Here is a 250,994-nt window from a genome sequence, read left to right as displayed (position 1 = left end):
ACCGGGCTTTTTCATAGTGTATTCAGGGGACAGGCAGCTAGCGGATCAAGGAGAGATGCCTACAATTTGAGACAAAAATGTAATTGCGCTGAAACCATGCAGGAACTCATAGTGCACCTTTAAAGATCAGTTAACATTTAATTTCATTGTGCTTTCTTTTAGAAGGCTGGCTGCCAAAAATTGCCACTTACTAGCTAATTAATTAGCCTGAGTTAAACGCTAGCTATCAGTAAACAGAAAGTAGTGGCAGGTGTCTGGTGTGTGCGCCAGTGTTTGTGTGTGCCCGTGTTGGCCCGCCCCCGCATTTGGCGACTGGTTAGTGTTAATTTCGGATCCTGCTCACGTGGTAGAATGTTTTTAAGGAGAAAGTAGGCCTATCAACAGAAATAAATTATCAAAATCATCGTCATGGTAAAAAAATACGTCGATAACCGCTTCAGAATTCTCTACATTTTCAATGAATCGTCCAGCCCTAGGCTAATGTTATATCAGCTACATCTTCAGAGGCTGGATTTTCCATCCGGGTTGATGTGTTTAATCCCTCAGCTTGCTAATGGCCTCAAAAATACACACAATGAAAAGTTCCAGTGACTAAAACACACAGCTAAAGAGGGGCCAGTGTCTCTAAAACTTTGATAATTGTGCCCAAGTAGTATTAAAAACACACCTATAACTTTACTCTTTGTATGTTACAATGTAACAATAAACCCATTACGTGTAGGCAATAATGGAGAGAAAAAACATGCTAGCTAACATACCCTTATCCACCACATGCTGGATCACACTAGAATTACACACACATTAGAAAAAATAAACATGTATTTTACTGTTCTTGCAATGTCAACTTTGGCACATTGGCACAATGGCATCACTGTAATAAATGGCATGGATTCAGAAGATTAAACTCACAAGCAAAGAGACAAAATGCTAGGAGTTCTACCATGAAAATAGGTGTATGAATTACTACAAATGTGAGGCAATGACCACTGAGAACCGAAAACTCTGCCAGTGTGTTAGCTAGCTAATCTTAATCTGTGTCCTTGTCAGTTTGGTTCCATTCCATTATTATTAGACATTAAAGAAATTCTTGGAGCTATCCAAAACAGACAACAGTAGTACTAGTAATCAGATTTGCTCCAATCATGTATGCAACATTATAACCTATAAATTAAATGTTATGTCTACAGCAGGACACGCAATTTCCACCTAGAATGTACTCTGCTCAGCTAATACAAGATTGATTATTTTAAACTGTAATGGTCCTATATAATTATCTACGACTGTTGCCATTGATAACATGGCCACACCAATAGCCCGATCCAGTCCTCAACCATTTAAAACCGCCCTGAAACAGAACTAGGCTACTTCTGCTCTCCGGCAGCCCAACACACCCATTCTCCTGGGATCATACTGATCTAAGAGAGGGCTGTAGAGAAGACAAGATTTAGGGAGGACGCCTTCTCTGCTCAGACCAGACCGGTTAATGAGATATTTGCAGCGTTTTGTGTTCTGAAAGATATCTGGGATGGCAGAAAGCCACACAGGGTCTGTAAATTACACTCCCTCTTCCTATCCTTCCTATCATACAAATCTCAGCAAATATTTAAACTTTAATTAGCTATGTTATGGCAAACTATCCAGTTTCTTCCTCCACATAATATATTTTTGGCGTACAAAAAAATAAACCTTTTAAATAGAGGCAGAATGTGCACAGAAAAGAATTCCTCTGCAACTAAATTTTGCATTGTTGTTTAGCAGTGCATTAAATAATGCAATATTGTTTGTATAATAATTATTCTGCCCTTTGTTAGTATGTTGTGCTCAGTAATTACTACGATACAACACTGTGATTTTACTTACTTCACTTAATCAAAAAGCATTCAAGTCAGATAGAAAACTAAAGTAGGCTAACCCACATTAGTCGAGTAAAATTAACTGGAAGAACACATTAAATTGTATTTTAAGACAAACGCTCTTTACAGTTAATGATACTACATAAGCCATCCATACGATACCAAAACTGTCCTTGTTTAAATACAGATTGACGTCGGCAGTATTGAGTAAAGTTTATTATATTAGCATTTACTAACGGTTGCTTGACACATTATAGATACGTTTCACCACTTACTTAGCTAATGTACAGAGAAAACACAGAACTATCGAGCTATATCGTTATATTAGCTGGTATATAGAAATGGTTGGAAGGCCTTTACGCTTCTGGAGGCCCCACTTTTCCCTGGTCCGAGCCAAGTCAGCGGACTTGCTAACACGTTAACTGTTAACCATCCACAGCCAGTCCCAATACACCGCTAAATACAGCTAGCTACAGCCGCGAAGATAACGTTATCAAGGCTCATATTTGCCAAGTTGGCTTTGGTGACTTCGGTCAAATGTGGTGTTTCAAACGTGTCAGAAACACGTCTGAAACAAATATAAGCTATCTTAACGCTAAATGCACACCGCTTCGTTAACTTGCGGCTCAGGCTTACGAGCTGTCAAAAATGCTAACTGTTAGCATTTCCTAGAATGGGAGTTTCTAGCGTTTTAGTTAGCTTTGGCTAAACAGCCAGCTAGCGGAGTTAGCGTTTTAGCTTGTGAAAAAGCGAAAAAAAAAGAAAAGAAATCACAATTAAATCAAGTGGTGCTGTGTTGCTTGAATATGCTGAGTAGACAAATGTGACATGTTTTAAAAGTAGTGGTTTGTTTCTCGAATTTATATCTTACCCTCGTGCCTTTTGAAAGCTCTATTCAACAGCTCTCTTTGTCTGCAGAAAATGGCTATTAAGAGAAGTCAGGCATACATCCCCCTTGTGGACCACAGTGTCGGATGAAAGCACTAAAGGTACGCGGATACTTGATGGTATCATCCCGAACAGTTTAATAATAATTCGCTAAATACTAATCAAAATGATTTAAAAAGCTAAATTATTCTCTAGGCGCCGCGAGAACCCGTTCTTCACCATGGTGGGGGTCTTCTTTTCTGCCGTGGTCGCTGCTGCTCTAGCAGCCAATATGACGGCGGTCTCAGCAGACAGAGAGCCGGAGAGGCGGACGGTGTTAAGCGTGAGGGAAGTCAGGAACACAACTGACAGCGGCTCAGTCCAATGGAAGAAAGGGAAAAGACGGCCACTTCCGACGGAGTACGCAAATAGGGAATGTCCCGGTGCTGGCCCCAGCGTGATTGGCGTCTCGTGTCACCAATAAACGAGAGAGGAGGATGAGGCTCTCCACTGGCAGCTACTTGGAAACGTGGAGTGGTGAAGTGATGCTGGTGGTGTTACAGCCAGCTAGGCCGGACCACTGACTCGCTGATGTCATCCAGGTAGGAGAACCAGGAGCAAGGCTCTGCATTAGAAGTGAGTGGAACCCCAGAATGAAGAAAACGCAGTTTGATTTCACAATCATTTATTTTTCTAGAGATTCAAAAGTAAAGAATGTATCAGAATAACTACAAACAATACTCTCACTAAATGCTCCCCATCTTCCTTTTATCATCATAACCAAGGCTGGATTACCAGTTGGGCAAGACAGGCAACTGATCTGGGTCTCCAAAACTCTGGAGCCCCTGAAAGCTCTGGGCTTACTGTTTGTCAAGTAGTTTCTAGCCTAGTAATTTAATTGAAAATGTGTTAGGGAGTATTATGTACCTCTAAAGCACTATTAACCAATATGATAAGAGCCATTATAGACACAGGCCTAATGTTGAGGAAGGTCAATGTGTCAACATCTAGTTTTAAAACCGTATTATTTCAGTTTTGTGCCTTTTTAATGTTTCATATTCTTAAATAATTAGTATTTAACAAAATTACCACACAGAAAACCTGGGGCCAGGTTAATACCTCTCCGGCTCTCTGTCTGCTGAGACCGCCGTCATATTGGCTGCTAGAGCAGCAGCGACCACGGCAGAAAAGAAGACCCCCACCATGGTGAGATAAAACGTCTCAAAGGAGCATTCATTGCACCAAATGCATGCTCTTGGGGGAATTGTTGGGTCTCTGTACATTATGAGTGTGGTCTAGACCTACTCTATATGTCCTGAGATAACTTCTATTATGATTTGACACTATAAATACAATTGAATTGAATTGAATTCATAGTCACTTGCACCCACACATGAGGTCATCTCTTGGAGTCGGCTCATTCATGAGCACATGACACAAGGCGTAATGGGAAGTGGAAGTGGTGTGAGTAATGTAGTAGTTAGCTGAAGCAGAGGGTGAGTTCAGGGGAAATCACCACCAGTCCGAACACATTAGCTTTTACATCTCTGAGCTGCTGATCTAATTTGTGCTTATGAGAGGAAATGAAAGAGAATTGCCTTAGCACTGATTCTTCTGCCAGGAGTGATTCACATTATTTTACTCAACATGGACCTCTCCTCCAAATGTTTATGCTTTGTCATCTGCAAACAATCCACAATGAGGATATAATAACTTACTACTGTGTCCATGATGACTGAGTGTGATTCACTTGGATCTGAAAGCCAAAGGTCTGTTGACAAAACCAGTATCACATCAGTTCTGCTACAAATGAGAAACATATGTTTAACTCGAGGGTTAAGTGTCCCAGCTTTCATGACTATTCATAATAAGGATTGTTCACATTTTTATACAATTAGACTACTTAGACTACTAATTTCGAAATGATTGAAGCAGCAAGTTGTGGAGTTTATTCTACTAGGATCATTTTGAAAGAAGTAAAGTGTCAATCACCCTTGAACCGGTCCATTCAATTGGTGGCCCGCGGGCCAAATCTGGCCAGAAGCTACCAGAGAATTTATATCTAGGGCTGGGTACCGAATATAATACTTTTTAGGCACCGACCGAATTGCCTCTAAAGTATTGAGTATCGAAAAATGCCTCGTCATTCAATACCCAATTTCAATACCTTAGGAATAAATCTCATCAGCAGCAGTGAGCCAATCAGCATGCAGCATGCTTCTACCAACATCTAATAATGTTTGTGATTGGCTGTCTAACGTTACACATCGTAGAGACACGCAGGAAAAACTCCACGTTACGTACAGAGTAGGAGCTGAAAAATAAATAAAAAGATTTGTGCCGTAATGTGCAATGCTGTAATTTCTTTTTGTTTTATAAAATTGGTATCGAAAAACAGTATCGCTTAGGAACTGGTATCGAAGTCCCGGTATTGGTATCGGTACTAGTATTGAATATTTTTTAACGATACCCAACCCTATTTATATCTAGGGCTGGGCAATATATCGATATTATATCGATATTGTGATATGAGACTAGATCTCGTCTTAAATTTTGGAAATCGTAATATCGTAAATGGCTTAAGTGTTGTCTTTTCCTGGTTTTAAAGGCTGCATTACAGTAAAGTGATGTCATTTTCTGTGTTACCAGACTGTTCTAGCTCTTCTATTATTTTTACCTTTACCCACTTAGTCATTATATCTACATTACTGAAGATTATTTATCTTAAATCTCATTGTGAAGATATATTTTATAAGCACCAATTGTCAACCCTATATCGCCACAATATCGACATTGAGATATTAGGACAAGAATATTGTGATATCTGATTTTCTCCATATCGCCCAGCCCTATTTATATCATATATATAACTTAGGCTATCCTTTATAACTTATATTAGATGATCAGTCTGTTTTCTTGCCAGATTTGCTTATGGCACGCAGAGAAAATAGACAAGACGGCGAAATATTGCTGCAGACCGGGGAGCTCCCGGCCGCGGAGCTCCCGGATGTTGCTCGTCCTGTCTGTCTGTCGGAACAGCCCATCTACATTTCATGGTTTTTAAAAATCTGATCCAACTGAATTTGTAATTGAATAGCCATGCCTTAGAAGAATACGTTAGTACGTAGTAAACTTTAATTTATTGCAGCAAGCTACTAGTCTTACTTTCCAATAAACTAAAACAAATCACAAAAGTGCTGACAGATAATGTTTGGGCATGGGCAGTCACTCAGGACACAAATAGATCTGGATACAGATCAGTCGTGATATTGAATAGATAGATAGATATAGTATGCAGGTCACATTTAATATTCAAACTATTATTTAGCTTAAGCACTCATACATCAAAATTGTTATCATACAGTACATTAAACGTTTTGGCGGTGTATGTCAAAAAAAATGATGGAACATCAACCGTTTTTCAAACTATGCTGGACTACAGTTGGATAAAGGTATTGCTTTGTCCAACATCTCTCTTTTCGCAGTTCACTGAAACTTAAGGTACAAAATAATATTATCTATTTAACCATGTCAGATCTTGTAATTACTGTTTTAATCCTTATTAATGTTTGCGTTTTGATCTGACCTCATCCTGAATTATTGTAAGACTTGTTCACATTCAGTTTGCCGGTATGTTTTCTCATTTTATTGCTCTGTTTGGATATTAGAATTATATTTGTGCCTCTAAAAAAAATAAGTTCAACAAATTTAGGACAAAACTCATTCGCAGTGTCATGCCAATAATAATGGTGATATGAATCAGTAGTTACAGTAGAAAGTAATATCTTTAATTCAGAGTACGGAAGACATAAAATTCAAAATAAAAGATTGCATAAAAACTTGTGAGCATAAACGACATAATTCGTTCCCTTTTGGATGTATTGTGTGAATCAAGATGTATAGTATCTCGGAGTTAGTCACGAAGTGACGTGACAAAGGCAAGATTGCCATCTTGTGGCAGTAGGGGGGAAACAAAATTGCATCAACATCCAAATCATGTTTACTGAGCCCTGGTAAGTGTCTCAAACGCCTCAAATCTGCTGTATTATAAATGTAAGGTATTATAATTAGTAGTAATAGTATTACAGTTTTTTTTGGATTGCTAAACGACAGTGGGCACAACTGGATCAACATGTGCAAAACTGTAACTACAGTCTGCATAGTCTGTTCATGTGGACCAAACTCTAGTTCGTTTGTCATAGCTTGAACACAGTTTTCAAAACTCTACACACTTATCCCATGACTTTAACCACAATGTGCACAACACTGTGGATCTACAGCACTTTCTTCAAATGCTAACACACTGCTGTCAAAACTGTTAACCACACATTCAAAACACAATAGATTTCAGTCTGGTGTCTATCAAACACTGTTGATTGCAATTTCAACTGAAAGACTTGTTAGTGAACACATACTATCTAACTATCTATCTATCTATCTGTCTATCTATCTATCTATCTATCTATGTATATATATATATATAGGGCTGTCAAAATAACACGTTCATTTCGATTAATTAATCTGAGAACAAATAACGCGTTAAAAAAGAAATAATGCAGATTAATCCATTCCATATTGAACTTTGACCCAGAGCCGTTCTAGCCACCATTGGACTATGGGAGACGAGAATGTGCTGCCTGGATCATTAATTGGAACATTTACTTATAAACATCTTCTTCCTGAATAGGGTTGGGTACCGAAATCCGGTGCTAATACGGCACAGGTGCCTTCACGACCGGTATCTACCAGACCGAATAGCAACGCGGATTTCGGCGCCTCATTCCGGTGCCACTGATATGTCTGCGCTTCTCTCGGATGCTCTGAAACAGACGTTACAGGCAACAGAAACATCGCTGCATGTGACGCTAGTTAACACTATACTACACTCAACAGCAGCTAACGTTAGCATACTGCTAGCTAGTAGCTGGATTAAACACGGTTAAAATGCTGACAGCTAACGCTAAACGGTGTAAAGTTTGACTGTGTTTTACTGTAGAGGATTCGACACCGGGATGTAACAATCTGCAGCTGCTGGTGCGTTCAATGAAACTGGTAAAGCGTCGTGGTGCATTTGAAGTTATTGTAAATGTCCTTTTCCTATCTGGTTGTTGTTTTTATCGTTCAACAGCAATTTACTAGTGAAATAAGTTATTGTTATTGTTATACATTATTATTAAATCATTTAATTTTGACCATATGGCCTTAGCAATAAACAAGCCGTTCTTTAATGTCACCAACTGTTGTTTAGTACCCTTTTTTTTTCTTTTCTTTTTTTACTTTCTTAAAAAGTATCGGTTCAGGCACCGTTAATTATGTATGCGATTCATTTCGATTAATTAATCACAGAGTATGTCATTAATTAGATTACATTTTTAATCGATTGACAGCCCTAATATATATATATATATATATATATATATATATATATATATATATATATATATATATATATATCTTGCCTCTCAAGATACATTTATGAAAAACCATGGCAATCCAGAGAAATGGGTCTATGTTTTACAGTCAAGTATGTCTTTAGAGCTTCATTGTGCTGAATGAACTGTGAGTGAACCCAGACATGATAGATACCAGCTTGCCTTTGAAGTACAAGGCAGTCAGCAGGGGGAGGCTTGATCTAGTGTTTAATAAGGTGCAGTTATTCGTTTATAGGAAGTTTTAAAAATAACCGACCTCTTTTACTTATTTACTAAATCTAGCACATGTAGCACCAATCATTCTGACCTGTGGGTGACAGTCAAACACTAATGACATTAGATGTCAATCTATGCTATGGAAATGAGCAAATGAATGTATCCTGTCCACAATACATGATAATTGACTCTTCCATTGATATCATGTGGAAAATGGAGTAAGGGGGAAGGCAGGAAGGCCTTTGTTTAGCTAGCTGCTCTGCTCTGTGTTTCACTTCACATTTAATGTGTGATACTGTGCTTGCTAGCACTTGATGTTTAAACTGTCCAATAGGCATACATGTTGAGCTATATTAAAATATACTCAGCCAAGCTAGAGTGCTTGCAGGACGAAAACTCAGTTCACAGAAAAGTTAGAAAAAACTTTGGTTGAAGTATGGTTGAAACTCTGCAGGCATGAACACAACATTCACCCATGCAGGCCACCATGCAAGCAGTCCTGCTACGCCCTGCTATGCTCAGCTGTGCCCTGCTACGTCCTGTAACGCCCTGCAGTGCCCTGCTATGCCATGAACTACTACAACTACTATTTCTAGTCATTGTTCCATTATCTTTATTGTGACTGTTATTGCCACTATTCATCACACCCCCAACCGGCACCGTCAGACACCGCCTACCAAGAGCCTGGGTCTGTCCGAGGTTTCTTCCTGAAAGGGAGTTTTTCCTCGCCACTGCTAAATGCTTGCTCTTGGGGGAAGTACTGGAATTGTTGGGTCTTAGCAAATTATAGAGTGTGGACTAGACCTACTCTATCTGTAAAGTGTCTTGAGATAACTCTTATGATTTTATACTTTAAATAAAATTGAATTGATAGGCACAGTGTTGTGTGTTAAAGAGCCACCTTACATACATGCAATCTGTGAATGTCATTTCAAAACCTTACCTATATTTATTGAAGACTTTTCCAGTGGCCCATTTAAAATAGTTTCCTTTTAAAAATAGACATTTTGTACTCAAGTGTCTCAAGTGTCATAATCACATTTTTAACGGACACATTGGTGGTCAACGGCTTGCAATTGTTGGTCTGAGCATTGATCTCAGCGAAACTTCCCCGGATAAGATTAAAAACAATCCTGCATAGTTTAGTAAAGTCAGCTTTAAAGATCAAATGTAATGTCATCTATAAAGCCTGGTCACTATTATCTCTTAAATTATGATTTCTTGTATGTTAAAACTGCACCATTTATATTGTATATTACATGGATATGAGTGATTTACAATTTGTTCAGGGCAGTGTCACATCTACTGCCAGAGCCAAGTGGTGTCTCTGTGTGTTTTATGTCTGCCAGAGACATTTATAACAAATGATAGAGGACCATGTATCTTAACAAATAGCTATAGGCTTTAGGGCTGTGTATTGGCAAGAATCTGGCATTACGATACGTATCACGATACATGGGTCACGATTCAATATATTGCAATATATTTCGATACTGTGCGTAAAGCGATATATTGGGATTTAGATATATGGGGTATAATTTTAGAAAAACTAATATTTAAAAAAAGACATGATGTTCATAAAGGTCAAAGAAGTTTACTTTAGGTAAACAATCCAGTACACAGAAAATCAAACTGACAGTTTGGGATTGTGGTTCACAGGTTCTTAGTGAGCTAATTTGTATATGCTAAAGTAGGTCAAAGTTCAGCCATAGCTACATTGTTAGCTTCTAGTAAAAGTCAGGCACTGCTAGACACTGTTAGGCAGGGACACTAGTGGTGCGTCTCAGCATAGCCATCTAGCGGTAGGGGGTTTAAACACAACATAAACGTGAACCACTGTCTTATATGAATATTTTTGAACGTAAATAAAATAATCGATATTGCCCTTTTGAAAATCAAGTGTATCAATTTTTTTCCCTAATAGGCTTTTGTTTAGCAGAATCAGCTCTGCTTCAGCATATCGAAGAAGCAGGGCTCCAGAACCCAACAGACACGTTATTGAGATACACAAGATGCACAAGGCAAGAGATGCTATCACCATATATGGTAAAAAAGAAACGAGAACAGAAGGGTTGCGGAGGAGAAATCAATCAACACAGTAAAAAAAATGACTTTGTTTGGCAAATCGTTTGGTTCTACTGAAAATGCATTGCAGAAGTAGCCTATTGTAGCCTATAATTCATAGACTTTATGAATCCTGACATGTAACTCTTCCATACACAATTGTACATTAAAAAGTAAAATAAAAAGTAAAAACAAATAAAAGTATTGGTATGGTCTGGGTATTACTTGGTATCGAATCAAACCAAATTATATAGTATTGCCCATCCTTAATGCAAATTAGATGATTGAATATTATGCTGTAAATTGTTATTTATAACAATTTAATTAATTATAAACTTTTTTTGGTATGGATTCATAACTCACCTAGACAAAATGTATGATTCAGAGTGGGTTCAAACCCAGAAATGGTCCTAAATATGCATTTTTAAAGAATTATTTTTTGTGGGTTATTTTGGCCTTTTAATGGGTAGGACAGTTGCAGACAGGAAAGTGGGGAGAAAGAGGGGGAAGACATGTAACAAAGGGCCACAGGTTGGATTTGAACCCTGGGCCACTGCGGTAAGGACTGAGTCTTGGTACATGGGGCGCACGCTCTACTAGATGAGTTACCAGGGTGCCCCCTAAATATGCATTTTTGAGATGCTTATTTAAACTGTGAAACAAAGGCAGCTGACTCAACCCCCAATAGCAACAGTGTGTCCAATGGTTGAAGTACCTCTTAGATGGGAAACTCTATACATGTGAAGCAGAGTAAAAGAAAAGGTGTGCACGTTAAAGTGCCTTCTAATATCCAAGTAAAAAGCAAAAATGTGAGAGACATTCTATATATAAGTAGCCAGCAAGTGGCGCTCATGCTCCAGAGATCAACAGAACTCATCCATGTACACACTGAGCAGTGGCATAAAAAGTACATTGATGAAATGTCACCAATGTTAAAAGCTTGACAGGAAAAATTAAACTATCTAAACAGAGCAGATCAAAGCATACATAGATGAACATAAAGGATGTGTGTATTCATTCAAACACGCCTCAGAGTTTAATTCTGTTGACCTGCTTATCAAGTCAACCCAGTGATGTCTGACCTGTAATGAACACGAATGCCCATTTCCAGGAATAAACACTGCAAAAGTTAATTTCACAAATGCGTTCTAAAGCACATCTGACGCTGTCCAAGTTAAACCCTCCAAGCCGGCTTATTAACACAGTAAACACATTTATTGAGAAGAGAGAGGAGCGTCAACGGGAGAATGCATTGGTGGCTGTGGCACTTAGGTCCTGGATCCTGAGGGTGGACCTTCACACAACGTAAGCAAGCAAAACTGTCCGAGTGAGAAGGTTGATCACCCCGCAATCCACTCTGCTGCTCAAAAAGACACAAAGACAGGCCCAGAAGAGAAAGGTTATACACCGCAGGCTGGGACAGAGAGGAGGAGCACCATTTACATTAAAGCTTTAATCAATCAGCATATCGGACTTTCAACACAAAATGAATACAAGTCATTTAGCAAGAGTTGGCACCTTTGATTAATATCTTTAAAAAAAAAATAAAATAAAAAAAAAAATTAGAAAAAGCCAATAACAAATGCATAAAAATAAGAAGAGCTGATATTTACTATGTTTGGCTTGCAAGAAAAAGTTCAGTCACAAACTCCACAAGTTATATAGACATGTAGGCTTGAAACCTTTGTTGCATACAATTATTTTGGGAGCTCATAGATGTTTAAACTATTCTTTAAATCCTGGTAAACTTCACATATCTCAATATTTTGTTTGAAATGTTGTGGAAAGTTAGCCTGGTTGACACCAGATGCTTCTCAATTGTAACTGAGAGCGGGTCTGGGCAAGGTTCATTCACAGCCCATTTCCAAATGGGCGTCACCAACGGACGCCGCTCAAATGCCTCTGGGCGCAATTGGATAGTCCTTCAACCAATCAGACCAACGATCCGGGTGACGTAGCAGCGACAGCGGCATCAACGGGTTGCTGCGCTTCGGTGGCTGTCATGTTGAATGTAAAATTCAACATGAATTAAAAGCTGCTTGCGTCATCGTGTAAAGCCCGCCTCAACGGTTGTGATTGGTGCCTCGATTTGGAAAAACTGTAAATGGGCTTGAATGTGCTCTTGGCCAGACGGAAATTCGTCAGGGTTTTCCCAGGCTAGTAGCATGTGACTTTATTACACGGATCAATGAGTTCTTACGGGATAACCTGTTAACAGTGTTGCTAAAAAGTGGTCATATGAATGTCTCCGTAGATAAAACCTTTCACAGCTGTCATGCAATGAATTTGGTAATTATTTTAATTCAAACTCTATTGAAGGATTGGCTTCTACAAACGCAAGTTGCAAGTTTATGGGTTAAGTCCTTTCAAAGTTCTTTGTGACTACAAGCTTGTTTCAAGTTAGTAATTTACATCGGGTTGTACCATTGAAACTAAGAAATAGATAGATAGATCCGATGTGTCAGCTCAGATGTATCGACCATGTTCCAATATTACAGTTTTTACTTTTTGAAACGAGTCTACAAGCTAACTGGCTAACGCTATATAACAGCTATGTTATACACTTGATGTAAAATATTTAGTAACAACTAATCTCAAAGTAAGAACTAGTTTCTTTGGCGCAACCCATTTTACAGCACATTTAAGCTTTAGTGCGTAACTTTTTGATATTAGTGAACGTCCGTCACATTCAAGCCTTTGCCAAATTAGTTGCTACAGAGCTAATCAAGACTAATCGGCTTCATAAAACTCTTTCTGTATCTCTCAGTATGGCTATGTTCAGAAGATTGTGTCATCCAGTGACTTTCCCGCGCAGAACCTTGAGTGAAGGTAACTACCTCTCCTGAAGAGTCCATCATGTTTTTTAATCCTCCGTGTCCTCCATGGCTACTAGCAACTGCGTGGAGGAGGGGTGGGGGTGATGCGCGATCACGTAAGGCTTGTATCATGTGGACGCGCCGATAGTTTTGTTGTCATTACTTAGAATTCCTCCTGGGGGCGACAGAAACTACGCACTATAGCTTTAATTGATGTGTAACTCTCCACTTTGTAAACACTTTTGTTAAAATAGGCCAAGTTTAAACTTATGAACAGCTGCTGCATCCCCTTCTCGAGTCAATGTCTTTCAGATATTTCCTGAAAAGTGGATATCTGCAAGCATTTTAGAGACTTGACGGACTATCATTGTGCATGGTAAGGCTATGTTCGAAATGGCATACTAATGTACTGCATACTACATACTCAATCGCATACTACATACTCAATCAGTATGTTGGAACAAATTTTGGGAAGGTGAATAGAATTTAAATAGTAAAAAAACCTATACTAATCCAACAGTCTCATGGCAGTTCGTGAAATGGTCACGGAATTTTTTATCTATTGATTTGTGTACACGGACACGTTTATCAAATTTTTTTTTCCGTGACGGTCAGCATGTTTTTTAAACTAATGTATTCCAATGGGAAGCATCTTTCGTGATCACAGCACGATTCCGGGTTGGGTTTAGGAAAACAATAACGGGACGCGGAACAACAATGGGACGGTTGGGTTTAGGAAAGGAAGAACGGGACACGATCCCCGGTCTCCTGGGTGAAAGTCCTGTGTTGTTTGACCCATCCACCACCCTGAACAACCTCCCTGCGCGGATTTTCGGCCTTTCGTTCTACTTGCTAGTCGCTCCTAATACATTAGTTTAAAAAAACGTGCTGACCATCACGAAAAAAACGATAAACGTGTCCGTGTACACGAATCAATAGATTAAATTCCGTGACCATTTAACTAACTGCCGTGAGACTGGGTTGTCTAATCGAATGCTGAAATTACTAATCAAATTTGTTTTTTTTAATTAATTATTCATTATTTTGTCAAATGGTTAATTATTTAAATCGTCTGCCTTGCAGTCAGCCATTGGACAGTCTGAAGAGATGCAATGCATTTTTCGGGCGGTTGAGTATGTCCAGTAAGTTCATGTCTCAGAGATTCTTGCCAGTATACATCCAGGCCCTTATCGCATACACATAATCCACACACTATATACTATATTAACGTGCTACATACTCAATTTTAAGTCATACTTAGTATGAATAGTAGGTTAGTATGTGATTTCGAACACAGCCACAGTGTGCTATGCTCATACTTGTGCCTGATGGAAAAGTGTGCCTCTTCTGTGCTTCAATCAGCCATTTCTGGGAGATGAGTGTTCAAAAGCAGAGGAATGTGCTTTGTTGTGCCAGGAAATGAAGTGGCACTGACTGTGCTTCATGTTGTGCTTAAGAAATACAGTATTGGGTCACCTTAGCCATCTGATCTTGATAAAAGTGTGCATTTGATTCTTTGGACGTTGGATATGAATCAGAGTTTCATTTCTAAAATGAGATCACTCTTCTCTCTTCTAAATCTTAAAGGTGATGAAAGGATAACACATTATTGCAGGATAGCAAAAATTAAAACAAAAAATGTAAGCCATCAGCTGACAAAATAATATTTGCAAACTAGGTCATCTCTATTTTAGAGATATAGAATCATTAACTCTGGATAATACATATTTAGAAAATGGATAATAGACCTCTTCCTGGTGAAGACCTCGGCCCCCAACCTACAGTATGTTTTGGCATGCCACACCATAAAATAATGGGGTTTTCATAAGGCAAAAACAAAACTCTAAAACTTTAGAATCATACAGTTCTACGTCCAAAATGTGTTGTCTGAAAAGCATTACACACATTATTGATTTGTGTTACCCCCCACACAATGTTCATTTGCAGGCCCTCAATTGGCAAATAATTGGAAACGGACTACTTTGTGGGCCAACAGAGTCTTTGTGGCACATGTTTTCAATCGAAAATAAACCTGGGCCCTTATGTCCAGAAATGTATCCTGGCCAGCGTCACAGTGTCCCTGAAGTCACAGCCTCTCATTATTTATCAACTGCTCTTCTATAGAGAAATGCACAATCAATCAATAAGCTAGCTTTCGAAACCATTGAATATGAACTGCTTAAAATGTAGCATTTCTCTTAAAACTGAAATGTTTTCGCATGACACCTTACAACAATGTTGTACAGGATAAATGATTAAAAATGGTTCTAAAAGAAAGTACTTTGGAGGCAAAACGTCTTAGAAGAAGAGACTGACTTGAGTTTTGTGCTCCTTTGGTAGTAAACTGCATCCTCAACCTGTGTTGGACAGCAGGAGAGAGTTATGGCCTTTCAAGAGCCCTGCAGCTTAAAAGTAGCTCTTGTTTTGTCCTTTTTTAGTCCTCTCTTTTGTCTCGCTCTGCTGTCTGTGCATTTTTCTTCTTCTCTTCTCCAGTCCAGGTTTGGTTAATGGTTGGTTGCTGAATGATCTTTGGGTTTATGTATCACGTGATCAGACAGCAGTTGATGCAGCGGGGTCCCAGTCTTCTCTTCAGAGCTCCCTTCTTTTTCTTGGGAGTCAGGATTGCGATGATGGCCTCGTCGAACACCGTCTTCAGGCCCTTCTGGGTCAAAGCTGAACATTCCACATAGCAACATGCACCAATCTGATGAGACGAAAAGAAAGGACAGACCATCAGTCAAAAAACTCCAGTACAATACGGCAGTCAACTAGCAGTTATTATACTGTAGATATAGTTAAAGGAATAGATTGTCTTTCTCGCCCAGAGTTCTATGAGAAGATCGATACCACTCTCATCTTTGTAGGGTAAATATGAGGCTACCGCTAGCAGCTGGTTCGCTTAGCTTAGCATGAAGATTGGGAATAGGGTAAAATCCGGGGACATTTTCAACTAAGAAGCGTAAATACCTCCAAAACAGGTAATGTTTTTATCTTTGTAAAACTTAAAACGGGAACACTGCCCCGCACTAGACCTATAGCTGCAGTGGGGCACAAGCCCCCCTAGGGGGGTCCATGGGCATGCTCCCCTGTAAGAAAATGTTGCCTATTTTAACATTTAAACGCATCAATCTGGTGCACTTTGAAAATAAATTTAGAGGTTAGACTTGATTATTCTTATATATGAATGGAAATATTTGTGCTGTAGCCTGAGCTATTTTGCACTTCAGAATTGTAACCATGCACACACAGGTCATGTCTTGTTTGTTTAATCCATGAAATAACTGAAGTGTAAAAAGTCTACTTGCTGTTTAAAGGGGGATTATACTGTATGTGGCGGCCTATTTCTTGTCCGGGAAGCAGTTGTCAGGCAAACAACAGAAGTTCCAGAAAGTTACTGGACCCTGCCAAGAAATAGTCTGGTACATAACCCCCTGTTCAGTGGCGCTGGCAGCCGTAATCCTGTACACACTTTGCGTAAAAAAAAATAATTCAGTGAGAAATGCAACGCATCTAATGAACAATGCGTAAATGCGCACAGGAGCAGCAGCTGACAGCAGCTCTGCTCTGCTCTGTTCACAACAATCATTTTGTCATTAATTATACGTTATTTCAACATATACAACCCATCCACTATTAATCAGAATGTTCATTTTTATGACTCGATCCGTAGATAAACTGGTTGCTGGACGCTGAGTATCGCCGAACCCACGGACGGAGCTATAGCATGTTGTTTGAATCATCTGTGTTAACATTGACATGAATACTGCGGTTATGAGGCTTATCCCGTTTTGGATCCTATTCGGGATATGTTTATATGGCACACAGAGAAATCATGTTATTCATATCTCCGTACAGGCTTGCCGACAGTTGTCTGCTCTGAGCGCCTCCACCTCCATCTTTCTCCCTCCCTCTCCCTCTCTCTCTCTCTCTCACACACACAAAACGTTTCAGTAAAATATTGTCATGATCTGGTCATAATGATATGATAAAAGTATGCTAGGAGCACACTCTCATACACATTCAATATTATAAGAGCAGCTGATTTCTGGCGCAGTAAACCGCTTCATCGGTTTTTGTGCGTACTATGAAATAGAATCCTTTTTACACTTTTAAATTATTTTTATTATATATATATATATATTCTATTTCATATGATATAAATATATATATATTAAATTATCCAAATAAAATATAATGTATTAAATTAGTAAGCTTTAGAGGTGCTGGTAGGCAATTTTGTTATCTTTGGACAGAGCCAGGCCAGCTGTTTTACTAGGCTTAGCTAATTGGCTCAAGCAACATATTTGGCGTACAGATATGAGAGGTAATTGTTTCATCTAACTCTCAGCAAGAAAGTGAACAAGCATATTTCAATAAATGTCTAGCTATTCCTTTAAAAAGGTTTTTATTATAGATTTTTTTATCCATATTGATAGACCTGTGTTTGAGAGTTCTGCAAATACGGTCAGAACAGCGGAACAGTAAGTGTTCAAAGTTTCACAAAAGCAGATGCTTAGCCCTGTGACTCTTAACTCTGTGAATATAATGGTAAAAAACCCTGTTCCATCCAATTGGAGCAGTTTTTCTTAATTTTGACAGAGACTTATATGGAACACAGGTCATTTAGAGTGACAACAGAGAGTTGTAGGTAATAATGTCCAGGGTAGAATACTGCTCACATTGCAGGAAATGGCTCTAATGTGGGTGATTTTGAAATAACTTGAAATTATCTCACACAGACACTTGTGGTCTCAGAAAATGTCGTGACTCCCACAAGCCATGAATCCCACCTAAATCCTATCTAACGTTGCCAAATTTGCATGGATATCAACTTCAAAATGAGCCTAGATTGTAATATTTGAACGTTTTACTTTTATTCTCGGTTTCTGGCTGACGGTAGCAATTAATCACAAACCACAACTGGAACCTTCGTCCTACAGCCTAGAACTCGTCTGGACATCCATGTTGACCCAGAATGTATTCCTGGATTCATTTCCAGCCAAAGAAAGTACAGAAGTCTTATTCCAGGCATTTCACTGAGGGAATGACATTTCTGCAGAGACAGTCATGGGTCTAATCAACACACAGGACTTATTACTCTGGATCAAGGAAAGTACATTTCGAGGATATGTCAGGCTTTGCCCCTCACCTTTCGCTCTCTGTGTGTTGCCGTCTCAAAATCCCTTCGCTATGGGAAAAAACAACAAACTTGGGAGCTGAGAAGAAATTTTGGATCGTAAAATAAGGCATGGTTCTATCGGGAGAATGATTGTAAAGAATTATAAAGGCGTTTACTCTCTAACTGGGACGATTGGTGGGGATTGCTGTAGACAAAGTACAAGCGGAGATACACTCGTAAGAGCAAACTACGTCCTACCATGTATCCAGCTAACTTCAACAGCTATTGTTACTGTATTGTGTGAACAGTTAATATTGTATGTGGCGTTTTCTTTTGCGGGGTGCAAATGTTCCACCTGAACGAGTTCCTTCCCGAGACTATTTTGCAGAACCACCGCCGCTGTGGCCGGAGTCTAGTGCCGCCCAAGATGATTGTGATTAGTTTAAAGGTCCTATGACATGCTGCTTTTTGGATGCTTTTATATAGACCTTAGTGGTCCCCTAATACTCTATCTGAAGTCTCTTTTATATAGACCTTAGTGGTCCCCTAATACTGTATCTGAAGTCTCTTTTATATAGGCCTTAGTGGTCCCCTAATACTGTATCTGAAGTCTCTTTTATATAGGCCTTAGTGGTCCCCTAATACTGTATCTAAAGTCTCTTTTATATAGACCTTAGTGGTCCCCTAATACTGTATCTGAAGTCTCTTTTATAGAGGCCTTAGTGGTCCCCTAATACTGTATCTGAAGTCTCTTTTATATAGGCCTTAGTGGTCCCCTAATACTGTATCTGAAGTCTCTTTCCCATAATTCAGCCTTGGTGCAGAATTACAGCCACTAGAGCCAGTCCCACAATGAGCTTTCCTCAGGATGTGCCATTTCTGTGTCTGTAGCTTTAAATGCTATTGAGGAGGAGAGAGGGGGGGCAAGGTGGAGGGTGGGGGTGTGGCTTTGACCAACTGCCACTTCGCTTGTTTTCAAGCCATGATGTCTCTCTCTCATGGGCGGGCCACATTCTCTGGGCGGGCAAAGCAGAGAAAGGGGAGGTAACCTTTCCCCTTATGACGACACAAAGGGAAGATTCCAGATTGGCCCATCTGAGCTTTCATTTTCTCAAAGGCAGAGCAGGATACCCAGGGCTCGGTTTACACCTATCACCATTTCTAGCCACTGGGGGACCATAGGCAGGCTGGGGGAACTCATATTAAGGTTAAAAAACCTCATAACGTGAAACTTTCATGCCATGGGACCTTTCAAAAAATTGCAAACAACCTAACCCAGAATGTATGTGTGGTGTAGCCAGACCTTGCACCACAGCGCTGTGGAGATAAGCCTGGCAATGCGAGACTACTTATTACTTCTCTTCTTCAGTAGGAACAAACATACAAACCTCCTTGGCTAGTTTTTGTCCCTGCTCAGTGGGTATGGGCTTCTCCTTCATGTCATTCAGTTTGGCAATGGTCTTAGGATCATCACGAAGATCAATCTGAAACAGATAAGGGACACTTCTTCTGAGATAAGTCACCATTGTAATTTCTTATTGACTTGCCTGATTAGACTGCATCACATTACACAACACTTTTCTCTACACTTCTAAACATAGCCATGAGAACTCAACTGTATAACTGACAATGTGTTTTTCATTTTTTTTTTTTTTTCTCAACATGTTGGCCCATACTTCCTACTCTTGTGCAAAGATATTTCGCAGCCAACCGCAAGGTTCCTCACTCTATAGTTGGTTCATTGCAACGCTCAGCACACACACAACTCACCCCCATCATAGTAATAATAACCAGTTATGATAAATGCATCCACCTGCACAATCGTACTGGGAACAACCTTTATTAACCCTTTACTTGATTGGGGTGATTTGTGTCTTTGTGGCTCACTGTTATGAAGCTCATGCGTAAATATCAGCATCCAGCCGAAGAGCAGCGAGTGAGTTAAGACAGGAACTGATAAAAGGGCAATAAACATCAGCTGACAGGAGATAAATCAGACACCCACTCCATCCTCTTCATCACTGCTGTGCCTTGGCTGCACTGGCATTTGGTTGCCAGGGAACACGGACCAAAAATCACCCACAAGTCAGCGCTCACTTTTGGACATAAGGTATTGGCAGTGGGTTTTAATGCTTAAGAAATATGCTAATACTTAGGATTAGCGTCATCTCTAAACATCTTCATGAGTTAAGTGATGCTTCTATTGAAGATCATAAGACATAAGTCCAGCATTAGCATCTTTGAAGAAGTAAATTGCTGGTATAGACATTTACCCTCAAGGCAGTGAGGACTCCTGTACCACATGACAATTTAAACCCATAGAAGAATCAGGTTCAGGGCTTCCAGGCTGCAATAAGAGGTGGCTAAATCATATTAATCTTTTTCTGTGTGTGTGTGTGTGTGTGTGTGTGTGTGTGTGTGTATATATATACATGTGTGTGTGTGTATATATATATATATATATATATATATATATATATATATATATATATATATATATATATATATATATATATATATACATATACACACACACACACACACACACACACACACACACACACACACATGTATGTATATATATAAATAAACACAGCCTTATGAAAGTAACACCAGCGATTGTGCGACCAATGACAATTTGGGCAGACAAGAGCATACCAACCAACCAATCCACCCACTGACCAGTAGGTGTCAGCCCCAAAAAAGGATGGAAATTATTAAAAGGTCTGGCTGTGTCAAAAAATGTTCTGACAACTAACAGTTGGCAGGCTAAAGGGCCTACAGTAAAAAACTGCTCCCAAAATCTTCTTTTGTGAGGTTTTGTGATACACTATGTATGTCTTCTGAGCATTATGCAAACCTCCTTCAGGGTTTGAAAACATAGCAACACAACCAAGGTGGATTAAATGCGTGTCTCTGAATTTAAAGTGCTCATATTATGCTCATTTTCAGGTTCATGATTGTATTTAGAGGTTATATCAGAATAGGTTTATGTGGTTTATTTTTCAGAAAACACCATATTTTTCTTGTACTGCACATTGCTGCAGCTCCTCTTTTCACCCTGTGTGTTGAGCTCTCTGTTTTAGCTACAGAGTGAGACATCTCACTTCTGTTCCATCTTTGTTGGGAGTCGCACATGTGCAGTAAGTACTGCTAGCTAGATAGTTGCAGAGTATGAGGGTGTGCCGCGCTAGCAGCTAGGCGAGCATTATAACGTCTGTTACAAAGTGACGCACGTTCGTCACGGAAGTAAAGGCTGGACTACAATAGAGCTGTTTGGAGCAGTTTGTGAACAGGGTTTTCTGTTGGAGATGGTAAGTTTCTTTGGGCTGGACTTTGGGTTTTTTTTTCACTTTGTAAACCTATAACGTGCACAAAACGATATATAACACAATAACAGAAAGAGGAATGAGCACTTTAACAAATTGCTCCGTTGGCCTCTTGAGGTTAAATTCACATTGTAGCTGAAAATATGTTTGTGTCCCGATGGCAAACAGCCAACAGAGTCTATTGTTTTCTTTCTTCCACAATCTGGATGTAAAACTTTGCCTAAAACATGCCAGTTTATCAGTTCACAGTGTAGGCACATATGTGACAGATATTGTTAATGTATCCTTGAGTATCCTGGCATATACATGTATATGAATAAAAATCACTTATAAGCATTCATTTGAAGCTGAGCGTGAGGGCCTCTGGCAGGAATGGTTAATTATGGACTTACCTGGGTGCCAATGAGCAGGTAAGGAACACTGGGTGCGTACTCCTGCAACTCGGGCACCCATTCCTCACGCACATTCTGGAAACTGGCAGAGTTTACCACCGAGAAGCAGATGAGGAAGACATCGGTCATCGGGTAGGACAGCGGCCTCAGGCGGTCGTAGTCCTCCTGGAAGGAGACGGCACAGGAATAGTTAACGTATGTGGGGTCATGGGAGGATTAGAGGTCAGGAGACATCGGAGAAATTGTTATTCATGAATTATTAAAGCATGTGAAAAATGAGCTCCGAACACAGACAGACTTTTACTCCTCACTAGAGCCAGGAGAGCTTACTAACCATGGCTGTTTTAGAGGAGTGATGTGGAATAATATGACAGGAATGATGCGCATAAAGAACCACACTCGGAATTGAGTTATGATGAGAAAAGCATGTGAAGAGGATGAGCGTCACGTGAGAGTTGACAGAGACATTAAGGGATTATTTAACAGTCGTAGTCCTTAAATGCGAGCTGAGCACAAAGCGTCACCACAAGACACTGATAATCAGACACAATGCCATCTCCAGGGGTTAAAGTGGGCCAGAACCCTTCGATTAACAAGTAAATTAATCTAATTGGTAGTTTCAGACAATTTTTTCCCCGTTCTTTTAATATAATGCCAAATATCCATTCCAGTGTTTCCCCTTTTCACTCTTAGCAGCGCGTACCCTGGGTCAGTGGGTGATGGTTGTGGTGGTGAGTTCACACGTCTGTAAAAATACAGGACAGTCGCGTACTATCTGTCAAAGTCAGTTGAACAGGTGAAGATCCCATTGCCGTCTACCGGTTACAAACACGCACTGTAGTGAGTGTAAAATAAAACGGTAGCGACTAAGGCTGGATATCGACTTCAATACTTTTTAGGCACCGACCATTTGCCTCTAAAGTATTGAAAAATGCCTCGTCATTCAATACCCAATTTTAATACCTAATGAGTAAATCTCATCAGCGTCAGTGAGCCAATAAGCATGCAGCATGCTTCTACCTAGATCTAATAATGTTTGTGATTGGCTGTCTAACGTTGTAGAGAAACTCTACATTACGCACAGAGACAAGGCTCACGTAGTAGGAGCTAAATAATAAATGAAAAGATTTGTGCCGTAATGTTGTAATTCCTTTTGTTTTGTAAAATTGGTAATGAAAAAAAGTATCGTTTAGGAACCGGTATCGAAGTCCCGGTATTGGTATCGGTACTGGTAGCGATACCCAGCCCTAGTAGCGACACAGTAACGCCGCAGCAGATCCAGTGTTTTTAGTTGAGCTGAACCAGAGAATATTCAGTTAAAACAGAGAGGTGATGCTGTTCCTCCCTCATTGTTTTCCGTGAAGTTAGATGAAAGTGAATGTAGCCCCGGTGTATATTTATGTGGACTAACTGCGTCGGGCTCCGTTTAAAAATAGCCTTTGCAATGTGGTAACAGGTAGGCAATTTGGGCTTGTGTGCTGTGATTAGTTTGTCATGAAGTCATCACACCAGTCATCATTTTAGTTTTAATGAACGCTAAACTCCTGGGCGCCTGGGTAGCTCACCTGGTAGAGTGTGTGCCCATATACAGAGGCTTAGTCCTCGACGCAGCGGCCGCAGATTCAATTCCGACCTGTGGCACTTTACTGCATGTCGTTCCCTCTCTGTCTCCCCTTTCATGTCTAAAGCTGTCCTATCTAATAAAGGCCTAAAAATGCACCACAAAAAAAACTAAACTCCTGAGTCCCGGCTGTTTTGGAAGAATAAAATAACGAGTTACGTGATCTTATGGTTCCCCCACCTGCCAAATCCCACTTTAACCCCTGGCCGTCTCCCATATTTGTTTACACATACGGTGTAAATAGATAAATGGCCAATTCACAGACGCAAGACTGTCCTTTGTGCATTGGATCAAGCATCCTCTTGTCGTCACTGAAGATAAACCCTTTTGACAGAGTGTCTTGACTCGCACACATATGAATATTCATGGCCCATCTCACTTCTTCGGATGGCACTCATCGGGATGGTTTTGTGCTGCTAGCTTGAAGACAGGGGCGATCAATGGATCTCCAGTAATTAGGTATGACTCAACCAGACTAACTCGGTCCAAGTGAATCAATCTCACTCTCTTGTCTGGGAAATGTATTGTCCACATCCCTGAAATCAAAGCAAATTGGATAGCTGCAATGGGACAACGGAGCGCTGGCATGACAGTCTTTCATTTTGATGCCTTAAGCGAGTCGCATTCTCTGCCAAACACACACAGCACAGTCCAATATGATCACACTGCTATACCCCCAAAGACAAGTCCTTCTCACGCAAATGCATTAAGGGAGATGCTTATGCAAATGTCAGAAGATTCTCCAAACAGCAGTAAATCAGCTAGGAGAGTATGTCATCTTTTGTTACCTGTGTAATGAATTTCAGATATACTGACTTTATATTGGTTTGGAGTAGATGATGAAAACAGCGTACAAATCTTCAAGCCTGTAATGTAGATGACTCAACTATGATCCACTAGAGTGGGTCAAGTGAATATGATTCAAAAATGTATGCTTTGTTCATCCTCTTACAAATGAGTACAGTATTTCACAGGTTTTCACAGAATTTCAAATCATTATTTGTGGCTGTTTTGCACTTCTTTGAGTGCAGCAGGTTGGGGAGTGTTTGACAATCACAATCATTCAAGTAACATAACTGTGACCGGCAGCTTATCTGACACTTTCTGAATTTCCTTATGTGATAAATCAGTTACGAATGCAAACCATCTGGTGCTCCATGCAGGCTGATACTAATGATAAGGCTGCCTGCAAACCCTATGAGACAAGTCTGACTTTCTGTTGTATAGTTTGAAATATGGCGAGAGACCAACGTAAAGACCTCAAATTGTATAATAACTAATGATTGGTGATGTCTTCACTTCCTTCCATTTTTCGTCTTTAGTGAAATTTCTCGACAACTATTGGATGGATTGCCATGACATTTGGCACAGACGTTCTTGTTCCACTTTAGAATGGATTGTTTTAACTCTGGTGATCCTGTCGTTTTTCTTTTAGCGCCAACCAGGGCAACATTTTTACTTTGGTAAATGATCAAATACCTGCAAAGCTAAGGACTTTCCCATCAGCTGTACTTAACTGTGTTAATTAGCATGTGTTGTGTGTATGTGTGCATGCTAACACACTACACAAAGAAGGGTAACATGGTAAACATACTTGTTAAACATCTACATGTTAGCATTGATGCAACTATTCTGTTAATCCAAAAATGCCATAAAGTAGTCCTGCTCATTGATTTGCAATAATTCCCATAATGGTCTAATACACAACAAGAAATATTGGAGGGATGTCTACATTGGTAAAAAAAAAAAACAGTTTAGCAAAATCTGTAAGAGTCAACACATTTATACAATTACATTGTGCCCAATCCTATCTAATAATAATGTTATCCCTCTTTGGGAGAACATGTAACAGCACATACGGTTTGCATTTCATACATTATGTGCTTTCCTCTATCCCCAAATATAGTGTGTGTGTGTGTGTGTGTGTGTGTGTGTGGGCTTGTTTAACTATATTCGTGGGGTCCAAAAACCGGGAGTCCAGTATACTTGAGGGGTCCCGACAGCTTTGTGGGGCCAAAATGCTGGACCCCACAACTTTAAAGGGCTGTTTGAGGGTTAAGACTTGGTTTTAGGATTAGGGTTAGAATTAGGTTATGGTTAGGGTGAGGGTAAGGGTTAAGGTTAGGCATTTAGTTGTGATGGTTAAGGTTAGGGTAAGGGTCAAGGTTAGGCATTTAGTTGTGATTGTTAAGGTTAGGGTAAGGAGCTAGGGAATGCATTATGTCAAAGATAGTGCCACAAACCTGTGTGTGTGTGTGTGTGTGTGTGTGTGTGTGTGTGTGTGTGTGTGTGACCTTTGCTTGCCCAAGTGAACCCTCCAATCCCCCGGTGAACCACAGACATAAAGGCACACAGTGTAAGCCACTCAGCAGTTTACTGTAAACAGGCCCGGCGGCGGCGCTTCTCTGAGACTCATCTCTGCCTCTCACACTGTTTCCTCAGTACACCCCTGACACTTTACCAAAGACAGTATGCCGGCTAGCCACTCAGAGTCAGTGTATACAGCAAGACACAGACTGAGTGTGTACTCCTACGTAGCTCCAACGCTTGATCTTATGTTTGATCAGACCGCTCGGTCCAGAAATGTTTACACTCATGCTGCTGTGAAAGTGCTTTGGGTAAAGTCGTAAAGTTTTATTAATACAGTTCAATAGTTCATGGGTACATCACCGAGACATTGCATAACAGTCTTTCCAAAGTAGTGCAGTAAATATTATGGTCACTGGAAGGGGAAGAAAGTAAAGACAGAAAAGAAATGTGTATGATCTATTAACACTAACTTCTGTCCATACAGGTCTATACATTTCCATCAGGGCAAGGCTCTGTGTCTTCATTGGCCAGCGTGTGAGCTCCTCTGTGTGACTGTGCTCTGTTGACTCAGTGACATATGAGTGCAATGATATCACTGAGTCCTTCCCTCCTCCTACCACTCTCTCTCTCTTTTCTGTCCTCCTTTTCTGCTCCTATCGCCTCCTCGGGGCTCTATAAACTGGCAATGTCAACAGAGTCAGAGACGCCTGCTCTAACATGGCCGCCGGGTGGGAACACAAGCCCAGACACAAGACGCTTCTATTCACAAAGTTCTGTCTCTGATCTACAGATCTGCACATTTTGCAGATCTGGATTTAACCTCAGGAATTAAAAAAAAAAGAAGCTATTTATGCTCCTTTCTATTTTATTGGCCCTTTAATGGTGATTAATTATCATTAATCACAGCTCTCTCTATTCATGCCTATATGGTGAGAACATCCTGCCATACTCCATTCAAAAAATCTGATAATTTAATGTTGCCTTTAATGGCAGTTAATGGACTCCCTACAGCAGAACAGCAAGTAGTGGGGTTACTCTAAAGTGTAAAATCTCAAATTGAAAGTGTGAGCTGAGGCATGTCTATAGTATTCCTGTTTCTCCGTGTCAAAGCAGCTGAGTGGTGACAGGCTCCCTGCTGGGTAAAACCATGCCCCCCTTCCACCCCTCACGCCCATCCCCAACTGCCGCCCTCCCACCCCCACTAAGACGTCTGCGGGTCACTGGGCTACTTTGACTCATCAGACTGTACTGAACCGTAAGCAGAGAGAGGGTAATGGGTGAGGTGAAGTGGTAAAAGTGATGATAGGATGTGCAGTTGAGTGTGAGAGTAGTTAAAGGGCTCAGCAAATGAGGAACAGTTCAACAACAAAGTGGAGGTTATTAGGGCAGCAGGGCACGGATCCCAGCAGGTCACAACTCTTGAGTTGTTACCCCAAAAGCATTTCCATGGGCAATATATCGATATTATATCGATATTGTGATATGAAACTAGATATCGTCTTAGATTTTGGATATTGTTATATGACAAAAGTGTTGTCTTTTCCTGGTTTTAAAGGCTGCGTTACAGTGGAGTGATGTAATTTTCTGAACTTTCCAGACTTACTATCTGTTTTATTATTTGCCAGTGGCCGCTTAGTCATTATATCCACATTATTGATGATTATTTATCTAAAATCTCATTGTGAAAATATTTTGTGAAAGCACCGATTGTCAATCCTACAATATCGTCGCAATATCGACATCGATGTAGTTGGTCAAGAATATCGTAATATTTGGAGAAAGATGCAAGCGAAGCCATTCGGTCTGTTGTGGCAACGCTGCCGAATATCCAGAAGTTAAAGCCCGAGCAAGAACAATCTTTGCTAAGTTTTGTTTGTGGCCATGATGTTGTGGCCCTCCTCCCCACGGGGTTCGGGAAAAGTTTGATTTTCCAGCTCGCTCTGTTAGTGGTGAAGGAGTTGGCGTTAGCTAACGTTAGCGATTGGTTATGGCAGATCCAGAGTGGCTCAGGGCAGATCCAATAGTTTTAAACTTCAACAGAGTACCCGCCTTCAAGGAAGTTAACACTTGTCAATGGAGAGTGGCCACACTCTCTGTACAAATGAAATGTATGAGAGTCTGGTAGGACCAGGCTAAAGTACCACAGCACTTAGCATCCACTTCCTGTTTCCTCCTGTTTCCGCGATGCTAGATTTTCTTGAGTGCAACAGCAGCCGGGGAATGAATGAATAAGTAAAGGCTTTCCCCTCTGTTCCCTCGTCACATTCAGCAAAACAGACTTCGCCGACCTTCCATATGAAATACTTCAATAGGCAGCGGCTGGGGGAGTGACGTGGCAGCGCACAGACAATAGCAGGCAGGGCATGGGGGCCCTTTGCTCAATGTTGAGCTGTGATTATGTGGCCCTGACATGTGACACCGACGAGACAGCATGGAATTACATCTGACGAGTGCACGGCAGGGGTAGGCGTGTACCTGTACTTCCGATACCCCTGGTGGACAGAAAAACATTGTGGAGTAAATATCCCAGGGAGCTTGAAGCTAATTGAACATGTGTAGCACAGGCCAGAGGTGGAGATGATGGAGTTTTAAATGAAAGAGAGATGATAGAGAGAAAGGGAATGGAAAATGAAACAGAGGACTGAATTTATCCACTTTCTGAGCAATTCCAGTCCCCCCACCCCCCCATCTGTTTCTCTCTCTCTCTCTCTCTCTCTCTCTCTCTCTCTCTCTCTCTCTTCCTGTCTTCTTTTCCCCCTCTCCCCCTCTCTCTTTGGGGCGCTGGGTCTTTGATCAGATGCTGAAGCTATAAACATTACCAGCTGGCCTTGTGCTCCACATAAAGAGGTCAGCAGAGTCGGGGGCGGAGGGGGTTGTGTTTTCCAGAGCAGTAACTCTACTCTCGGTGGCCGGCAGAGAACTTCTCCATTTCAGAGACACTCTGAATCAGCTAAAAACATGTTCTCCTCTGACACACACACACACACACACACACACACACACACACACACACACACCATATCAAACACGCCACAACAGACAATAAGGTTGTGTTCCTCTTTTTACAACTGAGTAGAAACAACTCTACCATCTGTTTTCTTGAGAATAGAAATATAACACAGCCACAGGTAGCTGTTTGGGTGGGAAGAAGGGAGGCTGGCTGTGATTTGCTATTAATGGACTTGTGCATTTAGCATTTATGAATGAACAGAACAGAGAAACGGCTGAATATTCTCCGGTTGACCTTTCTTTCAGCATAGTTTTTTGTCTTTCCGATGAACGGATCAGATTTCAGATTGTGACTCATTCAGACTTCACACGGTTAAATCCGGCCCTGAGGAAAGCGTTAACTATTCAACATTTGGCATGTGTACAGTTTTAGGTTGCTGGGAAGGACAGGAGGTTAAAGACCTTGGGGCAGCGAATGGGTGCACCACTGATGACAAGTCTGGCAGCAGAGCTGAAGGGAGTCCAAACTTAAAGTAGAGAAGTGCAATAATTCAATCGCGATTACAATTTCAACTCGTAATCATCACAAAAAAAAATATTATTTTGCCCATTCAATTTTGCAAGTAAACTCTTATTTTGTCTTGTTGTTCTGAAGGGGAATTCAAGTATTCAGGGAAATTTCACAGTTCAAGGTGTTTTCACTGTTGATTTGTTTAACTGTTGCACTGTTTTTTAAGTTCAATAAATGCAACATCTTTCCAAAAGTCAATGAGTAATTAAATAATAAATTCAAATAATAATGTATTAATATTAATTAAATAATCTTAATTTCAATATTGACCAAAATAATTGTGATTAGGATTTTTTCAATGCTGAATGTAGCCTGACAAGCCGGACCCACATCAAGATGTTGTGTGTGGGAACTCCCCATTGGCAGGGCTCAATCCGAGGGGCGGGATAAATGGTTGTCTTTCAAATTCTCTCTGCACGCAATAGGATAGCGCTACAACCAATCAGAGCAACGCTTCTTTGTTTTCAAGTAGCAGGGAATTCACTGGGAACGGTCGCAACTCTGCCGTCAGCCCGCCCACCAACTCTATACACGATGTGATTGGCCTGACCAGAATTTGGTTTTTCCAGCTCGCAAGCCAACGGAGAGTTGCTGCAAATTACATTTGCTGCCGCTACATTTGTAGGCTATGCCGAATGACTTATTTGAAGAAAATAATGAGCACATCTTTGGTAAACACAAGATTTAAAGTGGTGCTTTTGCATGATTCTTTGTGGAGAAACTCAGTTTTACAGATCTGTTGAATAAACCAACTAATCAATTAGTTGACAAAATCATAAAATCATAAGAATTTCTTTAGTCGAGGACAGCCCTACTCCATGGGGCTTCTAGTGGTAAAAAACTATACAGTGTAGCTTTAATATTTTTCCCCTTAGCATTATTTACCAGGATTAATGTGCCCTCTAAAATGTGTGTAGTTAACTTTTTTAAATGTCTTTTTTTTCAGATTTGCTGAAACTACAACTATATCCTGACAATACTACGAGACAGATAATTTGTGAAAAAAAATCACGTTCCTCTGTCTCCTCCTGGGGCTTCTAATAGCGTAAGGAAACCGACCAATCAGAGCCAAGCAGTCACTGACACAGTGTCATCACTGCTTGTAAACTGCGGTCAAACTGTTACACTAGGCAGCACTGATCAAATATGAATTCTGTTACTGCATTGCCTATTTCTCGTCTCAAATGTTTTCAGAAACATATTTTAGTGTACTGTTTAGCTGTAAAATGAGAAAGTTTGAAAACAGATGAAAACGGTCGAGCCAAAACCAAGCACCGCCCCCGGCCGAGCAGCCTAGTAGCAAAGATGACAAAAAGTTAGTTTTTATAAAAGTTACCAACTGTAGCTTAAATGATCTACGGCTGCAACTAACAAATATTTTTTATTGTCAATTAATCTGCAACGTTTGTCAACAACAACTGATTATCCACATCTTTGCCGATTATTTGCTTCAATTGTCTAATTGATTACTTGACTAATCATTTCAGCTCTAGTCTAATCATCTAAATTATCACACAGACCAAACAATTAATACACTTGCCCTAAAACTGTAATCTTTAGAAAGTTCTGGTGGCAAATGATGCACCATATCTTGTGCTGATGTCCTCAATGAGTCTGTGTCTGTTGTCCTCTGTCTGTTTGGACACTGGCTCTTCTGCTGAGTAGAAACATTATTGTGTGTGTGTGTGTGTGTGTGTGTGTGTGTGTGTGTGTGTGTGTGTGTGTGTCCATTGGATTTTCAGTACAGTTTTTAACTCTTGCCCGCTGAATGGCACATTGTAAAGAAAAAGCCCAGGCATTAGGCAGCTCCCTATTAACAAATCTGTGACATCACTACTGGACATAGGAGCCCTGTTCTCCACATAATAGAACTATTGAAACCCCTTCACTACCATCACTGTCCATGGCACACCAGACTGGCAGTAAACCCATGTGGGGAAAGCATCACCTGTTGCAGCTTAGTGTCTGGCCTGAATCTGAAGCCTGTGGGCGTGTTGGAGCCACTGTCGGCCAGTTATTGGTCCCAGGAGCACATGGGGAGACCGAGATAGAGATAGAGTAAGAGACAGGCAGAGAGAGAGAGAGAGAGAGAGAGAGAGAGAGAGAGAGAGAGCGAGCTTATGTGTGTGTCCTTGGCATGCTTGGCACCTGGCCAGTGGAAAAAAAAAAAAAATACATTTTACCTGACCAGCTGTGTCATACAGTCCCAGCAAGTACTGCTTTCCACCAACGTTGACACTCACTGCAAGGAAATGACAAAGAGCAGTTGAGAGGAAGAAGGAGAGAGGGTGAGGGTGTTGAGGGGGAACAGAAAGGGAGGGAGGGAGGGGCTCAGGGTCCCCAACCCCTCTCTGCTATGAAGAAGGCAAACAAGTGGTTTTGATTATAGCAACAGATGCAAGCCAATGCAGTTGGAGAAAGAGTGGCAGAGGAAACAGGGGAATTCACTCAGGCAACATTCTATTCACTCATATATTAGATATTCAGTCTGATAATTACAAAACACAGAGTAGCAGCAGTTCAACGTGTCAGGGTGTTGTTATTATTAAACGCCCATGATAGACAGATTAATAGAAATATGATTCCTACCTGCATAATGATCAAAGACTGTGGGTACATACTCCTCTGGAAAGGCGTCATTGGCATAGCTCATCAGAAGACACGTTTTTCCCACTGCACCGTCTCCGACCACGACGCATTTTAACATGATAGTACCGGTTCCGTTAGCCATGATCCCGACCTTACCACCATCATCATCGGCCCCCCGACGCACTGTTGTCGTGACCCCCTCCTCCTCCTCCTCCTTATCCTTATCCTGCTGCTGCTGCTGCTGCTGCTGGGCGGTGATCCCTGCACGGCGGGCATCACCACAGTCTGAGGCGGACTGCCTGGCGCACAGAGTCGGACTGGAACTGCATCTTTCTCCCCACGAAGGAGTTCTCTTTCCACGGCTGACAAAATGAACAAGACCCCTCAGTCCTAAAGAAGTCTTAATGCGGGGTTTCCCTAACCAAGAAAAGACCGTCTTTTCTCCGAAAAAGTACCGCGGCTGCCACTCCGTGCTGCTGCTGGTTCGTCGTGCCCGCTCCCCGGTGTGCCCCACGCCTGTGCTCTCGCTGCCTGGCGCACTGTGCTGCTGGTGGACAAGGTGGGTGCGCTTGCTGGAGAGGCGGAGCTTGGTTTTGAAACCAAGGGGCTCTGGATAAAGTACACTCCGCCTGGTGGGGACGTGTGGACCAAGGAGTGTAAGAAATTACATCATAAATATTAGGAAGACAAGCACACATTATTTTATTCTCTATAAAGGGATAGGCCTAGAAGGGCAGTATGACCCCCTCCTCCCCCAAACACACACACACACTCACACTTGCGCGGTAGTACACTAGGGCCTATGTCTATTTCGATATATTCATCTCCTCAACCACCAAGGCATGTGACATGTCATCTAAACAAACCAGTGGGGTATATTATTATTATAAAATACAACGTCACTATTGTCTTTATTTAGGGACAGAGTGATACTTCTAGTGGGTTAAGGGTGATGTTACGTGTGTGTGTGTGTGTGTGTGTGTGTGTGTGTGTGTGTGTGTGTGTGTGTGTGTGTGTGTGTGTGTGTGTGTGTTTTAAGGATGGATGGGATATGTGAGGAGCTGCAGATGGAGACTCCACAGGAGGAGGTGTGTGTCTGTGAAAGAAGGGGGGGGGGGATACAGAGATCTGACCTCTGTGGTGCAGTTGGCCAGATGTGGACAGTCTCCTTGAATTAGTGCACACTCATAACCATCTTCATAAAGCATGTCCCTCTGCTTCTAATGGAAAGGAATGAGTACACACACACACACACACACACACACACACACACACACGTGCATATCATTTTTCTGTCTCTCTTAATATCTCTGCTCTCCAGGCCAAATGTTCCTAAAGTGAGGGCCTGGGATCCAGGGGGTCCTAAGAAATGTGCAAAGTAAGATAACAAAGAAAGTCAGAAGCGAGTCATTCCTGTAAAATGTCATACACATCTTTTGTTATACCCTTTACATAAAATGTACAGTCCTGTGCAAAGTACATGTTTGTATCCGTGTGATCTGATATAGAATCACTCATACTCGTTCAGCACATGGCTGTTTCAAGTACGAAACTTAGACACAGATAATGTCATAATATATGAGAATCAAATCACCAAAAAAAATCCACTTGTCTGAAACTTACGTAATATATATATTATATATTTTTTTAGCTTTAGCATTTTCTGATCTTGTATAATGTTACACATTTCACTGAAACAGAAACTGCATGATCATCAAGTGAGTCACAGTTGACAGGAAACTGATTACTGATAAGTGATTCTGTGAAATAAAAGAAGCAGTACAGCAAATAAGGGCATATTAAAAATGTAAACAGCAATTAAACTAACACTATAAAATGTAGAAAAAAATGAATGTATATGTTGTTTTTAAATAGCAGTTTGCTGTAAAATTTCAGCATAGTCACAATACTAATAATCTGCTTCTCTTTTTCAGCCTTTCTCTCCGTTTCCTGATTGAAACTAAACTCTGTGTCCATCTATAGGCTGATCTCTTGCTTGATGGTCCCTAGACCACTGTGAGCTGTCCAATCAGCTGCAGGGGGCGGGGCTGAGGATTCTCCTGCTATCATCACATTTGACAGCTGCTGCTGCAGCAGCTCACATGACCAAACAACAATTACCTCATACATGTAGTACTCATGCTGCTGAAGGTGTTACTTTGGAGACAGCGCTCCCTGCACTGGGCTGGGAGCGCCAGCAACAAGAGGGCTTTCAGCTGAAAATGACTAAAGTCAGCCTGCTGGGATGATCTCTATAGCCTATCAATCACTATGATATGACTCCATTCCCATAGCTTGCGCTGTGAAATAATAAAGGTGGGTACGCTATAACTTCCAGTTACTGCTGATCACGAGGCAAACTACTACCAGTCTGCTATACAGTTAAGTATATCCTCACAAAAACAGACTGTATACTGCCCCTCATAACATGTACATATGTTTAAATACTATGTGCTCTTAGGCATGCTCCAAAAAGTGAAGAAAAGGTAGCACATCTCAAGTTCCCAAGTTCATTTAACCCATCTCTTTGCTCTTGAGACACATGGAAGTCAAAGGTACATTCAAACGTCAAAAGTTCTACAGCACACCATTTCTTGCCATTGAGACCATACGTTGGTTGGCATTAAAGAGACATAAATTCCAAAAAGACTGAACCCAGAAAGCATTTTAAAATGTAGTCATCATTAAGTCATGGTGAAAAAGGAATTGATGTACTTTGTAACATATCTTAACAACAGCTCAAGTTTCCTGAAATTGACCTGTGAACAAAGCACAGATGTGATGATAGATGTGATGTGAGTTGACTGACTAATTGAACAAGTGAAATGACAGTATTTTGTCCTCCTTAACTTGAGAACTTGAGCTGGGCTGCCTTTTCTTCACTTTTTGGAACATGTTTATTGGATTTTGGGTTTAGCACCTTACAGATAATCTCCATTGTTGAAGCAAAACCTCCTTTTCAACAATGTACTCTGACTTAATCTGTATCAATGCCAACCTCCATATTTGGGGTTTGACACATGTCCATAACTGTACTCGTGCTGTGTAAAAAGGCGACGTGCAAACCTAAAGAGCTTTATTTTAAATTCTAGTCAAGGTCTGAAAGTTATATAATAATTCCATAGAGACATTTGATATCCCTGTCAAATGTTTTTATAATGATAAGACATCTGGAATTTTTCATCTGATCCAAGGATGCATCCATAAAAAAATTATCTAGGATTTGAATATTTCACTCGTTGTGATATAATGTTGCCGAAGAGCTTGACCAACCAGACACAGAATATGTGTGAGTTGTCAGACAGGATAGAAAAAATCTTAATATTGCTATTTAAGGTTATTCATAAAGGGATCGTTAGGATTTAAAAGGTGTGTAAATTATGCTAATTAAAATCAGGATATGTTAAGTGTGGGAGGTTTTGGCTTCTTAGGCAGTGACAGTTGTTTGTGTGTCAATTTTGCACTAATTTATATGTTTTCTAGTACTGACACATTCTATTCCTACAGTGATTTATAGTGTATCTGTTAGTTAGTTGTGTCATAGACATACAGGTGCCCAGCCCAAAGGGATATATGAGACTCATGAGTCATTGGTCAGTCTGCCACTTTACTTGAGACTGATAGACCATAGATATATTTGGCACAAATATAGGTGTAGACATTCCTGATCCCCAGAGGATGAATACTTTGGCCCCTGACTTTTCCTCTATCTAGTGCCACCATGAGGGTGACATTTGTGGTTCCGATTGAAATATCTCAACAACGTTGGTGCAGAACTTTAGTGATCCCCTGACCTTTCATCCTAGTGCCATCATTGTGTCAAAATTGTTATTTTGGGAGCGCCTGGGACGCTCACCTGGGTAGCTCACCTGGTTGAGTGTGCGCCCCATGTACAGAGGTTCAGTCCTCTTCGCACCAGCCACAGGTTCGCTTCCTGTTCCGACCTGTAGCCCTTTGTTGCATGTCATTCCCCTCTCTCTCCCCTTTCATGTCTTCAGCTGTTAGTAGTAAAGTTGTGATTTTCTCCAATACTTTGGTTTAACTAACAGCTTGGTTTTCTCTTGTTTTTTTCTCTTGGCTTTTTCCTTGGTTTCTGCCTGCCTGCCTGCCTGTCTGCCTGCCTGCCTGTCTGTCGCCTGCCTGTCTGTAGCCTGCCTGTCTGTTGCCTGTCTGCCTGTCTGCCTGCCTGTCTGTCTGTCTGTCGCTTGTCTGCCTGCCTGCCTGCCTGTCTTTCTTTCTGTCGCCTGCCTGCCTGCTTGCCTGTCTGTCTGTCTGCCTGTCTGCCTGCCTGTCTGTCGGTCAAAATGAATGCCGAATGTGTTGTGGTCGCAGCAAGGGCGCCTGAAAGTGGGTGCCAAGGGGTAGGAAGTGGGGAAGGGGCCATCTACCACCTATCTCCTAGCTATCCCAACAACATCCCTATGATATCTCTGTAGGAAGTTATTCATGTAGAACTTCAATTATTTTTAAGGACGTTCTTTGAAGGCCATATATTGTGTTAATGCAGTTTATCCAGTTTATCAGGCTGCTATAGTATAGGTTAGCACTGGCAGGAACCAGAAGATGCTGCTGCTCAGGAGTTCATTAGTGAGCTGCTGACCTTATTTCCCATGTGGATATTTAATATCAACTGTCTATTTCTGTATGAAGTTTAAAGGTGGAGGCTTTAATGAAATATACTGGTGTGCAACATTCTGCATCTCAGCGCATTCACCTGTAAACACAAGTCATGGCTGTTCACTTTGTGTATTCTCAACAGAGACGATGATGTCTGAATGGAAATGAAGTTGTGTATTTCACGCACATTGAATGAATATGAATGAAAATAAACATATTCAATGGTATAGAATTACATCAGCCTATTTGCAGAAGACTGCCATCTGGCCAGCGAGTGCTTTTCTGTTCTATTTTTGGAAAGGCAAACAAATGCAGGAGCTCTTATGTCTCCTATCCAGTTTCCAGATATTATATCCTCAACTGTATAGTACGCACGTATGAGCATGCAGGAACACACACACACACACACACACACACAGACTTCCTCCCTGTCACAACATCAATCACAGACTGGACGTGCAAACTGAAGATGAGGCTGGAGATGGGTGAGAGTGGAGCAGTGCAATCACAAAGCGCTCAGATGAGCTCCTAAATTAGAGCATGTGGCCAGCGTGGACTCCCTGGGAGGGTTTGGTTAAATTACAGACCATATTTTTAGTGAAGGTTAGGCTTCTAGGAACTGCCAGCAGCTGAGGACCATCACTCACACGCCTGTCTGCCCCCAGTTTGTTAACACTTTCTTAGAAACGTAGAAAAGTTTGCTGATTTATTGCTGTGTGCTTCAGTACGTGTGCATGCAATTACAAATAAGAATTCACCTTAAGTGTTCTGGCTGAGGAGTTTGATAATCATTCTTTGGATTGTTTGTGTGTGTTAGGGATGTCCTGATCCGATTTTTTAAATATTGAATATCTGCCGATACAGAGTTCTGATCCGATACTTGTGTTTACCTAGATAATAAGGTTGTTTTTTTTTTTATTACAAAAATGACTGAGTTAACAATGTAACTTAAAGATGTCTTCAGCTTAATACATTTTACTTAGTGCAGCTAGCATTTTTGTAAAACTCACATATAAAATCAACTTACGACTTAATGGGTGAAGGGGATGCACTTTAGTAACCCTGAAACACATGATAAATCACATGATGTTACACACACGTTGAATGCTGGATTGGTCGTAATAGAGTGTTGTTTTAGAGGAAATGTTTCTGTTATGCAATCACTGCTGACCGTAAAAAGGTCAAGATGAGGAGACATTTACTGCAAACAGAGACAGCTGATTACCGCACCACTATAAATATTTCTTTCAAGCATGTATAATGGGAAAGGTCCCATTTACACCAACATCTAAAGGTCTAATGAATAATATTGTTTTTCACGGCGGACTCACGAATGTGTTCAGCGTGGGAGCTGTAACAAGATCATATCATACTTGGCTTGGTTTTCTGGTAAAGGTAAACAAACATTAACAATCATCCAACTTGTTAAAAATGAACATGGCAGCCGTTACATATTCATATTTATATTCAATTCTGGGAAAGATTGTTCACAGACAACATTATTTCAAGAGTTGTTGACAGTTTGAAGAGGAGTCAACGGGGGCAGTGTGTGTGTGTGTGTGTGTGTGTGTAGCTTTTACCAGAATATTAATTAAAGCCAGTCTCCCACTGTCTTTAATTTGAACCACTCCATTGTGCCTGAATGTGAAAACATATCAATACTGGAAGTTGTCACATGGTATTGTATTGTGATATAATTACACTCAAATCGCTAAATGGATTGACATTAAATGTACGCACCCTTAAGTCATTCGTTCAAGCAGCATTTCAAGCCATATTTACGTTCATAGTGTTTAAGTTTAAAATTACTTATATCAGCGTTTGTCCTTAGAAATTCCAGTTACACTTTACTTGAAGGTATCTACATAAAAATGACATGACACTGTCATAAACCCTAACCCTAACTTGTCATGACAAAAACCAAATGACACTTAATGACAGAAGACTTACGTCATAAACGTTTATGACTTGTTTATAATGTTTATGACACGTTCATGACAGTGTCACGTCACTCTTATGTAGATACCTTCAAGTAAAGTGTAACCGAAATTCCAAATCACTCAACATCTACTCTGGTTTAGCTCCACTATTCTTTACACCGAGCTGTCTGCATCTTTTGTATTGAGGGTCATGTGGAGGCGAACACCTGCCCGACACACGCCAGACGCCCAGAGTCTGGGCCATTTCCTCTGCTGATCTATCTTTAGTGAGTACAGGAGGCTGAAGATCCACGTTCCCTGCTGCGTCCCGGCCCGTTTTGTGTTTTTTTCTGGGGACAGGAACCCACGCCAGACTTTATCCGAAAGACAACACCCTTCCTTTCATTTTGAGGATGAAGGCAGGAGGCCAAAACAGTATAAACAACATAAGCACGTATTTCACTGTTGCGGGAAACAGGGTCAAGCCTCAAGCCAGCATCCTGTGTACTGTCTTGGGCTTTTTCCATTGCATGTTTGATAAAGAAATATGTTGTGGTCATCAGGTCATAGGAACACACAGGTCTGATACACACAGGGGGATGTTAGCAGATGGTAAAAAGATGAGATTTCTTTCATCTTGACCTGAAAATGTAACCCTCAGCAGGCCACCTGATGGGGGGGACTGACTGAGGTTCAGTAACAGGAAGTAAAAGAGAGAGGCTCTTGTCATATGTTAAAACTAGGTTATTGAAATAAAGCACCACACAAAATGTATAAGTATATAAGTATAAGTTAAAGACATGAGTGAATATACATCAATAAATAATACTGTTAGTTAAAAATGATCAAAACGGAGTGTATAAAAAAAAAAGCTTACACGTTTCCTTTAACCTCTAATCAGTTAGCAAATAAGCTTTTTATTTTTTTCCTTTTCCAGTTGATATTTAAAGGTGCAGTAGGTAAGACTTATAAAACTAACTTTCTGTCATATTTGCTGAAACTGACCCTATGTTCCAGTAGAACTACAAGAAGAAGGTCATTTAACAAAAAATCTGACTCCTCTGGCTCCACCTCCAGCCTGTAGTGTGATTTGCAAAAATCCACAGCTCCCTGTTCAGATGCACCAATCAGGGTCGGGGGTGTCTAACTGCGTGTCAATCACTGCTCATGCACACGCATTCATTCTCCCTTGTGGGGGGAGGGGCTTAGGAGATCGTTTTGGGTTTAGCGGAAAGGGGGGGAGGGACTGAGAAGTTGTTGATGTTCAAATTGTTTGGCTAAGTCCTGGATCTTCGCAATCCTACCTACGACACCTTTAAACCTTAATTGATTTTACTCTATTTATCTTTCACTAGGTCATTTTATTTTTCAACATCTTAATTTTTTGTCTTGACATTCATTTATCTATGTCCCCGCTGTATTTAGCTTTATTGTTGACTTGTCTTATAACCTTGTACTTACATTTTGTTAGGGTACAAATGACAAATCTCAACATATGAAAGCCCTACAATGCTTTTAATCATAGAGAAAAAACACATTCAGTTTTAATTAGGGCTGTCAGCATTAACGCGTTAATCGCGATGCGATTAAGGGCCGAGCATAACGCGTTCATTTTTTTTAATCGCATGCCGCCATTTATTAATTTATTTTACACTTCACTCGGCTTTGCGTCGTGCCTAACAGGCTACTATTTTGACCCTTTGCAGCACCTTTACTTATCATCAAGCTGCCACTTCCTCGTAACACATCCTGCTGCTGCAGGCTGCAGGCATGATGGAGAAAGACAGCAGCAACGCAATTCTGAATGGCGCTTTTTATTTTTCAAAACTCCTGGACGCCCATTAGACAAGTCGAAAGCCATATGCACATTGTGTAAAGCCGAGTTAAAATATCACAGAAGCATGTCAAGCTTGAGCTACCACCTACGGAGCTAATTAATGTGACTCAGGTTGATGCTAGTGGGCTCAGGCAAAGCACTATTTTGGAGAGTGCTACTCACCGACCTGTTGATGAAACCAAATCCAAAAAAATGACTTTTGCGAAATTGGTGGCAACTAACTGCAGACCTGTCAGCATCGTAGAGGACTCGAGTCTTAAAGACGTACTATGGTTGACATGTTCTGACCTGTCTCCTTGCTGTCGAGGTGGACAGTAGTTTTCACGGATACACAGCCTGTATGACACGGAGAAAGCAGCCAAACTGGAACTGCTGCAAAGTGCTGCAAACGCTGTCTCATTAACTGGTGATCACTGGACGTCAGTGAGTAATCAACATTATTTAGGAGTTACTAAACACTATATTGACTCTAGTAAGGATAGGGATTTTTAGTTTTTTAGTTAGGTACTTGGAGGAATTGTGCAATAATGACAGATTCACACATTTTTCTTTTGTTTACAGTAAATAAATAATAAACAAATACAAATCTTAAAGTCAAGTTCATAAAATAACTTTCTATGCATTCATTTTATTCCCAATCAAGATACACTGGTAAGAATTGCTTTACATTGTTAATATGTACTTAAAAACTGTTCTGAAATGCAAAATAATAGAATTTTAATCATGTGACAAAACATGCGATTAACTATAGAAATTCAGCGATTAATCGCGACTAAAAAAAATTAATCGTTTGACAGCCCTAGTTTAAATATGTACTTTAAATGTTTCTGTCTATATGAAAAGTGATAACTTTTGACCTTTATTTCTACTGTAGGCCTATCTCATTTCAACCGAAAAGAGGCAAAGAATTTTCTTTTTGACTGACAAAAAAAAAAAATCTTATTTTTTTAAATGAAAACCCTTCATTGTGGCCCTTGTATTCCCACAGAAGAGGTTTAGGTCAGAATGTTCTTCTTATCTTTCTTCCAACTCACAGGCCCCATCTGCTGGTTGTAGTGAAGGACCTACTTTTTCTTCCCAGCTAAACAGCGTGTCACATCTGGATACCAGAGTATTCCTGTCATGGACAGTGTTGGGCAAGTTACTTCCAAAATGTAATACATTATAGATTACTAGTTACTGTCATTTGAGAGTAATTAGTTCTATTACAATATTACTGTCTCTGAATTGTAATGCATTACACTACTTTTGCGTAACTTTTGAGTTACTTTCACCAAAATAACAGCGGGGGTTTAACATGGCAGGTAGCTTGTGATTTTCACCACCGGATCAATAAATTCTCCTCTTTATCCACTTTAATACATCATAGATTATTCATAATGTGTTGTATAATTAATATGAATATGCAAAGTAACTAAAGCTATAAAAAAAAAAGTAGGAGAAAAAGAAAATACTCAATTAAAAGTACCTTACAGTTGTATTGAAGTACGGCATAGTTACTTTCCACCGTTGATAAAATGCAATGATATTTACATGTAGCAAGTCTCAACATTAATCCCCGACATGTTTATATCTGTCAGCAGCTCGGACACACTGCTGTCCACGCTGATGTACCGTCACCTGTTGGGACACAGATGTTGTCTCTGGTTCTGGCTCTGACCACGGGAACAGCTCGATGGTGTTTTAAGCCCCCCAACATCTCCTTCCAGGCAGCGCTGCGACCGTTGACTTCAAGGCACCTAACCCTAACCATAATCATAACCATAACCATTGCCTAATCCTAGTGAGACGTTGGGGGCTTAAAACACTGATAAACACGGGAACAGTGACGCAGCGTAATAACTCCTGAAAATAATGTAAATCTCGCAAATGTATCCGTCTCTGCAGTACTGCAGTCATGTCAACCATCGAATACAACAACAGGAAATAATACTCACGGCTTTGAAATGTTGCGTGGTGTTGGTGAATTCTTAAAAACACCACTAAATGTTGCGTTAAAATGCACTGTAACTCGCGTTACTGGAATTGTAACGGGTATAATATTATCAAAATGTAATTAGTAATTCGTTATATTATTACGTTACAGCAAAAAAGAATACATTGCTGTAACGAGTTACTCCCATCACTGGTCATGGATTTGGCTTCCTTGACATTAGCAGAGCCAAATCTTATTGGTTGTAAATGAACCCAAAGCAAGTTATATTGGATAAAAAAACAACAAAGAAAACTTCCAATTTCATGGTTTATTATACTACTGATTTAGCATATTTGTATTAAAGTGCAGAGAATCATAAATAAAAAGGTTATAAATATAGGTGAATTAAAGAATACATACATTAACTAAAAGAAACGGTAGTCAGTGTGGAATAAATCGAAATTACGTCGGCTTTTGAAAATGTGGATCCCATTTCCAGTAGTTCAGCAGAGTTTTTGGCCTTCTTATCTGTACACATCTCAGAAGCAATACACACATTATCAGAATCAAAATAATACATATGATTTCTAATTGTCCATTGTAAATCCTTGTGACAGAGTCATTAGCAGAAAGACATTTCATTTCCAGTCGCATGGCTGTCCAGTCGCTGTCCTCCCAACCAGTCCTCATCCAGCTGGCCCAGAATCTCCTGCAGAGACAGCTCAGGCAGGGGGGCGTGCTGCACCGGCGCTGGATGTCCCGACTCCCCACTCCACGAATCCTCTAGCTGTGTGTATTGACTTTCTACTGGTGGGCTGCTCTCCAGACTGCCATCCCAGTATCCAGAATCAGGGGTGTCTGGGGTTGAGGTGTGGGAGGTGGAGGAGGGCATATACATCTGCTGCTCTGCTGATCCTGTATACCCGCGGGCTGAGCCGTAGTTTCTCATCTCCAGGCGAAAGGGGCACCACTGAGGCGGGGCAGGGGAGGTTTGGCTTCCTGGCTGGGACCAGAAGCCCCTCACGGGTGGACTGGAGCTGCCTGCCAGCTGTCTGCCCTGCTGGAGCCCATACATGGAGCCATAGTGGCCATGCTCCTCGATGGTGGAGTAGGCTGGAGGACGTTGTCCATGATGTTGTCCATAGTAGCAGGCTTCCTTCAGCTCCTCCTTCACCAGGGTGGGGTAGGCTGGTGGAGGGCCCTGGGGCGGCAGATGGACAGAGCCAAGCGGGCCCATGCTGGCTACAGGGTGAGGTGGAGGTAGAGCGTTATGGACTGGGCTCTCAGACTGCCACAGCGCTTTCTTGGCCCCTTTGCACTTCAGAGTACGAGCTCTTCTGTTCTGAAACCACACCTGGACAGGAAAGAAAGAAAATAAAGGAGTTTTAGATTGACATCAGGACAGATAAACAACACATTCTGTTCTGTTAATCATTTCCTGGGCAAACAGGCACCAGTGGAGTAGGGGGACGGTACAGCAGATCTAGTTGTCAGCTGTCAGAGCCATGTTGTACTGAGGGCTCAAACAAGATCCTGATAAAAAACAACTTGTGTCATCTTTAAAGATAAAGAAATAAAGTGATAGAGCGATAGCGGTATCTAGAATTCAATGCAGGATGCATTTGAAAACAGAGCCTTTTTATGATAAGAAACTGCAGTGCAAAAGGCCTTACAACATCTGTCTGTGTGTTTGTACCTACTGTATGTGCTCATGTGAAAAGCCTGCATGTTTGCATTTAATCTATTGGAACAACACCAGTTTCCAATTTCCCACATGAAGATTATTCCTAAACTTATCTAAACTCACAATTTCACTGACTCTACACAGCTTAGTTTAATTTATTTCATCATGATCATATCTACTCCCCAGATATAAGAATTCTGCTTTATAAAGGCGGCCTGGGCAACTGTGTACCTGGATGCGTGACTCTGGCAGGCCTGTGGTCTGGGACAGGCTCTCTCGGAGGCTGATGCCAGGGTACGGGTCGGTCTCGAAGGTGACGCGCAGCAGCTCCACGTGTTCTTTGGAGAAGCTGGTTCTCTTTCTGCGGCTGGCGCTGCGAGAGGAGCCGCCGCTGGAGGCCACGGACACGGCATCATCTGAGGGGAGAGAGAAAGAGCAGGTTCCTCATCAGACAGGAGCCATAATAGTCACTCTTTTCTTATTTCTCTGTAATTTCTGCATAGATTCCTTGTTGTGCTCTGAACCAGGGGCTCTTTGGCGACACGAAGCTGTAACTAACAGTCACTTATTCAGTGCACAGATACAGAATATTGAATATGCATATGCAGCGATACATATAATTAAGCACCTTTTCTATTTCTGGTTGCGTGGTTCTGACACTGTACTATCTAGAGCTGTGAAGATGAATCGATTAATAGTCAACTGTTAAATTAATCGCCAACTATTTTGATAATCGATTAATTGGGTTGAGTTATTTTTCATTCAAAAAAGTAAGAATTCTCTGATTCCAGCTGTTTTCTTCACTCCTCTGACAGTACATTGAATATGTTGGAGTTGTGGACAAAGCAAGACATTTGAGGACGTCATCTTGGGCTTTGGAAAACACCGCTTCTGACATTTTATAAACCAAACAACTAACCGATTAATCGAAAAAAAGAAACGACTGAATTATCAACATTGAAAATAAGCGTTAGTTGCAGCACTATACTATCTAAACAAATATATGCAGCAAAATTCAAGTTTGTGAATAAGGGAAAAAAACAAGGACTGTGTTGGTATCCAGCCAATTATTGTATCTGTAAGAATATAGAGCTCATTGGTTTCTTTCTACTTTGATGCTTACAAAAAAACATGATCATTTCTGGTTATCTAGTATTTCTACTTCCACTGGTTCCCCCCAGTTGTTATACCAAACCTTGTTTTAAAATGTGCCAATTCTTGAAAAAGTTTTAGTTTTTTAGCCTCCTTTGGTAGTAGATTGGTTATAGTACGTGCAATGAGTGCCAAAGTGTTTGCACAAGCTAACAGAAAAATCTGACTAAATTTGAAGAGGCTTCTCTGTTATTGGCACGCTGCCTGACACTAGCTGTCTGAGTCTTCCTGATGCAGTTAACCTATTCACCTGGCACTGCTAACTATTTCATCCAGGGCTAGATCATACACAAAGTTTTACAAAAACTAAGACATGGCTGAAGATTATGAATAAATGAAGTTTACACAAAGATTGCTCTTGATGTTCTCAACAAGCAAACTTTATAGATCACAAAGTGTTTCTTACCATTGCTGGAGTCCTTCCACATAGCAGCAGTTAAATGAATGAAGCTCTGGAAACAAATGGATTTCTAATGGACTTGTGATCTGACAGAGTTCAGTATGACAGTGTGTGCCTTCACTGAGAGACTCTGACAGTGTCTCCTGCATGTGTCAGGGTACCTTTTATATTGATCACCTGAGACCCCAAAAGGCCATGGTAGAGCCAGAAGAGTGTTGGGGTAAGGAGGGGGGGGGGAGTTGGTTAACAGAAGTACTCTGGCCCTTCCACCCGCCGTTATCACCTAATCCCTAACAAAGTGGCGGCAAGGTCAGATATGACACGCTGCAGAATGATTTAGGGCGAGACAAAAGAAAGTCTTTGTGTGATTGTTAGCCTCATTGATACCACTTCACTAAAGATGACATACATGTGATTGTTTGTGTTTGTGCTGCTAAATATGTGGCACATTAAATAGTACACATACAATGCAAGGCCCAAGGAGAGACATTAGTTTATGTAACTTTCACATCTGCGATTTTTTTCTTTTTTTGCTACTATTTTTACGTTGTCATAAAGGAAATTAAACTCATAAATGGGTTTTGTGGTTGTTAACAAGTGATTTGTCATATATGTCATATGCATATGCATATATTGCCATATTACACATTCATTACACATTAACCACACTGTCTTGTAATATTATGTTTTGTTTTGATTACAATTATGAATTCACCTCATAATATGACATTTTATTGTAAAATTACAACTTTATGTTGTAATATTGTGATGTTTTCTTATTCAATTACAACTTTATGTTGTAATATTGTGATGTTTCTCATTAGATTACAACTTTATCTCATAACAGTGCAACCCTCGAAATCTCAGATTAGTTTTCTCCCAACAGTAGCCCTAATACCCGATCGTAACTCTCACACAGCATTTTAGGTTCCAGTTTGTTTTCGGAATATAAAACATCTTGCTTAATGTTTCAAGGCTGCCTTTTCATTTAAATTAGGCTTTTGGGGAGGCATCTGATTAGTGTTAAGCACAAACACTGGCAGCTTAGCAAACTGTTGAACACTGATCAAACAACGAGAGTCTTAAAGAAATATTTAACTCAGCAGCCTTAGCATAATACAAAACAGCGCTCTGAGCAGAAGCCTATCAGCGGCTGCTGTTTTCTTTTCATATGCAGAGCAGCGCATTGCTATCACAAAAAGGATAAACAAAGGTGGGTAATTATGCAGTGATGAATTGGACCATTACGCAGCATCCTCAGTACACTGAATCGATGCATCAAGGCGAGAGGCAAGATTATCAAACTGTTACATGTCCAGGCTTTGACCGAGCTGTATGCAGATGCTGAATGTCGAGTCTGTCTTCTGTGCTCTGACATTCTGCTAGAAAACAATGTCATTACCTAAATTAAATATCATGTTTTATATATATATATATATATATATATATATATATATATATATATATATATATATATATATTTTCAAACTTGCTATATATGTCCCTCCCTACGTCCCTCCTGTTTCCTGTTGCTTGAATTGAATGATTTCTGAGCTGCATGTCAAATGCATTGAAGGTGTAAACCCTAACATCTAAAGTCAAACAGTACCAAAGGGCAAAGTGCAGGAACAGATTTATAGTATTTGTAGGTGTATTAGAAAACAATGCAGCTTGAAGTCTACCAGAGTTATCTGACACAACAAAACCAGCTAAGACCATCTTTTTTTTTCATCTTTATCTGCACCATTTGCAAAATCAATGTCTCCATGTGTGGAGACGGCTCCTGAACGTCCCACCAACTCTCTCTGTGTCAAATCCTATCAGACGTTATACACAACACTTTGCAGCACTGTGGAAGCCGCCAAACTCACTCATTTGAAATAATGATTAAAAATGAATTCCGGATACTTATAATAAACATGTATTTCATTATCTAATTTCTCTGATGAAATAATAAAATGGGAAAGAGTCTTATCAATAAACCATTTCAGCAGATTAAATACTTGCTATATCCAGGTTTACATACAATGATTGAATGATTAAAGATAACTAAGCACTGGTTCAGCATAGGCTATTCAGCTAATGCAAAATCACTATAAAGAGCTATGTTTAAAAAAGAAGCAAACAGTCATGTGATCAGTTTATCTCTTCTTGTAAATTGCAAAGCATAATCCTCCAAAGAGGAAAAATTCCAAGCTGTCATAAAACAGCTTGGAGTTGGTGCTGTGGTTGGATCAAGCTGCACTTTTCAATTTGTGTTTGGTGTTTTTTGGGGATGAAGTTGGACATGCATTTAAAATACAAACGTTAAATAGTAATTTGCTACCTTTTTTACTTTGGTAGTTGTGGAAAACCGAACGGAAGGTACGTCTTTTTAAAACAGATTTCAGGAAACAATTATTTTGCCACTATGACATTTGGTAGATGTAATAAAAGTTAATAATAGCTGGATTCTGTGTAGCAGGATGGATTATTAAAACATGATTGAATATTAGAAAAATAAATGTGTTGTACTTTGTAAAGCCTCAGCTAGCAGCAGAAAACATATGCAGTTTATAACTCCTCAGGGGCAATAGGACAACGTCTAGAAGAAGGGTTTGTTACTTATGCATATACTGTCTTACAGCAATACTACATATTATTTCCTGTATGTTCACCTGGAGAAAAAGTGACAAAACGAAGTATATTGAAGTAGGCTTATACAGATGCTAGTATTTCTACTGCCACAGAATGACCTTCTGCAAAAGACTATTATTTTTTACATGGAAAAGTGAATTTGTTGTGTAGCCTACTATCTGCCTATAACAGTATACTATAGTGAGTAGTAGATAGTGTATTAGAATGATATAGTTATTAGAAATGTTAAGGTATGATATAGTTTGTCATGTGGTAATATGTAGGCTACAGACTAGCTTCCAGTATTCTGCATTATATAGTAGGCTACTAAGACAAAAAAAAGTACAAGAATGTTTGGCTACACTTCACTTAAAAGGTATCTACATAAGAGTGACATGACACTGTCATGTGAACGTGTCATAGACATTATAAACAAGTCATAAAGGTTTATGACATAATGCTTCTTTTAGTAAGTGTCATTAGGGTTAGGGTTCATGTGTCATGACTGTGTCATGACAGTGTCATGTGTTCATGACAGTGTCATGTCACTCTTATGTAGATACCTTCAAGTGTTACCGAATGTTCACTAAAACCTCTATTCAATTTTTGAAAATGTACTGGTAATAAAAAATATGACTAATTTAATATTCTACCAGATATCGGATCTGTCACAGTATTAGTAACTTTTCGAATATCTTATATGTTTTAATCAGTTTTCGTTCTCGTCTCAAAAGGACACTTTTACAAACTATTCTGTGGTACAAATGCAGATAACGTTACATGGTAAACGATCCTCAAAGAAGCCACGAGGGGGCAACATTGCAGTAAAATGTTGTTATTAATCTCTTACACGTGGCCTATACGTTTTAAATGTATATAGCAATAAGAAAACTCCATAATGAGAATACCTAAAAACTTCAAATTAAAAGGTACGTTATTTTTTTTATTTCATTATATGTTTCCATTTATGTTATGACCACCACATGAAAAGAAATACGAGCACCCTGCCCTGCCTCCTGTCAGTTGTCTTCTCGCCGCTGTTACCACACGGTCGTATTTGACGGCGGGACCAACGCAGAACAGCAGCAGCAGCAGCTATGGCCAAAAGTGATGGATGCGATTACTTTAGAAGAACCAGCCTCTTTTGGATTGTCTCCGTGACACTGGGGGTTGGATATTTCACTGTAAGTTCATTAAGCTATCAGCAATAACCTAAGTAAAACAGAATTTAAGTGTTTGACATAATTTCTCTGTTCACAATGCCACCGTGTTGTGTTGCGTAAAATGTCCTCCGGGTCGTGTATTCTTCTGGAAATAAAAAAAAAAACAACACTAAAGTTACTGTCTTGAACACCGGGTAATTTCTGTTTAAAATATTTGTTCTCATACTGCTTATTAACACTTGCTATTTTGTAAAGATGTTATGTTGGCAAAGTAGCCTTCGAGGTCATTGCCAAGTCAATGTGTAATTGATAGGTAGCTAATCTTATCGGGATTCATTCAGTCCTCTGTAAGAGCACAGGTCAAACTTTTGTCCAAAGTCCGTTGGACAAGTTAGCTGTCCAATGTAACCGCTAACGGTAACTCGAGCTGATGTTTGCCCCGATACCGTCCGTTGGTTGTCCTTTTAAAGCAAGCAGTACGTGCCAAACTCCATTCAAAATGTGATAACGTTAGTTCAATGCTCCCTTATTCTCGGACAGTAAAGCTAACGGCTAGTTAATAGATATTGGGGTTTCGTTGTAGGCAGCTAAGTAGTAGTTCTTGGTCAATATATTTGCCGAATTGACCAATAGACACAAAATATAAGTAAAATGAAAATTGTAAAAAGAGTTGTTCGCTGTGCATGGCAGAAATTTGCTATCATGCACCAACATGTAACTTTTTAAAAGGACTTCGATGTAACTTTCCATACAAATGGTCACATATCGCGGGGACAGGTTCATACATTTACTACCACTTGCCACGTACACAGTAATGTAGACAGGGACTTTACTGTGGTAAGAAAATGATAAATGTACAAGTAGGTTAGGTCGGTTTTTAGGTGAGTGTCTGATACCCAAACCACAACTGAACTGCAGCCTCTGGGCAGAGGGGCCCTTCCAACAATATCCCTTTGTGTTTTCCATGCACCAGTCATAGTCCATATGGACACATACGTGACATGTCACAGGGGGACAGAGGAGGACAATAGCAGCATGCCACAATGCATAATGATGTCATTTCGATTTCACTGGGATTTGTAGTGAGTCTATAAGTTTTCATACTCTGCTCATGTTTTTTTTTTTTTTTTGTACTATATTTATTTGGTATGCTCTGTTATTTTCTTTGTGATATAGACGTAATTTGGCAAAAATAAAGCTAGTAAGTGTGGCTACAAAACTCATTTTTGGTATGATACACGAATAGATGCATATAATGGGAGACAATGTATAAAAACAAGGTGCATTAAAGTTGTTTTTACTTAGTTTAAAATATCCTCAATTACAATGTTATATTCAGTGATGTAATTGGGATAAATTATTATGATTGTGTAACTTGAGGAAAAAGTGACTGCTTTTGAAATCAATAACTGATCGAATGTTTGAATGGCAAAAAATGGGATGTAGTGTAAAAAAAGTAATTTCTCCCTAAATCCTATTCAAAATGTAATTTCTATATGTAGAGGTGTTGTCAGGTTAACTATTTTGAATCATATTTTTTTTATATACATTTTTTTTTGTAGGCCTAAAGGTGGGGACAAACCTGATTCTGACAGTAACAGAAAGAAGATATGGAGCCCCAATCAGAGCCTAAGACAAAACTAGAGGCTATACCAACACACCAAAATAACTAACATGGTGCAGAACTGATATCCCTCCAGAACTGTGTCAAATTTAATTTCAGTGTCACACGGCTGCACTTTGTGTACAGCTGTTACAGTAATTATTGCTGCAAAGACCCATTCATGGTGCCATTCTATAAACAGGAAACCTAATATTATACAGTTCAATAGTGTCACTGTATATCTTAAAAAACACAACTCGCTGCCTAACCCATGATAGTTAGTGTCAACCAGCGCTGGACTTTCCAGTAAATGGACCAGAACACTGAGAGACCACAGAGTCAACTTTCAAAGGGAGAACCACTCATGCTTCTTTTGGTTAGCTGTATGCCAGATTATTGTACACTCCTTACCGACACAAACAGTCCTTTTGACTTAAATGGCATGTTTAAGGATCCCTTTAATTCTGAGTAATGTGTTTTTGGGCTAAAGAAGTTATGAAAAGGTCATGTGTCAGAGTATTAAATAAGTTAAAGTTGGGTCATTCCGTCTTAAATCAGATAATCTTTTTTTATTAATAACTAGATTGCTGAGTTTTTTTGCCACTGGGAATTCTGTTATTGTTAACCCTAATGTCTTAGTAGTGGTACAGACATGTTTGGAACAGATCCAAATGATTGAAAGGCACAAGCAGATATATTTATCATTACTGGCTATTGAAAATGGGTGGAAAAAGGGGAAAATGGATGGTTTTGGGGCCCGAGGCAGTCCCCAAAAGTACATGCAAATGGACGTTTCCATACTTCCGGCTTAAAATACAGTATGCCTGATGTTGTGCCAAATGTCAGGGGATCTAACATAAACAGAATCCGATATAAGGAAAGTATGGCAAGCCAAGGTTGGAATTTGCGTCCATTTTGAGATGGCAAAATTAATCTGTCGATTAGGAGGGGTCGAAACTGACAAATTTCCCAGTGGCAAACTATGCTCTTCCAAAAAAAATCCGCTAAATATATTTACAGAACTTTATTTTTTGGTGTCAAACAGCATGTACATAAAGTTTAAACTAAATCTAAATTGTAAACAAAAACTTCTATCTGATTCGACACGGAATGAACCAGTATGCTTTGAAAAGACAGATTTTTTTCAATTACTCTCAACATATACATCATATATGTAGTTTGTATGGGATAATGTGGAACTACTCCATCTGTGTTTTTCAGTGCATCGTGTTTGCGCCAGAACAAATCCCATTTGAGCACTTTGGTCTGTTTGGCAGCTTCTGCAGACACCTTGTGGATAACTATGCTGGCATTATGTACACGGGGTAAGTGATTTGAAGGGAACACTGTGTCCCTGCGAGCATGAGAAATATTCTTGTTGATTACTTCCTTAAGCCGCCTACACATCCACCTACACAAAACCGCTTTGCGCCGGCCGTTCCATTTATTTCCTATGGGGAGGGTCGGTGGCGCCCAACTAGTCGCTGCGCCACCCCTGTGCGTCGCGCACCGCTCGGATTGGCCACTTTGCGCTGCAAGTTCAAATTGTTTTAACCTTGACCTAGTTGCCGCTGACCTTTCGAGAGCGCAACCAATGAGAATACAGCGTGTCGTTACCAAGCAACGGGAAATGGCTTCCTTGCCACCCTTGATTAACGAATACCTGCGCTGCACATTGCTCCCTGCGCTTTGCTCTGCGCCCTACCTAGCGGTGCGCAGAGAGCGAATTGCTTATATGTAGGCAGCTTTAGAGTAGAGCTGTAATCGGGCCTTAAAAGTTAGGCCCGACAGGCCACGAGCCCGACAGATTTCGGCCCGACAAGTACATTTTGATTGACAGCTTTTTTAAAAAAGCCCGAACCCGTTAACAGCCCGACATTATTCAAATGTGCGCACGCACACAGCTCTTTTGCCTTTTGTCAAGAAAGAGTCATTTGTTTTTTAACATCATTTATTCTTGACTAACGTAGCCTATAGGCCACTTGGAAGTTGGAACAAAGAAATAAAATAAGTCCTCCAGAGGCCAGCCTCCATTTCACCTCCTCAGATCCATTCTCGCGCTAAACGAAACGCATCACCTGACCGACCGCCCATTTACCGCGCAACCCGGAGCGCAAGCCCAGCCCGAGCCCGTGCAAAATGATAGAAATTAAGACCGAACCCATCAGGTCCCATCGGGTTCGGGCAAAGAACTTCAGCTCTGCTTTAGAGGAAATAGGACATACACTGAAATTGAGTGACACCTTCAGCTTTGACAGTTCTCACATGCTCCAATAAATGTGCTGAGATTTTGCCTCATTAGAATGAAAGGAAAGCATTAATGCCAATCAAATGATGTGCAAAGTACCCTCATGGGGCTGAAATAAACTGTTTAATCAACTTCGTGCCCCCCCCATTTACAGATCATTCCCACCACTTCCACTGGTAGAACACTCTGCTAATTAGTCGTTTAGGTCCCCTGACTGCTGTAGCAGCGGCAGAGTATTAAGACAGCATTTAAAAGATCATGTTTTGTTGTTGTTTCAGTCATGGGACATACAAGACAGCCGTTAAAAGCCTGAGTGCACCATTTAGTGTTTGCTGGTTTGATATTTGTGAAGTGGTTAATCTGTTTATTCAGCACTCAGTGATGCAGTGGCAGCTGGGTGTTAACTTTGCATTAGGAAAAAAACAAAACCTACACAAAAACATGAATTAAGTTCTCAGACACTGACTTTAGAAAAGAAAAAAAGGCTGTAATTATTAATCGAGAAAAGAGAAGTATTAGACATTTCCTTCTGTTACAGGTGGTGGGCCGCCTTCGCTATCCATGTTTTTGAGGCTCTTGTTGCATTGAGGGTGTGCAGGTAAGAATGACGAGAAACTGATTGTCCACTAGATGGTGACGTTATCCCATTTTTATCTCTGTTTTGAAATGGGGCCTCCTCAAAAGTTTCATTTTGATTTGATTGACTTTATTGTCCACCTCGGTGGAACTTTTGTCTTTGGCTTCTCCCAAGTACATCAATGGTTCATACAATACACCACAATACACACAAATATACTATTCACATTCGTACAGGGTTTTTCCTGCATGGAGGAATTTTTGGCGACCCCCAAAGAGGTTTTAGTCAGCTCTAAAGGAAAATTACCAGCACCAAAATGACAAGTATTGAGAATGAAAATGGCAATTCAAATCCTCTCCAAATATGTTTAAGAGCAATTTACCAAACAGCCGTTGAACAAGCAGAACATAAACTTGAATATGAGAGCTAATCTGTTTTATCTCCAGAGTCGGGCTGTACCAGACTCTCCCGGTGATTTATTTAAATATTAATATCATTTTTTAAAAACCAGTTTTGTTAATTGGGGTTTCATTTACTCAAGCATAATATCCATTTGCGTTTATCAAATTGTCAGAAATAACAGGAAAATGCATAGATTTCTGTCAAATAAGGTAACACAGACTCATTGCCATTACACGCGGACCTTCATGCTTACTGCCGTGCATAGTAAAAAGACCCATTCTGAGCCAGGGAAACCCCTGTCATATCCCCCAAAAGCCTCCAAAGTCATCTCAAACTAGGGGCCCTCTTTTAACGATCTAAGTGCACGGCGTAAAGCGCATGAAGCAGGTGCGTTTAGGACGTGACCAAATCCACTTTTGCTAGTTCGACGGTGGAAAAAAGGGTCCGTGCGCCGGGCGCATGGTTCAAAAGGGTTGTACTTAGTGTCTTCATTAATTCATAGGTGTGTTTTGGGCGTAACATGCAATAAACCAATCAGAGTGTCATCACCATTCCCTTTAAAAGCCAGGCTCGTTTGGACCTTGGCGCATTGCTACAATGATGGCGGATTTTTTATGTGTAATCTTATGCATTTGTGTGTGTGTGTGTGTGTGTGTAACAAGCGTAGTGTGCGCGCGCTGTGCACGAGCCTAGGCACATTTTACTAATGCGCTGTTAAAATAACAATGAAATGCTGCGTTATTGACTTTAGACCAGGTTTTTGTTGGTCAATGGTGCGATCACTTCCCGGCTGCCTCAAGATAGCAATACGCCCAGAATGCACCTGAACACACCTCCCTGTAAGACCATGGGCACAGGTGCATTTGCTATTTAAACGACGCGGGACGGTCTTAAACTAGCAAAGACACTTGCGTCAGGCTTTGCGCCGCGCCGGGTGCAAGATAGGGCGCTATATGTCAGTTATGGTTCCCACGGGTCCTTGAAATCCCTGAAAGTTTGTGAATATGAGGGAAAGAATCAAGGCCTTAAAAAGAAAATGGACAAATAGACATGGGTCATTGAAAGTGCTTGAATTTATATATTTAGTGTAAGAATGATTGATTTTTTTTTATTTTTTTACCTAAGGTATTAGTAAATAGGCTATGTATTGTTTTGCTGTACTGTGTTAGAGAAGGCAAGGGACCACACAGTCGGCCATCACTGTAACAGTGTTCACACATTCCAGCCTCTCACTCGTTTTAATTGTGTGTGAGCTTCTGTAAAGCCTGCTGCTCATTCTCATTATGAAGATTCTCAGTAATTAACCATGGTCCATGTCTCAAACTATGCCGCGTTGGGGCTTTTAAATTTGAGGGAAATGGGCCTGGAAAGTAATTGATAAGGCCTTGAATGTGATGTTTAAGAAGGTGTGGGAATCCGGGTCGGTACAAATAAAAAAAATCCAAAAGCTGCCTTTTCTTACTTCATGCTTCATTTTGTCTTCAGGGACATTATTATTTTGTACAATAACAATAAATAAGCTGTTTTTGAATGCCATTTGGCCAATTTTCTATTGTGTATTGTTATCACATTGAGAGGAAATATAAACCAAAACTTACCATAAGACTCTTTGTAATGCTATTTGTTTTCTCCACTTCTTGACCAATTTGTCAATATTTGAGGTTTTTAAGGTTTTAGTGGCAAATGATTCTAAATGAAGGGCCTTGGGGAAGAGCAACCACGGCTAGAATTTGGACACAATGAAACCGCTTCCAGCTGGACTTTAGTTCATTGTTTGTTCCCTGTGCCCCTGCAGTAACAAAGGCATCACCAGCCCGGCTGCTCGCTGCCTGTGGTTCGTCCAGACCTTTCTGTTTGGCTTCGCCTCCCTCGGCATGCTCCTCAAGTACGACCCCGAGCGTCCCAAACAGCACTGACGAAGCGCACAACAACAACAACAACACTGCATAAGCTGAATCCAGAAAAATCAATCGCTTCCTTTGTGCCTCTTCTTCTTCTTCCACTGTCTTTGTCTTTGATATGGAATCCCGCTGTGTGGTGCGAGTGGAGGAAGACATCTGAGCCTTTTCTGTTCTACTAGTTCTTTAAACATTAAAGTTTGGAGGGGAAGACATATCTTTGATAGACACACATTATTTTTTTTTTTCTTACCTCGTTAACACTACTTTCTGTTTCCTATAATGGACATACATTTCCATTTCATTCCATAGACTTTCTATTCATAAACCATAGACATTTTTATTGATAAGGATATTAACACATTAATACGTTAATAATTAAGATTAATGAATTATTTAAGCACCAGAGTTCTCAGAATCTGCCTCGGGCTGAATATTTAGTGCAATACAAGGGGACTCTTTTTAAATGAAATGATTTTGTACTCTGATGATGTTTACATTGAGCCTGGGTGATGACTGTTGGATGGATATTTTCTCAGCTGCTGTGATGAAGACAGGTTGGCTGCAGATGGTACGCTGCCGTCAGCCCCAAAAGTTCCCCAGGATAAACATAAAGAGAGATGCTGTATGCTTTTCAAATTCACATTTGCCTTTCATATACTGAAGTGCTTTGAATTCAATTTTATAAACTACAGACTGGAAGTTCTTAATGTTAACGCTGCAAAAATAAAGTGACTTACAAACTGCATTAAATGTGTTCCGATGCATCATTTTTACTCCTTAAAATCCTATATTTGAATGAATTTTACTTAAGAATTCACTCAAAACACGTGTAAAAAAAAAAAAAAAGAAGTAAAAGCTAAAGCAGAATGCTAACGTGCTGATGTTCAGCAGGTATAATGTAGATACAAAGATACTTTATTGATCCCCATGGGAAAATTCAAGGTCCCAGTAGCTTAAAGACACCACACACAACATACACATACATCATAAACAGGATGATAAAATGGCAAATCCACATGAATAATATGGACAATAAAAGAAAATATACTAAATAAAAAATCCACATGAATGTACTAAAGGATGTATAAGCATGAGACGCTTGCAGGGACTGACCCTGTGATTCAGTATGCATGGTAAGGTGCTCTATGAGAGGGTGTGTCATGGTGGTAGTGCAAATAAGTCCAATAGTACAAGGATAAAGTCTAGAGACTAGCATTAAATATGGACAATATAAGAGATTAATGTAGACATAGTAATATAAAAACTATAGCAGTGCAAGGATAAAGTTTAAAAAAGACCGCATTAAATATGGGCATCATAAGGAAATAAAGTAGACAATAGGATTAGCACAAATCATGTTTTCAATGTTCACTATTTTAGCTTAGCATGTTAGTACGCTAACGTTTGCAAATTAGCTCTGGACACAAAGTACAACTGAGGCAGTTTGTTATGTCATTAGTTTTGCAGGTGTTTGGTGGCACCAGATTAAAAGTTAAGGCATCAGCAAGGTGACTACAATTCACCCCGAGGGGAACATGAATGATGAACATGAATAAATGTGTACCTGATTCCATAGCAATCCATCCAGCAGTTAAAATACTTCAATCCAAACCACAAATGTCAACCACATGGTGGCACCGGCAGCATAGTCAGAGGATCACCTAAAGCACTGGTTCCCAACCTTTTTTCCTTGACGCCCCCCCTACTTATGTCTAAGAAAAGCTGAGCCCCCCCTCCGAAACCGAAGTTGAGGTAACTCTCGAGATAGAGCCTTACTTTCTTTTTTGATACAGAGGAGTTATCAGCACTTTTATGTTTCTCCGCCACGTTTCATTCATAAAATAGTGATGCCGTGGCGGCAGGAAAAACGAGGATGATAGCAGCTAGCAGCTGACCTGATGACAGCAAGGGTCCCAGGTTAAGAGGTCCCGGAGGTTTGGCCTACTAAGTAGCCTGCCTACAATTTTAAGCGAGAACAAAAAATATATAATTTTTATACAGACTTTTGTATACATTATATATTCTAGTGTATTATCATAATTTGTTTAACGTGCAAATATTTTTTTTTTACCTCAACCTCAAACCAGATAAAGACTTGCGCATCCCCTGTGATCTTTGCCGCCCCCCTGAGGGGTCCCCGGACCCCAGGTTGGGAACCACTGACCTAAAGCACTGGTTCCTGACCTTTTCTCGCACCCTTATCAGATGAACTCAGGTATACCTTCATGTGTTCCAAGTTATCATATTTAACACTATTTTTTGCAATATCTGTTCATACAATTTTAGATTTTACAAAATTGTTACGGTATTTTTTAAACTTTCAGTGTTTATGTTACTGTAGTTTGGTCAAGTCTGCATTTGTACTACTTTGCTAGGCATTTAGCTATTTAAACGATCAGTTACTTTTAGTTAGCTAACTATTTGAACTGTATATTATTTTGTAGCTACTTTTAAGCATTTACAAATTAATGCTAAAAACTGTTTAGACTTCTCTGCTCACGATTCTTAGTTCCAGGTGATTATATACTAATGAAAACATAATTATGAATATTATATTCAATTTCTGCCAAACCCCTAAATCCTACACACTGGTCCTTTTAAAACCCTGAGGTGACAACAAATTACACATTTTACGTCACATTCAATATCTCCAGATAAATACAGTGCAGACACTTACTTTTTGTTTGGAAGAGATATGCACCGTTTCAACGAGGTCTTGCATGCGATCGTAGGTCTTTTAGAAATGTCTTCATCCAAAATGGAATTATATGTCTTTGTCCAATAAATCCATAATGATAAATCCATAAATCACAGAAAGTTAATCTCCGATATCTCTGCATCACTTCAAGGTAGCATCATTCTGTTTGTTTAGCATGAAGGCTAACATCTGAGCCTTTCCAAAGAGAGCTTCTGTGTGATTGTAAGTTCCGGCTTGGAACGTCAGTGTCCTTTCGGAGACTTTGCACAATAATTCCAGAACGATAAATCCACAACTGAACGGTTGTTTAGTCCTCTTTTTGTATGAAAAGGTATCAATTTACTGATGGCGCCATGGATGTACGCAAGTTAGCGCCTGACATAGTTACTTCCTGAATTCAACAGAGTGTGTCGACCAATCAGATGCTGTCTTTCTGACTATCTTCTTCTTCTTTGGTGTTTTAAGGCAGCGGCAACTGCAATAGAGCATATGCTGCCACTTCCCTGACCGTGTTACTTTTCTGCTACATGTACCTAAAATGAAACAATGAACCGAAAAAAGATACAAAGTGATGTCAGGAGAAAGGCTCGCTCAGAAAATAGATAACCCAAACCTGATACAAGCAGGAGGGCCTCGTATGTAGTGTGTGTATTGCAGGCAGAGCTGCAAGTCATTCAGGCAGCCCTGGATGTCTAAATGAGTGTGATTTTGGCCTCCTAATGTCTCATACAGTAGCAAACAGAAAATGCACTGGAGATGGCACAACTAACTTTTTGGATAAAAGTGTATGGACTTTAATGGGAAGAAAAACCTGCATTGTTTTATATTTGTGTTAGGTTCAGTGTTTCCTCTGATTGCCAAGACTTAGAGAACAATTTTCAAAAGCCATAGATCTTATTCATTATTGTTATCTATGTGATTTCAATACGTTTCTGTGAGATTCAATTTCTGTTTAGTTTTTTATTTCTAGTCATATAAGAATGTATACATTCATGTGACATCCCTGCAGCATACATATCCTGATAGCCCAGGTTGTTCTTGTTGCAACCACATAACAGGGTTGAGGTTACACAACATTGGCGATTTTAGACCCTTTTTAGGGGGGCTCAAGCTGAGAGTTTGCGAACTTGTCTGTTAGTTGAGGACAAACAATTACAGATTTAAAGGGTTTGAAACAGGTTTGATATCCTGTTGGTAATTTCATGGAGCAGATTAAAACCCAAATTGAAATGTAAGCAACTAAAATTGCTAAATGTTAGAACATTGTGTCAAATTGGTCGTTATTACTGTGACTTATAAAGTGTCAGGTTCAGTTCCATCATAGTGTCAAAAAACATTAGCTGACGTTGTTGTTCAGTAGCTAGCTCAGAGATTATCAGCTAATGGAATTACTGATTTAGCCTGGGGTGTTTTTGCAAGGCGCTGTATCCGTGTCACATTCTCATTAGGGGCTGAGTCCCCCTAAAGGTCTGATCCTAGAATCGCCCCTGTTACACAAGAAATCCAGGCAAACCAAAGACTGGAAAAGAATGGCTTAGACCTCAGAGCTCAGAGTTAATGCTATTTACACATCCAGCAGACACAGAGTACCATTAGCATTTATTTGAAGTTGTGTTTCAAGCAGACCGACAAACCTGTTGTCCCAATGAGGCTGAACCAGTAGCACAGGGTCATGATGTCCTCTGCTTACGGACTTAAGAGCATTAGCTCGTCTTAAACAGCCAAGTCTCCACTAGAGCTGTCTCTAGCCATTAATCTGGCCATTGGGCAGCATAAAAACAACTTACTTCCACATCCTTCCTCACTTTTACTTTTGACAAATTACCCCCACCAATAAGAGAAAGAAGTAGAGAAGGTTTGAAAATATATATATATTTCGTTTCTCCCAAACAGAAAACCATCAGAACAAGTCATAGAATAATTCCATTTTTATTTGGAGATCACTTACTTGGATTTAACTCTAGCATCTTGGACAGTATAAATACAGAAATATATACAACAGTTTAAAAACAATATGGATTGAAAAATACATATATTTTATGCTGGTGGTTTAGGGTGCTGTATAGTGTGTACTTACTTTAGAAAGAGAGCACTATAAGCCTGTGCTGTATCTACAGTGCATGATTCCTTGTCTGTGATTAAACTATTAGAACTTTATGAATCTTCTGAATGCAGTCTAACCACTTTACCGTAATTACAGGGTGTCATGATTAAAGAACAATAGCAGCATAAGTAATAGAAGTAATATGAATAGTATTTGCTACATAATCTCAAGGCTTTTCTGTATACACTTAGGTTTGCTTAACAGCCATTGTCTTAATGAGATTCCTATAACAGAGTTCATACGTGTTTAACATGTGTATATGTCGTAGTAGTGTATGTTACAGGATGTGTGTGCACGTCATCTCACATTTTATGAATGTGTCATTTCGTCTTTTTTGTTTTTTGTGTGGTTTTCTTTTCTAGTGTTAATTTAGTATGTGTTCATGTTGTTGTTGTGATCACCGGTCCAGCCAGCATATAGACGGGTAGCGCTCGCTCAGCGTCTTGCGCAGATGATTGCTCTGTGTCTTATCCCTGGTTTCCACCACACACTCCACCTGTCGAAACACACACACACACACACACACACACACACACAAACACAGTTAGCCCTTTGACATAACACACACTAAAATGAAGGAAGTGAGCGCGTCGCCGGTTAATTATGCAACACCTTTCACCATCCGACACGGCTGGTGAATAAACAGTATGGTGCCAATTTGTCAGTGTGACTGCAGAGGCTATCCTGAAGAACCAGGACACAATGAGACAAGATAGAATAAGGCAACTCTCGTATCAAGACAGAACAATTTCTTCAAGAAGATTATTGAATTATGTTTCTTTGCATCGGAGTTCATCCCTGTCCAGTGACAGCTTCTTTTTCATTTATTTTAAGGTAAATGGAAACTGAGTTATCCTCTATTATGCTTTCCATGCAGCCGACTGGTCCAGGCGAAGTCACGTAACTACACATGCGGTAGAATGTTTTTAAGGGACTGTTCGTTATGTATTTCAGGGCCACCGGAGGAGTTTTGGGATCTTTAATCAAAATAGACCTGACCCTCCCTTCACCAGCAATACATTTTGGATGACCCTCCAAAATGATATGGAAAAAATGGATGACCCTCCCCAGCAATTTATTGATGCCTTCTGTACTGGTTTGCACTTGGCAAAGATATATAGATATCCATTGCTTTTTTTTTTACAGCCATGTCAAATGTGACTAAACCTCTGCATTCTCATCTTACGCATCACACTCCTCTGTTATGGTGTGGTGACCATTTCAGTAGATTTACTCACTAACATTGTTGCGGAAACACAATAAGCATGGAAACTAAATCCACACTTCCTGCATTACTGCATTACTTCAAATACTAAGTTACTGTGTGTGAGCGGGATTTATTCAGTTTGGGAAATCCCACGGTCTCTACAGCTCAGTCTGGCTGACTAAACAGGGAGGGACCCATCTGCTAACAATAGGGGCCGAGACTGAGAGCTACATGGAGCTACATGGATAAATATGCACCAAACAAGCCACTTTGAAATTTTGCTGTTCTCATGAAAACAAAAGTTGGGTGACCCTCCCCCCTAGACTAACAAAAATTGGATGAACCTCCCATCGACAAAGAATAAAAAGACATGACCCTTCCCTATTTTCCTCCGGTGGTCCATTCCATAAATACTGAACGGTCCCTAAGGAGAAAGTAGACCTATGAACAGGAATAAATTATCGGAATTATCGTCACGGGAAAAATTGGTTGATAACAGCTTCTGAATTTCGATGTCGATACATTTTTAATTAATCGTCCAGCCCTACTCTGAGCAATACAATACAACACTTCTTTGACGCGTCCATGTCTTTTCCACATTATGACTTAAAGCTTATGAACACACCAAAGTCGGAAGAACGGCTTCCCAACTTGGGAATTAGGAAAATCCGAGGAATATGTGAATGCAGCATTGCAGTAGCACAAGTAGAGTCATGAAGTCTGCAAACTGACTCAGCACTGCCAGTTACACAGCAATAATGTATCTACAGTATGCTAGCATTAGCCAACATAAGCTAGCTGGTCACACCAGACAAAGTAATTAAGCATGTAGCAATAAAATCTCAGATTGCTTTGAATTGAGCGAGGGTGCGTATTATTTCTAACAGGAATAATGAGTTATTTCTTCTTTCAATATTTTATAAAGGTTTTCATGAGCTGTATAACTAATGTCTTTATTAATGGTAAATACATCATTTATTGATTGTGCTCATATTTTCTATTTGGTAATAATGCAGTTATGAATATTAGTAATTCATTCCTACATACTCATGGGTTCATCACTTTCAAATAGGAAATCACGTCTGCAGTTATAAATGTTATATAGAGTTTTGAACCATAAAATATGCAGTTGTAAGTTGCTAATACATTTATTTAGCTCCATATCATCTGCAGCCAACCAGTGAGAATTTTTTCACAACCTGGAAACTCAAAATGTGTTCTTTTTTAGTGGCTTGTAACTGATCTATGAAGCATTAATGATTGATTTAAATTATGAAAACAACTTTATGAAGGGTGCCTTATTAGAAAGTGGTAGTATTTCTTGCAGTGAAAGGTTCATCCTGGATACCAAGGGCGGGGATAGAAGGGGGGCACGGGGTGGCACCCCCCCCCTGAAATATGATTTGCTTAAAATGAAAACAAGTAAAACTAAGAATGAATGTGATGTTTTATTTAGCAGAATTACATTATGTTCTATCCTATGCAATATGTCCTATATTTCTAAGCAGATTTTCTATGCTGTATTCTGATAAAATGCCCAACCCCGGCCCCCCTGACTGTTTATTGCCCCCCCGTGCCACCCCACTTAAAAAATCCTGGAATCCCCACCTGCATACACATTGTACAAAAAACAACATAGATATCTCTATATTTCACTTGATTTGTATTTTTGGCCCTCTGAGTCACGCAATTTTGTCCTGCCAATTCGAAGCCATAAGTTCCATAGCAATGACAGAAAAAGAAGATGAGTGGATTGAAGAGGAGGAGGAAAAAGAATGAGGTAAAGAAGAGAGATTAGTCGCCTACCTTTGCCTTGAAGAGGTCTGACTTGTCACTTTGTCTCCGATGGCAGACGTCCAACAACCTGGGAGGACAAAAGACAAAGAGAAATCAAAGAATTAAGGGTAACGTCAAGGGACATTAAACATTAAAACAGATTGGCCTGAAGCGACTGAGTAAAAGATCTTTAAATGGAAGGATGTTGACCCTACCTGACGTCCTCTCTGGACAGGACGTCCAGCAGCTTAGCCATGTCTCCTGGCCATTCTCCCAGCTTCACAGAGAACTTACTGACCCGATCGTCCAGCACCAGGGCTCGGTCCACACACTGCCTCATCAGCTCCAGCTCCATGTTAGCGCTGCTCACCACTACAGCGACCCTACAGCAGACACACACACAAACACACCAACACACACACACACACACACACACACACACACACACACACACACACACACACACACACACACACACACACACAGAGGAAGTCTTGTTTAATCTGCAGCCAAAGGGATTAGCTCTGCTGACATTGCTGTATTGCAAACATGTCGGCTTCTCAGGCATGAAGAAAAATGTCTCAGCCCTCACAGGACTATATTCAATATGATACAAAAGCTTTTACATAATTAAAAAAAAGAAAATACACACATGGTCCTTCTGCTGTATAAACATGAAAAGGGGTGCTTTAGTTACAAGATATTCACCTATTAAAAGCAATACATCAATGCTGCTGTCTGTTCCTGACTTCTGTAAGAGCATTTCCCAAAAGGGCTCAGTCAGGTTCAATAATATTAACAAGTCTGACCCACTTTTTGCCTTTCAGTTCTGGTAGTTGTCCAGCCAAGATGGCAGCCAGTCCCATGGCTCCCTCTGTGTCAACAGTGGAGCGTTCAAACTCCTGAAACCGCAGCATCGCCACCAGAGAGTCCTCCTCACTGTGTTTGCAGAGGCAAAGAAAGCAAAAAAAGGGGACAGCAGCCTTTCAATTAAATATCACAATTAGTAAACAAGAGAGCATTCCCACAGTCCGTTACTTTTTAAAATGAGGTTTGATGTGAAAAGATTTAGTCAAAATTTCAGCAGTCAAAAGATTGCTTATAACAGTGAAGCATAATCTGACAGGCCATATTTTTTTAACACACTAGATAGTAAAACCTTTCAAAGTGCTGTGGAGATGCAGTACCTGACAGTGATGACTTTATCTACTAGTTTCTTTGCCAGCTGGAAGGTGTTAACACCCAGGGAACGCTCCATAAGATCTGAGAAGAGCCAGAAGATCAACATACAATCAGTTACTGCTGGAGAGAAATCATGAAGCCATATGTGCAGATACTAATGAAGTCCATGCAACGTTCATGTGACAGTTCTGTGCTACATGTCTGGAACCAGAACCGACTAATAACTTTTGAACTGAGCTTACCTCCATAGAGTTTCTTATTGGGGTTGCTGTGCAGGTCTTTGATTGGACTGTTAGTTTTCAGAGATTGTAGCAGCAGAGGGAAACCTTCTGGTTCAACTCCCTGTTGAAGAAAGTCCATGTAGTTTCACCATACTACCACATTTATAAAAAAGAGGCTACAGCCATGCTAGCCTCTGTGAGGCTATGTTTAGACACAACGGTGCTTTGAGCTAAATGCTAACGTAAGCATGCTAACAATTTCAATGCCAACACACTGATGTTTAGCAGGTACAGTATGTTTACCATGGTCATCATTTTGATGTAACATGTTAGCATGCTAACATTTGCTAATAAGCACCAAACACCAAGTACAGCTGAGGCTTTTAGATTTGCAGGTATTTTGTCATAAACCAAAGTATTGGACAAAATTACATTTTGACCTGATGGTGGCACTAGATGTAAAAGTAAAGGATCACCAAAGTTATAAAAAATTATCCTGAGGGGGACATGAATGTCTGTACCTAATTTCATAACAATCCATCAAACGGTTATTAAAGGTCCAATGTGTAGGAATTTCTCCCATCTAGCGTTGAGATCATATCGCATTTACTGGGCGAAGAAGAAGACTCCTGTTCCTGTAAATTGGATTTTGAATACATGTGGTCCTCCATGTTTCCTTCTTCAAACTTGCCGGGGCCAGGAAGCTACGATACCCATTAGCAGCATTAGCAGCACATGTGAGTTTATCATGTGACGGCAAAAATGCGAAAGGCGGAGCAGTACGTCCTGTATGTCCCTTACCGGCTAACGTATTTCAAGATGGCGCATGAATATGGAGCGTCTACCCCAGTTCATGCGAATGCAAATGTAAAATGTCAAGCCATAGGAATACTTGGAATTGATGGTGGTGGTAAATATTCATGAAAATGTAAAGCAGACATGTTGCTACTCAGGCAGACTTCATTTCAAAATAAAATTGCACATGCAAGCATTCTGCCCACTGTAATTACATGCGCTACATCTTCGATCATGGATGTATTATAAGACCGTCTTCAATAAAATGTGAAGAAATTGTATGATTACTAAGATGAAAACAGGACCATCTTGGCAGGTAGCCTAATCAGCCTCCGTGTTGCATTTTATAATGTTCACTGCTGGGATAAACGTGACAGTAAACTTGACTGATTGCTTCCTCATACATATAGGGCAATTTCTGTATAATTGAAAAAAAGACTGTTGTGTTCCTCCAGTGTAAACGGAGCTAAAGCTGCCAGAGTTTCAGCTGTGGGCAGATAGTGGAACAAGGGAAACACTTTAAATACATTTATCTAGTTAGGAAGGAAATGCAAATGAAATGTAAAAAAACACTTGGATCAACACTAGGGAGATGTAGAAGGAGACTCATCTTTGCAATAAGAAGTAGCCTAAGGGTGTATGGGAAATGTGACCTCATTTTAAGAAACAGCACTAAACACCACTGGTGTGAGATAGAGGCAACTCATCCCATACATTATAGGTGTAGTGGTTAAACAGATGTTTATAGACTCTAAAATCTCATTTCTGAGCGATTACTTACTACGACAAGAACTCGTGAGTTGAGGTGTTTGATGGCTGCAGCTGTACCAGCCAGTAGACCATACTGTCCAGCTGCAGGAACAACCACTGCATCCAGTTTGGACACTTGCTCATAGATCTCCATGCCAACTGTGCCCATACCTGCCAGGTACGCTGCACTTTCATCTCTGGACATCAGAAAACAGAGAGAGAAGGAAAAAGAATGAATCAGGTGAAAATGATCAGCTGACTTCATAGGTGTCCTTTGTTATACCCTTCTCATCTTTGCCTCTCCAGTTGCTCTGAACTGTGCACAAAAATAGCTGACTTTGTTTCAACAGATAAAAGAAGTTACAATTTTTTCTTTATGTCAAAACCTGGCTCCTACATTACCCACAATGCAACTCAACTGCAGACAGTTCAGTCAGAGATTCGGCTGTGTTAGGGTAGGCTGCTCCTGCTAGCCACAAGCAGAGATGAAGAGCGGGCTACACTTCTCTCTTTCTAACTCCATCCTACAAGATTTCTTTTCATTTTCAAACGCTGACTCGTGGGACATCATTTGAGACAATTTATCTAATTTTGCCCAGCTCCCTCTGGAGATACAAAATGCTTGATACGACTTTGTTTTCCACATATGCTCTGGTACTCTCCAAGACTAGTTAACCAACTTGAATGTGTAATATGGGTGGAGTTCCCCTTCCCAAACACATGAAATGCCTTCCACTGACCACTGCCTACAGTTTGCAGTAACTCTCCAGCTGTAACAACAGAACAGATATTCATGGCAGGAATTTTGCGTTAAAACGTCTAAACCTTGTGTAACCAACTTGTTTCAGGCCAGTGTTTCAGTCTCACAATAAAGGTTGTCTTTAATACTGCAAGTGTTGTGGAGTTTTGACCCTTTAAGTCTCTACTTTCACCATGCATCTCAAAAAAGTGAGCCTAGTCCAGAAACCACCACTCTACATTTTTGACATCATAACATGCCTTTGGTGTGCGATGCATAAACCAATGTGTCCCTGAGCAAGACACTTAACCCCTAGTTGCTCCAGAGGCAAGTAGACCTCTGCAGGTAGACCTCTGATATATAGCAGTGTAAGTTGCTTTGGATAAAAGCGTCAGCTAAATGACATGTAATGAAAATCACAGGTGTAATTAATAACAGTTATATATAGAGTCCGGTGAATACTGGCTCACTGGATTGGCTGGGAGCAGAGCTGTCGTTAGTTACACCTGTGCTTTTCCTGCTCTGACGAATCAAAATATCTGCCTGTCAAATCCAAACAAAACTGCAAACTACAAGTGAACGTATTCTCCAATTTACTTTAAGCATTTAAGTATTTTTTTTAGCAATACTCCTATCGGTTGACGGTTGAGAATGTCAACACTACAGTGAAATGTTAGAGTAAGTATGAGTGGGACTGACTCTTCCAGGTAGAGGTATCCGTTCTCTGTGGCCAAATGGCAGGCGTGGTTCTGGGAGTCCTGGCTGGTGCTGCCGTAGGAGATGACCATAGCGCCGTAGTCTCTGTAGATCCGGAGGCGAGGCGAGGAGCAGCATGACGGCATGATGACAAACACCGGGATCTTCAGCTCCACTGCATGGTGAGCCACGGCCATGGAGAAGTTACAGTCAGTAGCCACGATCACTCCCTTCCTCTGCTGCGCCTGGAGGGACGAAAACACATGCTGAGCATATATTTACATATAATAAATATGTAGGACATAGCCAACATCAATAGATTTGGTGGACGTCAATGAAGAATGCTCTACAGTGTATACTGAAAGGTTCACTTCCAGTCAAAATGCTTTTTACCGGGGGTAATATGTGGGACTATTTCTTAGCAAATTGTCATTTTTTTTACACTTTTTTTTACACTTTTGGATTACAAAAACAAAGATATAACGTAAATAAGTGAGCTTTAGAGGTACTGGTAGGTGGATTTTGGTAGCCAGGCTAGCTGTTTTCCCCCGATTCAAGTCTTTATGCTAAGTTAAGCTAACCTTATATTTAACTAACAGATATGAGAATTGTATCAATATTCTCATCTAAGTCTCCACCAGAAAGGGAATGCGCATATTTCCCAAAATGGCAAACTATTTCTTTTAAAAGGGCTTCAGAGTAATACAAAATATTTCATTACAACACTTCAGTGTGTAGGTTGATTTCTGGCTTTAAATGTGCTACATAAAGCATATATACTGTACACAACAAAACCATCATCAACTTGAAAACTACCAAATGAGGCCTTCCATGTCATATTGCCTCTTTCCTAAGCCAGTGTTTCTCAAACTCTAGAACACAATACCCATAATCCCTGATGCTTCCTGTCACAAAGAAGATCTTTGTCTTCTCAATCCATCACCCCTTATCCTCGCCAGAAACTTAAAATAGCCTACACCTAAGAAACCCAGAAGCAAAGCTTCATTGGTAGTCCATTCATACTGTTGACAATGATTGAAATTCAAAAGGGAAATCAGACTCAATTGCTCATAGACGTACAATATATGCCTGCAAAGGGACACATTGCCAAGCCCCTGCCAATTAATAAGCTGCACTCAGACTATTTTTAACCCTACATTTCAGTAATGGTCAGTTAGCACATGTGTCTGCACAACCACACACATACCATAGTGAATCACACTAGCTGTGACCTCACACACAGGAAGGGATCATCCTCTCTCTCTCTCTCTCTCTCTCTCTCTCTCTCTCCCTCTCTCTCTATCTCTCTGTCTCTCTCTCACCTGTGTGAGGGAGGTGAGCAGGTACAGGACTCCTCTCTCCTTCACAGAGCCTGTGTAGTGCAGGTGTTCCTTCTTCAGGTAAATCTCCATCCCATACTGTTTGGACAGTCTTGAGTACTGCACACACAAAAAAGAAGCAGCATGTTAATGTAAGAGCAGCTCTATGTTTTATCTTTAGAAGTGATCTGAACTTTACAGTCGGTCAAAAACTATTACTTCAATTAGTCTACCCTGTGGCCAAGGAGTGTATATTTCTTGCAATGGCAAAATGAATTTAGCCTTGTTTGTCCATTCCTTTTATTCCTTACTTTTACACTGTTTCTGAGACATTTGAACATTTTTGGACCACATCACTTTAAACTATGTAAGGTCATGCTCTGTTAGTGTACCGTGCAGGGTGTCTTCTGTATCACTGTCTGGATCCTGAAGGCTGCTGCGCTGATGTCCTCAAAGCGGAGAAACTGGACAAGAGGCCTGTGGACATTCCGGAATTCGCTGAGGCGTCTGGTTTTGGGGGGGTCCATGAGCTTGATCTCAGGACCCCCCACCACCTTGGTGTCATAGACCTTCACATCCCCATTGATAAGGTCCTCCTCACCAAAGTCCTTCAGCCGCTCCGGTTCAATGAGGGTGGCTCTGCCGCTCACAGTGCCATTACTGACGTGGCCACATTTGTAAGAGCCGCCAGGCTGACTGGGGCCCAGACGCAACTCATCTCTGGGAAAGAAGACAACAGACAGACAATACGTTTAAATTTCAAATCAGTTGTGAAAACTGACCTGTACTTTAGCTAAATGAATAAGGTGGCTTCTAATTTGGGATTTACCCAACTCTACTTGATTAGAGTTTGTTTCAAAAGGCAACAACAACAACAGAAGTCTGACAAAATAATCGTAATGTAATCAAACTTGTCTTGTCTAATTCATCACGAATTAGACAAGACAAGTTTCAAGGACCGAAGAAACCGACTTTAGTTACTTCCTACCTAGTTTAATCTATGTAGTCTATCATTTACAGATAATAAACTTCCAGAAATGTTATTCTCACTCAGAGAAATCTGGTGGGTAAAAGTGTACTGTATGATAAAATATTTGCAGAAACAAAAAACATTGAAACAGAAGTAGATCTTAGATAGGGCAGAGTGAGAGAAATCAAATCAACACAAGTTTATGTTTTTAAACTTACAAATTAGAGTCTCACTTGGATATGAACCAGAATAGAAAGTAGTGATGTCTATGTGTGGCCTCCAGCAAACAATATCAGTGAAATGTGAAAATCTTAGAAGACCACAGTAATCCCTTAAATCACCACTTTCACATACTGCCCTCAGGTTCAAGGTACAGAGTCCCATGTGCAAAGAAAAAATCCTTTGTCCCTGTTACCATAAAATATCGTAATCAGTAAGGACAGACACTTCTTGAAGCCTGCTTGCTACCTCAGCACACAACGCTTTATATGTATTTATTTCATCTTGAGTCATCACCATTGAGTACATGGTTCTCCTAATGTAGCTTCTATTGTGTGTAAATGTGTTTTGATGTGTCTTGGCTGGCTGTGATATGATGTTTTTTAATGTACCCTTTTTAATAGCAGATTTTGCACATGCAAACCAAAGACACATTTCTGCCTGTTGCATGCAAAAAGTAGACAATTAAGATTTTTTAATTATAGGTTCTAAACTCATTCCTGAGAAAACGGTTTTCGATGATAACATCTAGTATCATCAGTATACAGTGTTAGAGCTGCAAGATAGCTGATTTGTTGAACTTGCATACCCCCAAACACCTTGAGTCCAAAAAAAAATCCCATTAGACATTGAAACTGTAATTCAGAGCCACCAGTCCTATTAACATTTGAAATCGGGTGTAAGTGACATTTTTGTATAATCCATGAACCGATTCAATTGAAAATAAACAGACCCTGGCATGAAGGTACCGTATGTGAATGTGCCCACACACACAAACTCCCAATTCCTCAGTCAAAGATTAATTGATTCACCTTTCATGCCAACCCAGCTTCCACTCACTGTGACGTATTACATCTAGAAGTCAATTAATGATTCATCGGCTCCTCTTTTTAGGGGACGCACAAACGATTAAAGTGTCAATTTAAGGCCACATGCAGGACAGTTTGATTTATAACAGCTCAGGAAATGGCTATTGAATATAATCACTGAATGACTCGGAGTGCCTTGGTAGCCGAGTGGTTACAGCGTATGCCATATTGGCTTAAGGGGTTCAAATCTGGCCTTGGGGCCTTTGTTCCATACCCCTCTCTCTCTTCCCCATTCTTATTCTGTCCACTTTCAAATAGAGGTGCAAATGCCCCAAAAAAGAATTTGGAAAAAGTACAACTCATTTGAATAGTTTAACTTCCTCCTAAATATACTGACTCTACTTTCATCTCTCAAATGACATTGCACATTATAAACACAATAATAGGATAACACCCTTTGCAGATTAACCCGTCACTTAGCCACTAAAGCACAAATGGTCAATGTTTGAATAAGGTTGAGCAGCGGAGCCATGCCAGTTGTATCCAGATCTACAGTATGAGCACAAAGTTGTGTCTTAGTGTTTTTTTAACTTGACAGATGAGTGGGGTTTGCTGCGTCATGAGAGTCCAGAAGCAAGAGTGCGTAACTGAAGAAGAGTAACATTAAAAAGAATCCAGTGATGAAAATGCTTCAGTGAGTTTTTAGTGCGTTAACATATCAAGAGGCCACCAGGTGGCGCTGTTCTCCCAAACAACCATCTGAATCTGCCCGCACTCTGCATAGAACATCCCAGTCTATTCATATCACAATGATCTGTCATTAACAATACCGCAACCTTTCACCTCGTCCTCAGAGTCCATTACTGCACTCTGTCCCATTTTCAGTCTGTTATTCAGGCGCAGTGGGTTCTTAACACGACTGTGAATTGAAACGTCCTAGGTTGCACCTGTGATTAGGGTGCTTTGGTTCACAAGCAGAGTTCACAAACAACATCAAAGAGGGAAAAGAGCAACACGGCAGCTAGTATCAAGCCTCGAAAAGCCTCCACAAAAGAGATGGTAAGAATAGCTTCTTTAATTTCAAATTGGTACAAAAAATAAAGAGTGAGGACAAAGCAAAAGGGAAAGAGACATTTCAGCCCACCAGCCTTTCATCATTGCACTATCTCAGCTTCTTAATGTCCTTTTAACGATGAATGCCCTAACTGGCTGCTGAGTTGCTTTCTTTTCCTACTGGAACAATGTTCACTTGAGAGGAGAAAATGTCTCTAAGCACAATATGACCGTGATTGTTGTTGCATTGTTGTAAGTGCAATTCTGCATATTTCTGTCATAAGGGCGACGGCATGACAGCTTTCTTTTTCTGTTTTTTTTTAGCCTACCAAGACACCACAAGTAGCACTTAGTAGTAGTTTGGATACTCTCAACAAAGTACTTGAAAGTTAGTATATTGTCCAAAATCATTCCAATGTATTAAATCCTGACAATAATGGTATTCCGTGTTGGCTAAGACCCTACTGTAGATGTGATGTCTTCTATATATTGCACAGTGGCACAGTATTGCACTAAAAGGATTCGTGATCAACCTACGTCTTTGATCCTATGCCACATCTTTCTCTAAATCTATGACAATTACCTGGGGACGAAGAGGAGAATAAGGTAGACAATTATGCAAAGGAGCAAGTCTACCAGGGTTTGGAAGGTTGGGAGTAGCTCTCCTCTAAAAGGAACAGGAGCTGAGGAAGAGGAAAGAGAAGACGGGGAAATGGAAGAGGAGGAGGCCATTTCTGCCTGGGACCTGGATGGAGCAGGAGAAGGTTTGGAGGGAACCATCTGAAGAGAAAGATGGATGGAAGGGAGTTTGTAAAACCTTGATTTGGGGATCGCAGCAGCCAAACATGGATTTAGAAGACAAGCGCGTGGTTGTGTTGATTTCCTTTTGCATTTAAGGTGAGGAGGAAGTGGCAGAGGAAGAGATTGAAGATTTGAGGGTGTGCTTGTCGGGGTAGGATGCAAACAAAGTGGAAAAGAAGGAATGGAAGTAACTGAAGAAAGAGGCACTGAGGCTGTGGAGGTAGAAGTCATCTCTGTACCTTGGGCAGAGGGTAAATCTGTCGCTACGGGTCTGAGCTGGTTAGGGAAGGGGTGTGGGGGATCCAGGGGGCTACATGTTGTAATTTCCCACCTCTGCCAGAAAGGGTCATTCTCCTCGCAGTCTTTAAGTGCAGGCCTGGGTGCGTACAAACGCTCAAGTCGCTCACTTAAGTAGCTCGAGTAGAATATCTGGGCAGCAAAGTTCATCCTGATCGAAGCACTGTCCTCCCACAGTCCAACAAGTCTCTGTATCCGAAACCCTCTCCTCCGCCGGCTGCTGTGGTGTGTCCCTTGGATAAGAGGACACTGACTGGAGCTTCTCCCACGGTGTAACGTCTCCTGCCCCAGCCCCCTCCCTCTTTCCCTGCCCAGAGGCTATTTAAGAAGAGATTACCCAGGGACACATGCATGGTGGCTCTGCAGCGTCTCTTCAATGGCCTGGCACCTCCCAAGGCTCTATTCCTGGTCCCAGACCGGGATTACTACCCCATTCTATGACGTTGTGCTAATCAGACAGTCTAAGGAGATAGATGCAGACTTAGGGTTTATCTAGGGAGCAGAGATCTGGAGGCTCAACCACAGTGAAGAAACAACTATGGATGAAGGATCAGAAATGAAAGAAAGTGGGGTGGTGAGTGCCTGCAAGTTTGTGTCCAGAGAATTGCAGGATCCAATAATTGTATCTACAGAATTAGTGAAAAGGAGCCATAAGTAACTCTCATATCTCCATTTTCCATATCTAGAATCCAGATACACCTCACCTCAAACTGCTCTCTGAGATACATAAAGGGTATACCGTGGACGATTTTCTGTTGTAATCTGAAAGAAACTGAAGCAGGATGTTGCTGCAGAAAAGCAAGGCTTCCCTAGAGTACATGTAGTAGAGAGAGGCTGCCATTCACACAGATAACAGAGACTTTATGGAAAGTGGAGTAAAGGTAAATTGTCTGCTGCCAGCACTCAGCAGGCAGTCAAGATCCTATTCAGCTCTGATCGGATGTCCAACGTGTCCCTCAAATCTGAACTGAGGAGGGACAGTGATGCCAGCGTTCACCGGACAGGCTCCTTCTAAATAATGGATGTGCCCCAAGTCAAATCACTACAGGAATATGTCAAATCCGAGATAATCCCTTCAGCAGCAATGTCTCAAACTGAATTTACAAGTAAATTTGAGAGTAGTGAATGGAGTGTAAAATGGGTGGAGCTTACAGCCTTAGCATACAGCTAGTGACAAGTAAGTCAGAAGGAAATTAAGAGGTTTTCTTGTAACAGTCTAAAATCTCCAGTAGTGATTATCTGCTGATACCATTCCACCCAGATCTGCCCAAGCACCTATATGATGATCTGATCTGAAATTAAATATAAAATAGCCAATACTTACAAATTGACATACATTTTTTTTATTGGTAAGATGACACAATTTCAAGTCTAGTAGGCTCTGACCAGTCCTGAGACACTTCTAGTAAGCAGAAATGCACATACTCTGTAGGGGCAGGGGCAGAAGTAAAAACGGTCATATTTGAGTGGTAGTACGTAAGTTCTGCAAATGCCAGATTGTGAGCAGCTCCTCCTCTTTCACTGCATTGCACGGAGAAACAGAAGCCTACTTTTGAAACAAAGCAGTTTGCTTAAGTTTGTCACAAAAAGACGTTGTGAAGAGCAGAGTGGAAGAGCAGCTCAAGTCAGCCATCATTCTATCATCAACCCAGACACCTAGTCCTGCGCCAGTTTCTCCTCAACAAGTGCCAAGAAGTGCCAAACACGTACGTGGCTGCTAATTCTGCCCTTTCCCCGTCAGCAGCAGCATGTGACTTAGCACTTGATTCTCCAACTAAGACATCCATCTCTCCATGTCAAAGCATAGGTACCTGCAGCCATGCATGCAGAAAAGCAGATTCAAATATTTTAAATGGCCAAGAATGAATATGAACCATATTTTACAAGGCCATACAGGGGTTACAGGGGTTACCCCTAAGCTTACACCAGAGAGGCAGTTGGGCCAATCAGAGGGGCACATTTTGACACATCAAAATGATACTTTACTTTACTACCGATACACACTAAAGCTGCCAGAATGCTTCTTTAAATATGCTTGTTGGATGGTTGAATTGTGTCACAAGGCGACACATAAATCAATCAGAAAATTGGATAATAGAAACTTTATGTGGCAGAAAAGATTTGCATGATTTCAAATATAACTTTCTTTGTTTAGACATTAAGGGAGTGAAGTTAGCCGGACAGCTGAAGTTATAATAGCGTAGAAAATGTAAAGTAATGGACCGTTGATGAGGATTTATAGTTTTGTCAACGGAAGTTATAAATGCACAGACCATGGGAAGAAAAGTAATACCACATTTGAATATCTGAAAGATTAATCTTTCATAATTTGGAAACTATGGTACCATTTGATGAAATGTCCATCATGCAGGCAGTAAAGATTTGGTACCAGTCTACTCATCATATAGTGAGTAAGCTGACCACATGACAAAGCTCAAAAAAAAAACTTGGAGTAGTGCTTTCAGTCAAGCTGTTGATAGTTCATGTAAGTACAGCAAATGTACAATAGGATTAGGACACAGTCAATGGAAACCAAAGGTCAGCTAATGACTTGTCTTAAAAGCAAAGGGTGGAGCTTTGTTTCTTTTGACGGAGTCACAGACATCACACACACAACCCCACACCTCACCCAAATGAGATTTACAGTAGCTGCTTAAAAAGAGGAAGAACAACGGTGTTTGCCAGGGGCCAGGCAGGTACAGAGAGCTGACAACAACAAGGTTTAGTGAGGGCCATGTTCAGGTGAAGATGACTGTTTGACTGGATAAAATGATGAAGGCAACGAGGGTCCAGTGGTGGAATGTAACTAAGTACATTTACCCAAGTAGGCTACTGTACTTAGGTATAAATTTGAGGTACCTGTACTTTACTTGAATAATTATTATATTATTTTTATTATAAATGAAACTACTCAACAATATGTAAGTCCAGCTGAAATGATTAAACACTTAGTTGATTGACAGAACTGTTTGGATCGTTTCCAGTTTCTAAAATGGGAGGATTTTTCTGCATCAAGTACATTTTCCTGATGATACTTACATACTTTTACTTAAGTAACCTTTTCAATGCAGGACTTTTACTTACAGAGTATTTTTACATTGTGGTATTAGTAGTTTTACTTAAGTAAAGGATCTGAATACTTCTTCCACCACTGCATTTACTCCAGTACTGTACTTAAGTACAAATGTTGAGGTACTTGTACTTTACTTGAGTTTTTTTCTTTTCATGCCAATTTCTACTTCTACTCCGCTACATTTCAGAGAGAATTATTGTACTTTTTACTGCACTACATTCATCTGACACCTTTAGTTACTATTTACTTTACAAATTAAGACTTTCTGCGCTCAAAAACAGTAGTTTATAAAATGCAATGTTTTATTAGAAATGTAACTACCCAACAATAAAACGACCTTCAAGTACTGCTGAAATGATTAGCCAATTAAACAGATTGGATTGTTTCCAGTCTCTAAAATGGGAGGATTTTTCTGCATTGAGTACTTTAACTTTTAATACTTTAAGTACATTTTTGTTATGATACTAAGATACTCTTACTTAAGTAACATTTTCAATGCAGGACCTTTACTTGTAACAGAGCATTTTGTTGTGTGGTATTAGTACTTTTACTTCAATTCAATTCAATTTTATTTATAGTATCAAATCATAACAAGAGTTATCTCGAGACACTTTACAGATAGAGTAGGTCTAGACCACACTCTAGAATTTACAAAGACCCAACAATTCCAGTAATTACTTAAGTAAAGGATCTCAATACTTCTTCCACTACTGCGAGGGTCTCCTTTGTCTCTTCATGCTGATGAGGACGCTTGGTCACCATGACAACTGACAGGCATTACAATGAAAAAAAGAACCCTGACAGACGTATAGACAGCACAGAGAGGAGGAGTGGACAGAAATAAACAGAGAGAAGGTGACCCCGCCTCCAGCAGTCTGTCACACCACAGATCAGCATGACGCCGGCCCACTGGACGCCATGATCCTGTGGCTGTGTGTTGGCGTAGACGCTCTGTGCTTCTCTGTGTGTCTACCAGCCGAATCAAGGGTCACCACGTCAACTCTGACATACATTTACATTCAATATCATGCTGGATTAGAATACTCTTTCATTTCTACTACACATTTGCATGATATTTCTTTCACACATTGAAAGGTATGATCATTTCTATCTTCCAGAGTATAAATATGTTAATATGCTCGTTCACATGACAGACTTAGGTCATGAAAACAACAGGAACCATATTTCACAAACTGTCTTAATGAGTATTTTAAACTTTGAACAACTTTTTATCTTTATGTTTTTTGATATCTCTAGTGTCATTTCTATTTTATGGTCAAAAAAACAATAGCTCAAATGTATGTAATGTTATGTAAATCACAAAAATGATGTAAGATTAATACCTAACATTTAACACTAATAATGTTAAAACTAATATCTCAGTTTTATAGCTTTGCATGTGTTCTACTGTTTTGCATGTTTAACTTAGGACCTAACAATGTAGCACATTGGTGTTAAAATAAACAATATATATAAGTACATCTTTTTTTTATTAATGCTCTGCATGCTTATAAACCACTTTAATAAACCTTTTTAAATGTAAACTACCTTACATTTTTTAGGGTAACTCTGTAATGTCTGTTTGTCACAACTCTGCAACAGTTACTGTACTGCGTTGTTTATGAATGCACACTGCTCTTGTTATATAAGCTAATAAATAAACCAGTAAACGTTTCCTGAATAATTCATAAAAATAAGCGTATTAGTGAACTAGCCATCTGCATGTTGAGGTGATCCGCTGAGGAAAGCCTACCATCTTCTTTTTTCTATTAAATGTTAAAAATGTTTAAATGTTGTTAATACCCCTGAATGTGCCATGTTAGAAAAACCTTCCTTCCTTGTGTGATGTTCAGTGTATCAAATTCATTCTGACAGTATGACGTTGTTATTCTTTTACTTGTGTCGTGTGCTTTCAAATGTGATTTTTAATTTTTGTTTCATTTTGCCTAAGATGACATATAAGTTTCCACTAAAACTATGAATCAATGACCAAGAAGGTTGGTCATGTATGAGATACATAGAGTCATTTCTTTCTTTCTTTTTTTTTTGTGTGTGCGTGTGTGTGTGTCCTGCGGCCTGTATCTCTTGGTTTTTATCTACTGACAGACAGACATGTCTTCTGGCTCTGTTCTCTCAGCTCTCCTTTGATCCCTTCACTCACTTTTCCTCCAGTTTTGTTTTCTGCTGCTTAACCTGCCGATCTGCTTAAGAGGCCAGGCGAGAGAGCAAAGCACAAGGCTGAAGACAGCCTGGCTTAATGAAGATAACCACGTTTACTACGTAACAGTCTTGGCTGTGTCGTGTTTGTGTGTGTGGGAAGGTGTGTGAGTCACACAGACTGTGGGAGAGAGAGAGAGAGAGAGAGAGAGAGAGAGAGAGAGAGAGAGAGAGATAAGTCAATTCAGTGAGAATAACAGGACCCAATCAATGCGATTATAAAGGGCATTCTCTGCTGCTGAATTGATTTTGATTTCTCTGACTGCCTGCTGAAGGGAAACACTGACTGCATTTCCCAGAAAGAGCTCAGCAGCATTTGTTATTCTCTTGATTTTTATCGGGAGAAAATACAGTTTAAATAATTCAAGCAGAAACAATTCTCTACTTCAATCTTACCTTGAGTGTAGCTGGAAATAAGTCAACTTTTGATGCGTCACGGCATTTCTTTACATGCTGTAAGTCAAAAGAGGGTGTGTGTAAGACTCCAGTACTGGAATAGGAAAAAGAATATAACATTGAAATCTTTTTTACCTGGAAAGATGTAAGCCCCCTTATGTCATGTTTTCTTCTTAAACTATGTAAAGAAATACTGATCATGTTTTTTTTATTTAACTGTGTGAACATTAAAATGCCAGTGACCCCAAATGTAACACAACACTTCCACCACACGATCAACTAAGTAAAACCAGAGTTCCCCTCTTTAACAGCCAGTCAGTGTGTGGCTGAACTGAGATCAGAGTCCCCTCCCCAGCACATCCCTCCCGCCCCTTCCCAGATACTGAGCTTTTTGTTCGGCATCTTATGTTTTCATTAGGAAAACTCTGCGCAACCAAGTCACAGAGGGAAGGATAAGGGACCAAGAGAGCGAGCGCAGAGCAAAGAGGGAGAGGGGAAGAGTTGTGGAGGAGAAGAAATCATTTTGTTTTACAGTCTGGTTCTGAATTAGAGGAGATTTGGGTGCTGTTTGTGCCTTTTCTCTCTCACAGTCCTCACTCGTCGTCGCCAGATTTCAACCATGACCTGTCCCTTCACCTCCTCAGTTGGACTCATCTTCCTTCTGATTGGCTACGCTGCTGCAGGTAAGGGATGTAGCTGGGTGTAGTCGGAAGGAGGGAGGGTAAAGGGGTCATAGGTCAGACAGGAAGACCCGGAGGAGAAACACCTGGAAATCAGCTGAGCAGATTTGTGTTCAGTGTGTTGATTTACTAGAACAGAGGATTTATGGAGTGGTAATATATTATCTGATGCCAAACGTGTCTATTCCATACATTATACATTTTACATGTTTCACAGATGTTAGTGTGTGTGTAAACAATGGCTGGATGAACACACATGAAGCTGAACTGACATCATGGATGTTCATGCACACACATGTGAGTCTGTGTGTGTGTGTGTGTGTGTGTGTGTGTGTGTGTGTGTGTGTGTGTGTGTGTGTGTGTGTGTGTGTGTGTGTGTGTGTGTGTGTGTGTGTGCTCAAGGGTTGCCAGCACATCTGTTACTAATATCACTGCAGCTCTGGCTACACTTAATCTAATATTGTGTCAGCATAGTTTCAAACAATCACTCTTTCCTCCATCCATTATGTCCATCTGCCGGCTTCTAACCAGCACGTTTGACTTTGTTTACCAGTGTTCTAATGGAAATTCACAAAAATGTGGGCCAACCCTCCAGAGCCAAATCTGTGAGTTACGGCCTCAAGTGTGAATTACGCTGACTTCATACTGAAAAAATGGCCAACTGCAGGCAATATACAGCCAAATGAACACTCACTGTATGCACCAAGCAAGCACACACACACACACACACACACACACACACACACACACACACACACACACACACACAAACACACACACACACACACACACACAAAGCATTTGGTCTTATAATTCATCTTAAAAGCTCAAACATGAAAAGAACTTAACTTGGGTGGTATAGTTCTTATTTAAATGATTCATTTGAGAATAAAAAAATGCTCACTGAAAACAGGCTACAATCTTTTGTTCACATGTTATTGTTTTGTCATGGGAAGGCATATGAATAGCACGTCACTTTTAAGGACATTTTGCATGTCATGTAAACACATTTTCAGCTTTTCGCTGGTCATTTAACGCCCCGTTCTCCTGTGTTTGTTTGACCCACACACTCCATCTCTCCTCCCTAAGCGGACTTTTCTCGCTCTTTATACTATGTCACAGTATAAGTCAGTAGAGAATAAATGGCGTGAATTGCATTTGCAAAAACCAAAGAATCTGTTGTGATGACACAGGAAATCCCTTCAGAAATGTACGTGTTATTTATACGCCATTTGGTACCAGGCTGAAAGTGCTGAAAGCAGTTGAATTGTAAGCAATGAAAGCAAAAATAATCGGTTGAAGAGTTTGAGATGAAAGCAGTTGAAAGGTCAGTTTAACTATAAGTGCTGTATAGACCCCCCTGTAAACAGTGTGTATATTTTAAACAGTTAAAGTGTAGCTGGCATTTAAGCAACAACAGCGTCTGAAATGTCAATTGAGGTGTAATATCGGAAAGTAGTCGATCTAATAGTCAAAAGTAAAAATGAGCTGTATGCACTGAAAGCAGCTAAAATGTCAGTTGAATTGAAAGCGACTACAGCAGGTTGAAATTCCAGTTGAAGTTGACGCACTGAAGATATTAAAAGTGTGCGCAATCTAAGCCAGGGGTTGATGCATAAACGGTATACAGTGGGGCAAAAAAGTATTTAGTCAGCCACCAATTGTGCAAGTTCTCCCAATTAAAAAGATGAGAGAGGCCTGTAATTTTCATCATAGGTACACTTCAACTATGAGAGACAAAATGAGAAAAAAAATCCTGAAAATCACATTGTAGGATTTTTAATAAATTTATTTTCAAATTATGGTGGAAAATAAGTATTTGGTCAATAACAAAAGTTCATCTCAATACTTTGTTATATACCCTTTGTTGGCAATGACAAAGACGTCACAAACGTTTTCTGTAAGTCTTCACAAGGTTTTCACACACTGTTGCTGGTATTTTGGCCCATTCCTCCATGCAGATCTCCTCTAAAGCAGTGATGTTTTGGGGCTGTCGCTGGGCAACACGGACTTTCAACTCCTTCCAAAGATTTTCTATGGGGTTGAGATCTGGAGACTGGCTAGGCCAATCCAGGACCTTGAAATGCTTCTTACAAACCCACTCCTTCATTGCCCAGGTGGTGTGTTTGGGATCATTGTCATGCTGAAAGACCCAGGCACATTTCATCTTCAATGCCCTTGCTGATGGAAAGAGGTTTTCACTCAAAATCTCACGATACATGGCCTCATTAATTTTTTCCTTTACACGGATCAGTCGTCCTGGTCCCTTTGCAGAAAAACAGCCCCAAAGCATGATGTTTCCACCCCCATGCTTCACAGTAGGTATGGTGTTCTTTGGATGCAACTCAGCATTCTTTCCCCTCCAAACACGACGAGTTGAGTTTTGACCAAAAAGTTCTATTTTGGTTTCATCTGACCATATGACATTCTCCCAATCCTCTTCTGGATCATCCAAATGCTCTCTAGCAAACTCCAGACAGGCCTGGACATGTACTGGCTTAAGCAGGGGGCACTGCAGGATTTGAGTCCCTGGCGGCGTAGTGTGTTACTGATGGTAGCCTTTGTTACTTTGGTCCCAGCTCTCTGCAGGTCATTCACTAGGTCCCCCCGTCTGGTTCTGGGATTTTTGCTCACCGTTCTTGTGATCATTTTGACCCCACGGGGTGAGATCTGGAGCGTGGAGCCCCGGATCGAGGGAGATTATTAGTGGTCTTGTATGTCTTCCATTTTCTTAGAATTTCTCCCACAGTTGATTTCTTTACAGCAAGCTGCTTACCTATTACAGATTCAGTCTTCCCAGCCTGGTGCAGGTCTACAATTTTGTTTCTGGTGTCCTTTGACAGCTCTTTGGTCTTGGCCATAGTGGAGTTTGGAGTGTGACTATTTGAGGTTGTGGACAGGTGTCTTTTATACTGATAACAAGTTCAAACAGGTGCCATTAATACAGGTAATGAGTGGAGGACAGAGGAGCCTCTTAAAGAAGAAGTTACAGGTCTGTGAGAGCCAGTAATCTTGTTTGTTTGTAGGTGACCAAATACTTATTTTCCCGAGGAATTTGCAAATAAATTCATTAAAAATCCTACAATGTGATTTTCTGGATTTATTTTCTCATTTTGTCTCTCATAGTTGAAGTGTACCTATGATGAAAATTACAGGCCTCTCTCATCTTTTTAAGTGGGAGAACTTGCACAATTGGTGGCTGACTAAATACTTTTTTGCCCCACTGTACGTGAAGCCAAAACATCTGGATCGCCCACTGGTGGCTGGCTGCAACATAGGGCATAAGCCTCGCCCCCTCCATGTTAGTGGATGGGACATGGGCCAAACGAAAAAATCAAATACATCTTTCCCAAATATGGTTTCTTTTATTTGATGTCGTTGTTATCACGCTGATGTTTGTTCAAGTGTTTTGAAGCATTTTTCTGATACATTTGGTTAGTATTAGTTATTTGATGCTATAAAAATAGGGGTGAAATGTCATGATTGACAGCTGTGACTGACTCACTATTGGTCAGACGGGCGATGGGCGGGACTTCAATACCGCGGCGCCATTGCCCAATCACTCTGGCGCCAAAATAACCGCGATATTTTGTCTTCTCTTTTGTAGCCTACAGTGGGAGGAAGTGGCTATGCGTCAGCCATCTTTTTTTAGACTGTAAAATGTTCTAAGCAGTTGAAGTGACAGTTGACATGTCAAATCTGACAGCAGTTGAAATGTCTGTTTAGTTAGGGATAAAGGCAGTTGAAATATCAGATGAGAGTAAAACAGAGTTAATGTGTCAGTGTATGCTCTGAAAGCAGTTGAAATGTCCTTTGAAGTGTAAGCAGCCGAGTCAAAGGTAAAGGCAGTCGAAACATCAGTTAACGTAATGGGTGAAAGCATTTGAAGTGTCAGGGCACATTTGTTATTGCACACCATATGCAGTTTCTTTCACTTCACATATTCAAACAGGCTGGTATGCAGCACACACATCTTAGAACACTTTGTTCTACACTGATCGAGCTTGTGAACCCGCCTTAATGTTTTCCACAGTTGTTGTGAAATAACACTCTGACCTGCACGGATTTCTCAATTTTGCACTTGGCCGAACTCCCTCTCTCCTGTAGAGAGAGAGCCATGTCAGTGCACAAACCCCCCACAGCTAGAACAGCTAGAGCACACACACACGCACACACACACACACACACACACACACATGGTCATTCACCTTTGTCCTCGGGTGGAGTCAATGAGTTAGATCATCATATCTGTTTGCTGTTCCTGCAGTGTGTTTCGTTGGGGTGTGTTGGCTTATTATGTGATCTCTAAACCTCCTGGAACAGTTCTGGCTGAGAAAACAAGTCTTTGTACGAGCTGCACAAACGCGAAAGCCAACTCAAATGGGAACAAATGCCTTCTCGCTGTTGGGAAACAGACTGGTGATAACGTAACATCTCGTATCTGTTCATTCCATACAACAGAGACACTTCTTCCTTTTCATAACAGCATTCATCATGAACATCAGCATGCAGCTCGATGTTGCAAGCTCTGCCAAAGACCAGGCTGTGCTGTGTACACACTGATCACACTGACACCATGATAGAGGCACAGCTGTCGTTTGGGGGGGGATTTTTTTGTGCTGATCAACAGCAGCACATTCCGTTACAGCTAAACATTGTGGTTGTTTTGGAATGCAACAAGAAAAACCACCGCTGTTGTACGTTTTAACTCCAGATGTGTAGCACATCTTCACGTCTTTCTGTCATATCTCATCTGTCACCATCAAACCAAAGCAGGTGAGGTTTAATAGGCCTAATGGTAATGGCTCTTCATGGACACCACCATGGCAGACATCTGCTTTGCCCGCTCACTGAGAAAATCTCCTTACTGTACCTTCCATCCATCCATTGCTCTTTCTTGGCCTGCTTCCTGCATGTACTGAACCCCGGTTGTAATGAAGCTTGTAAAATGTTGCCATGGGATATCTCTGTCAAATCAAGGCAGCCTGATGCTAAGGCACGGCTGTACACGGGAGGACATTATGTGCACAATAAGATGTGGGATTCATTCCTGGCCGACTCTGCATGGCACAGCTTTTATTGCCTAAGGAAGAAAAGATTTTAAGGGTGAGTGGTGGACTAAATGACTTGTTAGGGCGGATACTGTTTACAGTGTGAGATCAGCAGGAAATAATTCCTATATCAACATCCATATCAGCAAAAGATGATGAAAAAAGGATTTTCAATGTGCCCTCATGAACGCTAACAGATACACTTTGTCTTCATCTTCTTTAGTCCATGCCAGATGTGGATTTATTGAAATTAACAGCTGTAGCTGCTGCGGAAGAGCCAAGAAGATGGAAACCTGAACAAAGCCACTGTTTGTTTGACAGACTGTGTGTGTTTTTGTTCTAAAAATAAAGTGTGCACATGTGAAGCTCTGTTTTCCAATGAGGACAGTGAAACAGAGAGGACAGACAGGCAGGAAATGAGTTTATTTAACCCAGAAAGCTTAAAAGTCGAGAAATCTTTCTCCTTGTGCTCAAACAAGTGACCAAAATGAAAGCTGTCAACAAGAAAATTAGATTTTAACTTCAAGAAAAGCAAAGAAAAACCGTTTGGGGGTGTAGTTTTTTTTTTTACAGTTGGAAAGAGCTCAATGTATTTTGGCTCATTGGAGGTTTACCTAACAGAAAACTTAAAAGTGACCTAAATAGTTTTTTTTAATGGAATGAACTCCTAACTATAGTTTTCCGAGATAAAATGTGAAAGCACATCCTTGTTTGGTCATTGGCATGCGGCCACGGTGTGAGAGGAATGATACTGACAAAAAACAGAGGCAACCTTACACCGCCTTAAGGCCTTTTTGTGCTTCTGCGTAGAATCGACGGCGTACCCCCGCCGGACCCTACGCCGTTGCCTGACGTGCACCTCTCGAAAAATGTAACTACACGATACACGACGCACGTCGCTCGGCCGTGGCTTGGTAGCGTTGCCTTTTCCCTGACTCCTTTCCTGGTTCTTCTTCTCCATAAACAACAGGAAATCAAGGAGAGGGTTAACTTTTCCTGCTACAGATATCCCACCGTGGTCAGAAAACACTTAGTTTCTCTCACTATGACTCTAGAGTCACTACTCACTCTGAAGATAATCACCATCACTCTCTCACTTCTCCCTCGCTCTAACACACTCCGCCCACCCACACACATGCCGGGCCTTGACGCACACACCAGCGCACAAGTATAAACATCAGGCCACTTACCTAGGCTACGGCGAAAGCTCTGCGTGGGGCCTGCGCAGAACCATACGGCCTTTAGTATCATTAAAGTTAGATAACAACACACGCTCTCAGACATTAGCCGTCTGTGTACACTGCAAATGTTTCATCTAAATAACAGCGACAGCACCGCTGCCAGCATTCTGTCAATGAATGAGAGGTTCACTTATTTATAAAGTATAAATGCTATCAATGGGAGCTTGGCCCACAGCCACTAAGAAGGTGCTAGAAAATGGAAGCAGAGTCCTGCCAGACGATGCAGGCTTCCCCTCAAATATTTCGGCTTCAAAGAGAAACAGATAATTGGAAGCATAACTGTGAGGGGGAAATGGCTGGAACAATGTGTGTGGCCCTCCCCACGCTGCAGGAGTCAGTTCACACCAAGAGCATTATGGTGTCCTGACTGCTCAACAGATTTAAACTCGTTTCAGACTCTGCATGAGAAAGGCAGATTATTTGAGTTGAAAACAAACAAGGAGGAACAGCTAGCCTGGCTCCATTCAACGCTGCCAAAATCAAGCATATTTCTGTAATTGTCAAACAATTCTTTTAAACTCCGAAATTAGTTATATTATTGTGTTGCTCCTCTAGTGGGCAACCAGTTTTTTTTTTTTTATGTGTGAAATCTGTGTTTTTGGTTGAAATGTGTGCCGTTTTCCAGAAAAGGTTCAGCATCTCGCACATTCTTAGAAATGAATAGTTCTCCTAATTCGTGTTCCTAGTACCTCTTTAAATGTGGAGGTAAAGCGAAATGCTCCTTTTGAAATCAGTGTTAAAGCATATGATCAATAGCTGTTCTGCTTTTTTTATGGTTTGCTAGAAGAAGCTCACATTATGCACTGTAACTCAGGTATGCATCTTTTCTGTTTGCAGGACCTGAACCTGAACTGCGACCTCGGGCGGTGCGTTCAAGTGCCTGTCAAGAGCACACAAACCTTCACAACCGCCTGGATGTAGTGGAGAAGGTGCTGTTTCCAAACCAAGCTTAAATTCAGCACTCAGTTGTTTGAAACCTGTTTAGGATCGGGGGTGATTTTACCCCTGCTCTTGTCATCTTCATTATGAAATGTCAGCTTTCTCTCCATCTAAGGCTGCCAAAACAAATCCTCAGCATTTCCTTTTCAAGGATAAGATGTTGACAAAGCTGTGGCTCACTGCCACATCCCAAGTCACTTACTGTGCAAAAAAACCTCATGATTCCTCAACTTTTTCCCCAAAACTCTGATAAATTAGTCCACATTCATCTGACAAACCCCACGCTTACTTTACCTTACCTTACTAACTGTTTTATTCATATGAATAAGTGACTGGATTATTCATGGGTGATGATTCTATTATTCATACTACAACTTATTAATGTATTATTCATATGTCAACTGCACAACTATGTCTTCTGCCCCCTGCAGAAAGTGGAGGACACAGTTGAGAAGTTGGAGGTTGAGCTGGCTGCTCTTCTAGATGCCATTGAAGCCCCAGAGTGGCGCCCCCTGTTGGACAATACAGAAAAGACAGCCGTGGATATCCTGGAAGACCCTGGGCAGTTAAATGAACCAGGCAATGGGGGTGGAACAGTGATTCAAGAACTCTTTTGAACATAGACTTCGAAGGATCCAATCTTTTTCCATGATTTAAACACAAAAAAGTAAACTGTGTGTATGCATAAACTGTATCTGTATCCAAATGAAGTTTGTATCCTAAAAGAGGAGGCACAAGAAGGCCAAGCTTGTCTGCATTATTTACTCTTCCTAATCCTGTGACAGACTTGTCTCTTTCCCAGTCATAGCTGTCCCCTACCCCTGCTCTTCATCGCCTTCCACTGTCTGGAGACAAACAGTTGGAAATGACAAAGACACCAAGACACAAAATTACTGGAAGGAGATTTATTTCTTTATCAAAGCAGTTAAAGCAGCATTTTTTTAAACACACGGAGCAGTTTCAGTTGGTACAGAAACAAGGCTTTTCACTAATTCTCCGTCAAAATTCCTGCAGCACAAGAACATTATGCAAAATAGGATCAAGAGGAGGAAAAGAGTGGCAAAAATCACATTTTATTCTTATCGATTTCTTTTCTCAACAGGGCACTGAGATTCAAACTGTATCCACAGAGTTAAGACATCTACAGTATGGTACGCCTCGAGAGCATCCATCACAAAACGGCTGAATAGGAGACATGCTGTTGCTGGTCATACACTAGCATAATGCCTAAACACCTAACGGCATCCAGAACACTAACACATAAAGAAACATGTCAGGAGGGTTTGCAAGCACGGTCCAATTAGAAATGATCACTGATATCAAGGAACAAATGCCAAAACTGTAGATTAGTAATGCAACTTAGAGAAAGGCTACAGTACACTTAAATGGACTGTCAAAATTAGTTATCCATTTACAAATGATTAACTTACTGTATAATTACACATCCACTTCAGGTCTATGTTGATTCTGATGGTGTGTCGACTGATTTAATGAGTCTTAGAAATAACTGAGCTTTCTTTTTTCCACAAATGAAACATTCAGTGTTTTAATAATGCAGCAAATTCTGTGTTGGGGTGAAGTAAAAACCTGCCCCAGTTCCAAATAAACTTCCTTTGCTGCACAGTCAATAACGCAACACTTAACCCACAACGGAGCATCACTACATAACTGCTGACCTCATTCCACTCATCCAGCAAAGGTACGAGCCTGTATACTTGAACAAAGAATTAAGACAACCTACAGGATGCCAAAAGGTACTGCATATCATCTAAAAATATCATGCCGTCCATATAACACTGGGATTATACGATTTTGTACAGTTTAAAGTTCACAAAACTCACTGTCCAGAAACAGTCAGCAGGCCAGTTATACTCTGATTTGGACTGTGTCTATAATCAGGTGAGCTATTACCAAAAGCTTGTGCATGCACAAATCAGCCAGTAGGGCTCAAGCTCCAGGCTTTGGCAAAAACCGGCTTATAATTGTAAGGGTACATGCAAAATAAGCGCAGGGCTCGAGACTATTAAATTCATCATATATTTTGGCAGACTTGGAAGATGCCACTTTATATCCCTTTAAAGAAGCTTCTTAATCTAATCATAATGTCTAGTGTTTAAAGAAATTCTTCCAACATTTTGGGAAATATGCTTATTTGCTTTTCTTTCTGAGAGTGACATGACAAGATGGAGACCACTCTCATGTTCTGTGCATTAAGTATGAAGCTGTGGCTAGGAGGCAATTAGCCTAGCTTAGCATAAAGACTGGAAGCAGCGCAACCGCTTCAAACTACAAGACCAGGGGCCACATGGCCGACAGAGGAAGCCAAGCTAGCATGTTTGCTAGCAAGCTAATCTGCTGTTCCATTGTCTGTCGGAACTATTACTACCACTGCTAAGCAAATTAATTTAATGTAATCAATTACTCATTACATGTTACTAGAGATGCACCGATAGACCGGCCGGTGACCGGAATTGGCCGGTTTTCACGTGCTCGGCCATGACCGGCGACCGGCAGGTCAGTCTGACATATGCCGATTTCATGCCGGTCAATGCTACAATTAACTGACAACATAAGTTATACGTGTTACAGTTGTCAAGGACGCACGCACACGCGGACGCGACAGCACGGTCTCTTTTTCCCTTTCTCTCAATTTTTCCGCCGTGTGTCGTGCTCGCCGTGTGAAGTGCGTGTCGGCGCTATTCTCACACATGTAGGGAACCTCGTGAATTAACCTGCAACATGTCAGCTGTTTGGAAATTCTTCAGCGTGTGTGCAGAAGATAACAAGTTTGCAATATGCAACACCTGCAAGGAAAAAGTAGAGCGTGGAGGGACGACACCAAAAACCAAAATCACTTTTTTTTAGTTGGATATTGGATGTGAAAAGAAGGAAATGGTTCTAACGTTGCACTTTAGATGTGTGTGAATTTCCCACACCAGGAGTCATTTATATAGTTCTATTTTATAGTGATTCATTATCTGTTCAAAAAAGGTTCTATGTTCTGTGCAAAATGTTCTATTAAAGAAAAGATAGAAAATAAATATTTGTGTGTGCTGTAAAGAGGTTAGAAAAAATGAAATCGGTATCAGCTGGCCTAACTCAAAGAAAATCGGAATCAGCCTAGAAAATTGTAATCGGTGCATCTCAAAATGTTACTAATTGAAAAAGTATTTACATTGGGCTACTTTATTAATAACTCAACAGAAAAACAAATTAGTGACATTACTCGTTACTAAGCCAAGGTAAAGGTTAAAGGTGCCTTCAAACGACTCAAAACTGACCGTTAGCAGCTAGCTTAATGTTAGCCCCGGTGTCTGCCCGCAGGACTGGTGATTCCTGAATGTGAATTTGGCTAACATTAGCAAGCCAGCTAAGTGTTCTCACAACATGGTACTAAGACAACTTTAGAATATAGCACATTTCTTCTTTTTTGGTTGAGGCTAACTTCCTCACCACCACCCCTCCCTATACCAAGCTAACGTACTGGTCTGTCAACTGAACATAGAGAGACCAAACTGAGAGGAACCCTCCATCATCAATCTACCGCAGGACAGCGAACAAGCCCATGCCTTTATTGTTAAATTGTTATTACAATGCTACAATGTAGCTACGATCACAATGTAGACCCTAATTTATTGTGTATTTGTTAATGCTATATCATACGTTTTTATTAAAAATGTATAATGGTGACACTATGCTGCTGTAAAATGATTATTTAAAAGTTTGTTGTCATTTTATTTAAATAAGAAAGTTTTTTTGGCCAGTCTTTTACTGGGCACCCCTCATATTTAAGACACCAGAACAGGAATACAGAAGTCACAAGGTAACTTAGGCTACTGAAGGCACTCTTAATTGTAGTTTTACACAATATAAGGTTTCACACTACGTGTAACCCAGCTAGTAAGAACTCTCTGTAAATGCATCCGTCTTTCATGTGATCAGCGCCTTGCACTCCCTCGAGTGTCTCCTGAAATGGCCTGGCTCTCTTCAAAGTTTAGTATCCACCTACAACACCACCTCTAAAGCTCACACATAAAGACAAGACAATGTATCTGATTTTAAATCTGTACACAAAATGTATAATTTGTGGTTTTAGAGCACCTATGTGTAACAATACTTTTGCCATCCATCCAGGACTTCTGTGCAGCATTTCTGGAAATTCAGTTGTTCGCCTAATAGAGCATGCAACTTCACCTGAAATTAATTTGAAAGGGGGCATTTTTAACATTACTGTGTGTGCATGGATTAAACACAGAAAATACAACATGATAATAGTGAGCTTTAGCGGGTCCTGGTAAGTGGATTTTTGAACTGGAACAGTGATTGTTTTTGGACAGAGCCAGGCTTGCTGCTTTCTTTATGCTAAGCTACGCTAATCGCCTCTCAGGTTTGTACTTAATGCACATCAGAGTGGCATCAGTCTTCTTGTATATTCTTGTAAAAATAGCCAATAGGCATATTTCCCCAAATGTCTAACTGTTACTTTAAGGCCCCCCTCTTACCTGAAATAGATACTTTATACATAATCACAATATGATTGTATAAATGATAGTATTTTCACTTGCAGAAGGAACATTGACTTTATGTTATACTGGGAAAAAAGAGACATACACGCACACATTTAAAGTTCCTTAGAAATGGTTATGCAAATGGTAGAAAAGCTTTGGCATATTTTGCCTACAAGTTGTGCCTGCACACTTGGAAAGAAGAGTAGAACGAAGCAGTATGAAGCTCCACACAGCTCTTTCTTTAGTTTATATGTCGAGTTCGCAGTCCCACATAAAACTGTGGTGAGTTGAATTACCTACACTGTATGCTATTTACATGGTTTTCATTCTATTATGCCTTAGGGTTTTAAGGTGAACCTTTGCTACATGTTCCCAGGTGTTCAGACTGAGATTAATGGTATCACCATAAATGTACCAATATCACTAGGACAGTCTTAGACTAGCTCATCTATACAGTTTGAAGTACCAACAGGGCACAGCTACACATTTAAGTACAGCCCTGAAACAAGCTCTACAGGGAGATGATCTTTATATTAACCAAGCACTTAAAGAGATGATGATGTCTAGTCAAGTAAACACAGCTTTCTAACAGATTCTTAAAAATGTGATTGTTGGTGATTGCCATTTACAGTATTACCCAGAACAGTTTCTGAATGCTTTCTGAGTCAGAGCATGGTGCAGGGCTAAAATACTACATCTTGGTAACCATTAAGGACACGGTGACAAGCAAAAGCCTTTCATTCTGATTGCTGTACTGATTTCCCATAAATTGCAGTACCTTATCATCCTAAAAAAAAAGCTCAGAGAAAGAATAGTAGTCTAACACTTAAATAGGAAAATCAAACTAACATTCTGACCTATAATGCATCCATGGCTACAGCGTGAATAACGATTACGGATTATCATTAACAGGTACCACTTTCTTGGGGGACTGAAAACGAAAATGTGTCTCGCAAAGGTGTTGCAACAGGAGGAAGGTGCTCCAGGAGAAACTATTGTTCTAAATTAGGGCACATGTTATGAAAGAGGCTGGGTGGGAGAGTGAACTGAAGACACAGGCAATAACTTAAACTGAGTGCTTGCGTGTGCTGAATAATTCAGTCGTCCCCATCAGATTTTGAACAGGAAGGCTGAGAGGGGAGGCGTCTCCACCGAAACCAACAACCTCCCAAAAAACGCGGACTGCTATTGCTCGGGATGTCATCATGCTCGTGGAGCTTTCTGCTCATGAACAACACCTCCTAGTAAGTGATACCTTATATAGTCATGCTATACTGTAACATTGCATAGAAGTTAGAGCTTTCTCTAGGGCAGATGGGTACAGTAGGCGGGGACTCTCTGGAAATCTGCTTCATTCATGCCCTACCGGAAGAATGCTACAGAGGGAAAAAAGGAGGGGAAATGGTGTGAGCCATTTTGGGTCCTGCTCTGCGTCAGTCTGTGCGTTTCCTCCACTCTTGGCTACAACAGAGGGGAGAAGTGAGGGTGTATTTATTGGCATGGCACAAACACTGCAGCGGCCAGAGAGACCTGCGATCGTCACTGTCAGGCGATGTGGCGCTAGCAGCTGCCAGGGGAGGAGCAGACTGAGCCGCACATGCTCCGTTTGGAGGAGGACTCAGGCTCTGGCTCCGGCTCAGGATCGGGTTCTGGCTCTGGTGCATCATCGTCGGTGGCCACGCCTTCAGCCTCTCCGTCCCCGGCCTCTCCGTCCCCGTCTCCACTGGCATCATCGCCACCGGCCTCCTCTGACTGACCCTCCTCCGGACGCCTTTTCAACCTGGGATAGATAAAGAAACACACACAGAAACACATTTATAATCATGCAACCTGCATATACAGTGGGGAGAACAAGTATTTGATACACTGCCGATTTTGCAGGTTTTCCTACTTACAAAGCATGTAGAGGTCTGTAATTTTTATCTTAGGTGCACTTAAGGACTCTACTTGTGAGAGAAGGACTCTAAAACAAAAATCCAGAAAATCACATTGTATGATTTTTAAATAATTAATTTGCATTTTATTGCATGACATAAGTATTTGATCACCTACCAACCAGTAAGAATTCCGGCTCTCACAGACCTGTTAGTTTTTCTTTAAGAAGCCCTTCTGTTCTCCACTCATTACCTGTATAAAGGACACCTGTCCACACACTCAATCAAACAGACTCCAACCTCTCCACAATGGCCAAGACCAGAGAGCTGTGTAAGGACATCAGGGATAACATTTTAGACCTGCACAAGGCTGGGATGGGCAACAGAACAATAGGCAAGCAGCTTGGTGAGAAGGCAACAACTGTTGGCGCAATTATTAGAAAATGGAAGAAGTTCAAGATGATGGTTAATCTCCCTCGGTCTGGGGCTCCATGCAAGATCTCTCCTCGTGGGGCATCAATGATCATGAGGAAGGTGAGGGATCAGCCCAGAACTACACGGCAGGACCTGGTCAATGACCTGAAGAGAGCTGGTACCACAGTCTCAAGGAAAACCATTAGTAACACACTACGCTGTCATGGATTAAAATCCTGCAGCGCACGCAAGGTCCCCCTGCTCAAGCCAGCGCATGCCCAGGCCCGTCTGAAGTTTGCCAATGACCATCTGGATGATCCAGAGGAGGAATGGGAGAAGGTCATGTGGTCTGATGAGACCAAAAAAAGAGCTTTTTGGTCTAAATTCCACTCACCGTGTTTGGAGGAAGAAGAAGGATGAGTACAACCCCAAGAACACCATCCCAACCATGAAGCATGGAGGTGGAAACATCATTCTTTGGGGATGCTTTTCTGCAAAGGTGACAGGACGACTGCACCGTATTGAGGGGAGGATGGATGGGGCCATGTATCGCGAGATCTTGGCCAACAACCTCCTTCCCTCAGTAAGAGCATTGAAGATGGGTCGTGGCTGGGTCTTCCAGCATGACAACGATCCGAAACACACAGCCAGGGCAACTAAGGAGTGGCTCCGTAAGAAGCATCTCAAGGTCCTGGAGTGGCCTAGCCAGTCTCCAGACCTGAACCCAATAGAAAATCTTTGGAGGGAGCTGAAAGTCCATATTGCCCAGCGACAGCCCCGAAACCTGAAGGATCTGGAGAAGGTCTGTATGGAGGAGTGGGCCAAAATCCCTGCTGCAGTGTATGCAAACCTGGTCAAGAACTACAGGAAACGTATGATCTCTGTAACTGCAAACAAAGGTTTCTGTACCAAATATTAAGTTCTGCTTTTCTGATATATCAAATACTTATGTCATGCAATAAAATGCTAATTAATTACTTAAAAATCATACAATGTGATTTTCTGGATTTTGTTTAAGATTCCGTCACTCACATTTGAAGAAAAAAAATTAGAGACTTCTACATGCTTTGTAAGTGGGAAAACCTGCAAAATTGGCAGTGTATCAAATACTTGTTCTCCCCACTGTATACACCATATGGAAACATCTTATGGTACGTGTCCACTGGCAAGTTTCATTTACACGTTTTCCATTCATTGTCTCTGTGAGCAGCCGGGCAATGCATTCTGGTAGTGTTGTGGCAACTTTCGAGCAGCGGGGAGTCGAGTTGCCCACTCCACATTGGCAAAACGTTGAGGTCCTGGCTTCTTTATGCGAATCAGGGGCATCCAGCTTGACTTGCTGCCTCTTGAAAATTCACAAAAATCTTTTAAAACTGACCACTGTCGATCTTAAATGAAGACTTAAGATTCTTCTGAACTGCACAGCCTATTTCTCACTTAAAATGTTTTAAGAAACACATTTCGGTGAACTATTACCGAAACTAACTATATACTATAACTATATTTTAAAATAAGAGAAAGTTTCCAAACAACCGCCATGTTGGTCTGTTTTGAAATCCGGGAGCAGACAGCCCTACGAGTGAAGCGTTCGTCATATCATGCGCAGCAATTGGGTTGTAAGAGGGTGCAGCCTGTTTTCTTTTCTTGTCAGTGGTCATTGAAGAGAAACTGATAACTTCTAGTGGCAAGCTCACCAAGCACCCAATGCTTGGAAGTGGGGTGATCCCTGCCGTCAAAAACGCCATATAGACACGTACCATTAATCTAATTCTTATTTAAACCCCTTCTGGAAGAACAGGCTTCCTTGTGAGCACATTTGGTCCTCAGAAAAGTAGAAAAATTAAACACACATGCAGAACAGCTAGTAGTTGAATGTAATGAGAGTCCTTGAGTCTATTATATAGTACTCGTCTCTGCTGTGCATAATTCTAGATCTTATGCCCTCCATTATAAATAGAAGTAGATTGCCATTAATTAGAGCAAAAGGATATAATAAGACATTTGCCAAACAGAAGGATTTCAGTGACACAGCAGTGGCAGGACCCGGTCAATAATAGATGAGGCAATAATTCAGAGCAGTGCTCAACCAATATTCCTCCCTTTACATTGCTAAGAGGAAACATAGTCAATGATATATGAACCGTATAGTGTATAGTTATGATATACTGTGTGTATTTTACTGACATATACAAAATATTAGATGCATAATATTTAGCCGCAGCAGGGTTGGCTCTTAAAAACAATTTTGCACAGCAGTGATGCTTCAGGGTACTTTGAGTGTTAGCTCCACATTCACTCATGCTTAAGTTCCAGTCATGGTTTAAATGCAGGTGGCAGTAAGGGAGATATTTACTTCAAACTCTTCACTACAATAAAACTAATTATGTGTGAACCTTTCGAGTGAATTTTGTTTTTAAAAAGGAAAACTACGGTTTCTTTTCATAGACCTGACCATTTTTTTCTAGCAGGTATGATAACATTTTACTTCCAAAAGTAATTGCTGAGGTTTGGGAACACAGCGACGAAGTCAACAAAGTTTGATAGGACAAGAAACAATGATTGGGCAGATGATCCCACAGGCTGTAATCAAACCCCCAGGTTAGCCAAATTTATTTGGAAGAGAAAAAAATGGTAATATTAACGGTAATATTATTACCTACACTGTTTGATGCCAACATCTACTTTTTATTTCCTGGTTCAAGTCATTCTAAGCAAGTTTTGAGTTTGTACAGTAGTGTGCTAAAACAAAATAAAGTAAACTTTAAAAAGTCATTTCAAATCCTTGATGCTTGAGTACCCCTGTTGTACACTATTCATCAACAAGCAATACAGAAAGGAAATAGAAGAGCTTCTTACAGCTGTAAAAAAATAATTGCAGATGTGATAGATGGTAGGGAACCAGCTCCAGGAACATCTCAGAAAAAAAAGATTGCAGTATTTGAAAAAAGTTTGCTGTCTTTTTGTGAAGTTAGTTGGCCACAGTTTGATTTCCATTGTATGGTCTGCGTATTATGCCGTTTCCTATTAGTATTAAAAAGTATCATATGTTGAATACTTGTATACTAACTGCAACAAAAAAAGTGTACTATAATGATTAGTATATACTGTATATAAACAGTGTTGCAAAAAATGGGTATGCGCTATATGCGGCACAGACCCATGCCAAAGTGATGGTAAAAAATAATTAAAAAAAATAAAAATTAAAAATTATTTTTTGGGGTATTTTCTATGTAGCTGCTGTTGTGCGTTTCTAAATCATTTCTGTATTTCCTCAATGTTATATAACATTTTAGAGGACTAGCAGGCTAGAGTAGGCGCCCTATCACATAAGATTCCATCATAGAATTTTGACATAGAAGAGGAAGGGGTGGGCCGCCGTGAGCGCTGAGCGAGCAGGTACGAGTAGTGAGTTGTCGTCTATGGAAAAAGATGGATAAAGCAAAAAAGCTGTCGGGGGCTAAAAATAAAAAAAGAAAGAGGGAAAAGGAGATGGCATGTCAAGGGATGTGACAGTAGTTAAATAAGTGGATGGTGAAAGGCAACAGGTAGGATTTAAAGTGTGACGTCTGTGCTTGGAGGCTTGCAAATATTCATCTTAACAGACTAGCTAGCGTTTGCTAACACTAGCAGCTAAAGTGGGGTTTACGGCTAGCTTAATGCAAAGTCAATGTTGCTGATAGCTCCATTTAGATTTTGGTTAAACCCTATGGTACCAATCCCATGCATGACATATCTCAATTTTATTAAGGTAAAATAACAACTGGTAAATATAAGGTAGCATGCACAATAAATGACAAGAAGCTGGAAAACATAATGCATAACCTTATGCAATAATTCTGGTTAACCATGGAATCATTAATAGATTTTCTTTTACCATTAGCTGTTCATGTTAGCTGTGCTGTTAGACATACAGGCTATAGTTACATCTGTTGGGTGACATGGAAGCTGTAATTACAGGGTCACATCTCTCTCTCTCTCTTTAAAGGTCTGTGCAAAGTGGCTCTCCATATTTGTACTTTTTTAAATCCAAAATGTGAATGTAATTTCAACAGCAGCAAAACCTTACAGCATAATAGTTGTCTTAGCTGATGCCATCATTAGGTTGATTTAAGAATTGAATTTAGGCTGCTATATTTAACAGTGAGTTCATTTCATTCAGGTGTGAGGATGGTGGATCAGGAAAGACAGGGGAAGGCAACAGGTAGGTCTAACATTAGGTGGAAGTGTAGGGGGAGCCACTTGATACCAACAGATTCATTTCTTAATATTTCTAATATGGAAAAACTAATATGGAAAATATATTACATAATGTTTGTTTGACAATATGTCTTAGTGGAGAAGAACACAGGCAAGGAGTGAATGAGACAGACATGAGGTCAGCGATGGCATCATTGTAGAGATGAGACCAGTGATGACATCAAGTAGGAGTTCTATTAGTTAGACCACACAAATATATTATATATATATATATATATATATATATATATATATATATATATATATATATATATATATGGTAGGCCTACACTGGCTGATATACTTTAAAATAAACCTTTATTATTTAAAGCCCATACATGATGATGTCCGGCACACTTATACACTTTATACCTAATGGCATTTGAGACTTACTTCTCTGGTTTCTGGCTTTGACAGACAAATATACACAAATATTGACTTTCCTAGGCCATGGGAATGACATACCTTACAATTGAGGGTAAAAGTAGCAAAAACTAAGAAATTTATTTATATGTTTTAAAATGGAAATTTGGTGCAATTCCCGTTATAATTTACACTTTGCTTTTGGTCAAAAAGGAAGAACCTTCTTTTCATGTCGGTGCATCACTGTTGAATGATGGAACAGAAAACTCTGCTTTTAGCTCGTGTTAAAGATGGTCTGCTGCTTTTGTGTTCTCTTACTTCTCACGGTTGAAGATCATGAACTCTTGTTGCACCACGTCAAGGCACTCCTGTAGGTAGTCATTCTCCTGCAGGCAATCAACAGACACATCATGGTCATCTTCCACATCAACATCCACCTCGTTACCATCACTACGAACTGCAGATAAAACTTTACGTCAGCTTGAATCGGTCAACTGCATGACATCTGAGGGGAAAATACCTTTTTCCTCATTTCCTTTTTATCCTTCGTTGCTCGTTTTAAACAAGTCATGAATTGTTTGTGAGCCTTGCTCAAATTGGATGTTTGGCCCGAGACAAAAATAGAAGCTCATATTTCCGAAAGCACTTGAGGCCATGACAACAGCGGTGAAGGCTTCATAATTTAATAATGTTGGTAATAACAGAGTATGGGCACACACAAGCAAACGCACACACGTACAGACACTAAGTCTCATAACCCTGCTATTGTTAGAAATACACACTCCTTGCACACGCTGATCAGCGCTGATAACACATGGTGACACACACACACACACACACACACACACACACACACACACACACACACACACACAGGACTGACGTTAATAACACTGATGTCATGATGACTGACTGATGGGAACAGGCTATTTCTCATGAATACAGAGAGAATATCTCCTGTCTGTGGTAAATAATGTCTCAATCAAACATATCAAGCAGAAGAGATAAAGAGAGTCCAGTGCAGTATATTATTTTGGTCTCAGTATACACAGTGCACATCAGGACAGGCCCAGGCTTTATCATGTTTTCATTTTTTCAATAATTTCTACACAAAGCTGTAATTTACTAACATCTTTTTTTTTTTGTCCCCCTTGTTCTGTAAAAAAGAGTAAATGTTGTTAAGACTAAAGCTAACCATTGATTTAATTATCGATTAGGCTATAAAATATCAGAAGCGATGTTTAAAATCTTTGGAAACACGCTTATTTGCTGAGAGCTAGATGAGAAGATAAATACGGCTCTCGCGTCTTTATGGTAATGTAGTAGCCGGTCATCTTAGCTTAGAATAAAGACTGAAAACAGTGGGAAACAGCTAGCCTGGCTTTGTCCAAAGGTAACACAAATCCACCTACCGGCACCACTAAAGCTCACCTACAAGGTATCTTCCTATCTTTTTTTCTTAAAGATTATTTTTTGGGCATTCTATCCCTTTATTTGATAGTATTAGCGGAGAGATGTGGGGAAAGAGAGCAGGGAAATGACATGCAGCAAAAGGTCCAGCCAGTCAGAAATTGAACCGTGGACTCATGTGGTACGCACCCTAACCACTCGGCTATCGGGTCGCCCCAATGAGTATCTTGCTATTTTTTTTACCCGAAGTTTTAAAATAACATTTTACAATGAATCAACAAGTCATTGAAGGCAACCAGTGGAGACTCCAGAAACTTACTGCTCCCAGCCAAGACATTTCAAAATCCTTTTGTTTTAGTATAATAATTTTGGCTTTAATAATAACGGTAATATTTGTATTTTCCCCCTGTTCAGGATAGATGATGTTTGGAGCAAATTATACAGTATGACAGTAAAGGAGAGACTATTGCCTTTTGGGAATATTTATGATCTCATAAGATGCAACTAATTAGCGCACTTACATGCTTTCACAATAAGTCTCTCTTTATATTCCCTAGCACAATTAGTTATTCATTTTGTCTGCTGAGCTGAGATAATTCACAACAGCTGAGGAAAGAAAAGATGCTGGGGTTTGGCTCACTTTCAATCTAAAAATACGCAGCTTTGACGGCAACTGACAGACCGGAGACCGAGGTAAACCTGAGCAGCATTGTTATCCAAGACCGGCCCTGCCTCTTCAGTTGTACAGTATCTATCTATGAGTAACAGCCCTATGTGGCAGGTTATAATTTGCTCAGACACATGTGCGTGTGCTGCTGGTGTCCTCTTCATAAATATTAGCTTTTAGCACCTACATACTGAAAATAACATTAACCTGATCTGCACAAGGCTGCAAAGATCAAATTAACAGGGAAACAGCAAATCATAGCATTGTGTAATGGCAAATAGGGCTATTAAATGTGACAAAAGCTAAAAATAGCACTTTCTGTCATCAAAGGGAGTAACAGCATTTTACCAGATGCAGTGACATCTTGAATTCCACCTTCATGCTGGCAGTTAAATCCTCCTCCTCAACAGAGCATAATGCTTTAATGCTGGGGTTTATGCATCATTTCACTATTTTATCTCTTGTATCTAAAGCTAAAATATTAAGGATGGTGCATATTATTAGCTAATCTGAGGTGAGTGTGACATCTGTTTTTAAATATTCTTTAAAGAGACACACACGCATGTACACATAGAGTGCTCATTTAGTTTTTAAGGTGTTTCTAGAATAGCCCCTACCTTGTTTACATCTTGTTTTTTTTATTGACTGCCTGATTCAATTCAAACATTTTTCTCGGTTCTTTGTTTGCAATATTTGGCCTGGTGAGCCAAAGAAAAATGTCCACCCTGGTGGACAATAAAGATTTATTCTATTCTATATTTATTCGGCCCAACATCGACAAAACACCAGAATCAACGATGGAGATAAGATTTCTTTCTATTCCAAATCAAGTCGGATATGATTTATTTTAAAATTCTAAATTTATGAACGTGTTGTCAATAAAGCAAACCAAACCAAAAGGTGTTGGCACTACAGGTAGGCACTGTTGTTACATCCAGACAACTTCAGTATAACCAGCCGCTCTTTGCAGAGGCACAACGTCACTCACAGACTGTGAATCCTTGCTGTTGTCTCGAGAACGATTCTTGGCCAGCCTCTTCTTCTTCTTGTGAAGAGGACGTGACTCCAGGATCATCTCTTCCAGCTCAAAGGTGGGGTCGCAGTGGAGCCGCCCTTTCTGTAGGAGGGTGATGCACATGAGATAATTAGAAACACAAACACTTATACTCATGGTCATAAGTCAGCTGCAATTACAAAGAGCACACTGAACTAACAAAAATGAATGCACTCCTATGCACACACTAATGTACTTTAAGTCTTTGTGTACACACACTATAGTGAAATACTGTAACATGAGGAAGCTACATTTTGTTTCGTTTGCATGATTTAGTTGCTACACATGCTCATTACAATCAGCAAACATGAAGGAGTGCTGGTGTGTGCTTCTAAGTGTTTGCGTTTGTGTGTGTTCACACTAACATTAGGAACAAATCCGGCCTCCATCTTCTTCTCGTACACGGCGTCCCAGTTGACATCAACGAGGTAGGGAGATGTCTGCATGTCAGACAGGCTGGAGAAACGATGCTCTGGATTCACTGTCAGTAGCTGGAAGGAAGGGACAAACACAAACACACACACACACACACACACACACACACACACACACACACACACACACACACACACACACGCAGCAATGTCACCTACATCATGTCACCTTCTGAGTTGCAATATGACCTTCACAACTTCTTTCCTCACTCACAGCCAGATTCTTCTCCCTGGGAGCTGAAATAAACTGGATAAAGGGTGAAAAACTGAAACTCTTTTCTTTTTATTGTGCAGTTTCCAAGAGCAGTTCACAAAAAAAGATGTGGGCTAGGTGAAATGAACCTAACAAGGAGCCAAAAATATTCTGTTAAATTTGTAATCCTTCCTGGCCTCCTATCTAGACTATCTTCACATGAAAAACTTCCACATTTGATATTTAAGATTTTAAAATTAGACTAAAATTGGACTGCTATTACTTCCATATTTTCTTTAGGAATTGGAGATATATTTTTTATAGACAATTCTTTTCATTGTTTTTTATTTGGAATTTTTAGCATGCACATAACATGGAGCCCCAAGTGTTCAACATTCAATAAATAAAAAAACCCATTATAAATGACTCAACTATTGTAAGGCTGCTGTTGTAATTCAACCCAGTTCACACATTAAGTAACCTTCGCTTTTATCTAGCTTAGCATAACTATGAACGTTACCTACCTAGCCTGCTAACTAGCTAGGCAGGGTTGTGAGCTTGGATTGGATGGAATCGGCATTAAAGTAAACAGCCAGTGTTAGCTAGCTCCTGTTGGCTAGAATGGCATCAGAGTCTTAAGAGTTGTGTGTCTTTCTCCGAGCAACATCTTCAGAATAAAAATTCTGCCAAGGTAACCAGTATGCTGCTGCTTCCAACACTGGCTTTTCTCTTTGATACTGAGAAATAAGCCATGCTCACAACTCTGCCTAGCTAGTTAGCTGACTAAGTAGGTAGCATGTGCAGCCTTGTTAAGCTAACTTTTAAAAGCTAAAGGTTTACTTTTTTGCTTCTGTTTACTGTGTTTACTGCAGCAGCTAGTTGGCTGATTCAAAATGTCGCTCTAGCTAACAGGAGCTAACTGGCAAAATTCCGTAGCAGTTGTTGGGCTTTCAAGCTTAGAGGGACACTGTCATAACATAAAGAAAAAAAAAGTGACATCAAATAAAAGTGTCATTGGCAGAAATGCAGACTTTTGAAAAAGTACATTTTGAAATAAAAATGTGTGTTATGGCAAAATAAATTACATGAAATCAGAATGATGTAAAGCTTTTCAAAATAATGAGCTGCGTTTTCATAATTTAAGTATTTTAGAAATGATTGTTCTATTTATTTATATTATACAATTGTAAAATGTGATTATTTATTCCACACGTACTTGTTTATTTAATATCTGTATAATCATGTTGCCACCAAACAGGAATACAGGAATACCAGATCAATTTAACCCTTACTGATGTAACGTTAGTAACCAACAGGGGGAGCTGCTAATAAAATCAGGCACTAGTCAGGTTTGAATTAAAATGGTTGCACCGATCAAGACAGATGAACGCCACACATGAGTGGAGTCACTTAGTCCAAGGAAATAAAAACTGGTTGTGTTTTTAAAGGAATACCATCTGTTTCATGTTTCTCCTTAGGGTAAACACTGGAAACAATAATGGGATGAGGCTTTTGTTGTCATGTTAACTCTCTCCCTGTGCTTTATTTTCTTCCTTTGGTCACAGGTTGATTCACTTTTCTCCTGCAGGGCCAGTTACGTCCGTCTCGGCGGAGTCCAGACATGGTAATCGATCAGCAGCAGAGCGGAAGAGACCAACGCTCCGTCCAGGTTACTCAGACACAGAACACATGCATGCACTTGGGCACTTCCTTCTTAACAAGCTGCGTTTCTTTTGTACTCACTCTGAAATCCAATGATTAAAAATAAGGTAGACTATTATTACAGAGAACATGAGAGTCTGATTCAAAAGAAAGAAGTTTTATTTCCATTTGACGCAAAGGGAATTATCTCATCCAAGATTTTCACTTGTAGAAAAAGATCGTTTTGAATGTTAATATGAGGTTAAACTACTAATGATGAATATTATCAACATCAACACACTGGTTGACACACACAGACACACTGCCTCTACTCTCACCCACTTGCTCTGTTTCTGTGCTTCCATCCCTCAGATTCCCATCTGTCATTTTTCTCCTCCTTTTCCCTAAGGGTCTCGGCTCATCCTCCCTCCCTCCAGCTCCAGCCCACTGCAGTACCTGCATTTTTTCCCCTCAATATGTACCCCAATATCACCTCTATATCCCCGCTCTTCTTCCCTCCCACTCCTCTTTCCAGGGAAGACCATCTGTGTCCAGGCAGATGGGTCAGGGTTCAATTTACTTATAAAAAATTTTTAACCTCATTCAATTAGGATTTACTGCAATTTGCATCTACAATCCTTCATTCTTTCATAACTTTACTTTTTCATATATATTAACAGTATATTCAGGTTTTACCAACCCACATTTATAACTCCATAAAACATGATTATTTTCAATACCAATTGATCTGAAGATTATTTTCTTGATTGATTAAACATCTTGTATTTAAAAATATCACAAAGTAAAAAAACTAAATTTAAATCACAAGTAAATAAAGTAAATATCACAAGTTCCTAAAGTCCAAGGTGATGTCTTCAAGTTGCTTGTTTTGTCAGACCAACAGTTAAAATCCAAAGACATAATTTACTATAACATAAGTATGGGATTTTTGTTTAAAAAATAAAAACAATTGTTTTGATTATCAAAATAGTTGATATGATGATATGATTGAAAAGATGATTTTTCTTTCAATCGACTGATCAATTAATCAGCTAAATTGTTTCAGTGCTAAAAAACTTTTTATAAATGTGATTTGGAGTAAAATAAGTCCACTTTAGTCACTTAACGACATGCACTTTTGTCAAAATATCTACATTTTCAAACCTACCGCACAATACCACAGATCAAGAAGATACAGGACACAACAAATACAGTCACTGAAAAGAAGTCAACGCATCCACACTTTCATTAAAAAAAAAAAAAAAAATCCTAAAATCAGTTCATCATGAGTAAGAAAGAAGTGGCTGACAAGTTAAATGTTCAGGGGCATCTCCTTTTGTTTTCATTACATCTAAGCAGTTCTTCCTTATCTAAGAGACATCTACAACTTGTAATGGCAACGTAAAAAATCTAAAACTCTTCCATTGCCCTAATTTCCTTATAGTTATCTCTCAGTGGAAAAAGATTTCCAGGTTTTGAATTCTGACGTAAATCCAACTATTTAAATGAAAGAGGTGAAAGTAAATGATACCCCACTGTGTCTGGCTCACCTTCCTCAAGAGGGAAACCAGGTCCTTGGGCCAGGCCGGGCTGTACTGGACACTGACTGTACTGAAGAGCTGCATCAAGGACTCCACAGAGTTACTGGCATGGATGTCATAGGGCCTCTGGTATGGAAACAGGATGACAAAAGGAGGGAAAATAGACAAATGAGAAAGAGGAGGGGATCAATGGAGGCAAGTTTAGTCTTGCAACTTAATAACATAAAAACTCAATTTCCCATTGTGCCTTACCCATCCACGCAGCACTTCAAAGATGGTCACCCCTAATGACCACCAGTCTACTTCATAGGCGTAGCCAGTCCCTCCACTTACAAAGGACTGGAAGATCTCTGGGGCTGAAAGCAAAAACACAGATGCACTTCTGGAGCAAAAAAAGCTTTTCAAACCACTGCCTGTACATGTGGTAAAAAAAGCAAGTGTTCCTTTGCAAAATGTCAACAGAAATGGTTCATTTTCCCTCAGCTGTGCAGAGTAGGAACATTCTTTGCCTCAGCTTTCACAAATAAGCACGAGATCTGTAATTCCTATCATTTAATTCACACAAGTGCTTCTTTAGTGATGATGAGCGAGTAAAAATATGTTCAATCAGCAGAGTCTAGCACCTTTAAGCAGCAGTATCTAATTGGAACACAGTGTATCTACTGTAAGCTTGTCTCACGCTTAAAATTAACTAGTCACATCTTACTGAAGTCTTTATCTACAATGTCAGAAGGAATTTGTGCAAATCAACTACAGTAAACTCTCTCTTCTAAAAGGTCCATTTGACCATTTCAGACTACAGTTTACTGTCACAGAATCCATTCTTTTTTATCAGCCTATTTATTTTAAATGTAACATATCTTAATTCTCCTATGCCAAAATACAACAAACTTTTTCTTATAACCTTCTTTTTGTCCATTAAGGATATTTATTTGCACAAAACAATCAGACATGATGATGTGGTTGACAAGATAGTTGTGATGCAGATGCAGAGCAAATTTACCCATGTAGGGCTTGGTTCCAGCTAAGGCTGTGGCTCTCTCTCCATCCTTTATTATCGTTGCTATGTTGAAGTCCGTCAGGTGAGCGTGACCTGGGAAGAAGCAACCAAATCCATCCAAACTTTGGTATTTAAAAAAAAAAAATGTCTCTGATCACATACAAAGGAAACGTTTCAATGTGTAAAAAGAAAATGAAATTAATGACAACAACAGCTGACATTTCAGTGGTTTTGTGCTGCCTGTATGTGTGCACTTAAAAGGTTTTGGCCGTTATGTAATTTCCACTTTCCCCTGATCACAAAGACACTTAGAAACATGACTATACACTTCCAGGTAAATATCAGAACTTAAACTGAAAGGATGCTTTAGACGAGCGCAAATGCATTATGGACACATTTATACATAACCTTTATTTGATCTAATTTAGATCAAGATCTCTTTTGCAAGAAAATTGGATTACAGCAGAATAAATTAGAACGGAGACACACAGCCAGACACACAAAGGCAAATTCATCCATATCAGAAACAATAACAGATCCAAAATTGCAAGTTTAATTTAATCCAATGGGATGAGAAGTACTGTGTAATTCATTCCATTTATATTGGGTAAACAATTTAAAGGCTCCCAAGTTTAGTATTTACTGGACGGGTATCAGGAGTTAACCAGTTCTGGGATCTGCTCTGATGAACAGTAGTTTTAAACAGAAAAATAGATGTTAATACTGAGGCAGCTTTAGTATGAGACATTTATAAACTAAAATGATACAGTGATGGTGATTGGAAAATGGCACAGTGGTAAACTGCATCAAGTTGTTTTAAGGTGCAATACGTATTGACTACCTGTATTGTAGTAAATTGTGGGTTCTTGAGAATAAAACACATTTTGTCTCATCAGCATTTAGTACAAGTTTTAGGATGTCTAAAGAACGTTAACAGCACACTATAATCTAGACATGGACTGAGGTGGAGAAGAGCCATGTGCATACAAGATTGTTTCATCTGCATAAACCACAAGTCAGTGTTGGAGTAATACAATTTTTTGTTTATGATTGTGAATAATAATGGACCGAGCACAGAACCTTGTGGTACCCCATGGTTATTAAAAGGGGGGTTGATGTTGAGACCATCAGTAGTGTACAGACTGGCTGTGTTCTATCAAGACAAGTATTCATTAAACCAGTTCTACTGTCTATTTGACAGTTTATTTTCCCTTCCAATCCAAGTAGGCTTAAATAAATGATTATAGTATTATTTAGCCAATGTCTGCTGCACACACACAAACACACACATACTTATACACAAAGCAAACAGTTCACATACACATCCTTACCTTGCTCATCCAACAGGATATTGTCTGGCTTGACATCTCTAAAGGAGACAATAACAGACACACATATCAAAAAATATCTGCCATATAAATAACATGAATACAGAAAAACCACCTCATTTTATGCATTTCCACGGTCATAGAAATCACAAACATGAGTCAGATTTCCATCCAAATGCAGCGCAAATTGCAACCAAATTAATATACATTTCCATTCACTACTGTAATGATGATATTAGTAGTTGGCCGAATCAAGATACATACACATACAGTCAGGCGCCAGAACAAGAAAGAGCAACAAGATTACAATAATTGAAAGTGCGCAAGTCAAACCTCAAAATGGTGAATGGAAAATATTGTAGAAAACGCAATGGAAATCAGTCCATGTAGATTTATTTTTAATTGTTGCTATTTTTCATCTCTTCAGCAGATGTTTCAGTGGACATTTAAGTTGCATGCTTCATGTACGTCATGATTTATTCACTAAGTCTGTTTCCATTTCTGTTTTCCATTCCATTTTTCATTTGCTGCATTTTGTTTTTATCAATATATCAACTTTTCCACCTCAGCCAAGCATAAACATCTAGCTTGTGATAATGTAACTTGTTTTGTTGTATAATTCTCCGTTAAATTATAAGCACACACTGTAACAGTGCCTCAAGTCTTACCGTTTGTGGTCTGCTAGGAAAGACTGGGATTAGATGTGTACAGTATGTGTGGATGTGAAAGTCTGCAGGTGTTGGCTGATGCATGTGTGAATAACTGTACATGTTGGTGCAACATCTTAAGTGTGTGTGTGTGTGTGTGTGTGTGTGTGTCAATGAGAGAACGAGAAGGAGAAAATTTCAATTTCCTGCATTTCAAACATTGCCAGAGCGCATGAGAACACAACCATCACCGATTCCCCTGGAGGCTCTCGCCGGTTTGCCTGCACATGCTTATTACACTGGGAACCCCTGCAACGGACGAACACATCCAGGCACACACTTACACATCTGGACATTTCCCAGTCCCTCTAAGCCCTCCGCAGGCAATTAACAGAGCACACACAGGTTATTTAATTATGCTGCACGTCACGCTGGTTTGGAGAATACACACGGTCCGCAGAGAGCATCTACACTTCCCATAGGACGCATTTGCTCACAGTGGCAATGCAACGCTAAACTGATGCTAAAATTATCTGCCAAAATTATAAAATGCTTACATGGTCACAGGAGGAATCCTGATACGAGTGCCAGCTACAGAACCGTGCCATTTTGTTTGATGTAGAAAATTCACTTTTCACGTTTCATTCATTTTGTAGCAAGCACAGAAACACCAATCCAACATGGAAAGTGAATTGCTATTTTGTACAGGAACAAACCTCCTGTTTGAGCAGCTTCAACATGTAAAGTGTATGAAGAAGACAAATGAAGCACTCTGGTGGTCTGCGCAGAGAGGAAACAGAAGAGAGCAGAGGAGAAAAGAAAAGAGACTCTCCACTTTTACTTCCCTTCTTCTCTTCGGAACAATTTTACCTCCTTGGGCATGGCAGCAGCTGACTGTTGCTAGGAGACCAGAGACCCTTCTTCCTTCAGTTGGTGCAACAAAATAATTGTATAGTATTCCCCTGTCAAAAACTTACAGGGTGGAACCAAATTGTAGAGCTGGGGACGGCGATGGATACCCAAGGATTGGATTACGGCTCTGAGAGCAGACACAATGGTGTCAAAGGCAAAACAGTTAATGTCAAGGAGAGGGAGAAAATAAAAAAAAAAGCACAGATATAAGCAGCATCTGTTACCTACCTACAGTACTACTAATTCAAGTTCTGAAGTCTTTGCCAACTAGACTTGGAAAAATAATACTGACTGTCGTGTAGTCAATTGTGGGAGATTGACTGACTCTGAAAAAGCATCACACACGCTTGTGATGTTACATAATTCATATGGAACTGGTGAGAATCATGATCATAATCACCTTTATAGTAACACATGCAGGTGCACACACACAATAAGTGTATTTTCCAAAATGTCTTTCAACAATTATGCCATGCTTCTTTACGTATTTACAATTTCTTCTTTTGACTATTTTTTTATTCTGTAAAACACAAAACGTTCTCTTTTTTTATTGTTAATGTGCCAAATGTGTAGATAAATCAGAAAACATACACACCCACCCACACACATGCTAACAGTGCACTTTTGTTTGAAGGAAGGAAGGAATGTAGCCCAAATGAGGTTTTGAACAAGGTTCAAACTGTTTTTTAACCATCTGTGGTACTAAATCTGCAGTCTTACTGGACTGCACAGATGCATACTGCTGCACTCAGCATATTTGGACAAAAAGCTGCGGACAGCGAGTCCCACCCTGGTTAAAGATGATGGATGGTAACAATTACAAGAACAAACATTAGAGCTGTCTTTAGATATGGAAAGTAACAGATTGGGTGATACCTGCAGCCCGCTCAAGACTTGCTTCCATAAGGCTCATTTTGCTTATGTTATATATATATATATATATATATATAAAAAATACTTTCATTTTATCTCTACGTTTATGTTACATTATGTTACATCTAACTCACTCATTTGATTTTGGACTTCCAGAAATGTAGAGGGCACACTTTCCAAAAATAAAAACACAACCAACCCTTTCTACTATCCTTTATAGGGAGCTGTAGGGCACCATGCACTCCTGTGGAAGAATAATGTTGTGTCATCTGAGTTGACGTGGTCCTAACCGGTAAGATCAAAGTGGAAGCAGGCGAGAATTGTCAACAAGACATGATTATATATATATATATATATATATATATATATATATATATACACTGAGGCACTTGAGTCATGTTTACAGCCTAAAGAACTGCATATAAAGCTAGTTAGAAAGCCACTGTGACTTTGTGGTGTTGATACAACAGGAGTGCTTACACAAAGGAAAAGCTTACTGCAGTGTTCCCTCTGGAATACAGAGGAGATAATGCACTTGCACAAGTCATGATGTGAAGTGTAAAGAAAAGACGCTGGACTTTTACTTGGTGTTTGAGTTCCAGTCTGAAGAGTAAATCATTACATTCATAAATCACCGAGAATAATGCCGCAAGCTGGAGAAGCAGAACACAATGAATGAAATGAATACTAAAACCCATAGACACAACCTTGAGTTGATCTTCAGAGTTCTTTCAATGCTGGAAAAGTTGTATTGTATTCAATGTGTAAGTCATTTTATTCAGTGTAAAACTTGAACACCAAGGACCTAATAATATCCATGTTACCATGACTTTTGTCTACGCAACAGATCAATGTGACAGAACTGTTGGCATTCATGACAAATTACAAGTAAATATTAAAGCTGCATTAATCAATATTTTTAATTTAACAATGGCTTTGGAAACAAAAAAAATAAATGTGCACCTATGGATGATGTGCTGGTTCTGCAGGTAGTCCAGCGCCAGTGTCATCTCACAGAGGTAGAGTTTGACAGCGTCCTCGCTGAACTGGACGCTCTGCTGCAGGTGGTAGCGCAGATCTCCTCCCAGCAGGAGGTCCACCACCATAAACATGTCCTCCTCATCCTGGAATGAGTACCTGAGACCGGGGAGAGGACATGGTGCTCACTCACTGTCCAGTGTGGAAAGAAAACACAAACTATACAAACAAAGAGCAAAGATCGAGCACACAGACACGTACAGTATAGGCGCTTGTGTGCTCTTGCAAGCAGTACACAAAGTACATTACATGTGCAACGGTAACACGGTACACATCTGCAGACACACATGCAATTTTTATAGAAACCCACACAAGGACAAAGAGCGTAATAATGAGCAACCATAAAAAAAAAAAGCCATATTTATGAATCTGTCTCTGTCTTGTACCTCAAAAAAATACCTTTGAATTAGCAACCTTGATGTATATGTATATATGTCAATGTATGCTTGAATTGATTTATGTATGAATGTGTGCTTCCTGGCAGGCTCTGAATATGCACATTGGACAGTAATTGAAACCCTCATTATCTGAATAACATACCATTTGAAGGAAATGCAAAGAGCGAGGAAGTGGCTGTCAAATTAAAGCTTGAAAACAGCCCATCTTTGCATGATGTGACTTAATTGAAGGCTGCTCGTGGTCCGCTGAACATTTTTGTCAATCAGGCTTACTAATCATGCACATCAAATTAAAACACAGCCTCTCTGGGATCTGGGTGGGGATTTTTAACACACCACAATTTCTGCCCCAGACACTGAACAAAACATTTAGCCACATGGGTGAACAGAATCTAATTTCTCATCTAAGAAAAAGCCAGAATCATATCTTAATAGTATCCCTATGTCAATTTGCAGAGGAGGGAAAACAAACTGAGCCTTTGTGGTTTCTTCCATCAAACTTGGTTTAATGCGGTTGCTACTGAGCCAATTCTTTATTTTCCCATTAAAGCTCTGATACAGTCTCGATATTACTTCTTTTTATAGCTGCAGGTTCCCCCTGTATCTTCAGGCTTGGCCCTGAACACTCGGGGACATTCTGATTGGTCCTATTCAGGCGCAATTTACTGCCTCTCTGTATGTGACAAATGGGTCCAGTGTTTTCTGCAGAGGGAAAATCATTCCATCTCGTCCAACAGATTGGTGGTTCTGCCACAGAAGAAAAAACCCATTTGCAGTACGGTTGGGTCTTTTTCTTCTCCTCAAACACTGCGTAGATTAAGAAAATGATGAAATGGCCTCAACTTTTATGTGATGGCATAGATAATGGGCAGAAAGCACACTCTACTGACTCAGGGAACACACAAAAACAACACATAGCTTTGTATTACCATCAAAAAACTTTTTCAAACAAGACTCCCACATTTGTTCATTCTCAGACACCCTGTCCCCACTGTGACAAGATAGTCTTGTTGCATGCACTCAATAGGAAATGACAGTAGAGCCACCTACATCAGACATAAGTAAACCAACTTGCCCCGACCCTTCAAAGATCAGCCTCACTGTTAAAACACGGAGCAGCCTCAGCAGATGGCCGGCCCCAGGATGTTGTTGCCGTTGGCAGGGATTCCTCACTGTCACCTTTTTATCACCTCATTGTCACGGTCTGATTCCCAGTATCTAGTTGACAGATGATTTTCCTCTGAGGCGGCACTCGCTATCTAAGTCTTCCACAAAACAGTCTTCCCAAATCCACTGCCGAAATATCTTGGCTCCTAAGAGAAAGACTCAGCCGCTCAGGCTAGTTGTCACTCCCTTTCCCGCTTTTGCTGAGGTGACAAGGAGATGTCAGATATGGGCCGACAACTGGAGCATATGAAAGCTCCAACGCTGACAAGCCTTGTCAACTCTCGCCAAGGATGGGACAGAAAGGGAACACAAACTATTTTCTTCCCAAATTGTTTTTGGGAACACAGAAAAACACAATGTAAAGTCCCCCTGTCAATTGTCAAAAGTCCAATTCAACAGTCCTTAAAATCCAATAAAGGACTCTTCTGCTGTCTTAGAGTGGAAAGGAATACTCAAACAATAAAGCAAGGGGAAGTGACAAGTACAATATTATTTCAAGGACACTCAATTTTACTTAAAGATTATTTTAGCACATCCATCGATCCCCATCTGTTTTCTGGCACTTATTCAGGTCTCGGTCATGATGGCAGCAGGTTAAAGGGGTCAGTATGCTTTAGACAATTACGTTAAAAAAGTATGCCCACTTCACGTAGCAATTGCTCAGATATGTGAAAGTATACAGTGTCTGATCGTCTCTGTCAAGCTCCCTTTTTTTCTTCTTCAAGCAACCTTTCATGGGTACAACCAAGTCCAACACCATGAATGCTTTCGAGGTAGTCATTGCGGAGTCATTGCGCCTCTTCTCTCTCTATGACGGCAAGCTTTTCACCCCATCATTCTTTTGCCTTTTGTCGAGGTCAGACAAAGTTGTATGAACTAGTAACTTTCTAGCATACTCTTGCCTTAAGCAAAGTAGTCCAGGCTTCCTGCTCTCTTGCCACTTCCTTCAGCATGTTCCTCGGGGATCCCAAGGTGTTCCTAGGCCAGATAAGATATACAATGTGTCCAGCATGCTCAGGGTCCACCCTTGGGTCTCCTTCCAGATGGACATGCCCAGAATACCTTTACAAGGAAGGTATCAAGGAAGAATTCTAATCAGATGACAGAACCACCTCAACTGGCTCCTTTTAATACTAAGGAATGACAGTTCCACTCTCTTTCCAGATATCCAGGCTCCTTATCCTGCCCCTTAGGGTTAGAAAAAATAATTCCAGACACTGGTGTTCAAGGAAATATCTACTTGAAGTGAATAGTATGCATTGGTAATGACATACTGTAGAAAAAGAGAGATGAAATGTGACAGGTTGTGATCTACATTGAAGCTGATGATTTAGTCGGCATTTGGCAGAGACTATGGATGCTAATTTAAGATTTTTTTTATGACCGATAGCAGACCCTTGTTAAACGATCATTAAACTTTATAACCTACAAGCCTAGTCCCAGTTCATCCATCCAGTAAGCTTGGGCATACTTTTGCTTTCCGTGGACAGCTGCAGACTTGTATCTTTGCATTTCCAGAAATCCTTTGCGTCTACATCAATCATGGAAAAAGAAGAGATCACATTATGGCTAGTTCTGTAACACGTTTAACGGATGCAGAATGTAGCTCTGTATCTCCTTAAGAGTCATTCAATGTAGAACATGTCGGGGAGATCTTGAACTAGCTAAAGTTAGCTAGTATTAGGTAAGTTGCAGGCTATAAACCCAAAACAATGAGCTGAAAGATTTTAGGAAGAAGAGACAATAGCATTTCCAGTAATCATCTGCGTCTGCATCAATCAATCTCCAAAGTTAACTTAGTACTAAGTAACATACATCATTCTGTGTTTGCCTGTTAGTTTCTCTCTACCATATGATGCAAGATGTAGCCTTGAGTAGAGGTTAGTCCAATATTTACACTCCTTTAGTTCTATGTTTGGTTCCACCAACTCCTGAGGGAAATATTTGGCTCTTTAGCTACTAAATGTTCCATTTGTTCACTAGCTAGCTGCTAACTTTCTCTGTCCTCTGTTTGGTGCTGGGCATATAGCATACAGTGGGTTGATAAAAGCAGTGAAACTGAACCTGAAAACAGTAAAGTTGTAGGCTGTAAACCCAAAACAATGAGCTGAAGGAAGATTTTACACTGTAGAGCTGAGGGGAACTACAGAATCAAGTGATTTTTTTCTGTGTCACTAAGAGCAACACCTTTCACATAAAACACAGTCATTTCAGCTACTGTCAATATAACAACTATTGACTAGTGCAGCTTTAACTATTTTATATCTACGGCACAGAGCTTTACACAAAATGTTTTACCACTAATCTCATTTTTTGTGGCCTCGGCTGCTCCTCATACTGAAAAATTAGCACAATTTATTGAGTGGTGCTTTACAGTGAACACAGAGGAGTTGTGGGTCAAACCATTGAGTGTGAGTGTATGCCTGGCAGTAATCTTGCGTCTAGAGAGAGCTGCTACTGTCCAAAACCAGGAGGAGGCCATGTGGAACGGCCAGGACAGGACTAGGCTGCGACAGTCACAGCCACTAAGAGAGGAAGGTTAGCCGGCTGGAAGGAGTACAAGAAACAGGCTGAAATAATCAGGCCACAATGACAAATGAGCCCAGGGAGGCAGGGAGGAGAGAGGGAAAGCGAGAGAGCAGGACAGTTTTGAGGCAAAAGCGAAAGAGAAACAAGAGTATGTGATTCTGTTGGCTCGAGTTGGTCTGCAAAGTTTAAATGGCCTACATAAAGTTGATGATAGAGACGGGCTGGCTGGAATTGGCTGCATGACTCAATCACAAGACACTCGCAGGCTCCTCTGAGGATTCCAGCTACAATGGCGTGAGTGAACGCTGCTTCTTCTCTCAGCGGCCATTACCCAGTCGCCTTAAGACACAACACCTCCACTGGCCTGCTTTCATAAGGTTGCACTCTCAAAGCCATGCCCTTCAAAAAAGTTCTTAACAGTAGCAGTTCCACTTAAAGTCCTTCAAGGCTGCGTATCCAGGGCAAAATGTTCTGTGGATAAACAATGCTATATTAGAGAAGCAGACTCCTGTGCTTTTGGAAATTATCCCATATTTCACCTTTTATGAGGATGATTTAAGGCTAAGCCCCCTCACAGGGCTTGGTATAACTGCTGACCGGGGGTATAGAGGCTAATTTGTTCCGCAGTCTCCTAAGGCCTTGTTCCATGCATGCCTGAAATCAATATTCCTAATGGAGGCTGAGCAGGACACGGCACATCCATCCTCACCCCTCCTCTTGCTCGCTTTCTGTCTCTGATGAAGGGATGGACAGTAAGAGGAAAGTCATATACCACTCCTTCCGATGAGTCACCACTATTTTGGTTATGAAACCTTTAAAATCCTTTAAGACGATCCCAAGGGAATGTGTTCAAAGCTCTAATTCTTTGACAACAGCCGCCGCAGCAACCCTAGCTACCCTCGCCGATCTGCGACTCCATTCTCAAAACCACAGTGGCAGCATCCATTTGGTCATGATTCACTGCTGCGTCTCTGGGCCCTCAGGGAGAATGGGTGACGCTGTTTGAGAGTGATCTGTTGTGATGTAATGCTTACAGCGAAGCATTGCTTTTATAATCGTGCTATACTCTGTCGACCAGGGGATCAAATTCATTGCTATGCCCCCAATGCTGGTTATTCTCCCCTTTATGGGTGGGGAGACATGACCCCTGCACTTTGAGGTTTCAAACATATGCTAGGGAAAGATGAAGTCAGCGTCGTTCTCATGTGTCACAAATCCTTACAAGGATTTGGTGTGTACAGCAGACGATAGTTAATTTGTCCTCCTCCGAGGTAATCCATTCAGCGTACCCTCGACTCCTACACATCATATCATTGCAGCGAGGGAATGGTCGCACCAATTATTGTGGGCTGTAAACTTGACATCCGCCCAGCTTAAGGCAGCCTTTACCCTGCTGATGGGATTCAGTGTGGGCTTTCACAAGGTTGCTTCCTAATGAATTTCCTCTGAAGCTACGGACGGAGCTGTTCAAAAGCACAGCGGAATTCAGGTTGTCAGGTTGGAAAGCAAAACCCCGCTTCAGGAAAGAAAGTATTTCTTTGTGCGTTAGAGCTGCAGAAAAACCTTACAAATTCTCTGCACATCTTTTTTTTTGACAAAACAAATCAATGCCAAATCTTAGTGCTGTCTTGTGCACACCTCCTCTCTACTCGATGCCCTCCTCTGTGATTGCAGGAATCATTACTTCCTTTGACAGCTGTTTGGTGGGTTTCCCTGCATTATCTCTTCAAGTGTCTCTTTGGCTCCATCCTGGCACTGCATCAATAAAAAAAAAAAAATACTCCTATGAAGCTTTATCAAAGCTGGCATTTCTCGTGACTGGCATCTTTTTTTTGAGAATAGGCAGTTCCCAAAAAACCCCAGCTGGACTATTGCACATCCATTAATAATGTACTTTAGTGCATAATTGAAAAGCGACAGAAATCGCAACATTTGACAAGCCTATGGATACTGGCAACTGTCTGATCTACAGGGAATTGGTTAAACAACATACCCACGTGGTGAACCAATTAGGTTCCCAGTTGTTATACAGTACAATAAGGGAGACGATGGGAAGATGAAGCGGCGTTCTCATCAGTCCTATATCATTACCTGCCCGGCTGAGATGCTGTCTGCGATGCATACAGGTGCAGAACATAACAATGTTGTCATGCACAGATGCTCAGAGAGTGTCTGCATAAACTGGGGCAGAAATAACAAACTTACCATCGACTCAAGCTATAAATTGATTTCCTTTATGTCTCACTGTGTTCTCCTCTCTCCAGCTTAAGGAGGAAAAGTACAACTTTCCTTCAATTATACATTTCTGTGCACTGAGAAAGCTAAGCACAGGAAAGCTTCAGTCTCAGAAGATGATTTCAAGAGCAGTCCTGTATGAATCAATTTACTTGATGAGGAGGGAACCAATCCAAACTGTATTTTCAGTCAGCTTCTGACTGTAGGATTGTACAATGAGGGTACCATGAAGGGTATTATAAGTACACACTGCCACTCTCTCTGGTGGCTTTGTGTGGGACCAGTCTGGTGATACTATTACTAACATCAACATAAACACAGCTGCTCAAGTTCAGGGCCTGTGTGTGCTACACCGACAGATTCATATAATAACAGCTGCATTCAGACACTGTCGCACAGCTGTTTTTACATGCCATCCCTCTCTTGTCGCACAATGTGACGGCAATGATAGCAGCCTGTTAAGGATGGTGTGCCTTTGCTCCCTGCAACCCTCACTATGGAGCTTTGTGTGTTATGCAGATTTGACAGCTACCCTATGCTTTTCAAGAGGGCCAGCCAAATTCAAACAGGCAAGCTCTGAGCAAGATGAGGGAGGGAATCGGCACACTACTGTTAAGAAAAGCCATCTGAAGGCCCTTTGAAGTTCATCCCCATTCAAACTAACAAGACAGAAAACTAAACTTGCATGCAAGTATAATGGGGGTCCGAGCATCTTGCATAATTTAGAAACAAAGGCTTATTGAGTCTAAGCGTCTGAGGAGCCAAGAGCAATGCTCAATAAGGCAGCAAAGCTCTTGTAGTTTTAAGTTTGTACCAATCTAAATGTACTTATAGCCTTGCAGAAAGCTTTGGTACATACACAATTCCAATCAATTGAAGTGAATGGAATTTTGTTTGTGGTGTGTACATTTTTTTTAATAAAAGTGTCCCTGTCACTTCATATTATATATTTCGGTCCTCACAATGATCGGTCATCACAGGAAGTACTTTCCACCAAAGGTATTGCCACTATAAACCATAGTTTATGGATTACCGAGAGTAACTAAGACTAGTTGCTGGTGGATTCCTATTGTCATGAGAACATTTTAATTTGTATTGGAGTGGAAATAGAAATCTCATATCCTTGGCAAATGAAATACAATTTCTCTGCATGTATAGATATCACTAGAGGTACATTAGTGTGAACTGCACCTTTAATGTTTATGGCATCGATCCTCATTTCTATACTGGTGGATGTAAATGACAATATGTGGATTATCCAGAGCAACTAAGACTGTCTGCTGAGTATGTGACCATTATAATGTGTGTGTGTGTGTGTGTGTGTGTGTGAGCTCATGTTTTCTACTGTACATGCTCCCAATGAGATGGACAGGCTCTTTGTGGAACATCTCTGTGAAGCCGACTTAGAAAGCAGAGAGAGGAGGTGTGAAGTGTGAAACTTCTCATTCCCACATAGCTGCAATGATAGCATCTTTGTCACTAATGGCCATTTGAAATAGTGCTGGATGCAGAGTATGAGAGAGAGAGAGCAGAGCAGCACATGGGAAACTAGAACACAGAAGGCTTTGGCAGCCATATTCTCCTGCAGGGAACTATACTATAAAAAATACACAGGCCTACTACTGTACGCTCATTAAAATGCCCCCAGTTTGTTCTAGTAGAGTGGCTTCATCAGCAGGCAAAAATATCCTGTAGATTTAACCTAAATCATTCACAACTTGTTGAGGGAATGAGCTTGAATTTGTCTTCGTTCATCTACTCACTATCTACAGTACACATAATCAATCCATCATGGAATGTGTGAATAACAAAGTATACTGCCAGCAATTGCTTAGAGAAGATAGACATATGCAATATCATTCCACCAATTACAGATGGCTAAAGTGCTTTGTGTAATATGCCGTGAATGCTGTGCCAGGTCCCCAATTACATTTAGAAATGTGTCCCACTCGGAGTTGAGCGTTGAATAATGAAAGCAGCCTCCATTCACCCACATATCAGACTCGAGGGAAGAGTAAGGTCATTTCAAACCACAGTAATTATCAAATGTGTGCTTCATGGGCTCGGAGAAAAAATTAATATCCCAAAATATCTCTGCTGTGTAAATTGTTTCCTAAAGTAATAGTCTTAATTGTGTTTCAAGCCTTAATGAAACTAACAAAAGTTTTTTCTCACTAAGTGCCAAATGCATTAAATAAAGTGCATGCAACACTAGCAACATAATATTTACTGAGAGGATGCAACAGATTTGAAAGCAGGGTTGGTAACTACTTCCAATATACGCTTTTTTACACATCGTTTGAAATGGTCTTTACACCCCGACAGTAATAAATGACTAATGGGCTCTGAAAAAGGAGCGAAAAAGATCTGTCATCTGTAGCTAGTGTAATCCTGTAAAAAATGCCCACCAATCACTGTCTCGCAGACCACTTGGCCAATGAAATACCTCCTCGCCCCGCTGCACGTAATCTACCCCTCCCGCGTACGGAGAGCTCGTGCGTTGTCGCCGCATTGCTAACAGCAGTCATGTTTGTTTTAAACATTCAGTATTAAGGCTGAGCAATTTTATCGATTCTGCGATATAAATCGCTATTCTTTTTCCCAAGAAAGTATCGATTTTTAAGCCGCGAGTATCGATACATAAGTCCCATTCAAATCCCCCGTGTTTACCAACGTTTGCGTTGCAGGGCAGTCAGGACTCGCATGGCCTATTTCTCGCTTAAAATGTTTTCAGAAACACGTTTCGGTGAACTATTTTAGTACAATATGAGATCGTATTCTGAACAAGCCGCCAAGACAGTCTGGCTGTGAATTTCCAGAGAAAAAAGAACCACGTGACGCGTTTGTCCAATCAGCTGCCGGTTTTCATTTTCTGCGAAACAATCAGACTGTTAATGGAAACAATACAGAGCAGCGCCGCCTGCTGCTATGGAGACGTATTACGTTTCGCGCACGCGCAGAGGGTATGCTCAAGTCGGCGTTTCTTCGGTGTGTTCTGAGGAGAAGCCATGGTACCAGGTTTATTTACCTGGTGGCTAGACTGGCTACCTCATATGTTCAGTGTCAAGCTAAAAAAGCTGTCAAAGAAACTGTTCAGAACAGGCCACTTGCTGCACTTTTTAACTCTCCATTGTTAATTGCAATACTGCACTTTATTTACTTTTCAAAGGCTTGTAAGCTTTCAATAAATGGAACTAATTTTCTCAACACATCTTTGATTCATTTTGTCCAGCATTTGCAAGCTGCAGACTCTCTGTCCAGTCAGAGACATATATTGTGTAACACTCACAAGATGTCACCAAAATCACTGTCCCCTTTAAATCTTTCAGAAAATAATGTAAGTGTATCGAGTTATATCGATTCGTATCGTTGGCTAAATATCGTGATATATATCGTATCGTGAGCTGAATATCGTGTATCGTATCGTATCGTGAGATTAGTGTATCGCTACAGCCCTATTCAGTATGATAATATCAGCTGTTGCTTACTGGTAAATGAGACATGAAGTAAAACTGCGGCTATTTCTCCGCTCTGCTCTGAAGCAGCAACGCAGCGGTGCTCGTGCATATCTGTGTGGGTCGGAGGCGGTTAGACGGACCCCCGAAGAGATGCTACTTTCAAATCTTGCTAGCGTTTCAAAATTACCAACCCTGCCTTTAAGAGTGAGCATGCACTTGTCTATTGGGAGGGTACATATACAAAATGCACAGACAGACAAATCAGGCAACTGACACAGGCAGTGCAGACCACATTGAAAGTGTAAAAACATAGGATAGTCACCAGAGATTTACTAAAAAAACATGTTCAATTTCCTGTAGGATCTCAAGCTCTCTAAAGACGTTTCGGACCTCATCTCTCTCTATGCACTGCTGTTTGTTCATGTACTTCATGGCGTACATCTTCTCGGTGTCCCTCTTTTGCACAATGCATACCTGCAGCAAGCAAGGACAGAAGGGAGAAAAAGAGGAAGAGATGGGAGAAGACAGAAAGACAGAATTAAGCATCTTAGTACAAGATAAACACGTATTTAAACAATTTACATGCACAATCTGCATGTGAATTTATAAAACAACAGCAAAACAGTTGAAAGACAAATGACATCACTTCTAAGATGTCAAAGCCAAGTTTCAGCTCCACAAATGCGGACACGCTGCTTTGCAAATGTATGTTTTCAAAATAGCCCACAGCATCTTTCAGCTGTTGATTAATGTGATTGTTGAGATAGATGCCCGGCCTGTACCCATGCATAAAATGCTGACACGCTGAACAACTCTAATGAACTTCATTTTTAAACACACAAGTTTGTGGCAGAAACAACTTTCAAACAAATCACCTCATTATTTATTCATCACAAGTTTGGTGGTGTGGAAGTGGCTGAGAAAGGTCAGGGTCAGGATGGGACTTCAGAGGGGTCAGAGCCATTACAGGTACATTACTGTGGCAACCACAGTCATTACACAGATCATGTGGCTGCTACAAATCCGGCCTTGCAGACAAATAAGGAAATATGTTTTTACTCTTTTTGTGTTGCCTTGAATGGGCTATATGCAAAATTCAGAACATTAACGTAGCAGCAAACTATTTGCTATCTAAAGTTATTGTGGCGCAGGGGTCTTCAACAGGGTGTCCAGGACCCCTAGAGGGTCCTCAGAGTCAATGCACCGGGCGCATGGTTCAAAAGGGTTGTACTTAGTGTCTTCATCAATTCAGAGGTGTGTTTTGGGCGTAACATGCAATAAAGAGTATCATCTCCCATTCCCTTTAAAAGCCAGGCGCGTTTGTACCTTGGCACATTGCTATAATGATGGCGGATTTGCACCGTAATATTTTTATTTGTAATCTTTTGCATGTGTGTGTGCTGCTGCGCTTCCCTGTGTGTGTGTAACAAGCATAGTGTGCGCCCGCTGTGCATAAGCCTAGGCGCATTTTACTAATTTGCTGTTAAAATAACAATGAAATGCTTCGTTATTGACTTTAGACCAGGTTTTTGTTGGTCAATGGCACTTCCCGCTGCCTCAAGAACAAAGGTATGAAGGCTTTAGGCCGCCCTACATGTTATTGTAGGCCCAGTTTAATATGCAACTTCATTTTCTACAATATATGTAGCAGGGGGTCCTTGGCTTAAAAAACGTTGAAGACCCTTGTCGTGGAGTAATGGCGTCCTGAGCAGAGAATAAAGTCACACTGCTGATAACGCAGTCCTGATTCACAGTGGCTGGATGCTTATGCACAACCTGTGAGTGTAAACTAATCCCGATAGCACGGTTAGCTCTACTCTTGTTGCTGTTAGCACTGCTAGCGCTGTTAGCATTGCTGATAACGCCATCCAGCCATCGTGGTCAGGACATTGCCGTCGCGGAAGCCAGTGACTGCCCCCCCCCCCCCTCGAAGGTGCCCCTGTGAGTGTGAGCTAACCCCCCATTAGCACTGTTAGCCATAACTTAGCTCAGCCACCCCTATGTTTGCTTGTTTTAGAGGTGAAAGCCCTGAACTATATCGGCAATAAGATATATAGCCCCCATCAATGGATGGATAGTCTGGCTCAACGGATGTACATTGCTGTGATAGTGCCCGACATTCGGCGTGTGAGAGACGCATGCTGACATGCATGACCCTCCCCTCTCGCTATCCATGCTATGGGGGCTTAGCGCCGCCCAGGGCGGTTGTGATTGGTTGAAAGAAATACAAACAAGCAAGAGAGTCTGTTCCCCTATCCCAGAATAGAGAGGTGTATAGCCAGACCATACTCCAACGCTGACACAGTGCTGTGGAGATAGGTCTGGCAATGCAAGACTAATGGATTTATGACACCATGAAATTCAGAAGAATAGGATAGGTTTGGATTCATTAAAAACTAATATGCCATATGTATGTTGAGAGAGTTATAGGGGATTGTTTCATGGTCAGTATGGAGGGAGGCATGAATACAGCAGGCAATCCCATTCTCAGCATTCAGTGCATATGGTATGTGTGTATTTGATTAAAATACATCTGAATCCTTTAATATTGCTTTACGACTAATTTGCATGACAGGGATACCGCCAATGCTCAACACCATCAGTAAAATGCCTAAGTGGGCCAGAGGGAATACACACTACTTCTGTGGCTTCAAATACAAAATGACAACAGCAGCAACAAGATGAAAAAAAATATTGTCGTCATCTTTATTTCTTTAACCTGAATGATTCAATAGCATGTAAACAAGAACCCTGGTTTCCTGCACTGGGAAAAGAGAAATCTGGTTTCCACAAGTTAGATTTCGAACGGATACAGGTGATTTCTTTGTCTTGTCTACATTCATGTGGATTTTATTTATTTATTTATTTTTAACACAGTATGTGCATGACAAAGGCTTGAGGTAGGCTATGAAAGAGTCTCACTGTGGCAGCAGAGCAGCAGGAAACACCATTACTCATCTTTGTAACACACTTAAAATATAGCAGCCTTGGTTTAAAGCTCTGGGAGGAGGTCGGGATGGAATCTCATTACCGACCCCCCTGCATGTAAACACACACTCTGATTTAATTTCTCCCAATAACCTTGCTTCTTGTGTGCATGTAAACATAATGGCTGTGTAACCCTCACAAAAGACAGGAAGTTCAAATCGTTATCCACTGTCAAAATGCTTCAGGAATAAATCCTAAGCAGCACAAAAAGTGTCCCCCAGTGCTGCAAGTGTAGCACTTGACCACGCTGTGAAGCATTAAAAGCTAAACAGCCCCCTGTTATTTCTGTTATAGACAGAAGGCCTTAGCTAGATTGAATTGTCCACCAAGGCGCAGGTCTCCTCATTACAGTCTGAGCCAGAAAGAAAGCTGTTTCACACACCCCTGATGCAGCACAAAAACACCCATCTCAGCTGGTCATTTTCTCAACTGTTCAGCCTTAAAGTCATACCAAAAGAAAAAAATGCCAATAGGGAGAGAAAATATCCCTTGCTTCCATGAAGATGGATGTTCGTGAAGCTGTGCAGATGCATGGTTTAACATTTTTCATCATGCAATGAGTTACTTTGACGTTGTCTGCTATATTCAAATGACTTGATTACAAACAAACCATAAAGATTCATGAAATCTGAAAATGCTTTGGTAACATAGCTTTCCCATTGCACATTGTTGGATTTTATTCACTTGATTTAAAGGTGAAAAAGACGATTTTAAGAATGAACACCAAAGTAAATGAGGTGTTAAAATGATAATTTTCCATGTGGTGACAGGAGGAACTCTCTCAAGGTGTAACACACCATCTATTTAATTGTGCTTATGGTTTCCCCTCAAGCAGAGAGCTGAAAATGAGTGCCAGGTCTGACTCGGCTCGCTGTCTCTCCTGTTTCCTCCAAACCCAGAGTGCCCCTACTTCTGTCACATTCATTAGCTCATCACAGATGAAATTCATCAAACCTGCTCCTGCTGTCAGATTATACTGAAGAAAAGACTTTAACACTCTAAATTAGAAGCAATTAGCAAATTTCCACCAGTTAGACCAGAACAGCTTCCCATTTTGCTTTTTCTTAGCTTTACTTTCTGTTGGTATTTCCAAGCTGTAGGTTTCACTTTTAAAAGGTCCAATGTGTTGGAATTTCTCTCATCTAGCGTTGAGATCATATATCGCAATCAACTCTCTCGCACCACGCAGTTCAAAGTACGTATTACAGCTACGGTAGCCTTCACGCTTCAAAAAGCCGGTCTCTTGCTCTTTTCAATATCCTTTTTCTTTTTCTGGGCGAAGAAGAAGACTCCTGTTCCTGAAATTTGGATTTTCCTCCATGTTTCCTTCTTCAATCTTGCCGGGGCCGGGAAGCTACGATACCCATTAGCAGCATTAGCAGCACCTGTGAGTTTATCATGTGACGGCGAAAACGCGAAAGGTGGAGCAGTATGTCCTGTATGTCCCTTACCGGCTAACGTATTTCAAGATGGCGCATGAATATGGAGCGTCTACCCCAGTTCATGCGAATGCAAATGTAAAATTTAAAGCCAAAAGGAATACTTGGAATTGATGGTGGTGGTAAATATTCATGAAAAAGGACAAGTTTGAGAACGGGCACTAAACACGTTACACACTGGACCTTTAATGTTACAAGATTCATTACATCACGCTATCTTATATGTAACACTGTTGGGGTTGCTGCCGTGTAAACCCAAATCCACTAAAGAACAGAGCAGGACATGCTAACGTATGTCTGATTGCAGGGACCCAGGTTCCATTCAGCCCAAGATTATTTGTTTTAGGAGATGGGTCAATCCTAAACTGGATAGATAAGCACACAGAGTGGGGTCCAAACAAGTTTAATGATAGCCAGACAGATTCTTTTAAGAGGATGGAGGAGTGAAGGGGAGCCGTCAATCCAGGAGTGGGCTTGTGAGATGGCTAGGGTGGCGGCGTTTGAAAAAATGTCATATAAACGAAGATTGCAAGATTGAATGTTTAGACAATGGAAAAATGACTTTTTTTGTTTCTGGAGGGCTCCTAAGAAGCTGTGCGCTGTGGAGAGGTGTATACTATGTGCTTATTGTTTTATATAATTGTTATAATAATAATAATAATAATAATAATAATAATATGTTTATTGGGTTTCCAAGTTGTCCATTTTGTTGTCATTTTGTTGTGTTGTCTTGAATATTATGGTTATTGTTTAATCTTGTTTTAAATGATGATGACGAGTGGGGGGGGGGGTTGCCTTGGAAGTCACACTCGCTTACTACTTACTGTGGGTAGTAAGCTAGTTAGCGGGACATGCTATCGATTGCTGTATACTTTAGGGCAGATAAACACTGTATAATCCATTCATTGCACTTTTGCTCTTGTAAGTATAGTGTAAGTATCAATAAATCTGTATAGGTATTGTTATCAATATTATTGTCATTGTCAGTCACTGCAGACTTTTAATGTCTGATGGTTTAACTACTGTTACAGAGGACTTCCCATATCCCTATTAAATAAAATACTTTTCTGGGGGAAAAGCCAAACGTGTAATATCAGCAGAAAATATTGCTTATTGCCAGTTTAAATTTTATAATACTGCTATTGGATTTCAAGTCTCAGTATCAACTCAATCATACCCCGTACCTCCTTTATCAGGGTAGCCCCAGGATCCTCCAATTTAAATTCAAGGCTTTTTAAGACCTTTTTAATACCATTTCAAATTAAATTCAATGCCAACTTCGTACCCATTCCGACAGAAGTATGAGGAGAAAATGTAAAATCTGTATGCATTTTTCAACCCTAGAAAATAAGCTACTTGAATAAAACATTTTATTTAAATTATCAGTCATATTTAATACATTTTATTGGATTATAATATAATCCAATAAAATAAGATACATTACACTGCATAATGAGCACTTTTACTTTTGGTACTTTAAGTATATTTTGATAATACTTTTGTACTTTAACTTAAGGGAGATGTTGAATGCAGGACTTGTAACTGACAAGTAATTTGTAACTCTACAACACAGTTTTTTTTTCTACTTTTACTGCAATACATGATCTGAGTAAGTCTTCCACCTCTGTAAATCACCAACAACAGTCGTGCATGAATACCTGCAGCAGTGTTTAACACTGAAAACACACAGCTCAGTTCAGCCTTTACTTGCAGCTCTGCTACAGTAGCAGATAACCGCTAACGTTACCTGCCGGTCACATCGTCTCTAAACAGTCCGCTCACAAAGAAGTCCTGCACGGATCAACAGATGTTAGAGTCCGATGGCTGCTCGCTCTGTTTGTTATAAGACGCACACCGAGCAGATTAATGTGCTCACAGATCCAATCTTTGCAGTTGTTACCACTCTGTGTTTGGCTAGCTAATAAGCCGTTAGCCTGTTAGCTTGAGCTTTGTCTGAAGGCGCCGAGCGGCCAGCCAGGCTCCGAAAACACCGACACATTCCGCACATCCTCTGCTCAGTTTAACCGCTATCCCCCCCCGGTACCGGTCAGAGAGGCGTGTTTACTTTGTGTCTCGGTCCTCCGGTGCGTCCAGCGACGGGCTCCGGGCAGTTTTTAATTAGCCTACATTAGTAACAGTTAATTTTGTTACGGTATGAACTTAATCCTAGGAAAGGCAAAAAAAATATATATATATATTATAAATAAATAAGACCTTTGTAATGAAATCCAAGACTTTGTATAACAAGTTCAAGGCTTTTAAGGCCTTAATTTGAGATGATCAAAATTAAGACTTTTTCAATGCTTTTAAGACCCCGCGGGCACCCTGTTTATAGACTTAGCCCTCAGCATAACACACAGCTCCAGGCCCTCCCTTTTTCCATCTCCCTTATTGAGCTCAGCACAGACCCAGTTTCTCTTTGCTCTTAGCCAGGCCAGTCTGTACCATCTGCACTAGAAGGTAGGCTCAATTAACTCCTTTGAAACCGGCAAACAAGAAAATCTAAAAGGTTATCGCCACATTTTTTTTCCTTTAACTGTTAAGGGTAGCTGTGGCTCAGAGGTAGAGCGGGTCGTCAATCAACCACAAAATTGCTTCTCCTGCTGCATGTCTAAGGGTCCATGAGGAAGACACTGAACCGCAACTTGCTCCCCGGTTGCTGCTGTGTAGCTGTCCACTGCTACACGCCACATGCTTAGGATTACATTGTACTTTATGATTGTATGTGACAGAAAATAGTCTAAAAACTGTTTAAATAAGCCTCTTTCCCATATGCACCTTAAAGTGCTCACATTATGCTCATTTTCAGGTTCATAATTGTATTTAGAGGTTATATCAGAATAGGTTCACATGGTTTGATTTTCAAAAAACACCATATTTTTGTTGTTCTGCACATTGCTGCAGCTCCTCTTTTCACCCTGTGTGTTGAGCTCTCTGTTTTAGCTACAGAGTGAGACATATCACTTCTGTTCCATCTTTGTTTGATTTTGAGTATGAGGGCGTGCCACGCTAGCAGCTAGGCGAGCATTATAACGTGTGTTACAAAGTGACGCACGTTTGTCACGGAAGTAAAGGCTGGACTACAATAGAGCTGTTTGGAGCAGTTTGTAAACAGGGTTTTCTCTGGAAGATGGTAAGTCCCTTTGGGGTGCACTTTGGGCTTTTTCACTTTGTAAAAAAGATATATAACACAATAAAGGAAAGGGAAAAAGCCCAAAAGCATAATATCAGCACTTTAACACATTTATGTTCAAGCAATTTTCCAGGTCTGCGCCATCTGGGAACAAGAAATACATTTTTAGAGACACTCCGTGGCTCAGAGCATATTTTGGAAATCTTGTATTTATGGCTCAGCTGGGAGCTAAAGCACCTACATTCTCTAATAGAGCATGCCAAAATACCATGCCTTACATACAGCAAGCGAGCCAATCACCACTACACTACATGTAACATCAAAATAGCACAGCGCTGCGGAGGAGGGTCTGGCTAGTCCACACAACATTCCAGGATGGGAGAAAAACATTTATGGTTTATTGGCATTTATTTAAACCAATCCCAATCGTCTTGGGCGGTGCTAAGTGCCCGACGCAGGTACGGTGCCTCTGCACCTTGTTTTGGAACTTGTTTTGATGGAACATGTGCACGTAGGGAGGCGAGCTCTGGAATTAAAATGGCTGTCGAGTGTGTGATGAGAATTTTACTCCAAAAAAAGTCTATATAAATATAATTTGACTGGCGGTTGTAGGTCGGAGAATGTTTCCTGAATCGACCAGAGCTTAGAATGCCAACACAAAGAAAGCTGAAAATGAGGGACATCCGGCGGAAACTCCGGCGGCACTGGAACAATCCTGGAATTGAAATGTCGTTGATATGGATATGTGGAAACTAACTTGAGAAGAAATGTTCTACACGAGGTCTATGAGTGACGGATAAACCAGAACCGTATCGTTAATTTGAGAGTGCTACTGAGGAGTTTTTTTTTTTTTTTTTTTAATTTGTCCCTGCTCACAACTCCATTACTTCGTGACCAATGGAATATAGGAAGTGAAATGTTCAGTGCGGTGAATTATCCATTTAAAGCTATAGCAATATCTATAGTGTGTTATCTATAGCACACTGAGATAAATTGTAGGACATCATTTTAACATCTTATTGTATAATTTAGTAAATGTTAATGACAGTGTCAAGTATGTGCATTAGTAATATTCATTAAGCATCATCTTTCCGATTCATTCTTACTTATCCTTTGAATGTTTAATGCGGCTTCATTTAAATGCAGGATGTGCCTTGTATGGTGGCTCTTAAGGCTCAAGGTGCTGACCCTTTGCTATTCTTTTGGCTGATGTGCCCCTCTGGACCAAATAAAAAATATTTAGTGCAACTCTTATTACTGCTGCTATTCTTATAATTACTGCCAGGATTTCCAATAAACAAGTCATTACTTTAAAGAGGCATTGGTTTCTTTTAAAGAATAAGTTGAGGAGGGAATCTAAATCTTTCTTTCTTTGTTTAAACGAGCATTACGTAAAATATTGATCTTTAGGTCAGTGATTTGCACAGCAGTTAAGGTTGATTTACATGCTTGTTTGAAACTAAAGGCACCTACACACCGGGACCAGAAAAGGCAGTTGGACTGATCAGTCTCCCCGAGTTGGTCAAAAAAGTGCCTCGGAACACACCAAAGTACAGCAGGCGGCCCTAATCTGTATTGTCGCCCAAAAAAAAAAAGAAAACCGGCAGCTGATTGGACGAACGTGTCACGTGGGTCTGGCTGCTGCTTCCGGATTTTGGATTTTTTCAACCGGCCATTACTGGCGACTCATTCAGAATACGAGCTCATATTGTACTAAAATAGTTCACTGAAACGTGTTTCTGAAAACATTTTAAGCGAGAAATAGGCCATGCAGTTGCTGAATCTGTCTTCATTTCAGAACGACAAAGGTCAGTTTAAAAGATTTTCGTCTGATTTTGAGAGGCTTAGTCACGCTCATCCCGCTTGCCATTTCCGGGTGAGTCCTGACTGCCCTGTCTCCGACTGAACCTGTCAGGTCGGCCAAAATGAAGGCCGACAGCTCCTCCAACAGATGACGGCACGGAACACACCGAACAGAATCGAGTCACTGACCTCGCCAGACTGTCCGACGGCCGATTATCGGCCCGGTGTGTAGCTGCCATAAGAGTTAACATCTAAGTCATTCAGTGATTTATAGATTATTCCCATGGTAGACTTCATGTTACGGACTTGATTGTGTAGCATCAGATATCTTGGAGCTCGAAGTGTGTTGCCAAGCACTGTAAAAAGCTAATTGTTGACTGTGGTTACCCAAGATGAATACAGCTTTACACATGAACCGGTGTGGCACACTGATTGCAGGAACACTAAAGAGAGCTGACAGCGGCAGAGAGAGAAATAATTCCAGGCAGCCAACAGGTGAACGTTTGTAACCGAAATATTTAATTGTTCTGTTTTGAATTACTGCCATCAATTCCCTGTGCACGTCCCTCAGTTCTCGTTCACCTCAGTAGGTTGTTGATTGTCAGACTTTATACATGAAACTCCGTTCATTTTGAATGGAGTCAAGTCCTTCAAATCCTGACCATATTCTCTGATGCTAAGTACATAAAATTGCATTATATACAGCTATTTTTAGATTTCCTTGATTTACAAGACTATTGACTGTGGTAGCTGTCTGGAATATTTCTCAACCAGGCAGATATCACACTGTCAGTCATCTTCCACCGTCTCCATCTTATCTGGAATCCTCAGGAGCCGGTCAGCTGAGTGAAATGATGACTTTTGAAAAGGATTTATTCATATATTCATTGGGCATATTAGCAATTCAATGCATTAGCCCAGTTTAGTATGGGGCAGAAGAAAGTAACAATTTTGAGGCGAGATGTGTGAGGCAGAATGTTCTGCAAGCTATTTGCATATGAATGGAGACATTTTCACCTAGATTGAAATCCGTTGACATGAAAGATTCCGGCTATCGCTGTGACGGCTGGTTTAGGACCGAGGCACCAGCAGAGTGATGGCTTCTGAGACCAATTCTCTCCGAGCAGTAATGGACACTAAAGTGTCCCTAATTAATTCTGTAACATTATCTCCAAATTGCCAATGGTCAGCATGAGCCAACCCGGTCGAGGTTTTCATTGTTAAATTCTAATCTAGGAACACCTGCTGTTTAGATTTCCTTTAAATATTTGTCACAGATAAAAGGTCATTTTGTTTTTGAACGGGCAGGGTGGAAGCTAGGGACGAGTCCGACGATGGTGCCAAATTTCTCCGCTGGCTGGCTGACTAAAGCTGGCTAAACAATTGGTACATTCACCTAGAACAGGCTCTGGATTTTCCAGCCTCAAGCCAGCACGAATCATCCAACAAAAGGAACTCACGGTGCTGTCCACTTCAAATCTTAGTAATTCAAGTTCTTTATAATATTATGCATTTATGACAAAAAAAAAAGCTTTTCATCTTAAGGTACTATTTATTAAGAGTGTAAAGCTCAAAATCCCATCTAATTTCCTTCATCCGGACGGAAGTAAATAGCGTATTTGTTTAGAAAACTATTTTCAGGTGTGAATTTGATGCGCCGGTGAGTATTTACAGCAGCTCAAAACACTGAACCGCTGTGCCTGTGTTCATGGTAATGAAGGAACATGTCACCCAGTGCAACACTGTGGCTCATTGATGTGTTCTTAAAAGGTTTCGGCCAACAATGGAGCTCTATGGCGCAGAGGTATAAGAGATATCAGGGTTTCGACACAGATATGCTTTAGAAGAATACATTCTTTGCTGGTTTTGGTCTTTTAAATTGGATTTGTTGACAAAAAAGAAACAAATATAGCATACCACCAGACTTATGCTTTCTCTGTCCGGCTCCCACTATTCACTTGTTTACCATGGATTCAATTCAAAAGGAGCGTTGTTTGAGAAGAAACACTGAATGAATGAATGAATGAATGAATGTACACCCGTGTTTTGACCAGCTGTATTTACATACAGCGTGTGAGTAAAACCTGCTGTCACGGTCCAGGTGACAATGAATTCAGCACAGCAGCTGTCAGACCGCTCTAGTCCCATGCCAACAGTGAACGTGAATGGTATTTTGGTTAATGAGCAAATGCAATTGAAGAGAAAAAAAAAAAACAGGCCATTCACATGGGCTGTGTCCAGTTTATACTCGGCGACAGCGCTGGCCCGGGGTGAGATGCTGTCACGATGTTGGCTGTAATCTCTGACCACCAGCTGCACATAGCACCTGTTTATCTCTACTAAAGAGAGCTTTTTAGAGGTGGACACACACACACACACACACACACACACACACACACACACACACACGGTAGTACAGTATGTCTATTTCAATCTATTCATCTCCTCAACCACAAAGTCATGTGAAAAGCAGACTTCCATAAATGTAGAAATGTTTAAGAGTTAGAATTAAGTAACAACATTTCAGTATCTAAACAAACCAGTGGGATATGTTATTATTCTTACATGGTATACTGGACTGTCTGGTAGGAGAGATGCATGTCCAGCCAAAGTGAAATCAATATAATATCACTATTGTCGTTATTTAGGGACAGAGTGATACTTCTAGTGGGTTAAGGGTGATATCAATGTGTATTATGTTAATGCTATGCTTATGTTGATGAGAAGATTTTCTCTCACTCACTCTCACACACACACACACACACACACACACTAAACGTAAAGGCATGACAATATCGATGTCTCTGTGGACAGTGTTAGAAGTGCCGACTCGTTCTGCAGCGGCGCAGGGTTCGAATCCGACCTGCTGCCCTTTGCTGCGTGTCATTCCCCATCTCTCTCCCCCTTTCATATCTATCCACTTTCTAATAAAGGAAAAAATAATAAATAAAAAAATAATCTTTAAAAAAAAAAAAAAAAGAAAAAAAGAAGTGCCGACTCTTTGTTGTGGGCCCTGAAGGAACGCCACAGATGAGAGCACCTGTCCTTCTCATCCTCAAAGACAGGCATCCAAAGAAACCCTCCTTTGTGTCACATTATTTGCATCCGATGCTCACTTTTAATAGTTTTGAGCTTTGAAGCATGAAACCAACTTTGTTTTACTGCAGCACAATCATTATTTAATCAGTGCTAAGAAAGGAGAACGGCACTAATAACGAGGAGCTTGGCGTGCCGTTTCCTGGAGTTAATCCACAGGGTCAGCTGCGGGCGCCAGGCAGGCAGAGAAACACGTTCCTGTGATTCAATAACACATTCAAACATCCACCAGTCTAAATAAAGCCACCAGAGTTGTTTACCCACATGTTCTAAAACTAACTTTTGAAGATCTTTAATGAGGCACATACGAGCAGCAATTACAGAATAACAAAGGCAGTTCCTCCATGGCTTGTGATGAGAGCAGCCACTTGTAAACTCCATTAAAAAAGAGCAACAGTAATCCATTAATAATTCAGCAATTCATATTCAACAGACCAACAGAGATTGCACGGAAGGGTTGCAACAGTATGAGATTTTCTCAGAATATATCAGTTTCACGGTGTCACAGTATTACACTATTATTATTACTATTATTATTATTATTATTTTCTGTTACAATGACCATTAAAGGAATGAAAACATTGGTTGAGCTAACGCTTAAAAAGGTGCTGTAGGTAGGATTGTGAAGATCCAGGACTTAGCCAAAAAACTTCTCAGTCCCTCCCCCCTTTCCGCTAAAGCCCAAATCAGTCTCCTAAGCTCCTCCCCCCGAAAGGGAGAATAATATTTTTTTCCAATACTTATTATATGTTACCCTATTATTATTATTATTATTAGTAACCCTACTGCACAGCAAACAATCCAGATTGTACAGCCTACTAAAAGAGTAGATTCAAAGATGCTGTAATCAATATATAGTATGCCCCATCTAGCAAAGATCATAAGACTAATTATATATTCCAGCGAGATGTTCTGTCCAGCTCTGACTCCAGCCTTTTTTTACTGGATGGCAGGGTGATGTTCATTTGCGAGATCATTGGATAATTATCCCACAGGGCATTGGAGAATTCACAATACAATAAAAAGATTCATCCACTAGACTAAAAAGAATAAGACAGTTTTCTGAAAGTGACCAGTACGACTGAAGCACACCCATTTAACAAACCAGTCCTTTAGTTCATGCGTGTAATTCTTTAGCTTGTCTTAATTAAACCCAAGAGGTGCTTTCTCCTTCAATTTCCTTAGAACGTTATCTGGACTCGAGGCACCAATAGTCCTAATACCAAAAAAAAAAAGAACTTATGTAGTATTAAAAAGATGAACAGCTCCTTCAATACCCTTTTTATTAACTGAGGGTTAGCTAACAATTGAGTATTATGCTGCCAGAGTTATGGAAGAAGAGGTGTGAAAAATATCGGCGCAGAGTCAGACTGACAGGCCTATGAGCAAGAGCCTCAAACTATGCTCAAAATAGGAAACCAGGAAGTTCATTACACGCCTTTGATAATGCGTTTCATCCATCACAGAGGAGGTATTAAATCAGACCTACCAATACAATCTCACTCATGGCTTTTAATATATTATATATATATATACACACACACACACATACACACACACAGGGTACGATTTGTTGAAAAAAGCAGGGGGATGTTTTTGATCATGCAAACAAAACATGCAAGAATGAAATCCCCCTTTCAACACCATGGATAGTGCCACTCAACCAGGCATGCCCAAACCCTTATTTATGCACTTCAACATTCAATGGAAAACACACGGAAGAGTTCACTTCACGGTGAAAACTAAACACTTTCACCCGGGAAATGCTCTCTTCGTTTTGGTGCCGCATGACGCAAACTTTTTCTGGCTAAACTCCACTACCGTGGCCCCTAAAAGGACTGTCATCTGGCGGTGCCTGTAGCCGGCCCGCGTTCACCTATTGGTGGCTGAACACCTGCCGCTGGTAGCCGGCGTCCCAGAGCTCTGTAGCGGCTAAATACAACCAGCAAATCTGCCGCTCAGAATTTATTGTCTTATCGCACTATAGACTGTTCAGGTTACAGCGCTTTACTTAGTTTAAAATACTTCTATTAGTAGCATTGATAACTTTGAGGGGGGGGGGATACATTTTGTCCCCACCGGGGATCAAATGAATTCAACAGAGGCAGGGATACGTAGACCAGAAATGGGGAAATCCCATGCATCCCCACCTGAAAAATCACACCTTGTATGCTTGTTGAATGACACTTTGAAACGAAGAACAGCAAGTGGACCTTGGCAAGGCCTTGGAAGATTTGGCACCAGCACCCACAGGGGCTCATGATGATTTCAGAGGCATTACAAGATGATTAATGGTATCTAATAACAGAGCGGGGTGATACATTATTGTTATATGAGACTGGAGTATTAAGAGTGTATGGGCTTGGTTGTTGTTTTATAGTTATCGTTGTGTTTTCCTATTCTTAAAGGCTGCATTAAAGAGTATACACCATTGTGGCTGGCTGTTTTAGTTTTTCCGACTCTCACATGCTTCGGTTATCATACCGGCATTATTCATGATTTTCTAAAGTTATATTGGGCTTAACTTATTCTGGAAACTACCGCAGGTCTTACCCTAAAATATATCCGCATTATACCAATGTAATATTTTAACAAAGTTGCACTCAAACTAAACTGTAGAAAAGTCCCTATTTATCCTTCCTAAGACATTTCACCACTTGTTATAGATGACAGTGCGAAATGCAAATAAGAGACTCTGGTCACAGTGGGAAAAGCCCAGGTGCAAATGATAAAAATGAATGATGGCTGAATTCCATTTAGCTGCTTCAGTTTCGCATGCTGGCTGGCTCACTGTCATGGTTTACTGGGACATGTGACTAGAACAGAGCCATCATTCGTGTTATTAGCAACACCTGTGCTTTTCCTACTTTCACAAGTGAAAATGTCTGCTGTGAAAAGGCTATCACATCCAAACACCTCAAATGGCCCGCAAACTCTAATTTCCTTCAGACGATCGCGGTCTCAAGCTCATAAATAAATCACCCATGTTCAGTATTTACAATATCACGATAGCATTAGACAACGATTGTGAGATCAAAAAAAGGTTGACACGAGGTCTTAGGACAGACTCTCTTACCACTCGGCCACCTTCATGCGGTATCAGGTAGATATGATGATATTCATATCTCTGGGAATCATACTTCTATTAGGTATCAGAGTCTGTCCTTCTGTGCCTGGGCGGGTGACACTCAACACAAATAAAATAAAAGCCCAAATTCCCTTTCAGCCACTCTAAATCTTTCATACGTTAACAAATAGTGATCTAGGTCTGTGCCACAGACCGCTGCCTCCACCTCCAGCTCTTCTCTATCTACCCAGACCTCCCTCTGGTTAATCTCAACGTTAGTCCCCCCCCCCCGATGTGTGCATGTTTTAAATGCTTATTAGCTGAACATATCACTCGGCTGCTAAAAAAGCTCTCTCATGCCGAGCTTCAAAGCGCAGCATTGCTGTTAAATCCCAGAGATGGCTGCATGTTGTTTACCTCTACAATCCCCCTTCTTTCTTACTCCTTATCCCCTCCACTGTTCTGCTATAGTTAGCAGTCCTATCAATTCTTGTCAGAAGGTCTAAAGCTCCCGAGACAACAAGGCTTGCAGAGAGGAGAAAAGGGTGTTTAATTTAGTGGACTCAGTCAGGAAGCTGCAGATTTTTCGGTTTTCTAGGTCAGGTAAGTGCCAAGTCGGCCAGAAGCCTCTGACTGAAACACATGGGGGAACACGAACAGATAGCAGACCACTGCCTGAGGGGAGGAGAGAGAGGCAGCCAGCTTGTGTTTCTCCTTTTAAGTTCAGCGGAAATATAGGCTACTGTACGTCAAGTGGTGACATCCATCCTTCCCTTGGAGTTAGCTTTTATCCTGGTTTGTTGGCGGTACAATTAGGGATTGGTATCAAGAACGGGTCAGTTGTATAAGCTAGGGCTTTGACTTTTGCCCAAAAATCATATTCAAATTCCGTTTGTTTATTAATATTAATATTCTAATATATTCAAATATTTATTAATAATATTTTGAGCATTAAATGCCTTCAGTAAGACCTATATTTTTATCAAACTTAAGTTGTATATGTTCTGTCCACCAGAGGGCCGTGGATCAGTCAATGTAGTAATAATAGGCAGACGATGTTTTCAGAAGAAAAATTATAAAAATTGACCCTGGATTAAACACAAACAGTATGCTTTCGACAGGAAGTTCGGAGCTTTCACCGTAGCCTACGTAAGTGGCCTGATGTTTATACTCGTGCGCTGGTGTGTGCGTCGAGCCGGCGTGTGTGTAGAGTGAGAGAATGACGGTGATTACCGGTAGCTTCAGAGCGAGTAGCGACTCTAGAGTCATATAGCAAGAGAAACAAAGTGTCTCCCCTGTTCTTTCTGACAACCGTGAGACATCTGTAGCAGGAAAAGTTAACCCTCTCCTTGATTTCCTGTTGTTTATGGAGAAGGAGAACCAGGAAATGAGTCGGGGGAAATGCAAGCCACGGCTGAGTCGCCGCGACGTGTAGTTACATTTCGAAATGCGTGAAAAAGCCTCGGAATCTGAATTGAAAACGTTTACAAGCAAACACATTTACAAAAAATAATGCCCATAACAGGTTCGAATATTAAGAGCTGGCTAATATTCGTTCGAATATCATTATTTTCTTTAATATTCAAATTATATTCGAATAACGAAGTTCGGAGTCAAAGCCCTAGTATAAGCTCCTGAACAAACAGTGCCGCTATCAGTACATGTAATGTTAAATCATTCTAATAATAATAATACATTTCATTTATAATGCCGATGTTTGATATTGCGTTACTGCATGTTTGCTCTCCAGTCATGGCTCACTCACTTTACTAAATTTAATGATTTAAATGCAATACATGTAAAAAAAAAAAGGTAGTTGTGTGTGAAGGGGTTAACACCAGCAATACAACAGCAGTGCAACGTGTTTGACTGCTTTAGCAAAGTACGGCTGCTGCTGGCTCCGATGCTGATGGGATTTTCCAAACTAAAAAAAAGGTACGCCCGTCACTCGTTATCATTAAAAAAAAATAAGTCAATTGTTAACTCAGGACACAGTAAGAATCGGTCTTCTAATTAAGGTTCATGAAAGATCCCATCGACAACGCCGATCAAGCAGCAGCCACAGCTTCGTCAGTGGGTACAAGAAGTCAGACACCCAAGTCCGACCCCTTCTCCATCGCAGCGAACAGCGGTGAAGCAGACATATGCATCAGTGGCTCCTTTATATATACTCCATTATATATACAGGAAACTCAAGGAACAATTTCATTTGTTATTTCCGCAAAAAGGTAACAATAACTGTTGAATCTTATCACGTCTTTTCATTCATTTTTTATTCATTTAACCTTTATTTATCCTCGAGAGATCATTGCGGGGCGACCCTCATTTGCAATATCAATTGTCAATTATGTCTTTGTTTTTTGCACCAAAGAATGGAGTGTATCAATCAGAGTATCGATAAGTAGGGCTGGGCGATAGGGAGAAAATCAGATATCATGATATTCTTGACCAAATACCTCGATATCGATATTGCGGTGATATTGTAGGGTTGACAATTGGTGCTTTAACAAAATATCTTCACACTTAGATTTTAGATAAATAATCATCAGTAATGTGGACATAATGTCTAAGTGGGGAAAAGGCAAATAATAGAACAGCTAGAACAGTCTGGTAAGTTCAGAAAGTACATCACTAAATGGGAGCGAGAGTTGAGCTCGGAGGGGAATGTAATTAATTGGGAGACAGTTTGGAACATTTCCCACTGTTCCAAGAACCCAAATCACCAGCAGATCCACTTCAACATATGCCATAGGACATATTGGACGCCTCAGAAGAGATATGTCTCTAAAGTCATTCCTACTCCCTATTGCACGTTCTGCCAACCTGAACAAACTGGAACTGTCTTGCACATGGTCTGGGAGTGTGAACAGGTGCATGAGTTTTGGAATAAAACAACATAGATAATATCTGATGTGATAGGACGTCGAATTCCTCCTCACCCGATTGTTTTCTTACTTAATGACGACTCTAAATTACACCTGCTTGGGAGACAGAAGAAAATTTGGCTAGCCGGCTCAACCGCGACCAAGAAAATGATAGCTCAACGCTGGCTCCCCCCCCACTCGGTTGTATAAAACAGTGGTTGGCGTATTTTCTAGACATAGTTATGCTTGAGCTCTCTACAGCAAGGATTAACAAAGCCAGATCATCAACTATAGACCTATGGAAATGCACAGCAGCACAGGTATCAGTCCTAATGACCTCAGCATCACAAGAAGTAGAGGAGAGCAACTAGGCAAGGTGTGATTTCTGCGAGACCGCGGAGGGTGGGGAGTGGGAGTGGGTGGTTGTTCTTGTTCAAGTGTGTTTGTCTGTTCTGTATGTTTAAAATGGAAAAATCTTAGGAGGGATCTTAAAACTTTACTTCACTGTAAAGCAGCCTTTAAAACCAGTAAAAGACAACCCTTATGTCATATCACGATATTACTATATAATATCGATATATTGTCCAGCCCTATCGATAAGTATCAGTATCGATCAGCAGTATCAGGATCGATACCAGTATCAATAAAACTAACGAAACCTATCCCTAGGTACGATGGTGTAACACTCATCCTCGGCGAGCAGTGATTGAAAAAGAGTTGTACAAGTACAGGATAACTTGAAAACATGCAAACACGCACACTCACTTGCGCACACATACTGTACACACTCTTGCCAATGCTGCATTTGGGCAAGAGTTCTTTGAGGCAAACACATTTTCAGGGTCGGATGAACATGTCATCCAGGGAGAAGAAGGAATAATTTGCTCTTTCATTTGGTTCATTCCACTGGATGTCTTCTGCTCCACAGCAGCTGCTGTCAGCCTGCAGGAAATTAAAGTTGTTTACTGAACTTGGCCATCCTTTTTCCACAGCTCCAGGATGCACTATTACAGCAGGCATGACCATTAATAAGCACAGTCATGGATCAGAGACTGTCATGGAGTCTGAGAGTAAGCAAAGGGAAGCTTTGTAGTACATAAGAAAAAGGGTGAGAATCATCTTGCGTACAGATGAATACAAAAAAAAAACATTATATGCCGAAACAAATTGCAAGCACATCAGGACCTTCCTCTAACAGCCTGAGAGTGCTTCAGTTTTTGAAGCAGCCTCCACTGAAAATCACTGAACATTATACAGGCATTTGGTGTAACTAAAGGAAATGCAAAAACAGTCCAAGCAATGGCTCCATCTTTTAAACATTTCAAACTAAAACAACTTATAGCAGAGATCACGCACCAATCCCATTTTTTCTCTCACAATATCGATTCCGATATACCTTAACTCAAGGTATCTAATACAGAGTACGAATCCAATAACGATGTTTACAACATCTTCAACATATCTCTTTTTTCCAAAATTTAGAATCTGTAGTTCTCACTGTATGGAACTCAATGGAATCATATTTATAGGTAAGGTAACATGAAGCCAGGTACTGCTGTGACTGAAGCTGCAAAGTATTTTCATCATCTATTCATTTTCCAATCTTTTTATTTTGATAAATCACTTATATAGTTATTAGTAAGTACAAGGTGCCATCTTCACATGTCCTGTTTTGTCTGTCCAAAACAGTCCAAAACCTGAAGATGTTCAGTAAATTGTCTCTTTCTGGTCAAATATGAGGAGAAAAAAAAGCATCAAACATCTGAGAAGCAGGAGCCCGGCATTTTTTGCGTGAAAAAATAGTTGCAGATTATTTCAGACTGCTGTGACCACTGCATTTTTCTTCACATTCACAAATAAACCATATTTAATGTAGATTGGTGGCCGATAACCAATACGTTTAATGAGGTCATTATCGGCCCTGGTGCCGATCCAGTATCCGATTAGTGCATCCCTTACTAAGATTCTATAATTGACTTTCAGTTTGAACTATTGTTTGTTATGATTGCATAAAATTGTAAGAAATTAGAGGGAAAAGAGAGCGAGTAAAGCAGACTTCTAAATATTGTGTTGCATGTCTACAACAAAAGAAACATGTACACATGATTCAACCAATTAAACAATTCCAAAATGGTCGCTGGGACAAAAACACAAATTGCAGAAAATTGTTCATGTGTGTGTGTGTGTACCTCCAGTTTATATAAAAGACACAAAAAGACTTTGAAGTCACTCATGTGTGAAGGTGGGAAAATATCAGGACGGCATAATGAGGATTACATTTATCACAGGATGTAAAGGAAACTTAAAATGCACAAAAAGTGCCCGAAGGCTCGTCTCACGTATTTACTTTACTGAAGGTGTTAGAAGCGTGACTGCATGTTTCATTAAAGGTGGGACGTCTCATACATATTCATCAAAATGATGGATACCTTTTCCCATATCACCACGATGGAAACACATGCTGTTTTGATAACAGATACTGTATAATGTAGAATGTCGTCTTTCAAAATGAATGCATAGTATAAATCAGTGAGGGATAAAACTGACCATTAAAATGATTGACGCCCAGCATGTTACCTTGATGCCTGTCTTTGTTAACTACAGGGATTTGAAATGGTATTTTACTTCACGTACTGTATCTGACAGCTTGCTCTGGTTTCTGTTTGGAGCTTAGTGTACCTGTGGGAACGTCCACTACACTGACATACATAGCCTACATTTGGTCCGTCAAATGTATGAGCACTTTAGCTCTCGCAACGATTGATTGATTCATACACTAACCCTTTTTCCCCTTAAGTTACTGTCTCACACAGTAGTGAGACAGTTTTACCATGCATTTCTTTCTCATGCTATTCTTGCCATCACCATCGAAGCATGGTGGCGCAATATGAAAAACTTCACCCACTCTGCAGAGTATACTGTGCCCTGCTTTAGCTGATTGTATGATATTGTGATGCCTTGTTTTGATACCCTTGTTGAGGTTTGATGTAGTCATCAACTGATTAGCATATCAGTCAGCTCTCTTTTTGAGGCACATTTATTGTTTAATGCTGACTCTGTAGAAAGAAACTCTTAAAGTGCTCATATTATGCTTTTTGGCTTTTCCCCTTTCCTTTATTGTGTTATATATCTTTTTTGTGCACGTTATAGGTTTACAAAGTGAAAAAGCCCAAAGTCCACCCCAAAGGGACTTACCATCTCCAACAGAAAACCCTGTTCACAAACTGCTCCAAACAGCTCTATTGTAGTCCAGCCTTTACTTCCGTGACAAATGTGCGTCACTTTGTAACACACGTTATAATGCTCGCCTAGCTGCTAGCGTGGCACGCCCTCATACTCTGCAACTATCTAGCTAGCAGTACTTAATGCGCATGTGGGACTCCCAACAAAGATTGTACAGAAGTGAGATGCCTCACTCTGTAGCTAAAACAAAGAGCTCAACACACAGGGTGAAAAGAGGAGCTGCAGCAATGTGCAGAACAACAAATATATGGTGTTTTCTGAAAATTAAACCACATGAACCTATTCTGATATAACCTCTAAATACAACTATGAACCTGAGAATGAGCATAATATGAGCACTTTAAAGTCTCTCGTATCCCTGCTTACTGTCTACTTGTTTGTATTGTCAAACAGTTATGTTATCACTGTTAACGTGACAAGAAAAAAAGCTTTTCGTCTGAGGACTTAACTGATGCATTTGGCCAACATAACGCTATCTCATTTAAAATTGGGTAGGGTTGCTGGAGTGTAAACTTTCCCAAATCCAATAAAAAGTAGCACAGAGCCGTTAGCATCCAAGACCGGCATACACACAGTGGGGAAGTACTACACAGACTGTTACACAGTGGACGGGCTAGGCGTGATGTAATCTGTAACCCCACAAAGTAATGTAGTTAATTGATATGATACGTTACTGTAACGGTAGTAAGCTGGACATGCAATCACAATAACTGCAGCTTATGTTTTAAAAACACACTTTTGGATCTATTTCGTATTGTTTTGTGAATATGGTTTTGTAAAGGATAAAAGAAAATACACCACCATCTAAAAGACTTTACTCTTACTAGAGAACCCCATGCACACTGCTTAAGGCTAGTTAAGTAAGCTACTGTTGGACAATTGCTGTTCTGGAAAGGTTGGTAATGGACAATTGACTCATTTCTATTAGACAGTTGTTGTTAAATACTAGCCAAATGCAAATGTCAATTTATAGTATCTTCAAAGGCTATAAATCAACCAGCTTTAAGTCTCTGATCTATTCTGATGTCCATCCTGGGCCAGTTGCTTTGATGAGGAAAGGACATTGATTTTGCAGGTTGATGGAATTCTTATCTGAACTTTTAAAGCCAAATGAGAGGCAGTTCTGTATCAGATTTTTGGATACTGTCACACTTTTGCAATTCATTCTCCATGGAGCTGAGCAGATATCAAAAAATGTGGAGGTGGGACAAAACTCTATGTCCCATTTCTGGGTAACACAAGCAGCAAAGTTAAATAATGATACAGTACATGTAGCCTACATACTGAAATTGTGATTAACAGTTATTCTCTGGGGAAGAACGGTTGGAGTGATAATGAATACGAGCAAGAACGTAACCCTTTTATTCTATTTTATTATTAGTGGAAAAGCTAGTATACTCATGATGCATAGCTCCTTAATGTCTGTTCTTGTATGGACAAAGAAGTGCTTTGGCATACTTGGACGATGATGAAACAAGATGCTGACGCCGGTGAAAACCTTGAGAGGTCATGACACATTTTCTGGCTTCCAGTATTGCTGCCATTCTCATTTTCTAACATGCACATTTTATTTTGTTGGCAGGAATATTAATTTTAACGCCTCCAAATGCCCTATTTTTCCTAGATTCTGATTTGCCCAGGAAATATATATTTATAAACAAAAATAAATGGTTAAAATGATTATTTACATCAAAACAACGGAGCATTTGTACGAGCTCTCTAAATGTTGTGTTCAAGCAGTGCGTTTTCGAGTCCTGAAGCCGTTTTTTACCATATGGTCCCTTGCTTCTTTTAATGGCGATGCAGTGGAGCTTTGCATTGTGACGCCTATAGAGGTGTAGTGTAATGGAAGAGCATACATTTCAGGGCTAATAGGTTGCCCGAAGGCTACACTGCGGCTTGGCTGGGCTGCAAAGCTGCACTCGGCAAAAACCAACTCTCATCTGAGCTCTTCACACCTGCAGCTAGAAAATGAAAAGAAGTGAGATGAGGCTTAACAGTCAGTATCTATAGGTAGGAGGAGTCTCAGTGTGCTGCCTGGGAGCCCTGCAGGGCTAACGGAGAGAAAAAGGTAACAAAGGCTTCATCATCTCCTGACCTTTCCACAGACACTGGTACCTTCCCCGACATAATGAGGGTGTCACGGCCTCTCTCGCTGTCCTTTCCCCTCGCTGTGTCATCTCTTACCCACTCCTACTTATTTCCAGCACCTGTCTCTGTTCGTCTGTCCTTTTACTTTCATCCCACACCTAATAAGGGTTTATTCCCACTAAAGTGTGTGCGTGGTACAGGGGTATGAGGATGTAGAAATCACCAGCTGAGCTACTTCGCTGCCTCTGACCGCCTCCCTATCCCCTCTCTCGTCTTTCTGATCAGACGTTCACCTGTCCGTGCGACAGTAGGCATTAAGGAGCTGTCACCGAACTGTCGTAAGTGCCAATGTCTGCCTCGGGTCTCAACTCCCTCCTCGAGCTCTCTCGGCACAGGCCTTAATGAGCCCTGTGGCGGAAACGACGAGACGGAGTGACAAAAGGACGCAGGGGTGTATCGCTCATGGGTGGGGGGGGGAGGTAGCGGAGGAGAGACGGAGCAACAGGGGAGAAAACAATTATCCCGACTGTGTGGTGCTGTATATTTCCATTCAGCCCTCTAGCAGACATGTTATGAATGAGCTACATCCTCCACTGCTGTGGAAATAATCACACCTAGCTACCATCACTCTTCACCCCCACGAGGCAGAGGAAAGATGCTCCAAAACGATAGAGGGAGAGGTAAAGAGAGACAGCGCTTAGAGTGGCAATTCAAACAATATTAATGCCATTTTTTATTTTTAATAATAACATATTGCTTTGCCAGCACATGTTTCTTTACTGTCGAGCCCATAAAACCCCCTTGAATATAATTGTGAGAGGAACTGTGGGGGATTGAAAGAGAAACGAGGCCTGATATTTTAAAAGGAGAGGGAGGGAGGGAGGGACTAATACAGACTACACAACTTTCACCATGCCTTTCCGGACAGATTTTTGTCACGACAGGCCATCTAGCTCGAGTGGTTCTGAGACACGTTTGGACCTCGAGATGAGCTGTCTCAGACACTACCAAAGTTTTCAGACAGGTTCGATTTCATCACAGCCAAATAGCAAGACGCACGTGTACTTTGAGCCTCTTGGATAGGAGTCTGATACAGGGGGATGAGCAGTATGCAATGGCAGCGGAAACTGGCGGGCAACTTTCCATCTGGGAATAATCTAGCAGAAGTAAGAAGTGTAACCTGTAAACTGGAAATGTAACTGGTATAAATTGATGACTTCGGGTTTCACACAAATCCCACACAACCGTCAACTTTTGTCTGGGACAGCCCAGAATCATAAGTTACACCACAGTGTAATAAGGGACCTTAGGATCAGTTGCACAGTGTGTGCACACCCAGGTTGATTTGATAACAGTCTGGGATAGAAAATGTCTTCTACTTTCAGTTGTGCAGCAATTGTGAGATTTTTAAAGTCTTGCTGACAGGGGCAGATGACATCAAGAGAAGCTCTTGTGTTGAAAGAGCGAGAGCCAAAAGAGAGAAAGATACATTCTCTAATACTGTATGTGTATAAAAACGAAACGAGAAATGAAATGCAAAGTAGAGCCAGTATAACCCATGTTTGCAGATGGCTTTTGGACAAGATTTCCCCCGCTTCCCCTGTGACAGTCTCTTCTTTCTCAGCTCAAACCTAAGCACAACACATTCTCTCACTTTCACAAATGCAACACACACACACACACACACACACACACACACACCTACAGTACAGTGCTGCGCACCAAAGAGCCCACTTTCTTGGAGCACCCACACAAGCTGGAATATACATGTTTGTGCCCAATTCTGCCCTTCTCACTTTACATTTCTCTCAAACACACACACACACACACACACACACACGCACACACACACACAAATGCCAAGGTCTGTATGTTGTTGTATGATGTACTTTTTGGTGCAAAAAGTGAAACTTGATGCAAATCTTAAAATACGCATTATATCTTTAAATGATAGTTTGCTTTGTCTCGTCTTTATGCCAACTGGAGGTCATGGTTTACCCATCTTCTTAATTACATCCCGGCTTAGATGACACCCACCAACACAGGCCTCAGTGTGTTCAGTGGAGAGCCGAAGACTCACGCTGTTAAGTATTCAGAAACAGCAGGAACACAGAGCGAGGCCACAGTGGGCTATAAAACACAGACAGGATGACCGCCAACAAGGACGAACTTTATCTGGACGTCTCTGTGTGCATCTATCTGTCTGCGTGAGTGCAGTTTGTCTGTGTGTGCACGCCCAGTGTCTCCACAAAAGTGTGCGCGAACACCTCCGTGTTACAGATATCGTGTAACTGGAAAGCCGGCTCTCAGACAAGATCCGTGCCTCTTAGATGAAAGCAGTTGGCTTTTCCAAGTTTCAAGGTTGTTTTTTTTTTTATTATCAATGCACAACGATTACAAAAGCAGGTGAGTCTTAGGCTCCCTCCAACAATGCTAATTCAAGTAAGAAATAAAACTAAATGAGAATCAAAGACATATGACATTAAAGAGTGCAAGTTCAAATACAGGGAGAAAGCTCCCCTCGCCTGATGCGGAAGAGGGGGAAATCCAGAAATGAATAAAACTTCCCATTGAAACTTTGTTTTTTAGGACATCTATCTTAGCCAGGAGAGCAGCTTATTTAAAGCTCTTATGTTTGAATTGTAGCGATGTGCTACCTAGTTTATTTCTCAAAGACTGAGTGTAAAGGTTGCCTCTATAGGTTTGGTTAGCGTGTCAATATGTTCTGTTAATTATCACACTGTTTTCAAATAATCTGTTAACCTAGCCATTCATCAAATTCCCTACAGTAATCCCGTAGCTTTCTTGTATATAGGCCAACACATTTAACATCTAATACTGCGGTGATTTAATATGCTCTAGCTACAACCATCAATACACCATAAACCATACCATTTACTTTACAGACATGACAGGTTAAAATATCCACGCAACACAAATGTCTTCTGGTAACTATGTGTGTTTGTTGAGTAGAAAAAGGTAACAGAGGGTAACAGGTAGGCCTAATCTTCGTCTTACCAACATGTGCTCTCTTTGTTAAAGGAAAGTTTGCCGCGTTTAAATGGGTCTATGACTTCCGGGGTAACAGGAAGTTAACCGGAATTTTAAGTAATACATTTTTCAGCCATCAAGATGTCTTGTGGCTTTGTCTAATTTGAATGTGAATCATATAAATGATATGCTGTAAATGTCTAGCTTCTTAGATATATTAATTTTGGCTGTATGGAGCCGTTACTGTCTATTCACCTGAGCCACCCCTGCATTGTATTGTATTGTTGGTATGTTCCAATTTTAGGGGCGGGGCTTCAGGCTATATAGAGTAGCAGTTGTATTTGCTGGAGACAGGGCTGGCGGAACACCTGAGGGAGTAGGACGTAAGTCTGTTGGATGTCCTCAGAGTGGTGACTTGATTTAAGGTCAATTAGTGAACAGCTGTATGTGATTGTTTTGACTCCCAAGTCAATTTACTTTATTTTCTTGAAAGTATTTATTTTTTTTTGCTTTCGCATCTTGTCAACTTCATCTCCGACTCATCCCGAGTGTTTACACCTGCTCACGACTACTCTTCGACATCTACCCTTAACAAACATTTATTTCCATGTGGGATTTATTCCCAAAAAATATTAAATGTAGTGTTAATAATCGAATGTGCAAAACAAATTGCTTCAGTCTCTCTAAAGCTAGGCCTGCACGCTGTGTGTTTCCCAGCTTACTGCAGAGTCCCTTCAGTATCATAAGGGAAGTGGCAGCAGCTTGAGGGAACAAAGCAGTACGTAAAAATTAACATAAATTCACATGGTAATGTATTCAGCATTGGGCAATGACTTTCGATATAACAGAGGGACATGTTTTTGAAAAAAGATTGTGTTTTGAGAAGACAGAAAATTCGCAAAGGCGTGAGTATAATGAACAAATATTAGCTGTGATATTTGGGATTCAAAATGAAGATAAACTATTGCAATCTCTGGAGCCCAACTGTGAGTTGACACACAACCGCGCACACACCCGCTACGCCCCGAATTCATTATTGAAGTCCTAAACAGGCACTGAATACGAACACAAAGGATTTCTTCAACTAACAAATGGCCCGAAAGTGAATCCAAAATGTCTTTTTTATCAACAATGGCCACCAGTGATCATATTGGCACCTGAGACAAGGTTGAAAAGAACTGCTGTAATTTGGTTTCACAATATGCAGCGCGCACGCACGCACGCACGCACACACACACACACACACACACACACACACACACACACAGGCATGCCAAGTTTTCCTCTCTGCTGTATTCAGCCCAAGCATTGAGCATGATGACAAATGCAGCCAAAGTATTGTGCTGCTCTGAAATTAAATGAAGAGACGTGGAGTCAAAACTCCTAGCATGTTGGCTGGCTGAGATAAAAAAGTAAGTTGGCTCTCTTCTATGTGACTTTACAGAAAGAATTACATAAGCTGTATTTATAACTAACTAATAATTTATTATTAAAATACAAACAGTATTTATCTGTAAAGCACCATAATATCATGAGAGCTAAAGTGTAATTTTTCACAGCCAGTTCTGCCTGTCCTCTGATTGTTTAGCGGAGATAACGACTGTGTGCAGGGTAACTGGAGGTACAGAACACACACATCCACTGAATATAAAATGGAGTTTACATTACCTTTCCAAAGCTCCCTTTGCCAATGGCCCGCAATATCTGGAAGTGGTCAAAGTTTACTGTGAGAAAAAGAGAAAAAGAACAAGAAGAAATCCATCAGCGAGAGTTCAGCTACAAAACAGGGCACAGGACATGTAGTGCAATCATAAAGCACCAGCACAGTGACACCTTGGCTGTTGTTTCAGCTCTGCAGTTCAGCACATTAGATTTAAAATGACTATTAGGGTTAAAGTGCAGGGTTTAAGCATGGATTTGAGGGTGTTCACTTCTACATCAGATGTACGGTGGAGGAATTGCATTCATTTGTTTACACAATCGGCCAACGTTATGGGACAGAAGTTATTGGACATAAAGTCATCGCATTTAATGGTTGGTTGCAAATCGTTCCAATCAATAACTGATAGCTAATAGCTGATGTCGTGTGCTGATGTGTCCCTGGTGTCAGGCCTGTAATACAAGCATCTTTACTTCTTGCTTGCTTTGAGGGCTTTTTGTTTTTAGCCTGGTCTTTAGCAACACATGCTCAGTTGGACTGAGGTCAGGTGACTGACTTGGCCAGTCAAGAACATTCTGTTTGGCCTCAAAAAAAAAAAAAAGTTCTTGGTTGTCTTGTCTGTAGGTATAATATCACTTTTCCTTCTGCATAGTCCTAAATAACAAGACTCGGTCTACGACCACTGGGGCTGCACCTAGACACAAACGCTAACATGCTCACAATGACAATGCTATCATGCTAATGCTAACATTTGCTAATTAGCACAAAACACAAAGTACATCTGAAGCTGATGGGTGTGTCATTAGCTTTGCGGGTTTTTGGTCATAAAACCAAACTGGACAAATTACAATTTTGACCGGACGATGGTGCTAGATGAAAAGCAAAAGTTATTACTAATCATCCTCAGGGGAACATAAATGCCTGTAGCAAATTTCATGGCAACCTGTCCAATAGATACTGACACATTTTGCTCAAAAACCACAAATGGGAACCTCCTGGTGGCGCTAGAGGAAAAGGCAGGGGATCGCCAAAGTCAACAGGATTCATCCCTTTGGGACCTTATAGGTCTGTACAAAAAAATGTCACGCCAATCCATCCAATAGTTGTTGAGATATTTCAGTCTGGACCAAAGTGGTGAACCAGGCAATTGGTCAAGCTGAAAGTCAGCACTTTGACCTAATAGTCACGGTTTTATTTCACATCCAATGGGCTGGAAATATACAGATACACAGATACAGATAGCTTTATTTTTCCTCGAAGGGCAATTCAGTTTCTACAGTCCACCGAAATATATACACATTCATACGGTCAGTCATCAATGACACTAATAAACAATAAAAAGGCAAAGGCCTAAGGGATAGTGCGAGATCCAGTATACAACAAGAAAAGCCCAAAAAAAAAAAAAAACATTATTGTCCTTATAATTTCTGGCTGTACAGTACAGCCAGAAAGTATAAGGACAATAATGTTTTGTTTTTTTTGCATTGGTATGGTCAAGTCGTAGCTTTTGGAATCAATAGAAAATAAAGGATATTTGATTACACTTTACTTATTTATTATCATTATAAACAAGTCATAAACGTTTATGACATAACGCTTCTTATAGTAAGTGTCATTCGGTTTTTGTCATGAACAGTTATGGTTAGGGTTAGGGTTCATGTGTCATGACTCTGTCATGACAGTGTCATGTGTTCATGACAGTGTCATGTCACTCTTATGTAGATACGTTCAAGTAAAGTGTTACCAGACATTTTTCCCTTAGAATGAAAACCATCTGAACTCCTCAGGAGCATGTATGTTCTTGCAAGATCTGAACAGTGTAGTTTAACATAATACCATGTATCAGCAAGGGAATTGGAAAATTATGTTATGCAAAGTTTCTTCTAATAATGGTTCTGTTTTCTCATAACTTTATGAAGGCTCTGTTGAACTAATGACATTAATGGAAGTTATTTTCGGATAATAACTTCCATTAAGAGAAAAATACTCCGTCTTATCATAACATCAGCACTTAAAAGACACGCCACATAAAACATTCAAAGCATGGAAAATTATTAAAATTAGTCATAGCTATGTCACAGAAAATTGGACACTTTTGACTAAGCCTCAATCATTATCAAGATCAACGATGGTATGCTTTAACTTGTGCGAATGAACAACAAGAAATACGGAAAAAAAAAAGATGATCACTTATGAAAATGTTTCATTTGGATTTCCAGTTTATCTAGTAGAAACATCAGAGCGGAGGCACAGACAGGAGTCTCATTTTAGAAACGGCACTGCAACCATTCCTCTTACTTTATTTTGTTATATCAGTATGTGTAATGGCAGTTAGATGTTTTGGTTCATTGCCTTCTTCAGTGGATGTGTTATGCTGATTGATAGAGTTGTCCTGTGTGTGGTACAGAGTTTAAACTCAGTCCTGAGAGGGAGGACATTATAGCTGGTTAAATCAACTTTCACTTGCTTTTAGGGCTGTGCAAGTCATCGTTTTTGGCTCCTAACGATCACAAAAACAATGCTATCCAAAACATTGTCGTGTGTTGTCAATGACACGCACACTTCCGCCCCCTCCTGAAGGCTAAACTCACTTAGCCAATAGTCAGCGAGGTCCTGTTTGTGGTATCTTGTGTTGTCCTACCTCGACATTTGACATTTTCATCGCTTTTTCTGACGTTTTTTTTAGTTTTCACCAACACCAACTTACTACCACTAGTTTTACACTATTTTTTGGAATTCATGGTCAATAAACCTCATTTATATAGAATCATACCTAATATTTGAGTTAAAAAAAGCAGAAATTATGAATTATTTTGATCAGAGTATGTTGAGTGGATGAGTTTAGTCAGGATACTGATTTGAAACCATTTCAATTTTCACCCGAAATTCAATGAAAGTGCTCAATTGTATTTGCAAAGAGCGTTGTATGGAATCCATCCTTTTCTGTGGTAATTAGGTTAAAAAGAAACCCATATTTCTGATATAGACATTTTTAAAAGGGGTCAAATTTGACCCAAGGACAACAGGAGGATTAAAACCAGTACGAGTGAAAATGGCAGAGGGAGAGAAGCGGCGTCGGGTTGAGCAAAAAGGGGAGCAAACTAATTCCGTTTGTCTGGGAACAGTTCAGATTGCAGGAATCCGACGTGAAAGCAGAAACATGCTATCTGCAACATTTGCTACACGGTGGTGTCTGCACCAATGAGTAATCATGTAAATAATCGTGATTCTAATATCGACCAAAATAATTGTGATAACGATTTTTCCATAATAAAGCAGGCCTACTTGCTATACCTTGTTAAGAAGACACGGTTTATTACGTGAATTATCTCATTTTCTTTCCCCAATGTAGGTAAAAGGTTTACTCCTAATTTCCACCGGCTGCAGACCGGCTCCGCTGCGGAACGGCTCTGTGCTCTGCCGTCCGTCAATACCCACTAGGTCCGGATTTGTTGCAGAACGGCTACGGCCATGACTGACAGCTGAAGTCACGAGGACCCACAAATAGAACCACAAAACCAACAACAGTTTGTTTCCATCCAGAGGAGTAGAGGGGAAACAACTCTGTGCTGTGTTTTCAAGGTGTAGTGCAGGGAAATATAATCTGCCGTGAGCACGGTGTATTTCATTTTGAAAACTAACCGGATGTTTTATTTTGTTTCTGTGCTCGACTTCCTGTCCTGCACAATCTGAATTGTGCTGAACTGCTGCGGAGCTCTCCGGCGTCCGGCAAAAATAGAAGCTCTGCGTATCTTCTCCAGAGGGCTGCGGACCGCCGGAGCTGGGACGGAGTCGGAACGCAGCCGCTCCGCAGTCAGTGGAAACACACACATTGACTTTAATGGAAACCTATTGACTCGGCCGCCATTCCGGAGCCGTTCCGCAACTAGTGGAAATTAAGAGTCAGACCTGCACACTCTCTTTAACCTCCTCTCCTCTGGCAGGCGCTACAGATCCCTGCGCACAAAAACTACCAGACATAAGAACAGCTTCTTTCCCACTGCCATCACTCTACTGAATTGCGGATAAGTGGGGTCATCCCCACTTTGGCCACTCACACACTTCTCTACACACTACATACTTATCATTCCAATATGCATCTTGCACAGTACTTTGCACTATTTCTTTTTGCACTTTATATCCCACTCCATGTGTACTTGTCTTATTTGTATATTTGTATTTTTGTACTGTATATTATGTGCCTATATGTATAGTGTTGTCTATATTACTATTTGTCTACTGAATGTTTACTACTACATGTCTATTTGTTGAATGTATAGAGAATGAACACCTACCGAAGTCAAATTCCCTGTTAAGTATACTTGGCCAATAAAACTGATTCTGATGACTGATATTTTAAAGGATTCCTGGGTAAACTGGTTCTGATTTAAGCCAGAGAAATCAGTCACCTTGTTACTATGCGCAGCACGTACGTACGAATGTGGGCTGATGGGCTACCAATGACCGACCTCCTCCTGGTCCTCAGGGTTACTGAATGAGACTTGCCTCCGCTCTCTGTGTGTGTGTGTGTGTGTGTGTGTGTGTGTGTGTGTGTGTGTGTGTGTGTGTGTGTGTGTGTGTGTAGCTGTACCGCAGACAGATGTGAACACAGCAGGTACGGCGCTAACGCATGCAGCACCTCCTTAAAAGTCAGTCAGCTTCCACATCCTGATCTGCTCAGCCCCCCTGTCCGTGTAGACAAGGAGCAATCATGAGAGACGACAGCAAATGCTGGGCTCCTCCAGGAAGACCCACTGCCAGCTGACCTATGCACCCCAGGCTAAATGAGGATGGAAACCCCACAATGCTTTTTGCTTCCAGATTTAAAAAAAAAGACACAAGGTGTGGTTTGCATGTTTTGTCTGGAAGATAGGCTAATCCAGTGTGGATTCTCCCTGCTCACTCTTTTGTACACAGCTAATCCTCTCATATGGCATGGCTCTGACTGTACCCTGGTGACGACACACAGAGACACCGTACCATGAACATGACGGGTATTAAAAAGGATGAAGAGAAAATGTGACAAATGATTTTATACGCTGCATGGCGGGTTCATGGATTCAGTGGTTCCTCTTTAAGATGAGATAGCGGTACGGTATGTGCTGGCAGAAAGATCAGCAGCGGTATATGTGCATAGGACAGTAGCAACAAGAATGAAAAGGTGGGGCTAATGATACAACTAATAGGCCTGTCGCGATAGTCAATAAATCAATTAATCGCATGATAAATAAAAATGAGCTTGATCATTTTTCCGGCCGCGATAATTTCCATTTGCATGCTTGTTTGTTTTCCTCTGCCGCCACGGTATCAGAAATAGGGGGTTTCCGCTATGTACACCGTGCACCGCCGCTCCTTCAGCTGTTTATGAAAAGTCATAAAGTCGTAATTACACGACTCAGAGCCGCCTGCTCTACTGAACTCAAGCAAACTGTCATCCGCTCTCTCTCCCCTTTAGGGTGAGCAACTGGAACAGTGACAGGACATCACTCGCGAAGTCATGGCAACCAAATAAACAACAGGGCGAGTACACTTGTCAATCTCAATCTTAGGCAAAGTGACAAACAGCGACGAAAGCCGCGACATGAAATCCGCATTCATTCGGGTCCCGTGAAATATGACAGCTACAGTTTGTTGGAAAATAGCATTGTGGTCACTGAAGTTGATGAATTTACTGTTTATCAGACCCCAGATGAGACAAGAAGCTAACGGTAGCTAACGTTAGCGAACGCTGCGGCGACGGTCCCTCTGCCTCTGACTCCCGTTGCAGGAGAACGCTGTATTCCTCCGACACGCTGAATTAACATTACCGTTTAAAACCGTCTTCCAGGTAAGTGGGGGTGCATATCGCTCAAAACCAACATGAAAAACGTAGTAATGTTCACTTAGCGTTTTGTTGTTAAACTGTGTGTAAAATGAGCGGTGACGTTAAATCACCGGTTTCAGGTAACGGCACGCTACGGTACCGTCTATTTGCTGGATGGTTTCAAGCTAACGGACGGTAGCTAACATTAGCAGATGAGCCCGTTGACAGCGACGTTATTATTCATATTTTGGCACAATTATTCTGACCGTAGTAGTGGTCACAGTGACTGAAAGTGTGATGTGAGATGCCAAAAAGAAACTACACGCTGTTTTCAGGTAACGTTAACGTTTTGGTTGTGTTTGGTTTTTATTCCGGTGCATTTTTTGTTAACAGAGACAGAGAGTCCATTTTATTTATTGTTTTTGGTCGTTTTGTTCATTTATTGTGGATATTTACAATGTCTTCCAATTCCAGTGTTAAATATTCTTTAGAAATAAAAGTTTATTGATCTTTGAAAAGGTATACTTGCATCATTATGCCATTATCATTATATTAGATGAAAACGGTCTCTCAACGACAATATTACTGTTTCACAATAATTTCTGGGACAATTTATCGTCCAGCAAAATTTGTTATCGTGACATGCCTAACAACTAATGAGCTGTGTGAGTTGATTTCCAGCCAAATCAGCTACTGATGCCATGAATCTGAAATGTAATCGGTGATCAGTAAAATGTAACTGAGATTCATCAGCCTCCAGACAAACAAATATGATCTGCAACTCTCAACGGACATCTGAGGAGAATCACTCAATCCATCGTCTTAAAAATAAGAAAATATGTACACAATAGTGTCTCATTTCATTTAGTGTCTTACTTAACCACTTCTCTGTGCATTAATATAAAAATCAAACCCAACAGACGTGTAATAGATTAAGCCTGATATATCTCACAAAGGAAGCAGGAATACCTTACAGCATATTATTCAGCAAGACTGCATAAAAAATGAAAGCAGTATTAACACAATTTGAAAAAGTGGAGCGCTAGTTCACTTATTTAATCAGTTCAGGCTCTGTATAATATTCATCTAATATCCCGATGGGTACATATATGATAGGGCTGAGTACTTCACAGGCAGCTTCACCACAGGTGGGTGTATTCTTTTCCCAAAGACTTGCGTAAACCCTGAAGCTGACTGTAATATGAGGATCACACAGCATCAGATGGTTTAAACCTAAGCCAACGTGTAAATTAAAAAAGAAGACCCAAGAAATGCAAATGGAGTATTAAAGACTTGGAGTATGATTCTACTTGACAGATAGCACAATTAACCATCCACCTCAACGTTTTTGGAACTCATTGATCGATGTCCCCAGCATCACAGCGCTTCCTCGAAGTATGAGTCATCGAGTAATGGGAAGCAAAACAAAAGCCCCCCCCTTCCCATCTCTTTGGACTGGCTGACCTGAAAGAAGTCAGACAAAATCAAAGAATGTTTTTCCTAGTGCTGAACACTTTCATCCCCAGCTTTAAGTGGCTACAGTTGCTGCAGTTGCTTAAGCCAAATTATTTAGGGGGTAACCATTGAATAAACTAAAGTCAACAAACGCTGCTGATGGTATTTGTAGTTTTGTGCGTTTTAAGTGGTACTCGTGAAAACCACCATGTTGATAGTGAGTGAGGTTGGACAGAAAAAACAGTGTCTGTACTGCAGTCACTGTGTTGGCTCCATCAGCTGCTCTCATGTTCCAGTGGATGATGCACAAAAGACTGTGGCCAGACCCTTCAGACAAGTGCAGCGTGTAGTCTGAGTGAATATGATCTACCATGGAGACAGTGGGAGGACGACAACATCAGAGGCTGGAAGCTGCTGACACCCCAGTACGATATGCTGAGTAGGCTCCACAGGAGTCCTCAATGGGCGATTGGCTCCTGTGGAGGAGCTGATATTAGCACAAAGCCCATGTCAAGGGGCATGGAGAGGGCGAGAGGGTCTGAGAGTGTGTGGGTGTGGGTGTGTGTGTGCGTGTTTAAAAGATTTTTTTCAGCAAAATCTGTGATTTCTATTCAAACACATCATACATTTTAGAAGCTCCTTGTGGAAAACGTGAAAAGACTGTAAACTGTGTGGTACTGAATTGTTACTGAGTTGAGTTAAACAGTTTTTCACCATTTCTGTGTCCAGGATTTTTTGGGCGCTCGGAAACCATGGTTTTTGACGCACTGGAGTCAGCCTTAACATTACCGCACCCCATGTGTGAGCGGCACTTTGTGCTGTCTGTCAGTTCCATGCTTCTATGCTATAGCCACCAGTTTTTTTATTTAATTATTTGGACTTTGTTTCTGAGATATCTGTTGTGAGTTTGGCAAGCCGGGCATCTCTAAATACTACAATACTCATGAGCCTTGGCCAACATTGCTATGGAGAGGATGCCAGCTAATTGCGGAATTAGAATGTTTGTTATGCAGCACGCATTTCTGCAGAGCTTTGTTGGTCATCGTGACGCTCTGGTAGGTCTGACTGGAGGTACTTCCACCTGACAAAAAAAGAGTGTCCTTCCAAGCTGTGAAAATTCTCCAAATGTCAGTCACCTCACAGAAAATAAATGTGATTCAGTTCATAAATGTTTGGCACTTTTCCTGATAACACTACTTGGGGCTATAAGTCAGTCCCTCCAGGATTTCGCGGCCTTTTTTTGAGATTGTTGCGGCCCAAAATGCCTGATTTCGCGGGAGCTTTTGTAAAAAATTGCGATAAGTGAAAGTTGCAATTTTTTTTATATATAGTTCTTTAAAAATAAAAAGGAAACTTGTTTTGGGGAGAATAAAACTACTCTGGGCTGAGATTTCCTAGTAACCTCACCAAAAAGGCTCAGGATGCTGCAAATGTTGGTATAATATGAAAATGGCTGGTGGATTTACGACAAAAAATAATAATTTATTGAATGAATCAAATTTGAACATATGTGTCAGTGGCTTGTTGATCTTTACATTGTTAGTTAATTTCCTAACCTGGCCTGGGACACACATTCATACGGTTTGATAAAGTACTGACTTTAACTTATCATTGCACTTACAATAACGAGCGCAGCTGTCCTCAATTTAGGTCATTGTGTCGTCTCATCTCCTTTTTTTCCTGCCTCCACCATGTGTGTTGTTTGTGTGTGTGTCTGTGTTTGTGTTTGTGTGCAAGCGTCAGTCGCGGGGGGAACGGAGCTGCAGCCTCGCCCGCTGCAGACAGCCGACAGGATTGAAACAGCAGCAACTTTAGAGTGAGAAATCGTTACAGCGTACATTGATGTTAAAATGTATACAGGTTGGCAGGACGGTCTGAAATGTTTTGCACGGTCTTTCGCTGTACGTTTTGTTGGTAATGTGAGATGTTCGAGTCACACACGTCTCTTCTTCATATCACAAACAAGGAAATGATCAACCCGTTCTCACTCCCGCTTGTAGGGCTGTAGCGATACACTAATCTCACGATACGATACACGATATTCAGCTCACGATACGATATATATCACGATATTTAGCCAACGATAAGATTCGATATAATTCGGTACACTTACATTATTTTCTGAAAGATTTAAAGGGGACAGTGATTTTGGTGACATCTTGTGAGTGTTCCATTTACTTTAATTAATTGAACTGAAAACTAAAAACATCAATTACACAATATATGTCTCTGACTGGACAGAGAGTCTGCAGCTTGCAAATGCTGGACAAAATGAATCAAAGATGTGTTGAGAAAATTAGTTCCATTTATTGAAAGCTTACAAGCCTTTGAAAAGTAAATAAAGTGCAGTATTGCAATTAACAATGGAGAGTTAAAAAGTGCAGCAAGTGGCCTGTTCTGAACAGTTTCTTTGACAGCTTTTTTAGCTTGACACTGAACATATGAGGTAGCCAGTCTAGCCACCAGGTAAATAAACCTGGTACCATGGCTTCTCCTCAGAACACACCGAAGAAACGCCGACTTGAGCATACCCTCTGCGCATGCGCGAAACGTAATATGTCTCCATAGCAGCAGGCGGCGCTGCTCTGTATTGTTTCCATTAACAGTCTAATTGTTTCCCAGAAAATGAAAACCGGCAGCTGATTGGACAAACGCGTCACATGGTTCTTTTTTCTCCGGAAATTCACAGCCAGACTGTCTTGGCGGCTTGTTCAGAATACGATCTCATATTGTACTAAAATAGTTCACCGAAACGTGTTTCTGAAAACATTTTAAGCGAGAAATAGGCCATGCAGTTGCTGAATCTGTCTTCATTTCAGATCGACAAAGGTTAGTTTAAAAGATTTTCGTCAGATTTTGAGAGGCTCATCCGCTCGCCATTTCCGGGCGAGTCCCGACTGCCCTGCAACGCGAACGGGGATAAACACGGGGGATTTGAATGGGACTTATGTATCGATACTCGCGGCTTAAAAATCGATACTTTCTTGGGAAAAAAAATATTGATTTATATCGCAGAATCGATAAAATTGCTCAGCCTTACCTGCTTGGTCATTGGCTCTCAGAGTGCACGTGGGACTGCTGGGATTGGTTGAAGTCGCGGGAAACTTCAGGTTATTGGTCAAATTTGCAGAAAAGTTGTGGTGATTGGTCAAAATTGCGAGTCGCACCAAATTCGCAGTGATTGGTTGAATTTGCGTGAATTGGCGCAATCACGACATCGCGAAATCCTGGAGGGATTGATAAGTGTGGTGATACAAAGGGAGACTGGCCCGTTCGTTCTCATATCTCTCTAGCAGGAGCCGCTTAAAGGACAAATCCGGCGCAAAATGAACCTAGGGGTTAATAACATGTGTACCGAGTCGATCGTTCTCTGGGATACATTTTCATGCTAATTGAATGTGACCAGTTTTAGCGCAAACAGCTAATTACCTTATAACGCTAGTTGTCGGGGCACGGGTAAAGTAAAAAGAAATCGCTATTTCTATACCACTAACAAGGCTCAAAATAGAACCACACTTCCATGGTATAATGGAACATAATGAGGGTGCCTACGTGTAAACTGAAGCATTGAGAACTTTGTAAGTGTACAGACAGTTTATTAAAAAGACAGTATACAGGCGGGCGCCATCTTGGGAAAACAGTCACGACCAGTCGAATGATGAACGCCGTGCTTGAGCTATGTTACTGGTTACTGGTTGCACGGCGTTCGTTGATCGACTGCTCCAAAGCACAGCTTATTTCTATGAGGAAATTCGGTTGTTGCAGGATCACAAACAGAAATAAATATGAAGATAAAGAGAGAAAGTAAAAAATAAATAATAAAAAAGGTATATAAAACAAAAAAATGAAAATGAAGTAAACATAGAAACTATACAAGAGAAACTAAAGACAAAGTTACGAGGTATAAAGTGACAGTGGTGTGAGCAGCAGAGTCATCAAGTACAGCAAACTAATATATAATAGGATTAGGGCTTCACAATTAATCGTATTCTTTCAAAATCGCAATACGGACTAGTGAAATATCTAAATCGCAGGGGCAAGCAATATTTGTTAAAAGCAAAAGATGTGTCAAACCATTCTGAATATTGTGGTGCTGCAGAGATGTCCCAGCCTAAAACTGGGATACGTAATGACACTTAATTAATTCAGCAAAAAAATGGAAATATGATTTAGTATATTATGTAGCAACATAATAATATAATATAGTAGTATAGTATGAGATATAAGATACCGTCCTAGTATAATAAGATATTAATAATACAATCAATTGTAATGTGGAGGATTAAAGAGAGCAGAGGCTAGACAAGGTGAACCATGTGGAGGACACCTTCACGACCACGAATAATGCATTATGCATCGAGATCATTAACCTTGCTAATTATATCCTGGGAAATACTGAATTGCAGAGAGGACAGGAGAGACAACCTTTTCAAAGCAATTCTCCTCAACATGATACGTTTAAGAAAGTTAGGACAAAACAAATCTGCGGCTCAACAGGTTTATCAAATCCTTCATTGCAGTTTTACAAGCCAGAGTCATTATTAGAACATAGTAACAAAAAAGACTGCAATTAACAGCTGGGACCGCACAGAGAGGCAGAACATGTCACTCACACACACACACACACACACACACACAAACACAAAATAACGCCAATAAATGTATATGAAAATTAATATGAATTTAGTGTGTGGCGAAAGGTTTCTATAGTCATATTTAGGCATTAATTATGAGTCCAAAGATAATGCAATTTTCATGAGACGTTCTTTATTAATTACCATCACAGTCGCTGCTCCCGGCAAAAAGAAGGGTTGCGTGAGGGGAGGAGGTTGAGCAATTTATCAAGAGCGCAGATGCCGATGAATTACGAGTTCAATCGTTCAAGTAGCTGCAGTTTAGATAGCTCTGGTATGATACACTGCAAACAGATGGTTGGCGCTTCAAAGTTGAGAGTTTGTGTTATGTATGCATTGTCACTTGCTTGAGAAAAGTTAGACGGACTCAGTATTTTATGGTATTGTGAGGTATGATACAGCACAGTAGCTGCAAAGTGGACAAGCAAACAAATTACCCTAAAATACGCATTCAAACTTACTTTCAAGTTATAGTATAATATAAATAAAAATACCTTTAGTATAATATAATATAATCCAATAAAATAAGATATATTACACTGCATAATGAGCACTTTTACTTTTGGTACTTTAAGTATATTTTGATAATACTTTTGTACTTTAACTTAAAGGAGATGTTGAATGCAGGACTTGTAACTGACAAGTAATTTGTAACTCTACAACACAGTTTTTTTCTACTTTTACTGCAATACATGATCTGAGTAAGTCTTCCACCTCTGTAAATCACCAACAACAGTCGTGCATGAATACCTGCAGCAGTGTTTAACACTGAAAACACACAGCTCAGTTCAGCCTTTACTTGCAGCTCTGCTACAGTAGCAGATAACCGCTAACGTTACCTGCCGGTCACATCGTCTCTAAACAGTCCGCTCACAAAGAAGTCCTGCACGGATCAACAGATGTTAGAGTCCGATGGCTGCTCGCTCTGTTTGTTATAAGACGCACACCGAGCAGATTAATGCGCTCACAGATCCAATCTTTGCAGTTGTTACCGCTCTGTGTTTGGCTAGCTAATAAGCCGTTAGCCTGTTAGCTTGAGCTTTGTCTGAAGGCGCCGAGCGGCCAGCCAGGCTCCGAAATCACCGACACATTCCGCACATCCTCTGCTCAGTTTAACCGCTATCCCCCCCCGGTACCGGTCAGAGAGGCGTGTTTACTTTGTGTCTCGGTCCTCTGGTGCGTCCAGCGACGGGCTCCGGGCAGTTTTTAATTAGCCTACATTAGTAACAGTTAATTTTGTTACGGTATGAACTTAATCCTATGAAAGGCAAAGAAATATAAGACCTTTGTAACGAAATCCAAGACTTTGTATAACAAGTTCAAGGCTTTTAAGGCCTTAATTTGAGATAATCAAAATTAAGACTTTTTCAATGCTTTTAAGACCCCGTGGGTACCCTGTATAACTACGATCCTGGAACTACTTGGTCGGAAAGAGGCTATTGTAATAGATGTGTGAACCTCTGATGTAGTGTCTCATTTTTATTCTGTAATTTTGAGTGTTGAGATATTTCTCATTCTCACATTTTCGCCCAAACCCAAAAGGTTGTCCTTCGATAATACACCACAGTTATCTAGAAGAGAGAATAACTGAACTTCGATTGGGTTTAATCAAACTGTAAAAATAGTGAACGTAGCAGCAGTGACCACACCTATTGGTTTGTGGACTATCGTTTTGAAGTTTGGCAATTTGGCTGTCGCTATCTTGTTTTTTTAAACCGGACGTGACAATGTTTAGATGAGAGCATGGAGCTGAGGAGGTTGATGCGGCTAAGCTAGTTTTGTTTATGGTTGCAATGGTGCTGCACTAAACTAAACGCTAAAGCGGGTTTGTTGTGGGTTGTCAATTTTCAACCCTCCTGAAGTGAGTAATCCGGCGGACTTTTACCGGCTGGTAAACCCAGACCTCCGGGTTCTGGCGCCATTCATCTGCATGTACGGCAGTAAAAAAAATGTCCCCGTTTTTTCCTCAAGTTACCAGCTAATGCTAACGCTAGCGCTAGCTAGCCTTGGTTGGCAAGGTGCTACTGAGTGCTGAACAGGACATTTTTAGGCGACCAAAATGTTCCAATTACCTTTGATGAAGTGAAAACACACAGTTAGAGGGTCAAAGTTTAAGACAAAATTGTTCACAGCTTTTTTAATGTACACAGTGCCATGGTTAGCATTGCTAAGACTCTGTCCTGATTGACAGGTCAGCGTGTAGCCACGCCCTAAAGAATCCTCTGCTTTATCTTCTATTTTAATATAAATGGGACCATAATTTACAAAGGAGACTTGAAACTAGCGATTGAGCGAATAAATTCATTATGAAAATTGAAAATTAACATATTTTTGCAACGAGTGGAGTCGCCTGTAGAATTTAAGTTTAAGGCACTTCTGTATTGTTTCCACTTTTCAGACCAAGAAGCTCTGTCTATTATTTTTTTGAGTCTATGGGTTTAATTTAAAACCACTCAGAGCAGAAGATTTAGTATTTATGCAATCCTCAGAAAACCAAAACACCACCCACAACATCTAATTTTCCAGTATGCAGTCTCCAATTTCACCCTGGATTCCCCAAAGAGGCTATACCTGACTGGAAGAGAATCACAACACGATCAATAAAGGGGACCAATAATACTGTTCCACTGTCACCAGAAATTGATGCATCAGGCTGAGCTAGGAAGCCACCATAGAATGAGGAGGCAAAGCACTATCCTAATGCCAGGGGCAACCTAATACCTTTGATGTCAGTAGCCCTTGAGCACATTGATCCTTGAGATACCACTTAATACGATGGAGCCATGGTTCACCAAACTCATTCCATTCACGAGCAAAGTGTTGTGCTGAGAGGGCAGAATTGGGGAAGCCAGAGAGGTTTTTTCACTGTCACATGTAATAATACTTCCATTTAAAAACATGAGTGATCAATCCACTCACACCTGTCTGTCTATACTCAGTTTAATAAGTGAAAACAATCTCAGCATGGTCAACACTGAAAATATATATTTTATGCATTTAAAAATAATCTTTATGAATACTTAGGATTGCCAATATAAACAGCTTACTTTGTATGATCCATTAAAACAGAGATGAGATGAACTACAAGTGTGCAAAACTCCACGCAGACAACATTCGCTGCAATATAATGGCAAGCCAAAAGCGGTCGCGGTGTGGTAACACTTCCTCTGAGACAGACAGGAACAGCAGTGATCTCTATGCCCTGGTGACTGATTTACAGGCTGGAGATTATAGGCACAACAGTGTTCTCTATGCCCTGGTGACAGACTGAGAGGCTGGAGGTTGTAAGGCAAGGTCAATTTATTTCTATAGCACATTTCAGCAACAAGGCAATTCAAAGTGCTTTACATAAAACATTAAAGAGCAATTACAAAGAGATATACAACAGGCTAAAATAGAATAAGATACAAATACAAGAATAAACGTTACAGTGCAGTGTAAGAAATGAATTATTATTTGATTTAGTAGGTTGTAGGAATGGTTTTGGGAGGGGAGAGGGAGGTGTTTTATTTTGTGTGGTGTGTAAAATCTTAAATGGCAATGTCTTAATAAATAACAGAATGTTTCAAGTTTTAACTGAAATTAATTTGTTTTATTAAATTGTACCCAATCCTTTATATATGCATGTATTTGGTTTTTACTATAAACGCATATCGCATAACAAACATTTTTGAATATAGAATTGTGACCAAGATACAGTGTAGTGAGCAGAACATTTTACGATTGGAAAATCAACTTTCCAGATGCATGAGTACCAATGGTTCTCACCATCCCTTCTTATAATGGGTGGCTCGTAAAAAACACAGGACTTTCAAGCCAGGGAGATGAGTTCGCTTCCCGGGACAAACAAAAGACTTTCCCCCAGGAAATGTGCGTTTATTGGGAGTGTTTTAATCCAAACCACAATCTTTTTACTAAACCTAACTAGCCGTTTTTTGTTATGTCGTCGTCGCCGCATAATGCTCACTTTTTAACAGCTTGCGGTGCCCCATTCCCGGCTCAAAGTCATGTTTATCGGGTTAACTGAACTACCGCTGATACGACTGGGCACCATGCAGAGACACAGCCGGCGTCACAGAGCTCTGTAGCGGCTAAACACATCAACTAACTGCCGCTGACAGGGCCGAGCTGTGATGGAGGTCTGTACCCGGCGTCACGAAGCTCTGTAGCGGCATAAAACAACTAGCAACTGCCGTTCAGCTAGCAACTGCCGTTCAGCTAGCAACTGCCGTTCAGCTAGCAACTGCCGTTCAGCTAGCAACTGCCGTTCAGCTTGCAACTGCCGTTCAGCTTGCAACTGCCGCTCGGCGTCACGGCGCTCGTAGCCAGCCACTGTAGCCGGCGTCACGTGACCAGCCAGCGCTCGCTTAGTTTTATAGGATATCATACGTATTGGTGTGCATACATTTTTCATACTATGTGTGTAAATGGTATACCATATGGACTCATTACACAGTCTGTACAAAGCCTAGAATATTATCACAATAATTACTGAATATTGAAATATTGGTCGAGTGTAATAAACCTTTCTAAATGTAGTTTGACAAAACACAGAAAGTGGACTCTGAAATGTTGATGGAGAGTACATTTAGAGTACAACCCAGCCATCAAATCACACTGAGTGAATGCACCCTGTGTGGATAAGCCTACTGGACTGGGATCAAAAAACCTCCTAGCATCGATCCCTTCCTGTTCTGTCTTTGGAGAATACGCCTCTGCTTCTAATCCAATCCAATGCTGTCTGCCTCTGTATTATGTGTGCAAGCTATTTCTCAGATTTTGCTGACAGGTTTCCATTTGCAAACACAGCGCACATCACCACTATGCTGTATGCTTGGCAGCTTTATAGCACCAGCAGCAGGCAACGCTGCATATGATGAGGGCGACGCACTTTTCTCAAGTTCTCGTGGCGGTAGTTTAGTTTAATATATCTCTACACACACACTGGCAGGGAGATCAGAGTGCATGTGGCACTTCAATGTGCATGTGACACTACACAGTGCCACAAGGATCATAGTAAGAACTGCTCAAAAAAAGAAGTTTGCTTTACAACAGCATCTTCTCCCACGTGATTACTGAATATTTTATTGCAGTAGTAAGCCTTATTTCATGGTCTGTAGTAGTCGAGCTGCTGCTGGGACACAGTAGAGCCTTTAATATTCAGCATCCAATCGAATGCATTGAGAGGCGGATGCAGTAAAGACTTGCTGTACAATTCAACTTGTAAATCCAAGACATTTTGCTATTGGCATTCTCCATCTCTGAAGCCATCTCAGAGACTGAGCGCTGGTTATACGCCATCTTGACTCCACTCTGATCTTCTTTGATCTTTATTGATGGGACTCTCATTACAAGCTATAGGGGGAAAAGACTCATGTTCTTTTGATCAGCACAGGGTAGGCTGCATGTGCCTTGGAGGGCAATAAAGAGAATATGGTGGCTAGAATTATCTTATGTCAGCAGCATGCGCCATTTCAAGTACCTTTTGTAGACCATGCTCTTGAAAGTGCTTCTTGCACAAATACCAGGGTATATACCGCGAGAAATAATAATCAGGTGAAAAACTCAACACTATACCATTCAATTTCCACAGATGTAGAGTTGTTCCGATACAAGTATCGTAAATGCCTCCGATACTGCCTAAAATGCTGGTATAGGTGAGTTTTCGCAGGTCTATGCACAGATCCCACGTAATTTGGGATAAGCAAGGTACCAGATTTAGTATCAGGCAAAAGCTCTACACAGATGCATTGCTTGTTTTTGACAAAGACAGAACTACTGCCTCATTGAAACATGGTGTTTGCCCGTTAACCTAAGAGATTTGTATGTGGTTACGGTTTCCTCTTTAACTGGTGACAAAGAGCAAATGCTTGCGGTCTTTAATTCCAAACTGTCACAAAAGGAGAGTTCCTCTGAGTCTGCAGCGCACCGAAGGCCAGATTTGATGAATCTGTTTACTTAAATCACTATCATCACTGAGCAGCCATCATCATCATTTTCTCCTCGTACACATGGAGCGCTAATACTGCCTAATTGCGGCCTCTCTAAACAGAACATCGTGTGAATATTCATGAGCACTACAGAGCTCATTGTCTTTACAGGAGTGACCATTTCAGCTATGGATCTCAACTGATAATTAGACATTAGATAAGGATAGGGAGATGCGTACAGAGGGTGTGCCGGTGCAACTCCCTATTCAATTCCAGCGATGAGTCTACAATTCATCACGTCATGTGCTTATACCGTCTTTGAGTCTCCTTGCATGTGCATTAAAGGTCCCATGGCATGAACATTTCACTTTATAAGGTTTTTTAACATTAAGATGAGTTCCCCCAGCCTGCCTGTGGTCCCCCAGTGGCTAGAAATGGTGATAGGTGTAAACTGAGCCCTGGGTATCCTGCTCTGCCTTTGAGAAAATGAAAGCTCAGATGGGCCGATCTGGAATCTCCTCCTTATGAGGTCATAAGGAGGAAGGTTACCTCCCCTTTCTCTGCTTTGCCCGCCCAGAGAATTTGGCCCGCTCATCAGAAAGAGAGAGACAGTTGGCAGTTGGTCAAGGCCACACCCCCCCCCCCCCCCTCTCCTCCTCAATAGCATTTAAAGCTACAGACACAGAAATGGCACATACTAAGGAAAGCTCATTGTGGGACTGGCTCTAGTGGCTGTAATTCTGCACCAAGACTGAATTTCGGGAAAGAGACTTCAGATACAGTATTAGGGGACCACTAAGGCCTATATAAAAGAGACTTTAGATACAGTATTAGGGGACCACTAAGGCCTTTATAAAAGAGACTTCAGATACAGTATTAGGGGACCACTAAGGTCTATATAAAAGAGACTTTAGATACAGTATTAGGGGATCATTAAGGCCTATATAAAAGAGACTTTAGATACAGTATTAGGGGACCACTAAGGCCTTTATAAAAGAGACTTCAGATACAGTATTAGGGGACCACTAAGGCCTTTATAAAAGAGACTTCAGATACAGTATTAGGGGACCACTAAGGTCTATATAAAAGAGACTTTAGATACAGTATTAGGGGACCACTAAGACCTATATAAAAGAGACTTCAGATACAGTATTAGGGGATCATTAAGGCCTATATAAAAGAGACTTTAGATACAGTATTAGGGGACCACTAAGGCCTATATAAAAGAGACTTTAGATACAGTATTAGGGGACCACTAAGGTCTATATAAAAGAGACTTCAGATACAGTATTAGGGGACCACTAAGGCCTATATAAAAGAGACTTTAGATACAGTATTAGGGGACCACTAAGGCCTATATAAAAGAGACCTCAGATACAGTATTAGGGGACCACTGAGGCCTATATAAAAGAGACCTCAGATACAGTATTAGGGGACCACTAAGGCCTATATAAAAGAGACTTCAGATACAGTATTAGGGGACCACTAAGGCCTATATAAAAGAGACTTCAGATACAGTATTAGGGGACCACTAAGGCCTATATAAAAGCATCCAAAAAGCAGCATGTCATAGGACCTTTAATTGACCTGAGAGTGTTGTTTTTATCTTCATCTGCTCTACAGCTTTTATAATGACACAAAAGAGTCATACAGCTGGAAAATTAAAGCAGCCATTAAGGCTTGATCTGGCCGGGGGTGTTTTTTCTCCTTGTTGTTTTTGTGTGCCTCACTAATGTGATGAAGCTCTATTCGAAAACAACTAGTCGGGCATGTGATTCATACACTGTCCCTTGTTGCTAAGGTTACTCATCAAATTAGAATGAATTGAAATGCTGTTGCTCAAAGATCAATAGAGGACATAGATCAGGGATGCACACATCAACTATCGAAGTTGTATTGGATGTTTCATTGCCGACCGACCGACTGAGCAGTTATGTCTGTTTATTTCTTCATCCATCATTCACCTGGTCCTTCTCCCCAGACTTGAGTGGATGGAGACACTGGCCAGTACTATTGTTTGCCATGTCTCTTTAAGTTATCCATATCTCTCTTCCTTGCCGGTCCAAATTTAATTCTGCTCTCTTGGTTGACCTTTTCACCCTTTTGCTCATAAGACCAGTGGGTTTCGGTGCATATCCATCAATCTTTCTTCTAACTGTTAAAAATAGAGATTGAGGAAAACTATGCAGCATGAAATTAGATCGCATTTACTATTGGACGATTTCTTCATTAGAACAACATGAGTTTGTTTGGCTGCACTGTAAACACATACACCAGTTGCTCCTCTGTTTTATTTCTGACAAAGTGGCTGCTCAAGGAGGATTGCCTCCTGAATTTTGGAAACCAGTATTATTAAACCGGTCTTGCTGTACCCAAGGGTGAAGCCAAATGAACTAGGACCAAAATCTAAAGGATTATAACTTTAACCTTGCATGTTTTCAATGAACTGTCTGATGGAAGAGTAACATCCACTGGCTGGCTTACAATTTCATACAAGACGCCCACTTGTATTGTATTGTATTCCCCATGAATTTGTACAAAACACAAACCCGTACACAGTGGTAACGCAGTTGCAATACAATGTAAAGCAAGCCATAAACTTTGTGTACAGTATGAGAGTATGTGAGTATGCACAGTATTGTGTAGTTGTAAAAGTGGAATGATGTATGAAAAAGCTGCACAGATGTCAAGTAAATCTTCACAAACAGGGAGCCATGTCGCCGAGAATGAAAGAGGAGATGTGAAATTGGACCTCTACACACAGAGAAATCACTACGGGAGGCTGTATCATACATCTAAAAGGCTGTCAAGACGAAGAGGGAGCAAGACGAGAGCACTTCAGAGGATAATTCTGCATTGCAGCATGGGGACTCTCACATGCACAGCACTGTCACAAAGAAACATCATCTGGACCGTGTGAAAACTTCTGAGGTTACCATAGCAATGTGTCCCTTTGTGTGTGTGTGTTTCTCTCTGTCAGTGTTATGTTACAGAGCCGCCACATCATCTCCTAGTCCCTGCATTTGGCATAATTAATTCACTGTGATTCACAACTCCTGGGCAAGCATCGGGACATTGTTTATTTTGGCTCATTATTGAAACACAGCGATGGCTTTGTGCTGGATTTAGGGTGAACTACCTATGGCTTATTATCATATCTGAGGTCAGGCGATACATACAGACTGTCTACGGTGCAAGCCAATGTTAGTAAGTTACTCCTGCAGCACGGTGTTAAGTTTCTACCGTGAGCAATGGATTTATTGGAAAGCCCAGTCTGACTCATCAAAGGTCATCGTCCTAAACACAGCACCCTGAACCCAGGTCAGCCACCGCATAATATTGGGCTTTTTGACGGGGTTCGGTTTGTGCCGAACCTTAGAATTCCTTCCTACCGAACTGAACCCTACGCTTGCGCTACGCTGGTCGACGTAATGACACCGCCGTTGATTACGGGAAGGTGTTTACGTAGGTGGAGCGTTCAAAGCAGTAGGCTGTGAGAAAGTGAAAATGGAACTCGTGAGCAGAAAAAGTGTTGTTTGGCAGTACTTTCAGTCAAAAGAAGACGATTCAAGTCCAGCTACATGTTCAATTTGCAATGCCGATTTGTCTCGTGGTGGCAAGGACCCTAAACAATACACAACACCGCCGCTGTTAACACATTTGCGTATGAAACACCCGAAAGAATACGAGTCGTGCATGAAGGAATCTACAAAATGCAGCAACTTCAAGTACGGCAAAGGAAGGACAGTCGCAGCTAAAAACTTGTGTTAACCAGATGACCATTACCAGCTTTGATAGCCCTACACCAAAACCGTCAAAATAGTTTTTCCCCACTTGTCTTCCTGGCATAATGTTGCCTATTCTTCTTTTTTTTTGTTACAGTTAAAATAAAATAAATACACTGGTGTGGATCATTAATGTGTTTACTGTGTTAATGGACTGAGGATTTGAGGAGGATTCGGTATTCAGTTTCGGCAGAATCTTAACCAGTGGATTTGGTATTCGGCCGAACCCCAAAAATCTGGATTCGGTGAATCACATCACTTGTCATTAATGATAAGGTATTTTCATTTTATTTTGGGTAAAGTATTATTATTCTCTATTTTACCATGCACAAGTTGAATTTTCCCTGTTTGATGCTTTTTTAAATTAAGTCGGACATGCTAGCAGCACTAGCTTTAAAGGCATTATGAAAAATGTTGGACTCTTATACAATGCTGAAAAACAGTTTGGCTACACCTTCCACCATATAGTTAACGCTATGCACACACTGACTCATGCATAACCACCTACAGTATGTAGACAGCTGTTTGATGGGTCCAAACTTCCTGCTTTCTGTATCTCAACGCCCGACCCTATGTGCTCCCACCATCCTTGCGCATCTAGGACCTGGTTTCACAAACCACTGGGCTGTAACATACTGCGGTGAGGAAATGGACCACGCTAGACGGTTAAAATGCCATAGTAACCTTTCGACTGTTCACAGAGGGAAACATTAGGGATCTATTTAGAGCCTGGTGGGAGGTGGTTGGAGGAAACGCGGTGGAGGGATAGGAGGAGTAGCAGTCACAAAAGTCTTCCAGAGAAACATTGTGATGGTATACTGTAAATGGAGTCCTGCAGTGTCCAGCTCTATAGTGCTCACAGATTGAGTTTTAAAAAATGATTTATTTTCAGCCCCTCAAAAGGGTTAAAAAAAAGTACACCCAAGGCTAAATAATGCATCTTTTCTTCAAACACAAGATGTCTTCATGTGAACACAGAACACAAAAGGGCATTATGGGCTTCAGCCGGACGGCGCTGATGTACCACAGATTATTCACAATAACATCCCCATTCAAGGTCATTTTCAGGAAAATGTTTGACATTTGTTGTATGCATGTCATAAGAGTAGAGAATATTTTTATTTCAGTACATCGCAGTGCAGTGCAAGACAAAGAAAAAAAAGCTTGATTTAGGCAACACTGTAGCTTTGTTCTCCAACCATAGGAAGAGATGGAATACTGCCAAATTGTGCTTGCGATAAACAGATATTAAAGTGTACTCTGTTCTGCATTAGCGCTGCTTTCAGTATTCTGTTAAAATACAACACATTGCTTGTTGAATTCAAAACAGATGAAAGTTTCCAACATTCTTTTATTGAACAAATTGAACATTCAATTGAATATCAAAAGGCACCACTAAATAAAGAAGAATGACAATTACGTTATAAAGTGCAGTTTTCTACTGATATTTTCTTTCAACTAACACCAAAAAAATCTCTGAGTGTCTTTCGCGATATGTCGCAGCCTTTCGCGATGACAATTTAAAAAAAAAAAAAAAAGATATATTTTGCAGCCCTAAGCTGAAGCATGGCATGTATCACACTCCCTTTAAGAGTGTGTTTAAGAGGAAAGGAAATGGACACTGTGGCCTCATTCTTTCCCCTTAGCAGCTCCAATTTGAAGCACAGGCGGGACACATTGTGTTCTGGCCCGGATACACCTGACTTCTGTTTGTCCTCACAGGTATTTAGGACAAGCACCAGAGCTGTACAGTATATTCAGTTCACCAGTCAGGTGTGCAATCACATGATTCCTCGGCCCCAAACCCCTGAGACACATCATTTTCGACACCTTTTAAGTAGCAGTGTGACCTTTTTTTTTATTTTTTTTATAGACATCTGATCTATGAAGTGAAGGTGGTTTGTTTGCATACACACTCCCCCGGGGAGTGTAGCGGGCAGCTGGAAAGGAGGAGTCTCTGTCAGATTTAATAGTGTCACATTTCAGTGGCCATTCACTGTAGAGCTTTTCAAGAATGACAATATGGATGCGTGTGCTTGTGCGCCACCAGTGAGTCAGTGTGTTTGCATGTAACATGGTTACTGTAGGCTGTCGGCAGTGATCTGAGATCTTAAATGTCATGTAAATGAGAAACTCAGTTTCCCTAATTAGGGGTAGGGGATTACGCCGTGTGTACACTTAACAGGAACTGGGTCTCTTACTGGGTTTCTACAAAAGCACAACAGAGACTTCAGACAGGGGGAGTATTGTTTGTGCAGAAAGATGAAAGGGAAGAGTATTACTTGTAGTGGTGTCCAACATCATGAAATCCAAAGCTCTTGGTTAAAATATGTTTGGGGGTAGGGGAGAAATCTGATTACTGACCAGCTGCATGTAAACATGGGTTTTACAGTAACACAGATTTTACCCCTCCGATTTCCTGCCGCAAAGCCGGTTTCTCCCAATAATCTTGTTTCTTGTGTGCATGTAATCATAATGACTGTGACCAACCCTGTGGCAACACAAGTTAGCTCAAAGCTCTACATTAAAAAGTACAGGGGTGGTGGGTGGTGTGCAGTCCTGTCCTGTCCTGTCCTCTTGCAGTACTGTGAAGAACATTGTCCCCTTCCTCTGACCTCATTCTTACAGTTACTAAATAGGCTCCTGGAAAGATCTAATCAAAAAATGCAGTTTAAAAGTCTGCCTTTTGCAAACCCAGAGACGGAATTTTAAGATCTTACGATGGTAGATTGAACTGTGTTGCTTTTCTGAAGTTAAGAACATATATCTACTACTATGGATTTTATTATTTTGAAGTAGTATTACTACACCACATCACCTTAGATATACAAAAAATCATTGGAATTAACAGTTGGTTAAAAGCTAGTCTCACATTGCCAGACCTACCTCCACAGCGCTGAGAAAGAAGGTGTGGCTCCACACAGCATTTTGGGATAGGAGAAAAACTTGCTCTGGTTTATTGGCATTTCTTTGAACTAGGGCTGGGCAATATATCGATATTATATCGATATTGTGATATGCGACGAGATATCGTCTTAGATTTTGGAAATCGTAATATCGTAAATGGCTTAAGTGTTGTCTTTTTCTTGGTTTTAAAGGCTGCGTTACAGTAAAGTGATGTCATTTTCTGTGGGTACTAGACTGTTCTAGCTCTATTAATTTTTACCTTTACCATAGTCCTCATAAATCCACCGGAGTTTAGAATGCCAACAACAATGAAGCGGAAGGTGGCGGACATCTGGCCGAAAATGAGGGACACCGGTTGGATGGTCCGGTGGAAACGGAGCAATCCCCTAAATGAATCGTCGTGGATATAGACTAGATAAACGCCTACACCAATCAGTGATTCAATCATAGCTTAGCAACTGTAACTAGGCATGTCAGGTCTGTCAAGATTTGACAGTTGAAGCGTGCATGGGACTGTGGTAAGAAAACTCAGAATGTAAAAAGTTTGAAGGGGGTTGTGTCCATTTTTAGACTTTCTTAAAAAAGTCTAAAATCGCGGGATTTTGTGATATTGCGAGAATCCAACGGCCGTAGCTAAGGTCATGCGGCTTAAGTCTCATTTTTGTTTTTAGAACAGCATGCATGTATATTCATCAAGTCCATACAGGCCCTTTTACAGGGTTTTAAAATGAGTTAGCATGGAATATTAAAAATTCAGACAGACATTTTCACCAAACTCATGTAGTTAACGTTAGCTTAATTAGTTAGAGAGCTACAGCCGATGAAATCTGGCAGCGACAGCTGTCATTTCAGCGTTAAGATTTTAAACTGCATTTGTGCCGTGCCGGAGTGAAAAGCTTGACAGGCGTTATCAATAGGAATTGAGGGGGCCTAGGGAATGGTCAATAATCCCCCTGTAACTTTTATTAATTAACTAAACACTAAAAGGAAAAGCCTATACACCTCAAACAACCAGTCAGACTACTATTCTTTAAAATTCAAACAATGTTGACATAGAAACAATGCAGGGATGCTGAGATTATCTAGACGACTGGCTTTAATTGGTTTCCATGGGATATAATGTCTGGGTTGGCTGCTGAATCCAACGCAGGAGCACAGAGTTTGCCTCACCACACGGCACAGAGGCCTCGCCACGAAAACAGTCAGATACCAAACACACACACACACACACACACACACACACTAATGAATGGGATTACAAACTACAAAGAATTACATCTGTCAGTCTGTCAATAACTTGTGTTGACTGTGATTTACGACCTGAGTCATCATCCTCCTCTTTTGCTACGAGGTTGCCTGAGAATGGGCCCAGAAAAGTACTTACAGTTTCATTCACGTTTCCCGCAGGAGTAGGCAAGGCGAGAGTGCTGCTTCTCTTCCCTCTCTTAGAAATGTAGTTCAGTAATCAAAGCAGTGGGAATTTACTGATTGCGGGCTGAAAGCAGTAATGTTTTTCTCCGTAAAAGAACTGTACGACCCGAGAGACAAATATTGAACTAACCTAACTACTGCTGCGAGGCTTGCCTACAGGTAACAGCTTTGTTTGCTTTATTAGATGCTCCTCTTATCAATTCCGGTCTTTAATTTCCCATGACAAAGACGAGCGGATTTATGGTCAACAATAAACCTCTCCGAAGGTCTTGAAAGTGTGAATGCAGTACGAAAAACAGCAGAAAGGAAAGACAAAACAATAAGCAGGTGTGAAAGACTCCACGGACTCTCCTCCGCCCCTACCAAGTCCACTTTGATTGCATTCCTCGTGTCCTAATCCCTTCCTCCCTGCACAGAAAAACACACACACACACACACACACACACACACACACACAAGAGCGACCTTTCTTCCCTCTGTTGTCACCTTAGCATCAAGCTGAGCTTATCTCTTTGAAGATGCTCCGGTAGCTGCTACAACTTCCATCACCTGCACATCACCACAAGCAAACACAGTTACATAAGGCTGGAGAGACGGACAAAAAGTACACATGAGGCACTGTCAACGGCTTTAATGAGGCATTGACTATTTTACCAGTGATTCACCTAAATAATTTCTGTCTATACGGTACCGCCGACGGCAACTACGTCATATCCATTCCAGCAAAATCCATGTTATGTACATCTTTATAGATGAAATAAATGTCAGACTGACTGACTGACATGTGATGTGCATTCTTTTTAGAAAATAATTCGTTTTTAGAAATGTCCCATGATCTATTGTCTAAGTGTTTTATTCAACTTTTGTTTTTGTTAACCCTCTGAGGTCTAAGGGTATTTTTCTTCTTAAATGTACCTTTTTAGGGTATTTGCATAAAACCGATCCCTGTGCGTTATATCATAATGTTCAGAACAAACTCAGCTTTCCGGATAGTGAGGCCCACATTTTTTCTAGAGCAATGTGTAAAGAGATAATTTGACGCTAAAGCGAAAACCTTTTGAAATTTGCTGCTTGAAATGAGATTACCAAAGTCTTGGGTTCACAAAGTACTGTAATATACAGTATGATTAAAATAGTAAAAAAATGTCTGAAATGAATGTGTTGTCAAAACATCGCTTGTGCGTCTTTCGTCCTCAGAGGGTTAAAGAAGGAACAAAAGAAACTGCAATACTCAATACTATCGTGTCGCAATACTTCTAGAATTGCAATAAATGAAATTCGCAATACAAATCGAATCGGCACCCGTGTATCAAATCAAATAATCGAATCGAGACAAAAGCATATCGTCGCAGCCCTAGTATCTGATGTGGAGGAAAGGATTTGTTCCTAAATGAAAAAGCAACCAGTTGGGAGAGAGTGATATGTCATCTACCCTTACAATACGATTGATAGCACAGGCCGTCTTCACGGAGGACACTTTGACATGTCACAGTAGGAGGAGAAAAGGTGTAAATAATCAAATGAATACTGGCTGAATTCTATTTCGATGCTTTGGTGTCAGGTTGTCCCAGTGCCATGGCTTACTGGGGCATTTTGAATAGAAAAGAGCCATCATTATTGTTATATATAATAACACCTGTGCTTTTCCTACTATCACAAATCAAAATGTCTGCTGCGGAATAGAGCCTACGCAAAGCTGTGGGTAGCAGAAGGTGCAGTCAGTCAGCTGTAAAAATACGATTATATTCGGGTTAAGGCAATACCCCGATTATTCAAACGCCATGTAAACACCTAATCGGAGTTCTCATAACCCGGTTAACAGAGGCAGAGGACTCCTTTAGTAACCGGCTAATTACTCCATGTATACACCATAACCGGGCTTTGATTGGTTTAAGCGTGCATGCTTCAACTGCCCTTCAACCGGACATCCTCCGTCAGCGCGTTGTGAGCGAGACGATCTTTGGCAATACGCCTATGGCTGCGAGTCGTAGTCGTTGACCGAGCAGCTCCCCGCTGCGGCCCCTGGCTAACGTTAATGTAAAGAAGTTAGCTTGCTAATTCCACCCGACACTGGTTACAGATAATGTTATAATGAGCCGAACAAGTTGTCAGTCATCTGGCGGGAACACTGTGCTGTCCTATGCTGAGATGGTGTGTAAATTAAACATTAAGTTGTTAAATTTTACTAATTTAGTGATCGGTCTGTGTAATTTTGGCATAGGTCAACCGGAAGAAAAAGCGCTGTGCGTTGGCAGAGCGCCACCTAGTGTACCGGAGGTAGAGTTACTCCTGTCATTCTCCCCGTTCTTCTCGCTCATGTATACGGGGAGAACTCGCAGTTTTGGAGTCTGGAGTCTGGTGGCTTTAAATGGATATACTGTAACTGCTTCAGTTCCCAGTCGAAACGGGCTATCTGACGGCAAAGTAAAGCGCAAAGTGAAAATATTCTAAATACAGCGTACACTTAAACTAATATTTTTTTCTTTTTTAGGTGGGCCTTTTTTCAGGTGGCTTCAACTTGTTGAGATATTTTAATTTTCTTCAGAAAATGTATAGCCTTTTCTTGTTTTATCTGATTTCATACACGGAGAAACAAGATATATGTTTGTAGTTATGCCATGTAGACACACAAAAAAAGCCTGTAGTTTAATTTATGAAAAATAACTGCAGCATAAATTGCAAAACATAAATCATATATTGGTCAGAAAAATCACATCTACATATTTTCCTCAAATCATTAAAGCTATCGTGCGTGGTTTCTATCGCCCCCCAATGAGGAATTCTAAGTAATGACAACAACACTGAGCGTCCACGTGACGCAAGCCTTCCGGGATCGCGAACCCCTCCTCCATGCAGTTGCTAGTAGCATTTACCCGTCAAATCAAGGAGGACACGGAGGATTAAAAAAAAGCACAGACTCTTCAGAAGAGTTCATTATCTCGTAATTTTGATGTCCTCGTTGTCCCCAAAGCTGAACGCTGCTGTTGTCCTTTCTCAGCGGTGACGTAAAAGACATCACTCGAGCTTCTGCGCGCGAAAGTCGCCGGACGAAACCATTTTCTGAACACAGCCATACTGAGAAATACAGAGAGAGAGAGTTGTGTAGAGCTGATAGGCTTAATTAGCTTGGTATCAACTCAACTGGGAATGGCTTGAATGTAACAGACATTCGTTAATATAAAATAGTTGCGCACTATAGCTTTAAGCCCTACATTACATGCTTATTTTAAAGGAGTGATGACAGTTTGGTACTTTGGAATTTGCCATAGCCTACATATATTACTAAGTTAGTACAAAGGAAAAACTCAACAATCTGAACTGTGGCTACGCTCTGCGATCAGATGACTGCAATATGACCAGGACAATATTCCGCACCTATTGCTGCTAAGGCCCATTATGGCGGGCGGCTCTCTGCTGTGGCAAGAGGCCAGTAGCTGCAGGCAGCCGTGAAGTTGAGTGAGTTGAATAAGGAGAGTGGAAGGAATTGAGAGTCTATAACAGAGATGAAAGAAAGTGAGCCGCCTCAGTATTCAGTGCAAGTAATCAGCCATCTCTGTCTGTGTCTATCTTTATCCCCACCCAAATCAGCTTCCATAGCCTCATACACTTATCCATGACGGGAAGAGCAGTCAGCCACGCACTCAGACATTCAGCCAGATACACACAAACACACGCCTACACAGAGAATAGAAGTTTACCGTCCACCGAAGGGGAAATTTGCCTTTGGCTTAACGAGGAGGATCAAATGCACACAACACGATAAACACACAACACAATTAACAGCATCTTCTGCATGCAAAATCCCTCAGACATTTTGAATACTTTGTAGCTTGAGCAAAAAAAGTACACCAAATCGGTGCCCGTGCTCAATTAAAGCCGGCATTTGTCAATTTTGCACTCTCTCTTGTCTCACACTGTTCACAACAAGTGCCCTCTTTCTAAAAGCGACAAGCTCGTGCTTCAGATGTTCAGATGAGGACTTGGAAGGATCCTTTGTCTGGAGCCTGGTTAATAGTTAACAGTCACCACACTGAGTCAGTCGGCTCAACTTTGTGGAGTAAGACTCGTTCACGTTAGGGCTGCAATTAATGACTGTTTTCTTTACGAGTTCATTTAATGATCCATTTCCATAACTGATTCTGTCTACAAAATTCAAAAAATATTGACAATACCCACCAGACGTTACCAAAGCCCATGTATGAAGTGTTGTAATCATATGTGCTTGTATTCTGACCAACAGCCAAGAATAACATTTGTTTGATATTTCTGCTTTAAAAAAGAAAAAGAAAAATGTCTTTTAACAAACAATTAATCGACTAATCATAAGTGCCGGATTGGATTCTGAACACACAGCTGATCGCGGTTCATCGTAATTCACCAAGGACGAGGGCTGTGTATTGGCAAAAATCAGGCGACACGATACGTATCACGATACATGGGTCACGATTCAATATATTGCAATACATTTCGATACTGTGCGTAAGGCGATATATTGGGATTTTTTCTAAAAACTAATATTTAAAAAAAGACATGATGTGCATAAAAGTCAAAGAAGTTTACTTTAGGTAAACAATTCAGTACACAGAAAATCAAACTGACAGTTCTTAGTGAACTAATTTGTATATGCTAAAGTAGGTCAAAGTTCAGCCATAGCTACATTGTTAGCTTCTAGTAAAAGTCAGGCACTGCTAGACACTGTTAGGCAGGGACACTAGTGGTGCGTCTCAGCATAGCCATCTAGCGGTAGGGGGTTTAAACACAGCATAAACGTGAACCAATGTCTTATATGAATATTTTTGCACGTAAACAAAAAAAATTTATAAATCGATATTGCATTTTTGAAAATCTATACAGTATTGCAAAATAAAATTTTGCGATACTCAAGTGTATCGATCTTTTCTTACACCCCTACTAAGGACATGGTACAGAACAGTGGTTTCCAACCTAGGGATCGGGAACCCCCGTTAGGGGTCTCAAAATAAATCTAAGGGGTCTGTGCAGTAAATATGAAGCTACCACCAGCAGCCGATTAGCTTAGCTTAGAGCAAGCACTCACAACAGGAACTAACATCTAGTCTGGCTCTGTCCAGAGGGAACAAAATCTACCTATGAGCACGTCTAAAGCTCACCGATATCACAATATATCTCATTTGTTAGACCAAAAAGTGGTTTTATGGGGGTTATGTGCTGAGTAAAAGTCCAGCACACATGCCATTTAACAAGCTATGTATTCAGGAGCCAAAAGAAGAAGAAAAAGGAAAGACCTCTCTCAAATGATGATAACAAACACGCTTAAGTGTCTAATAGACCAGATGGGCATCAAACAGTTTCTGAAAAAAAGATATGCACCTCAATCAATTCCACAGCCTTCCTTTGCTAATCAAACTATGTGCCAAAAAAAGCCCTTTTGGCAGCAACGCTTGAACATCAACCTGACCGCTTGATTATGACGGCATCCTTTCGAGCCAAACGCTGCTCTAATATTACTGCCTAATGTAGGCCATATGCTGTTTTCCAAGAAGCAAAGGGATACAGTTTCTAAGAGACCTGACAGGCAGCAAGAGACATCTAGAGTCTAAGTCAGCACCCACAATGCAGCGCGCCATGGTCTTTTGCTCTGACTGTTATCAGTGCTAGGCAGCTCTTTGAAAGACGAACAGGGTAAAAAGGGAGGCAGCTGCTTTCCTTTTTACTGTAAACTTACAGAGTCTGCGCTTCACAAGTGTTTAAGGTGTTCAAACTGACATTAACAGTTGTCTCTTTTTAATGTGTATGTGCTCTCCACCCACCGTCCTCCATACCTACTGTTTACTGTGTGCTCGGCAGAAGATGCAGCAGGTGTTTCTTTGCTGCGTGAAGGGACACTCCGTAGAGAACATCCTTGAAAGTCAACATTGCATGAATACATCAAACACACCTTTTGCACCAAAGGACAGTGTGGAGCTCAACCTATGCAGCATGATGGTGGTTATGACAAAAAGGCAGAGGATGCTAATGATGCTAATGATGCAACTGCACTGGCTCTTGACACAGCAGACGGAAACTGAAATTAAACCACAGTCAGTTATTAGTTTTTTTTGTAGGTCATACATAAAGCTGCAAAAGATGAATTGATGAATCCATTATCTGTTAAATGAATTGCCCACTACTTTAATAATCGGTTTGAGTCATTTGTTATGAAAATAAAAACAAATTCTCTGAATGCAGCTTCTTAATTGTGAATATGTTCTGGCTTCTTCACTCCTCTTTGACAGTAAATCGCCATCGCGATATCAACTTGCGCAGTAACCGTGTCGCGAATGACACCGAGATTTTTTTAATTAGTCGAAAGAAAATGTCAGTATGGAAACCGCACTTTAAAATGTAACTGTCACTCTTTTTTTAGTGGTGCCTTTTATATTCAATTCAATGTTCAAGTTGTTCAATTAAAGAATGTTTGACATGATTTCCTTGATTTGTTTTTTATTCAACGAGCACTGAGTACACTTTAATATCTGTTTATTTATCGCTATATTCAACAACGTTATTGCATATCTTTCTCATAGATAGGTGCAGCCCCACTGTGGACAAAACAAGACATTTGAGGACGTCATCTTGGGCTTTGGAAAACACTGATCAACATTTTTGACCATTTTCTGATCTCTCTCTCTCTCTCTCTCTCTGCCTTGAGAGGTTCAGCCCTGTGCCTCAAGGTTTCTCCTTTAATCACACAGCTATAGGAACAGAAATCAAACAAGAACATCTCTCTAAACTTTCATATTGTAACCGATGTTGGCTTTGATCAACTGCTGTAAGGGTAAGAACATACCACTTAAGGCTGTAGACTCCTATTCTTTTTAACAACCACTGGCTTTGATAGTAATCTGAAATAGAGCTGGACACTTTTCTTCAAGGCTATTGACTAAAAGCTGCAACCTTAATTGGGTTATCCTTGTATGCACACGCGCGCGCACACACACACACACACACACACACACACACACACACACGCCATATGACCACATCCCTGCAGTGAAATGACCTAATTTACCCAAGTTGTGCCTGTAACTTGTCCAGCACATTGATGATAGCTCTAGACTGGATCACAGATTCAGTGCTGGTCTTATTGGAGCTTATTTCCACTTCACTGACAAGATATCATGAATTAGCATTACTTCCATGCATGACACTAATCGTGTCTTAATTATGCAATTAACTATCTGTCTTCAAATAGTCCATATTTCAAAGAGTTCATTCAGGAATTAACGTATTTTCTCACAGTATGAGCTGCAGCAATTTCTGCTGTGACTGAGTGGTAATGCTATACACTTTCTGCCTCTCATTCGATCTGCACATAGACTAATTTGATAGGAACTTTGTATGCTGTCAGTGTACGTTATTTTCATCGCACACGATAACGCCCACAGCGTTATTGTGTGATGAAAATACAAATTTAAGGTTACTCAGCTTCTATTATCGGCTCTGGGTAATAACAGGGACAGAGTGTAGCTGACTTATTAGTGCGAAGTTGGACTTGACGCCTCAAACATTTCCAAAACAACAAAACAGGCAGCCTTTGTAAAAATGTAGCAACATACAGTATACACCTCGACTTTTAGGATCAACTCCAGCAGTCTTACAAACGTTACACAGCAGCAGTCTTCGTTCTGTCAACATTTAAATTCCTAGTAGAAACTTTGACAACTTATGGGTATCACAGCACAACTCTATGGCAATGTTACAGGCTAGTGCTAACATGAAAGAGCGTTAAATAAGGACACTCACGTGACGTTATACATCAAATATTGACAAACACAACTAGAACTCTTACTTCTAAAGTAGTGTTATTTTTTATAGGGTTTTTGGGGAACCCGTGCTTTACTTTTCCATCACTTACCATCTTCCTTTTCATCGAAAACTGGTCTCTTTGAAGAACTATTGGCTCCCATCCTCTTCTTCCACTTGCCCCAGTGAAACATCGGTGCTCAGATAGCATTCCTCGCCTCTTGAGGAGAAACTACAGCTCACACCCTCCTCAAAAGACAGTAATACTAACCATACATTTCACACAAACCGTGTCCGTTATTTTTGCTTTCTTTATCCGATATTTATTCTGCCGAAAACGTGAGCGCCGCGACTTAAAGTCTCTCTAAACCAGGCTAGAGCAAGTGTAGCAAGTACCGACGGACTGTTAAATATTTTCAAAGAAAAGACTGTTCGGTTTGTTACAGTTGGATGTTTAATATATCACTCGGTACTGGTAGTGTTCAGTTGTCTTCCGTAGCACGCCAGCCAAACAGAGAGACTTCTGTTTGTCGGGGATGCGTCGAGTTAGACACAGTTAGCTGAAATAAGACCGGAAGACATAAAATGTTGCCTAAAAATAAAAGCTTAATATTATTACAGAGCCACTGCAGTCTCCTCAAATCCCCTCAGTTGGAGAACTTAAACTGCAGTAGGCTACGTGTATTATTCTTTTTCAGTACACCTTTTTATTCACTCTGTGTAATCTGTAAAGCACGATGGGTTGCCTTTGGGTATGAAATGTGCTATCGGCCTATAAATAAATGTGCCTCATCTTGATCTTGCCTCATTGGATCAGCCTGGCTGTAGTTCATTGAGTTGATACATTCATTTAAACAATTTACATGAAAGTAGTGTTAAGTCCAGTTCAATACATTTCGATTGTAATTCTACATCAAAGCAATCTGATACACTACAAAATGAATTTATCAGTGATTAAATGCATTCTTGACAATAGATGTAAGCGAATGAGTATGATGTCCAAGTACTGTTTTCCACTATGGACTCTAGCATATAGTATAGAACTAGTGATAAGTAAAAGTCTTTACTGTAACAGAAACATGATTTCTATCTTTCAAAAATCTTCCCATTGTAGTTTACCCGCCTTGCCAATGAGACTTTTATTGTGAAAGTTATACCTGGAAGCTACCCACTAGTATTCTGACTAACTTGACTCTTGTGAGAGTAGTGTGACAGTTGCTGGCCAGTGACTGTAGTCGACGTAGCCCTGTATCACCGACTGTCATGCATATCAACACATAAGGACCAGCCTCTGTAGGTAAGCTAGGGTAGCTCAGTACAATAAGGGGCTTCCATCGCTTGTTACCAGCAAAGAAATGATGTTATCCTCCAGCCCAAATGAACCTCAGTGAATTATTCCACAATCTCATTAGGAAATGGATGGGTGGTGCCTGATCACTGAGGGGGAAAAAAAGATTTGGTCTTCAATATACACACTAGGTTCGCTTGCTCTTTTACACTGCACATTATAGAGTACCTATGGCGTTGTTCAATGTCTTTGGCATATGACCTGCTCACATTTACGAAGAATTAACTCGTTTTTACATATCAAAGTAATCTCTGGTTGAGACAGTGTTGATGCAGCTTTTCGCCTTGTTTGCACGTGGACTGTTGCCGTAGTTTGTGTTGACCTCGTTGCCATGGTTACGACGTCGCATTCGTGAAGCGGTTTGTAAAAGTTAGCATGGCATTTTCAGTTCAGTTTACTTTATTATCCCAAATGGGAAACTTGAAATGCATTTTCCTATGTCATATTGTTTCGTTGTACACTGAGTCGCGTTCACAAGCTACGAAGGATGTTTATTCAAATTCCAGGTAAGCCAATAGGGCAGTTGTGCTGGTAGTTTTAACTGTTTGCTAATCTTAGCTAACGTTAACGTTAGGCTGCAGCAGTGAAGGAATTGCTAACACCTGCTTGTAGGCAAGTTAAAATCCTGCTGAATTCTGCTGTTTAGACGAAATTTGTCCATTAAATGTGATACTTGTGTGAGACTAACGTTACATGTTTGTTTGTTTTCCCCATTAGCAGACGCAGGGAGTAAAATGCCAATGCAAAAAGACACTTGAACACCCTGAACAATGGTCTATGTACACTAAACATCTCAGCACCACTTCTACAATGTCTTCCCCAGAGAAGGAGGAAAATGTTCCTGACCTGCAGCTAAGTTTTGTCTTTGGGAACAGTGTTGTCAAACGACAGACTCCCCACATTCTGCCTGAGGATGCAGAGGCACAGGAGCACCCTGAATATTACTTAACCGAGACATTATGTCTGAGCAGAACTCAGCTGAAACATGTTGCAGACAGTATTTTGAAAAATAGCACACTAAAGGTCAGTTTGGACTTCATTTGTCAACCTCTACCCACCTATGCTGCAGGGGTTTTCAAGCAAGAAATCAGTCATGCATCCAGTACAATAGGCCAACAATTTTGATATGTTATTATTATTTTTCTTCTAATGCATTATCGATTCATTCTAATTGCTCATTGTATCATCTTCAGTATTTATATCTTGAAGGCAACCACATATCCAGTATCCCAGATTCACTGTTTATCAGCTTGCCCAACCTCCTGTGGCTGGACCTCAGAAATAACCAAATTGCATCGCTCCCTGCTGAAATTGGCTTGCACAGGTAGGAGACTTATGCAACTGCTCTTTGAAATGTATGCAGATTTATTCCAAACCCGTCGGCCGCCATGGGAGTACAGTATGTTTCTTTGTCGCATTTCAGAACATTTTTTAGATACAATCTTTTTTCTATTTTTTCTGATTCATTCCTGATTCAAAAGCGTGGCAAAAATGACATTTTCTATGACTATTTTGTACAGTGTACTTGTGTTCAGTTTAGGACAAACATGTGTCAAGACATAGCCCTTGCCATCATCTAGCAATCTGTGATGTCATTCATGTAGATCTCTGAAAACAATACTTCTGGAAGGAAACCCCATCTCAGAACTTCCACCAGAGTTGGGTGAGTTGAGTTCAGTCACCTTAACCAGCATGCAATGTCTCTGTTCTTTGACATATTAAAGCTGTTTTCCTCTTTCATCAGTTTCAATAAGCCTCACTGGCAGCAAATGCTAGATTACATGCACTGAATAACTAGTAGAGGTGTGAATCTTCACTGATCTCCCGATTCAGTTAACGATCATCATGTCTTCGATTCGATATCTCGATGCATTACGATGCGTCAAATACATTTTTCTATTGAAGCCATATTGGATATTTAATTCATAGCTTTTCAAGCTTCAAAAACAAAACATTCTGCAGTGCTCTAATACTACATCAATTGGATACATAAAACTACAGCACTGAGCACATGGCACTTCCTGAATGTGCAAAACATAACAGAATATGTAAACAGAAAGGTTGTTAGGCCTACTTTAAATTGTAAACAGAAATAATCGATTATGGCCCGGACGATTATCGCAGCATCGTCCATGTCCACGATTCGATGCATCGATTATTTGATTCATTTCAACACCTCTAATAACTAGTAGTTATTATTAGAAATAATGCAGTAGAGTTTTGCATGTTTGCTTTCCTCTTAGCTGTTGTCACTCCAGCTGTTGCTAATACACTGATGCTTCCATGTACAGTACATTCATGTTGGAAACCAAGGACTTTACAGTATGTAAGACTCTTCTACTGATGTACTCATTGTAAATCAGTCTTAAAAAGAGTGTCGGCTAAATGCAAAGAGTGTAATCTGTGAACATACGGTAGTTCTAAGGGATTCTTTGTTGTCCATTTTCCCCAGGAAATGTGATTACCCTCAAAGGCCTGAACCTAAGGAACTGCCCCATCAGTTTCCCTCCACAAGACATTGTGAACCAAGGGCTCCAGAGGATCCTCCAGTACCTCAGGAGTGCTATGGCTAGTCGGCCCGTTAGCATGAGAAGGAGCCCCTCAGGTGAATCAAAGGCACCTTAAAGGTGCTGTAGGTAGGATTGGGAAGATCCAGCACTTAGATTGACACGCAGTTAGACACCCCCCCATGGCCCTGATTGGTGCATCTGAACAGGGAGCTGTGGATTTTTGCAATTCGCACTACAGGCTGTAGGTGGAGCCAGAGGAGCCAGATTTCTTTAATAACCTGCTTCATGTAGTTCTACTGGAACATAGGTTCAGTTTCAGCAAATATGACAGAAAGTTAGTTTTATAAGTCTTACCTACTGCACCTTTAACTTTGAACAGTGCAGCAGCAAGGTGTTCAGTATGCACGTGCATTCTTGCCATCTGCTCTTTTTGTCAAAGATAGGACGGCTGGCCACAAAAATAGCTCCTTGCCCTGGTGCCACTTCTCTGGTGTGACTTCTGTTCCCTTGGAGACAGCGCGTCCGTGCATCCGTCCGTCGTCCCCCCCCACCTCCCAGTGTTCCATCTCTGTAATATTTTTAGCCAGATGAAAGTGATCGATAACCTGTGGGCTCTAAACAGGAACTCTCTGTCACTACGCAGTGTCTGGAGATAATCACTGTGAGAAGCCCTCCACAGGAGAGGCTGCTGCTGCACAATGAGCAGAGTCAAATCCCTCAATCAAACCATTTACGTTCCTGTCTACAAGGTTATTAACCAAGACACGTCTCCAGGGGGAAATCTCCTTTCTGTTCATTGGTTCAGAGTTTAGATAAATACAGTATCTCACAAAAGTGAGTACAGCCCTCACATTTTAGTAAATATTTCATTATATCTTTTAATGGGACAACACTGAAGCAATTACACTTTGCTACAATGTCAAGTATTAAGTGTACAGCTTGTATAACAGTGTAAATATGCTGTCCCCTCAAAATAACTCAACACACAGCCATTAATGTCTAAACCGCTGGCAACAAAAGTGAGTACACCCCTATGTTAGATTCCCATAGAGGCAGGCAGATTTTTATTTTGAAAGGCCAGTTATTTCATGGATCCAGGATACTATGCATCCTGATAAAGTTCCCTTGGTCTTTGGAATTAAAATAGCCCCACATCATCACATCCCCTTCACCATACCTAGAGATTGGCATGGGGTACTTTCCATAAAATCTATATATGTATCATTCATTTACATACTGCATTGTCAACCCTTTTCAGCTGCAATAATGTGGAATATTTAGCCTGAGTCTAGTTTTCCTACATGTGGCTAAAAGTTACATTCAGCCCATTAGAGCCACATCTTCTGCTCTGCAGTAAGAAGGGAACATTTGACCTGCTATTATTAGTTATGTGAATTTCTTGGTAAAATGCTGACATATCTTCGCTGTAGTTGGAAAAGAACTCTGTATTCGATCAGTACTAATTCTCAATTCATCATGTGCTTCTACCAGCCACTGTAGCCTTAGCCAGCTGCGATTGTTGCCAGTATTGGCTGCCCCCATATTTCACTTGTAGCTGCCGTGGTTGTTTTAATTGGTAGAGTTGCCAGTGGTGGAGAAGCTCCAGCTGTCAGAGCTGATGGGGTCCAGTATGGAGGAGCAGGATGATTCAGGGGACGAGCTGCAGAAGTTCATGGAGCTCAAACACAAGATGTTCCTGCTGGACAAAGCTGAGCTGGGCTCAACAGCGCAGGGTGATAGAACCCCAAAGTCACACCGTCTTCCTATTATCCAAAAGTAAGTAACGCTGTTTGGATGAAAGGAATAAGAGATTTTGAAGTGAAAATTACTTTTCCTCTGTTATAGTTTGACATGTTAGAATATATGCTTATTACCTTTTTTTTAAAGATTATTTTGTTTGGGCATTTTGACCTTTATTTCCTCAGGACAGATGAAGACATGAAATGGGAGAGAGAGAGGGGGAATGACGTGCAGCAAAGGGCCGCAGGTCGAAGTCGAACCCGCGGCCGCTGCGTCGAGGAGTAAACCTCTATATATGCGCGCCTGCTCTACCAACTGAGCTAACCCAGCCACTACCTTTTTATTTTGAAGAGTTAGAAGAGAAGATTGATAGTGATACCCCTCTCATATCTGTACACTGAATACAAAGCCACAGCCAGTAGATGGTTAGCTTAGCATAAAGACTGGAAACAGGAGGAACCAGCACCTCTAAAGCTCACTTATTAATTCATAATATCTCGTTTGTTTAATTATTTCATACAAAAACAGGAGCAATTCACAATTTTAAGGGGGATTATGTGCCATGCCATTTCTTGCCTGGGACCAGTAACTTCCCATCGGTCTATGCTAGTTGCCTGACTAGTGGTCTTGGCCAAGAAATGCTCACATATAACCACCTGTAAAACAACAAATTGTCTTTTTTTACACTCCAGTTTGTAAACTGATTCAACAAATGAGATTTAGCATGTTAATAAGAGAGCTTCAAAGGTGCTGGTAGGTGGATTTTGTTGCCTTCGGACATTGCTAGGCTATCCGTTTCCAGTCTTTATGCAAATCTAAGTTAGCTGGCTGCTGGCTTCAGCTTCGTATTTAACGGACAGAAATGAGAGTGGATCCTCTCATCTCTCTGCCAGAAAGCGAATAAGCGTCTTTCCCAAAATGTCAAGCTATTCCTTTGGAAAAAAAAAAAAAAAAAAAAAGGATACAGGTTGGCCAGATACACATGAAATATATTTTACTGGCCACAGAGAGAACAAAACAACTACTCCTGCCATTGTTGTTCTACAGTGTATCTAGGCAGCAAATATCTGTTATATTATGCATAAATCATTTTTCACCCCGATCAGATATACTGTGCAATGAAGTTTGAAATTGTTATTGGTAGGACAGAGGATGTGAATTTGTTTTGATTCAGTAGATAACCTTTGTGCGGAGGTTTGGAGTTGTGTATGGCATCGTGCCTTGAAAAAAAGGATAGCAAAACCCTTCTTAATAATGACATTCTCCGCAGAGGGAACCAAGTGATAAAAAACCTCCCAGGCTATCTCCACTGGGACTCAGAGCTCAGTGGAGCAATAAAAATAAAGCATTTTGTTTCAATTTATTTGTCAGAAAAAAGGCAACTACCAAGGCTGGCATGATTCCCGAGCTCCGCCCGTTTGACACTCGGCATTGGAAGAGGCCAGAAGACAGGAAACAGGCTGCAATGAAAGAGCTCAAGGAGAAACAGGCTATTCTCGAGCAGAGAAAAAAGTAAGCTGATATAGTAGTAGTTCAATATTAGAAAAAAATACACTATTTCACATCCTACTGCACTACGTTTTGACTATTAAATTACATTGGATGAATTGCACAGAACGTTCAGGCCAAGTAATACCAAAGGTCAGAATGTTGTTTCATAAAACAGGGCTATATTGTGTCTAATTGGCATTTGCCCAAGTGACCGACAGTAGGGAATTCATACTATGTCCACAAGGTAAAGGATAACCAATTGTTTACAGACCCCTATTCAACCATTTAGATACAAAAGCCCAATAACAACTTTCCTTGACATAGATCTATTACAATGCATAGTTATCTGGCTCTCCCATAGAAGCCAAGACACTCTTCGGAAGTGGCGTACACAAGCCAAGACCACACAGGAGAAGAACATGTCTGAACACCAGCAGAGGAAGCATGCAGAACAAAGAAACCAAGTGGTATGTATGGAATAAATCACCTGCATTTGCACCTGCCAACCACAGGGGGGAAGCAGAACACCACCTCTGTAACATTGGGTCGGAGGGACAATGACAATAAATATGCTAGTGAATGAGTTTTCAGGTAGTAGCACTGCCAGAGTCAGTGCCACTGATATTTAATGATGGTATTGAGGATGGTGCTGTTGAAGGCAGCAACATATGGCAGCGCTTGTGATGGGAGTGTGCTGCATCAGTGATCGCACAACAGCAACAAATAGCTGTCAAAGCCGATGTATTCATGCAGGCATGTACAAACTGTAGCTAGACAGACAGACAGACTGTGGATGGTTTTGAGTAATTTGACTGTCAGCTGCATTGCCATGCATACAGCTGAAGTGCAGTGTATAGTGTTTGCATTCAACCAGCAACATCAGTGTAAATATTCACTGGAAAATATAGTAAAAGCCAACCCCATTTGGGTAATTTGACACAATAAAGCAATTATGCCGCTGTAGGCTGTGTTTGTAGGCTGTGTCGCAACAGCTGTATCATCCTACATGGACACAAGCTCTGCACTCTAGAACAAAATGCTGCTGTAAATGATAATAAACATCCCCTCTCTCTCTGTTACAGGAAGCAAAAACTAATTCAAAAGCTGGTGTGGAGGACAGCAGTGATACTCGCCAGGGTCAGACGTCCTGCGTGTCTATCACAGATTGTGAGGAGACCAGGTAAATGGGAACTCTGGGGGCGCAAAATACAGTTTACTCCAGACCTAAGAAGTAGTACACAACAACCTGAAACCTGAGCCAGTATGAGAATCAGAATCAGGCTGCAGGCTTTGAGGTTGTTGTGTCAGTATGACCGGTACAATAGCTTTGACACTGAATGCACAAAAAACTGGGGACATCTCCCTGGTATTCAGTTCCAGCCTTCAACATCTCAAAGTCCTCCCTAAAACTGGAATGCTTCTCCATTACCTCCTTTGTGATGGGTACAGATTTGATAAGGGAAATTGATAAGGCATAATATGTTCATCTCATAGGTGTATCTGATTAAAAAAAAAAGACCACTGTGATATTTTGGACATTTGGTCTGTACAACTTATACAGCGATACAGAACACCCTGAGCCATAGGGGTTCAGGGACAACAGGTCTTAAAGTATCCACCAAATGGCATTTTGCATTGTCTCCAATCGTGAGCCATGCAATGCAGGTAGAAGGCTAGAGACACCTAGTGGACAAAGAGAGATTGTACACCCATCATAGAACATCAGCAGTTTCTTTTGTTCTTCTTGAGCAGCATCACACCCCAAAACAGATGAACCAGATTGGATGGTACACCTTAGACTTTTCTGTTTTCATTGATAGAATAAATCTTAACTAAGAAGAGAACAATCACTCACAGGCTTGCATTTTTAATCAGTTGTCTACCAGACCTAAATGCTATGATAGCCTACCACTGGCCATACTTTTATTAATATTCAGTATGACATTTTGATCTGTATGGCCTCCAGGTCAGCCCGTGAGCTGGAGCGTCAGATACGTGCACGTGTCGAGAAGATGCAAGAGAGACGCAGGAATCCCAGGGGCACGAGCACAGAGCAGATGGCAGCGGCAGAGCAAGATGTGGAGGAGGTCAGACCTATACCTTATTATTCACACAACTCATCTATATTAAACTCATAGGTTATTGATCTGAATTTGTTTTTTTTCCTCCCCGCTTTGAATGACAGATGAGGAAGCTACAGGCTCGGCTTCTAGAGAGGAAGAGTAATCGAGGAAGAGATCTTGAAAATAGTTTCAATATCTTCACAGGAGACACCTGGCCGAGTTTCATTGACAAGTAACAGGAATTACAATGTCTGTTTGAGTTTTGTGGTATTAAATTCATACTCAAAATTCTTGTAAAGGCCTTTATGAATGACCATTGTAATGCTCATATCATAAAATAAAAATCACAGTGCTGTTACTGGGCAAGGGAGTGTTTTGAAATGTTCTTTATCCCTGACTTATGCAAGACACCCTCTCCATTATACAAACTGTTTCCCATTTACCTTACCTTAGTGTCATTTAGTACCTCAAATATGTACAAAGCAAGTATGGTACTGCCACTTATTTACTGTATGAAATGAAGCTTGTTCAGTTGTTAAACGTTACATTGACTCACCAGACATATATCGATCATATTCCTTGTGTCAATTATAGAAAATACCACCACACAATGTCAGTTAAACCAGGCTTGAAATATAAGGGGACTACATTACAAATTGTAAAATAAAAAAGGTACACCTGACCTCAATCCACCCATCATTTATTTTCAGATCATGGCCGACCTACCTTTTTAGGCTGATATAAATAATATAATCAATAGTGGGTATTTTAGCAAATAGCACATTTAATGCCGTTGTTAAAATATAACTAATTGTAGTTTAGATTGATGGCTGTATATGTTATGATGAGTATTTAGAGGTCCTATTTATCTCACATTTGTCGAAATTCACGACCATATCTCTTACAACATGTTGGAAAATGCATCCATACATCCAAAACGCCATTAGTCTCTTGCTATGAAAAACGGAGACATCCCCGAGGTAAAAGTCGGCACTAATGAATGGCATCTAACAAGTCAAAGTGAGACAGAGAGAGGGTAGGCCTTGTCTTGAGAGATTTCTGCTCCTCTAGCATAGGGAGCGTGATGTCAGCGGTGGCAGTACTGTTGTAATTGACTTGGTGGGGGTGATGGCGTCATTTTATGCCCTGGTGTAGCCTCCTGCTCGAATAGCGAAGGGGAGACGGATCTTTAGCCGACGCGACCGTGGCTCCCTTGGCCGGGATCGAGCACCGCCGAGCCGGACACTACACGCCTGGAAACATGGAGGCTGTGGCCGAGGAGCTGCGGGCCGGCTCTCGGGTACCTGTCACTATCGATCAAATAGTTAACGATACACTGGTGGTGACGCTGACCTACCGAGAAAGAAGCTATACGGGGATATTACTTGATTGCGACAAAAAGTGAGTGTTATTTCGTGTGTTCCCTTTATGCATTTGTCTTTGAAATTAATTTGCTAAACTCAGGTACCGGCTAATCTACCTTTGATGCTAACGAGTCAAAGCTAACTGGTAGCTAGCTATTAGCTGACTGGGCCTCCATACAAAAGACTCGTAGGTTATTGTAGCTGACAGGGTAGCTATCTGCTAGCTATTCGGCTAATGGTAAACTGGTTTAATTTTAGCTCATAATTAGATGGTCATATACTTTTATTTTACTATTGGGAAATACTGTATGCCAACATAGTGTCCCTATCTACAGAGAATGTTAATGACTTCTCTTGAACAATAACTAATGTCAACGGGTTCATCTATAGCTTATTGTTAGCCTAATCAAATACAGAGCAGCTAACACGTATTCAGTAAAAGGGTAACGTTAGGCCTTGGCTGAACAGTATTCTGTATATCAGTTATGTTTTGCCGTGTTTAAATACAAATAGATGTCCTTGCGTTGTGCAGTTTTCTGGAGTGATGATTCAATTCAAATAATCTAAAATACAGTTGCTGTTTTGAGGAATGGCTCTTCATAACCAGTCACTTTTGATCTGCACAAACAATGGAAAATGGCAATAAAGATACATGTTGAATTTGATGAATCCCTACTGTAATGCCTTTTCTTTCACCCTGGTTGTGATCAGATCCAGTAACCATCTTAGGCTCTGTGCTTGACAAGAAAAGGCCCACTCTTGCCAGTTAACAAGAAAACACAATACTGTTCAGATGAGAAAACCTTCTCAGTAAAAATGGACATGTATCAGTGTCATGTCTTATCTGCCTCTTTTAGTGCGTGTGTCACATATAAGCCTTGTGTTTCCTTGGTGTGCACCTTAGAAGCCACTGGCTTCACACTATTTATAGACTAGCAGAATCAGTATCTGACTAGCTTTGCCCCTTAGTATGCTTAGATGGGGGTTTTTTTTATGTGAGAGCTCAAGCTGGCCTGAAAATAACCCACCCAAATGGTAAAAGGCAGGCCTTGGAATAACTTCAAATTGGCCTATATTTCAGGCCTTATCATTGACAAAATTTGACTTCTTCCTTTTCAGCTCATGGAAATTTATTTCCTGTCATTGTCTCCCACAGGTTTGTTTTATGTCGTCATCTAGGCCTATCATTCAGGCAGATCTTTGCATCTAGTTACACTGTACACACCGTGAAATGGCAAAGGCACAGGGAATCATGGCTGGTCATATGCTGTGTCCTTGGACTGTGCTTAACTAGCACTGCCTGTTCCCTGACACAGCCGTGTTTGTGCCGTGTCAATCACTGTGCATGCAAATGTTTGGCTGCTTTAGGGCCACATGTAAAAAGGTGAGAGGAACACGCAGCACCGAGAGACTTTTATTCGGAGGTGACTGCCAGGTACTTCTCCTCAGGGAGGAAAACGGGCTCCCCAAATGTGCACTAATTAATAATATCACCACCCATAAGCCCTGAATAGACACGGATGCAAAAACAAACTGAAATCTCCTGGCTCCTTCCCTACATCTCTGAATCCCGAGTGATTCATGGGATTGTTTTTGTTCAGTCTGATGTTGGGGAGGGAGGGGGGGTTCCTGGGCATCCTGTAGTCTCTTTGTCTGCTGTCTCCTGACTAAAGCAGCACAGCCATGTTACTGTTGCCTGCCAGCCACCTCTATAAGTCTCCCTGGCACTTGGGCCTTCTTTGGACATGTTTGCTAGTCCTAGAGTATAAAAAACCACATAAAATCACTCAAAGAGAGTCAGTGATACTACTGCTCCATTTTTGTGGCCTAAGGCAGCAGGACAGATCTCAGACCCCAACCCCCACACATAAAGAATTTTTAGCATACAGGTGACACAGAGAGTTGTATCAGTTTGTCCAGTCAAAGCAAAATAAATGGTAAAACAGGTTGTGTGGTAAGCCATCTACAGGGAAGGCTTTGAACAGCTCTGGGTGCTCTTTTCTCTTTTGGCTTAATTGAAACAGCAAGGTATTTGATTTGTGCTATCCCACAGGCCTTAAGTTATCTGACATGGTGAAATACGAGTGCGGCAGAACAGTATGTTCTTGTTGAGGAAATTGGTCAACAACAAAAAAAATTCAAGAACTGCTTGTCATGTGTAACAAGACTGTTTGTGTTGGCTTGCATAAACTTCACTGTAGCACTCTAGTGAAGCTCAATGAGGCACACAGTTATTCATTTATTCTCTTTCTCTTCTTCATTTTAGGACTGGGCTATTCTGTCTACCAGATATCACAGCAAAACCTGGGGACTGCCTGATATCTACACGGGCTTGTGAAGTCCCAGAAGTTCTGAGTGAGGAGCCGGTTTCCAAATCTCCCAGCCAGGCTTCGTATAGACCAAAGGATGAAAACACTCTCCCAGAAATCAGCATACCTACTGCCCCTCTCCCCTGCCCTGTACCCACACCAGTGCCAGCTGGACAGACTCTTTACCCTCCTTATTTTGAAGGAGCCCCCTTCCCTCAGCCCTTATGGGTGCGCCACAGCTACAGCCAATGGGTACCTCAGCCCCCTCCGCGACCAATCAAAAGAAAGAAGAGGCGGTCACGAGAGCCGGGCCGCATGACCATGAGTACTATCCGTCTGCGGCCACGGCAGGTACTGTGTGAAAAGTGCAAGAACACACTGAATAGTGACGAGGACAGCAAAGATGGCATGAGCAACACTAAGACTTCACGAAAAGAGAATGCACTACAGAGCGATGACGATGGCGATGACAAGGATACCCCCTCTAAGCTGTCGAGGAAATTGGATGTAGTTGCAACCAAGGACACTAAGAGACGTGAAAACGGCACCAGCCTTGACAGCAAGCGCCTCAGGAAGGACAAAAGGGGGGAAGCCGAAGGGGAAAAGTTCCCCGGAGCTGACGTTATCCCCCACAGTCCTGTCATAAAGATCTCCTACAGCACTCCACAGGGCAAGGGGGAGGTCATGAAGATCCCCGCGAGAGTCCACGGTTCAGTCAAGCCATTCTGCCCCAAACAACTGGTGCAGAATGGTGTGGGAGAAAATGGCAAGACGCCTTCTGATCCCACCAAGGAGCAACGGCACATTTTAGATGCCACCAGGTCTGGCCTCACCGTTTCCATTCCCAAACTCAAACTAACCCGGCCTTATACAACCGTGGGTCAGGACCTACCCTCTCCAAAGATCCACTTGAGACCCCCTCAGAGGGAGGGGGAGGAGAGTGTGGTCGAGTATGAGGCAGAACTCGTAGGAGGCGCCAGGAGACGAAGCCCCAGGGTTCCCGGTCCCTGCCTCCCCCACTCTGAAGACTCAGGGGAAGGTAAAAACTCCCTGGAGCTGTGGTCGGGGAGTTCGGGAGAGGAGGCGGAGCGCGGCCACAGCGACCTCACCCTTCTCATCAATTTCCGTAAGCGTAAAGCGGATTCTTCGAGCCTGTCGGTCTGCAGCAGCGACAGTCTTGATGAGTCCAAGTCCTTCAGCTCTGACGGCACCTCACCAGAGCTGTGCGATCTGGCCCCAGGTGAAGACCTGTCCGTAACCTCATCTTCTGTACCCTCACGGGAAGACTGCAAGACAGTGCCGCCACTTACAGTGCGGCTTCACACCCGCAGCATGACAAAGTGTGTAACAGAAGAGGGTCACGCCGTGGCGGTGGGCGACATTGTGTGGGGGAAGATTCACGGCTTCCCCTGGTGGCCAGCACGCGTCCTCAGCATCAGCGGCACCCGCAAACAGGAGACGGCCAGTTGCGAGGCCCAGTGGCCCCAGGCCAAGGTGGCGTGGTTTGGCTCACCCACCACTTCCCAGCTCTCCGTTGCCAAACTGTCGCCCTTCAGGGAGCTCTTCAGGTCCCGCTTCAACCGCAAGAAGAAAGGGATGTACCGGAGAGCCATCCTGGAGGCAGCCAAGGCCGTGGGCCACATGGGCCCGGAGATTACATCGCTGCTTTCCCACGTTGACACGTAGGTTAGTTGACACAGTTAAGAGTACTGTTTTAGATAAATGTGCCTCTGTGCTTTCCAAGACTTAAAATAGGGCTGGGTAATGAATTGAAAATGGACCAAAACCTACATTATTGAACCCTCACCGGCTTAATTTAAGTAATGCCGGTATGTTTGATTCATTACCTCCTTCTGACAGGCTGTAGCTGCATTCAGCTCCTTCACGGCTTCTGAAAGTAAAACAACAAACCGTTTGGTGATTAACAAAGAGTGCCCAGGCTAACTCAGAGAAAACTACTTAAAGGAACACGCCGACTTATTGGGACTTTGTCTTATCCACCGTATCCCCCAGAGTTGGATAAGTCCGTACACACCCTTCTCATCTCCGTGCGTGTCGTAACTCTGGCTGACGCCCCCACCGCTAGCCCAGCTTAGCACAGATCCTGGAGGTAACCGGCTCCATCTAGCCTACTGCTCCCAATAAGTGACAAAATAACACCAACATTTTCCTATTTACATGTGATTTGTATAGTCAGAGCGTGTACAAATAACAAGGTCACATGAGACACAGCCATCTTCTAACTGTACATGCTGGGAACTATATTTTCAGAAGACGAAGCACTGCTACTTGGGCGGAGTGATTTGCTCGTAGCACCTGAGAAGCCCTGTGGTGAGCAGAAGAGAGTAGCAGTGCTTCGCCTTTCTGAGAATATAGTTCCCAGTTTATATACGGTTAGAAGATGGCTGTGTCTCATGTGACCTTGTTATTTGTACACGCTGTGACTATACAAATCACAACATGTAAATAGGAAAATGTTGGCGTTATTTTGTCACTTATTGGAAGCAGTAGGCTAGATGGAGCCGGTTACCTCCAGGATCTGGGTTAAGCTAGGCTAGCGGTGGGTGCGTCAGACAGAGTTACGACACTCACGGAGATGAGAAGGGTGTGTACGGACTTATCTAACTCTGGGAGATACGGTCCCAATAAGTCGGCGTGTTCCTTAAATGTTGGGGAAAAAAATGTCAACAGGGCAGATGTGGAAGAGCTGGCACAAAAGCTAGATGCCATCTCGGTGGTGTGCACACTTGGGCCTTAGTAAACCTGATACAGAGCAAAACAAAGCTTAATGCAAATGCTGTTGGGAAATAGCTGCGGCTACAAAAGGAAGCACTAGCAATTTCTTCCGTCAGCTGATGACATGCAATCTGTGTATGGCCCAGAAGAAAAAATTGCAGCAGTCTATTACACAGGCATTTGCAGGGATCTGTACTTATATTTATTTAAGGTTCCAGCTAATTAAAGAAATAACATCTCTTTTTTTAATCATTAAACATACAGTATGCATAAGGTTGCAGTGGCCAAACTGTCTTAACTAAGAGATATGAAACTTAAGGTGTACTTTGAACCTAATAAAGGACAACCTGGCTTTGCAGTTGGGGTGGAAATGTGACCGCGTGTTACCAATCGGAACCCAGTATCAAATCTGATCAGTTCAGCTTCAGTTGTTGATATGATATGAATGGAAGTTCAACTGGGATATTCTGACTCCTGATACTGATGGGACGCCATAAGCCAGATCGTTTTACTGGAGAAGTTGTATCACTGTTCCTGATATCAGACAGAACCGTCAACTTGTTGGGCTCTGTTTCCACCTTTAGTCTGACATTGCCTCTACTCTAACCGATTTCTATTTGACCTAACCTATCACTACAGACCCACGTCTCCACCTTAATCTAAGGCCATTTTAAGTCTAACCCTATTGCTTAGCCATGCCAGCATACTGGTTTTGCCCGGGGTTTTAAGAGTGGAGCAGATCGAAGTACAACCCGAAAACTACAAAAACACTTTGGGTTTCTTCCCTCACAAATAATCTTTGGCTGATTACAGACAGCGGCTTGCAGAGAGCCCGCAAACCAGGCGACAGGCACGTCTATTTTTGGTTTAAGCGTACTCCCTAAATGAACATTAATAAGCGGCAGCTGATATGACCGGCCGCGATCACCCTTTTGTCATTTTTAACCGGTGAAAGTGACGGTCAGTGCTGGCGGAAAAATGAGAAACTGCTACCTGAATGTTTTGTACACTGCTCTTTGCTACTAAGAGAGCAGAGAGAGAGGGGAGACCAAAAAGATGTATTTTGTCAGCTCAGGTGTCAGACGTCAGAGTTACATGTTCACACTGTAAAACCCTGATATCCTCATGGCATTCCATCCCCTAAAATACCCTGCAGGTTGAATGAGACACCATAAAGGTATTATTCACATTTCCTTAAAATGTTCCTCACTTAGTAGAGACGCAAAGAATCACAATCCTCAGTGATTAGCAAGACGTTCACTGCAAGGCCCAAGTGGATTTGTAAAGGTATCATTATCATCACTGAGTTGTGAATACATTACGCAGCCCTATTTTTAAACGTCTTTTAAAATAGCTTATTTGATAGTGTTGATTTTAAACCTTGGGGTGGGGGTGGGGGGGGCTGCTGAGTGAACGTCATTCTGCATCAACCTGCTTATTTAAACAAATATTTAGTTCTGCCGTGCCAGCCGAGGGACGCCAGCCACATTTCTGTCATGAAAGAGTTGCTGTGTTCAAAGCAGCACAACAAACATTAATACCAGCTTTATTGCAGCCACAGGCTGCCCTGCTTTACTTTCAACAGGAATAGCTTGGTAAAATGGCCACCAAATAGACAGTACTGCTTTAGCACAATTAAAGGAGAAATCCGGCGCAAAATGAACCTAGGGGTTAATAACACACGTGTACTGAGTCGACTGTTCTCTGGGATCTGTTTTCATGCTAATGGAATGTGTCCAGTTTTAGCCCAAACCGCTAATAGCGCCACACTTCCACGGTAGCATAACGAGGGTCCCTACATGTAAACCGAAGCATTGAGAACTTTGTAAGTGTACAGACAGTTTATTGAAAAGAGAGTTTAGAAAGACCGTAGCGTTCACGTATACAGGCGGGCGCCATCTTGGGAAAACGGTCACGACCAGTCGAACGACGAACGCCGTGTAACCAGTAACGTAGCTCAAGCACGGCGTTCGACTGGTCGCGACCGTTTTCCCAAGATGGCGCCCGCCTGTATGTACGGTCTAGGGCTGGGCGATATGGAGAAAATGAAATATCACGATATTTTTTGACCAAATACCTCTATCGATACTGCGACGATATTGTAGTGTTGACTATTGGTGCTTTCACAATGAGATTTGTGATAATCATCAGTAATGTGGATATAATGACTAAATGGGTAAAGGCGAATAACAGAACAGCTACAACAGTCTGGTAAGTTCAGAAAATGACATCACTTTACTGTAATGCAGCCTTTAAAACCAGGAAAAGGCAACACTTATGCCATATTACGATATCCAAAATCTAAGACGATATTTAGTCTCATATCACGATATCGATATAATATCGATATAATATTGATATATTGCCCAGCTCTACTACGGTCTTTCTAAACTCTTTTTAATAAACTGTCTGTACACTGTCTGTACGACTCGGTACACATGTGTTGTTAACCCCTAGGTTCATTTTGCGCCAGATTTCTCCTTTTTAAATGCAGTTCAAAGTGCATGAAAATAGGTTTTCTGTTGTGCCTCAAAAGCATCAAGCAAAATGCATACTGGGGCTATGCCAAGCTTGTTCCCCTGGTGTCCCAGTGCATTTTCCCCCGTGTAGCCAAGCAGCCGGCCCTTAACACCACACTTAAAGGTTAAATATTGTCTTTTGAGTGATATGAGGGGACAGACTGGCTGCTCCCAACCCTTCTGTTTACTCTGTTATGGGCTCTGTAGCCAAGAAGAGGTTGCAGGGTTCAACGTTAAGGTTTTTTCCACTTGAAGAAGAAAAACGACTTGCTTGTTTTTATTATTATTATTACTGGTTATCAAATAACGGCCAAAACTAAAGTCAATTGTTAACACATCACGACCAGTGTCCTAGATGAGTTAAAGTTCATACTGTAAGCTATATTCTCAACTATAACCAACGGTTGGTTATAGTTGAAAAGGAAAGGAAATGTCAGAAGAAAACTGCACTTTAAAATGCAACTACTGTCCTTTTTAGTGGTGCCTTTTTTATATTCAACTCAATGTTCAGTCTGTTCAATCAAAAGAATGTCGGAAATGATTTCCTTTTGTATTTTAGCAGAATACTGAAAGCAAAGTTTGTTCAACAACGCTATCGCATATCCCCTCGTATCGTGCAGCCCTACTCAGTAGCCAAGAAGATTGTTGGTTGTAGTTGAGAATGTAGCCTCCACAGTTAACCCTCCTGTTGTCATCGGGTCAGATTTGTCCCATTTTCAAAGTTTTTTTCATCAGAAATTTGGCTTCTATAAAACCTGTTACTTTTCACAAGTCAAATGAATTATCAGTTCACTTCTTTCATTGAATGTGGGTGTTTTTATTCAAATTTATAGCATTTGAAAAAAATAAAATAAAAGAACGTTAAATTAAAAAGTGGCAAAAATGTCAAAAAAAAAATACATTAGAAAATCGACAAAATATTGGGAAAAAGTAAAAAAAGAGAAACGCGACCAAAAACATTGAACATTTTTTAATTTCCGACCCAGAAAAACAAAAAGTTGCACCGCCGACGGGAAGACAACACAAGGGTTAAGGAGTTAAGACAGGCCTTTATTTGGTACGGTACTTTTCTTAACCAGAGCTCATAAAGGGAAGCATGTTTCTTGCTCTGTCAGCTACACGGAGGTTTCAGCAGGAGCTGATGTTCACTTCCCACTGATAACTACCATGACATGTTGAGAAGCACATCTCTCCCGGTGCTGAGACTTGTACACTGTGTTAAGAACTCCCTGCACCGGATGGAGATATATATATATATATATATATATATATATATATATATATATATATATATATATATATATATATATATATATATATATATATATTATCTAATGACCTCCCTTGTTTGCTCATAGTCTTTACTTTGTGCTCTTTCTCCCCCCTTTTTTCCTCTTGTTTACAGGCTGAGGACTGAAGAGAGGTCTCCGAGGTTTTTCTGAATTCTCAGACTGTGTCATCAAGTCCCAGGAGGGAGTACGTGCGGTTGCCACGGCTACTATTTATACGCCGTCTTTTTTTTCTTTTTTTTGTTTCCCCCTTCTCCCCCCCCCACCCCACCACCACCACTGGTTGAAAAATGGCCGCCAAGGTGGAGTGTTTTTGAAGACTGAATTGAAGGATGCATTTAAAAAAGAAGAAGAAAAAAAGGCCAGGCATCTCTTGGTCTACTATGGACCGAACTATTCCTTTTTTAACTTTCATTTTCTAGGTTTAATCATTTCGATAGAGCCGAATGACGACACTACAAGGATCCAAATGTATTTATTATCTGTAATGGGTTTTATTATGATCCACCCTTCTACTACAATCTCGCAAACCCCCCCCCCCCCCTCCCAGTCTGCTGCTGTCATTATCACGGTCCGCGCCGCTGATGTGTTCGCTGCGAGGTCCGGCTCGTTCCGGCCAGAGGAAGCCGCCCGGCATCTTCGAACCAACACCCCCACCGCCCCCACTTAGACACTAACCGCCTGACCGCGGTTTAACAAAAAAGGAAGAAAAAAAAAAAGAAAAGGAAAAAAAGGGGGGTTACACTTTACTTAAAGGTATCTACATAAGAGTGACATGACACTGTCATGAACGTGTCATAAACGTTCATGACATGGCGCTTCTGTCAGTAAGTGTCATTCGGTTTTTGTCATGACAAGTTAGGGTTAAGGCTCTGACACACCAACCCGATAATCGGCCGTCGGACAGTCTGGCGAGGTCGGTGACTCGAGCCTGTTCGGTGTGTTCCGTGCCGCCGTCACGTCCCAGGAGCCGTCAGCCTTCGTTTTGGGCCGACCCGACATGCTCAGTCGGGAGACGGGGCAGTCGGGACTCACCCGGAAATGGCGAGCGGACGAGCCTCTCAAAATCTGACGAAAATCTTTTAAAACTGACCTTTTGTCGATCTGAAATGAAGACCGATTCAGCAACCGCACGGCCTATTTCTCGCCTCAAATGTTTTTTTTCAGAAACACGTTTCGGTGAACTATTTTAGTACAATATGAGATCGTATTCTGAACGAGTCGCCATGACAGTCTGCCTTTTGAATTCCCGGAGGGAAAAAAAGACCCACGGGACGCGTTCGTCCAATCAGCTGCCGGTTTTCATTTTCTGGGAAACGACGCAGAGAAGCGCCGTCTGCTGCTATGGAGACGTACGTACACGCGCAGAGCGTACGTACGCTCAAGTCGGCGTCGCCTCAGTGTGTTTGGAGGCATTTTCTTGGACCTCGGGGGACCCGACTGATCAGTCCGACTGCCTTTTCTGCCGACGGTCGGCCGTCTGGTTGGTGTGTAACAGCTGTTAGGGTTCATGTGTTCATGTGTGTGTCATGTCACTCTTACGTAGATACCTTCAAGTAAAGTGTTACCAAAAAAAAAAAGAGTCTTACCCTGAATCCTCCTACTTCTGAAAACTGTGAAGGGCTCCATCCAGAGAAAGCAGTGACTGTTCCAGCTCTTCTACAGATCAGTGTTCCATCCTCGTAGCGACTTCAAGCGACGTTAGTTGGATTTGTGGATGTATTTATACTGAACTCTATTCCTCTCCAGAAATCATGTCGTGTCTCTTCTTCCATTTCATTTTAATCTTTTAGGAGTGTCATCATGTCAGCAAACTCCCCCCCCCCCTTCCCCTACCTACCATTATTTTCACTTTAATTATTTAAAGCGTCACGTTTAAGTAAGAAAGAGAGGAAAAAAAGAAAAAAAGAAGCACTTTATCTGTACCTTGGTGGCCTGCTGTAAGCTCACTGTCTGAGACACTATTGCGAGATACAGCCCTGATAGGCAGCAGGGGAGTTCAGAAGTATTTGTGGTTGACTATCCATAGCCTTGGAGATACAAAAAAACAACTTTTTTTTTATTATTTTATTTTGTTGTACGATTTCTTGGGGGGGGGGAGGACACCAGACACGGATGGTTGTGTACACTGTATTCTCGCATTAGACTTGGGTGCTTTTCTCTCTTAGCTTATCTGCCACACAAACACAACACACACACACACACACACACACACACACTACAAAAATCCACATTTAACCTTTCCACTGGAGAAACATGGGTGAACAAATGTGTCAAAGCCCCCTATGCATTATCAGTTAAAGCTTTATGAGTGACTTTGGGAGAAAAGGAAAATAATACCATGCTGTAAGGATACTGTGAATTCAACTGCTGAGTGTGCTGAAGAAAAAGCTCGCTACTAGTCGGAGCCTGCAGTTATTGAGTCATCTGGCAAAAGCAAACCGCAACGCTGGCCTTTAGTGACCTTTTGTGTTGAAAGCAGCGCTGTTGGAATAGTGGGGAGGGGAGGGGGGGAGAGGCAAGAGACCACAGCTGTCGAGCACAGCATTATTATTAAACAAAAACTTACCGAAGATTGCACACAGTCGCGCTCAGCAAAAAAAAAAAAAAACCAGCCCGTCTCCTTTCCGCCTGTCTGGGAACACTTTGTTCAGATGGAGGCTGGGAACTAGCTCGTTGGTTGTCAATGGGAGAAGTGTGTTTCATCAGGGGGAGCAGGTTAACGCACTTCTCCCATTTCGGTAATCTGCGGTCAAGCCCGGCTAGTTTCCAGGCAGCCTTACACGACGAGGAGTGGGAGTCTAAATGTATGTACTGTATGCCTGAGAGGGGAAACGGTCGTCAGGATTTTCCCCATGTACGAGCAACATGGCTATCTACTGTTGCCCACGTTTTGGTCAATGTTATTGGCTACTTTTTGTTTGTTTTTTTTGTTTTCTTTTTTTTACATGTACTGTACATAAAAATAAAATATAAAGCAATACCTGCACTGTTGTGGATGGGTGACTTTGTCATCGATGATCACAAGAGTTGGCGTTACTGTGTTGTAACTCAGATTATTAGTGTCCATATTTTGGATTGTTATTTTTAATGATTGAATTGCTGAAGAGAGGGAAAGCAGCCTGTGATATCCAGGTTTTTAAGTCTTGTTTAAGGGGGCATTTCAACCTTAAACCTATCTTCACGTGCAAAATCAGTAAAATGCCCCTTTTACTCCTACCCCAGTTAACTCATCATGAGGAGTACTACTCGGCCTGTTTAAACAGTTGTATAATTGCATCTGTAACTGGAGGGAGCGTTCCATAATATTAAATAAAATGAACTTGGGGCAATATTGGATTTAGCTCATGATGTCAATATTTTAACTGAAAGCATGTAAACTGTTGGTGTGGGGTTTTAAAGAACCAACCAGGGAGGGGTCTAATGAAAGATGCTATCCAGTTGCATCGTGGGAATTGTCGGATCTAGTGTTTTAGACTGAAAGTCAGGATATCTCGAATCCATCCCTCACAAGTCCCCAGTCTTTGAAGTGTACTACAACGTTGCTGGAGTGGTCCTTTTAATACAATGAAGTGTAGAAAATACAGAGGTTTTTTTTTATATGTCATCACTAATTACATTTTTTTCAAATAAAACTCAAAATCTTAACATCTCTACCCCCCCAGATTTTTATTTTGGATCACTGCAGATTCCATTTGGGTCTGGTCATCACCACTTATGTATTTAGAAGCCTCCTGTATGAGTCAGACTTCTTATCTAACTGACTCAGATAAGAAGAAGGATGGTATCCACTTGAGGAGTCCATACTGCTAAAATGTTGCTGCTGTTGCTTTCGGTCCTTTGTGTTCTATTATGCTGTAAGAACCATTTAAAATCTGTTTTGATTCTAGAAATTCCCAGAGGCTATAGTCAGACACACCCTTCAGTGCTACGGCTGCACCTTTGCATCTCTGACTGGAAATGGAGCTAAATCTAGCAAGGTTATTGGCACACAAAGCCCTCTAAAAACAGATCCATTATGTTATGTTTCCTGTATGAAAATCTCTCCTTGTATCTTCCTTCCTGTCTGCCCTCTTCACCCATCTTCCAGGCTCTTCCTCAGCTGCTATGGCCATGCCATGTGTGTTGATTTGTAGCCAATAGGAGTGGTTTAGCTGTTGCGTAACTAGCGTCTGCGGCTCAGTGGATAGGCCGGTCAAGGTGAGGTGACTCTCGTCTGGCTATCCTGATCAGATCATTTTGCTATAGAGGCTCAACTGTAGTCTCCCCCCTCCCCCCCCCCCTCGCCTGCTCTCATTTCATACCGTTAACCTGACTGTCTACACTGTCAGATGTTTCATAACTCTTCACTCTGTTTCCTTTGGACCAAAACTGCCCCAAAGCAGACTGGCTGATTCAACAGGGATAGGACAAAAAATTGGGTAACACTTTACTTGAAGGTATCTACATAAAGTAAAGTGTAACCAAAAATTGTGTGAGAAATGACCCTCTTGAACTAGACCAGATTGGGTGTTAAAGGCCAGTACCACTACAATAGCTTCTAGTATGAAGACTTTAATAAAATAGAATCAAATATATTTACTACTTTACTTTATTGTCCAACAGGTTGGACATTTGTCTTCGGCGAGCCGAAGACAAGAAACAACAGCGAAAAGCAGACAAGCAGTGGGTAAAACAAACACATAGACGAGGCCATAACAGTACTATGCTAGCACAACTGCTCCATTTAGCATTCTACTGCAACATTTCACTACAATGCAGTCCAGTAGGGGTCATTCCTATGTCCCCAGGGTCCTTTATGTGAAAGGGTAAAAAAGGGCTATCCTTGCAGATGAAATTGCAAAATTCAAAGGGAGATGGACGTTTCAAATGCAGTTTGAATGGTAAAAAAAATCCATTCAGCCTGTGCTGATATCAATGTCTAATATCTGTCCGAAAAGCATAGGGTGTAAATCAGACGTTTTGTCACGATTCAATATTATATTGATTACTAGTACAAAGATGCAATATTTACTGATATCATAAAGTCTGCCACGATACGATTTTGATTTGATTCAAATCAGGGGCCTGGTTACGATACGAGACGATGCGTAAGACCATTTAACACAGTTACATATATATATATATATACACACATATAAATATGTTTTCTTTTTTTTTACAAAAAGCAACTCAAATATGATTTGACAATTTCATTACTACGCTCTTCCAGGCATTAATACAAACTACTCTTTTTAATAAAAAGAATAAATATAACGTGGGAATTTCAAAATCAAGGCGCATCTTGAAGATGACGATTTGTATATGTATTTTCACTTTGTATCGATAATCACTGAGGATTGAATCGATATGTTGATCCAGATGGACGTATCGTTACAGCCCTAGTTTCAAGGTGTAGAACATCACTATAAACTGGTAGGTGGGGGATTTCAACAACAGAGGTTGAGGGAAACACACATTGAACATTTGACCTAAGGAAAAACATTGCTGAGAACATAAAACCTTTTGAGTTTTGAGACAAATGTCTCATTAATGGGTCATATTAAGGTGATATTGAGCTGGGGAACATTGGACCCTGGCGACATACAGTATATACCGTCCAAATGGATTTTTTTTTAAATGTATACTTCACACAATCGCCCGACATCATGCCTCTACTCTCAGATAAACTGAGCGTCACAAACATGCCTCTGATAAAAGGCATGCTTGTGACGCTCAATTGACTTTGTCTCTGAGATACATCGTCGAACAAGCAGGATAAGAACATAGACAGCACTCTCCTGTCTGCCACTTACATGTGATGCTACTTCCAGGAAATGGTTAGCTTAGCTCAGCATAAAGACTGGGAGCAGCGGGAGACAGCTGGCTCTGTCGCTCACCTCTAAAGAAGTTGTATCTTTAGTTACACACACAGCTTAAGTTCACCATCTCCTGGCCAGTGGTGGAATGTAACTAAGTACATTTACTCAAGTACTGTACTTAAGTACAAATTTGTGGTACTTGTACTTTACTTGAGACTTTTCTTTCCATGCCACTTTCTACTTCTACTCCGCTACATTTCAGAGAGAAATATTGTACTTTTTACGCCACTACATTCATCTGACAGCTTTAGTTACTAGTTACTTTAAAAATGAAGTTGTTTTGTGGCCGGGTTGTCTCAGTGGGTAGAGCAGGCGCACATACACTGAGAGGTTTATGCCTCGACGCAGAGGTCCAGGGTTCGAGTCCAACCTGTGACGATTTCCTGCGTGTCTTCCCCCTCTCTCTCTCCCCTTTCTCACCTAGCTGTCCTGTTGAAAATTAAAGGCGGAAAAGCCCCCAAAAATAATCTTAACAAAAATTAAGATGTTTGCACACAAAACACATGTAGTTTATAAAATACGATGTTTTATTATAAATGAAACTACCCAACAATATAATTCAATTTTATTTTATTTTATTTATAGTATCAAATCATAACAAGAGTTATCTCAAGACACTTTACAGACAGAGTAGGTCTAGACCACACTCTAGAATTTACAAAGACCCAACAATTCCAGTAATTCCCCCCAGAGCAAGCAGTGGCGAGGAAAAACTCCCTTTTAGGCGGAAACCTCTATAATGGCCTAAAAGTCCAGCTGAAATGATTAGCTGAATAAACACAGAACAGTTTGGATCGTTTCCAGTTTCTAAAATGGGAGGATTGTTCTGCATTGAGTACTTGAACTTTTAACACTTCAAGTACATTTTCCTGATGATACTTACATACTTTTACTTAAGTAACCTTTTCAATGCAGGACTTTTACTTACAGAGTATTTTTACAGTGTGGTATTAGTATTTACTTAAAGTGCTCATATTATGCTCATTTTCAGGTTCATGATTGTATTTAGAGGTTATATCAGAATAGGTTTACATGGTTTCATTTTCAATAAACACCATATATTTGTTGTACTGCACATTGCTGCAGCTCCTCTTTTCACCCTGTGTGCTGAGCTCTCTGTTTTAGCTACAGAGTGAGACATCTCACTTCTGTTCCATCTTTGTTGGGAGTCGCACATGCGCAGTAGCTAGGTAAGGACTACTAGCCAGTCAGAAGCAGAGTATGAGGGCGTGCCACGCTAGCAGCCAGGCGAGCATTATAACGTGTGCTACAGAGTGACGCACGTTTGTCACAGAAGTAAAGGCTGGACTACAATAGAGCTGTTTGGAGCAGTTTGTGAACAGTGTTTTCTGTTGGAGATGGTAAGTCCCTTTGGGGTGGACTTTGGGCTTTTTCACTTAGTAAACCTGCACACAAAAAAGATATACAGTGTAACACAATAAAGGAAAGGGGAAAAGCCAAAAAGCATAATATGAGTACTTTAAGTAAAGGAATGTGAGTACTTCTTCCACCACTGCTCCTGGCTGTAACTCCACCTCTCTTAAAGGTACTTTATTGTCACATACATGTAGCGGAATTCATTCTCTGTATTTAACCCATCCCTCAAGGGAGCAGTGGGCAGCCATTTACAGCGCCCGGGGACCAACTCCAGATCTGAGCCAGTGCCTTGATCAAGGGCACTGACTGGAGAACCTAGTACATGTTTTTTGATGATGGGGGAAACCGGAGCACCCGGAGTAAACCCACGCAAACATGGGGAGAACATACAAACTCCACACAGAAAGGCCCGGAATGACCTGGATTCAAACCCAGAACCTTCTTGCTGTGATGCCACAGTGCTAACCACTGGGCCACCATGCTGCATTTAGCCTACGGATATGAAAGTGGTATCGATCTCCTCATCAAACTCTCTCTTATACCCTCTTACCACCAAAATATATAGCACGTATAGCTTTTTTAAACTCAGGAAAAACTGCTTTTCCATTGCCAGCAGACAAGTATGCCTTTCTTTTTTCTGGTGTGTCACATTCGACATCACGAATCACCGTAAAACAGGGTTAGTGAAGGAAGACGGAAATGTAACTGTGGTTACTTCTTTTTCATACCTGCATTTTTCAGTCTCTCTTTCAAACTCAGTGCAGACTAATTTGACACATTGTCCAAGTGTTTGCTTGCACGGAGACGGACGGCGGCACAAACGTCACAGTGCGCGCAGGAAAAGGGGCAAAAACTAGTGTGTCATGTTTCCATCACTGCCAATCAGAGCTGGAGCTGATGAATACCCGTGACTACTGTCATTTGTCCCGAGAATGAATGCAGATTGTTAGCTTTCCCACTGCAGACAAAAGACATATGTAAGTGAGTGTTAGTGGGTGTCTTTCTCCAGTGGGAAAGGGGCTTAACATGTTCAACTGTTGCCTTAATAAAGTCAATGTAGTCTGATAGAAAATGTGTTTTGTGACACTTTTCCTTAGAATGTAAAAATACACGTCTGACTATACTGTGTAACACTTCCCATGGTTTTGAAGACCTAAATTCTGCGTTTTCTTGTTTCAGCGAGAAGCTGCTCCAGCTCAAAATGAGCTTAACTTGAAGCTATCAGTGAGGCTGTACTATGGACAACTATAAATAACGACAGGAAACAACATTTGAATACAGTCTGCTTTGAAAAACAATTAGGTAACACTCTACTTGAAGGTATCTACATAAGAGTGACATGACACTGTCATGAACACATGACACTGTCATTACACAGTCGTGACACATGAACCCTAAGCCTAACCATAACTTGTCATGACAAAAACCGAATGACACTTACTAGAAGAAGCGTTATGTCATAAACGTATAATGTTTATGACACGTTCGTGACAGTGTCATGTCACTCTTATGTAGATACCTTCAAGTAAAGTGTAACCAACAATTATGCTATGCTTTTTGTGAAGATGATTGACAAAATGATCATAATACGGAAGAATCTGCAAAGGGGTTTAGGTTTGACGATGAGTATTGTCCACTTCTCGGGTTGAAGTCAGCGAAGTTGCCCCTTTAATGATCACACTTTTAGATCTATTGTTTTCTTCACTGCCCATTGAAGGTCTGATGCCATAGTTGGAAGCTGTTGTACTGCTAGTCTGTCTTGCTTCCTGGATGTCCATTGTTTTCACAATAATTGGTTATTTTAGCTACAAGACAGGGAGGGCGTGATACTGTACTACATAAGACTTGAAGCCCAGTTGATTCCCATCTGTGTTTTTTTTTGTAAAGCATTTAGATTGTTGTCTGATTGTCTGGTATTCATATTTACACATTCAAATATAAAAAGGCCAGCGTCGGCCCCATGGAAATAGACCTCTGATTTACAGTTTAGATAAACCCATCTGGTTCTGGCTCTGTTTATTACAGCTGTGTTGGTTTTTCTACTTTGTGTTAAGTCTGTTCTTCCCGCAGGCAAGTGCTCACCATCTGAGTCTGTGTTTGGTTCAGTGGCTGTTGCTAATGTCGATCCAGCACACTGTGCAGGGGAGGCTGGGGGGTGGGGGGTGGGGTAGGAGGCAGCCAGACAGGCACGCCGCATTTTCTAAACCTAGCTGTGCTACACACACGAATAAACATACACACATGAACGAGATGTGTGAAACAAAGAAACTGTGTTTGCTGGGAGACCTGCAGGCAGGACAGCAGTGACCACTGTGGAGAGATTTATCATGCCGGGGGGGGGAGTTTTTTACTGAAGTGGCGCCAACATCGCCTTCCACTGTGGATCCCTCGGCTGTGAAGGGGCAAATGTCTGCTCCAATTTATCCACAATGTTGGCATTAATATCCCAGTGTTACAGTATCTACAGTTCTGAGATCAGATACTTGTTTTATTAATTAGTAGGCTATTTGGATATTCATGATGTTAACTTGAATATGAGCTAGTGGCTTCGGCCGTGAGAGCTCAGTGCACTGCAGTGCAAAAACAATTAGGTAACACTCTACTTGAAGGTATCTACATAAGAGTGACATGACACTGTCATGAACATGTCATAAACGTCATAAACAAGTCATAAACGTTTATGACATAACGCTTCTTTTAGTAAGTGTCATATGGTTTTTGTCATGACAAGTTATGGTTAGGGTTAGGGTTAGGGTTCATGTGTCATGACAGTCTCATGTGTTCATGAGACTGTCATGACACTCCTATGTAGATACCTTCAAGTAAAGTGTTACCAAACATTGTTGCATTTTTCATTTAGTTCGGTTTGGCTTTCACACTGCACTTTGTCAAACGCACCAAACACTGTAAACACACGTTACGCGATCGAAACGGTATCTTGTTAATTGGACAGAATATCCGAAACTCGCCGATACTTCTGGGGTTTTCTGGCTCTGCTTTAGTGTTTCTAATATTTTAGAACAAGGCGAACAATGTGAGCAGCAGACAGACAGCGAGTGAAAGAAAGAGATGATGATGTCACACATACGACCAGCGATGTGTGCTCAGAACAGCTTATGAATCTGAAAGTCATCATCCCTTAAATGATCCCTTAAGACCCCTGTTTTCAGTTTGTTTGATCCGCAAAGAGTTCGGTTGAGCTTTTACACCACCCCAAACGAACCGGACTATCCAACCAAATGCTCCAGGGTTCGTTTTAAACGGACCAAAAGAGGTAGGTGTGAAAGCAACCTTAGGTGTATAGCAGATATCCTCACAAATATCTAAATAACGCAATCCAAATGTTAAAACTGAACTTTCAGCTTTCCAACACCGTTGACAGACAGTGGACTTTAACGTGTTGTTGTTTTTGGTTGCGTTTTCTGTTTTTGCAATGCTGCAAATGTGAACTGAAATTGGTCAATGTGTCTCAATTTGCTCACATTTTATGTCTTTGCAGTGTATTTTTCTACATGCTGCGCACGAGTTGTCGAGTTGTTGGATTGTTGGAGTGTTGTATCTCCATATTTTGTCATTTGTCATCAATTTGTTTTCAGAAATCAATGCTATTGGATCACCCTTTACGTCTGTCTGTGGGTTTTACAAATATTTAAACAGTGACGAGGCGATTTTGTCTGACACCACCTAAGGTAAATAGCTCAACATTTTTTTTTCAAATTTGCCTATTTCATTCCCTGAAAAACAACGGTTTTGGAATAACAAGGTTTTCACCCAACAGCAACGATATGGTTTCTTATAATTGCACTGCACGGAGCTGTCAGAGCCACCATAGAGTGTAACAGAGAGGCAATGCCTTCCCCTATCCGCTGGATCACCATGGGCCCTTCATTTCGGAAAGAATATGCATATGGGGAAAGACAAATTATTTTTTTATCCTGTTTGAAGTGTGCCATGCATTACACATACAGTATGATGTTCATCAATTTAAAAGATATTTTATTATTTCCGAAATAAGGTCTCATGAGGTCCACCCGAAGGGGAGGGACTTCGCCTCTCTTTACTGTAACAGAGACGCACTAGATGTTATGTAAGCCTAGACCTTCATCTCCATACAGGTGTGGTGGCGTACTGCAGCAGCCTACTTAAAAAAAGTGGGCCTCTCTAAAGTGGGCCTTAGCCATCTGCCTGCCTAGGCTGTAGAGAGGAAACAGGCTAATTGCATTTCGATTTGAAAATGTACAGTTCTTGATTCAACGTGTACCAACCAGTCCCATAACCAAGCAGGAGGGAACAGCTCCTGTTGATATAACAACACATACACCTACACACATGCACATGCTTACACAACAAACACGCCCTGCCTCTCAGTAATCCCTGCATTTCCTGGAGTTGACATCCATCCACATGTGCCGTTTTTGTTTTTTTTTACCCCGCCCTCTTTGAAACCCAGTCCTAGACTTAGATTGATAGATGTGAGCACATGCTCGCACACGGAGGGTCTGGAGTTGCATCACTCCGTCCACCACGTTTCCCTTTCGCAGCATGTGGAGGGCTACGCTGCTCCTTCATGGATCAGTGCAGCGTAAATCTGGGTCAAAAAAAATGGAGGCACATGGCAGTGGGATACTGTGTGCAATTATCGCTAATGATATGCACCCATGAAAGCTGTGGCCGTAATTAACTTTGGAGGAAGCCTGGCCTGTCTGTGTGTGTGAGGAGATGCTCACAGGAACAGGCGCAGCACTGAGAGCCAAGGCTAAGAAAGCAAACCTGCCTTGACATTGTTCAGATGACATGGCTGCTACCCCAGATTGGACCCTTTGGGTGGTCCCGTGTTAGCAGTAACATGATGCGGATGTTAGACAGAATTGTCCTCCGGAACTTAGCTTTAAACTTGGGTTTACTGAAGGCAGACTGGTTGAATTGGAGGTCAGCAAGTTACTGCATAACTGGATGTTGGCATGTATGGAAGCCTAATTCTGCCAGGTTAAGTTCGTAAAAGTAAAGAAATATACTAAATACTCATGGTAAGACAAGATCTCTACATACTTAGTCAAAAGTTTAGATAATAAATCAAAATTATGACATAATAATTCCAAATATTCACTTTGTAATCCAAAATTTTGACTTTGTATTTCACACTTCTGACTTAGTAAGTAAACCATGCGTCAGCATTTTTATTTTTTATCATGACTGACTAAAGAATAAGTAAGCAAAATGATTGACTCAGCTTGTGAATTTTTGTTATTAACTTGACTAACTTGTCACGGTTATTTTTGATGAAAATGGGCTTCCGTAGCCAAGAGACCTATGGAAACATTGATTTTGTGCAACATACTCTTCACTTGACTCATTAGACATAGAAAAACCCATATTACACACACACACACACACACACACACACACACACACACACACACACACACACAAGGATGTTTTCCACTCTATTTACCCCAGAGGATGCCTTTGCTCTTAGTGTGTTAAAATGTGATCCTCTATCTTTACAGACATGAGGAAAATGAAAACCATCCAGACATACATGTTTTTGTTTATCTAACGTGTTCCACCTGTCCCTGGAGTTGCTAGGCAAATGGCAGAGTGGCTTCAAAAACAGGCCTTGGCGCGCATCCAGCAGAGCCGTGCATGTACATTTCCTTTGTCCTTGATGCCTCCGAGTCATTTCTCACTCCTGTCATCTGTATCGACACCCTGAGTTTGCTGGCCAGGCTGATTTAGTTTGGGTCGTTTTATTGATCCAAGTTAATCATTTGGGGTTTGATCTATTCAGTCTCTCATTTACATCCGGTAGCGGCTAGCCTCCCCCTCTTAATCTTTGTCTTTACAATGTAATAGGGATAATAAATACTTGATATATGGGTCATTTTCTTCCTTTAATTGAAATCGTTTAAAAGAAATATTGAAACGTGTGCTGTAAAATGGCCGTGCTGGCCATCAGTGGGATTCTAATTCTGATTAAGGACATTGCAGCATTAAGATGTTCCTTAGCAATAGCCACATTATGCAATTTTAAAATGTCTTTCCTGTTATGGTTGCCAACTATGCAGCGTTTCCGAAACTTTCCACCACACAATTCTAGGAAGAGTCTATTACATTTTTTCAAGAACCTGGGTGCAGCTCCGCTTGACATCCCATGACAGCCTGTAGGTCAAGCTGACCTGGCTAATCCCAGTCTGGGCCCCGACAGGAAGCAGCCTTCAGTTATGATGGACTTTAAACCTTTAAACAGTGTGCTTGTGTGTCACGTCTCTCTCCCAGCCCATGCAGCCACACAGGGATTCCTCAAATATTAACACGAGTGGACGGATTGAGTAAACATTAGCACTTCTTTTGTCAAGGCTGTCTTTATTTCAGGTTTCTCCAGTTAGTGGTCGGGCCGTGGCCGTGAGCATGCATGAGTTCTGCTCTGAATCTTCCAGGATGTGGCTGTGGTTCTGCCCGGCAGTAAGAAGCAGGCCCCCAGGCCTCCCCGAGCAGCTGTCAGCATGCTCTAGAGAGGGAAAGAAAGAGAGTCGCCCTGCCCCCAACTTCACCAGCCTGCCTGCTCTCACTGCAGGGACTAAAGGGGGATGGGCACTCATACACAGACATATATAACATGGAGAAATCAGACGCAATTCCTCAGCATCTCTTCATGAAATAAGTTTTAAAGATGTGGACTTGGTGAATCATGAATCCTCATGTAGATCTATTGTCTTTTTCTCCCAAATGGTTTCAAAAGTAGATGGTCTATTAAAGCCTTTTGTCCTATGTTCCTATGTGTCTTCCCATCTGGCCTTCTCTTTCTCAACCCCCTGTTTACCACCTCGTCCATTGTCCTCTGGCTGTTCTCTACCACAGCCACAGCCAGGTGAAACATCCTCAAGGGGTTTTAAACCACCAGTGTGCCAGTGTCACCCTCAGGAAGTAAGAGAGTCTGTGGCGTCTGTGTGAAAAACAAAATGACAGGATAATGTGGACATATGTGGCTGACTAATGATTGCATAACAGCCCATTGCGGATGCCGCATCTACACCAAGAAAGCTTATGTACTCTGTGGAGGAAATGCAGCATGAAAAAGTAGAGTAGTTAAAAGGTCATGCTGTATCTTAAATGTTAAAATGCTAGAGGATCAAGCGTGAGTGATGTTTGAGCTTAGGTGAAGACACACAGGAATAAGAAAGCACTGTAACTTTCGAAGCTTTCACTAAATTATTTCTATGTCTTTGGTGAATCTGTCCGTGTGTGATTTGTTTCTTTAAAGGCTCTGACACACCAACCCGACGGCCAACCTTCGGCAGAAAAGGCAGTCGGACTGATCAGTCGGATCCCCGAGGTCCAGAATGTGCCTCGGAACACACCGAAGTGACGCCGACTCCAGCGTACGTTCTGCGCGTGCGCGAGACGTAATACGTCTCCATAACAGCAGGCGGCGCTAATCTGTATTGTCGCCCAAAAAATGAAAACCGGCAGCTGATTGGACGATCGCGTCACGTGGGTCTAGCTACTCCCGGATTTTACAACCGGGCATAATGGCGGCTTCGTTCGGATCTCGTATTTTACGAAGATAGTTCACCGAAATGTGTTTCTGAAAACAAGGAGAAATAGGCCGTGCAGTTGCTGAATCTGTCTTCATTTCAGATCGACAAAGGTCAGTTTAAAAGATTTTGTCCGATTTTGAGAGGCGTTAGTGAGGCTCATCCCGCTCGTCATTTCCAGATTAGCGCTCCACCAATCAGATTGGCCATTGAGTCCGACTGCCCGCCCTCTGACCCAGCAAGTCAGGTCGGCCAAAATGAACGCTGACGGCCCCTCCGACGGACGACGGCACGGAACACACCAAACAGACTCACCGACCTCGCCAGACTGTCCGACGGCCGATTATCGGGTTGGTGTGTCAGACAGAAGGCGATGTGACTGAAGACTGAAAAAGGTTGAACAAGATGAGGAATGAGATAAGGTGGTGTTAATGAGTCACATTTGAAGGCGAAACACACATTTATTTAGTGCATATATGTTCATTTATGTGGATAAAATATTTACTGGGCACCGGGACAAATACTGTATGTGAATACAAGAAAAGAAGACAAGAGGGTTGCAAATAAGGAGGTAACTTGAATAAATGACCCTGTCATTATGTATTATTTAAATGACTGAGTACCTGAATATTTGCAGGGGTACAGTGATATTGATACTGTAAGCAGGACTGAAATAAGTGGTAAAATGGGGTCATAATGACAACATTTTAACAAAACATATACAGTATGTGCTTAAAAAGTGCATTGTGAAAAGTGTATTCTGAGTGCTTATAATAGATAATATTGTGTGTATTATTGTTTGTGGGGAAGCAGGGTGTACATCTGCAGCTATATAATATAGTTCATTGGTTTAAAAAAAAAAGAAAAAGAATTTAAATGTTGATCAAATGAAAAGGGAGCATTCATGCAATTATGTGGTCCAGTGTTAGGATCTATCTGACGATCAAAACTGATGATCAAAAAGCGACTAGTAACAAAAGAATTGGAATTAAAAGTAACCCTATTTTTCTGAATTGGGGTGGAGCAGAAGTAGGGAGGGGTGTGAACTCAAAATACTCAAGTAGAGTACCTCAAATTTTTCCTTTAAATGTACTCCTTTTCATGACATTGCTAATGCAAAAAGGGCGTGCTGTAGGCTAAACCTGTCTGTACCCTGTAAATACTGAATATGTACAGAGTCATTACAAAATACTCTTTTGTTATAGTTTTTTACACTGTAAAAAATTGCGGGCTGCAATCTAAAGCCTTACCGAAGATACTGCAAACACATAAAATACAGAGCCACCAGACTGCCTGTATTAAAATCCTAACTATATTTATAGAACTATTGCTGGTGTTCTGCCAGTGTGACCATTTCTGGCCATTTGTCTTTTCCACAAATCAACACACAAGTGTGGTTACGCCATCATCTACATAACAACTCACTCTTGAACGTAACACTAGTGTGTTCTCAGAACAGGAAATTTAAGGAGACATACATTACCACACCTCTGTGTTTGCTCTCCTCCCGTGTCGCCAAGAGCCAGTAACAGTCCCACACAGAGAGTAATAAATAGAGACATATCAACTGTCTTGTTCAAGACCCTGGTTTTTAGGGGTTTTTTTCGGGTGGGTCGGCGCATTGTGAAGACAATATGCTATGTGAGCCTGTGCAAACAAGTTGTAAGGTTCCTTAAAAAAAAACATTTTAGAGAGAACATTTTAGTGTTGTTAGACACACACCTGTGTCCACCACGTTGGTCCAGAAATATATCAGCAACAATTGGATTGCCATGAAATGTGTATGGATATTCATGGTCCCTAGAGGATGATTCCTTCTGACTTTGGTAATCCCTTGAATTATCCTCTTGCACCGCCAGCAAATTGACATGTGTGGTTTTGGGTAGAACGTCTAAACCGGACAAATTGTCATGAAATGTAGTAACATTCATGTCTCCAAAGGATGAATGGTTTGGCCATCCCCTGACTCTGGCACCAATCAGGTCAGACTTGTGACCAAGTACCTGCAAAACTAATCTCAGCTGAAGTTTTGTTGTGTGCAAATGCTATCATACTAACATGCTAAACTAAAATGGTAAATATGGTAAACATTATACCTGCTTAACATCAGCGTGTTAGCATTGTCATTGCGAGCATGTTAGCATGCTGACATTAGCATTAGTTGGCAAATTTAATCACACTGACGTAGCACTAGCAATACACATTTACTGAACAAAAATATTTCCATGTAGGCTCCATGGGAAGAAATCTTTTTTTTTTTTAATTGATTGATTAAGCTTATTTATTTTATTTCCCGCCCACCTGGGTTGGGGGAATGTGCCTATAGCGACACTGGGAGCCTCGATCAATCATTACAGATACCTTCAATAAGTTCCCAATATGTAAACAAAGGAGTATTTGTCTGTGGAGGTTATGCTTCACTACGTTCTCCAGAGGAGAACAAAAATCAACCTGGGGGGATGGGGGGGAACTCATGTGGACTTATACATTTAACAAAATGATTGCGTATCTGTTCTATGAGACTTTCTAAAAACACTTTCTGTCTGAATTGGCCTTTAGTCTTCTCCCGTCATTGACGGTATATATCATGTGAGCTGCCAGTCACAGAAATATGAGAAAGATTCCTCTTTTAAACTCTTCCATTCGAGGTATTTTGTAATGAGCTAATCCTAACCCATAACCCACCCAATGCGGGCAGGACTTGTATATACATTTCAAGGTCTCAGGTCTACATTTGATTATGGATTCACATCTTAACAGAGGGACATTTATGTCCCCTCCCAAACCTCCTCTGAAGTCCGTGTGCCGATGAAATGACTCTCTGGAGAGCTATATTAGCATTGTAACAGGCTGACACATATTAACCAGATATGCGTGGGAGGGTGTTGTTGTGTACATTGGGGGTGGGGGGTGGGGGGGGCTTCTTGGCACATGCTTTGATCAGTGTGTCTTAATATGTAACCTTTCACACCATCTGTCATCTCCTATGCCTCATCTTGCTGGTATTCTATAATCACACCAATACACACATGCTGTACATCCTTTACATGTGGTGGTATTAACTGCATCGTTTATCTGCTGGTATCTCTTGTTGTTTGCCTTTTAAAGTTATCATCCAGTCCATGTGTGCCCCTCTGGCTGCTTTGGTCCTTCTTTAGCTGCCTATTATTTAAATGACACACACACACACACACACACACACACACACACACACACACACACGCACACACACATATGCACGCACACACAAACACACACACATGCACGCACACACACGCACGTGCACGCACACGCACACTTACACGCACAGATTGTGTTCTCCTCTATGGAATCTGGTTCACGGATACAAAAATTGAAAATGTGTCTGTCTGTGCAATGTGATAATGTGATAATGTGATACGTGACAATGGAGATGAAGTCGGTAAAAAATGGATTCGATAATTTATGTGCGTGTGTGTTCAGCCTTGAGGCTGGAATGTTTTGATCTGAGACTGTGTGATGTGACAATGTGATCCTTGGCGGTGGAGTAAATGTGCAAAACAGCAACGTGTGCACGTACATGTTTATTCTTTTGTAGACTTTTTGTGTGTGTGTGTGTGTGTGTGTGTGTGTGTGTATGTGTGTGGGGGCAGCCCAGCCGGGCCCAGCAGCTATGCTGATCCCATCTGTGAACCCTGCCTCTTCACAGCTTGATCCCAGCACCACCTCCATTGTCTCACTAATCCACGACTATTAACATTGCAGCACCACAACAGGCGCTTACTGGAGCCCCGGATAGATCCCAACACTCTCTCCTCTGAACAGACTGCAATCTAATTAACTCAGAAGAGGAGGGGGCAAAAGGGGTCTAGTGTGTGTGTGTGTGTGTGTGTGTGTGTGTGTGTGTGTGTGTGTGTGTGTGTGTGTGCGTGCGTGTGCGCGTGTGTGTGCGTGCGTGTATAGTTAATAGGATCCAGTGGATTAGCGCCTTTTGATAATGAGGTGAGGCTGGGCTGCTACAGGTGCCAAAATGAAAATGGCCTCACCACATTATGTTCACACTCTAGATCAGAATGTCCATATTCTGTTTTTGTTGACATCCAACATCAAATACAGTCACACACTTTGCAGTGATTTGTTGTGAACAACCTGATTAACCTGTTTGATTTTTAGACGACGTGTTGGATTATCAGAGTCATGTCTGGAAAGTTGCATCGCAGCCAACAGGTTAATCTGCGGCAGAAAAATAAGAGACAAACAAAATGAGGAACTTGTTGGTTTGAAACTTGAAAACTTTCAAATGATTTCTATTTATGTCACGATCCTGTTTGTTTAGTTTCACACCAACATATGACCAGTTCACTCCACAACCTTTGTGGTGCAGAATCCAAAACACACAAAATAAGATGTTGAATAAGTGACTAAAAGATCAAGTCCAATCTAAGTCTCCTGAATCAAATGTTGCTTACACTGATTTTGACCTTACTTCAACTAAAATAACCCAGTTAATGATTTATTTCACAATGAGTTAAAACAGTTAAGGGATATATAGATGGATAAATTTTTTTTAAGTACCATCCATCCATCTTCATCCGCTTATCCGGGGTCGGGTCGCGGGGGTAGCAGCTCCAGCAGGGGACCCCAAACTTCCCTTTCCCGGGCCACATTAACCAGCTCCGACTGGGGGATCCCGAGGCGTTCCCAGGCCAGGTTAGAGATATAATCCCTCCACCTAGTCCTGGGTCTCCCCCGAGGCCTCCTCCCAGCTGGACGTGCCTGGAACACCTCCCTAGGGAGGCGCCCAGGGGGCATCCTTACCAGATGCCCGAACCACCTCAACTGGCTCCTTTCGACGCAAAGGAGCAGCGGCTCTACTCCGAGCTCCTCACGGATAACTGAGCTTCTCACCCTATCTCTAAGGGAGACGCCAGCTACCCTCCTGAGGAAACCCATTTCGGCCGCTTGTACCCTGGATCTTGTTCTTTCGGTCATGACCCAGCCTTCATGACCATAGGTGAGGGTAGGAACAAAAACTGACCGGTAGATTGAGAGCTTTGCCTTCTGGCTCAGCTCTCTTTTTCGTCTAACGGTGCGATAAATTGAATGTAATACCGCACCTGCTGTGCCGATTCTCCGACCAATCTCCTGCTCCATTGTCCCCTCACTCGCGAACAAGACCCCAAGGTACTTGAACTCCTTCACTTGGGGTAAGGACTCATTCCCTACCTGGAGAAGGCACTCCATCGGTTTCCTGCTGAGAACCATGGCCTCCGATTTAGAGGTGCTGATCCTCATCCCAGCCGCTTCACACTCGGCTGCGAACCGATCCAGTGAGTGCTGAAGGTCACAGGCCGATGATGCCATCAGGACCACATCATCTGCAAAAAGCAGCGATGAGATCCCCAGCCCACCGAACTGCAACCCCTCTCCACCCCGACTACGCCTCGACATCCTGTCCATAAATACTACAAACAGGATTGGTGACAAAGCGCAGCCCTGGCGGAGGCCAACTCTCACCTGAAAGCGAGTCTGACTTACTGCCGAGAACCCGGACACAGCTCTCGCTTTGGTCGTACAGAGATTGGATGGCCCTGAGAAGGGACCCCCTCACCCTGTACTCCCGCAGCACCTCCCACAGTATCTCCCGGGGCACCCGGTCATACGCCTTCTCCAGATCCACAAAACACATGTAGACTGGTTGGGCATACTCCCAGGCTCCCTCCAGGATCCTTGCGAGAGTAAAGATCTGGTCCGTTGTTCCACGACCAGGACGGAATCCGCATTGTTCCTCTTCAACCTGAGATTCGACTATCGACCGAACCCTCCTTTCCAGCACCTTGGAGTAGACTTTACCGGGAGGCTGAGAAGTGTGATACCCCTGTAATTGGCACACACCCTCTGGTCCCCCCTTTTTTAAAAGGGGAACCACCACCCCGGGTCTGCCACTCCTTAGGCACCGTCCCAGACTTCCACGCAATGTTGAAGAGGCGTGTCAACCAAGACAACCCCTCCACACCCAGAGCTTTAAGCATTTCTGGACGGATCTCATCAATTCCTGGGGCTTTGCCACTGTGGAGTTGTTTAACTACCTCAGCAACCTCCACCAGGAAATTGATGCCAATCCCCCCCCTCATCCTCCAGCTCTGCCTCTACCATAGAGGGCGTATTAGTCGGATTTAGGAGTTCCTCAAAGTGCTCCTTCCACCGCCCTATTACCTCCTCAGTTGAGGTCAACAGCGTCCCATCCTTACTGTACACAGCTTGGATGGTTCCCCTTCCCCCCCTCCTGAGGTGGCGAACGGTTTTCCAGAAGCACCTTGGTGCCGACCGAAAGTCCTTCTCCATGTCTTCTCCGAACTTCTCCCACACACGCTGCTTTGCCTCTTTCACGGCAGAGGCTGCAGCCCTTCGAGCCCGCTCGGTACCTTGCAGCTGCCTCCGGAGTCGTCTGGGATAACATATCCCGGAAAGACTCCTTCTTCAATCGGACGGCTTCCCTGACCACCGGTGTCCACCACGGTGTTCGTGGGTTACCGCCCCTTGAGGCACCTAAGACCCTAAGACCACAGCTCCTCACCGCAGCTTCAGCAATGGAAACTTTGAACATTGTCCACTCAGGGTTCAATGCCCCCCAGCCTCCACAGGGATGCACGAAAAGCTCCGCCCGGAGGTGTGAGTTGAAAGTCTGTCGGACAGGGGCCTCCTCCAGACGTTCCCAATTTACCCGCACTACCCGTTTGGGCTTACCAGGTCTGTCAGAGTCTTCCCCCACCCCCTGACCCAACTCACCACCAGATGGTGATCGGTTGACAGCTCCGCCCCTCTCTTCACCCGAGTGTCCAAAACATATGGCCTCAGATCAGATGAAAGCGATTATAAAATCGATCATTGACCTTTGGCCTAGGGTGCTCTGGTACCAAGTACACTTATGAGCATCCCTATGTTCGAACATGGTGTTCGTTATAGACAATCCATGACTAGCACAGAAGTCCAACAACAAACAACCACTCTGGTTTAGATCAGGGAGGCCGTTCCTCCCAATCACGCCTCTCCATGTGTCTCCATCATTACCCACGTGCGCGTTGAAGTCCCCCCCAGCAGAACTATGGAGTCCCCGACTGGAGCCCCCATGCAGGACTCCACTCAAGGTCTCCAAGAAGGCCGAATACTCTGAACTCTTGTTTGGTGCATATGCACAAACAACAGTCAGAGTTTTCCCCCCCACAACCCGCAGGCGTAGGGAGGCGACCCTCTCGTCCACCGGGTTAAACTCCAACGTAGCGGCGCTCAGCCGGGGGCTTGTGAGTATCCCCACACCCGCCCGGCGCCTCACACCCTGGGCAACTCCGGAGAAGAAAAGAGTCCAACCCCTATCCAGGAGTATGGTTCCAGAACCAAGACTGTGCGTAGAGGTAAGCCCCACCAGATCTAACCGGTAGCGCTCCACCTCCCGCACAAGTTCCGGCTCCTTCCCCCACAGAGAGGTGACATTCCACGTCCCCAGAGCCAGCCTCTGCTGCCCGGGTCTGGTCCGTTTTTAAGTACAGTACATCTTAAAACAAGACCCACATGCCCACTGAAACTGCTTTTGGTCGATGTAATTGTTCCGTAAAGAGATCCCTTGCTAACACAATGTAAGAGATGGAGGACACAATTCACAGTTCTGTGCAACAATGTGTTCAAAGTCAATGGTTGAATGAAAGTACATTTATTAAGTACAATTTTGATATATGTGTACTACTTGGGTATTTCCATGTTATACTGCTGTATACTTCTACTTCACTACATTTCAGAGGGAAACGTACTTTTTTTCTTTTACATTTGACAGCTCGAAATTACTTAGAGGAAGAATTCACATAAACAATACATGATCAGCTTCAAAAATAGTATGCATTTTTATAGATTACCTACACAGCAGTATGTAATGTTTTAATAATATGATCTGCACTGTGATCAATTACAACATTTAGACAGTAGTCGTGTTTCCATCAACTTATTTTTATGCGCATTATGAAGTATCGCATTAGAAAATGTTGATGGAAACGGCAAAATTTGAAAGAACTTCCTCCAATTCGCAAAAAAGTTGTTATGCTCGCCTGAGCTGGTTTTTGCCTTTTTTCGAAAAAGAGTTAATGCGCAAAATGGGAAATGGAAACACGCCAAGACCCGCCCTTTAATAGCATTTATTGGCCAGGCGTCCATGCTTACGCAAGGTAACGTAACCCCATTTGTACAGGTCCTATCCCCTGACCAATCGGCTATCCTAACCTTAACCACTCGAGGTCAGATGCCTAGCCCCAACCAATCGAGCTGCTTCGTAGGGCGGGTCTTGGCGTGGCCATAGTAGGATTCGTCACTTTGCGTCCCGGTATCCATCGGATGGGGGAAGGATCGGGAAATGGGTCCCATCCACTGCGGCGTACACTTGTGGCACAAGGTGCGTAGTGGAGTTGCGATGCACTATTATTCATATTGAATATTATTATTATTATTCATTCATTATTCGTCAATTGACAAATTGATTCAACAGCTTGAATGGTATGGCCCCCGCAGCAGAGCAGAGTCATCTAAAAATGGATTGTGTGTGACACTGCTAATAGGATAGCTTCCTTCATTTTTGACTGATAAAGTCTCACGGTATCCTCTAAGGTCAGTACTGCCAAAGCTTTTTTCCCCCAGTTTCTTTTTCAATTTTGAAATGAACTGATTTAAATGTTGCTGTTATAAATGCTGCTGTGACCGAGCCCTTATTCTCCAATCCCTGTTCTCCTAAGCATCTCTGTCTGTTTTAAATGGTATTAATATATGAACAGCTTTCCCTAAAGGCCTGGAGGGACTGCAGCCTTTGGTGCAAACACAAATAGTTCATGTAGATAAAAATCATATCATAAGACATTGTACAAGCACAAGAGCATTTATCTCCAGTGCTTGGGGGTCTGTGCAAATGTTCTTAGCTCAGCTCTCTGGAAGAAAAGAAAACAGGTCTGTACTCAGGTTGTGGTTAAGCCGAGGAGCTTACTTGCTTACTGTAAATCAGAGCAGCTGAGTTTGCATAGCTTCCACCTTTGAGGCCTGGGAAGTGTTGATTCTTCCATATTCCTGTGTGCGTGTGCACATGTGGGTGTCTGCGTTTGCCTCCATGCGAGCTCACAACTGTGCATGTGAAGTAAAATGTGTGCGTCCCGCGATGTGAAAGCGAGCGAGCTTGCTTCATACACTCCCTGCCCTCCCTCATATTTGACATTCTTTGGCCTTGTATGGCAGATCAGCTATAGCTGGTGCTCCAGAGGAGAATAATAATCACAGTTCGCAAAGTCTTCTGCACGCCACCGCCCTTTTTTCGACAGTGGTAAAAGAAGCCGATCATGTAACTCTCTCACTTCATATTCGGTCCTACAGCTGGAAAAGCACGCTGACATCTGCACCATGGGACCACGTTAAACCTTTTGAAATGTCCCACACCCTCTCCTTAAGGTAACATCTGACACTGAAGAAATGATAAATATGCAGAACAAATGACAAGTTCTGGCTCTCTGGTTCTCTCCTTACAGTATGTGTCTTGATGAGTCAGTGTTTCAGGCGATGATTGCTGGCTGTGTTTCCGGAGGGGGGAAATGCCAATGTGTGCGTTCATACCCATAGCTGCACAGTCATTATCTCTGCCTCTCCATGTGAAACACAGGCATTTTAAAGAGGGCTCAGTATCACTGCCTCATCAAGGACTCTCTCTCACTTGTATGAAACATCAAACAACATGATTTCAGGCAAAGGAAAGGCGAAGTGTACTTTTTGCGATAACAAGCGTAATTTGTCTGTAATTGCAGCTTTGTGCTTCAGAGCGACAGATCATGTTGGTTTTTCTTCTTTTTTTGGTCCCTCTGGTGCATTCTAGGTATGTTCATAGCCACTTTGGATGAAGGTCAGATATGATATTACCGCAATGAAGAAATATGTGAAGTGATTTTGCAATGTAAAATACACTGGTGAGAAGTACGTTTGAGCATTACATCAGTGTTACAGTTGATAGTCTTGAAATTCTGTTGCATCCATGGGTATTCACTTTTAAGGTGTTACGGCCTTCAAACACATGGACGGGTTTAGATAGATTCTCGGGTTAGTGATATATGAGCTTGTGTAGGCTGATAATGATATTTCTTTGCCTCAAATTGAAACAAAGAAAACCTGCACAGTATCTTTAAATATGTCCTTTTTGTTCTGAAAACTGGAAAAAACGAGTGCCTGCACCTTTAAATACTGACCATTTCATTCCAAAACTGAAGCTGCAACCTGTGCAGCATGGTTTAAATTTGCCTGCATTTAAAAATATTACTCATGGGACCCAAATACATAATCTGTAATGCTATGTCACATGTAAAGGTCACAGTATCAAGTCACATGAATGGCTTTCCATACAACTAGTTTATAAGTTGTCACTAAGATTGGTCAACTACTGTATGAAGGATGTACAACTTCCCCACAAATATGCATGCATTATTATATTGAAATTGTGTCCTGGCATTGATATAACAAATCATTTTATGTATACTGTTGGTATAGACTAGCAAAATATGAATAAACACCATAAGCAAACCCTTCAACTTTATAATATGCGTACACAAAATTCTGTCACCCGTCAAATTCTGTGACCTTATTAGGAATTTCAGCTATGTTGCAAGTAGGGTAACTTTTCTGTTAGCATTCAAGAGCTACGGCAGTGTTGGGGCTTTGATAGTGCCACTAGCTAGGTGGCTATAGTTGAATGCTAACAAAATGGCTGATTGTTTTATCTTGGTTGGCTGCTATCCAGTATAGAAGGAAAAAAAGAGAATAAAAACTCTATCGTTAAAAATGAATGGAGATTAGTGGATTTATTGGTATATAAACAGGTCCTTTTACACCGTCAACATTGTTGGAGGAGGCCAGTGAAAACCAGCAGAGAGGCAACACATTTCTCACCCACAATTCCCCAGGGCTGTACTGCCACGTCACTCTCTGACAGGTTTTCCACTCATCTCATCAACAGCTCCCAGCACAGAGATGATACACATACACACAAATACTGTACACCACAGGCTTATCATCAGAGAAGAAGTCAATGGCTCCCTGACAAAAAAAAGAGCACGGCACTGCATCTCTGCTAAAGCCATCCAGTAAGACCTTTCAACAGTTACACATTATGCTTCATGTGTTGAAATGAATCAGCCAGAATGAATGTAGCTGTGAGTCACCCTTAATCACAGCAGCAATTAATTACCCCCCAATTAAATCTGGCACAATCTGCGGTTAATTCGATATCAGATCTTAAAAAAAAAAGAGAAATAATTATCCACCATGTTTTCCCTTTAGAGCTGAGGTGAAATAGAATATCTTCATGTAATGCCCCCTGGTGCACAGGCTGCTGCTCTCACAATACACATACGCAAAGCATGCTTAAGTGAACACACACTCAATCACACACAAACACACAGCATGTGCATCAGAGATTAGGAGCTTGGTTCAGGGTCTGAATCACAATGGTGTAACCTTTTGGAGAGAATCAGTGCCAGACTACCTTGATGCCAGCTCGGTGAGTCATGCAGAGAGCAGTTATACGGGACAAAGGCATGGTAGAATAAAGTGGGAAAAATAAGAGAGAAACAACAGCCAGTGGACCCAGGAACAAACTCAAACTTCAACTGCATCACCCCTGTCTGTACTGCCTTTTAACCTTCTGTCTGTTACTGATGCTATGTTCATTGGAGTGTATCTAGTTTTAAATGAACCCATATAGAACACATTCTAAAAGTGTGTGTGTGTGTGTGTGTGTGTGTGTGTGTGTGTGTGTGTGTGTGTGTGTGTGTGTGTGTGTGTGTGTGTGTGTGTGTGTGTGTGTGTTCTTTTTGGTTTAGTCTTAAGGTGATGTTCCTCACAAGTATAAAGAATAAGGGAAGTGCTCTATAGTGCCATTTTGCTGGCTAATGTAAGCTAACAATTAGCTTAATGGCGAGGGTTAAAGACAAACAAATATTCCTTAGTGTTAGTTTTACTTTATGTTAGGTGGAAATAAAATGACTGTTGCTAAAGTCCTCTCAAGTATACGTTCAGTAGAGCTCACACATCAACTTCTTCTAAAATAAAAATATGTACTGTGCTTGTAATTAGCTTTTTAGCTAGGTTTACAAATTAGCTTGAGCTTGACAAACGCAAGTAGGCTAAGGAGCTAGATTTTTTGTGTTGTTCGTGTCTGATTCAGTAGCTCTTTTTCAGCAGCATTTTTTTTCAGTACATTTTTTGGAGATATAGTAATGTGTGACTCAATCAATGTGTGTGTGTGTGTGTGTGTGTGTGTGTGTGTGTGTGTGTGTGTGTGTGTGTGTGTGTGTGTGTGTGTGTGTGTGTGATAAAGTGACAGCGCCAGGGCCTTTGCGGAAAGTAGGCCATGAATCAACAGGACGATGGTAGATACAGGAAGGACTGTGTCATTACCATCATTGGATTAACCTCCTCCCTGAATTAGCGGCTCGTCCTGTGACTCATCCGACAGACAGGCTGGTTTCTTCTGTACTATTCAGGATCGTATTCATCAACAACTTCTAAAATCTTTAAATACTCCTTAATACGGTCAATGATGAACCTGCTTGTGGTGTGAGGAAATAGAGAGGATAGTTCACAGTGGAGTTTTGCTTGCTCTTTTCCTAAATGAACATGTTATCTGGCAGTGGTTTACATAAAGAAATGTTCTCATAGCTGAACTTAGAGTTGAAAGACATGAATTTGGTTATTGGTAGAGAGGCACACCATTTTGCAGATTTAATCTCTGATTATGACCTTCTATGCTGTGCTGAATCAGGAATTTATGCTGCGATTCCCAGTCTATTCTGTACTACATTCATTTGTTCTTTTACAGAATAATTGAGTGGTGGTGAAGCACAGTACAGTCTGTTCTGGCAATCAGAAAGTCATTGTCCATCTGCGGCCAGAATCCCACACAGCATTTACAGCCTTGGGTGGTGACGTTTATTCTCTTATAAACCGTCTCACTGATTACTTCTTTAAAATGAAAGATTAAACCATCACCAACAACCTACGTCACCAACAACCTACGTCACCAACAACCTACGTCACCAACAACCTACGTCACCAACAACGACGTAGGTTATTGAAAGCCAATAACAATAATTGTACTAAGCTACTAAAACAAGTATTTTGTGCTCCTATTTAGTATGTTTTCCTTAGAATAATGTGGACATTAAGTGAACTTTCTCAATGTTACAAAATCCAGCTGTGTCATAGTCATCACATTGATGATGCATGACAATAAAAGGAAGATATTCTGTTTGTCATTGAAGCCAAGGCCAATAATGCCCAACCCTGAATAGCTATGTTATGAAATATAGCCACGCTATACAGTATGTTTGCAGAAGAACTGACGCATCAATGGGCTTATTTATGACTCCTCCTGTAATGAAAAGCCACATCTGCTTTCTTTGAAATTGCAAAACTTCCTTAGCACCACCTCAGTGATCTTCTGCTCTGCAGATTTCTTTCATATAACTCCACATGGATGCAGTTAAATACAGTACATGTACAACCTATAGATATAGCCTCAAGTCTTCTCTGTGCCTTCTTGTAGGCTTAGGATTTTGCTGTACAGTTCTCTGACAAGAGAACTAAAACCTACCGCAGTGGTTTCTAACTTTTCTGACCCCTTAAAATGAACCACAGAGTATAGCCTAACAGTAGAGCAAGCAGAGCTTAGCAGCCTGAAAAGGTAAAAAAAAAAAAAATCCAGTATTTCACAGTAAACTAAATAGAGAAAAGTGAGAAAAAATAGATATAATTTTGTGTAACATAAGTATTTTTTCTTTCTTATTTATTAGCCATGCTAGTTGCACTAGGGCTCTAGGGATGGCAATGTCGGTCGGCTGGTCGATTGGTCAGTCCACCACTTTGGTCCAGACTGAAATATCTAAAAACCATTGGATGGATTGTCATGACATTTGTTAGACATATTCATGTTGCCCAGAGGATGATGCCTCTTCTTCATAGTTCTTTTTTATTGAATTTAACAACTTACATGGATTAAGCACACAGCAACAACAACAAAAAAAACAACATTCCTACCCCACATCAAACATACCCAACCCCCCTGCTGTCACTCAAGAATGAGACTCTGGTTAATATAGGCATGTGCAACATAGTATGCAAACATATCACAGCGTACACAATGTAAAGGCAGAACGCAAGGCACTTAGCATTGCACAGGGAAGTTGAAATATGAAAAGTCATTAAGGCCCAATAAGCGGTGAAACAGAGGCAGCACAGGAACAGAGGATGATTCCTTATGACAATGATGATCCCTTGACTTTCCGTGTAGCGACACCATCAGGTCAAACAACGTTACACCCGCTAAATATATTCCAGCTTGCTAAAGTTAGCATTTAGCTCAAAGCACCACTGTGCCTACGTACAGCCTGAAAAAGCTGTTAATCATGGTAATTTTTGGCAAAAACAGTGTCTACTCTTTTGTTTCACTGCACACCTCCATGTTTTTTTTGTTGTTCTTGTCATGTTTGCTGCAAAGTGCTCATTGCTGAGGTCTTTCAGCACTCCCCAAGTGTCATCTGTCAATCAAACTGTAGCGTGTGCAGAGTGACATTTTATATCTTGTATTGTCTGTTGAAAAGATTTGAACGTCTGCAGATGTTGCTTTTTTCCTTGGTCGCCCACTTTGGTTAATGCTCACTCCTTTTTTGTTCATCCCAAACAAAGCTCTTAACTTTAAAGGCTTCCATTAATCGACCAGACACATTAAATGGACCGACTTTTATCACTGCACCAAATTCCTTCTTCACATGCAGATATGTCTCTTTTTTATTGACAGGTTTGAAGGGACAGCAGGTTATGGCGAGAGGTAATGATGTGGAAAACTGTGCTGGAGGAAGGGGTGAGGGCGAGAGAGGGGGCCGTGACAGCTGTCACAGTAACAAACGCCTCCCTCTGTGAACGGACATTCGGAGATGAGGGGTGGAATGTGGTGGTGGTGTTGGGGGGGGGGCTCCCTCAACACACAGCTGCCACAGACCTGTCACTCAGGATGTTATCATGCCCCCTCATCTGGACTGGATAATGGGCTTCTGGTCGGAGTGGGCAATAGCCACATATGTCCACAGTGACTCCTGGACACCACCCACAACTCCCAAGGGATGAGCTTCAAAAGCTGTTTAAGTCGGATTGAACCAAAATGCATTAAAGACTAAAGACCGAAGGTGCCTCAGGAATCATTTGTCTTTAATTGACAAGTGAATGATATCCAATACTCGATCACATGATGGTGCGTCTGACTGTAGGATCACATGGTCGGATAATGCTAACCAGGCTAAATTATCCAAACAATATAAACTGGTACAGTTAGCATTCAACTAAATTAGATTATAACAATGTCATGTGTCTTTGCCATTACAAACAGAAGATCCTTTATTATCCAATGAACAAAGTCAAAACAAGTCCAACACTGCCACCAAGTGGTACTTCAGAGGTAACTGACAGTGAGTAAATGACATCAGGATGATCAGCCAACAAGTGCTAAGCTAATCAAACTATAGGTTGAGGGTGTTACTGTGAACGAGACTAAACACAATGTTCAATTATTTTTTTGTTAGACTAAAGTGGCTTTATTGGCCTTTATATATACATTTTATCAGTTGATCGGTTATGTTTTTGCTGCATTTCCCTTCTGTTGCTTCAATAAAGTTCTGCTAGTATTACAACCAATGCTTAATAACATTCATGACATTACAATATCAGATATGACAGTACTGAACTGCACTTTTTAAACTTTAATCACCAATGAAACCTGATAGCTGACAGTTGTTACATATCTTTCCATATAAGCAAGGATATTTGTCCATTTGAAGTGAACCATTTATTTAAATTGAGAGAAAAGTAGTCTATATGGTAATTGTGGTTGGATGAGAAAAGTCAGTGATTTGTATAGAGAAAATATTTTAAAGCTTAAAGACAATTTAATATAAAATAGAAGGTTACAGAAGTGAAAATGTGAGTATTATTCTTCAGTAATCTTAATTTGCCTTGGTCGAGCACACCCATCCTCAGCATTTTATAAAATTATGACAAATAGTCTGTGTGGCAATAAAGACCGGGAAAATGATTTATGGATATATGGATGAAGATATAAGAGGCAAATGCCATGTGGTTAGTCAAAAATGCAGTGAGCACATTTACAAAATTACACACAGATATTTTACACCATTCAGCTTGAAAAAATGAGACTCATGGATAATCATTACTGCTGAAAGTGTAAAGATGTATTGGGCTATTAGAGGGGTTGCAGAAACCACTGCCAGAATTTCTTTAGCTGTCTTTATTTGGAACCTCTCATAACACCGGATATGTGTGTATATATATATATATATATATATATAAGAATTAGCGACTGCATTGGCAGGCTCTGTTGGATTGTTAGACCATTGGACGAGTCAGACAAATGCAGATTGGTAAATGGTTTTAATTAATGACAACATCTTTTTTTAAATCTCTGATTATAAGGACTAACACTAAGGGGAGTTCTGTGATGTTTAGTCTTATTTTTTAATTCATATAAAGAACAACATGTAACAGGAAGTAAACATTAGCTACTTTATGTGCCCCGATTTGTTCTATTTGTTTTGTTATCTGTTCTTCAGTGATTCACTGGAAGTTGTTAAGAGAATGGAGGTTTCAGTAGAATAAATACATATTGACACATTCAAAATGAAATGGCCTTTGACCCTTGAGTTGTCCTCGGATCCAACCAAATTGCTCAAAAATAACACGGATGCATCGATGTATGTCGCAGGTGAAGTTAATGATTACTTTCAGTGCATTTGGGGTGTTTTATTCAATTTTGTAGCACTTGAAAAACTTTGACAGATGCCCATCTGTGATCCACTCAACATCCTCTGTTCTTAACTTTTAGTCAAAATAATTCATAATTTCTGGTATGATGTTATATAAATTAGGTGTATTGACCATGAATGAAAAAAAGCATTGAAAGAAATGATTAAAAAAACGCCAAAAGCATGGACAAAATTCCGACTAAAACATCAGAAAATGCGCCAAAAAAAAGTCCATTTTCAATTTTCACAACTTCATGGTCGACTGGAAGACAACACACCTTCCTCAAATACCGAACTACACCATTAGATACGTAGCATATTTATCCACGAAACAACAGGCAGAAAAAACAAAGCTTAGATAGGGCTATCTGTAAATATAATGGTAAGAGTATAGGCAAACATCCTGTAGCCTACAACAGGATATGAAGTGTCCTTACAGGTGTCATATCCCTCTCTTACAGGCATCACCACAGCACAGCCTTTTCACGTGACTGAAAGACTGAGGCATTTATTTTCCTACATCCTCTTACACTACAGATAAGATGAAAATTGTCGAATTAGATCAATGCTACAGCATGTTTTAACAGCATTCATCTCTGCCGCCATCTCCTGGATTAAACAAGAATGCACGTGTAACATTTTCTATTCCTTGTGCTTTAATTATCATCATGTTCCCATGATACTGTATTTAAAAAGGAGGGTTTAATCATTCAGCTCCTTCTCTGGATACGTGAGTTTGGTTGGGTTGGTTTGTTTAACCAGTTTGTGTGATTCTACTCAACAAAAATGTTCATTTCTGGTAGATTGTTTACACTCTAACAGGACTCGACTGCCAACATGTAAACAGGTCAGACAAGGAAGCTCAGTTATGATCTTGAAAGCAAACATCTGTTGGTTACAAGGTGGAACAATTTCATCATTTTCAGTCTGGCCACCGGTTGATGTCAATTAAGCCCTGCTCGGCCCGGGACATTTACATAAGGCTCTGGAGAGCAGCACAGAGCGCGGTTTGTTTCCCATTTTGGCAGCGGCCGTTTCCTAGATACACACAGGCCTGTTTTCAGCACCTTCAGGAGCTTTGTGTTTGACAAGCAGCAGAAAAAAATGGCCTAATCCCCCTCGGTTTATATTTAGTACAGTCCTCTCATTACAAGGAGTCTGAATCTCAGGGTCGTTGGCTTGACATATTGCCAGTTATGGTTTGAATGAGTGGGAGAGGTGATCTTGGCCCTGAGTGGGGCAATCTCCTCTGTGTTTTTGGATGGGCTGCTGTTGCTGAAATGTTTTTGGTTGGGTGAATGGTTCAGACCTGTGACGCACAACTATTTCTGAGTAGACCCTATTTACTGAAAACAAGCCTGCCTTTGATACAATTCTGCTTTGATTAAATATATCCTCATTAAGTTTTGCCTAGTCAAAGTAAGACACGGGATGAAACTTTATGTAAGCTTAAAGGTCCAATGTGTAGGAATTTCTCCCATCTAGCGTTGGGATCATATATCGCAATCAACTCTCTCGCACCACGCCGTTTAAAGTAGGTATTACAGCTACGGTAGCCTTCACGCTTCAAAAAGCCGGTCTCCTGCTCTTTTCAATATCCGTTTTTTTTCTGGCCGAAGAAGAAGACTCCTGTTCCTGAAATTTGGATTTGGAATACCTGTGGTCCTCCATGTTTCCTTCTTCAATCTTGCCGGGGCCAGGAAGCTACGATACCCATTAGCAGCATTAGCAGCACATGTGAGTTTATCATGTGACAGCGAAAACGTGAAAGGCGGAGCAGTATGTCCTGTATGTCCCTTACCGGCTAACGTATTTCAAGATGGCGCATGAATATGGAGCGTCTACCCCAGTTCATGCGAATGCAAATTTCAAGCCAATAGGAATACTTGGAATTGATGGTGGTGGTAAATATTCATGAAAAAGGACAAGTTTGTGAACGGGCAACACATTTTGATAATGAACAACTAAACATGTTACACACTGGACCTTTAACTCACCTCTAGACGGCAGTAATACAGACAGAATCATCCTGGAATTGAAAATAATGGTTCCATGATTGACAGATTTAGGTCTAACATGTCATATCAGTGTGTTACATCATTTGATTCAGGTATGAAAGGGCAGATAAGCTTTGAATTGCAAATGAAGAAGATAATAGGTCCGGTTACATATTTGGTTTAAATGATGAAAAAAGCTACATTTCAGATTCTTAATAGGATCCAGAAGGGACATGCAAGACTGAAAAGTGTGAACAAAGCAGTAGGTTTTATCCTAAACGAGTTCATACAGAGAACACTGTCATTTAAAGTGCCCATATTATGAAAAAAAACACTTTTTCTGGGATTTGTGGGTGTTATTTTGTGTCTCTGGTGCTTCCACACGCATACAAACCTAAAAACATCCATGCTGTTTTGAGTGAGATACGGGTTTCTGAATGTAACCTGCCTTGGGTGAGCTGTTCAAAATCTGCAGGGCTTTCTACGTCAATAGCCGAAACATTTTCAATGGCAAAACACTGCTACAACACACACGGGTTCACCATAATCTACAAAACTACTTACATGTCCCTGTTCTGCAGGTATTCCACGCAAAGTTGGAAGTGCGCCCTCTAAGTCTCACGGCTAATCCTGCCTTGTACTGACTGAAGTTAGAGAAACAGCTAGCTAGCTGATGTGATCCTTATCTAGCTACGGCGCATGTGCGACTCCCAAATAAGATGGAACAGAAGTGAGATGTCTCACTCTGTAGCTAAAACAGAGAGCTCAACACACAGGGTGAAAAGAGGAGCTGCAGCAATGAACAGGAGGTCGTTGGTTCAATCCCCAGACCAACAGGATAAAAATCTTGGTGGGAAAGTGAAAGAGCAGCACTTAAGAACGGCCCTTAACCCCCAACCGCTCCAGTGGAGCTGCTCAGTGGCCAGCAGATCAGACTGCGGTTGTGCTGGGCAGCTTCCAGGTGTGAATGTGTGCAACTGTGTGAATGTGATCAGGGCGTTCCTGCAAAAGAGAGGCTGCCTCTCAGTGAATCAACCCTGAATAAATAAAGGTTAAATAACAAACCTATTCTGGTACAACCTCTAAATACAATTATGAACCTGAAAATGAGCATAATATGGGCACTTTAAAGATGCTTTTTCTGGGGTTCTCTTTGCCTCTTGTGGGCAAGCTGTAAACACAACATTGACATACAATTACCTCAAGAAAATACTTATGGCAAATGTGCAACATGGAGCAACATTAGCATTCATTTCGTGCTTCTGTTCACCATCATTTTAGTTGTTATGGCCTACACCAACTCCTGAAGGAAATATCTGGCTACTAGATTCCTCACTTTGTTCACATGCTATAGTTGCTGTAGTAGTTACTTTGTTTGTCTGACTTTTGGTGCTGTACAGGTAATGTACAGTGGGTTTATCTGAACTTTTTCACTGAAAACAGCTGCTTGCTGCAACTGGGAACAGAGTTTATGTGAGCAGTGGGACAGCACACAGCATTCCGAGATGGGAGAAAAACGTGCTCTGGTTTATTGGCTTTTCTTTAAACCAATCACAGTCGTCTTGGGCTGCGCTAAGCGTCGGACAGAGCCACGGTGCCGCTGCAAAATAGCACATGTACGTTCAAAGGTTGTTTTAGTCGCGCAACAGAAAACTCAGATTGGACAGATAGTCTAGCTAGCTGTCTGGATTTCCCCTGCAGAGATCTGAGGAGCAGTTAACCATAGTCCTCAGAAATCCACCGGAGTTTAGAATGTCAACACAAAGAAAGCAGAAGGTAACATCCGGCAGAATTTCCGGCGGCAATCCCGGAAGTGGAACGCCGTCGATATAAACTAGACTCCAAGTAATGCATTTGTGTCAATCAGCGTCCGTCCTGTGAGGATCTATTGGCAGCTACGGGCGTGGTTTTGGCGTGTGTGTAGCAACACGGAGAGGCGACTGTTCATTCAAAACAACTCCTAAAGAGGTTAGTGTGTGCTGCAATAGCATCAGTTATATCAAAAAGTGAGAGTATGTATTCATTGAAAGAAGAACAAAGAATGGCACTGAAGGCTTTTTTTGAAATAAAAAAAATAAATAATGTTTGGCTCTTCTCCTGACTGGCTTTGGCAAGAGTTTGATAGACAGATGGTTCATTCAATCACCTACCAGGTATTTTGAAAGTGCCTGGTCGTTTCCAAACAGTTTCCAATGACGGCTTCTTAGATGGTTCTGTCTGCCGCCTCAGTTTTGGGAACTATAGGGTTTAGTTAAAAATATGATGTGTTCTTCACTATGAGTGACCCCTTTCACATGTTAATGTGGAAATATTGATTAGTGCAGCTTTAAAGCTGCGGTAATGAAATAGCTCTGATAGACTTACTGTACGCTACCTGTTCAACACCAACCCTCAGGAGTTGGTGGAGACCAAAACAAAGAGAAAAGGGAGAGTGACTATTGGATTTACATTCATCAGGCGAACAACAAATAACTATAAAAATGAATGCTAATATTTCTCTCTGCCTGTTTTCACGCCCCCAAGAAGATAAAAAAAAAAATCAGACTTTTACACATTTGTTTTAGTTTGAGTATTATGTTTCCATATAATTTTAAAGTCACATGATAAGAAATGTTCTGAAAATAGTATAAGCAATGAGTTTTGCGAGTCAGTCCCCGTCGAACTAAACATTATTTAGGCCATGAGTAGCCTCTCTCAGAAAATAACTGACCTCTGTCCCAGTAGAATAATGTGCTCCAAATTAATTGGTAAGGGAGGATAAATTAGTACAGGGCGATATTATAAGGCACCCAGTGGGAGCTCCAAAATAGGCTTCCTCGCAGTGGGATCCACTCTGGCCAACAGAGAGAGGTGGAGAAATATGTCAGAGATTTAAGGCTACAGTCCAGGCAGAAAAGGCCAACTCTGTTAAGTGACCCAACTGAAATACTATGTCAGGGTTAACTGAAGCCCCCAGCTTATCATGGCCCTGCATGTCCACTTCTTTGTGCTTGGGATTTTGTGGGGGGCAGTATGTTTTCCCCATATGCTATGATTTGATGAAGCAAGTGAAGCGGTATTACCTGAAATGTGGGAATTTTGGTTATTCTTTCTTTTTTTTTTTTTGCTGAAAAAGACCTTTACCTTGTGAATTAATCCTGTAGATTTTTGAGCAAAGTTCTGTAGAAAGAAATTGTGCACTGTGTCACTGTCAAAAAAAAATTCATAAAAATAAATAGATTTCTTTTTTTTATAGTAGCCTATATATACATTATCCTCCCATCTTTTAAACAATAACTCTTTATGATACATATTGTCAAGTGCGTAACAGGAAGTCAGGGTGAACCCAAACTATATCTTTTTTTTCTAAACCTTTCTTCAAGCAACTAGCAATCATTCATAAAAACAAAGAAGTCAGAAATGGAACATATTAAGTAAGTAAGATATTACTAAGAACATGTAAACGGAAATTTATTTTCACTTATAATTATATAAATTATAATTATTGGGTAATTGTAAATTATAAATGTTTTAATGCTGAATTTCACCTGTTTGACTCATGTATGATAAATACTGTATTTACAGAAATGTACATGTCGACTCCTTTACCTTGCACAAGGTAACACTAGATAAGATGACCTGACAGGATTGACATTTAGAGCTTGTTCTGGCCTTTAATAATCCTCATGTGATGAAATGCACGTACAAACCATACACGTATAGCCTCCAGGTCTGAAAAGTTACAATCTAACGAGTTGGCTGTTCATTTTTCTGGTAAGCTTCATTTTGTTTTAGGCCTGTTTTTCTCTCGCTAAAATTAGCATCCCAATCAATATCACAGTTAGCATGAACTACGGATGCATCTTGCTAACCAAGCTAGCATTAGCTGATAACTCAGCTCCACGCTCTCGTCCGAATATGGGTCACTTCTGGCTCCAAAAAAGACAAGAAGGCGACGGCCAAAATGCCAAAATTGAGTCTTTTGAGGTTGAATGAACACACTTCTGCATTAAATGAACTACATCCTTAGATAATACAAATTATGGTTCACTAAAGGAAACATGTAATAGTTTTGTTCAAACAATCTGAAAGTACTGTAGGCAAACACTTTATTCAAATGATATGAAAATATACTCAGAGACATAAATTGTCTCCGGAATGACACAGACACACACACACACACACACACACACACACACACACACACACACAGACCTCTCTTCTACTAACGCAACTGTTTTCTCATGCTAAATTCCCATGCTATAAAGCTGGCTCTCTTGGGATACATACATCAGGTCTACATGAGGCTGCAGATAAAACTTCATGTCAAGCGAATCTTAATACATCATCTGAATCCTGCTGCTCCTTTGGAGACATGAGAAGCCTGATTATTTCCAGGTTTGCCTATTTTTAGATTTTAAGCAGTAGAGATCAGGGTCAAAGTGCACATACTTGCTTGCAGTCTGGAATTCCAACATAATTTTTTCCATTACCCAGAGTGCAGAAGGAGGGGCTTCTGGCCAGTGCGTAGAACTTCTTTATCAGCAGCAGAAACTCACACACACACACACACACACACACACACACACACACACACACACACACACACACACACACACACGCACATGCACACACACACACATTTCATCCGTTCCCTCCTGTGGGAAATCCTGCCTAGAGCTAACGGTGTAGTATTTACTGACCCTCATGGAACACATTACCTGAGTTGTTGTTATCTGGGTGCACATAGAGCTCCACACATATTTGTCCCGTTATTTTTAGAGCCATTTCCACTTATTCTCCCTTCAAGATGTTTGTTTAGCAGGAAGAAAAGTGGCGGCATGCAAGCCTTAGCAAAAGCAATCTCACAGCTGGGATACAGTTGTCTGGGAATTGATGGTTTAGTTTTGAGGGAATGGCATGACGCTTTGGGAAATACATTTAATTCGCTTTCTTGCCTAAAGTTAAATGAGGGGATTGATACTACTCTCATGTCCGTGCAATAATGATAAATCTAGAGCCAGGAGAAGGTTTACACAAACAGAAATGTACCACCACCAAAACTATTTGACTAGGGGTTACGTTGTGAATATTTCTTGGCTGAGAACAGTGACTTTCCTGAAGTCTTGTCGTCACCGTAAGGTTGCTACCCAACCTGATCTCATGGAAATAGCCTACATGAAATGACCAGCACCTCTTGACATCGTATTACATGGTTGTGGCACGCAATGTGTTAAAATGACGTCAATGCCAGTGCAAACACATGCAGTGTTAAGAGGTCGTGCTCATTTTTACGTATTTTTGTGATATCATATTTGTGACTTCATGTCATTGTAACATTTAGACTTTTGTACGGATTAAACAAACAAGATATAACGTTTCATTTGTAGAAGCAACTTTAGAAGCGCAGATTTACCTTGTAGACATATCAATATTGTCATCTAACTCTCATCAAGAAAGCGAATAAGCATATTTATCAAAATGTCAAACTATTCCTTAACAATCCCCTGTTGAAGCTGCTCCACAAAAGAGGAATGGTTTGCAGACAGTTGTGAGACAGGAGCCGATTGGTACAAATACGGAGAGTTAGCAAGACAATTAGCTCAAAGAGATTATTTCCCTTTTCAATAAATTCTTTATTGAATGGAATGAAGTACAATACCTAGAACAAATACCTTTTGGGGGGGGGGATACAGAGTCTCTATATGTAACAAGGCACCAACTTCATCTGCCTCCCCTCGCTCCTTTGTATTCCTAATCCTCCGTCCCTCATTTCCTTCCGTCTTCTTGTGCCTATTAAGGGCACCACTAATGGTTTTTCTTTTTTAGCTTTGTCTTCTTTCGGCCTCCTCCTGAGCAAAACTATTAACTCTCAGTCATCCAAATCCAGCATGACTTTACTGTAAGCATACGGTAACAAAATGTTAATGTTATGATAAACATTAGTCAGTCAGAACTAAGAGTGCGTACATTCCACGCTGTTAACATAGCTCTAATGGGTTTACTGCAATGGTGGTGGTGAGTGTAACATTCTGTAAAAAGAGATATTATCTAGCTTGGATTGTTTGCAAGGGCGGTCTGATCTGCTTCTTTTTAATGAAAGCACTGTATGCACCAAAATAAACACACAATAGCACTGGCGCGGATTTCCTCCCATTTGAATGTTACCATTATCCTCTTCATGTGTCTGAATGACTGATCAGAGATATTCTGTAGCATATCCTATTCACACATACGGAACATGGCAAAACACCATGCAAATAAGCATACACTTGTGCAAACAAATCACATCATGGGAGTCACAAAGACACACACACACACACACACACACACTCTCTCTCTCTCCCCATGCCAGACACAGCTGTGAGCACTCTTGTTTTGGGAATAATCTCTTAGCTTCGTGACCGTGGCCCTCCTCCCAAAACACACATACACACACACTAGTCTGATGCTGATAACATAACAGCTACATGAGCCATCCTTTAGCCATTTGAGGATTGCCACCGATCCCTCCTGTCATCTCTGTACAGCTGGAGGCTCACTGAATGTGGTGACATGCAGTATAATGCGCACAAAATACAATATAGCGACATGAGAGGCCTAAACATTTATTACTCACTAAAGTGAGCTCTCACTATGATTCTGTTACCGCATCTGTCCACTTAGGAACAGGATCCCAGCGTGTCATATGCCTGCCCTGCTCTGCTGACCTCAAACTACCTTTGACTGAAGTGGGCTATTTATGGTTCCAGGCTCCCTCAGAACCATCAGGGGAGATTGCACCACGCTGCGTGAAAAGCACGTCTGTAATTAATACATGACGGTCATGTGAATGATGCAGAAGAGTCACACTGTGTTTCTGCCAGATGTTGGGTTTCAGAGGCAAAAAGGTGACAGGAAGCAACATCACTGATCATTACCTTCCCACAATTTGGCTGATGACCACAACTGCCAGCCTACTGCATTCAGACAGATGCACATCACTCTTTATTGTACAGATGTACAAAATCAATTTGAACTCTGCTTGGTGTAATTAGGTGTACTCCTCAGCCTAAACTAGTATTTACCAGTACATTTTCGCTTGACGTAACTCGTGTTTTCCCAGATCAGTCCCAAGCAGTGTGCCAGTAAACAGGTGAGCTAATGCTGGATGAGCAATGTCTTGTCAACAAACAGGTTTTGTGAAGCCAGGAAAAGGCAGATGTAATCTATTCTCATTCACAATAATCCCATACGCATGGGGTTGGCTGTGTCTCTGAGCACCCTTGGCAAAATCCAGTCATGCACACTGATTTCGTTTACAGTCTTCTACAGACATTTTCCAAAATCTTCCTGCCAAAAGCCTAATAGAAAACCTTTAGATCGAAGAGTGTGTGTCGATTTTTGGCAAAGGGTGTCTGTGCAGAGATTGCACACACAATGGAAAGGGCAATTATAGTCTAACTTTTGGAGCACAACATGTTAGGACATGTGTGTCAGGTCTGGACCATTTTAGCTGATTGAGCCCAGTTACATAGCTATCTAAAACCTTGTTTGTGGGTTGTTTGCATTTCTTTAAACCAGTGTCTCAGTGCTAAGCTCCGGACGCAGCGGCGGTGGCTCTGTCTCGGGAAGGAACTTGTTTTGGTGGAACATTTGCACCCCGCAAAAGTGGAAAATAAATTAAGTTAACACAATACAGTAACGTGAGCTAGTTAAATTAGCTGGATACATGTTACGTAAACGTAATTTGCTCTTACCAGTGTATCGCCATGTGTTCCTCGTCCATAGCAATCCCACCAATCGGTCCCAAAACGTCCCAGTTAGAGAGTAAATGTCGTAAACATATTCTTTGTAAATCTTTACAAGCATTCCCCGAACGAACCAAACAGGCCTGCCTTATCCTAATCCAGATTTCTTTCAAAACTTGCCATTTTCAGCGTGTAGCTTGCTAGACAGATAGACAGATAGATAGATAGATAGATAGATAGATAGACAGACAGACAGACAGACAGATAGACAGATAGATAGATAGATAGATAGATAGATAGATAGATAGATAGACAGACAGACAGATAGATAGATAGACAGATAGATAGATAGATAGATAGATAGACAGACACATAGATAGATAGATAGATAGATAGATAGATAGATAGATAGATAGATAGATAGATAGACAGACAGACAGACAGATAGATAGATAGATAGATAGATAGATAGATAGATAGATAGATAGATAGATAGATAGATGGACTTTATTAATCCCAATATTGGGAATAACTGTGTTACAGCAGCAAGTTACAAGGGCACACACATACAAAAACTATACTAGAAGTAATAAATAAGATCAAAATAACCTTCGAGCTAAAAAAACGTTAGCTCGAAGGTTGTTGGTGTTTTCCAAAGCAAAGGGAATTTGAGAATGCAACACACAGAGCGGAAGGTCAGGGACATGTCAGGCAATTATCCTGGAAATGTAGGCTACTTCCGTTGAGCCACACTAAGACTACATTAATACCTATTTAAATTGTTCACTCCAGTGAACTACTGCTTTTGTTTGAGCTTGTGGACAAGCTGTTTTAAAACTCAGCCATTTGACATGCATATCCTTAGGGTGCATTCTGGAGGTCTAAGGCACAAATTAAAGCTGCATTACACTGCATTGTTCTATAATTGGAATGAATTAAATTACTCTCTGTTATTTATTATATGTTTTATAGAGTTTCTAGTACTGCTGAGCCCAACACTTCAGGCTACAGCTCTTTGCAATTTACAGCCATTTTCACCTCACAGTTTTGGTGTTTAGGTTCCAAAAGCAGCTATGGTTTATTTAAAGTAATGTGCAGCCCCCCTCTTAGCCCACAAGCTCAACTACATTACATAACCTGCCTAGTGTGAAATGGCTGATGAAGAAAGTGTAACATCTAGCAATCTTTTATTTAATGTAATTACCAACCTTTATTTAAGCTAAAGGGACCACAGTGCTAACATGCTGAACATGTGAAGAGACACTGCAAAGACATGGCCGCATTTCTCTGTTTTTGCTGAATGTGTAAGTAATAAATAGTTTGTTTTGGAGTCGTTCTACCCCCCAGTGGTCAGAAATAAATCACACTGTAGATTGTAATCCACCACATGGCATTAAGTATTTAAAGTGTTGTTTGTGGAGGTGCCTGGGTAGCTCACATGGTAGATCGTGCGACCCATGTACAGAGGCTCGGTCCTCAACCAAGCGGCCCCAGGTTCAATTCTGACCTGCGGCCCTTTTTATGTCATTCCCCCTTTCATGTGTAAGCTGTCCTATCAAATAAAGGCTTAAAATGCAACACACAAATCTTGAAATGTTGTTTGTGCTAGATGGTGAAGTTGTGGGTGTTTGTGCAAAGGTTTGCTGTTTATTTGTCATCAGCCTGCCTAAAGCGTAATACTTCTGAGCTTATTGACCCATTTTACAGGAGACCTGTGATGGTAGGAAACCACAGGTGTTACTAATAGCATTATTGATTGTTCCGTTTTATTTAAGTGCCCCAGTAAGCCGTGACAGTGTGACAGTGAGCCAGCATGCACGATACAAGGACCCTGAAACTGAAGCAGCTAAATGGAATTCAGTCATCATTAATGTTATTATTTACACCTGGGCTTTTTCTACTGTGACATGTCAAATGTAACATTTCTTAAAGGTCCTATGACATGCTGCTTTTTGGATGCTTTTATATAGACCTTAGTTGTCCCCTAATACTGTATCTGAAGTCTCTTTTATATAGGCCTTAGTGATCCCCTAATACTGTATCTGAAGTCTCTTTTATATAGGCCTTAGTGGTCCCCTAATACTGTATCTGAAGTCTCTTTTATATAGGCCTTAGTGGTGCCCTAATACTGTATCTGAAGTCTCTTTTATATAGGCCTTGACCAGCTTGCGGCCACGGTTGTAGCTCTATTTCCTCATGGGCGGGCCAAATTCTCTGGGCAGCTGTGGGCGGCGGGCAAAGCAGAGAAAGGGGAGGTAACCTTTCCCCTTATGACGACACAAAGGGAAGAGTCCAGATCGGCCCATCTGAGCTTTCATTTTCTCAAAGGCAGAGCAGGATACCCAGGGCTCGGTTTACACCTATCACCATTTCTAGCCACTGGGGGACCACAGGCAGGCTGGGGGAACTCATATTAATGTTAAAAAACCTCATAAAGTGAAATTTTCATGCCATGGGACCTTTAAAAAAAGAAAAAAAGGGGGTGTGACTAGTTTGTTCAACGCTACATTACAGCTGATTTGAATAGACTTTATTGGCTAAGGTTAACCTGGACAGGTGCAACTTGACAAGTTGGTCTAAGCGGCATGAATGGGGTATGGAATATGTTTCAAACTACAGTAAATGTACCATATTTTTAATGATACTCCATGTCACAGATGATGTTTCAGTTGAAAAATAAATCATTACATTACAACATTATACTTTATCAAATAAAGAAGGGATAATGCAAAAACAAATAATAATCCTGAACAGTATATGCAAGCAAAACAGACTTGCCTGTAAACTTCTCCTGCACCCTAGTTTCACCTGGTTCATGGTTTGTGACTAGACTTATATGCCTGAACTCATGTAAATGAGTTGGGGTTAAGGAAACTTCACCTCTGCCCACCCTAAAGTTAAAAAAGGAATCATTGAGGGACAGCTTCAGGTGAACTTTTGTGAACCACCTAGCCAGTGAAGCAGAACAAGCATACAGTATGGGTGTCTGATATGAATCATGCAAAACCTCATTCTTAATTTGTCACTTACAATGACAGCACAATGAAGTGAAATTCAATTACTGCATTTAACCCATCCTAAGTAATAGGAGCAGTGACACATACCGCATCCGGGGATCAGCTTGGTGTCTTACTCAGGTAACCGGAAGAGCCTGGGATCAAACCGGCAATATTGTGGTTGAGGGGTGACCACTCCACCTCCAAGCCACAAGCCTCCCGCCTGTGGCGTTCTCAAAACATGTGGCATCAGTAGCACTTTTGGACAAGTATGGAACCTGCATTGTTGTAGGTGATGTCTCTGATCCTGTTCATTTAAAGCACATGTGTCAAACTCAAGGCCCGAGGGCCAAATCCGGCCCCTCGCAGGTTTTGATCCGGCCCGCATTTCAATTTAGGTTCACAATAAATTTAGGCCCACCTAGTTTTTGTTGCTTTTTCCAAAGTTTTTGGTGCTTTTATTTTATTTTTGTACATTTTTGGTGCTTTTTTCAACATTTTTTTTCACAGTTTTTGTCACTTTCTGATGTTTTCTTCATGCAAATCACTCAACCAATTCATGCCATAAACATAACTGTAATAAATGTAATGGCATAAAGCGTTAGGAATTGTTTACATAAACAAAAGACAGTTGCTTAATCTTTAAACAAATTAAAGTTGCGGTTATTATGGTTAAGGACAATTTAGGTGGATTAAGAGAATACAGACGAACGCTTACCATGGGACAGCCCCATACAGCCCGGTTGTGTCCGATAATGGACGCTGGGGCGCTAGGGACAGAGCTGTTGTGTTGACGGTGCGCTGGCCCTTTAAGACAGCCCGTGTTTCCATTGGCACGGTGACGTCAGAGCGTGAAGGACTCCAGCCTATCCTCTCTAAACAGTAAAAAAGCAATGGTCCTGGCAGAGAGTCCTGCTTTCGGAGGGAGACTTTTACACTGCACAAACGCTAGGGAAACCCTCTTCGCTGAAATGAACCAGAGCCCTCGGGCACTCGCCGTGGATTAAACGGAAACTTTTACGATGGCTGTGAACGTGAATAAGTAGCACGAGAGACAGAGCACGCTAACCGCCGCCGCCAACGGACCTTCTACTGCAAAGCAACTCCTAGTAGATGCACGGCCACTGCTGAAAAATATGCTCCAGCCGAGCCGCCTCAACCCCGGCTTCAGTGGCAAATTACCAGTGTTATAACCAGTTTCGTGAGACATTCGCCGGCATCTATTTGTTTTTGTTTTTTTCCCCCCGCTCCTTACCTATAAAGTCCGCAGTACAAGTCCCCGACCCACCTGCGAAAGAGAATTATGGCAGGGAAGCTGACAGCAGCGCAAGGCACAGGAATACTGCTGGTGACAGCCAACGTTGGATCTCTCTTCGAGGATGTGAGTTTCTCCATTGATACACGTTGTCTGTCAGTGATGTCTATTCACGCTGATGTTGTGTTTACACTTATTTTTTTTCATACTGCCAACTCCATCTTCATGTTATGCTAAATAACGTCTCAGCTGGTCACGACTCGTGTCAAGTCGCGTGCGGTAGCCTTAACACCTAACGTTATACTATCATAAACACATGGAGACACATGCTAGCTCTATGTGTCAAGGGTTATGTATTCTATACATGCAGTGGCCCATTTTTTCTCTCATGTTCTCTGCCTGTTCTCTGTATGAATGGCAATGTAAAGATGTGGGTATTTATCATTGCGTGTAACATTATTACTGCTGCGGTGTTGCCATGGCCATAATGGTTATTATATATGTTCTATGATCCAATCTGTAACTTGGACCTACAGAAGCGGTTTACCTTTTGCAGAGAACACCCACCTTTTTAGGCTGATGTGAATCTGCGTGTGCGCATCACAGCAAGTAAAACCAAACTTATGTAAGTTTAATTAGTTTCTTTTTTTTTAGGAAGCACAAACCATATAACGCTATCAAATTGTAATATACTTTTACTGCTATTTGTGGTTGCATAATTGCCCTGTGGTGTCACTGGAGATGCTGCTTGCTTGCCACACGTTTAAGTGTTTCATGTTTCACACCTAGTTATTTTTTTTTTCCATTCATGTCAGGGCTTCCCTGCAGTATCTTAGTGAACAAGAAGTAGGGTATTTCCTAGAGTAGACAGTGCTACGAGTAACACCTATGCCAGTTGAGATTGTAGACTCACCAAAATCCTATTTGCATCATTACGAAAACAAACTGCATTCAAATATTCACTTTGCTTGACTGAAGAAAGCAAAAGCATGCTCTGTGGGAAAATAGGTGTGTCAGGCCGCCTAAGGAGCGTCTGTGCAGTTTGTTGAATGCTATCTATGGCTGTTGTTATCATGTATTTGGACTCCTTGCTGTTATCAGGCTGTAACTTGGCACCTAATGGCACTAAATTATGGTGGAAAGTGTTTCTGCTCAATTAAATGCTTCAAGAAACAGTTTGTGTCACTTTCAGTGTTGTGTCAATAGAGAGTCCCCCTCTTTCTCCCTCCTTCTACCAGTGTGAAGAGCTGATCCCAAACATGAGGGAAGAGCCGTCTCCCTCACTGGAGTAAGCCTATTAATAGCCTGCCTCTGTCTTGTCTTTTTTCTTTTCTTTTTTTTTCTCTTCTCTCAACCAGACGTCTGACGGAGCCAAAATGCACATTAGAGCATGTTTCCTTTCTATGAATGTTTGTGTGCTTGTCATATAGGAAGCTATCTGTAGTCCGCAGTGTGTTAGCACCCCTTATGATGCACATATGAGTTCAATGAAGTCTTTGTGGACTGCTTGTAATGCTTTTTCCGCTATTAGTTTCATTGTTTACAATTTTGTGTCATAGCCTGATCCTATATTCCAATATCATCTCATAGAGTTTGATCTCTAGATGGAAAATATGCCATTTGAAACTTTCTTTTGCTGATTGCAACTCAAATGACATGGCTGCAGGCTCCTGTGTTTACAGCCATTACACATGCTAACACACTCTTAACAGCCTCAACATGGTGTGTTTGAACAAATAGTGCCTCTCCACAAGTATTGATTGAAGCATTTAAGGTAAAGTGTACACATATGTGCTTCTTGTTGATTAAAGGTGTAGGAGAAATGGTTATCTTAAGATGAAGTGGACAAGATGGCTGTGGACAAATGTCGAGTATTGATCGATTCGGTTTTAAGATCAGCTGATGTTGGATGTGTTATCGTAGGCTGTAAGCCTCGGGGAGTTTGGACTGTCGGGTTTGCAGGTTTCAGCAAGAATGACGCAGATAGAATGTGTGAGCAGCATCAGTTTGTAGCGGGCGAAGAGCACACTGGACACAAGTCAGTTTGTTCTGTTTCTGAAACGGGTTTGCCTTGTGGGAAAGTAAGTTGTTGGAAATGTAGTTTTTGAGCTGGTGTGGGTACTTTGGATTAAACGGAAGACTGTGTAAATTGTCGGAGAAGAAATGGCACAAACAAGCCTATTTCTGTGTACTTTAAAAACACATGCTTTTAATTTAAAAAAAAAAACCCAGTGAAGCAAATGCATCGCAAACCACTTTTGCTTTGATCGTTTGTCCCCCTCCTAAGTTTGATCAAATATCATTTATTATTTAAAGATTCATTGCTGTTAAAAGTTGTAACGTATTTGTCAAGCGATGGAGAAACTCCCACAGAATAAAGCTCAGTAGCTAAAGTTGCTATTGAGCAGTTTAAGCATCTTACCACAAACATACAGTGTCTTAGATGGTGGATTTATAAACTGCATTACAGCTGCAGGTGGCCCAACAGGAACCCTAACTCTGCCAGTCTCAGTGTGTCCTTCAACTATTAAGTCACACAGTACTGTTGTTCCAGTTAAATGTCCAGGTTTGAGTCTTTCCCTCACACTTATTCATATGGAAAGTAATCTCTAATCTATCATGCCGTTTTTTTTTTTAAAT

General features: G+C 41.1%; 9 protein-coding genes and 1 long non-coding RNA gene across 12 annotated transcripts in view; 6 read left to right on the top strand and 4 right to left on the bottom strand.

Moving 5' to 3' along the window:
- Nucleotides 1–3,133, bottom strand: part of socs5b (suppressor of cytokine signaling 5b) — a 14,135-nt gene extending 11,002 nt beyond the window's left edge. Inside the window, exon 1 of the mRNA XM_078272480.1 lies at nt 2,725–3,133. The gene's annotated coding sequence lies outside the window, so the exon portion shown is untranslated. The remainder of the gene's footprint in view (nt 1–2,724) is intronic.
- An 8,737-nt stretch (nt 3,134–11,870) lies between these two features.
- On the bottom strand, nt 11,871–32,705 carry LOC144532131 (rho-related GTP-binding protein RhoQ). Its single transcript, XM_078272705.1, has 5 exons — nt 32,129–32,705; nt 31,723–31,781; nt 22,089–22,253; nt 19,756–19,851; nt 11,871–15,952 (listed from the first exon to the last, which is right to left on the bottom strand). Exons 1-5 carry the CDS (start codon nt 32,268–32,270, stop codon nt 15,791–15,793), a joined length of 624 nt encoding a protein of 207 aa, XP_078128831.1. The 5' UTR covers nt 32,271–32,705; the 3' UTR covers nt 11,871–15,790.
- A 16,603-nt stretch (nt 32,706–49,308) lies between these two features.
- On the top strand, nt 49,309–56,912 carry tmem254 (transmembrane protein 254). Of its 2 annotated transcripts, XM_078273608.1 has the most exons (5): nt 49,370–49,452; nt 50,405–50,513; nt 52,256–52,359; nt 53,821–53,880; nt 56,057–56,912. In XM_078273608.1, exons 2-5 carry the CDS (start codon nt 50,475–50,477, stop codon nt 56,175–56,177), a joined length of 324 nt encoding a protein of 107 aa, XP_078129734.1. In that variant the 5' UTR covers nt 49,370–49,452; nt 50,405–50,474; the 3' UTR covers nt 56,178–56,912. The 2 variants fall into 2 exon arrangements, with proteins under 2 accessions (XP_078129733.1, XP_078129734.1); XM_078273607.1 differs by lacking the exon at nt 50,405–50,513 and having other exon boundaries at nt 49,309–49,452.
- A 3,901-nt stretch (nt 56,913–60,813) lies between these two features.
- LOC144532581 (L-threonine ammonia-lyase) lies at nt 60,814–70,361 on the bottom strand. The gene is made up of 10 exons (XM_078273424.1): nt 70,042–70,361; nt 69,653–69,769; nt 68,334–68,575; nt 66,927–67,092; nt 65,372–65,471; nt 65,135–65,210; nt 64,761–64,886; nt 64,163–64,330; nt 63,978–64,035; nt 60,814–61,460 (listed from the first exon to the last, which is right to left on the bottom strand). The coding sequence occupies exons 1-10, from the start codon at nt 70,174–70,176 to the stop codon at nt 61,362–61,364; spliced, it is 1,287 nt and encodes a 428-aa protein (XP_078129550.1). The 5' UTR covers nt 70,177–70,361; the 3' UTR covers nt 60,814–61,361.
- A 9,513-nt stretch (nt 70,362–79,874) lies between these two features.
- LOC144532149 (placenta-specific protein 9-like) lies at nt 79,875–88,141 on the top strand. Its single transcript, XM_078272741.1, has 3 exons — nt 79,875–80,167; nt 87,294–87,385; nt 87,827–88,141. Exons 1-3 carry the CDS (start codon nt 80,104–80,106, stop codon nt 88,010–88,012), a joined length of 342 nt encoding a protein of 113 aa, XP_078128867.1. The 5' UTR covers nt 79,875–80,103; the 3' UTR covers nt 88,013–88,141.
- Nucleotides 88,142–88,623: 482 nt separating this feature from the next.
- On the bottom strand, nt 88,624–183,906 carry stk32c (serine/threonine kinase 32C). Its single transcript, XM_078272740.1, has 12 exons — nt 183,512–183,906; nt 149,699–149,754; nt 121,638–121,789; nt 111,454–111,627; nt 108,062–108,099; nt 106,734–106,823; nt 105,983–106,086; nt 105,740–105,856; nt 102,287–102,412; nt 101,856–101,984; nt 99,109–99,176; nt 88,624–93,683 (listed from the first exon to the last, which is right to left on the bottom strand). Exons 1-12 carry the CDS (start codon nt 183,591–183,593, stop codon nt 93,464–93,466), a joined length of 1,356 nt encoding a protein of 451 aa, XP_078128866.1. The 5' UTR covers nt 183,594–183,906; the 3' UTR covers nt 88,624–93,463.
- A 1,071-nt stretch (nt 183,907–184,977) lies between these two features.
- On the top strand, nt 184,978–192,914 carry LOC144532370 (leucine-rich repeat-containing protein 27-like). The gene is made up of 11 exons (XM_078273087.1): nt 184,978–185,253; nt 185,465–185,770; nt 185,941–186,071; nt 186,352–186,410; nt 187,200–187,352; nt 188,838–189,033; nt 190,369–190,509; nt 190,850–190,955; nt 191,571–191,668; nt 192,455–192,575; nt 192,674–192,914. The coding sequence occupies exons 2-11, from the start codon at nt 185,525–185,527 to the stop codon at nt 192,785–192,787; spliced, it is 1,365 nt and encodes a 454-aa protein (XP_078129213.1). The 5' UTR covers nt 184,978–185,253; nt 185,465–185,524; the 3' UTR covers nt 192,788–192,914.
- Nucleotides 192,915–193,558: 644 nt separating this feature from the next.
- Nucleotides 193,559–203,179, top strand: pwwp2b (PWWP domain containing 2B). 2 transcript variants are annotated; one of them, XM_078273130.1, is made up of 3 exons: nt 193,559–193,952; nt 196,182–197,906; nt 202,885–203,179. In XM_078273130.1, exons 1-3 carry the CDS (start codon nt 193,813–193,815, stop codon nt 202,919–202,921), a joined length of 1,902 nt encoding a protein of 633 aa, XP_078129256.1. In that variant the 5' UTR covers nt 193,559–193,812; the 3' UTR covers nt 202,922–203,179. The 2 variants fall into 2 exon arrangements, with proteins under 2 accessions (XP_078129256.1, XP_078129257.1); XM_078273131.1 differs by having other exon boundaries at nt 193,560–193,952; nt 196,182–197,910.
- A 23,668-nt stretch (nt 203,180–226,847) lies between these two features.
- On the top strand, nt 226,848–233,269 carry LOC144532595 (uncharacterized). Its single transcript, XR_013503364.1, has 2 exons — nt 226,848–226,994; nt 232,384–233,269. It is a non-coding gene; the product is annotated as an uncharacterized LOC144532595 (long non-coding RNA).
- A 14,698-nt stretch (nt 233,270–247,967) lies between these two features.
- inpp5a (inositol polyphosphate-5-phosphatase A) overlaps nt 247,968–250,994 on the top strand; it is a 177,709-nt gene continuing 174,682 nt past the window's right edge. The window contains exon 1 of the mRNA XM_078273244.1: nt 247,968–248,480. Coding sequence (XP_078129370.1) covers nt 248,403–248,480 — 78 coding nt within the window. The 5' untranslated portion in view covers nt 247,968–248,402. The remainder of the gene's footprint in view (nt 248,481–250,994) is intronic.

Source organism: Sander vitreus, chromosome 17 (genome assembly GCF_031162955.1).
Source record: "Sander vitreus isolate 19-12246 chromosome 17, sanVit1, whole genome shotgun sequence".
NCBI lineage: Eukaryota > Metazoa > Chordata > Actinopteri > Perciformes > Percidae > Sander > Sander vitreus.
Note: the sequence above shows the minus strand (reverse complement) of the source record. Positions and strands in the feature narration are given on the sequence as shown.

Excerpts from the sequence above, each read along its gene's own strand:
- LOC144532370 (XM_078273087.1), top strand. The coding sequence starts at position 185,525 with ATGTACACTAAACATCTCAGCACCACTTCTACAATGTCTTCCCCAGAG. Across the intron at positions 187,353-188,837 it reads CATGAGAAGGAGCCCCTCAG|AGTTGCCAGTGGTGGAGAAG; the intron begins GTGAATCAAAGG and ends TTTAATTGGTAG. Across the intron at positions 189,034-190,368 it reads CGTCTTCCTATTATCCAAAA|AAAAAAGGCAACTACCAAGG; the intron begins GTAAGTAACGCT and ends TTTATTTGTCAG.
- LOC144532149 (XM_078272741.1), top strand. The coding sequence starts at position 80,104 with ATGACCTGTCCCTTCACCTCCTCAGTTGGACTCATCTTCCTTCTGATT. Across the intron at positions 80,168-87,293 it reads GATTGGCTACGCTGCTGCAG|GACCTGAACCTGAACTGCGA; the intron begins GTAAGGGATGTA and ends TTCTGTTTGCAG. Across the intron at positions 87,386-87,826 it reads GCCTGGATGTAGTGGAGAAG|AAAGTGGAGGACACAGTTGA; the intron begins GTGCTGTTTCCA and ends TGCCCCCTGCAG.
- LOC144532131 (XM_078272705.1), bottom strand. The coding sequence starts at position 32,270 with ATGGCTAACGGAACCGGTACTATCATGTTAAAATGCGTCGTGGTCGGA. Across the intron at positions 31,782-32,128 it reads AGTCTTTGATCATTATGCAG|TGAGTGTCAACGTTGGTGGA; the intron begins GTAGGAATCATA and ends ATTTCCTTGCAG. Across the intron at positions 15,953-19,755 it reads GACAAAAACTAGCCAAGGAG|ATTGGTGCATGTTGCTATGT; the intron begins GTTTGTATGTTT and ends TCGTCTCATCAG.
- pwwp2b (XM_078273130.1), top strand. The coding sequence starts at position 193,813 with ATGGAGGCTGTGGCCGAGGAGCTGCGGGCCGGCTCTCGGGTACCTGTC. Across the intron at positions 193,953-196,181 it reads TTACTTGATTGCGACAAAAA|GACTGGGCTATTCTGTCTAC; the intron begins GTGAGTGTTATT and ends TCTTCATTTTAG. Across the intron at positions 197,907-202,884 it reads CTGCTTTCCCACGTTGACAC|GCTGAGGACTGAAGAGAGGT; the intron begins GTAGGTTAGTTG and ends TCTTGTTTACAG.
- LOC144532581 (XM_078273424.1), bottom strand. The coding sequence starts at position 70,176 with ATGGACCCCCCCAAAACCAGACGCCTCAGCGAATTCCGGAATGTCCAC. Across the intron at positions 69,770-70,041 it reads TACAGAAGACACCCTGCACG|TACTCAAGACTGTCCAAACA; the intron begins GTACACTAACAG and ends TTGTGTGTGCAG. Across the intron at positions 64,331-64,760 it reads CCAGAACTGAAAGGCAAAAA|GGTCGCTGTAGTGGTGAGCA; the intron begins GTGGGTCAGACT and ends TGTCTGCTGTAG.
- stk32c (XM_078272740.1), bottom strand. The coding sequence starts at position 183,593 with ATGTTTCACTGGGGCAAGTGGAAGAAGAGGATGGGAGCCAATAGTTCT. Across the intron at positions 121,790-149,698 it reads GCAAAGGGAGCTTTGGAAAG|GTATGCATTGTGCAAAAGAG; the intron begins GTAATGTAAACT and ends TGCTTGCTGCAG. Across the intron at positions 111,628-121,637 it reads GTTTTTTTAGTAAATCTCTG|GTACTCATTCCAGGATGAGG; the intron begins GTGACTATCCTA and ends CCCCGGTCTCAG.
- tmem254 (XM_078273607.1), top strand. The coding sequence starts at position 49,366 with ATGGCCAAAAGTGATGGATGCGATTACTTTAGAAGAACCAGCCTCTTT. Across the intron at positions 52,360-53,820 it reads GCTGGCATTATGTACACGGG|GTGGTGGGCCGCCTTCGCTA; the intron begins GTAAGTGATTTG and ends CTTCTGTTACAG. Across the intron at positions 53,881-56,056 it reads GTTGCATTGAGGGTGTGCAG|TAACAAAGGCATCACCAGCC; the intron begins GTAAGAATGACG and ends GTGCCCCTGCAG.